We start from the raw sequence: 243,793 nt of genomic DNA on the forward strand, positions 1-243,793 counted from the left end.
TCTTGGGCCCAGTCTTATTCAACATCTTCATCAATGACTTGGATGATGGGCTTGAGAGCATCCTGATCAAGTTTGCAGATGACACCAAATTGGGAGGGGTGGCTAATACCCCAGAGGACAGGATCACACTTCAAAATGACCTTAAATGATTAGACAACTGGGCCAAAGCAAACAAGATGAATTTTAACAAGGAGAAATGTAAAGTATTACACTTGGGCAAAAAAAAATGAAAGGCACAAATACAGGATGGGTGACACCTGGCTTGAGAGCAGTACATGTGAAAAGGATCTAGGAGTCTTGGTAGACCACAAACTTGACATGAGTCAACAGTGTGATGCAGCAGCTAAAAAAGCCAATGCAATTCTGGGATGCATCAATAGGAGTATAGCGTCTAGATCAAGGGAGGTAATAGTACCACTATATTCTGCTCTGGTCAGACCTCACCTGGAATACTGTGTCAAGTTCTGGGCACCACAGTTCAAGAAGGATACTGACAAGCTGGAACGTGTCCAGAAGAGGGCAAACAAAATGGTCAAAGGCCTGGAAACAATGCCTTATGAGGAACGGCTTAGGGAGCTGGGTATGTTTAGCCTGGAGAAGAGAAGGTTAAGGGGTGATATGATAGCCATGTTCAAATATATAAAAGGATGTCATATAGAGGAGGGTGAAAGGTTGTTTTCTGCTGCTCCAGAGAAGCGGACACGGGGCAATGGATTCAAACTACAAGAAAGAAGATTCCACCTAAACATTAGGAAGAACTTCCTGACAGTGAGAGCTGTTCGACAGTGGAATTTGCTACCAAGGAGTGTGGTGGAGTCTCCTTCTTTGGAGGTCTTTAAGCGGAGGCTTGACAGCCATCTGTCAGGAATGCTTTGATGGTGTTTCCTGCTTGGCAGGGGGTTGGACTGGATGGTCCTTGTGGTCTCTTCCAACTCTATGATTCTCTGATTCTCTCTCTCTGAGAATTCCTTAGCATCTGTACCTACAGAGAAGGATTAAAAACAAACAAGCCAGGGGGAGGCATTCGCAAATGACGCCCCCACCCACAGCCTGAAGTGGTACAGTCCTTTCTACTGCCTCGCCCTGTTGCATGTGTAGACTACCCCCTAATTTCTTTATGGTTCTGCATTACCTTAAGGGAGCAGGTGCCATGCAGAGGAGCAGGCGACACCCATGTCTCTGTCCTGTCACTTGATGCCTATCTCATAACGTCAGAAGGATAATGGGAATGTAAACAAATACTTCACCTTGTCATAAATCAGCTCTAATTACAGCGCCATCACATTATATGTGCGGCGGAAATCTAAGAGCAATGATTATGTTGGATCTGACATTGGAAATCCTGGTCGTTGTGCTTTATACTGTTCCAAGGGGAGTGCTGGAAAAGAAAGGCCATTATTATGAGGATATGCACATCAGCCTGTCAGCTGGCAAAACGGGCAGCATGACAATTTAATGACCCTCCTCCATATAAAGGTATAACTCCTTATAAATCTTGCTTAGGGATACCATTTTAATGAGGTAAATAAATCTGAGCTGTGCCATCCAGCATGCAAAGCGCCAAGCTAGGAGAAAGGGATAAATCCAGCCGCACTGCCAGCATTAGCCTTTTCGAATTCCATGGCCAATGTCCAACAACTGCTTGGCCAGATGGTAATCATTGCTAGAGCAGGAAACAGGTTTTTGGTTTTGCATATTCCACATCGCTCTTAAAAGTTTGCCCTAGGACTAAGAATTATGGCATCTGAGAAGTGGAATGGCTGCACCTGCCAATAGAACATGGACATATGGGGCACTTCTGTTAAAGGCCAGAAAGTTTCTAAGTTCCCCTTTAACTAAGCGCTGCTGGCAGCCAGCCCTGTGCTGACCTACTCTGTTGCATGCAGAAGGCATTGGGATTGTGATAGTGGAGAGGTTTGTCTATATTGTATGAGCATCTCCACCACACTGGTTTCTCAGTTGCAATCCAAATGGACTTGAAATTTTAGCTCTGTCATGAATCTAATTTATGACATTATCAAGATTAAATAATGATAATGATAATGATAAATTAATACTTATACCCCACCCATCTGACTGGCCCCAAGAAACATTGAGTCCAGGTCTAATCTCAACCTTGACACATCTCAATTTGCACATTCTCCATTAAGTTGAAAACCCTTTTATGCTCTAAGTCAGAGTTTCCCAAACTTGGGCCTCCTACTGTTTTTGGACTACAATCCCCATCATTCCTTACCACTGGCCCTGCTAGCTAGGGATGATGGGAGTTGTAGTCCAAAACAGACACCCAAATTTGGGAAAACCTGCTCTAAATTATTTTTTTGGTATCAACCCTCCTTTCCCATAAATACTTTAGCCACTAGGTGAAGACATTTCTCTTTAACCAGGCCTTTGGTTGATTAATATTCAATGTCTTTTTCAATTTGTTTCTGGGAGGGGTGTTATTGGTTTTGGTCCTTGTTCTTGTTTTCATTGTGTATTTTGTGTTCTCATTTTGCATTTTTATGTTGTGAACCGCCCTGTGATTTTAGGATGATGGGTGGTAAAATAATAATAATAATAATAATAATAATAATAATAATAACAATAATAATAGCTATCCTGCATTATGTATCTCCCTGAATCTCCCGTGGGTGGCTTGCACTGCCATTAGGCTACTGCCTGGTCCATTTAGTGGTTTGATGATGTCACATTAAATGGATTAGAAATCAAACGTGATTAGGTTTAGTGCTAAGCCCAAAGCAGAAGCAAAACACAGCCTTGTTGCAGAAGGGAAGGTCTAAAAGTGGGTCAGGGCACGTTGCCCATACCTTTCACCCCTGGGTTGCAGGTATGCAAACAGTAGGAGCCACAGCCAATGGCAAACGGAGCCAACTAATTATGCTTCTTCCACCTGCAGAGTTAAACAAGGTCAAATAATCAGGGAAGCATTGCTGTGCAGATCTCTGCATGTTGCCTTTCACCAAATTACACTTGTGTGTGTGTGTACATACAGGGGCAAATTTATTCATTTATTATTTACCTATTTCATAGCATTTGTACATTGCTGGGTTGTAAACACACACGCGTGCACACCCCCCTCTCCAAGCGCTTTACAAAAGATAAAACAGCAAAATCAAGATGAAACAGAAAAAAACCAAGAAAACAGTTACAACGCTGGTGCTCCTTCCTTTTCAACATTGTGATGTATCACCATATCATGATGCTCAGCGATGTTGCAAGACCTTATATTGCCCAGCCTAGTCTCTGACTCCCTGTGACCCTGGACCACCACACGACAGGGCCTGAGGTTCACCAACCCGGCGCTAGGCAGCAACCGCATGCCCCTTTCTTTTGAACCAGGCCCTGTGCTTGGCAGCATGATAGAGCACAGCAAGGATAATTAAGCAGCCATTGAAAAGGCACTGTTTGTTTGCAGCACAAAGTAGTGCATAATTACTTAAGCACCGTGGAGTTGTCTGCAGTCTGCATCTTATATTGAATGTCTGAGGACACGCCTACGCCTCTCTCTCTCTCTCTCTCTCTCTCTCTCTCTCTCTCTCTCTCTCTCTCTCGAGCTTAGTAAACATGCAATGATGTGAAAAGAAGTCAGATGGGGTAGGTGAGTCATTAGCATGCATGGTTCTGGTAAAACACCTTTCTGCGAAAATCAGGTTCATTTCTCCCATAGCAAATTTCACCCCACAAATACTACTCTTGCTCCTGTCCGATGTTTGCCTTGAGTGCCCTCAAACAGGTACCTTCAACCTTTCAGGACCCATTTTGAACCCAAACATACATTTGGGGACCCATTTCGTAACCCTTTCTCATATATTTGCTTGGTGGTAGAGATCCTGTTATGACCCATCTTGGATCAGGCCGAAACACACTAGTAAGTCCTGGCCCACCAGATGAAGACCAGCACCCTAGAGAGATGGCTGTATCTGAAGTTCAACAGTTTATGAGAGTATTTCACTTAAAACAAACAAACAAACCATACTCTTATTAGAATTTACTTCCATTTCTTGAATATGGGGAGAAGATAGAACTTTTTAAAAATCAATGCTACTAAAGGTTTTCAACATATAATGCATATATCTGAAGGAGCGTCTCCACCCCCATCGATCTACCTGGACACTGAGGTCCAGCGCCGAGGGCCTTCTGGCGGTTCCCTCATTACGAGAAGCCAAGCTACAGGGAACCAGACAGAGGGCCTTCTTGTTAGTGGCACCCACCCTGTGGAATACCCTCTTTTTAATGTCTGATGAATTATTGTATTTTGGTATTGTGTTGGAGGCTGCCCAGAGTGGCTGGGGAGGCCTGGCCAGATGGGTGGGGTATAAATAAGTTGTTGTTGTTGTTGTTGTTGTTGTTGTTGTTGTTGTTGTTGTTGTCAAACAAAGCTAGTATCTATAGAGAACAAAATAATAAAAAGGAAAAGAGAGTAAATGGGAAAAGAACAAAGCAACACAACCACAAAATTTTATATACTATCTTTATCTTCAATTTGCAAATAGAGATCTACATCAGCTGGGCCAGCTCCCATCTTTCTCAGCCTCAGCCTCACACCCTGAGAAAAAGCACTCTATTCTGTTTCTCACACAGATTTCTTCTATCAATCTTATCTCTGTATGTATTTTCATATATTTATAAGTAATATTACTTAATATTAATAAAAAACTATTCTCGGTGACAGTGGGTACCCCACTTGCCCCTGCCCACCACCAGAGTTGTGCCATTGTGGTGGTCTATTCCGGCGAGATCTCGCTAGATCTCCCGGGAAGCTGCCACCACCATCATGCGACCTCGGTAACTGAGGCTTCGGCGGGGGTGGCACCTTCCCATTTTGCCTTGGGCGGCAAGGTGGGGTGGGCCACCCCTAAATGATGTCTGCTTTATTTATTCTTATCCTGTGAATCTTAGCTAATATATACAGTGGTACCTCGACTTACGAGCGACTCGACTTCCGTATTTTTCAACTTCCGAATGACCTCCAGAAGCGAAAAAATGGCCGCCGCTTCCAAAATTTTCGACTTGCGAAGGGAAAGCGGTGGCACGATACCTCGACTTACGAAAATGTGAATGCTCTTTTTTCAACTTCCGGATTTCCCCCCTGTTCCGAGATGGCGCCTTCGACTTACGAGCGCGCCTTCGGAACGGATTAATTCCGTAAGTCGAGGTACCACTGTATATCCTTCACATTGCTTGTAAACCATCCTGGGAATATAATTGTAATTTGTAATGTAAAAATACTTACAGGGCTAAGGATCAAACCCTACACAAATCCAGAGTGGAGTCCCTAAGACGGTTGGATAGCATTTTGTATGTCTTCTGGTAATTCCTACAGCCAAGCTGGTGCAAAAACTTCTGTTCTGCTGTCCTTTGGGCCACATCAGCGAGGCCGGAAGGGGGTCATGTGATGTGGGGAGCCCTGGACTTCCATACTTACTGCCCAAGCTTGTGCATTGCTTCGGTGGTTTGACTTCACCCCCAGAGGCGCACTCCATTGTAGCGTGAGACAACCAGAGACTGAGTCTTCAAATAACTGGGCATCGTCGTCATCCCCCACTTTGGCTTCACCATGTCATCTATTTGTGGAAAGAGAAAAAGAAAGAGACGGGAACATTTATTTATCCCACAACATCAGGGGTTATTTGGATTCTCTCCCCTGCCCTCAAAGGAGCTCTATATCATGGGTAGGCAAACTAAGGCCCGGGGGCCGGATCCGACCCAATCACCTTCTAAATCTGATCCGCGGACGGTCTTGGAATCAGCATGTTTTCACATGGATAGAATGTGTCTTTTTATTTAAAATGCATCTCTGGGTTATTTGTGGGGCCTGCCTGGTGTTTTTACATGAGTAGAATGTGTGCTTTTATTTAAAATGCATCTCTGGGTTATTTGTGGGGCATAGGAATTCATTCTGCTTTTCTTTTTCAAAATATAGGCCGGCCCCCCACAAGGTCTGAGGGACAGTGGACCGGCCCCCTGTTGAAAAAGTTTGCTGACCCCTGGAAACAGCATGGGAAGATTTATCTTCATAAAACGAGCTGTCGTGCCTTAGTGCACAAACCTTATCACAGATCTAACGGCAGAATAAAACTATTGGGAATGCTGTTGCTTTTCCAAGGCTGCTGAAGAGAAAATGGGAAGGTAAAGGTGTTGTGATTATTTGCCACTCCAGTTCGATCATTTGGAGCATTCGAAAACCTCCTTTTTAATTAAGGATTTACTTATCCCTGAGCACGCTAAGGACCAAAGAATAACTAGCTGGTGACAAAAGAGAGAAATTTCTTCACGCCCTGAATCACTCATGCTCCTCTGGAGTTCTTCTGACCAAAATTTACTTCCTCCACAGACTCTTACAAAAAGGAATCGCAAATCCAATGCATCTTACATTAGCACCTCCATAAAACTGATCAAGATGTCAGAATTATTTACTGGGGGAAAGTGAGGCAAGTATTAAAAAGAGCTTTAACTACTAGCTCAAACCCAACATCTTTGATTTAATGCTGGAGGGGACACCTCTATCTTCATAGGATAAGTGTTGGAGGGTATGAACTATACCTTTAAAGCACATTTGAGGCACATGCCAACCTTCAAAAGCATTCTGGGCACTGTAGTTGCAATTCGCAGCAACCCTTAACATGCTACAGGGCCCAGAAAACTCTGTAAAGTTTTCTGTAAAGGTATAACTGTTTGCCATGCAGCCTTAACACCGCTGTTCCTCTGGAAGTTCACGCTCTGTGGGGGATTCATATTATTAGTTAGAGTTAAACACAATCTTGAGCTTTTCTCTCCATCGTTCCTTTCAATATTTGCACATCTAAAACTGCATATTAATTGCTATGTAGAATACAAACAGGGTTAGGGTATTCCCCCCTCCCCTCAATAAACTTCAACAGGCCTCAGGAAGCTTCGCAGTAAATGCTACCCTTCGTACATTTCTAGGCTTTTAGTATATTCTTGCGCGATGTTTGCGGAAGAAAATGGCATTTCTCTCTTTTCACATATATCTAATTGCCCATTTCCCCCCACCCTGGGAAGCGGAAGAAATGCAATAGCACATGCATGGCATCCCAAAAGGCAGGGAGCTTCCAAGCGGGGCTGCAAAAGATTTTGGAAAGCCGCCGCCACGTACGTCAGCATAGGCAATTGTATTTATTTATTACATTGATATCCCACCTTCCTCCAAGATTATCCTTACAACAACCCTGCAAGGTAGGCCAAGGGACAGTAGCTGGGCCAAAGGAAAGCCAGTGAGCTTCATGACTGCATCGGGACTAGAACTGGCATTCCAACTCTTAGTCCGGCATTCTAACCGCTATGCCACACTGTCTAGTGGGACTGAGAGTCGTGCTCTGTGCTAAGCAGCTCCCTATGTTCTGAAATACATTGCTTTCATTAACAACAACAACAACAACAACAACATTTTTATTATTGATATGCTGCCCATTTGACTGGGTTGCCCCAGCCACTCTGGAAGGTTTCCAGCAAATATAAAAAAGCAACTTCTCTCTACAGCCAGGTGATGGCAGCATTTTGGAGTATTGCAACAAGCTTAATTCTGTGCAGCCAAGCCTTTGATATTCCCAGCTAATTCTTTTCTTGCCAAGGTCGAAAATTCTCCACAGGTCCACTTCCTATCGGTAAAATAATCTCAAGATCTCTCATTGTAATTGTAATATAATGGGGGTTCTCCTGCCACACACAGAAAGAGAGAGATGTTAAAGTCATGACATTAAATCTTGTAAAGAATAAATAAAAATAAAGATTTATGTCATGACTTTCTTTCCACAGGGTAATCCCAAGTGGCTAACCGCATATTGCCATCCCTTCTATTTCCAGTGTTCTGCCTCTGAGTGCTGTTGTTGCCTTAGCCAAAATGGTACCACCCACATCTTAATCTCTAAGGGAAGCAGGCAGCGGAGGGTGGTCTATTAGGGCAACCCCCCCTCCCCCACCTGCCTGCCTTCTTCCTTATAACAGGGGTGGACTTTGGTCTTTCGAATTTCAGCAGCGCCTTATGCAAGGGTAAAATTCAGCAGCCGCTGGCCTCTCCCCCCCCCATTCTGCTCAATTCACTATGTCATAGTTGCAGCGCCTGAAGTTGCAGCGCAGCGCCCAGTGCGGTGGAGCCAGTCACACTGCCCTAAATCCACCCCAGTCCTGTGGGGTTTCCAATGGCTGTCACCTTCTTCCTCTTTAGTCTCAGTCTTGCTCTTGTAGAAGCCAGCTGGGAGTACATAGTTAAAACATGGAGCCCTTAGCTCTGGCTCCACCTCATGTTGCCCCCACTGTTTTCTGTCCCATCTGCTTTTCTCTTGGGCAGATTTTCTGCTTTCCATTCTTACCGTCCCTTATCGCTAAACTAGACTCCGAACGGGCAGCTTTTCATATACAGAGGGCTGCCCTCTGGCATCACTTCAAACAGAGGACTGCATACCGTGCAACAATTTCAAACCCCAAACAAGGATGCACATCTTCCAGAACATGCTCCCGCAATCCACACCTCACTCTCACATCCCAAAAGGGCTCTTTTGGGGGGGTGGGAATGCTGCCCGAGAGTGCAGTGTTGAGATTGCGACACCCAAAATGGCCGCCATCGTGTCATGTGAAAATATGTGATGTCCTGCTTTTTTCCTGGGCACCTGACAGGTATGGGACTGTTCTGTGTAAAGAGGGACACATGGCCACCCTACAGTTGTTCAAAATAAGGTCAGTAACTTGACACTTGCCTGGGGCTACTAAAATAGAAGGATGTCCATTTATTTATTTTATTTTTTCAATAAGAATTTATTGGATTTTAACAATAAAAAACACACAAAATACAACAAACACTACAAAAAAACTACAAAAAACAATACAAAAAAAGTACAAAAAAGAAAACTTACACACAGTTTTTTATCTATCCTTATCCTCTTTATAAGCATTGTTTTGGGACTTCCTCACATCCTCTCTTCTGCGTTCATTTCTAATCTTCTTTAGTAACCTTATAACATTGTAAAATCTTCCTTCTCACAACTAATCTTAATCATACAAATCATAATCATCATATACCTAAAATCTTATTCCTAAGAAAATAAACATTACACAACTCCAACTTCTTATATCCTCTCTTAACTTAACTTTTGATTACTGTAGCCTAAATCTCTTCTGATTCCAATTTCAAATATTTATTAATCACATCCTTTCAAATAATTATACATTTCTTCCAATTCTCTTACACCATTTCCCCCCCCCCTCTGGTTTCGGATTTTCGTGGTCAGCTATTTATATTTCCCCTTTAAAAAAAAATCTACCTTCACCCCATGCCTTTCCTGACCATTCTAACCCTTCCCTTTTTCCTTCCCACCCCCCACAGATCTCTCCCCCCCCCCAAGTCCTCTCTTTCCAGCTCCTTCATCTTCTTTTGTTGTTTCCATCATGCCCAATTCTGGACTTGACACTCTTAGTTGCATCTTCTTCTTTTCCAGGTTGTATCTTTCTTCTTGGTAGGCAACTACTCTGAAATAGCCATAAAGTATCTCTTCTTCATTCTCTGTTACATGTTGCATTTTCCTTTGTTGCTGTCCTTGAACTCTTGGTCTCTCACTCCAAGAGCTCTCTATTCTGTCCAGTCCCTGGGCTCCAAGCCTCTCACACTTGAAGAGCCCTTCTTGTTTTCCTAGAAGGATGTCCATTTAAGCTTTCTGCCCTGTCCCGTAAGCTAAACTGTGCACCTCACAGGAGATTAAAGTGAGTTCTCCAGTTTCCCCCCACCATGTTCCAGACATGAAACTGAGGCAGCAAGCGCACCTAGTGTTGAGGATTTTGAGCTAGACAGCGGTGTTTCCTGGTTCTTGACAATGGTAAACCCTATGGCAGGAAGGCAACTTGTAAAGGGGAAGCCATGGGGTGTAGAGAACATATTTCAGTCTTGGGTGGTGGGCTCTGAAAACACATCCAGGCCATTGTTGGCTTTATAAAAAAGACCACTGTTGACTCAGCATAGTTCGGTACATCTGTGGAGGAAATGAATTCTCAGGCAGTGGATTCCATATGAATAAAAGGGCTTAATATTCTCAATTCCTCTAAGAGGTAGTGATCTCTGCCATACAAGTACACATCCATTCTGCTTACTACTAGCTTATAAGGATTGCTGATGCACTTTTTTACTCTGTGAACTGCCCTGAGATCGTGTGTGTGTATATATACGGTAAATAAAATAAGTAAACCAATTGTTTGTGTGTGTGTGTGCGCGCGTGCACACACACACAAACACACAGAGAGAATTATTATTATTATTATTATTATTATTATTATTATTATTATTTTCAACCAGAAAGATTTTGTAGCTCAAACTATGTGAAAAATAAGATGTGTCCGAGGGTTGACCAAAAGAACCCCCAAAACACACACAAAAAAACCAACACCACTTCTAAGAAGTCTTAAAATGGATCGTGATTTTATTGGAAATAAACACAGGTGGCGCTGTGGTCTAAATGAGCCTCTTGGGCTCGCAGATCATAAGGTCGGTGGTTCAAATCTGTGCGATGGGGTGAGCTCCCGTGGCTCTGTCCCTGCTTCTGCCAGCCTAGCAGTTCGAAAGCATACCAGCACGAGTAGATAAATAGGTACCACTGTGGCGGGAAGGTAAACAGCGTTTCTGTGCACTCTGGCTTACATCACGGTGACTTGTTGTGCCAAAAGCGGTTCAGTCATGCTGGCCACATGACACGGAAAGCTGTCTGTGGACAAATGCCGGTTCCCCCGGCCTGAGAGAGGAGATGAGCGCTGCACCCCATAATCAAATTCAACTGGACTTAACCGTCCAGCGGTCCTTTACCTTTACTTTAAACATTTCTGAGAGTCTATGTAGCAGGATAGGGAGCATTAGACCAAACCAGAGCAGAAATTAATTCGCTCCCCCTTAACGAAAAAAAAAAGTTCCTTAGAAGTTTCTTAAAAGTAGGAGTCGTTGCTGTGGTCAAGGTTTATAGACTTAACAACATGCTCTAGATTGGGTTCTTAGAACTGTAAACCCCTGACAAGTCAGGATATTTCCTCACAACATTTATTTTTACTGCTCTCTGAGTTGAAAGTGCTACTTCAGCTGCAGCTGACTTTCTGCTGTTCCCTTTTTGAAAAGGACAGTTTCATTCGCCCTGATAGTTTAAAAAAAAAACAAGCAACTTCTGTTCTTTTGCCTCCCCTCTTAACTACTGACGCTTTGCCCATAATAATGCATGGTTTCCCGAGGAACAGTCTGCTGTCAGTGCTGTTTAGCGCTAGCCTGAGGACTGGAGGACGCTTCTGGTACCACAGAGGCATATCTCCACTGACCAACATCTCTGCCCCAGAGACTCAGGGGAACTGAGGCCGGCAAATTGGAATGACACGAGTGAAGCGTGAGGTATTGACAGCCTGACAGCTCATTTCTCTCATCCTGCCAAAGCTCCTCATTCCCAGCTTAAAGAGGGGGCCCTGGAACCATTAACCAACTGCTCTTCCTTTCAGCCCTAGTGATTCCAGAGCTGTACATCCTTTCTAATTGGTGGTTGTGAAGGCTTCACTAAAATGTAAGCCCAAGGAAGGAAATAAAAAGGAATTGCTGTTCAGAAACAGCATTTTCTTTTTCTGACTCCCCCCCCCCTCCCCACAAAGTTGGATTCCTTGTGGATGTTTTTATCTTTCCAGAAGTGTGTGTGTGTGTGTGTGTGTGTGTGTGTGTGTGGTCAATATTGTCCCTCTACCTCTTCCTTCAAGAAGCTCAGGGTCCCTGTAATATTGACCCTCTAAATGGTTTCCTTTGCGGGATGCGGAGAAGTGAGCAGAAAATAGTAACTCTGTAAACCAGACTTGTTAATACAAAAACTTATATAGTATTGTAGTAATACCCAGAACCATCGATAATTGGTTCTGTTTTGTCATTTCTATATTCTCTACTTAAAACGCCTAATCTGTTCTTTGCGTATTAAAAAAAAAAACCTGAAAAGGGAAAACAGTCCAGGGTAGCTCTCATTTTATTCTCACAACATTTTATTCTCACAACAACCCTGTGAGGTAGGTTAGGTTAAGAGAGAAAAAGAGCTCACATGACACACACACACACACACACACCCTCAGTGCATTGAAAGCTCACACCAGCTCGCCTCACCCTCTTTCTTTGTCAGTAAACCACCCCCCAACCTTTTGGTAGTTTTGTGAGGCAGCTCTATGTATGGTTCTCAGTCAGAGGTGTAGTCATCTGGGGTCTCGGGGGGTCATAGACCTGTTACATTTTTGGGAGCAGCGTTCTACAAGGGTCCCTATGTCAGTGTCTGATGAACCCAGCTCCCCAAAAGTGACGATTTGGATTGACTTATGCTCTGCTGTTGCAATGTTCTGGTGTTTTGCGATTTCGGGCTACCTGAAGACTTTGTTCTCTTCTTCCCTTCCCCTTCTGTTTTCTGGATAAGTGCCTGAAATAGGCATCGTTTGAAGGCAAGTTGCTGTGGCTGTGGAAAGCATGGTGGAATTAATGCTACCAATTATAGCATTTCTACTCTCAGCAGCCAGTGAGAGGTTTGTATAATGGGGCAGGGGGTTAGACATGAATCCACCACATTTGAGGCTTGTCCATTCCTCTCAGTAGCACAGCAAAAATAAAAAATAAAATAAAATAAAAAAGAACAGGAAAACTTCCAGCACCTTCTGCCTTGAACGGTGCAATTTCCGTGTGTGATTCAATCACACACTGGCAATTTCAGATTGCAAAATTACAATCGGTTGGTGCTCATGATCGACAAGCCTGCTTCTCCCCCAAGCAGGACATTCCTGCAGTGAGGAAGATGATTGCAAAATGCACTGGAATGTGTAGGATACACATGTGTAGATGTGAACAACGAGAGCTCACCCTGTTGCAAGGATTCGAACCGCCGACCTTCTGATCGGCAAACCCTAGGCTCAGTGGTTTAGACCACAGCGCCATTAATTTATTTAATGCTAAATAAACTAATAATAAATAAATAAATAAATAAATAAATAACATGACACCTAAACTCCCTTCAGACTTTGGGCAAACAAAACAGGATGAACGCTAAATAAATGGGGCACCTGGAAGCAACTTTAATCTGACACTCTTTAGTGGTTCGGATTGATGGATTTGCTGTTTTTAATTGTTGAAAATGCAAGCTAGAATCTTGTATACAAAAAGGAATCAGAAAGAGATGCTATTTGCCAGAGTCTGGTGGCATTTGCAGCAGTGGAATTGGCCACTCCCTATATTTAAAAAGCAGTTCTATTAGAAATACTAACTAAAAACAAAATACTTTGCCCCGATTTCACTTATCATTCATTGCCAGCTGGCTTGGTGTAATCTACAGGTGAGGTTTCATAAATTATCCATTCCGCACTGTTTTTAAATTGACATGTCTGCTAATATGCTGTATTGAAGGAGTCAGCAAATAATGCTAGCTAGAATAATCAAATTCATGCCATTTTTCTCCCCAAGCAAACCAGTCTCTTTAAATTGTTTTGTTTCGGGTGTGTAGGGCAGGAAGTCATAGCAAATGACAGAAATTTGGACATTCTCCCAGGGAGACCTTGTTGGTAGAATTTAGATGTGAGGTGAAAATGTTTTCATTCGCACAGGCATTTTAAAATTGACCTGCTGGGACAAACTGCCATTTTGCCATATGCTTGTTCCAATGCTTAATTGCAGTGCTTTTCAAATGGTTTGGAGAGGGCCCCACCTGTAAATTGACTCCATCTTTCGGATTCCATTTTCCCTCTCTGCAACGGGGCCTGCAAGTGCATTCCATCAGCACTCAACACTGAAAGACTTTGCATTTTATTTTTCATTTGACATATCTAGGGCTATATCCAACATTAGCCATACTTAGAATAGACCTTTTGAAACCAACAAGTCTAGTTATCTCCCGCTTGGACTACTGTGATGTGCTCTACGTGGGACTACCTTTGAAGGTGACCCGGAAACTACAACTAATCAAGAATGCGGCAGCTAGACTGGGGGCAGCCGCCGAGACCATATTACACTGGTCCTGAAATGCCTATATTGGCTCCCAGTACGTTTCCGAGCACAATTCAAAGTGTTGGTGTTGACCTTTAAAGCCCTAAACGGCCTTGGCCCAGTATACCTGAAGGAGCGTCTCCACCCCCATCATTCTGCCCGGATACTGAGGTCCAGCTCTGAGGGCCTTCTGGCAGTTCCCTCACTGCGAGAAGCAAAGCTACAGGGAACTAGGCAGAGGGACTTCTCAGTAGTGGCGCCCGCCCAGATGTCAAAGAGAAAAACAACTACTTGACATTTAGAAGACATCTGAAGGCAGCCCTGTTTAGGGAAGTTTTTAATGTGTGACATTTTAATGTATTTTTAATCTTTGTTGGAAGCCGCCCAGAGTGGCTGGGGAAACCCAGTCAGATGAGCTGGGTACAAATAATAAATTATTATTATTATTATTATTATTATTATTATCAGACTTAAGTAACAAGGTCATTGATTTTCTACCTGAAGTGAGGCTTTTTGCCTAGTGGGACCAGTTATTTGGAACGCTGTTCCTAGCAAAAGCAAACAAACACCTACAATTTTTTATATTTTCATCGCCCGCTGATGAAACATGGTGGATTCTCCATCCTTGGAGGTTTTGAAGCAGAGGTTGGATGGCCATCTGTAATGTATACTTTATTTAGTTGAGATTCCCTCAGAGGCCCTTCCAACACTACAATTGTATGATTCTATACTCTCCCTCCTTCGGGAGGCTTTTTCCAGCATGATTTTATGTATCTCAGAAGAAGGCTACCCTACTGCTTCCTCACCTTTTCTTACCCCTATCCCCATCCCTATCTCTGAGCCTCTGAAAAAGCCACCCACCCCCATTCAGGGGGCTTTTCAGGAGGCTCAGGGAGATGCAGGGGTGAGGAAATGATTGGAAAGCTCCCTTTAAGATACATATCACCATGCTGGAAAATCAGCACTTTTCTAATCTTGGAAACAGATGCCTGAACCATTTTTATCGATGGTAATTGGGGGGGGGGGGGAGAGGCAAATTGTATCCCTTATGTCATTATGCAAATATTAAAGAAAGAAGTGCTAAATTTACGATCAAATAAAACTGGGATTTTATTGCATGCTTTTCCAGCTCATTACCTTTGGTTATGCAAAATTACATCTATGTTCTGTAATAAGATGGAAATTCCAAAATAAATGATTGTCCAACATACATGTATTATAGGCCCAGGAAGCAGAGAGAAGAAGGGTGCAGTTGTTATGGAGTAACATCAAGGGAGGAGTGTTTGCAGCTACCTCCTCCTTCCGCCTTTGGAATCCTTATAACAAGCTGCTACCTGAATGGTGATGCAGTATGACAGACTAAATTCAAGCCACACAAAAGCCATTGGTTTCTGAACTTACACCTCTCCATCCAGGTAAGCACTGCCACAGTTAAGCACTCAAGGAGGGGGTTGAACAAGGCTGGTGTAGGGTTTGCCCAGGGAGGAGGTTGTGGCCTAGGGAGAGGACTAAGGGCCACATAGAGAGGCTCAGATGGGCACATTCAGCCCCAGGCTGCTGTAAGTCAGGGGTAGGCAACCTAAGGCCCGTGGGCCGGATCTGGCCCAATCGCCTTCTCAATCTGTCCTGCGGACGGTCCAGGAATCAGCATGTTTTTACATGAGTAGAATGTGCCCTTTTATTTAAAATGCATCTCTGGGTTATTTGTGGGGCATAGGAATTCATTCATTCCCCCCCCCCCCTATAGTCCGGCCCACCACATGGTCTGAGGGATGGTGGACCGGCCCACGGCTGAAAAAGGTTGCTGTAGGTGGTCCTTTTAAGCAAATCACATACCCCATTTTCCAGGAACAGTCCCGGAATTATGAAAGACTCCCTGGCTTCTTTTTTGATCCTGGAATGTCCCTAGTGCCGCCGCTGCCAAGCTCAGGGAGAAGAATGAGCTGGTGTTTGTGCCAACTGATGATAATAGAGGGCCTTCTCGGGAGTGGCGGGCGCCCTGTGGAACGCCCCCCCCCCATCAGATGTCAAGGAAATAAACAACTATCTGACTTTTAGAAGACATCTGAAAGCAGCCCTGTTTAGGGAAGTTTTTAATGGTGATGTTTTAATGTATTTTTAATCTTTTATTGGAAGCCGCCTAGAGTTATTATTATTATTAGCTGCGTCCCATTGTTATGGTGGTGGTGGCAGTCGCCCTTCTCCTGATAGGAAATGCTCTACAGGGTTGGGGAGACACAGAAAAATGAGTGGCCAAGGAGGGTTTGTTGTGGGGTGTGGGGAGGAGTGTGAGAAATGCTCCTATTTTAATCTGAGGAATGTTGGAGGGCATGAAATGGGTTCTCCCTTTCAGGGCTTTTGAAGGTCAAATCCAGCCCTTTGAACCAGGCCTAGACCCAAATGGGCAGCCTGGGCAGCTGAAGCAGAATGGGTTTAATACAGTCTGAAAGCTTCCTACCTGCCTACAGTCTGCATAAATGGAGCTGCAGTCTGCATAAATGGACCTCTGAACCATGCCACTATGTTCCACTCCGCATTCAAACTATGAATGGGAATTTTAACTGGAGAGCAATCACATGACATAGGCATCATGCCCTGGGAATATGTGATATTCCTCACAACTGAAGTGCTGCCTCGAGCAAATTCGCTGAGGGATCCTGTGCAACAAATGCATGACAGTTGCACAATGATTGTATTATAACTTAATTGCCTGAGAAGTCTCACATTCAAGGTTCTTGTCACTTCTGAATAATATGCCTTGCTACGTAACCACGAAGCCGGAAAAAGCTGCTTGGAACCGGCAGCAATTTTTGTGCACGGCTGATGGCGGGAGTTGTGGCAAATCCTTTCGGGTTTGCTTTCATTTCACAGGCTTTGCCAGTGCAACCCCCCCCCCCCGAGCTTTGCATCTCATTTCTCAGACTTTCCCTTGAGTGGGCTGTGTGTTAACGAGCAAAGTTCCATGGAAGACAATGGAACAGTGAGGATTAAGGAATCATCGCGGAGGTCTCCCCACATAAATAATAAAAAAGCAAACAAAATTTCCTGGTATACAGTTGCAAATGATTTCAGGCGCTGCAGAACCATGGCTAAAATTAGAACCGTTAGAATTTCTAGGAGGGTTAGTGTGGGGATAGCCAGCAGATGGGACGACCAGTAATCCCGGAGTTCCTGCTCCCACTGCATCGTGAAAGGGTCCGCTGGCTATGATCTGAAGGTAGTTGTCGTGAGTTCTGAAGGTTACTGAAGGTTTCCAAAGGTTTTCTGCAGGTATCTGAAGGTCCCGGAGATTCCGGAGGTCTCCGGATAGAAAGATAGGCTAAGCTAGGTAGCGGCCAAAACTTAGAAGGCCAAATAAAAGCTTTTGAAATAAAAGAAATAAAAACTAAGAGACTGCAGTCAATGGTGAAGAAGCTCTCAACTGCTCTGTGTGGCTGGTTTTGCTTTCGGTTTCTCTCTGGCTTGTCTCGTGCGTTCTCCACACACGCTACAGAGAGCAGAGGCTATTTATTAAGAAATCAAACATCGTCACAACATTTACATGAACCAATCACAACCTTGTCTCTATGCTAGTTTCTGGGCGGGAAACTATCAAGTGACCGTTACGTTGACTAAATTGGCACGCTTTGCCCAAACGCGGAGGGATCCATGCAGCAAACTCCCTGCTGGATCCTTTGCCCTTCCTTCCTAATGCGGAAGGATACCTTAAAGTAAACACAAACAAACAGGTGCAGTAGCACCTTAAAAACATATTCCCACAGGTTAGGATTTCGTCTAATAACAAAATGTACTCCTGGCCCAATTGCTGGCCGGTGCTGTAGTGAAGTGGGCCCCCTAAAGAGGATTGGCACCAGCTATCAGGGGGTGCCTTGGAACAGTGCCAATGTTCTTCTGCAACATCACCTATCACTTTCCCCACACCTTGGCCTTGGGCGCCATTTTAGTGCTGGATGGGCAGCAGTGCTGCTTTTGAACAAAAGCTGATCTCGCTTCCCATCCGCAATGGTCACTTCCCATTTTAATTTACCCAGAATGCACTGCCCTGGCCTATAACTGTGAAATATTCTACAGATCAATGGAATCCATCCATTTCACTGTTCCATTACCATCCATGGCCATCAGAGGGGGAACTCATCGCATGGGTGTGACATCACATGTGTGATGTCATGTGCATCGGGAGGAGGCTTGCAAGGCCTTACTAGCCTGCTGTCACCAAGGGGAGGCATGATAAGGCCTGTCACCACCATGGGGAGGCTTGGGGAGGCCCAGTCTCTCAAGATCGGGGGGCTGAGCCCCATCCTCACATACTAAGGTGGTCAGCTCGCTGGCTCTGGGCTGCTCCTAAGCAGGGTTGGAAGTCCACAGCCCAAGTCTTAATGGGTTAAGATCTGGATACCTTTATCGGGGGAGAGCAGACTTTGGGCATGTTGGCCTGTTTTATTCACCAGAAACCCATGAGCGACCAACCGCACCCAGCTGCAAAATACATATCATTAGAATTAAAGAGTGGGGTGTCTTTAAGCTTAACAGAACCATTAATGCACCCTTAGTCCTTTGGCACAAAACTCCACTGCTGGTTAGCTTTGTTCATTTCAGCACCCTAATTTAGGTGGGGAAAGTTGATTTGTTGTTGATGCTGATGCTAAACCACGAGGAGCCAGAAATGCTTGCTGGTCTTGTACAAATCACCTAGATATCTACCAGCAGACTCATGTCTAACTTTTTGCTCACATCTCGCTAGAGAAACCACATATATGACTTTAGAGGGGACCGTCTTCTCTTTGAAGCTGTCCTCTTCTTTGAAGGGCTGCCTAGTCCAAGTTCAGTTTAAAGATAAAGAAGGGAGAGCAGACTGAGAAGCCACACAGGTCACCTGGTCACAGTGTTCGGGAAAGATGCATGCCTATTTAAAGAGTAGCAATTATTTCTAAATTTGCATCCATCCATATGCATGAGCATATGCACATTTCATGCAAATCGTCATCTGCATTTATTCTCTTTTTGGTAAGTGGCCACTTTGCTTCCTGACCCAAAGGACATAGATAGACTGCTCATACAGATTTGTCCATGCAGTATGATCTACTGGAAAGGTCCTAGTCTATTTGCTTGTTCCAAATGTGTATACCCTGCCTTTCCTCCCTTGCAGAAATAACTTAACACAGCTTACAGTAATGAAACGTCATACCACGTTATACAAACAACCACCAATCATATAAAAAAATCAGCAACCATGGCAGAACAGAAGGGACATTAAAGAGTCAAGAACTCAACTCGTAAGAACCACAGTTCAAAAAACAATGATAAAAACATCTTATCTGATGTGCAGTGGTGGCTGGTGACTAGAATAGATGCTTGTCTGCTTGCTGAAATGTTCTTAAGGGGGATGCCCTCAGATGTTTCTTGCACACGACAAATCATGGTAGCACTGAAGGCCTGCAAAACTCCAGGCAATGGTCCCCCCGTTGTCTTCCTGTGAGTTTTTGAGCCTGAACTATAATTTAACAGAGCTAAAACCACACTCCAGTTCTAGAGAGTGTGAATCATTGGGGGACTGGTGTGACCGAGACATAATTTTCTGCTTTGGACAACTCGCTTTATTCAAGCCTTAATGCTGCACTGATGTGGGAATTTATGCTTCTTTCCAGCTCAGGTGAATTTTGCATAGAGACATCACCTGAGCATTGGTTCGTGCCAGAATCAATATAAACATATGGTTCTGTGCTAATCTGACATGGGAAAGAAAATATGCCACTGTTTTTTTCCAAAGTGCCCATCATTCCTGCTGACACAAGTAAACAGGTGTGATGCAGAACTAATAAGTTTGAGAGTTTCTTTCCGTACATCTGCTCAGAGAGCAACTGTCATCTGTTGTAAGGGATTCAGTTCCAGGCAGGATGCTGCAATAACAATGCGATTAAAATATTTATCTCTTCTGGCACACATGAAATTCACAAGAAGGAAAAGTTGGGGAGAAAGTCAAAAGATAGTGCTGGCTGTGAGCCAGCCAGGTGCTGGATCAAAAATTAATTTCCTTTTACATCACCCGAATAACCCGGGTCCCAGGTGATGTTATTTCTGTCCGCTTTCCAGCCACAGGCAGATTCTCCATGGCATGTACTGCAGGACTAGGTCTGGAGAGACTGAAGTTCAAATCACTACTCAACTATGAACCTTTCCCCACCTGGCCTGGGAGGGAGGGGTCCTGACTGACTCCAGCTACAAAAGCTGAGGCTGCTGAATAGACTCTTGGGTTGGGTTTTTGTGTGTGTGTGTGGGGGGGGGGTTGTTGTTGGGAGATGGGATTATTGCTATTGAAATTAATTTTTTTGTATATTTATTTTAGATCATATTATGATTTAAGTAGAAATTGTTTCGATTTGTGTACTTTTTGTTGTTTTATTTGTTGATTATAACTATTTTTATGGAAATATGTATTTTTATGTTGTAATCTGCCTTGAGCATGGTTTTAACAATGGAAAGGCTGGACACAAATAAAATGATGTACGTATGAACCTCTGAGGGTCATCTTGGGTTGGTCAATATCTCTCAACCTAACCTACCTTACAGGGTTGTTGATTGGATAAAATTGTTAGGACGCCAACAAGTTGGCGTGCTGTAGCGCAGCAGTCAGTCGGATAAGCCAAGGTCGAACAGTCCGGGTCAGAAGCCAGCCGAAGTCAGGTATCAGTATGGGGTCAGGAGAAGCCGAAGTCAGAACAGTCCAAGTCAGGAACCAGCCAAGTCAGTCAGGGAAAAGCCAGGAACCAGGAACAAGCCGAGGACCAGGAACAAGCCGAGGACCAGGAACAAGCCAGGAGCCAGGAACAGAACGAGCAAGAGCAACCACGCACTCAGCATGTCAGTTGCAGGTGCTAGTGAAGGGAGGAGCTAGCCTTTGTTAAGTAGCTGGCCTGCAACCACGTCTCTTACGAGATGCAGCTGCCTCTAATTGTTCCCTGCGGCTCTCAGCTCTACGCTCTACAGCTGAGAAGGGAGGAGGGGAAGGGCTGTTTCTCTCCTCACAAGGGCCTGATTCTGGCTCGACTTCCTCTTCCTCCTGTTCTGGTCTTTGCCCCTCTCCATCTGACTCTTCCTCTTCCGAGGAGTGCCGCCACCAGTCTTCTCCAGGTATGAACTCCTCCACTTCCCCAGGTTCTTCCGTGGGTGCAGCCTCACGGGGGGGGGGGGGGCTTGCCACCACTCCTCCTCATCTGGCTCAACCCTGACAAAAATGTCAGTAAGCACACTGTTCAAAGCTGGTTAACTCTTTATTAGCAAAAAACATTATCTCCGCAGATTTGGTTGAGTGTCAGGCCTAATGAGCAGAGCAGCTCATTCCCGAGGGTCTTGCCCCATGAAAATCAGTTGCCAAGACTAATTATCTCCAACTCCTCATAGCCATCTAAGTCCCCTCCCTTCCAGGGCTTTCCCCAAGCAACTAGAGACTGCCTCTGCATGCAGCCAACCAGTCCTCTGCCCTTTTCATGCCTCTTCTGGATCTGGGAGACGAACAGTGGTTTGGTGGTTCCCCAGCTGGTTCCTCCCACCAGTCCTCTCTCTGTCCAACCAGAGACAGCCAGCCACAATAGCTCAAACGATCATTATGGAACTTAATCCCAAGTGAGGAAATTCTGCCGTCAATAAGATATGATTCTGCTCTTATTCCCAAAGATTTGCCGGACAACTCAAATAAGATGATGTGCAGCCGATCAATATTCATTCAAAAATTTGCTTGATGCTGCTTGCTTAGTTTTGTATCCTGTTAGTGGATTATATGGGGTGTGTGTAGGCTTCATTTCTGACTCCCCCTATTTTTTTTATTTCATGTGGTTATCTGACTAGATAAATTTTCTGTCTACTCCATTACCCTTTAATTACATGTATGAACAAACTCTGAACTGAAAATGGAAATGAATGAGTACTTCAGCACCAGACCTCCCAGCCTTCCATCTTCAATCTGTATTTCCATTTCTTTATTTCTTTAGTTTGCATGGGATGCCTCAGATTAGTTCCTTAGCTTCTGTCAATATGTTTGGAAAAGCTATCGGCTCTGGCCACCAATGCTGCCGCCCCTTCGAATAAAGACAAAAGGTATGGCTTATAATTTCTGATTTATTAGCCATCTTGTAAATCTTAAGGCATGCAGTTTTATGATCTTATAAAGAAAACGCAGTCCTGTCATACAACCCTCTGTATGATGAGGTTTTGCCTTTTGTTTAATGGTCAGGCTAGATGTGATGGGGGCAGCCATGTTTATTTATAATAATAATAATAATAATAATAATAATAATAATAATAATAATAATAATAATATATTATTTATACCCCGCCCATCTGGCCGGGTCTCCCCAGCCACAATATTCACACAATAAATAAGTCAGACTTTCAAGGCATCTTTCCGCCGGCTGGTTCATCTCAGTATGGCACTGCAAGAAGCAAAGTGTAACCAACTGTTAGATATGCATGTAGTGCAGAGTTGATAAGGCTGAGCTGGTCTGTGGGAAGCACAATTCCTTTATCACAAAAGGCAGCTACCAGGACGATGCAATTTTCTGTTAGCTCGGTTGTTTGGAAGACAAATACTGTAATTACTTTTGGGACCCTTTGCTACCTCCGAAAGAACTTGGGTTCCGTTGTCTCCCAGCTATTTTTGTGGGCTAGCAAATGCAATCAATTCTGCTGGATAACTGCACCGGCAGTTAACCCCATTGGCAAATGGTAGGGCAACTAGGGCAACTACTTTCCCCTGTTCATTCGCGAGTGTTCAAAATAAGAATATTGGGGCAATCAAAACAACTAGAGAATCTTCAGCAAGATGCTTGTTCTGCAGACAGAACCTTTTGTTTCCAATGATGGCCACCAACTAAAACAGGATTAGGCAAATTCTGAAAGGATAAGTCTATCCTGACGTATGTCAATTTCAGTATTACAACTGGTACTATTTATAATACATTCCTGCAAATAACTTCAAAGATTTTTTTCCTGACCGTATCCATTTTTTCTGACCCATCTGTCCACACATCAATGTGGCATGTCAGGGGGTTTGAGAACTCTCTCCGAAGCAACCCCAACAAAGTTGATTATGGGCATTTGTCTGTGACTGTGCTGGCAAGTCTGTTCAGGGAACAGTTGCTGCTTCCTGTCTGTTAAGTAAAGAGGGAAATGGGACATCCTTCTTCAATACTGTCCTTCAAGAGTCAGAAAACTCATGTTCCAAGACCAGTGGTATCAATACTTCTGTGTTTGGGAAGTTGGCAGAGGATTGGGCCAGCATTGTAACATCAAGTCTTCATAAGGGAGCAGTTTCCAGAGGAAAAACTGTGAGTTTCCCACCAGCGGGTGGTTGGTTTCACCTGTGGTCACTGGTGTAGGAAGGGCGGGGCATAGGGGGCGGGGCGCCCCGAGTAGCGGCATCCTGATAAGGTTCCATCTCAGCACGCCTTGCCCTCAGAACGCATGCCACGCCCCTGCGGGCAGCACGCCCCACCCCCAGAACATGCGCCCCGCCCCTGCGGGTGGAATGCCCCGCCCCAGAACACGCCCCAGCCCTGCCCCCACCTGCTTCCCGCCCCATGGTGCCAGAGCATGAAGCTCCGCCACTGCCTGTGGTGCCCCACCTCCAGCCCAAGGAAGCTTCAGGAGTGGGTTGCTACCACAGATATCATGTGGGTGTGTATTTTAATGGCTGAATAGAGTGAAAGATTATGAGTCATGGAGGTCTGTTTGAACTTAAAAGCGCTCAGTTTATTTTCGGGTTGCTATTTTCTTAATATTGCCTTATTATAAATGCTGCATTGGTTTGTTAATCATTTGTTAATCATATAATATGACTTTTGCTTTAACTGTGAGATTCGGCTTATTTTTTAGTTGTTGCTTTTTAAACAGTTTACTATAGATCTATCTATTGTTTGTAAGTTGCTTTGGGATTCATTTGAATGAAAAGCAGTACAGAAATGCAATAAATCCAATCAATTGGACTCCAACTCCCATCTGCCCCCGCGAGACCATGTGGCCAATGCTCAGCGATGCTGGGAATTTTAGTACAACAGCATCTAGAGCACCACATAGTCTGCTTCCTTGGTATGGACCATTTGACCCCTTACGCTCCACCTTGGTCACTGAGATCCTCTGAAGGTGCATTTCTTGAGCTTCCCCATGCCAGCCATTACTAGGGACCAAGTTCTTTAGTGTGGAAGCCCCTGCCCTGTGGAACTCCCCGTCAGCAGAGGCTTGGCAGGACCAGTCCCTGCCTTCTTTTCAGTGTCACCTAAAAATGGTGTTATTTAGACAGGACTTGGAAATGTGAATCTTCTTTTAATCAGCCAGTGCTTACGAAATCCCCCACTCTGGTATTCTTATTGTTGCTGTAATTTGTAAGTGCTGCTTACAAATTTAGGTAGGAAGGAAGGACTCTTTTGCAGTCTACAAAGGATTTTCCCTCCTGGAGGTAATTCTTACTCGCCACAGGCAACTGGCTAGGTGGTTAATTCAGGCTTGTGATATCCAGAGTGCAGTGTAAGGGCTTTTAAAGAAATGTTGTCACATGGCAGGAGGTAGGTCTCCTGCTAGGCACCAGTGTGTGTAGATTTGAACTGCATCACTCACCATCACTGACAACCAAGCCTTGCCCTCAAGCTGCCCATACATCTTGTTCTAGCTGCAAGCATGGAAAGCAGGGAGAAAAACAGTTCTATACAAGTCCTATAACTTTCCATTGAGCTGGCAGCTCCCTCTCGCCCCCTCTGTATTTACATAGGCCGAGATAGCCGGTGATTGTAACTCCGTATCTTGTCCCATCAATTTCAAACATTTTGAAAATTGAAAGCGGACAGGAAGACGGAATAGATGTAGATATATATATTTCAGGGCACTATTTCATCTATGCTTGAAACCAGCGGCCGACTTGTCTTCTGCCATTTCCCGGGCAACTTATCAACTTGCTTACTACTGTTTTCCTTGCTGCTGCTAGAGATTGATGGGAGCGAAAAAGGGAAAGGAAAGGTTAGCCCTTAATTGCGGCTTGAAAACAACATTCGTTCCGAGCAGCTTTGCAAAGGTTTTCTCTTTCCATTTCCAAGGAGTTTCAGGTCAATACGCAAAGACTCATGGCAAAGTCTGCAATCCCATGCCCCAAGGCTCAGTATATGATATCTTTTGAAATCAGACCAAAAGCCACATAAAAACCATCTGGGGGCCACAGACTGCCCACTATCTGGCATATAGGATTGTAGCCTTGATAGTTTTTGCCTGTGCAATCACTGGGGTGGGTGGGTGGTGGTGCTGGAGATCTCTAACAATTTCTCTAATCCAATTTCTCAGGACATCATGGTGGCTAAATTCGTGAAAAGCTTATATAAAAGTTTAGATATGCCCAGAGTGGGGCTAAAATGTCTTCTTTCCTCCACTCTTCTCATGTGAACAGTGTGTGTGTGTGTGTGTGTGTTTTGGGGGGGGGGGAGATAAACCTTTTGTTTTCATTAGGTACATGGAAGAGCCAATCTAGTGGCATTTATTACATAGCTGGGTTTCCCAAACTTGGATCTCCAGCTGTTTTTGGACTACAACTCCCATCATCCCTAGCTAACAGGGCCAGTGGTCAGGGATGGTAGAAGTTGTAGTCCAAAAAACAGCTGGAGACCTGAGTTTGGGAAACCCCGCTGCATAGGAACATAGTGCGCTGCCTCATGCTGAGTCAAACCATTGCTCCGTCTAGCCAGAGGCGTACCTAGGGTCCCTTGTGCCCTTGGCAAAGAACTATATCTGAACTGGGGGGGGGGGACAACAACATTTCTACAACGTTTGATCTCATCTTGGCAGCAGTGGTGCATCACCACAGAATATACGTCTTACATTCCACAGCCTCCAGCATTTTGCCTTGCTATTTCTCTTACCAATCAGCTCCCAGCTTGTGTCTAAACTTGGGAATATAGATAACTGGAGACAGATTTCTGGAGTGATTTTTGCACCCCTGGACAGAGGCTGGTTTGGCAACCCCTAGATAAACCTCTGCATCTAGGTCAGTATTGTTACTATTCTTTATAAACATTTGTATACCACCCTATGCCCATCTCAGGGCGGTTCAAAGGATAAACTCACAATATAAAAACACAAAACACACAATTACATTGTGTAGCATTGCCTTCACTGATTGGTAGTGGCACTCCACAGCTTCAGACAGGGTTATCTCCCAGTCCTACCTGGAGACACCAGAGATGGAACCTGTGACCTACTTGATCCAAAGCTGATGCTCAACTGCTGAGCCACCTAGTCTCCAAGGAATCATTCACATACAAAGCAAACCCCCTGCACTACAGTCAAACATCGTGTGCCCTTTTGCTTCCACGGGTAGCCCTGCTCCATTCTCTACCAGGTTTATATCAACTGATCATCACTCCCAATAACAGCGAAATCAGGTGTGAGTGCCGACCGGATTGGAGCCAAATTTAGCCCAATGAGAAGCAACCAGTAGGCATTAGCTCATTTGTAGGTCTCTCACAGTTTGCAAAATATCTTATTTTTTTAAATAAGTAAATAAATGGGACACACTTAAAAAAAAAGCCCAATGAGGACTGATGATGAGCCACAGAAAGTTGCGGTTCAGTTGGAAAAGAAAAAAATTGGGAAACCAGGATGAGACGGAATGGAGTATCCTAGCTGCACCATTGGCTGGCTGGAACCCTAAACTTGAGCAGCTCTTGGGAATAGCTGATACACTGCAACATTATTCAGTTCTGCTTTCATCTGCTGCTCTTGATGGGGCAACCATTGACTCCCCTTGAAAACAAAGAACCTGGTAGCCATCTCAGAGATGCAGTGTCCAGATTGAAGTGTGAGCCGTTCGCTTTGGGGGCCACGGTAGTCAATACAATCACTCCTAGTTCATTTCAAAACATTTGCCAGCCCTATTCAAACTTTTAAATAGCAGTATAGGAAAAGGAATTTCAGCAGGTGCTTACTGCTTATCCTGCATCCACAGGCTGTGAAATTCAGGGAACAGAATTGCACAGGTGTGCTTGCTCTTTAAAAACAAAACAAAACACGTATGGGCTGCACTTTTTGCACCTTTTCCAGGATGCTGAGGCCCATCTTAGAGGGTGGGGATAAAAAGGACCAGGATGCAAGGCATAAAAGGACAGGTGCTGCTTTTGTCTTACAGAGATGTGGCTCTGAAATGCTCCCCCCCCCAGATATCCAGAATGCATTTGGTGCAGGTCTGATGTGCTTTACCTGCCTCTTAAATCTGTTGAGCCGAAACCTGAAAGTGGACAAGGCCTGGAAAAGACAGTGGAGAGAAAGAGGCTTGTTGGGAACCCGAGGGTCCCCGGAGATGGTGAGCCAGCCAACCTGGTCGCCTCCATCCCTTTTAGATTCAGTTCAAGGCTTGAGCAGGTTTCTTGGGTCTGCCTGATGCTAGAGCGCCAATGCCAGGCGAGAGAGGTCATTGCTGCACGCAGCCAGGCCCCTGCTCTGCTTCCCTTCCGTGCACACTCAGCTTGACATTACAGATGCTGCTGCTGCTGCTGATAAACCATCACAGAAGCTTATTCAGCTTTGCTTTTTCAGGCTGCTCTGCCTGATTTTCCTCCCTCCCTCCCTCCTGATTTCACCAGGAGATACAATAGCTAGAGCTGCAGATTAGACTCCCTCTCTCCTCGCCCCCCCACCCCTCCTCCCGAGACCTCACTGCGCTTTGACGTCACGAGCGCTCCTTTCCCGTTGCCATGGCAGCCCCATTCCCCAAGCCCTCCGCCTGTCTCCTCTGGTAGGTTCCACAATGGTACAGCCAGCATCACGATGCACAATGGTCTCCAGACAGTAAAAGAGGGTGATTCAGCAAGGCGCCGTCGTCCCTCTCGTTTCTTCCTCCTCCTCTCCTCCCCGCGCGTCCCTCCCAGCTTCTCCTCGCTTTGTGCGCCTCCGCCGCTTTGATCCCGGACATTCCGATTGTTTTGTGCTGACCCCCCCCCCCACGCAACTCCCACCTTCGTCCAGGTCGCCTGGCTGCCACCTGCCCATCATCCTCTCCAGATCTCCCTCCCTTCGACCATCACCACCCACCCTCCTTCCTCGTTTGGCTACCCCACCACCAACACCCACCTACCCACACCGATCTTTTCCTCCGCGTTGGGAATGTGGTTTCCAATGACCACGTAAGGTCGCGCGGCGCTAGGGGGAAAAGGTCGCTGCGTTCAAGAGGCTAGTCCGCAGCAGCACGGAACGGTGAGTGATGGGCGCCGGGCTTCTGGGGGGTTGCTGTGTGAAGCTGGGGGGGGGGTCCGCGTGTTGGGGTAGGCTTAAAAAAAACCCCCACACACAACAAACAACACGCCACGCCGACCTGTCTTTGTGAGGAGGAGGGGTGATGAATATTGATTCGCTGTTTAAAAATAATAAAGGGGAGGGGGAGAAGTGTATGTGGGGGGAGGGGGAGGGGGAGGGAAAGAGAGGCAGAGGCAGGTTCATGAAGTAAACTGCTCACCGAGGGAAGGAGGCAGGAGCGGCGCCGCCGGAGCAGCATCTTTCGCCTTGTGTTTGGGTTAGTATTTGCAGGGCTCTGGGGTGGTTTAGGTGATGGGTAAGGTGCAAAGCAGGCGGGGAGGCTGGTTTTTCTTAGCAAGCTGGCTGGGGGATGTAAACATTAGTGCCATCTGCAAAATTGCGGCGGCTTCTATTCCTGTTGAAAGACTCCATGGCCATACATTAGATCCAGTTGCATGGGGGTTGGTGAGTGTGTCACAGAGCTTATGTGTGGGGTTTTATTTAACGATTCTTCAAAAACGCACCCCCCCTCTCTAATTCTCAAAGCTCTCATCGCCATCCCCCGTCACAGATGGATGTGAAAAGGAATGAGAAGTAGATGTCTCTTGGAAACTATGTTTGATGGGATACGTATGTGGGGTGATGGTTGAGGGACGAAGGTGGGAGTGGAAAATTCCAAGCCTCTTCCCCCCCCCCCTCAAGGGAGGGAGAGGAGTGACCCCCCCAGGAAGTCATTTCTTAAGCGAAACACCACTGCCTTGCATAACACACCCCATGCACACGAAGTGGGGAAGATGGTGCATGTTTACAGACGGTACCATTTAAAGTAGCTTGGCTTTGTGTTGTGAAGGGACATCCTACAAATTCTTGCAAAGACTGCAGTGAAATCAATGGAGCATTTACGGGAATAGCTTCCGACAGCCCCGGCTATTACAATAGGATGGAATCTTTGGGTACCTTTTTCCCTCTCCACCTTCTGCAATGCGGGCCCTATTAAAAGATGTGTATAGTTTGCATGTCTGTTTGGAGGTCCAAAACCTGCAGATCTATCTTTCTGGGGGTTCTGTATTTCTGTTTCAGCTTTTTGTGTGTGTGCGTGTCCTCAGCCTTCACTGACTATAGGCTTGTTTACATGGGTGCCTTTTGCTGCATAGCCCTCACAGTTTCTCAATGCACCATCCGGATGGTGACTTTTTTCCTTAGAGTCTTATGAAAGGCAGATCAAACCTGTATATGCAGAGCCAGGTCTCTCTCTATTTTCACCAGTTTTTAAAGGGAGAGCAGATGAAGGTGACCAGAGGGAAACTGGGGGTGAGATAGATGGATATTGTGTTGGCTGATATTTTCACTGTTTTGACTGTATTGGCTGCTTCTGGGTGCTGCTGGTCTCATGCAAGGCCAGTAAAGATGGGGGTGTGTTGAGGAGAGTGCCCTGCTTCTGACAGGGGAGGAAGATAGGCAGTGATTGTGTGTTGAGCTCTGCCACATGCAAACAGGCTAGGTTCGGAAAAACATGAGGACAGAAAAGCCAAGCAAAGGATCTTTGGGGCATTGGGGGTGGGGGAAGGGTTACTGGTGGTGTGGGGTAAAATACACAATGTGTGCTTGAATTTGGCAGCTCCCCTGGTGTTTAATTTCTCTCTCCGCCTGTCTCCCACCCCCAATGTAGCATCCATAAGGCTGCTGGGTCCAAAATTCAAAACAAAGGAATGCTAGGGAGAACCAATGATGTGAAACGGGGGGGCTGCCCCCTTAGGGTAAGATATGCCAATAGAGCATTTGACAAGCCTGAATTATACTGGCTCATTTCCTGGCTCCCCCTCCCCACCCCACATTATTATTAAACAAATGGCAGAAGTGGTGTGATCAGGAACCTGCCCCCTTTACCCCCCCCTCTCCCAGATGGACTTCTGCCTTGCTGCTTCTGAGCATATATTGTTTTGCAAATGCCCTGTATTCTTGTTGTTGTGGCTAATGGGAGAGGGGTTTGGCAATGCCGGAATAATTTGGGAAAAGGCGAGGAGCTTTCAAGGTAGAAACGTTTGCTGCCTTTGGCCGTCTCCTCTTGCATGCTGACTATTAGGGGGGAAAAAACACCCCGGTCCTCTTGTTGTTTGAGAGATGTGTGTGTGTCTATGTGCCTGCTTGCTGGGAGAGGCTGTTTATGAGCGGCTCCCAGAAGGGATGAGTGTGTGTGTTTTGCCGGCATATCTGTAGCCATTATTTAATGGCTTCCTAGCACAGAGGTCAATCACCAAAAAGCAAATAAAAAAATAAAAATAATGTTGCTAAAGACACTGCAAACTCGCACTCTTGCATTCTTGCAGACAGAATGGGGAAATCTGAGGACACACTGAGCTCTCGTTTGGGAAGACTGAAGGGCCTTATATTTGGGGTTTGGGGGGCATTTTTTTGTTTGCTATTTGCTGAAAGATCCTTATCCCCTTCAAACAATTCTGGGGGGTGCAATGGGACTCAGAGGGCACCAGTTGGTTGAATCTCCTGGATAGAAAAGAGAGACAAAAATGGAAGAGAACAGAAGCACTGATGGAAACAGGCTGGTGTAGCATCCTGGGCAGTGTGTCAGGGCTCGGCCAAGGAGATTGTTGCTTTCCAAGTCTCCATTTGCTGCCTGACTTTGGGCCAGTCAATATTGCAGCCTAATTCCTTCCCATGAAGTTGTGGGGATAATCAAGTTGAAGAAAGGCTGGGATTTATATTGAAATTATTACTATTATTATTATTATTATTATTAAAGGAACATCCTGAAAAGTCTTTTACACAGCTGCTAGGATCCTGATATCACCAATGTTTCCTGCCTAAGTAGGAGGGCCAGTTGCTCAGCAGCAGAGTGCATAAGGTCCTAGGGTGTCTCCACTGAAAGCAGCAGTTTCCCAAACTTGGGTCTTCACCTGTTTTTCGTACCACAATTCCCATCATCCCTGACCGCTGCTTCTGCTAGCTAGGGTTGATGGGAGATGTAGTCCAAAAACAGCTGGTGATCCAAGTTTGGGAAACACTGATTGAAGGATCCCATGGCTTGGAAATAGCAGAGGCCCCAGGGAGCTGCTCTCAGTTTGATCAGACAATATTGGAGCTAGGCCATTGTTTCCCAAAGTGGGCAGGACCACCCACTGGGGGGGGGCACTGGGGGAATGCTGGAGGTATAAATCACTACCAGACTTGGAAAGGCTGGTATCACTGGTTCCAGTTCATCAGTTTGTTGAGTTAATTAAACAAAATGGTTGTAATTGGTTTTTAAATAACGGTGCAACTAATTGTTACTGATCTGAATTTTATTGTGTTACTACTGTATAGTGGGTTGTGCAAACTGCTGTTCTGACTAATGCTTTTTATAAGTAGGGGGTAGGGGGCACTGGGGATGAGTTTATGGAGCCAAGGGAGCAGCGATCCAAAAAAGCTTGGGAACAACAACAACTATTTTATTTTATTTTATTTTAATACCCTGCCCATCTGGCTGGGTTGCCCCTGCCACCCTGGACAGCTTCCAGCACATATAAAAATGCAATAAAATGTCCAACATTAAAAGTTTCCCAATACAGGGCTGCTTTCAGATGTCTTCGAAAAGTTATGTAGTTCTTTATCTCCTTGACTTCTGATGGGAGAGCGTTCCACAGGGAGGGTGCCACTACCGAGAAGGCCCCACTGAGGTAGATGGGCCAATATGTGGGATCTATAGAAAGCAGCTCCTTGCATATATATGTGCAGAGCCATCCTATCCATGTTTAATGGAAGTTCAGTATAAACATGTGCATTTGTGCAAGTGTGCCTTGCTGCGTTCCAGTGTGGCTTAGTCTCAGGCAAGTGTGTATACAATTGTAGCCTAAGCTTGCAATCTGAAATAGACTTACAAGAGGATAACCTCCAATTTTACTGAAGCTTTTTAACATATTGAGCACTAAGCTCCATTTGAACACATTGGAACTTACTTCTGAGTAAACGTGCACAGGATTGCACTGCTATTCAGCGATCAGGTAGAAAGAACAAATAACCACTCTCCTGAGATGACCACAGTGCCTGAATCAGGGTTTTAGCATCCTACCCTGCCTGTGATGGTTATTTTTGGGGAAAACAAAACAAAACACCTCTGCAGCTGCTCTAAATAGGTGTAACCCATCTAAATATTCTCTTTTATTTCTAAAACTTTTGTTAACTGCTTGGGGAAATGGGAATGGAAATTTAAAACACTGAATGTACTTGTAGCATTGCAAAATTAATAGGAGGCTTGAAATGGACGTTTTGATAGCTTTGTGTGTTCTGATTTCTTGAGTTACTGTGCAGGGTGGGGCAATGGGCAGGAAGGAAAGTTAAGCTCCTTCAATAAGCAAGAAGAAGCAGCATTTGCAAATGGGTTCCCAGGTAGCCTTTCACCCAGGTACTGTCCAGTCTGAGGCCTGCTTAGCTTTAGCAGCGTAACAGCAGCACAAACCTTCTCTTAGCATCCTCTTGGCATCTTCTTAACAGTAATTGCCATCGAGTTCCTCTCTTCTTCCTATATTCAGCATTCTTACAGGCATGTTCACTTAAAAAACCCCCCTGCAAAGTGGCTAGGGTTTCGTACTAATCAAAAACAAGGCCGCCTTTGCTGCAAAGAATTCTTCTTTTTTGCTTACTTTAGCACCATCTATAGAGAGAGGGAGGCTTCTGGGAGGAAATATTCTTTTAGAGGTATATAAACCGCTGTAATGAGGAAACAGTGCTTAACAGTAGCCAAGAAAGCCAAGCAAAACCCCTTGAGCGCAAGACTTCTATAGCCTGGAATATCCAAGGCTGCTTTTGCAGCCTCTTCCCCCCCCAAAAAATATGAGCGGGAACAAATGGCACAGAGGTGGGAAGCTGATCTTAGTAATATGCTGAATCCTATCCCCCCCCTCTGCTCTTGTAAATTTAGATGGGTCTTAAGCCAAGGCTGCCATTTATTTTTTTTGCAGAACCTGGATATTCGCAGAACCAAGCAATCACTTTTGCTTTGCATTTTAGTAGCATTTTAGATCAGGGGTTCTTAACCTGTTGTCCATGGATGGAAGTCCATGAATAGGCTCCTGGGGTCCATGAACCCAAGAAAACATAAAATATTATTCTAATGCGAGAAATTCAATTGTACGCGACATTTTGTGTGGATGTGTTTATGTGCATTTTTAGGTGGGGGAGGAGGGGGTCCTTAGGTTTCATAAGACCCCCAAAGTAGGCTGTGACTCAAAAACAGTCAAGAGCCACTGTTCATTGAACTGCCCAAATCAGTTGATTTCGGGGTACATTGCATATATTACCTTTGTAATCCTTTTTTTTGTAAATAAATTTTTATTTGATTTTCAAAAATATAAACATACAACAAAAAGAAATTCAGAACTCAAATATCAAGATTACTCTGAAACTCCTGACTCGCCCCTCCCATCCCTTCCATGGGTCCTATGAATAATATTTTCAACTGCATATCAATTTTTGTCTTTCTAAATTATCCGTACATTCCGTTGCATTACAAGTGTGGTTAAAATCCTGCTTACAATGGTCTCATATATCAATTACTGTATACATTTCCCCCCATTTTTTTTAAAAAAGTTATTTTCTTCTTGATTTCTGAGCTTCCCAGCTAATTTTGCCATATCGGCATAGTCCATCAACTTGGTTTGTCATTCTCCTCCGGTCGGAGTTTCTCTTCCTTCCATCTCTGGGCCAGTAGTATCCACCTTTGTAATCCTTTTTAAGGATGGGGCTGGCTCTTTGTGTTGTGTTGCTGTGTCAGCCAAGACAGGCACAGAACGTATTGAATCCTCTGGCAACAGAGATTATCTCATCATGGCTGAGTATGGCTCCTAGGAGTGGCTTTCTTTGCCAAGAGGAAGCAAGTGGTGATGTGCAATGCAACAGAAAATCTAGCCCAATCCCACAGGAGTAAGATAGGAACAGAAATATTGGCTTACCTTGGGTGTCAAGCTCTATGGACAAGCCCTGTCAAGAGAGGCAGGGAGAGTCTATAGCTCGTTAGTACACCATTTGCCAACCTTCCTTAAGCTGGTAGCCTCTAATAAATAAATAAATAAATAAATAAATAAATAAATAAATCCCACCACCCATCTGGCCACTCTGGGCGGCTCCCAACAGAATACTACTGTTGTTGTTCAGTCGTTCAGTCGTGTCCGACTCTTCGTGACCCCATGGACCAGAGCACGCCAGGCACGCCTATCCTTCACTGCCTCCCGCAGTTTGGCCAAACTCATGTTAGTAGCTTCAAGAACACTGTCCAACCATCTCATCCTCTGTCGTCCCCTTCTTCTTGTGCCCTCCATCTTTCCCAACATCAGGGTCTTTTCCAGGGAGTCTTCTCTTCTCATGAGGTGGCCAAAGTACTGGAGCCTCAACTTCAGGATCTGTCCTTCTAGTGAGCACTCAGGGCTGATTTCTTTAAGAATGGATAGGTTTGATCTTCTTGCAGTCCATGGGACTCTCAAGAGTCTCCTCCAGCACCATAATTCAAAAGCATCAATTCTTCGGCAATCAGCCTTCTTTATGGTCCAGCTCTCACTTCCGTACATTACTACTGGGAAAACCATAGCTTTAACTATACGGACCTTTGTCGGCAAGGTGATGTCTTTGCTTTTTAAGATGCTGTCTAGGTTTGTCATTGCTTTTCTCCCAAGAAGCAGGCGTCTTCTAATTTCGTGACTGCTGTCACCATCTGCAGTGATCATAGAACCCAAGAAAGTGAAATCTCTCACTGCCTCCATTTCTTCCCCTTCTATTTGCCAGGAGGTGATGGGACCAGTGGCCATGATCTTAGTTTTTTTGATGTTGAGCTTCAGACCATATTTTGCGCTTTCCTCTTTCACCCTCATTAAAAGGTTCTTCAATTCCTCCTCACTTTCTGCCATCAAGGTTGTATCATCAGCATATCTGAGGTTGTTGATATTTTTTCCGGCAATCTTAATTCCGGTTTGGGATTCATAGAATACTACTACTACTACTAATAAAACAACAAAACATAAAACACTAAAAACTTTGCCTTCAGATGTCTTCTAAAAGTCAGTTGTTTACAGTATTTCCTTGGCATCTGATGGGAGGGTGTTCCACAGGGCGGGTGCCACCACCAAGAAGGCCCTCTGCCTGGTTCCCTGTAACCTCACTTCCTGCGGTGAGGGAACCGCCAGAAGGCCCTTGGAGCTGAACGATGGGCGTGGAGACGCTCCTTCAGGTATATTGGGCCAGATGTTTTGGACTCCAGATGTTTTGGACTAGAATTCCCATCATCCAGCAAGGGGACCTGCAGTCCGAAATGTTTGGAAGAGACCAGACAGAGTAGGCTGACATATTCCCTCCCAGATTTAATCCCTGGCATCTGCATTGAAAGGATGTTTGGGTGAGCAGGCCTGGGATGGAAACCCAGGAGAACTGCTACTGATCAGAGCAGACGATATTGGGTTAGAGGGATCAGTTGCCTGGCCACTGCCCCTGCTAGCCAGGGATGATGGGATTTGTAGTCCAAAAACAGCTGGAGACCCAAGTTGGGGAAACCCTGATTTAGATGATCTGGGGAAACGTAACTCATGCCAATGCACCCTTCATAACATTACAGAGTGGTGACCCCCCCCCCAAAAGTGGGTGTTTATCACCTCTGCACTCCGGAAATGTCCTTCCTTTTGAAGCATCATTCATCAGTTGATTCAGGCATCTTGTGAAGACATATCTTTCTGCCCAGGCTTTCTCTGACCCAGAACATTGTACCCTATAATCACCAAATTTCTGTTTTTATTATATTCTTTTACTGCCTTTATGCCCATCCATTTGTATACCACTTCGAGATTTTAAATATTAGGTAAGCGTTATAGAAATGCTCTCCAATGAATGAAGGGTGCAGAACAGCAGTTCAGGTGGTCAGACAGGTGATAGGAATTTAGGGACAAGATGTCTCTGAGCCTAGGAATTTTTGAACCAGAACCAAGGCATTCTTTTTCAGCAATCTAATGTAGCGGGGAAAGAGCTTTTTAGTTGTTGTCATTGCTAGACAATGGGAAATGGGGAAATCCATTCCATTCTACTGCAAGTTGCACAGACATCCAACAGTTGATTCCCCAATGTGCCTTCTCATCTAGAGGGCTGCAGGTTCCCTACTCCTGCAGTAGTGGATCCCGTCAAGGAGAACAATGGTATTTTATTTATCCGTTCTCAACACTGCGCTTTTCAGTCAACAGATGCATAAAATGGTGAACCAAGTGGTGAATAGTATATAATAAAGTTTCACGCCTGTGCCACGTTTTGCTAAGAGCAACTACCAAGATAAGCAAACGCCCGTGACAGCTACCAAAAATATAGACTGTATTTTAATGGACTCGCTGCACTTTAAAGATCTTTAATGTACTTCTGTGCTGTCCTGTGGTATGGTAGCATTGCATTAATGACAAGTATTCTGTTAATCTGTGCTCTCTTACACAATTATCTGCTTTGTAAGTGGCACGTCTTTATTTAGCTAGGCGGCGAATTAAAACTAATTTTAATAGATATGTATTGTGGATCTTTTCTTTGTGATTTAGGGCTAACTTTGTGATTTGATCACCAGCTGGCTTGTATCATTTCTGAACACAGCTGTAAGAGAGATGCCTTTGAACCTCTCCTAGAGTGATGAAGGAGTCTCACAAGATGTGATGTGCTCCAGTGAAACTAATGCTACCCGCTAGGAGGATTCTATTGAAACCATCCTTTCAAAGGCACCTTTTAAAAATGCCTCCAATATGACCACTATGTTATTTTCAGCTTGTCATCTAGGACCTTTCCTGTAATTTCATTATAAGACTGAAATGATAAGGGGCTGCAGAACCTTCTCGATAAGGAAAGGCGAAAGAACTGGGACTTCCTATTTTAGAGAACAAAAAACAGACAACAGAGGGCAGACATGACAGAAGTGCCAGAATACCACGAAAGGTGCTTCTCTTTTCTCTGTCTCATAATTGCAGAGCTCATATTTATAGAACCGTGGAACTGATTGGCAGTAGCTTCATGCCAGAACAAAAGAAAAAATATTGCTTCACAAGCATGCATGGTTTTTTCGTTATGTGAATGAACCTCGGGCTTCTGCACCTTCCCCTTGTGTGTTCCATTTAACTTCCTTTCATGGCAAACCACGGTTTGACATTACGCCAGAATTGGCAAAGGATGGTTTGCGGTTGCCTTCCAACCAGAATTCATGGTTTGGAGGACAAGTGTGGACCATAGTTTCCTGGTTCTGATATAACTGGCCTATTGTTATGACAGAGGAAGAGCTGGGAGGGTATGAAGGCAGTTGAAGGAGAATTTATATGATGTTCACGTAGGGAATGCCGAACCATAGTTGGAACAAACCATGGGTGTCATGATGGTCTCTAGCTAAGATGGCTTTTATTAAAGAACAGGGAATACCAGCAACACAGTATATTAGTGTTGAGTGCTCCTGCTCAGTGTTCTTATCCAGCCATGCTCCCTTCTAGGATATTGTTATATATGCCCTGCCATTTCCTCATTTTCTCTTCTCCCCCACAACAGCCAGTCAATATTGCATGCCCACTAAGCATTCATAGTCTATCTTGAATTGTTTTTGTCCCCCATTTTTAATGGTCTTTTTGGAAACTTTTTTTTAAAAACTTCTGGAATCTTGGGGTTTCTTGAGGCCTGATAATACCTCCTCTCTTCTGCATGGACGGCACTATTTTGGCTATACTGTATAAACATAGGCATTGGAGAATGGGTTTGCTGTTGGGGTATATGATATCAGACATACTAATGGAGGATTGGACATGATAGCTTAAACGAGCCCTCAGTATCCACCAGTAAGAGAATTTGGATCTACTTCTGGATGCAAACTATGAAGAATGGCAGGCTGTCTTAATGTGCTTTGAGGTTTGCAGAGGCAGGTGGTTGACTATTGCTAGACAGACAAAACTGGACTAGATAAACCATTGCTTTGTTCTGGGACAGGCTGTTTTCATGTTCTTGTTTTACGAAGGAGTGTGCATGCACACAAAAGCTCATACCAATAACAAACTTAGTTGGTCTCTAAGGTGCTGCTGGAAGGAAAAAAATATTTTGTTGAAACGAGTCCTACTGTACTTAGAACCTGCTTGTGAGTTTCCTTCAGGCATCTGGTTAGACACTGTGAGAACAGGATGCTGGATTAGATGGGCCATTGGCCTGATCCAGCAGGCTTGTCTTTTGTTCTTAAAACCGAGGTTTACTTGAATATGTTGGTTTATGGTTGTACCTTCCACGGCATTGTGATACTGGTCATTTGCTAGGTGAATCTTGGTGGCCTCCAATATTTGGTGGGCAACACTTGATAGTGCAAATGATGCTCACCTCAAGGCAGGTGTGATCCGAGTGGTTTTTGTGAAGAATAAGTAAAAAGATTGTAGGAGTTAAATACATATTTACATGTGGAGGGGCAAAGTTGTAAGACATGAACCAGGTTAGCAGTAGGTGCACGGAAATCTAAAATGCACCCTTCAGCTAAATTATTGGTAAGTTATCATCATCAGCAGAGTACTGGCAGTAGGAAAGACTGAGTGGTAAACTAATAATTTGTTGGTTCAAATCCTCCTTCTTTGAGTAGACATCATCTGGCAAGCTAAGATCTTATGGCTTCAGCTTTATACTTCCAATAAGGAGATAATGATGCTGATTGGAGATATTACTGACATCATGAATGTGAAAATACTTTGAGCATTCTAAAGTGCTCTGTAAGGGCCAAGCTAGATATGGCATCAATTATGTAAGTGCAATTAGTACACACAATTTATTTGTTATGTAAACAGCAATTTTCTTCACCAAAACCACCTACTTAAATCCAATAGTTGCTTCCCTTTGAAGGCTTCCCTTGAAATGCAAAAAGCAGTTGGGAGAGAGGTAACTTTTCTCAGGATAGCGGTAGGGAGAGTTAAACCCCATGGTTGCTATTTACTTAGCAAAAAATAAATAAAAATAAAAATCATGCATGTTAAATATTTTAATGCAGTTGTTGTCGCTTCTATTTGCTATCCCTAAATTTGCTTTCCCAATTTGATGTGTGTTTTATGATACTTTGGGCATTCCAAAGTATTCTCTATTTGCCGTCAATGTGCTAAGGTGGCATCCATGTTTATTTTCAAAATACATTTGCACAAATAAATACACAAGGATTGCCACAGTTTCAATATTTAAAACAATCTGCAAGGTTGCAAGGGATCAAGCAGAGGTCCCATGTGTTTGACAGCTACTGAGCGCTCAATAGTAATGGCAATGTATGCATGTGTAGGTCACAAGGGAGGAGAAAATTTCCCATTATTATAAATAGCTGGAGAAGCTTCTGAACAAGATGTGCTGAAAAATACCGTTAAAAAAAATTCTTGGCATGCATCTCTGCAAGATAGAATAATTTTGATGATGGGTTGGAACTCTTGATTTGCAACCTTTCAGCGGTGCAGCGTACATTTATGATGGCTATAGAGAGCATAGTCAAGAAAACTCAGATCCCGTTGGCAGACTGACTTCTCTGAGCCTACTTCTGAGTCATCTGGCAGAACTACAGTAGTTTCTTTTTAAAAGAAAAAAGGACTTCACATAGTTATAGAGGCAGCAGTGTCCAGATCAGACATGGTTTACCACAACTAAAATGAGTGGTCATGAGAAGAAGGGCTGCCTAGTGGTAAGACCAGTTTAAAGATCAGAAACATAAGAAGAGAGGGAAGTGGGGCTGTCAATATGCAAATCAGCACATGCAAATATTATGCAAATCGATGCCTTCTTTTTTTGTGTGTGATGCATTTATTCTTTCTCGCAATGCCAAGTCACTAAGGGCTCAGTGAGACCCCTGTTTTTGCTTTCTGCTTGATACTGAAAACCCGGCGCAGGGTTACAAAAATAGGGTTGCGAAGGACTTGGCGCATGGCCCCCTCCGCAAGTTGTGGGGTTCAGGTGTAGAACGAGAGCAGCTGAGCCAATAACCTCCCAAGACTTTTCTGCTCGCCCCGTTTCTGTGTGGAATTGGGATAGCTTGCTTATTTCTTTAATTTGAAGGCTTATTCCCTGCCTTTCAATTAAATGAATCTCAAAACAATACAGTCCCAGTTCCACACACTCTCGCATAACTCAACAGACCTTAGTCTTCTGGCAAATGGATTGGCCCATAGCACGATTCTCTTTGGTTCTGCAGTCCCAGAGGAACTGGCAAGAGGAGCTGGCTCAGTGTTATTTTTGGCAGGGGAGGGTGGATGGGAGCAAGCCCCCTGCAGCTCTTTCGTGTCTGGTTGATGGATGGAGCTAGCCTAGCCTTTGCCATTGGTGGGGAGGACTTACTCATTGCAAAACAAGAGGATGCATATTTGCATAAAAGTTTCCAGTACTAATTTATATGAATAGGTGCTGATTTAGGAGAAAAACACTGTAAGTTAAATAGAAATCCCATACATCTAAAGGGGAATGCTGTAGCCAGCAGGTTGTTCAGGTGGTAACTGTTGATGGGCAACTTCAAAGCCCCTGCTGCTCTGCATTCTTAGGTTACTTTATCTTTGAAATTGGACTGCACAGACCTTCAAATGGAGGATTCTCTTCTCACATGGTCACAGTGCTCTTCCTCCCACTTGCCTGGTACCCTCAGCTGGTGGTAGAGACCAGGGTGTGTTTTCCTTCTGCTTCCTGGGCAACTGGAAGTTGGGACAGGATTTAGCTACCGGTATGTTAATCTGTTGTGCTGCATAGGAAAACTAGCAAAAAAATTAGTTTTGTAGCGCTTGAAAGGCTAAGCATTGTATCCAATGATAGACTGCACCTGTTGGAATCAATGGCCATGACTTAGGCCTGTTAATTCCAATGGGTCTACTCTGAGTAACTGCTACTGTAGTTGGAGACAACCGTGGAGCCAAAAGGCCACCAAATGCCAAGAGGAAATATTTTTGTGCGAAGCTCTATTCGTAATTTCTCAGTAATTGGCAATAACGCTCTCTTCCTAGGTTTGTTAAGTTAATTTAATGCCTGTAGTGGGAATGAAATACTAATACCAGCTTAATCGAGATCAGAGATGTACCTCTCACTACAGGTGTTAAATTAACATAGCCAAAGCAAAGCCAGGAAGAGTGTTTTATTGCCAATTACTGCTATTATGAATAGTCACTGAATTTATCTTCTGTAGTTAAATTTGAGCTTTGTGTGGAAATTTTGGCTCCACTGTTTACAACACCCACGTATGCTGTTCGTTTACCAAGTCAGGAGAACACTTTGGGCATCTGGTGGACTAGCCTCTAACCCACATAATCTGTATTGCAAGAGATCTTGTGGCTTTTAAGCTTCCACAACAGAACATCATGTCCAAGGTTCGATTCCTGGCATCTTCTGGCAATCACGTGTCTGAAACCCTGGAAGGCCTCTGAGCTTGATGGGCCAATGGTCTGATTCAGTATATGGCAGCTTTTAGTGTTTCTGTGTTTGTTTTATTTAACAAAAAGTGTAAGCTGCCCAGAGTGGTGAGGGTAACCCAGTCAGATGGGCAGAATAATAATAATAATAATAATAATAATAGTAATAATAATAATAATAATAATAATAATAATAATTCTGTGCAAGGACTTCCGATTGCATACCCTCCAACATTTCTCCAATGAAAATAGGGATGTCCTATTCCATAATAATTTGAGTATTTATACCCCATCCATCTGACTGGGTTGCCCCAGCTTCTCTGGGCAGCTTCCAATATATATAAAAGCACAATAAAGCATTAAATATTAAGAAAACTTCCAAATACAGGGCTGCCTTCAGATGGCTCAGGGGTTGGATAACTCCACAACCTCCAACATTTCTCCGATGAAAATAGGGACAACCTACCATACCTTCCAGTATTTCTCTTACGGAAATCGGGACAGCCTAAGGAAAAGTGGGACATTCCAGGATCAACCAGAAACCAGGGCGGCTTCTGTAAAACCGGGACTGTCCCTGGGAAATAGGACCCTTGGAGGGTCTGCAGTTGTGCAGTGGGGCTTCCCTGCATTTTCCCGGCTGCGGTGGCTGAGAGAACCCCCAGAAAAGCGTTCATGAGGAGGAGGGTTGATTGTTCCATCCAGCAAGCTGCAGGAATTGCACACATTTTCTTATGTAATGGAAACCTTGAGTTGTTTCCTAACTGGATGGCTCGTCCCAAGAACCTCATGAGGTGCGATTGGGTTACAGAGTTACAGAGCATCAGTCCATGCAATTGGCAGTATGCAGCCTTTGGATTGGTTGGGCCCAGTAATACGTCAGAACAAACCCCCCTCCCCCCCCAAAATGTTATCTTTGTACAATCATTTGCCAGGTAGTTGACATTGCTTCCTTGAGAGTTTCCCAATTCTAACTTTCTGTTAAAATTACACAGTTCTTCTAACTCAGGGGTAGGCAACCAAAGGCCCATGGGCTGGATGCGGCCCAATCGCCTTCTCAATCCGGCCGGCGGAAAGTCTGGGAATCAGCGTGTTTTTACATGGGTAGAATGTGCCTTTTTATTTAAAATGCATTTCTGGGCTATTTGTGGGGCATAGGAATTCATTCATTCCCCCCCCCCCCAAATAAAGTCCAGCCCACCACACATGGTCTGAGGGACAGTGGACCGGCCCCCTGCTGAAAAAGGTTGCTGACCCCTGTCCTAACTGCTAAGACATAATTAAACTGTACCCTCCAAGTGTCCCGATTTTCCAGGGACAGTCCCGAAATTGTGAAAGCCACGCCCAGCTTCTGATTTGATCCCGGAATGCCTCTACTTCCCCCGTCAGCATGGCTGATGCCAAGCTCGAGGAGAAAGATGAGCCAGCGCTTGTCCCAAGCAGTAGTGGTGATGGTGGCGGTGAGGGAGCTTCATGTTGCCTATCAATGGCCACTTCTTCTTCTTCCCCTGGGGAGCTCATAGTGGCTGCTGCAGATTAGGCAAGGAAGAGGAAAGGCTGCCACCGCTGAGGACTGTGGGAATATTCAGGGTGGCAGGAGAGGATATATTGTTTATTAATATCCTCCCCAACTTGCACTAGCAAGTTCCTTTACTTAGCAGAGTTTACATTCCCCTTGTCACGCACAGCAGAAATCTGGTTGCAGGCTCGTTAGAACCTCTTAACTGTTATGCAATTCAATCTCCCTCAGATTGAATTGTATGTTCCTGGTAAGATCCCCTTTTAAACCCCCCTAAAAGAATGAAGACACCACAGTCTTATATTCATAAGCAATAAATAGAAAGATTACTCATGATCATGCAGAGCACAGTGTGATCCCTGAAGGCAGGCTTCGGGCTTAAAGTTTCAAACATCTACAAATAGGTATACCCCATAAGGGAGATTTACCTAGTAACTGCAGACTAGCCGTCCAGCAGCTCACAGGATGAAAGGAAGATGGAAAAGAGAAGGGAGAGTGGCAGTGTGACTTGGCCTTTTACCAGGTCTGGACAGATCACGCCCACCCACTAGTCACATGCAAGGAAGGATGCTCCAGGCCAGGAGGAACAGGAAGTTTTGACTGGCTGGACCAAACATTCCCTTGCATGTCCACTCTAGGAAAACAAGGAATGTTGTATTTGACTGCTCTCAGTGGATTACATCCCGCAAGGACTAGCACTGTGACACTCTGGCTCTGAGCGGCAGGCAGAGGGCAGAGCCACCCTTGGCGAGGGAAAAGGAGGAGTGGAGGGCAAGGAGTTTTGGTTTTTTTATGCTTTGTGCATCTGTGTCTAATCTAACCCCTTTCTAAAATTTATTTATTGGTGTGTATGTTTTGCTTTTTGTAGATCTACCAAAGAATAAAACAACATGAAGTTGGGATTAAGGAGTTTTCTCAGGATGGTAGAGGGCCGGTACTGAGTCCTATTGGTGTAGTGGTGCTGTTTTCTCTATTTTCATCTGAGGAATGTTGGAGGGTATGATATTACAGGTTAAGTAATCTAAAAGAACGAAATGTTTTTGCCAGGACTTCAAAATGTATCCCTGTTTTGCTAACCGATACGTACAGGTGTCCAGATTTTGCAACCATGTTTGTACTTTACATTTAAAACTCCCGAGCAAGACATATAAATAATTCATTTGCTAATCCTTCGTTTTCCTCTCCAGCCTGGCATTTATCCCTGCAGATCAGGGAATTATCTGCATATGTAACAGCCTGCTTAGATTGGGCAAACAGCTATTTGCATGCAAAATGCTTGTTTTCTTCTCTTGCTTTTTTTGTCCCTGGAGAACCTATGGGTGATGCTACGAGAGCTAAAAAAATAAAAATAAAAATAAAATGACCTGACCACACGGAGTTGTAAGTTCAGTTTCCAAGAACTCTAATAAAAAATTAAGAACCTTAAGTGCACACTAGGGTGGGACTGTGTCTCCTTTACAGAGGGCAGTGCTATCTTGGAACGACTATCAGAGACCATTTCTCTGTTGGAAGGTTCTTTCTAGTTGAAGGGCTGCTTGCTTCAAGTCCAGTTTAATGACAAAGCTGCCTGTCCACTGTTTTCATCTAGACAGCAAGACTAAGCAGTCACACAGGCCACATGACCACAGTTTTCACCCAAGACTTCAATCCTAGAATCGTAGAGTTGCAAGGGACCACAAGGATCATCTAGTCCAACCCCCTGCAATGCAGGAATCTTTTGCCCAATGTGGGTCTCGAACCCATGACCCTGAGATTAAGAGTCTCATGGTCTACCAATCGGAGATACCCCAGGTCTCCCCACTGTGCATTTCACCAGGCGCATTGTATTTCCTCTTTAAATGACAGCAGTTGTTTATAAATTTGCATCTATCAGTGTGTAGTTTGCAACTCTCTGTCCCGTTTTGTCTGCTAAACATAAGAGTGTAGGACGAGACAGCTGGAGCGGGCCAATGGCCCATCTAGTTCTGCATCCTTTTCTCACAGTGGAAGACTAGATGCTGGTGGGAAGCCTGTAAGCAAGACTCAAGTGCAATAGCTCTCTCCACACCTGTGATTCCTAGCAACTGGTATTCGGAGCCATACGGCCTCCAAGAGTGGAGGCAGAACATAACACTTGTGCTTCATAGCCTTGTTTTCCATGAATTTGTGCAATCTTCTTTCAAAGCCATCCAAGTTAGTGGCCGTCCACTGCCTCCTGGGGGAGCAAGTTCTATAATTAAACGATGTGCTGCATGAAGAAGTACTTTGATCTGTCCTTGTTGTTGTTGTTGTTGTTGTTTAGTTGTTTAGTCGTGTCCTACTCTTCGTGACCCCATGGACCAGAGCACGCCAGGCACTCCTGTCTTCCACTGCCTCCTGCAGTTTGGTCAGACTCGTGTTGGTAGCTTCGAGAACACTGGACAGCCATCTCGTCCTCTGTCGTCCCCTTCTCCTTGTGCCCTCCATCTTTCCCAACATCAGGGTCTTTTCCAGGGAGTCTTCTCTTCTCATGAGGTGGCCAAAGTACTGGAGCCTCAACTTCAGGATCTGTCCTTCTAGTGAGCACTCAGGGCCGATTTCCTTGAGAATGGATAGGTTTGATCTTCTTGCAGTCCATGGGACTCTCCAGCACCATAATTCAAAAGCATCAATTCTTCGGCGATCAGCCTTCTTGATGGTCCAGCTCTCACTTCTGTACATTACTACTGGGAAAACCATAGCTTTAACTATACGGACCTTTGTCGGCAAGGTGATGTCTTTGCTTTTTAAGATGCTGTCTAGGTTTGTCATTGCTTTTCTCCCAAGAAGCAGGCATCTTCTAATTTCGTGATCTGTCCTAAAAACCCCTTAATTCCATAATTGCATAAATGGCTACCTTAGCCCATCCATGGATATTGGCAGCATCGCTTAGCAGTTGGACAGCTAACTTCGGTCCTAGACCAAGGCTGTCAGACTCTAGGAGCAGCTAGATTTGCAATAGTTCTGTCTCGACCCTGAATGACAGGCACCATGTTAACTCGAGCGTGCTTATTTTTCATACCGGCAATCCATGGAGGAGGGGATTAATTTGTGTTGTGACCTTCAGGAGTCTTGGTCATTAAAACCTTTCATGGAAAGCTACTTTTAGGTTTTGTTTATGTGCTCACTCGGAAGAGCTGTGCAGCGTAACACAGAGGGGAGAACATGTTGCAGCGGGCCATTGGCACATGGAATGCTGGTTTCCTCTTTGTGGAAACTTGAATGATGATGGTGTGAAATCAGAAAGCTTTATGGCCTTGATCATAAAGCGACAGAACAGGAATCTAGAAGCTGCCTTATACTGAGACCATACCCTCCAACATTTCTCTGATGAAAATAGAGATGTCCTATTCCATAATAATAATAATAATAATAATCATAATAATAATGTTATTATTTATACACCACCCATCTGACTCGGTTGCCCCAGCCACTCTGGGTGGCTTCCAGCATATATATATATGTAGAAGCATAGTAAAACAATAAACATTTAAAAACTACCGTATTCAGGGCTGTCTTCAGATGTCTACTGAAGGTTTATAGTTACTTATCTCCTTGAGATCAGGGGTCACATAACTCCATACCCTCCAATGTTTCTCCAGTGAAAATAGGGACGCCTTAAAGAAAAGCGGGACATTCCAGCATCAAATCAGGAATTGGGATGACTTCTGTAAATCTGGGACTGTCCCTGGAAAATAGGGGCACTTGGAGGGTCTGTGTAACAGGCTGTTGGTCCATCTAGCTCAGTATTGTGAAATGTACACTTTGAATGTCCATTTTTTCCCATTGGAAGTGGATTCCTAGAACCTACCCTCCGCCACAAGAAAAAAAAAATACATTCCCAGGATTTTCTCCCCTCCCTACCCTGGGCCATCAAACACCTCTACCCCTTGGGGTAAGCTGACCGACTGTTCAGACAGGGAGGAGTCTAGATGGCAGCCACAAAGCAGAGAACTCAGTCTGCCAGGCTGGAAATGAAAACAGAGTTTTGGTAACACAGAAGGTAAAGTGGTGGAGCCTGAGACCTGGGAGTTGTGGTTTGAGACCTTCCTCCCTCTGCTTCCTCCCTACTGTACCTGGGTGCCTGAGACAGCAGCGAACAGCAGGGCCACCTAACGATGCATGCATAATTCACTACACTTAATAGTAAGTAAATGGCTTCTATATTGTGGAATCAGTGGAAATGTATTTACTTACCCAAATGTAAGAAGCTAAAGCAGCTAGAGGAAAGGGGTGGAAATTACATTCTCATTAAGATGTGCCTCAGCTCTTAAGTACAAATTCCTTTCAGAGCTGTTCCTGAAAATAGATGAACATGGCTTAATTGCAAATTATAATGCTATTTAAAACGTGTGCATTAATTTTGGGGCGAGATTTTAGTCATCAGTGAATGCCCAGATATTTTTTTACGGCATTATGAATGCCTGATTTACTGTTGTCTCCAAAATTAATTTGATTATACTTTTTACCAAGTCACATGGAGAGAAGTGTATTCTAGATACCATTCGTGGCATGAGAATGTGGCAGAGAGCCTATGCAGCTGCGCTGCGCGAGGGACAATAACCCATAAATCCAGAGAAGATGCTCATTAGAATAACAATTTACATGCAATGAATTGTGCCTAATTTAGCAAACCTGGCCTGCATTTCACACATTTCCCCGTACTTGCATCTGGCAAGAAAATACCAAGTGCACACTGGGGTCCTAAAGCTGCTCTGCTGGCACAAATTGTTTTTTCTTCAGCGGCGCTTGCAAAATGATGCAGTTCAACCCAGAGCGAGCAACTCATGTACAGAAGTTTGCATTGATGTGCAAATCGACTTCTGAGTAAGCAGTCTGCAGCATATGCTCAACACCATCAACTGTGACAGCTCTCATCACTTACTGGTGGGGGCGGGATTGACTCCAGGTTCCTCTCCTCCTCCACATCTATGGTCAGGAAGCTGACTCTGCCAATCACAGTTTCGGGAAGCGGATCCCTTTTTTTGGTATGCAGATCCTCATGCACAGCTGTAAATGCACACAGTTCGTTTCTGAATGCGAAGTTCTTTGGACCGGGTCCTCTGGTCAGAAGCAGAGGGTGACAATTGCATGGTCTTGGGTGCTCTGACTGCCTAGTTTCACGGACACGTCTGGCCTTATGGAAATATGCCCATGTTATTGTTGGAAAAACGCCCTGGGGTACCCCTGCAGCCCCCGACCTCTGAGCATCCTCCGGTATGCACAGCTCTGGAAAAGGCATTCCCCTTCTTCTCCAGTGCGCTTCAGTGACATACACCAACTGGTGTATGCACACTAATCTTCTAGCATAACACAGCAAGAAGAATGAGACATCGTAGAGCTAATCTACATATTTATTTATTTATTTATTTATTTACACACTACATACAGACAAAGGAATCATTGCGTCCTTTCTCTCCAGCTCCGAGAGAACAGACAGGACAAAAGCAAAACCAAAAGTACAGTGTTAACAGTACGCATAGCGGAAGAGATAAGACTGTCTTCCATTCCCACACTCTCCCAGACAGGCATGTGAATCACACCAATCGCATCTGCGGCATGGAATACTAACAGTTATTTATTTATTGCCGTTAACATCTATCCCAATTCAGGATACAAATCCTTCCAAGTAGCAGCAAGATACATTGTTTAAAAACACAATGAGCTATGTCAACATACATAAAGTCTTCAGGGTCCCTCTCAAAGGGCAGTTGGGTAGATGGTTCTGTGTTAGGTGGAAAGGGCATGTTTCAGTTGAATCTGGGTCCTTCGCTCTGAAATTCATCCCATACCTTGCATGCAAAAGGTCCCAGGTTCAATCTCTGGCATCTCCAGATAGGTCTGGGGGACACAACCGCGTGAAATTCTGGAGTACAGCTGTCAGTCCATATTGAGCTAGATAGACCAAGGGTCTGACTTGCTATACAGCCTGACTTGCTATATGGTATCCTTCCCACAGGGCAATTGTGGTAGATGGTTTTATGCTGATGGGGATGGTTTTATGCTGATGGGGATCGTTGAGCGGGAACAAACTCTGAAGTCTTCTTTGCCTGCTTTCCTCTCTTATGCATATAAGCAAACTGACAATAGCCTGGTTTGCATGTCATGATAGGCCACAGTGGCAAAATTACATAACTTAAGTAATTTATGTAATTAATTATGTAATTTATGTAATGATGCCGTCATTCCGTTATTCCACCGCCGTCATTTCAATGCAAAGGAAACACAATGCAAAAGAAGGGGCAGGGGATGCAACAAAAACAATAGGACTGGCTTCTATTCTGGACTCAGGATGAATAAGTGAACATTGGCAATTTCTGCTCCTGCTTCTGTTTTCAATGGAATTCTTCAGCACCCCATTTTGGAGGAGCAATCCACTTCTTTGATGCCCAAGCTACATGGTGAGGCCAGAGGTGCTGATGGTTAAAGCTAGAGACAAAAGTTTTTTTAGGATTAACTAAATGGGAAGGAAGATTGCCCTAATTCAGTTCTCAGAATAGGTAAAGGTAAAGGGACCCCTGACCATTAGGTCCAGTCGTGGACGGCTCTGGGGTTGCGCGCTCATCTCGCTCTATAGGCTGAGGGAGCTGGCGTTTGTCCGCAGACAGCTTCCAGGTCATGTGGCCAGCATGACTAAGCCGCTTCTGGCGAACCAGAGCAGCACACAGAAACGCCATTTACCTTCCTGCCAGAGCGATACCTATTTATCTACTTGCACACGATGTGCTTTCAAACTGCTAGGTGGGCAGGAGCTGGGACTGAACAATGGGAGCTCACCCCGTCACAGGGATTTGAACCGCCGACCTTCTGATCGGCAAGCCCTAGGCTCAGTGCTTTAGACCACAGCGCCGCCCGCGTCATGGCCACCTCCAATTCGTACTTCTGATCCCATGCAGGTCTACTGTGACTCCTTTTCTGGAAATAACTTTCCCTTCCAAGTGTTCTGAAATTTCATTAAAATAGTGGAGAACTTTAAAAGGAAGGAAAAGAAGAAATGAACAGGAAGGAAGGAACGCTGATGGGCTGGAAGAATGGAGCAGCTTCAAGAAGCAGTGGTCACATTTAGTCTCTGGGCCGAAGGTTTTCCACCTGTGTTTTAAAGGAACAGCCAAGTTTCGTATTGTCTTCAAACAGATATCCATTTGATCAGCACCTAACCTGAAGAAAGTTGCCTGGGTTCTTCACATGCCACGTGTGCTGGCCCCAAGGGTTTGTCCATGAAGCGAGGTCCAAGTCCAGTCCTGGGTCTAGGGGTCCAAAGGAGGTCAATCCGGCGGGGAGCAAGGCAGGGAGCAGGTCAAGGTCCAAGGCGGGTTCAGGCACAAGGTTGCAGGTTGAGCACACGCTTGCAACTAAGTTGCTCACGCAACTTGGGCTGGGTCTGGCTGGCTTTTATCTGGCCCTATGCTTAGGGCGGTCCCGATCCTCCGGAGACTCGCCTCTCCTCCGGGCCTGGAGGCGAGCACTCCTCCTGCAGACACTTAACTCCCTTCGCCTCTCTGCCCTGAGCCTCTGTAGCTCAGGAGAGGCTGGTGGGTTACTAGACCCAGGGGATGCCTCCGCTTCTTCTGAAGAGGCTGGGAGTGGAGCACCTGCAGGCAATGAGTCCTCCCTCCCATCAGGAGCCAGAGCAGACTCTGCTGATGCCTGCACCTGGGGATCCAGCACAGGTGGGGATCCTTCAGGCTCAAGCCCTGGCCCCGGCTCAGCTGGTTCTGGAGGCGGGGAATCCTGTGCAGGCTGGGATCCCTCAGGTTCAGCATCAGAGTCTGACTCCCAGGCCATCACACCACGGGAGCTTTGGCAAGAATAGGTAGGATAATCACTCTCTAGCAAACAGCATTTGCAGATAAAGTAAACTTTGATAACCAAGACAGTGTGACAAAAGCTCCTGTTTCAGCATGAACCTTTTTCTAAGAGGCATGTGGTAGCTTTGAGTCATGCTGCAGCCATCACAGTCAGGAGATCACAGGTCTTTCATATCAAACACAATGTGATTAGATGGCAAAGGCATATTAATCCAGATCTGCACTCCATAAAGCAGAGTTATTTGGAGCATTAGTTAATTATGTCCTTATGAAACCGTGTAGAGTAGGCCTGCAATACAACGATTCTTTTAAAAATTGAACCTCTCCACTTCTAAGAGGAGACTCGGGATACACAATCACAATAAAAAATTCGGAAAGTACCAAAAGCAACACTCAGGCAATAATAACTGCAGCAGCATAAATGCAACAAAAAATTAAAATATAGTTAAGAGCTCAGATGAATACTTGCATTCTCCAATGCTATTTGGAAGACATTAGACCACGCTTCTCTTTGTGGCTCTCTTGGCTTCCTGATTTCAATTCAACTGTCTCACGTTAGGGGAAAAACCTGTCTTTGTCTTTTGATGCCGTACCCTGGGCTTCCCAGAGATGTGACATTCAATCCCTATAGTTCACCCAAGAGTCTAATGCAACTGGAATTGAGGTCAGTCGCAAAACTCAGCTGAAACCTTGATCTGAAGCAGTTTGGCTGCAGGTAGCTAACTAGAAATAGTAACATGAGACAATAAAAGGAGGGTGGATCTCTCTCTCTCTCTCTCTCTCTCTCTCCCTCTCTCTGATTTTAAACGTGGAAACAGATATGCCCAATGTGAATGTCCAAAATCACAAGCGAAGTCACAAGTGAAAATTGTCTTCCATGAGTGATCACATTGCTTGGTCCCAGCTCCTGCCCACCTAGCAGTTCGAAATCACGTCAAGTGCAAGTAGATAAATAGGTACCGCTCCGGCGGGATGGTAAACGGCGTTTCCATGCACTGCTCTGGTTCGCCAGAAGCGGCTTTGTCATGCTGGCCACATGACCCGGAAGCTGTACGCCGGCTCCCTCGGCCAATAAAGCAAGATGAGCGACACAACCCTAGAGTGGGACACGACTGGACCTAATTAATGGTCAGGGGTCCCTTTAATCATAGAATCATAGAATCATAGATTTAGAAGAGGCCACAAGGGCCATCCAGTCCAACCCCCTGCCTTTACCTTTATATATTCAACACAAAAAACAGCGACAATTTGTTGTTGACAAAGGACAGCTGGATATAAGATTAAGGGCCCCATTACCTTCAATGGCTTAGGACTTAGGGCCTTCTCAAACCTAAATCCGACCCTGCCTAGAGGGCACTTGCAGTAGGCAATATCAAGTGCTTGAGTTGGGGAATTCACTGAGAAACTCAATGTCTAGTTGGCTGCTAGATATTATAGTGGGGCAAGTAGCAAATGTTTGTTCTGTTTTAGTGGAGTGAAATTTTCATGTCTCATGGCTAAAGCACGCTGGCTTCCAGCGCTATCTGCATTTTTGCCTTGAAAATATTCTTGTATCTATGCATTAGCCAATAGGGGCCTTGACCTAGAAGTACCATTTATCACATGGACTATTATAGCTGCTCCCAAGAAGCTGATTTAAAAGGTGCTTATATCAGATAGAGCAAAACTGTTGCTAATATCCAGGGTCCTTGGCATTAAGATTGTTTAGCAGTGGAGCACGAGACCTTGGGAGAGAAAATGCACCTCATAAGCAAGGCAGAGTTATTTGTCAGCATTTAATATCCATTCCCTTTAATCAATACGGCCCAGAGAATGAAAAATGTGAAAAAGGGTAAACAAGCAAACAAAGCACAAAGACCTCATTCTAAATCAGTAAAATACACATTTCCTATTGACATGCAGGAGCAATGGGGGAAAGAAAAGTCTCCCCTAATGAGACCACAATAATCCAAAAAAAGGGTATAAATAATACCTTACAGGAATAAAATCACCATGAAATATCACATGAGCTGGAAGAGAGAGAATGGAATATCCACAAAAACAATTTGCCCGTTCTCAATACTGCAGACGTCTCTGTTGAAGTTCCTGCTGTCTGTAAGAGGAGCAGGTTGAGCTTGTCAAAATTGGCACTTCCAATACTTTCATGGCACAAATTTGACCTTCCATGATCGCTCCTCTGGGAGCAACCTGGTATCCTCCAGATGTTTGGGACTCCAGATCCCATCGGTCAGTGGTCAGGGATGATGGGAGTTGAAGTCTGAAACATCTGGCTGGGTAGCCTGCTCTAGGGTTTCCCTGTCCTCGACACATGGATGGTATATAAAAGTTTAATTGATGCCAGTTTTAACCAGGGAATATATTGATTAAATCTGCATGTTTGCACATGTTATTTCCCTACCCCCACTCCGCAACACCCCCCCCCAAAACCGCCACCACAAACCCAACTTTACTCAGCACCATTTGGGGCTTCTGAGAGTTTACTGGGAATTTCTGGCACACTTCCAAGCCTAGTCTGAAAGCCAAGTTTCTAGCCCTAATGAAGTCTGTATACAGGTGAAACTCGAAAAATTAGAACATTGTGGAAAAATCCATTTGTGTAAGCAATTGTTTTCATTAGCTACTGGAGTTTAATATATGAGATAGACTAATGACATGCAAAGCAAGATATGTCAAGCCTTTGCTTGTTATAATTGAGATGATTATGGCGCACAGCTGATGAAAACCCCAAAGTTGAAATTGTTAATTTGGGGTTCTCATCAGCTGTACACCATAATCATCACAATTATAACAAATAAAGGCTTGACATATCTCGCTTTGCATGTCATGAGTCTATCTCATATATTAGTTTCACCTTTTAAGTTGAATTACAGAAATAAATGAACCTTTCCATGATATTCTAATTTTTCAAGTTTCACCTGTACTTTTCTGGTGTCTTTTGAGTTTCTTTCTTTAGCAACCACTTCTCTAAGTCGTCGTATGAGTGACATTTTCTGTATGAACTTGGAGCGTTTCCACATACAGCACAACCTAAATCATTTAACCTACTGCCTTTCCAGAACTTACATTCAGGCAAATTCATACATTTTAATGTGTGTGCTTTATTAGCATCACATTAAAAATTATTCTGGAACAGTACGACCTCTATCATCATAAGTCTTATCCTCCCTCACATTTTCTTTTTAACAGCAGTCCTGTGAGGTAGGTTAAGCAGAGAAAGACTGACTGGTTTAAGGCCGCCCAGTGAGCCTGAACATGGATTTCACTAGCCCAGTCTCTGTTAGGTTTAGCTGAGCTTCCTCACAGTTGTACATACGGCTGAGGCTTAGCTGTAAAGAATACTAAATCGCTTGACACAAAAACTGCAGGAAGCTTGGATGCATTCACTAGGGAAGCAAGCGCTTTCAGCTAAAATTGCTTCCCAGATCAGATTTGGGCATCAGGCCTTCCGTTGGCTATCCCCAACGGGAAATCTGGGCAGACTTTGACAGAAATGTAGAGAAATGGGAATCTCCTTTGGTTCACCAGGAATCCTATTTACAGACACGTAAGCTTATTTTTGGTTCATATCGTGGAACATCCATTTATGTATCTAACTTGTTTGTACGGCTCAGGAGAGGGCTGTGTGTGTGTGTGTGTTTTCCATCTTGGTTTGCTCCGAATTTCAACCACACAATGTTTCCCCCTTAAAATGACTTACTGTCATCTCAGGTGAGCGGTTGACTCCTCAGGGTGAAGGAGTGGGAGAAACATTCTTCCTCCCTCCCTTTTTCTTAAAAGAAACACTGATTCAGTCCCAGATTTTTATCCTATTTTAGAAGGATTTATAAACATTTAAGCAGATTTTTATGGTGATTTGCCTCTTCAGGGAAGCTTTGGAAGGATAAATAGGCTGAAATGGGGGGATATTTTTTATTGTCTGAAAGATGAGCCTGATGTTTTATTTGCATTTGTGTATATTTTATAAGTGGTAGAACTTACGTTTCGTAAGCCTATTTGCAGCAGATTTAGGAAAACATCAGTATTTCAGGCGATACCGCCTTTTGGCACATTTGATACCCTCAGGATACGTTTTCTTTCTTAATTCCTTCATTATGGAGGCTGAAACATCCGCATAAGTAAATAGTGTTGTTAATCTCAAGTCTTTCTTTTAACCGAAGAAAAAGGGGGAAAGGGCTTGTGCCTGTATTTTGTCAAGGAAGAGGACTAAATATTTATGATGAGATTTAGGTCACATTTAAAGCACTATTGTACCACTTTAACTGTCATGGAGAAACCTGGGAACTGTAGTCTATTTAGGGTGCTGACCTCACTGAGCTACAGTTCCCAGCACCCTTGCTACAGGTACAGTGGTACCTTGGTTTAAGAACAGCTTAGTTTATGAACAACTTGCAAACCCGAAAGTAGGTGTTTTGGTTTGTGAACTTTGCCTTGGAAGCAGAAATATGTTTCGCTTCCTGTTGAGCGTATTCCATTTGTAAATTGAGTCCCCCGCTGCTATGGGAAAGCACGCCTTGGTTTAAGAACGCTTTGCTTTAAGAACTGACTTCTGGAATGGATTAAGTTCGTAAACCAAGATACCACTGTATCAGGATTCTCCGTGACAGTTAAAATGGTGCAATAGTGCTTTAAATGTAAGGTGTAGATGTCACCTTAGATTCAGTGCAACATACATTTGGGCTGCCTCTTCCCATGTGCTGCTTTGGGATCTCTGAGTGGAACTGAAGACGTCTTCTTAATCTTCCTTTGACTCAAGCTCAACCAACAATGGTACAAAGTGAGGGGTCCCCCAATTTGGAAAGACCCTCCTACTAGGCAGTGTGTGAACCTGGGGCTCACTGCCACCCAGGAGTGCCAACTTGAATAAAATATGGGGTGGGGGGCAGGTAGGCCCTGCCGCGCATACTCGGGCACATAGCAACGGCACCCCTCCCCATTTGAATGGCAATGTCTATCAACTCTGAGGGGACCTGGCCCTCTCAAATATTTTATGGGGTGGGGTCAAAAGCACCTTGGCTCCTATGTCACCACCCATGTATGCCATGCAAAGCCATGTTTCAGTATGGTGTGCCTATGTGCCCTATAGCTACAGGTATATATTTTTGGGAAAATAACAGAGCATTCTAGAGCAGTTGAGGTATACAGTGGTACCTTGGAAGTTGAACGGAATCCGTTCCGGAAGTTGGTTTGACTTCCAAAACATTCAGAAACCAAAGTGCAGCTTCCGATTGGCTGCAGGAAGCTCCTGCAGCCAATAGGAACCTGCAGAACCCATGTTGGACATTCAGGTTCCAAAGAACGTTCGCAAACCAGAACACTCACTTCCGGGTTTGTGGTGTTCGCGAGCCAAAACGTTCTACTTGCAAGGCATTCGGGATCCAAGGTACGACTGTATTTGGATTTTCTATCTTCTGGCCTGAAAATGTTTCAGGTTGATGCTATCCGAATTCAAACATTTCCTTTGCAGTGTGGGAGCCATGTTGCTTTGCCCTGTCCCATAGAACTTGTAAAAAAAGGGCTCCACGTTGGAGTAATGGCTTCATCTTGTTACTTCCCACACCAATGCCATCCTTTTCTGGGCATCTGTGGCAAGGGAAATAAGAGCTTCATCCCACTTGTCCAAATGGTGTTTTATTATTATTATTACAAATATTACCAGAACAGTTTGGATGGGGTAACCTTGTATTTGGAGTCTCCTGCACACTACAAAGGTAACATTTGATTCATCCCTTCCTTTAAAGTCAGGAATCCGTTGAATATAAAAGTTGAGTGACAGAAGGGACTGGGGGTTGTGGTTCAGGCAACATAAAAAAAAAGAATTAAGGAGCATGTGTTTCCATATCCTACGCTGCCTCTGAAGGATAAATGGCTCACCAAATGACAATTCATCTCCCAAGCATGTCTGTGCTAACAGTTGGATGCTAAGCTCCAGTCCATTTGGCTCCCAAGGGTATCATGCACCTCCTGGCCAGATGCTTCCTCTTTCTGCTTATATGACATACATACCTATTCACAGCACCTTGCCAGGGTGGGTGGGGGGAACACACCCACCTGCTTTTACATTTATGCCACACATCACCACTCATCTTGCCATCTGCTCCAGCAGACGCCGTGTCCAAATGCAAGAGACATTTCATGCAGCCCTCCTGATAGCGCACAGCGATAGAAACTGCACCTCCTCTTTGTCTCGGTAAGAAGAAGCTGGTTTCTCTTATGCCGATGCGATGACGGATTCAAGGGAGATGATCCAAGAGCAACTCTCCTATGAGGAAAGGTGGTGGCATTTGGGACCTTATAGTTTGGAGAAAAAGGTGACGAAGAGGTGACATGTTAGAAGTTACGCATGGGCAGAGAAGTGGATAGAGAAAGGTTTCTCGCTCTCATAACACTCAGACTTGTCAACAGTGATGCTGAATGTTGGAAGGTTCAGGACAGATAAAAGAAAATGCTTCTTCCCAAAAGTTAAACTACAGAACTCGATTCCACAGGAGGCCACAGGATGACCACCAACTTGTTGTTGTTCAGTCGTTCAGTCGTGTCTGACTCTTCGTGACCCCATGGACCAGAGCACGCCAGGCACACCTATCCTTCACTGCCTCTCGCAGTTTGGCCAAACTCATGTTAGTAGCTTCGAGAACACTGTCCAACCATCTCATCCTCTGTCACCCCCTTCTCCTTGTGCCCTCCATCTTTCCCAACATCAGGGTCTTTTCTAGGAAGTCTTCTCTTCTCATGAGGTGGCCAAAGTACTGGAGCCTCAGCTTCAGGATCTGTCCTTCTAGTGAGCACTCAGGGCTGATTTCTTTAAGAATGGATAGGTTTGATCTTCTTGCAGTCCATGGGACTCTCAAGAGTCTCCTCCAGCACCATAATTCAAAGGCATCAATTCTTCGGCGATCAGCCTTCTTGATGGTCCAGCTCTCACTTCCGTACATTACTACTGGGAAAACTATCGCTTTAACTATACGGACCTTTGTCGGCAACGTGATGTCTTTGCTTTTTAAGATGCTGTCTAGGTTTGTCATTGCTTTTTCCCCAAGAAGCAGGCGTCTTCTAATTTCGTGACTGCTGTCACCACCTGCAGTGATCATGGAACCCAAGAAAGTGAAATCTCTCACTGCCTCCATTTCTTCCCCTTCTATTTGCCAGGAGGTGATGGGACCAGTGGCCATGGTCTTAGTTTTTTTGATGTTTAGCTTCAGACCATATTTTGCGCTCTCCTCTTTCACCCTCATTAAAAGGTTCTTTAATTCCTCCTCACTTGGACGGCTTTAAATGGGAATGGGATGGCTATGCTCTGTCTCCACGGTCAGAGGCGGTAATGCTTCTGAACAGTAGTGGCTGGAAACCACAGGAAGGGAGAGTGATCTTGTGTTCAAGTACATCCTGCAGGTTTCCCACAGGCACCTGGTTGGCCACTGTGAGAACAGGATGCTAGACTAGATGGGCCATTAGGCTGATCCAGCAGGCATTTCATGTGTCATCAGCAAACCTTGTGCATTACAAGCAGTTTTGCAGAGCCTGAATTCCATAGTCAGTGTTCAGAAAACACTGATGGAACTAAAACCCAGCCAGTATTTATTTACCCTATAAGCGCTGTCCTTAATGGCTGTCGACAAACTTCCTGATACCCTGGCTTCACCTAAATGATGATGATGATGATGATTTTATTATTTATATGCCACCCATCTGATTGGGTTGCCCCAGCCACTCTGGGCAACTCCCAACAAAATATTAAAAACACAATAAAACACCAAACTGTAAAAAAACAAAAACAAAAAACCCCTTCCCTATACAGGGCTGCCTTCTTATTTGGCTGAGATGAATGGCAGAAACCAAGCAACCAGCACTACCATCCCACGGAGCTATTGTTTTGCTCTGTCTAAAAACAAAACCGAATGGAGGAACAGTTTGGTCTAACAACTAAACCCCCTTTCCTGTGAGGCAATAGATCCTCTCAGAGAAGTGGGGCCGCCGTTATTTTTCAGCGGAGCACAACAAAGGATTCCATCTTTTAACGTTCTTCTGAGCAATCTCAAAATGTTAGGCCTCACATATCACCGAGCAGGAGAAAGCCAGCAAAGAGAACAAGAAAACATCAAAGCAGGTCAAGACATTTTGGAGGACCAGCTCAAGACCAGGGAATGCTCTCCACCACACCCAAGGGCCATAGATTAGCTTAGTGGGTGCTGCACCCTACAACACTTGCCACCTGAGGCAGCCCTCTTACCCTGCCTAATGGTAGGGCTGGCACTTGGCGAGGCATTTTTCTAACTTACTGTATAAAACAAAACCCAAACCTGCCGTTAAAGAAATACATAAACTACCATCTCCTCTTGTCTTCTTGCGTTGGCAACCGGGAAGGATGTTTCATCAACCACCTTAAGAAATATGGCTGCGCCTTGCACTGCAGCTCCTAGTGCGGAGTAAATAATTAAAGCTGCCTCCATGAAAAACATTCCGCAGCAGGGAGGGAATAAAGAATCTTCCTCGAAGAGAAAATCCATTAAGTCACACAGTGAGGAATTAGATTGCGGGGGGGGGGGGGGGGCTCTGAAAGAGAAGGAAAGCAAGCCATCATAAATAGCTACTTGGGAAAGTGAAAGCTGCCTGGCAAATGAAGAGCCAAAATCTTGAAGAGCAGAAGCAAGTGAGCATTTGTATGTGTCTGCAGGTGGCTGCCATTTCCTACCTCGGTCCTCCCTTGCTGGTATTTTCTTTACTTTTTTTACAACACCCGGGGCAGTTGGAGGCGTGAAAGTTACTAATGGGAAGCCAAACAACAACAACTCCAGTGCTTTGTTCCGTGTGTTAGAGCCCCTGCAGATGAACGAGAGCTTGGTTGCACTGGCTAAGGGCAAAGACGGCCAACACAGCAATGACAAAATGACCTTTGGCGTCCCTTCCAACTCTACAACTCTACGATCCTATGATTTTATGACTTGCAGAACAGTCCTGCTTGTTGGATGTGGAGAGGCGCTTAGGAGAAGGCCAGTTTAACTCTCCTCGCTATGTTACACGGAAGTATTCAGCGGCTCATTCTTACAAAGGCTGCCACTGCAGAGGCTGTACTAGGCTGAAGCCTGGCTAGGATGAAGGAATGGATCTGTCCTAAACCCAACACACGGGATCCAGAAGTCTTAGATTGCTGGAAGAGTCTAAAAAATTGATAGGCACACTGCTTTCCTTTGAAACTCGGGACGCATCAGCTTTGTTAATGAAGCCTCTATTTCTGCATAGAGTAAACCAAAGCATAAGGGGATGGGATATTGATATTTGGCAATCCACCTTGAACTTGAAGGATATTTCCAGATACACCGGTCTGGAAATAATGCAAGGTTAGCAGTATGTGTCCACAACTTCTCCTTGGGCAATCCTCAGGCTGAGTTGAGGAGGGTGCTCTGTAGTAGCCAGGCACCCATTTATGTATGCACAAAACAAGCTCTATTTATTGGCATATTCCATATCTATATCTATCTATCTATCTATCTATCTATCTATCTATCTATCTATCTATCCCTGTACTAAAAGGATCCACAAATAAATCAAAAACAGAAACCTCTGCATATTTCTCAAAAAATGAAATGAAATCCTGCAAGTGCCTCCAAACTTTTAAAGAGCAAATATTCAGTCTTCTTCTTCATTTATTTCGAACCACAGGCCAATTCATCTCTCCTCCATCTATAAAGCCTTTAGGGCACGAAAGGCATTTCCGACCAACTGTGGAAGAACACCGAGTCCACGTTTACCCTAGATCTAATAAAACTGGCTTGTTGAATGACAGTATAAATGTCAAACAGAATGCTGAAATACTACAAATACATCTCCTTATTTTACTAGACACTAAAAATGCAGCCTATATACGGTTTACTGGTGTTTTAAGCCCCATTTTAAGACAATAAAACCTGCTCTGTTAAATGGTTCATTATCTGTTTCATTTAGGACATTGCCAATAAAATATGGCTGAAAAAGGAACCCTTGCTTTTTTGGGGGTTTTTGTTTAATGAGGTATCCATTCCTGTTCCAGTGGGACATGTGCAGGTATAGGCTCAGTGGTCTGATGTGTAAACTGTAATAAAGAATTGTGTTTGTCTGCTGTGCTGCATCTATATAACTGCCTCGTAAGAGGGGGCAAGGGGTGGATTTCATAAGAATGGTCATGGTAGAATGGTGGCCATGGTTGGCCCTCATTCAGCTATAGTTCTGTTGCCTTCCACCTGCGTCAGAAGATGCACCCAGCTTGTTTAAGTTGGCCCAAGTGCATATCATGGTGTGGATGTTCATTAAGATGAGTGCAGGACATTTGCATGGAAAGTATTTGCCTGGGAGATAGCATTCTTGGGCACCAGCAGAGAGAACAGAGGGGGCTAGATCGGCACTCCCAAAGATCCCCCAGTTATGATTAGGCAAAAAGATTTTTGTTGTAGTTAAGTCTAACTGATGTATTGCAAGTTCCCGATGTTTCCCCCCTTAATTGCTTTCTTTAATCAGATGCTCATGTGATTATGAAAAACCAACTTGATTGCGAGAGCTTACAGTGAGAACCAGTGTGGTGTAGTGGTTAAGAGCGGTAGACTTGTAATCTGGTGAACCGGGTTCGCGTCTCCGCTCCTCCACATGCAGCTGCTGGTAGACCTTGGGCTAGTCACACTTCTTTGAAGTCTCTCAGCCTCACTCACCTCACAGAGTGTTTGTTGTGGGGGAGGAAGGGAAAGGAGAATGTTAGCCACTTTGAGACTCCTTCGGGTAGTGATGAAGCGGGATATCAAATCCAAACTCTTCTTCTTATTTAATATTTGACCACAAAATAAGGACATGAAAAAAATATGCACCTGAAAAGTACTCGGTATTCATCATGTTTTGGCTATGCTGAGCTTCTCCGTTGCCCTTTAAAACACTTCTAGGGTCCCTGAGAGGGTTGGGCACAGGAGAATTGGGTTCAAGTGTGTGTGAAGACAGGGATGCCTTGCTCAGATCAATATTTCACAACCTTTTCTTACCTCCCAGGGTGGCTGAGAGGATAAAAACGAGCTAATCTCATGCATTCTGGCCATGAGCACCTTTAAGCAAGGGGTGGAGAGTGAATGCGATAAGCATCTCAATGCCTTAAGGGGGTTTCAGATGCTGTGATATCTCCCGAACAAATGTTGAATTGGAAGGTTGCATATCATTTGTATTCAGACTCATTTTGAGACTGTGATAGGGAGAAGAAGTTAAGCTACCGGGAGAGGCGCCTGAGACTCGCAGGCAAATGACTGTGATTAATATCTTACATTTTTATAAAGGAGCTTTTCATGCCTAATGAGCCTGGAGTGTTTTACAAACTATAAAAGGAGTGCTTCATTTACCAATAAAATGCAGCCAGCTCTGCTGCAAATGAAAAAAAAAAGGCAACTCTTCTTTCCCCTCAGTGCGGCGTTGGCAATTTAGGAATCCGGGAACTGTCATATCTTTCTGACACTGCAGAGGAAGAATCAAGCAAGCTGAAAAGAGGTTGCAGTGGCAGGTCCCCATCAAGTTGGTGCCACTCAAGTTGGATTCATATGTCACCCCACCACTGGGGCTGCTTCTCTGCAACTCCTCCCCATATTGTTTTGGTAATAGATAGCAATGACATTTGACCTTTAGGGGGCCCGAGTGGCAATCTGGACTGGCAGAAATGACATAGATCTAACTGTGGTGCAGTGGTTAGATGAGGACCTGGGAGACCCGAGTTCAAATCACCAGTTGGCCATGAAGCTCACTGGGTGACCTTGGGCCTGCCACAGTCTCTCAGCCAGTTGTTGTGAGGATAAAATGGAAGGGTGGGGACTATGTATGCCACCTTAGGTTTCTTGGAGGAAACTTTATGTAGTAAACAAAAATAAAAATAATTGGCTTCACCCACCTGATTCTTTCACACACATGTGAGAAAATGGGTGAGGAGAGGGGGCATTGCTCAATGGGGGGCATTGCACGTACATGACGTGCAAAAGGTCCCAAGTTCAGTTTTTAGTTAAAAGGGATCAAACAGGAGTAGTCAACGTGGTACCCTGTTGGACAACAGTTCCAATAATCTTTGGGATGCTAATGGGACGTGGAGTCCAATAACATGTGGAGTTCATTGCACTGGCTGCCTCTTTCAGATGTGGAAGACCCCTCTTCAGATTGTGGAGAACAGCTGCCAGCCTGAATCTTCTTTTCTCTGGTGATCACTCGTAGCTGAGTAAGATTGTCTTCCATAAACACGGTTTTAACTGTGGGGTCCAATTCTGGATCCACACGTCCTTCCATAGTGGGGACATAGGTTTCTGGGTGGGAGTTGATCATGGTGAGGGTTTGCCAAGCGTGCCTTCCTCTTAGGACATTTCTCCTTTTCATCCTGAGTTCAAGCGTCTTCAAAGCCCATGTTACAGGTGGGTAGCCGTGTTGGTCTGCCATAGTCGAAACAAAATAGGAAATTCTTTCCAGTAGCACCTTAGAGACCAACTGAGTTTGTTCTGGGTATGAGCTTTCGTGTGCATGCACACTCCCTCAGATATATCTGAAGAAGTGTGCATGCACACGAAAGCTCATACCAAGAACAAACTCAGTTGGTCTCTAAGGTGCTACTGGAAAGAATTTCCTATTTTGTTTCAAAGCCCATGACACCTTTGTTCTCCAATTGGAGCGTTCTCAGGCCAGTGTTTCCCAGTTGTCTCTCCAGCACATTATGTTCGCTTGCCCCTTGTTCAACGTGCCACGGGCAAATTTGTTGGGATCAATCATACAGAAACTAGAGGGCACCCCACCAGAATTCCACCTCGCCTAAATCTTGCAGGATAAGGATACTCATACGACCCTGAAAGTGGCAAGGTTCCTGGTCGCTGTCCTTACCCAAAAGCGACGCCAAGGAGCACTACAAGCTAGCTAAGGCTTAGTATGGCATTCTATTTTATTGTTAGTGTGGTGTTTTAGCGGCTGTTGTTCCCACTTGCACAAGTTGTTATCTATGTGGTTTTTACTTGTATGGGCCTATGGCCGTAAATAAAATTCTATTCTATTCTTCCCAGTTGTCGGTGTTTATACTGGTTTTTTTTTTTTTTTTAGATTTGCCTTGAGCGAGTCTTTAAACCTCTTTTGTTGACCACCAGCATCTACGCTTTCCGTTTTTAAGTTCGGAATAGAGTAGTTGCATTGGAAGACGATAATCAGGTACCCAAACAACATGACCAGTCCAACGAAGTTGATGTTGAAGAATAATTGCTTCAACACTGGGGAGATGGCCAATATTGGGTAGATGACCAATATCCTGACCTGGTATAAGACAGCTTCCTCTGAGCAGGAAATGATGACGCCCCGTTTAAGGGACTTACACTGCACTTCGTAATGTAATTTGCCTTGTATATTGGACAATCAGGACTGCCAACTCCTGACTTTCTGGCTTGTTTGTTGAGCTTCATTCCACCAATAGCCAACGAGGTGCCCTGCAGATGTTGTTGGGTCTCCAACTCCCATCAGCTCCAGCCAGCATGGCCACTGGATGATGGGAGTTGTAGTCCAACAATATCTGGAGGGGCACTGCATCAGCTACCCTGACTTTAGTCTATCCTTCAGTTACAGGTAGGTAGCCGTGTTGGTCTGCCATAGTCAAAACAAAACAAAATAAAAAAATCTGTGCATGCAGTGTGCATGCACACGAAAGCTCATACCAAGAACAAACTTAGTTGGTCTCTAAGGTGCTACTGGAAGGAATTTTTTTATTTTATTTAGTCTATCCTGTTCAGGAAAGCAAAAAAGCTTTCGATTGCTTGAGCAGAGAAGTCAGGCAGGCAGGCATGTAGCTCATAGCATAGCCAAGGTGTGGCCAAGCCAGGGAACAAACCAAGAAGCAAGCTGAGTAGGCTGCCTCAGAGGTGACAGGGAGTGTGCAGTACTGGGATGTTGGAGGTCAGAGCTGTGTGTGGCATATGCCTTGCTCTGTGCCCCCTGCACCAGCCTGTTGCTCTCAGATTCTGGGCAAGTCCTGCCAACAGTGCTGAATTCAGATGCAACTGTCAGCCCAGTAATATTCTGTATTTAGGAGGGTGGGGAGCCATCTTGTCTCAGGCAGCAAAATGCGTTGTGCCAGCCTTGAACGGTCAGCAGGAAGGTGGGTAGTCTGGTGGAAGGCCGTGGTACAGTCCAATGAGCACACAGGACAGCTTAATGGCTTCTCCTAGCAATGTGCTGCGCAGATGGAGCGAGCACACCAGGCTTTGAAGCTGCAGCACAGGAAATGGAGTAGGATTTGTTCTCTTTGATTGCTCGATTCCTGAACTCACGGCGCTTCCGGCTGGTGCTGCCTGTAGCTCAGGCTGAAATTCCTTAAATTCTGGTCGGAGGGGTAAGAAGCCAGGAGCCAGAACTTTTATATGCAAGGCATCCGTTTCAGCCCTGGTTGGTTTCTGTGATGCACCTGTTTGTGTTACCCTTCGACCTGGATTCCAGAAAAAAATCAGCTGGAAAGTGCAAACGATGTCAAAGACCATTGCAAGGGGAAGAAACAAGACTTCACAGTGGCAAACTGGGAGGAACAAATGGGGTAGTGGGAAATATTTTTTTTGTGGTACCCGTTCCCCCTTGGAATAATCATTTTTCTCAGCCATTTCAGGTTAAGGGCTGTGATGTTGCCCCAGCCTGCATCATATATGGCACTCTTAGTTCTTTTATTTGAAGAATTGATAGCTCTGGGATATGTCTGGCGCACTCCGGTCCATGGGGTCATGAAGAGTCGGACACGACTAAACAACTAAACAACAACAAATGTCTGCGTTGCGCCTGTTCTCCAGCTGCCCTTTGAAACGGGCAGCTTCTCTTTGTTTTCCCCTCAGTGTCTCCCTTTCTCCTTTTTTAAAAACCCAAAACACAATGGTGCTGGCCCAATTGATGCCTCCCACTTTAGCTTTACATGCAATTTATTTCTGGGGCTCGACCCACCAGCTGCATTCCACTGGAGCAGATGCCACATGTCACCACGTCAAACTCTTGTGATTCTTACGCCTCCATTTCTGAGCATCTTAACCTTGCCTGTGGCATTTCCACAGTTTAGCTGTGGCTCTGCCTGTCCCGGTTTTAATCCTTCTCTCTACAAACTCCCCACCACCCAACCCGGGGAAAGACAAAAGGTTTCTTTCAAAGTGAAGGAAATAAATCCATAGCCCTCTTTCCGTGGTTCACCCGTTCTGCTTCCACAGCTACAAGAAAGGGCGCATTGTCTGCTCTCTTGGAGCCAGCTGACATCGGTAGCGAACCCTGCGCCCAGCTGCCAAGCGCCTGCCTTACGCATTTCCTGATCCAAGCAAGCTGTTGCTCCTTCCCTCCAATATTAATTGCTGCATCGCAAAACGCTGCAGTTCGATACCACTTGGAAGACTAGTAGGTGGGTGATAAATCATGCATGGGAGAGCAATGATGGCAGTGCAGTAGCCTTTATTTATTTATTTTTACATAAAAATTAATTGGTTTATGCACAAGGTAACGGCTCTCGGTAACGCTATCAGCAAGGAGGAAGAACTCTACTGATCTTTCCTTCCCTACTGGGATGCAGAGCCTTGTGAATTAGCTCTCTAAACCTTGGATGGGCCATTTTAGTCCGCCTCTGAATGTGACTGCTGGTTGGTACAAATTCTGAGCCCACAACTTTTTGCTGGCGCCTCCCCATTCTGTGTGCAGAAGCAAACTGTGCTAGCAGTTGAATCTTATTTCCAGCGGTGGCAATATTGATGGGACGGCACACCCAAAGGCATTAAGACTCACGGAGAACCCAGCCCCCCAGAGTGATGTATTATTGTGCACGTATTCTCCAATATGGTTCTCAAACTTTTGATGAGACTTCCCCTGCATGTGAAGACAGGCTTCCGCTGGCGGATTGATTGGACAAGACCAATAGTGGGTCCAGCGGTCAAGAGGGCAGTTTCTGCACGTGCTGCAGAAGGAAGTGAGGGGCAGATGAGGCTTGTCAACCTGGGAAGGTGGCCCATCTAGGAGAAGGAAAACTCTGATCCTAAACCTCCCCTGCCTTGTGGGATATCTTTGGGAGAGAAAAGGGCTAAGAAGTAAACCTTTCACAAATCTGGAGTGGAGTCCCTAAGGTGGTTGAATGGCATCTTGTACACCTCCCCCTGGCAACACCTGCACCCAGGTAAAGGTAAAGGGACCCCTGATGATTAGGTCCAGTTGTGGACAACTCTGGGGTTGCGGCGCTCATCTCACTTTACTGGCCAAAGTAAAGCTTCCAGGTCATGACTAAACTGCTTCTGGCGAACCAGAGCAGCGCACAGCTTCCAGGTCATGACTAAACTGCTTCTGGCGAACCAGAGCACCGCACGGAAACACCATTTACCTTCTCACCGGAGCGGTACCTATTTATGTACTTGCACTTTGACGTACTTTCGAAGTGCTAGGTTGGCAGGAGCAGGGACCGAGCAACCGGAGCTCACCCCATCACAGGGATTTGAACCACCGACCTTCTGATCGGCAAGCCCTAGGCTCAGTGGTTTAACCCACAGCGCCACCCGCGTATTGCTCTCCTTTCCTTTGGACTACACCGGCAAGGCTGAGAGAGAGGGGTCTTGTCATCTGGGCAGCTCAAGATCTCCATACACACTGCCCAGGCTTGTGCCCTGGGGAGGAGACTTCGGTGCTAGTAGCACAGCAGTTTGACTTCACCCTTTTCTCTCAAGACAGATGGATGCCAACAATAATTCTGCAATATGTCCTTGGCACAATAATAATAATAATAATGTATTGGTGGTGGGTTTATTCTGCTTTAGTCCCGTTATTCTGCTTCCCCAGTGCTACCGCATCATTGCTGTCTAGAGGGGCTATATATAGCATAACAAGAGCGGGACAAAAATACAGTGGTCCCTTGGTTGTCAAACTTAATCCATTCCGGGAGTCCATTCGACTTCTGGAACTGTTCGAAAACCAAGTCGCGGCTTCCGATTGGCTGCAGGAGCTTCCTGCACTCAATCGGAAGCCGTGGAAGCCGCGTTGGACGTTCGGCTTCCAAAAAACGTTCGCAAACCGGAAAACACTTACTTCCAGGTTTGCGGCGTTCGGGAGCCGATTTGTTTGGGAGCCAAGCCATTCGACAACCAAGGTACCACTGTAAACCCAAACATTTGTGGCATTAAGTTGCAAGATTTCAGCAAGAAGTTATGGGATATGTATTCATTGCAAATGAAGCAGGGTGAAACCCGTTGACTCCCCCCCCCCACCCTGCATTTGCAGGCACAAATATCACATGTGGCTTCCTAGAGAACAAGAGCAACATCAATATGATTGTCCAATAAAAAGGGTGGCTGCAGGATGCATTGCCAAAAAAATACTTTCACCAAGTGAATGACTCAGCCTTTTCCCCTCCCTAAAAGTTTATCTTTATCTCACTTTTTGAATCTCAGCACAGAGACGATGTGACATTCAGTGTTATTCCAGTAATGAACCAATTGCATTGTTAGTGTTATTCAAGTAATTAACAAACTGGTTGCAAATCCCATTGGTGATATTTGTCAACAGAGTGCCTTCTCAACTCGATCTGCAGGATCTACGTTTGCACCAAGGAAAGAGACATTTTTTACTTTCCAGAGATGTATTTGCAGTTATTACCACTAGATGTCTCCATGCTGTATTGAAATCCCAGAACCAGGGTTCTTCTAACCTTGTTAGAGCAAAAATCCCCAAATCAGCGGGAGAAAAAACCAGCCCCGTTTAAAATCATTCCAATGCTTGTGCTGCTCACTTGAGAGAAGTATTCAATTTGTGATGTTCACGTGCACATGAAAGTCACCAGTGAAAACTCATCAGTTGAGTATTAAACACGCATATGTGAACCAACCCTTACATCAGTTTCTTTCTTGTGTTTCCTGAGAAGCGTGGTCTGTGTTAGATTGAGGACTCGGGACTCTTAAGCACAAGAATCAGGATACAGAACAAACTTAGCATATACTGACTGTGTTCAGTTGCTATGATAAACCATGGTTTATTGTGGCAGAAATGAGCTAGCTCCCGGTTGGGGTGTGTGTGTGTGCCCAATGCACATCCCTTCTCTTCTGCCAGAGTTGCCAGGTGGAGTTCAGAAGCTTCCATTTTTTATTAACGCCAAATTGTCATGCTATGTGAACCTGGCAAATTATGGTTCATCTTCACTGTGGCTTTTGTTCTGCTTTGTTTGAGACAAGCCGACTTCAAACCATGAAGCTGGGTTCTTTCAACAAACAGTAAAGAAGATTGACCACAGTTTAGTATTTGGACGTAACACCAAACTGTGGTGAATCAAAACTGGGAATGAAAACTTTTGATTTCCCCCTTGTGGTCCCAGCAGAGGACAAGAGCGGAGGTGTTACCGGACTTGAACCTGGGTCTTACAGATCTGATCACAGAACTATTATTTTGGGATCTTTGCTGGTGCAAATGGTGTGCCACAGCTGTTATTGCAATGGGCATGATTGTACCACCCACCCATCATAGTTGGCCGACAAGGGGCAGGGGACATAGCAATCTGGGAAGTTGATTTTGAAAGCTTCACCACCTCTGCTTTAAATGTATCCTTAAGTCTTCTGCAGGAACGTTTTCCTAAGACACACACATTCCAGCTTAATCCAATTACCAGGGGAAGGTGTTTGCTGGAGGCTGTCCCTTGATTACTATCCAGAATCAAATAATTTATGTTAAGGAGGGGTGTTTACTTGCATTAGATATGGCAGAGGTTCCAGAGACTAATTTGGCTTGTACTTGCACGATCTATTATGCATACCATTTTTTGGCGGCGGAATTCTCATGTATAGTTACCACAATGGACTGGATGATTTAGCAGGAACCATTCGATATTTCCCTGAATAAATGATACTATGATTGAACTTCCTCTGACTCCTTGAAGTAGCAATGTTCTCACCGCTAAGCCAAAATAGACACATAGTCTTGGGGCACGTGCATAGTTCCAGTTGAACCAAGCTTCTCACTCAGATAGTAGAGCACGAGACTCTTAATCTCAGGGTCGTAGGTTTGAGCCCCATGTTGGGCAAAAGATTCCTGCATTTCAGGGGGTTGGACTAGATAGCCCTCATGGTCCCTTCCAATTCTATGATCTATGAAAGTCGGAAGCATGCAAGTCTGAAGGGAGGCTAGGCTCATTCCCATAATTTATCATCTATGGTATCTGGACAGCTGTAGTGTTCAGCTTTCATCATAGTGGACAGCAACAACCAGTCTCCCACTTCTTCCTCCCCAGTCTATTATAAATCCTAAAATGGATTAGCCTATGGCTAATCCAGAGTATGCTGAAATGCTGGCTTTGAAGAAGGAAGAGATCTGTCACTAATATAAGTACAATCCTCAGAGTCAGGCTACAGAAAGTTTGAGAAGCTGGGAAACACTTATAAGCACAGGATTACCGGTAACTTGCGGTTTTGCAACACACCATCCAGTTGCAACTACGTTTTGGGAAGACACTTCTCTTAGGGCATGTGTAGTCATTCCCCAAATTTTGAAGATAAAATGGTGGCCCCCTCATGACCAGGCAAAGGAAATGAGAAGTACTCCTTCCAGGGAGGCAAGGATTTGGGTCATTTGCCTAATCCAAGTAGTAATTCTCCACAAACATTGCCAAATGGGTATGAGTTCCATCTACAGGGAGAAAGCTCATATCCGTCTTCAGTACATGAATCAGCCCTGAAGCCTGGATCCTTCCTTGTCTATTCTCCACTTGAAGGAAGAATAGTGCATGTTGTGTCGTGGGTTCTGGTAGCAAGAAGTCCAGCTACACGTCTTAGTGAAAACAGCTCTTTATTGTGGGGATTAGACAAGACTGGGGATAGGGGGTAGGGAAAGCTCTATTTATAGACACATTGGGACTGGGGGAAAAGATACATTTTAGCGGGAACCAATAATATTCAAACTTTTCGGCGGGACCCAATCAGGCTGTGGATTGTATTTGTACACTTCAAATTGACCAATAACAATACTTTACCCTGCTGCCAGAATATCTTATTTAATACACAACACTCCCCCGCACCCAGTTGATACTATACACATAATCTTTCAAGTGTTGCGGAGGTCTTCGAGTCCTACCGGATCGCCTAACCCCCGGTGTGTCACTCCTTGGACTGTCCGTGGTCAGACTTCTCTCCCCAATAACCTCGGGTACCTCAGCTGGAGCTGTGTCACTAGCTGACTCTCTAGGCTGACTAGTTGTCCCCGGGTTAGGTTCATCAGTGGTGATCTCGGTTTCCTGACTCTCTGAGCCCTCCACCTCCTGTGGCCCGGAGTCATCCTGACTAGACTGCTGCGATTCACTGGACGCCGGCGGAGTTGTGCGCGGCTCCTCCCCACTCGGGCTTACCCTGCTTGGAAACCGGCGCCTTAGCTGGTCAATGTGGCGGCACATTACTCTGCCATCCTCTAACGTCACAAAATATGACACTGGCCCACTGGGTCGGGTGACCACCCCCGGCACCCATGCTGGTCCCCTTGCATAGTTCCGGACCCAAACCAAATCCTCTGTTGACAGGTATCGGGTTCTGTCACCCTCGGCAGCCGGTGGTTCTCTTGTATCGCGGCCCGGCACCTTGTCAGGGTGGACATAGTCTAGGATTGTGGCCAACCTCCTTCCCATTAATAATTCAGCTGGGGACTTGCCTGTGGATGCACACGGCGTTGTGTGCTGCAGGAACAACATCCTTGCAATGCGAGCAGACCAATCCCCCTCCAGCAGGCGTGCTATTGAACCCTTGGCCGTGCGCACCATCCGTTCGGCTTGTCCGTTCGAGGATGGGTGAAAGGGAGCAGAAGTTACCCCTCTAATGAAGTTATCGGCCAGGAATGCCCTGAACTCTTGGGACACAAAAGCCGCCCCGTTGTCAGATACTATGGTCTCGGGTAACCCATGCGTTGCAAACAAAATGCGCAGGGCCCTGATTACAGCAGCTGAGGACATGTTTGGAACAATTGAGACCTCCAGCCATTTCGAGTAGGCGTCTACTACAATTAGGAACACCTTTCCCTGATACGGCCCTGCAAAATCTACATGGAGCCGACTCCACGGTTTCTTAGCCCGCTCCCACCAATGCACTGGTGCCCTGGGCATTTCTGGGTGCACCTCCTGGCACGCTCGACAGGTGCGCACCCATTGTTCAATGTCCTTGTCCATACCTGGCCACCACACATAGCACCTGGCTAAAGATTTCATCCGAACCATGCCTGGATGACCCATGTGTAATATGTCTAACACCTCATTCTGTAGCGACCTTGGAATAACCACCCTATCGCCCCACAATATGCAACCCTTATGGAGGGACAGCTCATTTTGTCTTGCCATGAAAGGTCTAAATTTCTCTTCCTGAGTCCCACTTGGCCATCCCCTCCCCACCCACACAAGAACACGGGCGAGGACGGGGTCCCTTTTAGTTCTCGCGGCGATGTCGACGGCAGTCACGGGTGGTCCGGGAAGTGTCTCCATCATCATGACGTGCTCGGCCGGAGCTGGGTCGTCGTCAGCTGCTCCAGGTAGTGGTAGACGGCTCAGCGCGTCCGCATGGCACAACAGCTTACCCTTCACATGACACAGTTCGTATTGAAATCCATTCAAAAAAATGGACCATCGGAGCATGCGTGGGGACAAGATTTGGGGCGTTTGTTTATGCGGGCAGAACAAACCCAGCAACGGCTTGTGGTCCGTTTGAATTGTGAAAGGGCGGCCGTACACGTAGTCATGGAACTTCTTGATTCCTGTGACTATAGCCAGTGCCTCCTTATCAATCTGGGCATAGTTTCGCTCTGTGGGGCTCAAGGTTCTTGAATAGAATGAGATTGGATGCTCCGACCCATCCGCCTCCCTGTGACTCAAGACAGCCCCCACGCCATATTGTGAGGCATCACACGCCAACACCAATGGTTTAGCAGCATCATAGTGGGCAAGTGTACTTTCCCTTGACAGCACGCCCCGCAGCGTTTCAAAAGCTCTCTGTTGCGGTTGCCCCCAACGCCATGCACACTTCTTTTGGAGTAGCCGATGCAGTGGTTCGGCTATCGATGCCTTGTGTGGCACAAAGGCGTGATAGAAATTGACGAGGCCCAAGAAGGACTGCAGCTCAGCCTTGTTACTAGGTGTCGGTGCTGCGGCGATAGCCTTAACCTTGTCTTCCATGGGGTGGATGCCAGCAGCATCAATTCTGTACCCTAAGAAGTTCACAGCTGCTACCCCAAAACTACATTTCTCTTTTTTAAGTTTCAACCCCGCATCCCGGAATTTGCATAGGACTGCCTGGATGCGTCCCAGTAGTTCTTGAGCATCTTTGCCCGCGATTAACACATCATCAAAATACGGCAGGACACCTGGCAGGCCCCGTAACAGGCGCTCCATAAGACTTTGAAATATGCCAGGTGCCACGCAGACTCCAAACTGCAGCCTATTCACCTTAAAGGCGCCCTTGTGCGGCACAATTGTCTGGATTTCTGCGGACGCTGGAGTCACTGGAAGCTGTTGGTATGCCTGTGCCAAGTCAATCTTTGCAAACACCTTGCCCCCAGCCAGCTTCGCTAAAAGTTGGGACACTACTGGGATTGGATAAGAGTTGCCCCTGATGGCCTTATTAATCGTACATTTGTAATCCGCACAAATTCGTATTTCCCCGTTAGCCTTCAGGGGTGTGACAATGGGTGTTTCTCATTTAGCAGAGTCCACTGGTGAAAGCACCCCTTGCTGTATTAGCTTCTCCAATTCAGTCTCTATTTTAGGCTGTAGTGCAAATGGAACCCGCCTGGGTTTGAGGCGGATTGGCGCAACCCCCGGGTCCAGTTCTAAGTCAATTGGAGGTCCTTTATAACATCCTAACTCTCCATTAAATAGCTCCCCAAATTCCGTGTACAAGGTGTTAAATGTCTCGGAAGCTGTCTGGACCGTGTTGAGCCCTGAGATTCCCAACCCTAAGGCCGGGAACCAGTCCGTACCCAGCAGGCTAGTGCGCTTCCCTTTTGCGATCACCAGCTTTAATACGGCCTCCCTCTCGCGGAACTGTACGTTCACTGCGCACATCCCCAAAATGTCTATGCGGCCGGCGGAGTAGGATTGTAGAGTAGCCGGGAAGGGCTCCAATCTCGGAAGCTTACCTCTCGGAAATAACGATCTGGCCGTGTCCTCCGAGACGATGGAGAATCCGGATCTGGAGTCCACCTCCATGTTACACGGCTTCCCTTCGATTAGGACCCGCACAGCTGGTTTCCCTTGGGCTGGAAATTGCACAGTTCTGCCCTCGATTTGCGTGAGGTAGTTGCAATCGTCGAGTTGGTGCGTCGCTGTGGATGTCCTCTGACCTCTTGATTTCGCGGACCCCGACGTGCCACTCGACTTGCAGACCCTGGCTATGTGCCCCGTTTTCCCACAAGCATGACACGTAGCATCTCGGAACCGGCACTTCCTTCTCTCATGTGATCCGCCGCAGCCAGAGCAGACCCCCTGCCGACCTTTATTTGCTGTGCTCTCCTGTCGCACCATCTCTATTCCCCGCACAGGGCTTTGGTTGGGGCTGACATCCTGGTTGTCCACGGTGTTGGTTGACTCTCCAGCTCGCTTTTCGGCTCGCTGGCCCGGGTTTTGCTCCTCTCTCTCAGCAATGGCCTCACGGAGCGCTGTCGCGAGATCCATGTCTTGTTTTGCTGCAATCCGCCTGTGGCCCTTGCTGCTGCGAAGGCCGCACACAAACCGATCCAGCAGGGCCTCCTCCAAGTTGGCGAATTTGCAGTGTCTCGCCAGCTTTCTTAGTTCGGTAAGAAAAACTGCTACCGTCTCACCAGGTCGTTGTTGCCTCTTATGGAATTCGATGCGCCATGTCATCTTCGACGCTGTAGGATTAAGGTGACTCGAGAGGCGTTCCGTAATGCTCGCGAACGACGCCTCCCACAGGGTTGTGGGGGCCAGAATTGCCCGAGCCAACTCAAAGGTCTCTGCCCCGCAGCAACTCAGGAACAACGCCTTTTTCCTCTCCTCGTCGGTGACCCCTTTTGCAGCCACGCTGAATTCAAAGCGCTCGAGGTAAGCACCCCAGGCCTCAGTTGCTCCGGGCTGAAATGGTTCCATGAACCGTGACGCAGCCATCTTAGTGGACTGATCTGTCCTGTCAGTCACAGGGAGTCTTGTCGCCAGAATCAGGTCGCTAGGGTCCACAGCCCTCAGCCGGCCTAATTCAATCCCATCCTCGTCGCCAGTATGTTGTGTCGTGGGTTCTGGTAGCAAGAAGTCCAGCTACACGTCTTAGTGAAAACAGCTCTTTATTGTGGGGATTAGACAAGACTGGGGATAGGGGGTAGGGAAAGCTCTATTTATAGACACATTGGGACTGGGGGAAAAGATACATTTTAGCGGGAACCAATAATATTCAAACTTTCCGGCGGGACCCAATCAGGCTGTGGATTGTATTTGTACACTTCAAATTGACCAATAACAATACTTTACCCTGCTGCCAGAATATCTTATTTAATACACAACAGTGCATTTTCATTTGTTGCTGATAATACTGATCTTGGTTGTATTTGGGATAAACTGGTAACAGCTGCATGTCCATAACATGCTTTATGTTTCATCAGCAGTGACAGCTCCTGACTGATAATTGATTCCCCCCCACAAATCTAAATATCGATGTGAAATGTGTTAATTTGTAATTAATGGAAAAGAATGGTCTAATCAAAATGCTGTAGAACTAGTTAAATGCACCATTTATTTTTGTTTTTTGTTTTTACGCTATGCAAAGGTTTTTTTCTCCCCAGAACAGGAGCACTCTCTCCATGCAGACTTACTAATACTGCGTTTGCACAAATATATTTGAGTGGCTGGGAGGGGCAGATGATGGACTGTAGGTGGGGAAGGATAACAGAAAGATCCACTGGATTGTGACATACCCTATAAGGCTGTGGTCCCTGAAGGTCACTGGGTCAGTCACTCAGCTGGTCTACCATGTATCACCTTAGTATCATGCCCCCACCCCAAAACTTTGCTGCCCCCTACCTGATGAGTCACGGAGGGCAGTAGGACACTCCTGTAATTTATTGTTGTTGTTGTTCAGTCGTTCAGTCGTGTCCGACCCTTCGTGACCCCATGGACCAGAGCACACCAGGCAGCCCTATCCTCCACTGCCTCCCGCAGTTTGGCCAAACTCATGCTAGTCGCTTCGAGAACACTGTCCAACCATCTCGTCCTCTGTCGTCCCCTTCTTCTTGTGCCATCCATCTTTCCCTACATCAGGGTCTTTTCCAGGGAGTCTTCTCTTCATAAAATTATGATGCAACTCTGTAACTATTTGATGAGTATGTAGGATTGCACCATTCAACTTCCATTCATTTACAACCTGTAATGCTGAGCCCACAGTCCTCTGGTTTCCCCCCTCGACTGGATAATCCACAACAGGAGATGTAGGGGCTCAGTTTTGGCTAACTGAACTAGTGTGAGAACAAGGGCAAGATTCATTCTAGAAATTTTGAAACCGCTAATTAACTAGCAGCAATTCAAAAATAGGTAAATTGCCAGCAAACAAGCTAGTGCAGACTTTTGGTTCGTGGCTGTGGCATGGCGATCCTTCTACTGAGATTTCTGGGTAATTACATGGAAATCCTCTCCCAACAGTGCATTACATTAAAATAAATAAATACATTAGCACAGAGAAAATACAAACTCCCAAGGCTAACCATTTAAAAAACTAGCCTCCTTCTCAAATGCATTGCTATGGTAATTTCATATCCCTCCTTTTTTTAGGTTTCAAACTCATTCCTTGAAATGCGGAGCAGCACTTAGAATAGCATTCTATTAACCGAAGCAACACTACATTAATATTTCCTCTCTCTGATTTCCTATCGGTATTATTATCACCATTAAAAACTGCCGACTCCTAAAATTCAGCTGCAGTGTAGATAACAGTGCATTGTATGTGTGTTTCTCCTGTCCCCCCCCCCATACTGTTTTTTTTTTAACTCCTCCTTGAATAAATTACTATTACTAGGTGGGATGTATTTCAAGAGAAATACTTTGCAGTCGAAGCAGCAGTTCCATTAAAACTACATCGCCTCTGAGAAAACATTTGGTCTTCCTTTGGGGAATTTGAAAGCAAATGTTTTCATGTGATTTAGAAGGCTCCAATGTTTTGCCACAGCAGTGTCTCCAGGGGCTAAGAGACACTCAGTTACCCCCCCCCCCTTAAGCAGCAAGGGGTAGGATATATGTACTGAGAATTTCCCACAGGCCTGGCATCAGAGGTCAGTGTCACCGGGCAGGTGCTGATGCCCCCTACCTCTGCAAGAGGCCCATTGCGGACCCCCCAGACCCCCTAGCCACCATTACTGCTCCAGCTCTGCTTTGTTGCTATAGGCAGGGCTACTGAGAAGTGAAGTATAGAAGAGGCCAGGACTTTTGAGCTTTCATTAAAAAAAAAAAAGTAAGCCTAGTCTAGCCCTCCTAGAAGGACAGTTAGGAAACAAAATGTGCAGGCATCCTTCAAAGCAATTTCCTTGCCAGCTAGGCTACTCCTGCCTTTCTGAGTTTTTTAGTCAATAAGTGAAGTCAGAGCTGCGATTCACGAGTGAGTTGTTTGGGCAACAGGCTATATATAGGGATCCATGGAGTTCTAAAGACTGCCTGTTTTCTCCTCCCCTTTAGTGTACATTTCGTTCCTCCTCCTGTCTCGTTTTCTAGTCTTCGGAATCCTGAACAGGATATCCTTTCTCTGGGTGTGTTGATATTTTCTAGAGAAGTGCACAGGGCTGGTTGAGCTGATTGCAGCAGGAATATGTAGTAAGGGATGATTAGATAGTGGAGTTCTTGGGGATGGGTTGTTGCTGCTGGTATAAACACATAAATGGGTACCGTATATTAATGCCAAATTCTCAAATCCTGTTTGCTCAGAATAGGGAAAAGGCGATGCTTAACAATTTGCATCTCGACTTTTTCCAGCATCTGAACAGGATTGCTGCAAATTTGAAATCTCTTTGCACTCCCTCCACCTAAAATATCACACCTGGTCTTGCACTGACTGTAGCACAGCTAGCCTAAGATCAGTTGATGAAAAACCTACAGTGACAAAACTGGTTTACAACTCAATGAAGCTTCAGATCTTTGCATAGTTTAGGACTGGCCTTTTTGACACCGGAAATGCAGTTATTGGAAAAGCTTTACCTGATCACATAAGATATCTTATTACCACTTTGTGGCAACTGATTTAATTTGGGGTTCTCCAATCCACCTGCAAAAGAGAACAAAAATCTGCACATGACACAAATCATACGCTAATTTTATGCAAATCTTCTTTTGCAAGTTGGGCAGACTCTGACTTAATTTTTATTTTTGTACACTGCTGAGTTTGAGAGTGTTTTCATCTCATTTTAAGGAAATTTTGTTGAATGTTATTGTGGTATTATTGTGGTATTATATGCACATGAAAGCTCATACCAAGAACAAACTTAGTTGGTCTCTAAGGTGCTACTGGAAATAATTTTTTATTTTGTTTTGACTATGGCAGACCAACACGGCTACCCGCCTGTAATTGTTTTTATGGTCAGGGATTTTAATTTTATTAAACCCTATAACATTTTCATTCCGGAAGTAGCATATAGCAATGACTAGTGGCCATTGAATTTGATTAATCCCCCTTTAAAAACTACCTAAGCCAGTTTTCTTCAACCATGGGTCTTCATAAGTTTGTGGTCTACAACTCCCGCCATCGCCATCCAGCTTGGCCAGCAGACATGGATGATGGGAGTTGTAGTCCAACAACATCTGGGGACACAAGGTTGAAGACAACTGCCTTGTGGTGGTGAATTTCATAAACTGATGGATGGTGCATTGTGTGAAGTACTTCCTTTTATCTGTCTCAAGTCTCCTGCCAATCAGTTTTGTTGAGTTCCCACAAGAAGAAGGAGCTGCAGCTCTTCATGTCTTGCTTCCTCCTCCAGTTGCCAGCCCTTTCTTCTCTTCCAATAATGGGCAGGACTCCAGATGTTCTGACCAGCAGGCACAACAAGGGTAGGAATTACAGTCCGGGGGTGGGTGGCTGAAACAGTCAGGAGAAGCTGTGGCTACCTCTCCATTCACATTGGGAGTCTTAAAATTATATGCATGTTCTCCAGGTGGTCACCTAGCATCCCTCTGTTCCAGAAATTGTCTGCCGCAGCAACTCTGCTGAGCTGCGTTAAATCTGATTTACTCTAGTAAGTGTAAGTGAGACGTGAAAACGAAGCCCCCTAGATGCGCAAACATAATTCATGCCATTGTTCAGTTCCCCCACAATATCTGTGTTCTATTTTTCTCCCCATTTTCTGTTTTGAATGAGCAATAACAGCAAATGAATTGGGAGACATTGTAAGATATGACTGTAGGTGGCATAACAGAAGCAGAAGCCGAACCTTATCTCGAGTGCATTGTTATGCTTTTATTACCCACTTATTGTATTATTGAATCTATTTTTAGGCTCTTGCTCCTTCCTTCTCCTGGGTGTTTTGTGCCGAGTTTTCTGTTTGTTTGGTTTTTGTGAGACTGTTTCATGTAGGAGAAAACCAAGCCCCCCCCCCCTCCAAAAAAACAAAACCATCGACTGCTTCTTTGTTTGCTTCTCCAAATCCAATTTCTTGTCATTAATGATGTTCCCAACATGAAAGGAGTCTCCCAAGAAATAATGAATGGCTCTTCACTGCAGCGAAAGCTCAGGAGCTTTTGTTTTCGTTTAAGTATTGAAAGATCTCGGAGCGGAAGAGGGGGGACTGCGGCTCCTCGGTGCTGTGTCCGCCAGTGATTTGACCTTCAGCCGGTCTCACAAGGCAGTAAATGTCGTGATCGCATTACACGGAAACTGTGGGCTTAAATGCAGCAAGATATCTAAGGCCCTTTTCACGTATGAAAAATGAACCCTTTGAGGGGATGGGTGACCACAGTCGCTCTCCTCACCTTTCCAGGGTTGGTCCATTGGCTGCTGTCTTGAGCCACCTCCAGAAGCCATGGGAACGAAGAGTAAGTCAGAACCAGAGTGCAAGCCTGGAGGCAGAGCTGAAGAGCAAATTAGGTTTCTGAAGATAAAACTAGGCAACAGGGCTGGGGACCAAGGGATCGTCCACACGTCTGCTTGCCCAGCCACCTTCCCCCGGGAAAATTTTCGACTCACAGCTATCCATGGAGGCGCAGGCTAATTCTGTGTCCAGGGCAGCTGTCTACCAGCTCCATCTGGTACGCAGGCTGACACCTTACCTGCCCACAGACTGTCACCCCAGAGTGGTGCATGCTCTGGTTATCTCCCGCTTGGACTACTGTAATGCACTCTATGTTGGGCAACCTTTAAAGGTGATCCAGAAATTGCAACTAATCCAGAATGCGGCAGCTAGACTGATGACTGGGAATGACTGCTGAGACCATATAACACCGGTCCTGAAAGACCTACATTGGCTCCCAGTACGTTTCCGAGCACAATTCAAAGTGTTGGCGTTGACCTTTAAAGCCCTAAACGGCCTCGGCTCAGTATACCTGAAGGAGCGTCTCCACCCCCATCGTTCAGCCCAGACACTGAGGTCCAGCTCTGAGGGCCTTCTGGCAGTTCCCTCACTGCGAGAAGCAAAGCTACAGGGAACCAGGCAGAGGGCCTTCTCGGTAGTGGTGCCCGCCCTGTGGAACGCCCTCCCACCAGATGTCAAAGAGAAAAACAACTACCTGACATTTAGAAGAAATCTGAAGGCAGCCCTGTTTAGGAAAGTTTTTAATATTTAATGCTGTATTGTTTTTAACACTTGATTGGGAGCTGCCCAGAGTGGCTGGGGTATAAGTAAATTATTATTATTATTATTATTATTATTATTATTATTATTATTAGAGCAAACATCAATTGGGTTTTCTCCAGATTGACATTTGCTCCGATTTAGCACCAAAGAGCAGGTTTTCAGGGGGAAAGTGGTCATGCAAAGGCAAAACCATTTGGACTTGTGCTTAGAAAGGAAGGAAGAGGCAGAAAACCACTGGGGCCCATGCTTTATAGGCATCGGACAAGCAGAAGTGTGGACCAGCTCCAGGCCAGGACCCAAAGAATCTCCAATGGAAATCCAATTGTGGTGAAAGCTTCACAGTGACTGTCCTCCCTCTGACCATGATGCCGTGCCATACCCTCCAATATTTCCCCGATGACCAGAGAACATGTCAGCAAACAAGCATAGGAATTTGCTATTAGAATCTCACCCATGTGGACATCTGAAGAAGGGCCCCTATGTAGGTGCAATACTTGCAAGGCAAATAGCAGTTTTGGGTGGGGGGCGTGGGAACAGGAAGAGACTCCTGTGCTCACCCTCCCCCCAATCCAGATTGGGAGCACATTCTGGAACACGGCTCCAGAGCTGTTTTTTTCCTTTGCACTTTGCAGGTGAAGCGTCTGGATTCTCAGGCCAAGCAGCACATTACATGATTAAAAAAAGAGAACACTTTAATAATGTAATGTGTAGTTTGGCCTCAGAACCCTGTCGCTTCGCCTGCAGAGGCAAACACTGGATTCTGGATTTTCACCACGCCTCGAAACTAAATGCGGGGAGTGTCTTGTCTATATTTTTGCTTCGGATGCTGACCAGTGCCTTAGGGTGCATTCGGACGTGGGGGATATTGTGTTCCCGATTATAATGCTTGTGCTTCTCTCCCATTTCCCAACATTTCTTTCTGACTGCATGACCTGTTGTGCTTTTTGGTCAATATTCCAGCATGTCATGCTAAATTTCTCTCCCACCAGTGGGCGTGGTGTGACACAAGAATGATTGGCATTGGACAACATTGCTACTCCCCAACCCTTTCTGCATTATTATTATTATTGTTATTGTTATTATTATTGTTGTTGTTGTTGTTGTTGTTGTTGTTGTTATTGTTATTATTATTATTATTTTAAAATTTATATCCCGCCCATCCTGCTGGGTTTCCCCAGCCACTCTGGGCGACTTGTAACATATATATATAAACACAACAAAGCACCAAACGTTAAAAAACAAAATATCCTATACGAGCAACAAATAAACCAGTAAATCAATAGAAACCAATAACAACAACAATAACAGCAATAATAAACAGTTTACAGTTATGCTCAAATTAAAATAACCGCCAACCCCAACTAAACATTTAACCAACATCAACCCAACAAAAACAAAACGGAGGAACCAAAATTAGAACTATTTAAAACTTTTAAAAACATTTTAGCTAGTTGCCCCAACCTGAGAGTTGTTCCAGCAATATCCCCCCCCCCTGGCCTCCCAGGAGCCTCTTTTGGGAAGGACACAAAGTGGCTTCAAATCAGTGTGAAGGTAAGGGTGCATATATCTGCTTCTCTCTTGCAAGACCAGGCATCGGGTTCCCAGACCCCAACCCATGCAAATAAGAGACCAATGAGGCTGGTTTTGGGGTCCAAACAGGCCACAACATTATTGATTACAGATGAAAGAGGTTTGGCTTGGGCATGGGGCAATCAAAATACTTCCGGCCTATTAAACAGTGGGTAGGACATAGCAGACAACACAGTGGCCTGCCAGAAGTGACGCGTGGTCAATTCAGATGGGGGTTCCTAAGGCTTACATCAAATAGGGTGGCCCCCACAGGGATTGTTGTTTGGGCGAGTGCCTTCGGCCTTGGCCCCTGCCTGGGCCTGCAGACATGGCCACTCTCCCTGGATCCCTTTAACGGAATACTACAACTTCCCCTCCATCCAAAACAAAGGATTTTACCTCCACAATTTTCCTGGTTAAGGGGGCTGTAAATTGATTTTTCTTTCTTTCTGGAATCGAACAACACAGAAATGAGTGCTAAACATGCACTATTATCAAGCTAGGTTTTCAGAAGTGGCTTTTACACCGCGTGGAAGTTGAAACATAATGCCTAAATTAATAGTTAGGGAAACGTCGGGGAAATAAACTGTGGCGTGAATGCAGCCTTAGATGGATTGGAAACATCCATGCATGGTGGAAAACAGGTCTTTAGCTAAATAGAACCTCCAGCTTTAAAGGCAGGGTACCTTATGAGGATGAATTGCTCGGTGGCAAGCAACCAGAGATGCTGTTTTGGGCCTCCTTCAGTAGCATCTGTAAAAAACAAGAACAGGATGACGGTCGAGAAGGACCTTTGGTCTGATCTAGCAGGTCTTTCTGATGCTCTTGAACTGCTGTTAGGCTGCCACACATGCCTGGTGGGTTGTGATCAACTTGCCGCAGTGCAACTTGTGCAAGGCCGGACTATCCAGTGCAAATAATCTCTTTTTAAAAATGTTGTTAAAAACAGACCATGCCCACCCCGCTTTCCCCACAATAAATGGTTAAAGGCAGGTCATGTTCAAATCAGGGCAAACAGTTGCTGAGCTTCCTGTATTTAGAGGAAGTTGTCTTCCCTCCCCTCCTGGCTTAATGCACAGAAATTATTTTCTCTCCCTGCCTCCCCGTGTCTCCAGCTCAAATTCCATTGGAGTTTCTCGGCCTAAAGGACTTCAGCGTGGGGATTTTTTTTTTTTGTACTCCATGCCTTTGTGCTGTGTTGTTGGAGCACCCGCCTGTCTGAAAGAACGTCCCTCCAGGCGATGAATGCTGGATGCGTCTCGCTTTGGGACTCGTCAGTTGTCTGCCCTTGAATCGGATGTAGAAATTGCTGTGGGAGGAGGTGATGGCGCTGCTAGAGAGTCGAGAGGGAATAGGGATTTGAATTAGGTCGCCCCCAGTGTGGCAGCAGCTAAGCTGGGAACTGGCAGGCATTATTTTACGGTGCCAAGGAGCATCGATGGTTGCTGCCAATCCCTTTAAATGTCCCCAGGCATCGCTTTGCCTGCCCCCTCATAGGAACATAGGAAGCTGCAGGTACTGAGTGAGATGGTCTAGCTCAGTATTGCCTTCACTGAAAGTCAGGATTTCAGGGGAGGAGTCTCTCTGAGCCCCACTTGGAGTTTCTGGGGATTGAACCTAGGACCTTCTGCATCCAAAAGAGATGCTCTGCCAATGAGCTACGGCCTTTCCCCAATAAGTAAGCCATAAATAAATAAGCACCAGTAGTTTACTGCCAAGAATTGCACTGTGAGAATGTCAGAGAAATGTAGAGGAAAGCTGATGAATGTTTTAACATTGAGGAGTAACTGCAGACAAATTTCCGAGCAGTTATCTCCGGTAGAAAAAGGGGTCTGAGAGTTTGTGTGTGTTTCATAGAGAAGGAGTTAATTGGCACTATTTCATGCAGTTTGGCTTCCATACTATTTTTATCTGCAAGAAAAAAAAGGCAATAAGTCTTTCCATTTGGTTTTTCCTGTAATCAGTTGGATCAATTCTGCACAGAAAACATTCAGTGCACATTACACTAAGCAGAACAGCTCTGTGATGTAAACAAATTTGCAGGAAGCTTTGGAAAAGGAAATGTTGATGATTAAAAAAAAGAGTTGATGATAAAAGATCACGAGTTCTGCTTACGGAGGAGGCCTGGTCTACATTAGCAATATATATCAGATTTATACAACTTTACCTCTTGTGGCTTTTCCTAAAGCATGGGTGGGGAACCTTTTCCCATCCGGGGTCCACATTACATCACAGGCAACCTTTTGGGGGCCTCACACCAGTAGTGGACAGGGCCAAAGGCAAACGTGCGTATGCTGCATAGCTGTCAACCCTCCCTGCTATTTCCCAATGCTATAATAAGGGAATTTCCCGCAAAAAAGGGAAAGGTATGGTATGCTGGAACCTGAATGATCTCCATTCTGTCCAGCAAAGCAGGCTTTACCCTTTGGGATTTTGCTGAACTTGAACTTTCTAACCTAGACAGCTGTTCCTCTTTGAATGATGGGGTACATTCCAGCCATACAAAAATCAGATGTTTCTATCTATGTACTCATCTTTCCATCCAGGCAATGTAAAAGGCCAATCCCAACCAGGCAAAAGTTCTCAAGGAGGGCAGAGAGCTTGGTCAGGAAAGGGCATGGCCTGGAGAAAAATAGGTGCAGTGAGTCTTAAGGGGCTTGAGGCTCTCCATCCCTGCCCCCAAAGGATCCTGGGAACTGTAGTTCGCAAGGTACAGTGCTAAGAATTCTTCGTTCAAGGTTCTTAGCCTCCACATGATTCCCAGGAATCCCCCTGGGAAAGGGAATAGTTCTTAAACTTAGTTTAAATCTTTAGCTTGGATGTGCCAAGAAGAAGAAGAAGAAGGCTCAGGAAGTGAGTTGTGCTGAAGAATCACCTGAAACACAAATTTGTAATATGGAAAGCAATTCAGAACAAGAAGAAAAAGTGTGAAGAGGTAGTTTTGCTACAAGGACACAGAGAAACCACAGATTGTCAAGGTTTCCCAGCAGGTATCCACACAGAAAAATAGATGTGTTTATAATTATCACATTTTCAGTCAGCATGGCTGATGTTTTAATTCGCTGCATGGAAGTGCTTTCTGTGGAGGGAATTCATAATATCTGAAGCAGCTTTAAATCTCATTTAAATCCACGAGACTTAAATTTTGTCTACTGGCAAGATTAGTCCAACTCATGTTGCTTCCTGAGACAGAGGACAAGATGGCGCCCAACCCATACCCCCCAGAGAAGCCAACCAGGTTGATTCTTGAGTCTTGTTTTCAGCGCTGGTGATGAGACATTGTCCTCTGTCTTACCTGAGGGCAGAAGGCTAGAATAGGGGGTGCAAGGCAGGCCATGAGATGCATGCACTCTGCCCCCCAACACCTTGCTGTCATTTCCTGATACCTAACACCTGCCACCTGAGGTAGCTTGTTCACTCTGCCTAATAGTAGGGGCAGCTCTGTTGGGAAGACCCATAAAACTACAGATCTATATGCAGATTCTAGTTGTTCTGTGATGAGTTTTCTCGCGTCAGAAAACATCCCCTTGCTTTTCCTTATTACACTTCTCCTCATCCCATAAACATTGTTTCCCCCCAGCCACACCTTGGAAGCTTTATACCATACCCTCCGACATTTATCCGATGAAAATAGGGACGTCCCTTTCCATAATGATAATTTTTACTATACAAACTTTGAAATACAACATTAAACGTTTTTAAAAACTTCCCTATACAGTGGTACCTCGGATTACAGATGCTTCAGGATACAGACTCCACTAACCCAGAAATAGTACCTCAGGTTAAGAACTTTGCTTCAGGATGAGAACAGAAATTGGGCAGTGGTGGTGCGGCGGCAGCGGGAGGCCCCATTAGCTAAAGTGGTACCTCAGGTTAAGAACAGTTTCAGGTTAAGAACGGACCTCCAGAATGAATTAAGTTCTTAACCCGAGGTACCACTGTACAGGATTGCCTTCAGACAGCTCGGGGGTTGAATAACTCCATACCCTCCAACATTTCTCCAATGAAAATAGGGATGTCCTAAGGGAAAGTGGGACATTCCGGGATCAAATCAGAAACCAGGATGGCTTCTCTAAATTAGGGATGTCCCTGGAAAACAGGGACACTTGGAGGGTCTGTTATACATCCAAACTATCTGGGTCAGCGAGCTCCTCCCCATCTTAAAAACAAAACACCCGGAGAAAAATAGATGGTGAAAATACAGGAGAAAGTATGCAAATATTCTTATTTCACCCACAGAGCAATCCATACCCCTGATCTGCTTTGCTACAGAGGGTCTGGATGCGGGTGGAGATATCCCTCCACTGGTCTTCACCATCAACGGAGCTCTTCATGATTGCCGACAGCCACCATTTTTCGATTGTTCACCGCTTATATATACTTGGAAGTAGGCCATTGAAATCAGAGACCTGCCACTCTCTCCATAATTTTCTTTTAGGATAGCCTCAGAGTATTGCATCTTGCCAGGAATGCCTGTGCGTTTTTGGAGAGTTTTTAACCTGTTCTCTGTGCTCTCAGTACAGTACATTTTCTGCCTGCACCCAACTCAATTATGGGCAGTATACGGAATGAATTTAATTAGATTTGCCATAGCCGAAAGGAAGCCTGTGTAATGTAGAGTCAGGGGAGGTTGTCCATTGCTGTTGTTAAGATTTTGCAAAGAAAACCAGAGAAAGCTGATGGCTGATGCGTTTTGCATTTTGATGGCGTATTTTGATGCAAAACCAAGGGCCAAATTGGATGTGAAAATAAATGGACCTGAGTCTAATGAGCAGTGTATTTTTTAATTTTTTTTTAAAGGAAATTGTATCATTTGGAGCTAATAATATCATTGAGATCGAGCAGGCATTTTTTTTGGGGGGGGGGCAGGGGCAGAGAATCACCCTTTCCTCTGCTGCAGTGCTGAGGAAAACAAGTACCGGTATTTGCTTTGGGGAAACCTTCTGTTAGCACTGTCTTTTGTTATGGGGTCCCAAGCATGCAAATCATATTAGCTGTTCTACATTGCAAGTTTTTCTACATTGCAAGCTGATAGCAGAAAGCTGGGAATGAATTATGTACTGTACATTGATGGTGCTATACAGTGGTACCTTGGGTTACAGACGCTTCAGGTTACAGACTCCGCTAACCCAGAAATAACGGTTACAGGTAGGTAGCCGTGTTGGTCTGCCAAAGTCAAAACAAAATAAAAAATAAAAAAATTCCTTCCAGTAGCACCTTAGAGACCAACTGAGGCTGTTCTTGGTGTGAGCTTTCGTGTGCATGCATCTGAAGAAGTGTGCATGCACATGAAAGCTCATACCAAGAACAAACTTACCGGTAGTTGGTCTCTAAGGTGCTAATGCCAGAAATAACGCTTCAGGTTAAGAACTTTGCTTCAGGGAAAGAACAGAAAGTGTGCTCTGGCGGCACAGCGGCAGCGGGAGGCCCCATTAGCTAAAGTGGTGCTTCAGGATAAGAACAGTTTCAGGTTAAGAACGGACCTCCGCAACAAATTAAGTTCTTAACCCGAGGTACCACTGTATAAGTAATAGCGCATAGCAATAAGAAGAATTGTGTGTGTGGGTTGGTTTTTTTTGGGTGGGAGAGGAGAGCTCTTAATTTCAGCAATCGCCAGGTGGAAGAGCTTAAATCAACCTCTCTTGGTTTCTCAAATGTTTGGCAGGTGTGAATCTGGGGATTCAAGCCCTCCCTGCATTGCCTTTTCTCTGAGCTCCAGATGAAGCGGAGACTTTGCAGACAAGAGCACCTAAGGAGGGAGAGCGGCAGCAGGAGGAGTTGGCGTTTAGCTGCAGAGCTTCAAGTCTTCCCATCCATAGGTGGCCAAGCACCAGCATTTTAAAGGTCTCCATCTCCCTTTCCTGCCTTTAGACAATAAGGTATGTCTCTTTTGCCATAGGAATTTAGGTGGCGCTCGGCCGTGTGGTCTCTGCCTCGGTATTTACGCCTCTTGTCTCCCTCTGCTTCTTAATTCCAAGCACTTAATTCTTGGCTTGCTCATTCTGCTTCTGCTGCCCTTCTCTTCCATGTACCAGCTTGTTCCTCCCACTCTCCAAGCCAGCCCTTAGCACTGTGTGCTTTCAATATGTTCCCACACCCTGTCCTACAGCCAGCGGTTTCATGGTAACAAAGCGGATTGCATTTCTAAATGGTAGGTAGAGGCTAGAGAAGGATACGGGCTGGCTGAGTGGCAGGTTCAGTACATACTTTCCCAGCAGAAGATCCCAGCTTCAGTCTCCAACCCTTGCAGGTAAAGTTGAAAAAGTCCTCTTCCTCCAAACCTGGAGAAATTCTGCCTGTCAGTGTAGATAGCACTGTGCTAGTTTGAACCTGTGGTACAGCTTTTTATATTATTGGTTTGTGTCTTTCTGCTTTCAAGCTTCTGAAGCTCAAATGGCCTGTTCGAATAACAACAGAAATAATTCAAGAAGTAGCTTTATCTAGCTCGGGTGAAGCAAAATTCATTTTAGTTCTTGCAAAGAACTCCAGTCATTTAGGGTGCTGGGTGCTGCAAGGAACTTTGTACATGTGAAAAGGATCTAGGAGTCTTGGTAGACCATAAACTTGACATGAGTCAACAGTGTGATGCAGCAGCTAAAAAAGCCAATGCACTTCTGGGCTGCATCAATAGGAGTATAGCATCTAGCTCAAGGGAAGTAATAGTACCACTGTATTCTGCTCTGGTCAGACCTCACCTGGAATACTGTGTCCAGTTCTGGGCACCACAGTTCAAGAAGGATACTGACAAGCTGGAACGTGTCCAGAAGAGGGCAACCAAAATGGTCAAAGGCCTGGAAACGATGCCTTATGAGGAACGGCTTAGGGAGCTGGGTATGTTTAGCCTGGAGAAGAGAAGGTTAAGGGGTGATATGATAGCCATGTTCAAATATATCAAAGGATGTCATATAGAGGAGGGAGAAAGGTTGTTTTCTGCTGCTCCAGAGAAGCGGCCACGGCGCAATGGATTCAAACTACAAAAAAGATTCCACCTAAACATTAGGAAGAACTTCCTGACAGTGAGAGCTGTTCGACAGTGGAATTTGCTACCAAGGTGTGTGGTGGAGTCTCCTTCTTTGGAGGTCTTTAAGCGGAGGCTTGACAGCCATCTGTCAGGAATGCTTTGATGGTGTTTCCTGCTTGGCAGGGGGTTGGACTGGATGGCCCTTGTGGTCTCTTCCAACTCTATGATTCTACAAGGCAGTTGCAAATAAAGCATTTTCCATCCCCTGATCCCAGCCAGAATTCCTGGCTAGCTTGATTTATTCCAGCTTGTTCAATCAATCAATATTTCCTTAATGCACAGGAAGAAAATTGCCTAACAGGCTACTCCATCCCAGGCTTTGTACTCGACTTGCAAGGCAGAGCCTGCTCAGGGAAAAAGAATTAAAGAGGTGGATTGACTGTATGCAGATATGGAAGCTGAGACTTTAAATTCTCCACCTTGTATTGGCCTCTTAGCATCAAGCTTTCAGCAGTTTCCAAGGTTCTTGGTGCACAGGGACACAGCGAAGCCAGCCAGCTATTGATCTGAAGACCAGACTGGATGCAGGACTTGGGGACCAACACCTGCTGTAGCCCATCTTCTGTAGGATGGTCCATTTGCAGTCCCTAGAGCCTTCAGGCTGCTCCTCTCCTTTCTTACCTTCCCTCCCCGAGCATTTAATCAGTATTAAGAGGAAATAAATGGTGCTGCCACCTGTTCTCAGCTTGCCGTGTGGTTCTGGTGGGATTGGGTCACAAACAAAAAGGTATTTGAGGGGCCAGTGCTGCCAGGTGAGCTCACTCAGCTCACTCAGTGGGCATCTTGCCCCAACCCTCTGCTTCTAAGAACTGGCATCACATATAAAGCTAGGAAGAGGAGATCTTGTAGCATCAAAAGGAAAAGTGTGCAGAACTCCCATGTCTGTTGCCCCTATTTTTTCTGTTGCGTTCTGAATGCAACATGGAGAACTGGACTCTGAGAAATAACCACACACACACACATGGCTTGTCCTGCAAGACCTCTGAGTGCATGACAAGGGTGAGCAAAGTGCCATCCCGCCTCTCCGGCTCAGGCTGTTTTATTCACCAAAAGAATTTCTGCACAGGTTCGAAAGAACCAATCACATTTCCCTTAATAGGAACCAATCAGATTCTTTCTGGACATTTTTTTTTTTTACAGTTCAAAGCTACTGGTGGCCGCAGTGCTGGTGCTGCGCCCTTGAAATTGCCAGCAGACTCAGTGGCTTTTAAACTAGAAAAAGAAAAGGAAGGAAGCCTTGCCTCCCCAAGCAGAAATCAGTGCGTCAAACAGTCTGGGCTCCTTTTGCCCTAATTCTTGCTTTGCCTGAAATGCTTAGAATGAGGTGGATGCATAAGTTAAGGCTCTGTTCATGTCTATATTTTCCTTATAATTTGCTTAGGATTCTTTCGATTGCAATTGACCCATAAATATAGAGGTGAAAGCCCGACCCATAATCTCTTCTTAATTCTTATTAATCGTTTGCATCAGCAGGGCTTCTGTGTTTCAGCTGCAGGCACCAAAGTCATACTTTCCTGAGCGTGTAATAGTACCCTTTGGGTCTGCCTTTTCTCCTGCCTGCTGTCCTCCATTTCTCCCCCCCCCCCAGATGATTCCTTGGAATGTTGGTACAGTGATGGTAACAGCCTCAGGGATAGAGCTAGCAGCAGGAGCTGCCATTAGCCACAAGCAGAAGCCATAATTTTTCACATTAATGCTTGGCTCATTTTGGATGGAAGTAGCAGGGAGACGCTAGCTAACCTGTAGCAGGGGCTTGCAGGTATTTCAAGCAAACTCGGAGGCAGAAGACTCAGAGGGGGTTTTCTTCCAGCCTAACTCATGTTTTCTTGCTTTCTTGTTTTACAACTTGTGTATACTGGACGATTCAAATAAAACCTCAAAGAAGGCCACAGAAAAGAATAAAACGATCAAATTATCAGCAAAGAAACAGTTAGAAACAAGTATTCCAAATAAAAATAAAATAAAATCGTCAGTAAGCTAAAACCAAATTAATTAAAACCTATTGCAACTTGTTTGGATAGACTTGGCCAAAGAAAAAGATGTTTTTAGCAGGTGCTGAAAAAGAGCACCTGTGTGATATCAATAGGCAGGGAGTTCCAAAGTGTGCTGCAATAAAAGATTGATTTGGGAATGACAGTTCTGTAGATCGAAGTGGTCAAGTTTGCACATACAGTCATACCTCGGAGGTTGAATGGAATTTGTTCTGGAAGTCCATTTGACTTCCAAAACATTCGGAAACCAAGGCACAGCTTCCAATTGGCTGCAGGAAGCTCTCCATAACAAACTACAGTTCCCAGGGGTATTTGGGGATGACAACCCATGTCTGTTAAGTGCTATAAGAATCTTTAGATGTATAGTGTGAATGTTGCCAGAAGGTCTATGTCTGGCATTAGGCAATGAGGCCAAAATCAAAGGACCAGGAGGGGGCCCAAAGGAGCATTCACAATGGCTGAGATTTCCCCCCTCAAGAATAGGTCACAGCCTTGCTGTGCAAGGTAGAAAGGCTAATGCAGAACTGAGATAAGGTATAGTTTGAGATAAGGAAAGTTTGTGGAATTATCCAAAGCAAAATACAAATACCAAGTGCTATTATTTGGTGTGTTGATGTCCTGGCTTGTTGCTCTTTTGAGCATACTTCAGGATTAATTGTTTGAATAAGGCTTTGAGAGAGAGAGAAAGGTAGCAATATTATTATTCTGAAAAAGAGAGAGAAAGATTTTATCTTGTAAGGTCCTAGTTTTGCTGCATTGTAATAGTGCTGCAACATTATAAGGGGTCATTTGGATTCTGCTATGTTCTCCTGCTACATTGAATGGGAAGAATGTTTGAGCAGGAAACTTCAGAAACTCGCTGGCTCTCAATATCTTCTGTTAACTCCTTTTCTGTAGCAGAGTAAGCACATTCTGCCTTAGAGTGGGATTCTGACTAGCTACTTGCCCCGTTGCATGTTTAGACCTTTTAACCTCCCCACTAAATAAATTCAGACAAGTCTCAAATTTTGGTTTGGTTTTTGGCAGAATTTAGGCCACAACTTTATTTGTGAGTGGTTGCATAGGCTCTGGTTCGACTAGCTCCCTGCACCGTGGCAGGTAGCGCTTACCCAGGGCACCAGCATAGATCAGCCTAGGGTGAACACCTGAAACAGTGGAAAGCCGGGGTCAGGCTAGTCCACCACCCAGATGTCCCCCTGGACTCGGCACGGGCACAACCCCTCTCAGGGTTGACCAAACCATTGTGTCCCTGGATTCCATTAACGGAATACCCTTTGCACAGAGCAGTGCAGGCTAGAGCGTTCTGCCACCCCTATCACATGAACCAGAGCCTATCCGCAACCTTACAAGTTGTGATGATTTGCTACGCAGCAGGTGAAACCCAAATGGCACCAGCCAATCAGCCAAGTGGGGATAATTCTTGCCGTGCCACTGTCCCAACGACAGACGACACACGACGGCATAGCAAGGTCAAGAGCAAGCCCTAAATATAGGGAGAGGTGGGCGGGTGTTCCGGTGCACTGTCCCAAAGAGGAAGCTCAGGGACACATGCATGGACATATATAGGTCCCTTGATCTGTCTGGCTAGCGTCCCATTGGCCTGATTAAACCCAGCATCAAGGGACCTACCAATAGGGTGTTGTGGCTATCCAAACGTTCCCACCCACAACACAGGGTTTGGTTGCCAGGTCGCACCGCAACACGTGCCCTCTTTGAGGGAGGACACGATTTAACCAAACTTGTCTTTGCCAAGCAGTTGGACATGAGCCATGTACAATTGCCAAGAAGCCTTTATGTGACTCCAGGGCCATTCTCATGGCTGCTGGTTCCTCAGGATGGCCCTAAAGCAAATATATTTGTTTGCCATGGCTTTGGAAGATACATGGCTGCTGAAAATACATATGAACATATAAAGATGCCCCAGGGTGTCTCATACCATTGTTACATCTACCTCAGTATTGTATACAGGGATAGGGACGTGTGTGGCGCTGTGGTCTAAACCACTGAGCCTCTTGGGCTTGCAGATCAGAAGGTCGGTGGTTCGAATCCCTGCGATGGGGTGAGCTCCCGTTGCTGCGTCCTAGCTCCTGCCAACCTAGCAATTTGAAAGCACGTCAAAGTGCAAGTAGATAAATAGAGACCGCTCCGGCGGGAAGGTTAATGGCGTTTCTGTGCGCGCTGGTTTCCGTCACGGTGTTCCGTTGTGGCAGAAGCGGTTTAGTCATGACCTGGAAAGCTGTCTTTGGAAAAACACTGGCTCTCTTGGCCTGAAAAAGGAGATGAGTGCCGCATTCCTGTAGTTGCCTTTGACTGGACCCATCCAAGGGTCCTTTACCTTTACCTTTTGTATACAGGGGAAAGAAATTGAGTGGGTGGCATTCAGATAAGTGAACAACCACACCCATGCTTGATTTTTGACCTCAGAATCCACTCACTTTGCAACCCCATGGCACATGTTGAAACTACCACTTGTCAGGTTTCAATGTTTGCTCGGAAGACGTAATGACAGCAGCAGGTGTTTTTTTGTGGTGGTGGTGGGGAGGGTATTAGCCTTCTGATGCAATGTGATGCAAATTCTTATGTGCACCGTTACGATATGTTTTAATTGTTCAACACTGTTTCAACTCTGAATGCAGACTTATTGCTGTTTTATACCTGGCAGATGAATGTAAGAACTGGCTCCATTGAGAAGCCTTTCCTTTGAGGCAGGCATGAGGAACGTCCAGCCCAAGGGACTAATTCAGCCTGGCCCAGGCCCCAGTTTGGCCTGCAAGGCTGTTTCCTCTGAACCATGTCATACGCAGCACCTGGTGTGGGGCAGTTAAAGGTGTGACGGGCAGTTAGAGGTGTAGGGGTTCAGGGTCACGGGGGGGGGGTCAAAGACCCATTACCGTTTCTCCAACAAGGTTCCCTGTTGCCAGCTTCTGATGCCCGTCTCCTAATCAGCATGAGAGCTATTTAGCTGTTGGAGCTAATTGGAGTGAAAAGAGGTGAGTCAGTCACTGAGGACTGGCTCCTAGGTGTTGGGAGATCCTACACACGAGTAGAAATCCAGCAGAGACACATGCCCGACTGGCATGTTCTCTGCCACCACAGCGACTGATACCAAGAGGCATCAGCACACTTCAGGATCAGCAGAGTATAAGCAGTCAGCATTCAGACTCAGTAGCACAGCTTTTGGCTAAACTACGTTTATTTACATATACACACTCAGAGCATTGTAACCCAGCTCCTTCCTCTTTAGCATCAGACAGCAAAGAGAAAAAAACAAAAGGACAAATGTCCTACATCACAGAAACACAGTAATAAAAACATCCTGTCTCCGTCACTTCCCACAATGTGGAATGAAAACATACACCGTCATGTGATAGAAACAATCCCATGACTGCAACATGGGGAATGAATCCTAACACTAGGGTCACTCTAGAGAAGGCATGCAGGAAGAACACTGAAGATGAGTTCTTTTGTATGCTGCAAAGCTACAGCATTAAGGAACACTGAAAGCAACAGTTTCTTCATTTACAAGAGAACGGTGGGCAAGTTCTGTTATGTATAATGGAACTTCAAAATAAATAAATAAAATACAACTTCAATTACTCCGAAGTGATATTGGAGCACTCCAAATAATTTGCCCATGCACAGAAAATAGATCTAGCTGAAGGAAAATGCATGGAGATCTGCATTGTTTGTTGCAATGTATCCCCAATGATTCTTATTATAAGTTTATTGTATAATGTTAGAAGGTTCTGTCATCTTAGATGGGTATGTGGTTGTGAGGGGGCGGGACTGTGACTGTCCTGAAGGGATCATGCGGTTCTAAACTGGTCACTACACTGCTGCTGTCAGTGCACAGTTGGGAGCCTTGAAGTGCCCTCCTGATTTATTGGCAAGAGAGGCTTTGCTGTCAGTGCGTATCAGCTGATAGGCAGTGACATCAAGTGTGTTGGCTTCCCATGGGGATCTCTGTTGCTGGTCCGTGCTCTTTATAGCATAGCTTGCTGCACTATGAAAGAAAAATTGGTCACCAGATGTCATGATAATATCAGTGGGGGTGGGGGTGGGGATCCAGGATTTGGCCTTCCGGCCTGATCCAGTTTCTCCACTCCTGATGTGGGGTGATAAGAAAGGTTTCCTGAGATCTATCATGGACTGTTCACAAATACATGCAAATCCTTGACGCTGTAGTCTTCTAGCGATGAGCATGCATGTGTGTACTAGCCCCGAGACATTTGCTTAATTCATTTAACTATAATGGTGGTGAATCCAGCCTCTGGAAATAAAATTTCGCCAAAATAAAACAGCAAAATAATAAGTCTGCATTCAGAGTTGAAACAGTGTCGAACAATTAAAACATGTTTCCGAGCACAATTCAAATTGTTGGTGCTGACCTTTAAAGCCCTAAACGGCCTCGGTTCTGTATACCTGAAGGAGCGTCTCCACCCCCATCATTCAGCCCGGACACTGAGATCCAGCGCCGAGGGCCTTCTGGCAGTTCCCTCACTGCGAGAAGCAAAGTTACAGGGAACCAGGCAGAGGGCCTCCTCGGTAGTGGTGCCCGCCCTGTGGAACGCCCTCCCATCACAGGTCAAGTAGATAAACAACTACCTTACATTCAGAAGACATCTGAAGGCAGCCCTGTTCAAGGACATAAAAAATAAAAAAATCCTTCAGTAGCACCTTAGAGACCAACATGCACATGAAAGCTCATACCAAGAACAAACTTAGTTGGTCTCTAAGGTGCTACTGAAGGATTTTTTTTATTTTTTATTTTGTTTTGACTATGGCAGAGCAACACGGCTACCTACCTGTAACTGTTCAAGGAAGTTTTTAATGTGTGATATTTTCATGTATTTTAATCTCTGTTGGAAGACGCCCAGAGTGGCTGGGGAAACCCAGCCAGATGGGCGGGGTAGAAATAAATAATAATAATAATAATAATAATAATAATAATAATAATAATAATAATGTAAATATATCGCAACGGTGCACATAAGAATTTCCATCACACTGCTCATGAGGCAGTGCAGAATATAAGTCTTCAGGGCTTGTCAAAAGACGTGGCTTTACAGAAGTTATACTACAGCTGCAGAGCCTCCACCGAGAAGTCTTGTCACCGTTGCCTGCAAATTCTGGTCTGGATTGACAGGCCAGAAGGCAGGGCTTATGATGCCAACCTTGGGGTTCAGGTAGATTCATATCCTTCAGAAAACCTGGCCCTAGGTCATATGGGGCTTTAGGGTACGGTGTGAGGAACCTTTGGGCCTCCGAATGTTGCTAAACTACAGCTCCCATCAGCCCAGCAAGCATGGTGAATGGCAAGGGATGATGGGAGTTGAAGTTCAGCAACATTGGGGGTGCGACAGAGGTTCTTCAAACCTGTTTTAGAGGTTAACACCGGCGCTTCAAGTTGAGCAGCCACCACACAGGTACCACAATGGGAATTGATTTCCGTTATTAGTGTCACTCTTGAAAACTAAAGGCACCACAGAACTGCCAGATTAAATTAAATTTATTGAGGTTCCCACCCCAATGATGTCAGATCATGGAAAGAGAAAATAGTGTACAGATGAATAATGTTAATAATTACCTGCTGGTGTCTGGCATGGTTATATGTACATATAATTTGAGAAATAGGCTGCTCCTTATCTTGAAGGCAAAATAAGATTCTGTAGACATTTTCTGTTGACATCAATGGAAACATAAGCAGGCCCCAGGCTCTGTTATTATAAAAACGGGTAATTAACCAGTAACATTTAAAAAACAAATAGAGATGAGGGTGATTTCCTTTGGATAACCTTCAAATCCGCAATGCATTGATAAATATAAAAATCATTCTGCAGACTTAATTCTCATTGAAACAGCTGATGACATTTTGTAGACTGCCAGAGGTTGTTGGGCTTTCCACATAAGACCTTAGGATACCTTTGTTGGAAATGACGTCAATCTATAATGAAACAAATAAGCGGGCAAGACAGGACACAGTCTGGAAACGATGTTCTCCGCTTGCTTTTTTTTCCAGGCAACAATGACAATGTGCTCACCTGATTCTACAGCTGCTTTAGCATATGAAAGGGCAAATAGTTCACATGCTGTATGGTGCCCAGCCCCGTTTCACTCATTTGCATGGCAAGTTCCCAACCCCCCCCCCCCAGGTAGAAATAATGACACATGACACAATTATTTAAGGTTAATGGGCTAAAAAAAAAAAGGCCACAACTTTATTGGTTACAGGTGATGAGCTGTATTGGCTTAGGCATTGGATTTATATCTGACTTCAGCCCATCTGCTAGAAGTCTGGGAAGGGTTAACAACCAGTAGGGGGAGTCCTGCTGATGCACATCAACTAGGAGCTCCCCTGGGGTCACCGATAGGGGGCATGCCTTAGGCCCTAGCCTCCCTAGGCTTCGGACAGGGCCACGCCCCCCGGAATCCTTTAACAGACTACCCTTCAATATGCGGGGCAGGTGATGGCGCTACCTCCCCTCTTTCCATCTACAGAACTATTCCAATGCCTAACCGCCAAAAAGTTGTGACGATTTGCTACGAGGTAGGCGAAAAACCAAGTGGCTGGTGCCAATTTGCCAAGTGGAAAAATTCCTACCAGGCCCCTCAACGGCGACCAACCAAAGTCCATAGCAAGGTCAAAGAAAGAAACCTTAAAGGGTGGGAGGGTGGGAAAACCGGAGCAGCTGGAAGGCGGAAAAGAGGGAGATCCCTGGCTGCGTCCTGCCTTTATGGGGCAGGCCACACCCCCTGACCAACCCGATTGGCCGGCCAGGGGTGTGACGCAGCCGGGAATCCCCCAGTCGAACAGGCAGGGCTGGCCTCCCACCCACTGCACACGTAGGGGAGGTCGTGAAACCCGCAGTCTCACCTCCTCCTTAAGGCGGAAGTGGCTTTACTAAATTTCTTACACTTACACTGTTCTCTTCCTCTAAGTAGCCTGGATTACCCAATCCGTCTCTCCTTCCTGTAAACTTCAGTAGGCTGAGTTTTAGCCCTCGAGCTGCACTAAATGTCTTCAGAGTGATCTTACATTTTGGATTCTGATTTGCTCTGTGAGTTATTCAGGATGGCGTGCCACACTTATGTACTTCTCATACACTATTTATGCTTGTAAGAATTCCTCACAGTGAACATCAACTTTAATCGAATTCATGAAGAGCTATCCCAGGATGCTCTGCTCTGAATTCTAAAGAGGACTTGATTGTTCTCTCTCTGGCTGGTAATGATACTCTGAGAAAATGAAGTATTATTAGAAAATCAGGTAACTGCCTTAACTGGTTATCCACTACGTTTGTGAAGGATAACGTTCAGTTCATGCTAGAAAAGATGAAAAGTCCACCATCTGAAGCTTGTAATATTGTCATGACTGTAAACCTGGAAACCAGGTGTTGTCTCTGCACACAACAACAATTAATAATCAATGCTTAATTATTTGAAGAAAGTGGCAGTGGAGGTTCCCACCTCCTTGAAGTCACCTTCTGATATCACCCTACTTTCATGCCTAAAACATGGTATCGCCGTTGGGAACATGCCTTATATGTGGGTTTCACATTTTGGTTTGGAAGTAAACTATGGTTTGCAAGAACTACAGCTTGTACAATTCAGATACCATAGCAAACTATGTTTAACACCTGTCATTAATGGTGTTAGACCATGTGAAGGGAGAGGAAAGGGCTGGGTTGCACACCTAAAGCATCTTCCCAATGGTCAAACCATGGTTGAGTTACGATCTCTGAACTGAGCCATAGAAGCTCTCTTCCCTAATCTCTGGTGTGTAGACCATTTGTGGTCACACCTTGGTGAGGGAAAAGTACTTTGGACATGGCCCAGGGTACTTTCTTACATCCTAGGGCTGTGCCAGGTGGGCGGGGTATGTATGTATGTACAGTATGTATGTATGTACAAATAAATAAATAAATAAATAAATAAATACAGGTTGGGTGGCAGAACAGTGAGGAGAGCTGGCATGCACAGAGTAAGATGATTGGTAATGCACCTTTTAAATACAAACATTTTTTTTTTTTTAATAAGAATTTATTAGCATTTTTCTATAACAACATATACCCACACCCACACCTACAATTAAACAAATGCAAAACAAATAAAACAAATACAAACAATGTCAAGTTATCTTACTGCATCTTTCTAAAAAAAAAAAAAATTTCTATTTCCATATCTTGACTATGACTTCCCCTGCCTTTTCACCTTCGATTTTATATCCTTAATCTACTTTATAACCATTTCTCCTGAGAAAAGAAAAGAAAATTAAATTCAATTGTATAATTACATTCAATTTATATCTTCAACATTTTGCTAAGAATACATCGTCATAATAATACCTCGTCGTAATTCTTCTTCACTTATTCTTATCGATTTCTTATCTTAATCTACATCTTAATCTTAATCCATAAACTTAATCCACTAAAATTCACTTTGCTTATACTCCACCTCACAGATCTTCACAAATCATTCACATCAAGTCTATCTCTTCTATCCTTAAGACCACTGCTAATAACATAAAAACTTGAAATATCTCCTTTCATGTTCGAATAAAAAATATAAAAAGAAATATTGTTGACAGTATTCGCCCTCCGATTTCAATTTACCATAACAGGCTACTTTAAATTTTACTTAATGCTTCACCCCACACCCCCTCTGTCCATTATTCTTCTTCTGTTGGCATCAGCACTGAACTTCCATGTAGCTTCCCTCTCCAAACGTCCACAGATCCAGGCACAGTCCAAACCTCTCCTTGCCACGAGTTCAGGGGTGTCCATCTCATCATCCCTCAGCTTCTTCGGTTCTTTGTAGCATTCCTTTTCTTCTTGTAAATACCTTAATTCTCTGTCCCTGGCCCCCGAGCTCACACCTCGGGGACTGGATATAAAAAATCTTGACGTCGCCTTGGGGCTGCCACCCCCAAAAAGCGAATTTCTTCTCCGAAGTAGCTCACTCATTTCTCTCCATCTTTCCATCCACCCTCTCAGCTCCTTGGCAAGGCTTTCTTCCAAAGTGTCAAAAGTTTTAAAAGCCTCCTCTGTGGGCAATTGGTTCCATTTCAGACCCCCACACAAGACTTTGACTTTTCTACAAAGCAGTTCCACCTTCAAGGCAGTGAGTCTCTGTTCATCTGTTAGTCCAGAGTTCAATACCAGTTCAAGGATGAAGCCCAACATACTGGCAGAGGAGGAGGAAGTGGGTATCATATTTCTACTCCTGCCTCTTTGTTCGTCGCCATTTTCCTGAGCTGGAGCACAAATACCGCAACTTTAAATGGAGATATTTTCCTCTAGTTAACTTCCCCAAAAAAGAGATTGCCAGTCTCATGTGTCAATTTTAAATACTTTGTAACCAGTTCTGTAGCAGTAGTCACTCAAATTGGTTAGTTTGAGCTCGAAGGGAGGGAGGCAGGCTGCCTTTCTCCTTCCCCCCGGATCGTTCCGAAAACACGAATTCTAATCAGATTCTTTACTCACGACCACCGGGTTCCTTTAGCTCCATTCTTCAAAGGTAGAACTTAGACGCTCACCGCGGGCTTTGTCGCCGCATTTGCATCCCGGTTGGGGCATGTCCCCGAAGCCCGGCTCCGTTTTCCCTTCACCCCCACTCCCCCTTTACAGGGGGGGCGAGGGAAGGGTTCGGAGCCTCCGCGGGCGCTGCCGGGGAGCCCAGGGTGCGGGACGCTCTTCCCGCACCCCAACCGGAGCCCCGCTTTGCGGTAGCGGGGCTCCTAACCCCCGGGATGGACAGGGCGCTTCGGACCCGAAGCAGCCCTCGACCACCCGGCGATTGCGTCGCCGCCGGAAGTCTAAATACAAACATTTATTAAATAAGTTCAATAGTGCTGAAACACATTGTATAGCAATTTGTGTGTTGGACTTGGACTGGGGAGACCTGGGTTCCAATGAAGCTCATTAGGTGGCTGATTGAAAAGCCCGCTGATATGCCTCAAATAAATAAAATTGCACCCTGAAATATATTTGTGAGAACAGTTTAATGGGGCCTGGCCTTTACAACAGTGTTTTCTTTAGCTTGCAGTCAGCCAAAGCTTCAGAATCATAGGGGATTGCTTGATAGAACTGAACTGCTGTGACGCCACAGAAACCCCCATAGCCTACGGAATCAGCCTGTTGGGTGTCTACTCAGATTTCCCTTGGTGCTCACTTGTTGGGAGATAAAATGGGGACAGGGGAGAAGACTGAGAGGACAGGGGGGAGACCAATATACAGTTCCATGTAGGACAGGTGTGGGGAACCTTTGGCCCTCCAGATGCTGCTGAACAACAACTCCCATCAGCCCCAGAAAGTGTGGCCAAGGAAGATGGGGCAACAACATCTGGAGATTCAAGGGTTACCCATACCTGCTGCAAGGACAACTGAGATTCCAATCTGATCTGTCAGCTGATGAGGTAAATTGCCCTGCCTGAAAGACCAGCTGCCGGGCAGGGGAAGATTTAGGAAGCTGACTGCTATAATGCCAAAGGTTTGAGGCTGTGTTCTGTGGGACTTTCTTGGAAAACATCCAGGAGTGATCTTGCTGGCAATGGATGGGGAGGGGGCACGTCCCAACAGCCTGTGGCAAAATCATCCCTTGTAACTTGAAAGACACACCTGTCTTGCATCGTGTTGTGAAGCGACTGGAATATTCTTTGGCGATCTTTTAATATAATTAAGTTTCCCGAGTAAAATTACTTTATATATCTTTATTGCCCCATAACTCTTCAAGTTCAGGTAATAAATAAGCCACGATGTCTCATTAAAAAAAAAAAAAACCCCATTGTTAAATACGCAGCCTTTATTATTAAAAGACTTTAAGAGACTTTCCAGTGACTGATTGCGGCCCTGAATTTTGGCCTTAAAATTATTGCCTTTGGCAGATGATAATTAAAACACTCACATCCATCCAGGTGACAACTAGTGTCAACATTCCTTTGGCAATGTGACGAAGAGAAGAAATGATAATGTCCTGGATCTTTCAGAAAGCAGCAGGCCAGAAAGGACCCACTCGGTTTCCCATCACACAGCCATTTTTGATGAGTCCTCCATGAGATCTTTAACACGATTCACATGTAATCTTTTTATTTGTGGGGTTGAAACATGGCAAAGGGATGACTCCCCTTTCCATTGTATTACCTGTTTATGAGAGCACTCTTACAAGGATTTGTTTACTTGTGGTTTGAGTCTCCATTAAGTTGCCTTTCGAAGTTTATTTGCAACCCCTAATAAACCTTACAACCACTCCTACTTCTTTGAAAGAGAGAAACCACTTGTCTATAAGCCCTGAACCACCTTGATATGCATATATGTCAAATTGCTACCATTAGAATGCTACTTTTGGGGATTATAAGCCGAATCTCCAGGAAATCTAATTGCCTTTTGTGGACAGAGAACCAAAATGCTGCTATATTTTATTTCTGCCCTGCACTCTTCATGACCAGACTCTGACTCTGGTTCGGAACCTCTGTGTTTCGTTTGGTCAGAATGGAGTATACACTTCCAGAGTGAATGCTAAATACATTACTTATGGTAAATGAGCCACCATTGTTGCTAGAGGGCTGTGAAAATTTGTGTCCTGAGCTTTTTAGACTCGCCTACCCATGAACTACCGGTATCTGAAACCCAAGGGTTGCATTGGTTGCCAGATGAGAATTTTTTTCAGCTCTCCTGCCCCACTGTTACAATCATGTCCTGCTTGCAGGCTTACCAGGGGCTTCTGTTGGGCTAGTGTGAGAACAAATTGGTGATTAGATGGGCCTTTGGTCACATCCAGCAGCCTGGTATCTTCTTACGTTCTGTTCAGGAAGCTGAAGTTCAGTGTAAGGAGGGAAAAGATCCCAGTGAAACTTCTCATTTAGGTTCTTTACGTTTATCTGAAATCCATTGGTGCTCAACTGAGTGGAAAGGATCATTTGATTTAAGAAGACTGAAGCAGCATGATAGACAATGCTGGGGGTTTCCTGGGTTTATTGTCCACTAATACACTGTAGCTGTGGATTTATAATACTAAGTCAGAAGTGTGGCTGCTACCAGTGATGTTCTGGAGACCCAGTGCACACCCAGGACCATTTTTTTCCAGCACAGGGGTGATGGCATCAACTCCTGGAAGCCAATATAATTCACAGGAATCGGATCCGCCTTCTGCCAGTATTATTCAGTTGGACCTTGATAGCAAATGCATTGCTGCTGGAAGGAGTTGCTGTGATCTGGTGAGACCATAGATAGCAAGAGACAGCATGTAGGACACTAGCTCTGGCATGTGAGGACGATCTGGCTGCGACATCTGTCACCCCATTGATCGCCAGGGTTGATTCGGCTGATCTGGCTGGCTAGGCGGGTGTCCCCTTCCTCCCTCACCGCTCCATGTGCGTCCCTCCCGAAGCTGCGCGCTCGGTGGAAGAGGACGACCATCCCAGATAGAAGGAGTGTACCGTTCTTCGGTCAAGGGTATACGATAGCTGCGCTCCCCTGCTAGAACCTCCAAACAAGTAAATTATGTGATAATGCAGCTTTCAAGTCTATTTGACACATAGAGATTGAAGAAAACAATCAAGCAGAGGCTAGATACTTCCTCCCCTTTTCTTGGTTGGGGTTCCTACTTCAGTCTAGCAGTTTCAGTGATCACACTTCTATGCAAGATTGTTTGCATTTCTGCTCAGTGTTGCAGTTCAGTTGACTAAAGATTTATTTGTTGTTGTTAAAGCTCAGTTTATCTTACAGATTGAATTTATGCAGCCATATATAAGCATCTGACTGAGTTCATGTTGGAAGTATAGCAGCAGGGGACATTCAGTGTGTGACATGAGGGGCTAATTCTGCTATTTGTCTGGATGGCAGCAGACTTTGATCCTTGAGACAACACTGAATAACACCCACATGGACTATGTATATAAGCCAGTACATATTTTAACAATATAATTTTAATGAATTTATAGAGTATTAGCGAGGCCTACACCAATTTATGCTGTCGGTACCAAGTAAAAGACCGAGTTACAAGTCCTGCATGTTAAATGGGGGGGGGCTTGATTTGGGGAGAAAGTCATTTCTCCAAACCATTCTGTATGCCAAACAAAGCTAATATCTCTAAAAGCCAGACTTTTCTCTCAGCTTCTGTTCCCTCACCAGCCAAATCTCTGATGCTAGAAAGAAAGATGCTTCTGTTTTGTTCAAGACAGAAATTTAATCAAGAAAAGATGTTGTGGGGGGAAAGCACTGGTAGAACTCTGACTCTAATAAGGGATCTCACATTCAGCTCTTCTGCAGAGATCCATCCCTCTTTAAACCCCTCTCCGCACTTTCTTTGAACTTAGAAAAATAATGATAATCCTGATGGAACAAAGGCAGTTTATGGGCAGAAGCAACATTCTGTGGGCACAATCAGTGGAGATGTAGCTGGTCCCTGCATCCATATCTCCAGCAAGGATGCTGGCAGTGCTTGCCGAGGCCACACAGAATGAGAGTGGTGTGTCTCTTGATGTGCACACAACATCAGTTGTTATGTGTGACTACCATGGCTGGTGTACGGAGCTGGGTCTGGGCCAGTGTTTGGATTTTCTTTTCAAAGGATACAACAACACCTCTAAAATAAATAAGATTTCAACCAGTTGAAACCAAGCACACTCAGAATCTGAAGGATGCATTTTATAGCCATGGGGTGTAGGGTCTATGGTTAGAAAGCTTTGCAACATTGTGCTGAAGGCTGCCGCATTAGCACCAAGTAAGAGTATCATCGCCTCACATTTCACCTACAATTCTATTCCCTGTTTCCCTTGTGCACGTTTCCAACACAATTTCCTCCTCCTTCAGATACATTCTGTGGCATCCCTGGGGATATAGTTCATAAAGGCAATTAGGTTTTTGTTTATGAAAGTGTGAGGGGGTGTTTTTTGCGATTTTTCTCACAGAGCGAAAGGAAGGCTATTTCCACAAGTCACGTTTGATGCCAGCAGAGACACTTCACTAAATAGAATTAAGTATCATAGCTGAGGGCATTAATGTTGCAGAACAGATTATTCCATACACAAGATTTTATTTTGCACAGCAAGGTTTTGGCCTCAAAACGTATTTGGAGGTGTGGGCTGAAATAAACTAAAAATAGACCGTAAAGAACTAATGAATATGAGGGAACTAGAGGCAGAGAAGCAAGGCAGAAAATGGCAAATTAGGGCAAAGGAAATGCTCAGTATTAGAGCACATGTTTTGCAACAAAAAGGTCTCAGGCTGTCTCTCCAGATAGGCTGGGAAAGACTCCTAGTTTCAACCACCCTTATCAGAATTGTATTGTACTCACAGGGCAATTTCTCTTCAGTATGGAAATACACACGAGCCCAGGGACTTCCAACAATATTATAATTTTCCCCACATACAAAAAAGCATCAGTGGTGGTACCAAACCTTTGTAGCAGTGAGCTAACCCCTCAGAGCCCTTTATTGCATGAAATAACTTGCAAAGCTGAGCGTAGGGTCTCGGTACTAAGCATGCTTATTGCTAATAAAGCTTCACTGTGTGTAAAATGCTTCACCTATCTCAGTCGCCATTACAACCACCCAATGGTGTAGGGCAGGTTGTGTTCCAGCCAAGAAAAGGTGGCTTGGCAAAGGTCATAGTTGGAAGGAATGACTTGAACCCAGGACCCATCTTTTCCCATTACTACACCGCAGTAGTTATTATATCCACATTTCATGCTGCTACATTGAGACTTGGGCAAGGATAGCCACCATCTTAACACAGAGTCCACCACTTCTTGTCGGAGTCTGCCAAACAGCTCTTAACTGTCAGAAAGCTCTTCCTGATGTTTAGTTGTAATCTCCCTTCTTGTAACTTGAACTCATTGGTTCAGGTCCTACCCTCCAGAGCAGGAGAAAACAAGGTTGCTCTATCCCCCATGTGACAGTCCTTTAGATATTTGAGCTATCCTATCTCTCCCACTGAGCCATGGCCCTTCCCAGTCTGAGACTTTTTGTCATGCTTATGAATTTTGAGAGGCATTTGGTCAGCTGCAGAGTGCCAGGAAAGATGGACTTTGTTCTGATTTATGTTAAATGTTGGGTTCTCTCAGCTGACGCAGTAATTTTATGGTGTTTTCTCCTGGCGACCTAAAGATATGTAGCGAAGGCACCAGGTGAGACTCCCTGGGGAGAGCATTCCAAAGATGGGGAGCCACTGCAGGAAAGGTCCATTTGTTTGTTGCCACCCTCTGGACCACAAAGAAGGGCCTCAGATGATGATCACAGTGTCCAGGTTGGTTCACGTACCTCCCATTTGGCCTCTGGGTTTGTGGCTTCAGCGACTGGGGACAATTGACACCTTCATTATTCGCTCTGTTGAGAAGCTCAGCTAGTGATTATTTAATCATAAGCAAAATGAGAGTTGATTTGAGAGACAACAATGATACACGCAGGGCAAGATATGTGTGCTATATGAAATACACAGATATGGTTGCACTAACAGTATAAAATGATGTAACAGAGTACAGATGTACCATAAAGTTCACACACACATAATGAAATGCAAGGTAACCTGAGCATGTCAATATGTTAGGTCAATATTGAACACCTTGTGCTTAGCTGAGCTTGAGGAGCAATAGAGGCTAAATATCTTACAGTGGTTTAACTTTGGCCAGTGCCAGCCAACACTGTGGCATTGTGTTTACAGAGGAAGGATGTGTTTTTCTTTCTCTTCAAGGGCAAGCGGAGATGCTTTGTATCCAAACCCTCCTGATTGCTTTAACTTTGCTGATACATCAGTGTGTCCAAAATAGATACATCCCTTTGAGCATTTTCTTATTGCATGTCAGGACTATTGTATATGTGACATGGGAAGATGAGACAAATGACCTGTTACGCATCCAGCTAGCTCCTCTGGATCAAGAGGGGTGAGGTGCAGGAAATGTGTGAAATGAAGCAGATTAAATAGATGGTTTCTCACAGAGAAGTGCAAGGAGTTACAGCCAAATGTTACTGGGAACCAGTGGCCACGTTTGCACGTAACACTAATCCATAGTTCATTTTATTTAGGAAATTTACAAAGCAGCTTAATATTTAAAGAGGGGTGTACAGCAAATGAAAACAGCATAATTACAGTAAACAGATCGCACAGCAATCAGCTATATTTGTTGCTGATATTAACAATACAGGAATGCATAAGGTGGTGTCAAAAACACAATGTGGTTGGTGTCTGCTTTATTATCTAGAGGAAGTTCCACAAAATGGAGCTGTAACACTGAAGTCTTTAGTCTGTGTGATTAGAAGATGTATATGGGAAGCATGTGTACCCTAATTATAGTTTGTTTGTATATGTGAACCCAACCCCGTGACAAACCATGGTATGTTTTCTACCAACAAAGCCACGGATTGTTCTTTGCCTCTGAACCATGGCTTGCTTTATAGTTTGGTGCTATTTTTGAACCACACATCTTTGCTTAATCATAGTTGTAGTTTGGTGAGCATTTAAAGAACCTTTTAATGAGGGTGAAAGAGGAGAGCGCAAAATATGGTCTGAAGCTCAACATAAAAAAAACTAAGATCATGGCCACTGGTCCCATCACCTCCTGGCAAATAGAAGGGGAAGAAATGAAGGCAGTGAGAGACTTTCCTTTCTTGGGTTCCATGATCACTGCAGATGGTGACAGCAGTCACGAAATTAAAAGACGCCTACTTCTGGGGAGAAAAGCAATGACAAACCTAGACAGCATCTTAAAAAGCAGAGACATCACCTTGCCAACAAAGATCCATATAGTTAAAGCTATGGTTTTCCCAGTAGTGATGTATGCAAGTGAGAGCTGGACCATAAAGAAATCGCTGAAGAATTGATGCTTTTGAATTATGGTGCTGGAGGAGACTCTTGAGAGTCCCATGGACTGCAAGAAGATCAAACCTATCCATTCTGAAGGAAATCAGCCCTGAGTGCTCACTGGAAGGACAGATCCTGAAGCTGAGGCTCCAATACTTTGACCACCTCATGAGAAGAGAAGACTCCCTGGAAAAGACCCTGAAGATGGGAAAGATTGAGGGCACACAGAGAACGGGACGACAGAGGACGAGATGGTTGGACAGTGTTCTCGAACCCTAACCCAACATGAGTTTGACCAAACTGCGGGAGGCAGTGGAAGACAGGAGTGCCTAGTGTGCTCTGGTTCATGGGGTCATGAAGTTGGACATGACTAAATGACAAAACAACAACAACAACAACAATGGATGGGATCACTAAACAAAGGCATGAGGCAAGAGTAGCTGGAAAATGAACCAAGATTTGGAGGAACTAACCATCCACACATAACACTAAGTCATGGTTTCTTTTAACCATGATTTGTTCAACAAACCACGAGTGTTCAACAAACCATGACTTAGTGTTGTGTGTGGATGCAGTCAGTTTATGTGTGGTAAATTTCACTTGGACTAGAAAAACCTGTGCTCAAATCTGTCAAATTTCATAAAATAAAATGAATAAATATTCTGTCAATCTGGAAGGCTAATCCAACTGCAGTTCCCAAACTGAAGTATATCAGCAACTATTTCTATAGCAACTGTTATCTTTTCCACACTTCCGAGTGTCCTTGTGTTTGTCAACCCTTTGCCTGAGAGGCAACTGTACTCTGGGCCAGCTGTCTGTACCAGAGGTCCAGTCCTTTATAATCCAGACTGGAAACTGTGCCAAATATCTTGGCAGCTCTACAAAAATACAGCTTTTTATGTTTTAGAGAAACAATGCATTGTGAAAGCTGTCAAGTTAAGTTGCCTTGATGGAGAAGCTGGCTAGAATTTACTGAGGCAGAATTCCCTTCAATAACTAATCATTTAAAGGGGTAAAAAAATCATTAGAACTAAAACCAAAAAGTTTTGTAAGTAAACCCTCCAGGACTGGAATCACCAAATGGCCTCACCGGACAGCAATTGGCACCTCAGAGCCTACCAGTGATAATCTGTCCAGGGCTTCCCTTAGCACTCAATACCCAAGGAACTACCATTTTGATTTTTTCACAATGCTGGGACATTGAAGAAAGTTAAAATTGCTGGTGCCACCTATCATCACTGGTAAGCCTGTGAAGACCCACTGAAGCAGGAGTTAATGGAGGGTTGCACAAACCTACTGATGGTGCTGAAAATTCCCAGTCCTCAACTACACAGTTGTGTTGGTTCAAGAAAGGAGGTGCCAGTATTTACAGTAGCATATAACAGTTGTTAAGAGAGTAGGCTGCACAAGAGGAACTGTCTAGTTCAGATCTTGCCTCTGCTGTGAACTTGCTACATGGACATAGACAAAATTTATCTCAACTCCTCTTCCCTGGGAAGTCTCAATATGTGTCCTGACTTCTGCCCAGCATATGGAGACAGAGACTCTTACATGTAAGTAAAAAAGAGATCTTTATTGAGGCAAGTAATGGTACAGGTTCGGCAGCAGACATAGAGTTCAGGAGTTTCAGTTCGGCAGGTGAGCAAATCAGGCAAGAAGTTCACAAATGGATGGAAGCAATGAAGATGTCCCAACAGCTTCCACACTCTGCCTGTGAAGCTTTTAACCACAAGGCATGTGGAAGGAACAACCCTCCTCATCAGTTGCTGGTATCTCCTGTTTTGACACTACCTTATTTTAGAAATTAGGCACTGCACCATTTTCATTTGAATATCTCCAGTAATGTATAGTTTATTGTAGTCTTTCTTGGTCTGAGTAGTGGTTGCATTTGGATGACATGGACTAGGGAAGTTTGCTCTGTGGCAGCTTCTTGAGTAACTGCTAATAGAATATCAATATTACTCTTGCAGTAAAGTTGGAGTGTCATTCATTAATTGCCTAATCGTTACTCCAGGTCCTTGAACAAACAGTATCTGAGAACCAGTGTGAGAAACAAGACATCAATATCACTAAATATACATACATATATCCCATATTTAATTATAGCTGTGCACAGTAATTCCCAAGCCTTTATTTAATTCTCATTAATAACTCCCAGCACTTCAGAATGTAAATGCCAACTGTGTGTGCAAGTTTTTCAGGCTTACAGAATATATTGCAAAACAAGCCAACACATTTTATATATAGCCCGTGCATGGAGTACAATGCTGGGAGCATTGCAGCACAACAGCAAGCAGCCCTGTTCTGCACAAGCAGCCACACCCCTTTCTTCCAGTTGCTCATGAGATCCAAAGACTGCCTCTGCTAGAGGTATACTTACACTAATACTGAGAGGTGACGTGGCAAAGCAGAAGAGGAGCTAGCAATGCTTAGGAGCCTTTTGCAGTATTTTTTTTAAGAAGGAAATGAGGGACTTTAGGAAATGCAGAGACCTACTATGGCTTATGAGGGATGTGGGTGGCACTGTGGTCTAAACCACAGAGCCTAGGGCTTCCCAGTCAAAAGGTTGGTGGTTCGAATCCTCGCAACGGGGTGAGCTCCCGTTGCTCGGTCCCAGCTCCTGCCCACCTAGCAGTTCGAAAGCACGTCAAAGTGCAAGTAGATAAATAGGTACCACTCCAGTGGGAAGGTAAACGGCATTTCCATGCGCTGCTCTGGTTTGCCAGAAATGGCTTAGTCATGCTGGCCACATGACCCAGAAGCTGTCTGCGGACAAACGCAGGCTCCCTCAGCCTATAGAACAAGATGAGCGTGCAACCCCAGAGTCGTCCCCGACTGGACCTAACAGTCAGGGGTACCTTTACCTTTACCTTACTATGGCTTAGACAGAATGATAAGCAGGTGATTGCTCCTCCATGGGTTAAAATTCTTGCATAACCAGGAGGATTCCTGAAATTAATTCCACAATTGGCGCATGGGCTGTAGCTTTCATTTCCTTTGCATCTCCCCACCCCACCCCATACATAAACACTGATGAAACACTGCACTTTCCTTATATTTGTAGGGGAAGGTCTTTTCCATGTCCTACTTGCGGTGGATTTTCTGCTATGGCTAGGCTGTGGGACTTGGTAGCAAGAGCAGCTCTCGTATGACCATATCTCTAGAGGTGTTCTGTGATCTGCTCTCAGTGTTGCTGTTCCACCAGGCATTTGACCAACCTGGCTAAGAAATCTGTTGTAGTGACCCTTTGTTTTAAGGCTACTTCATCTGCTGTGACTGCCCCCATAGAAAAATGATCTTTCTTTCACGTAGTTTCATGTGAAATTCGTAGTTTAAATTTCTTTCTTTCTTGCTTGCCTTTTTGCCAGTGTGGTGTAGTGGTTAAGAGTGGTAGACTCGTAATCTGGTGAACCAGGTTCGTGTCTCTGCTCCTCCACATGCAGCTGCTGGGGGACCTTGGGCTAGTCACACTTCTCTGAAGTCTCTCAGCCTCACTCAGCTCACAGAGTGTTTGTTGTGGGGAGGAAGGGAAAGGAGAATGTTAGCCACTTTGAGACTCCTTCGGGTAGTGATAAAGCGGGGTATCAAATCCAAACTCCTCCTCCTCCTCTTCTTGCAAGTCCTCACCAGGCTCTTAACTTTCAAGGTTAATACCATGACTTAGAGTTGAGTCCAGAAATGAATAAATAACCAATCCAATGATGAAAAGTTAGTATAATACAATCAAACGCCCTAGCCTCTAGTGAATGAATTTTGCACCACCTGAAACTTGGACAGATCATTGTAATAGATTTCCCATCCCTGTGCTGGCCAGATGTATTATGAACGTAGAACAATCTGCAGCCCTTCTACTTGCTGGTTGAACATGATAAACGCCTTCTGGATCTGGCCGATGGCCCATCTAGTCTAGCATCCTGTTCTCACAGTGGCCAATCAGATGTCTGTGGGAAGCACAAAAGCAGGCCCTGGACACTGCAGCATTGTGCCCATCACTTCTCAGGCAAGACATCTGATCAACACAGGCCCTATTGTTAGGCAGAATGACAGAGAGCCTCAGGTGGCAGATACAAGGTGGTGTGGGCATGTAGCCGCTCCCTTCTTGAACCCCCCCCCGGCCATTCCCCTTTCTCAGTGAACAGACCTGTGTGTACCACATGACCTACCCTGCACCTCTAAGTTAGCATGCTGCTCTCATTTTCAGTCAAGTATGATGCTTTCCCACTGTCAGTGTCGAAGCAAGATTCAACTGCACCCCACCAGTCACCTCATTTATGTGGAATGGAAGGGCACTATCTTGTCCTTCCAAAAAATTATATTGGGCTGGTCTTTAGACCAGGGTTTCCCACACCTTGGTCTTCAACTGTTTTTGCACTACAATTCTCATCATCCTTGACTACTGGTCCTGCTAGCTAGGGATGATGGGAGTTGGAGTCCAAATCCTGCTTTAGGCAGATAAAACCCAGCTGCTAGCATTTCCACACTATTTCCAGCAAACTTTTAAAAAGTTGTCCTGAGAGTACAGTGTCCATCTCATCATAGCTTCCCCCCCCTTCACTGCTAGGTTAGTGTGGGACTGCAAATCGCCCAGGGTACCTGCACCTTCCCAGTGACTGTGAGATATAAACACACTGAGTGCACTTGACAGGTTTTGACAGGTTCGTTCGAAGTCTGAGAGATGGGGGCAAAGGGAGCTCAAGTGAAAACAGGCACGAGATGAGCAATACATCTTTGAGGAAGAGGCACGGTTTGATGAGGTGAAGTGATGTTGCAGTTTCTGATGGCCTTCTGAAGATTGATGTCACGATGGTGCCCTTGCTGTGCACCAGAAGAGCTGCACTCATTGTCTTTCATGCTTACTTCTCAGGTGTGGGAGGGGACTCTCTTCCTCAGAACCACCACATAGAACTGATTGTCGGGCTCCGGTGAGTGTCAGTGATGGAATGGCGTAATAAAGGTTAGATTGAAGGCCAGCTTCTCCTTTAATACACCTGTGCCAGCCTTCCTTCTGGGGGGTTCAAAGAACCTGTGTGGGATTCTCATGTGTTCTCTAGTCTGCTCACTGACCAATCTAGGACGTAATTGGCTTTAACACCATTAAGAGTATGCGATGATCTCTGTAATTTCAGGGCATCATGAATGATGCTCTGTTGATTCTTGGTCTTATTGTGAGGGAGAACTCATAGCTCAGTGGTAGCTGTATATGCAAAAGCTACCAGTTCAGTCCTTTACATTTCCAGTTTAAAAAGGAATCATGAAGTACATGATATGAAAGGCCTTAACTAGATGAGCCCATAACCATGATATGAAATCACGGCAGCTGCTTATATTACTAAAACCATCGTATGAATTTGGGAGCCTGGATGTCTGGAGAGCCAGTGTGGTGTAGTGGTTAAGAGCGGTAGACTCGTAATCTGGTGAACTGGGTTCACGTCTCCACTCCTCTACATGCAGCTGCTGGGTGACCTTGGGCTAGGCACGCTTCTTTGAAGTCTCTCAGCCCCACTCACCTCACAGAGTATTTGTTGTGGGAGAGGAAGGGAAAGGAGAATGTTAGCCACTTTGAGACTCCTTTAGGTAGTGATAAAGCGGGGTATCAAATCCAAACTTCTTCTTCTTCTTCTTCTTCTTCTTCTTCTTCTTCTTCTTCTTCTTCTTCTTCTTCTTCTTCTTCTTCCTCTTCTTCACCATTCAGAAACTTTGAAGAACACATGGGCTCTTACAAAGCAGTGCCCAAAGGCTGCTTAAATGTTGTTGTTGGCATCTGTGTGTCTTGAGAGACAATTGAGTGCACCTCTGAGGATGAAGTCAAACCACTGGAGAAGACGACATGTACATCTATGCACCTAGTCATTTATAATTATCGTACATGGGCCCAATCCACTATGTGTACATGTGTTGGCAAGTCGTGAATGGCAGCAGATTTTCAATCAATGTCAAGCCTTGTCACAATTTGTCACTTAATTGTCTCACACATTTTGCTCCGCTAAAGCAATTAACAATGTATAACAACCTTTATATTCCTGCTCGTGGTGTCTTAGATGACTCCTTACAATTCTCTCTTTCTGTCCTCCTCCTGGGAACTTCCAGAACAAACACCTATGAGATGCCACCTCCCTCTTGCTTCAAATCCCTCCTCGAAAACCAGTATTTGATGTAAAGCCTCTATCTCAACTCGTTAGTTTACATCCAACTGAAACAAAGTGTAATTATATCTGGCTGTACTTGCTGATATGCATGGCTGGCTCCAGGTTTGAGGAGTCCCTGGGCAAACTCTGTGGTGGACCCCAGTGGGCTGGCTTGTCTGTAGTGGATCAACAGCCCTAGGCAGCTGGTTTTGCACTTCCACAATGCCACTTAATAATGCTTGGTCAGATGAATTTTGGAAATAGAAGGAGTGGATAGATCCAGATTGCTGGCACTCATCAGAATTCTGGACCAGGAAAAACAAATTAAGGAGAGCCCATGACAGGAATTATGAATAGGGATTATGACAGGAATTATGAATGGGATACTGGCATCTGCCCCAGGATACCAGGTGCTGATTCTGGTCCTACTCATATTTCATTCCTTGCTACTACTGGCCTCTCCTTTTGCTATCTTTTCCAAGTGTCAGAATTTAGACTGCAAGTTTCTGGGGGCAAGTGCCTGCCCTTTTTGTTGTTGTTTCTGTTACATGATATTGATGGCACTGGATTAATAACAAGCCAGCAAAAATAAATAATACTTAGAGCTGAAAAGCTGGAAGTTCCCAATATGCCACCCTGAATTATCTAAGAAATACTGCCAATAATGTGCTGTTGCTGACATATATTCCTTTTTAATGGCAACCCTTATTGGATCTAGAGGCAGGCATTAAGGACATGTGGAAGACAGTGTCATTTTACTGACAGAACATACAGGAAGAATTAAGATCTTTGTCACCCTTTAATGGCAAAGGCACTGCATACCATACAGAGAAAGAAGGAAATCTTGTATTTCCTAGTCCTGATTCTCCATCTCCCTCTTGCCCCTTGTTGGTAACTTTTTAGTTTACATACATTTTGGTCAAAGTTTTAGTGATGAAATAGTTTCGAAACAATAAATTTACCAAAGCAATAATTTTTCAGGGGTTTCTCAGACCCTTACAACCTTTCGAGGGCTTCATATCTACTGGTGGTTGTTTTGGCTCTCTGAATCTGGCAATGTTTTGGCAACAGAACTATGTGTTAGCTGAATTTCCAGTTACCTTCCTGGGTATTCCTACTCTGCAGTCACAAGGATCTGCTGAAGAGCTTATTAGGACAGAAGACAATACTGTATAGTAATGTATTCCAGGCGGATACCCTGTAGGTTATCAGGACCTTGGTCAGCTCCCTGTTGAGTAAGTCTCAGGGATAGAAGACAGTGTGCTTGGAACGGTGCTCCAGCAATTACCTGGAGCCGACTGTAGGCTTCAATAGTCGTGGTGCCAAGTTGATCTCTCTAGCAACTTCCTTCCCAAGGAAATATGTTGTGACTTCAAGAGCACATGCATAACAAATAAGTGTTGGCTCTTGTCGAACTGGGTGGTTTCCTACTGCCCCGATTGTGCTGTGGTTGTGGTGGGATGTTTTCCTGCACTGCACAGGGTTCCAAGGAGGAGAGAGGTGGGTTGAACTGATATCAGTAGTGCTGGCCCTGTGACTCCCTGTCTCTGTGGTAGTCTTTGGCAAGGCAGGGGCTTCAGGCATGATTCCTACCCCAGGTCTTCCTTTTGTTGCTCCTTCTGAACTTTTTCTAACTCTGCAGCACCGTTTTTGATTTGGGAGCATCCAGAACTGCACTAGTGCATTAAATGTGGTTGTGTTGTGGATTGATATAGTGACCTTGTCATAAATTCTGGTTTTAGTTGCTCTGTTCTGAATCCCTAACATTGAATTTTCCTTTTTTTTGGGGGGGGGGGTGTGCCATTTTACACCAAGCTGATGCCAAGTATCCACCATGATCACATGAGAAAGAACCACACCATATATTTAAAGCAACAATTTAACCATCACAGCTTCCCCTAAATAATCCTGGGGACTGTAATTTCTAAAGGGTGCTGTGTGTGTGTGTGTGTGTGTGTGTGTGTGTCTCCTGAAGATTCTCAACAAACTACAGTTCCCAGGATTCAGAAGGAAATCATGACTGTTAAAGTGGCATAAGAGTGCTTTGAGTGTATGGATGTGACCGTCATATTTTTCCTGAGTAGCTGCAGCTGCCTTATACCCCATCTGCTGATACTGTGAAATAAAATGTCCTTCCTTTTAAAACTTTCTTGCATCCATGTTCATCAGCCATTTTGTTTCCTATTCAGTCAGTTTGGAGAGATGCTTCTCGAGCTGTTCCACAATCTGCACTGCATTTCAACGTTTCCTGGGTTAGCTTGCTTCTCTCCAATGAGACCTTTAGTCTGCTCTTATCTCCTGGCTTATTTATTTATTTATTTATTTATTTCCACCCCACCTTTCCTTTAACTGCAGGTCTCGATATGCTTGGCAGATCTGGGCTTTAAAGTGGCTTAAAAGATTATGACAGTTTAATGAGTCAAAGCATCTTTAAATGCTTATCCTGTCCAAATGACTTAAGGCAGCTCAAGTATTTAATGCTGCCTGGAGGTATAAAACTATACAAAGAAGAAGTCTCCTTGTAACCAGATCTGTCATCATCACACAGTTTTACTTCCTTTCCTTTGAGATATGTGGGCAGGACCCATAGTTACGGTGTGACACCTTTTGACCACTTCCAGAAACTTTTCTTTGGGACCATTCTTTGACAAAATGCAATGCTTTGCTTGAAGGCACCTGCCTGCACTAAAGGAAATACAAGCATACCAGAGCTCTTGTTGACATGAGACCATCAAAGAAAGGAACATGGGTGTTGGCGGGGTGGAGAACACCAACCTCTGTATTTTTAAATTATGACCTAGGGAAAGTAGTGTGGCTGCAAGACATAATCAAAGTCTCGAAGACCTTCCCTCCTATGTAAAATAGAGGTAAAGGTAAAGGTAAAGGGACCCGACCATTAGGTCCAGTCACAGACAGCTCATCTCACTTTGTTTTGGTTTAACCCACAGTGCCACCCGCGTCTCTATGTAAAATAGAGACAAATGCTCAATTGAAATGGAACTGACTGGCAGTAGCTCTCCAGGATTTCAGGCAAGGGCATTCCCAGCCCTACCTAGAGAAGTTGGTGGGGTTGAGCCTCTGCCCTTCTAGCACTGAGCTGTGGCCCTTCTTCTTAGTAGCTTGCTTAAGGCCATTTGACTGCATGGATGAGTTGACTTTGCACTGGACACTTTCTGGTTTCCGTCACAGTCTTATGCAGTACAATTCTCTATTCATACAGAAGCCCATCCCGCTGTGATCAATAGGACTTACTGCAGCTACCTGTGTATAGGATTGCAGCTTTAGTCAGTACTTCCATGAGCTGAACCAAACAAAACAAAAGTCCTGCCAATCTCCTCCAGGCAGCCTGAGAGTTAAATCTAGCTCCTCTCATCTTGCCACTGAATTCCAGCATTTGCTGATTTATAAACACACCCTTTGGAATTGTAAAGAATCTCATAAAGGTTTTGCACAATCCTTTAATCTTAATAGGTGTTTTATAACTTGGGCTACAAGATGCTTTATAGTTCCTAGTGGCTGCGTAGATGGTCTTACACCTGCCTGCTTTAATGTAATTTCATGGCAAAATTCAGAGGATGCTGTGAAATGGCTGTAGGATACTCTCTGGGTGGCTTTGAAAGCCCGAGTCACATCAGATATTCAAATGGGAAGAGTGATAGGTTTTATGTTTCCTTTGATGGGTAGGTGGGGTTCAGCCTTTTGTAATGACCCAAGAAGCCAATGCTGAACCCACTGTATATCTTTAAATCTTCTGAGTAGTGGGATGCTGCCAGTAAAAGGACCATGTGGGAAGTCATCTACTCTGTTTATGTGAAGGCCCTTTTGTCATTGTGAGTGTGTTGCTGATTTCATCTTGTGACTGTCCAGTTGGGATGTCGGAGGATACAGGCAAGAGCAGAAATGGGCATGGAAATTGCCAGTGTTCAATTATTCTTCCCATGCCTGGAGCAAAATCCAAGCCAGCGAATAATAACGGCATTCACTTTCAGTCTGCAAACGATACACAGTTTGATTATGTCCCCCCAGCCCATTTGTGTTGCATTTCCTTTGCATTTAAATGAATGGGGTGGAATCACATAATTATAACGTAAGTTATGTACTCTATATATTCATTACATTCATAACGTAAGTTGTGTTATTCTTCTGCCATGGAGAGTAAGATAGATAATGTCATTTTTGGTGGAAGAGGAATTGCAGAGAAATGGAAACAGCGCTGCAGGGTGGAATGGAAAGCGATCCCTTCTTACATCCTATTGAGGAAGCAGAATGCCAGCAACCAGGAGTTTACACCTGATTTATTCCACATGACAGAAACTTGCGTAGGTCTCCATGGACCTTCACCCACACTGAGGCTTGGTAGGAGCTTAGAGTAACTGTGGGGGAATGCTTTTAGACAGGAGGACCCTCAGGCAGTGCCTATCCTCTGAGGCCTGGCCCTCAATGCAATAGAACAAGGGGGAATCCAGAGGTGATCAAGTGGGGTGAACCATTTCAGACTGCAGATGGGGGAATGCCATTTTGGAGTGCTCTCTCATGAAAAAGCAGACCAGCAAGTAGAACAAAACAAAACCCTAGAACATCAGAAAAAATAATAAATCTGGTTCCTCCAGCTACCTGTTTCACTAATTATTTTTTTACTTGCAAGGAGTTCTTTTAAAAAAAAACAACAAAAAAACCCCAACAACCCGTAGTATTCTTCATTTTTCATTGCATACAGACCAGGCCTTAGCAGCTCTCTGTAATGGAAAGAAAAACTCTGAAATCTTCCACTTGTATACAGCACATCTAGTCAGTCAAAGTTATTCTTTTGTTTCCTAGACCCCACCCCCCACCCCTATTGTCTTTATTTATTAATCACAGTAACTCCTCCTGCCTTGGCCCCACAACAGGTGTGCTATTTGGGACGATTAAGCAAAAATCATAATTCTCAGGCTGCAATCTTATACCTACTTTAATTGGGTGCAGTTCCCATTGAAAAGTATGAGGTTTTCTTCTCATTATATCTGCACAGGATTAATCTGTCAACTTCCTTCATGAGGACTAGTAACAATGGAAGGATATCATCCTAATTCACCTGGGTGGGCTGCTGCCAATAGTCAGAATACCAAGCTGACAGACTGCTGTTGTGACCCAGTGTGGCGAGACTGCATTTCACCAGTTTCGTGATTGGGAAGGCTGTTTAGTACACGAGAGCAGTTCTAGTTTTAGAAAACATTTGCTCAGGATCCGTTCTGAAATCTGCATGCAAAGACCCGAGCCTTTCAGGCCACTGAAACCGTTTGTCAGACCACCATGCTCCCATTCTCTGCTCCCTTTAATAGCCTTTTGTACAGCTTCCTCCCGATTCTGCTTTCTTCCCATCAGCAACAACAGCTGCTTTATGCTCTGCTGATGCTGCATGCCTTTGAAGAGCCAGAGTGCTGCTTCGGAAACTGTGCCGTTCTTTAACAATGGGAAGTGGCCCTCCCCGTTGAGCTGGTTGCTTTATTTTTATCTTCATTGAAGTGCAGCCAAGGCGAGTCATGAAACCATGGAGTGTGGAAATGTGTCTCTGTGGCTGGTTTAATGCAAAGGTCTGATTGAGGACCGGAGGAGAGAGGCTGCCCTTGATCGCTCTGCTCATTCCTTCTAATGACAGGAACTTCATTTATATGGCATCTGCTTCAGCCTATGGAAGTAATAGCTCTGTTTTGCTAATGTTTCAGCAGAGGCCCATTCCCCCCTCCCTCCCCTCCAAACCTTTCCAAGATGGATCGCAAGCTAATGGCTTAAACTCTGGTCCTTTAGCGATGCATAATTGTGACGGAGACGACGATGACTTGCTGTCAGAGAGCTAAGGCAAACCTTAGGAAGTATATCTGGTGAGCCCACCCTGCTGTGATTGATGTCAGTTGCACAGTCTATGGAGCCAAGAAGATTTCTTGGCTCCAGAGAATCTTGCCCCATCGAAAGTAGCTGCATGTATTGTACATGCACCAATCCTTCTTCCCTTTCTGCTTTGCCTACCCTGCCGCTGCCACTCCCATGTCCACTCAGACTTCAGTTGCTGCTTTACAGTGGTCTAGGATAATATATTCTCCTAGGAAAGGAGACTAATTCCACAGGGCCCCCCAAGAATCTACTGATTGTGGCAGTGGCGGCAAAGGAATTGGACACAGCGCTTGTCTGTGTGCACATGGGTGTATATGTGAGACTGTAGGGTGGTCAAATGCACTGCTGGCCTGCGGCCCCTGGATGTTAATGTGGCCCTCAGGCCTAAAATGCTTAGCCACTGCTGTCCTACGACAGGTGTGGGGAGCATATTGCCAAAATGCAACTCCCATCATCCCAGCTGTCAGGGACTGGCAGGAGTGTGGACCGGGGAAGGGGCTGGAGTCTGACCCAAGAGAGGGGGCCAGTGATTTGTGGGGAACTGCACTAGCCAGGAGGCAAGAGTCTGGGGCAGGGGAAGCTTCAGAGCTGAAGGGTGGCACACAGGATGGATTGGAAGAAGAGGCAGGTCAGGCCAGCGAAGGGCTGGGTGCTTCCCCACCCTCTCCTGTGCCACTGTCTCCCAGAACTAGGAGGGGATTGCAGAGGCGTTATTTTGGCCAGGTCCTGCTGGAAATGGGCACCGGTGCCAGTGCCACTTCTGTGCCAGCAGTGGAGGTGTTGGGGTGGCAGGGTGCCACCTTGGGGGCTCCACCGCTTGAGGCGCCAGTGTGGTGTAGTGGTTAAGAGCGGTAGACTTGTAATCTGGGGAATCGGGTTCGCGTCTCCGCTCCTCCACATGCAGCTGCTGGGTGACCTTGGGCTAGTCACACTTCTTTGAAGTCTCTCAGCCCCACTCACCTCACAGAGTGTTTGTTGTGGGGGAGGAAGGGAAAGGAGAATGTTAGCCGCTTTGAGACTCCTTCGGGTAGTGAAAAGCGGGATATCAAATCCAAACTCTTCTTCTTCTTCTTCTTCTTCTTCTTCTTCTTCTTCTTCTTCTTCTTCTTCACCCACCTAATGGCTGGGGTTGCCCTGCCAGCCAGCAGGGATGATGGGAGCCCTAGCACAACAACAACATCTGGGCAACCATGGTTAACCTCTCTCTGGGTTAGATGCTGCTTCAGTGTAGGCTCTGATGGGGGAAGTGTCTTGTGCTGGGACATCACTTGGCTGCTGGGACCAGTTTATAGCTGCTTTCACCTGTGGAGGTAAGACAAGGTGATGGGCATGGTTCAGTTCACAGGTTGTACACATTGGAGCCTTCTGAAAAGCTCTCAGGAGAGATCAACTCTTTCCGTAATGACCATCCCCACCAACTCTTAATTATTCCATGTGTTCATCGACAACATTCATTATGCCATTTATTTACCTTATGAGCTTTATTTTAATGCTTTTGTTGTGGATTATGCTATTATTATATTATATTATATTATATTATATTATATTATATTATATTATATTATAATTTTTCGTAAACCGTCCTGTGGCTGTTTTCAGTGAAGGGCAGCATAGAGATCTATTAATAAATAAACTCCTTGCTTCTGGGCTATATGCCTGTCCCTTTGAAGGAGGCTGCAAATTATCCCTTGGTTTTGTTTTTTAAAAAAATATTTGGATGCAGGGGACTTAATTATTGGCCCAACTCCAATTCTCTGTTTTTCAGCAAGGTCATTGATTGTGGAGCAGCAGAACAACTCTTTAATTTTTTTATGCACCTGCTTGCTTTTATTGAAACCTGCCCCCCCCCCGAGTGTGTGTGTGTTCATCTTCCTGGACAGTATACCTTCCCACCCCAGCTGCAATATCCAGGACAATTATTCCCCTCCAGCAACAACTAGGTTTGGGAGAGGAGGAGAAACCCTTCTATTGGCATCAAGCCTAATATGTTCAAGCCCAATAGCAATGGGGGAGGGCTGATTTTTAGGGGTGGAGACAAAAAGCTAACCCTTATGTCCACAATTGAGGCTCCTCCGCCCTTCTCCTGTTGTAATTAGTCTTTTATTGGTTTTAACAGAGGGGTTCTTTCAAGCATTATTTTGACACGGAAGGCATTTTTGGCTTGGGGTGGGTACAACTGGGGAGAGGAGGGGTGATCCTTTCCTCCACAGCTTTGACCTCCTGAAAATCACCTGCACTCCATTGTAAATAGGACTGAAAGCAATCCTTATATTGTGGCCCACAGAAATATGAATTTAAGTCTAATTGTGGTGTGGGGGGCATTTTTGGCAGGGAGAGTCACAACTGGGGAGAGCTAACTTTCCACACCCCAGCTAGAACACCCTCAATTGTCCCTGCACTGCAGTTATATTTGAAAAAAAGCTTTTTATTGGCTCCGTAAATTTTCGTATGTTAACAGACTTGGATGGCCTTTGGAGGTTAGGTAGGGTAAAATGAATAAATATAAACAAATTTTCTGCCAGCTTCACATTTCATTTTGAATGATTGTATGTGTGTGTGTGTACACATACATACACACATATATATACACAACCATTCAAAGTTTGCACACATTTACAGGAATTGATATGTGAATGAGCACTTTTCCTCTTTGATAACCATATTTTCTTCTACAAGAGGGTTTCCTGTACTACAAAGCATTCACAAACACCTGTTTTGTTACACCTACCATAGGTCAATGCAATTCAGCTATAGAATGCATGTAAAACATTACACCAGTACATATAAATCATATATCAATATTATAATGCTTCATCCCCTCATAAACACAAAACACAGACTGCTGAGATCAATATATTTTGAGTCAACGTTATGTCAGAGGTCTCCTTTTTCTGCCTCTGGGATTGATCTTGTTTGCTGCCCAAGCAAATAGTGTCTCCATTGGTGTTGTGTCGGGGATCATATTGCACAACAAAACAGATCACGGTTCTGGGTTGCCAGTCTTTTTGGGCCAGTGTGCACACTTTGAGTTTTGAGGCAATGCCTTGGGCACCAGTCACAAAATGGCTGCTGTGAGGGCATGGCCTAACACAAAATGGCTGTCGCATTTAAAAGAACAGGAAAAGAGACAGGACCACAAAATGATGTGGGCATGGCCTCCCCACACCCCCGGGAAAAAGGCCACTGCTGTGCTTAGACACAGAGCAAAGCTCTTCATAGCCCAACTCTGTTCAGAAGAGGAGGGTGTCCCTTTCTGGCAGAAGTGGCTGAGATAGTGGAAACAGGAACCGAGCAGGAAGAGTAAACAGTCTCTCATGTACTGTGGATTTCTGAGGGGATACTACTGAGATCTTTCACAGGACATAATAAGAAGCACGCTGCTGTCTGCAGGTGCCATGTTGGTAACCCTTGGCAGCAGCTGGTGCCATGTTGGTAATCTGGGCAGCAGCTGGTAGCCCTGAAATTTTATTGAGGATTTGCCCCAAAGAGTCTGTAAATAAGCAGCGTACAGATGACCAGCCTACAGAGTAGCACAACACAACTTACACAACCATGTAGTGCAGCCCCTTTGCCCCTGGAACAGTAAACATGTTTTCTTGTCATATCTGTCTATCTATCTATCTATCTATCTATCTATCTATCTATGCTTGGGAGAGCCACAAACTGGTGTGTGTGTGTGTGTGTGTTTGTGTTTGGCAAGGGCTCACCAACTCACAATGCTTGACTGCTGGACTTCATTCGATCTATTAGGGTAGATCTTCATTTGCCCCCATATCACATAAACACAGACGTTGCTGCTGATGAAATAAGGGCTGCTAAAAAGTAGGGCTGCAGAATCTGTCCCATAAACTATTAAGGAATTACAGGCTCCTGTGTGTGTGTGTGTGTGTGTGCATTGCATAGCATTTTAGTATTGTGCAGGCACAGAATAATAGACAGCTCTTCAAATGAGGGACATCTGGTTCTGGTAAATCCAGGTAATTAGCTACCTGAGTGCTACGAATAGTGCGAAGGCTACTTCTCTCTCCCCACCCCCCTTCCCCAAATTAGTATTTCAAACTAACGAGGAATTCATCTAAATGTGGAGCAGTTCTTGGCAGAGAGAACAGGCTACCTGTCTCAAAGCTGACACCCCTTTCCCTCAACATTTGTTCATGGTGCTGTTAAAACATCAACTGCGATGTTTACATGGTGCTGTTTTGTTGTGCTGTAGGCCTACCTATGTATCTGTTCATATGCTCCAGTCTAAGCTCTTACGTAGCAAGTCTAGGCCTTGGATTGCTTGCTTGTGTTATCTGGGAATCTCTGTGGGCTTGGCACCTTGTTCTGCCCTTGCTCATGATAGCCTGGGTTGTATGGGTGATTTCCCGAGGAATCGATGCACTGCATTTTTATTTAACAAAATGTATATACCCTCTTGATAACACCTCCAAGCGATTTACAGGAAATATTAAAAGTATCAATAAAAAAGCTTGTGCTTAAAACATTTAGAAATAATTAAAATGAACAACAAAGGAGATTAAGACACATCAGCATCTATGTGACTGGGCAGGCTTGCCGAAACAAAATTATTTTCAGCAGGCAACAGGAAAAGGACAGCGAAGGTGCCTGCCTGGTGTGAATAGGTAGGGAGTTCCACATTTTAAATTTCATTTATACTTTCAGGTATATAAATTTCACTAATTTTACAATCGTAACATTTCAAACTTGACTTCCTCCCCCTCTTTCTGCAGTTCCTTAAATTTATTTTTAGTATCTTCTGCATATCCAAATTAACTTAATATGCTCATTTATTCATCTACTTTAAATATATATTCTTATCAAACTGCAGGTTATTACAATAATCCTGCCAGTGTTCTTATCTGTTTATAATCTATCTGTAAATACTCAATAAACCATTTCCATTCTTTCATAAAAAGTTTGTTATCTTGATTTCTTATTCTTCCGGTACCGGTAATTTTTGCCATTTCTGCATATTCCATAACTTTTTGTATTCATTCTTCCTTTGCTGGGACTTCTGCTTCTTTCATTTTGGGGCGAGTAACATTCTTGTATTATTATTGCTGCTATTATTATACATTAATAAGTTTCTATACAGTTTTGGTAGTTCTGTCCCTATAATTCCCAAAAGAAAAGCTTCTGTGTGTGTGTGTGTGTGTGTGTGTGTGTGTGTTTAATACAAACGTTATTTTAAACATCCTTTTCAATTAATTATATATCATTTCCCAGTAAGCTTTAACCTTACTACAAGACCACCATATGTGATAAAAAGTAACCTTTTTTCTCTTTACATTTGTAACACTTATTTGATTTAGTTTGATAAAAGACAGACTTCTCAAGGACTGGATGAAGAGTCCTGCAGGTCTGCATTTGGCTGTTCGCCCTGAGTTTTCTTACCCCTGAAATATAGGAAAGATCATAATGACCTTCTCCCGGGCCTTTGATTCCAGCTGTGCTCACTGTTGCTGTTCAGTGCAATATCTGATGCTGAACTACACTGATGGAGAGCCACCTTGAGAGTTTGCATATAGCAATCTGGTCTTTTGCATACGTGGCGATCTCGCTGATCGTTTGTCACCGATGTGACGTACGATCCGCTTCCTTCGTGTGTGTTCTTATTGATTCATTTTCTTTCTGGGATCTGATGCTGTTAAACTATTAGTGGGGGGTGGGGGGACGCAAGTCTTTCATTGGCCTGTCACTGTGAATATCTCCCAAAGTGTGGTTTCATATGAGTGAGATAATTCATCACTGTCAGGGCAAGAATGGGTTGGCTGTAAATACATTTTTAAATGAAAAAAATTAATGGGCTTTCTCCCTAACAACATGGGAGAATCAGCATTTTTTTTTTTTGGTAGATTGAAGGGGAGAAGTTAAAAAACACACACACCAGAAGGACAAATTATTCAAGAGATGCATGCTGCCTTGGAGAGGGAATGAAATGATGGGTAGAGTGGAATTGGAGCAGCAGGTATTTTGTATTAATCCCTTGTGCCAGCATGGAATCTGGTAGCAGGGGCTTGAAACAAAGTTTCTAGCTCTCATGACTGATGAGAGGAAAAGCTTGGAATTGTGTTTGTTGAGGGCACAGATAAAAATACACAAAATGTACCTGTCCATGATGGCTCCTCATCTAGTGGTGAATGTGTCTTGCTTGCCACAATCAGAAATGCCCATTTGGTACACTACCGTAAGCCAATACTTATTTGGGATGGGCAGAGGCACGACAAATTCCTCGGATTATGACTTGCAGCAGGTCAACCAGACAACCTATTCCATTACGGCTGTGTTGCAATGTCTCTGTTTCTCCCCCAAAGAGTCCTCTTCATGTACATAAATTGCACGGTCGTATGGGATTTGGTGGAGTGGGTGAGCAAAAAACAAAGACAGATGGCCATGAATTAACTCTTGACACTTCTATATTGCTGCTGTACGGATAAGAAACAGATATATATATATATGTTTGCAGGGATGGGGGTGGAGGAGGAAAGTGGAAGGTGTTTTTGTTTTATAACTTATTTTTCAGAATGTAGTTCTGTGCAGATTTGTTACTTGCTTGCATTTGTAATGAAGTTTCGATTTTGCCATCCCATTCTCTTAACTTGGGCTATGGAATGGATGATATTTGCCTTGCTACTTGTGTAGACATTTCACACCAGGATTGGACCCTATTATGAGGCCAAATAAGGCAATTGGTTCAGGTGCAGTGGTCTTGCATATTTGCAACTGACCCCAAAACCCTGGGCTCCCTTGCTTCTGCAGCCAATGAAGCCCATCACTGGTGCTTTCTCTCTCCCACCTAGATTGTAAATGGCTCCCCAGAGCTATCTCTGACTCTCTTCTTCTCTATTGCTGTGCCTTGTTTGCTTATCTCACCCCATGCCAATTTCTTTGCTGTTGTTGATGCTGTGGCAGCAGCAAAGCAATTGACTGGTACGAGGGGAGAGGAGAAAACTGTGTTGGGGAACAGTAGTGGGGCCAGTGTCAGTCAGTGCAATGATTTGCAGTGACCCTACACTGTCCAACTTTCTCAGCTACCCAAAGGAAACATGTGGATATCCTTGTTTTCTGAACAACTTCTGCAGAAGTATTTCTCCCAGCTTGCCCACCTTGAAAGAGCAGGTGTGCAGACAGACCTGAATTTTTACAGAGTGGCGGTGTTGGTATATTGGTATTTTATGTTCCCAAATGTATGCACAATGTTAGTAGCTCACGCTGCCATTTGTGTCGATGTCCGCAAGCTTATATGGCTTTAAAGAGGGATCAGACAAGTTCGTGGAGGGTAAGTCTATTCATGACTGCTGGAATCTGCAAATCCAGTGGCAGTATGAATACCTGTCCCCATGGAGCCATGACTGGAAAAAAGACTGTTGTCTTTGTGCTGTCTTTGTGCTTTGCTTGTGGTCTTCCCTTTGGTGTCTGTGTCCCCTCTCTGCATGGGCATAAGGAGTATCTGGCATACTTACCTGCACTACACTAAAAGAAATGCATTCAGAAATCTCACCTGGTGAGACCTAAGCTGGGACATACGCAATTTTCAGTGCATTCAGATAAGGTATTGGCATCCAGTTCAAGTGATGATAAATAAATAAGAGGGAAGCTTTCCTATATTGAATTTTAGAAGGTGAAACAATTGTTGCATGGTGGTCCAACCTGGTAGCTTTGAGTGACTGGACTGTCATCTACAGGACTGAACCTGAATTACAGGAAGGAAGGAAGGAAGGAAGGAAGGAAGGAAGGAAGGAATTTGGTGGCAAATTTTGGGAGTGATCAGGTGTAAGCCACCTTAGAGTTCTGGATCAAGTAGCCCACTGCACAATGGACTGCTTGCTTGGCAGTAGATGGTGTCACCAAGACACTAGCTCAAACATCTGTTCTCCCTTCCATTCACAATAGATAGAAGGTAACAAGTGAACTGAGCCAATCCTTTGTTGCAGTTGACATGGTTCATTCCCTTCTTTCCTCTTTACCTTCTGCATAAAATGTGGATGGTGTTAGCAGCAGCACGGAGTAAGCCGATCGGGCACCTGGGGCAGCGGGGTGGGGCAAGCTGGGGCAGGACGCTCTGCAGGGCCTCTGAGGAGTCTGACTGCCTCCTCCTACTCAACTGCCCTACAGCTGAGGGGGAGATGGTGGGCGGACCTTTTGGGGCAGTGCGGAGCCTGTGGGCGCCCAAGCCACTGCATCACTCCCAGGAGAGACGTGTGGCTCGGGCGCGCTTTAGGCCCTGTGGTGAGTGCTGCCTGCCATTTTGTCATCCCTCAGTGGTGGCACCCAGGGCAGACCGTCCCCACCACACTCCTTCCTCCCTAGATGTTGCTCAAGGAAATGGATACACAATTTAGAAGTCTGCTTCAAATCTCATAACAGGCAAAGCCAAAAGTAGCATCTGCAGACACCCTAGAATGGCTTTCTCTCACCTGGTGTTTTGGACGGCAACTCATATAATCTCTGACCCTTGGAGGTTTTTAAGCAGAGATTGGATGGCCATCTGCCATGGATGCTTTAGTTAAGATTCCTGCATTGCAGGGGGTTGGACTCAGGCTCCCCTTCAAACTCTACAATCCTATTTCTCTAATTTATCAAGTAGATGTGGAAGCAGGCCAGCTTTAGGAACACAGTATTTAAACAGTGGATGGAGAAATGTTTTGCAAAAATCCGCTGAAGTTTATTGAAAAAGATTCTATTTCACATCATCTCTGGTTTAGTATATTCTGATTTACTTGGAAGCTTCTCTCTGCCGTATTTCTGAATCCCTTTCTAATTAAAAAGTCCAGGGTTCTACTGAAAGAAGGGATTTCTCCACCCTTCTCCTCAGCCTGCCTATTACAATTTTAATAGGCACTGGCCTCTAAGGTCACTTTCTCAGCACTGTTAACCTGCCCATCATATCAGGGCACATAAAAATAATCCTTCCTACTAGCCGGAATTTAGACCAAAATTGCGAACTTTACTATCACTGATAAAACAAAGGCTTATAAAAATGCTGACCAGTGATTTGTAAAAAGCTATTTCTCCTAGGAAGATTATGATTGGGGGTCAGAGGCCAAAATCTTGGCTAGGCCAGGTTTGTTTGGTGATTTTGTTCTATGTGGCAATTCAGACTCCCCAAAACTTCCCTATAATCCTAAGTAAAGCCTTGCATGGTCGCATTGGGGCCCCCACTAATTCTTTAAGAATCACAGGCAGATTTTGAGGAACACAGTAATTACAAGCAATTTCTCTCTCTTTGATGAAGTGCTATCTTTTACACTTTCCTACCTCATTTATTCCCATGCTTTAGGCAAGGATAAAAAAACTTGCCCAGTGATGTGGTGGCTAGTGTCCATTGGATCTGGTCGGGCAGAAGGCAGGGAGGTCAACAGTAAATGGAACCAGATCCAACTAATAATAGTTTTATCCTCAACTCGCTCCCTGCTGAGTTCTACAAGAGCAGTATTGAGACTGAGGCTACTAAGCCAATAGGCAATACTACCCCCAGGTCAGGTTGCAAGCAAGAATGCAGACAGGTGGGTGCTGAACCCTGAAACTGTGGATTCAGCTCAGCTGAGGCTGAAACTGGAAAAGTCAGAGATGTTATGTATCCCAGGTCCTCACATTTGCTTTAAAATGCAGAACGAACAAATTTCACCAACCCTAGCAGAGCACTCAACAATGCGATACCACATCAGGAATCTAAACTGGTACAGATCCAAAAAGTTTATACAGTGGTACCTTAGTTTAAGAACAGCTTAGTTTATGAACAACTTGGATTAAGAATGCTGCAAACCCGGAAGTAGGTGTTTTGGTTTGGTTTTGGTTTTGCCTTGGAAGCAGAACATGTTCCACTTCCTATTGAGTGTGTTCCATTTGTAAATTGAGTCCCCTGCTGCTATGGGAAAGCACGCCTTGGTTTAAGAACGCTTTGGTTTAAGAACGGACTTCCGGAATGGATTAAGTTCGTAAACCGAGGTACCACTGTACAAATATTCCTAGAATTAATACAGCTCATGCAATCCTCACTTTTCACAGCAGGTTTGAAGGAGATGTTGGTAGAACTGCATCTGTAGATTTCCAGATTATAAGCAGCAGCTCCAGCCTTTAAGGTGATGATATTACATCTCTGTTGACTGCTGTAAAGCTTGCTTCCTAAATTTGGCTTCACAGACAAAAAATATTTCAGCAACAGCGGAACCCTGTGCAAAGTGGCCCACCCAAATTTGGATAATCATATTTCAGTTTAATCTATGGTTAACTGGAGACTGTATTCAAGCACGGTATGAAGGGAGGAGAAAAGCAGCTGTGTGTCCTGGCATAAGATGTGCTCATATCTCAGTTTGTTAAGATAAGATACAATTGCTGAATACTCAACTGAGACATCACACCAAACCATGGCTTTGGATAGAATGCAAACTCTGATTTGAGCTTCCAAGCTCACAAATAAACCATGGTTACAGCCTTTCCCCTGTTTTCATTTTCTGTCAGCTCTCCAGCCCTAAAGTACAGTGACACCTGAAGGTAAAAAAAGCAGCTTTAACTATGGTTTGTCAATTCAGATATCACTTCAAAGGCATAGTTAGCACAAGCCAATTTAAAATATGGATTCTGGCTTGCCGACCATTCCTAAACTACAATTTGTAAGTTTGGATATCACACAGGATCATAGTGAAGCTTCTTTAGCTATTTGGCATGATGTCTGAATTCAGAAAGAATTTATACAGCTTAGAATGCAGAATGTATCCTGTCAACACCACCCTTTTAAATGCTGGAGTTTGGCATGGGATAATCTTTGCCAGGGTGTTTGATGCAGCTGCTGTGACATTTACTGACTCCTGTTATAGATCTTAATATCACTTCTAAAGGAAGGGAGGGAGGCAATCTACATTCCCTCACTAGGGAGAGCCCTAGCAAGTGGGACCAGAGAAATTGGATTTAAATTGATTTGTCTTACACAAGGTTCCCATAACGGTTTGATACGATATCTCAAAATGTTAAGGGACAGCCGCATCAGGCTCCCAGGGTATTTGTTCGTATTTAGTAAATAACCTTCAAACATGCTTGTAACACAAAATAGCATCCTTTATACGGCATCTTTGCGTAGCATAAAAATTCTGCACCAGGTGGAACTGCTTTGGCTTTCATGTATTCTCATGGTATAATCCTTGCTATATATTGCTAGCTCTCAAGCTGAGTAGAGATGATGGATAACCTTTGCAGTTTTGCAGCACTGGTAAGGCATCCTGCCTTCCAGGAATTGATTACAGTTAGCTGTGTTCATGTTAGGCAAATAAATGGCCGGTGAAATCCTGGAGACATCCAGAGAGTGCACTGGTGCAGCTATAATATTGCTAGTCTCCTGACCATGGTCAGGAAACCAGGACCATGATTTGAGCTCCCTCCCTCCTTTCTTCCTTCCTTCACCAGCATGAATTTCTTTTCTTTTAAAAAATCTTTTTATTCATTTTATGGAAAAACAAACAAACATACAAAACAAAAATATTTCTTATCCAATCATACCTTTTTCTTAACATCATAGGGTAACTTCCCCCGGTCCCCTCCATCTGAATTTCATTTCTGTTCATCTTTGACAGTTTCTAAATAAAAAAAAAAACAGTACAAGCTTAATTCTAATCCTAAATATTTTAAAGAAAAAACTTAACCTAAAATCTAGATCTACACCAAAAGCCTATAACAACTTCCCTAAGGTATATTAAATACAACAATACTTATTCAAATATGATTTAAATTTCTTCCAGTCTTCTTCCACCGTCTCTTCATCCCGATCGTGAAGTCTTCCAGTCAGTTTGGCAAGTTCCATAAAGTCCATCATCTTCATTTGCCATTCATCTATAGTAGGAATATCTTGAGTCTTCCAATTCTTGGCTAATAATAACCTCACAGCTGTTGTGGCATACAGAAAGAAAGTAATATCCTTCTTGGGAATTTCTTCCCCTATTATTCCCAGTAAAAAAGGCTTATGTTTTTTTTTTATAAAAGTGTCTTTCAACACTTTTTTCATCTCATTATAAATCTTTTCCCATAAGTCTTTTAATGTGGGGCACGTCCACCACATGTGGTAAAAGGTTCCTTCTTTTTCTTTACATTTCCAGCATTTATTATCAGAAGTATGATACATTTTTGCAAAACAAAATAAAAAATTCCTTCCAGTAGCACCTTAGAGACCAACTAAGTTTGTTCTTGATATGAGCTTTCGTGTGCATGCACACTTCTTCAGATACCTTCAGATACGTATCTGAAGAAGTGTGCATGCACACGAAAGCTCATACCAAGAACAAACTTAGTTGGTCTCTAAGGTGCTATTGGAAGGAATTTTTTATTTTTTATTTTGTTTTGACTATGGCAGACCAACACGGCTACCTACCTATAACATTTTTGCAAGTTTAGCAGGTGTTAAGTACCATCTATACATCATTTCATCATATTTTCTTTCAAAGCAGTACATGCCATAAACTTATAACCGTTTTCCCACAATCTCTCCCAATCTTTAAGCATGATATTATGCCCCACGTCTCTAGCCCAGTGCATTAATTTCTCCTCCATTTCACAGTTTGCTTTAGCTATGGGATAGTGTTAAAACTGCATTGGTTCTACTCATGATGAATACTGCTGCCTGATTTCAAATTCTGGTCAATATTATCCAAGGGCAGCATCAGTGCAGATGTTAAATCTACAGTATCATTAAATCATTATTTGAAGAAAGGGGTTCAGGTGGAGTTTGTAAAAGGGAGTGTGTGAGAACACTGTGGCCCATTCCAAATGTAACCAACCTGGTCTTGCTTGGTAGATGGTTTGTAGTCAGAGATTAAACCACAGTTTCTCAGTTTGGGTAACAATAAATGGTTTAACATTCCCATGGCATTTGATGGTTTAACAGACTCCAGACATTTTGCTTTATGATGTGCAAGAGAAGGGAGTGCAGGAAATGGTGGAGGTCAGAGGGAATATGTAAGCATAACACCATACCCACCAACACTTCAGTGCCAAAATCTAGGATGGCATCTTCCCCAGATCGCAGCCCCCAGATCACATGAAATCATGGCAATGAAAATGGCTGCCGTTCTCTCACAATAAAAAACAGGATGTCCTGGTTTTTCCAGGACTCTTGCAGGGTATGCAACACATGTTCTCTGAATCAGCTAAACCCTGGTTAATTCAACTGAGATTGTTGACCCCGAACAAGGCCTAATCCTTGTTCCTGAAGCCAGTGGTAAAGTAACCAGAAGGTATTGCTCTGTTGACTGGGCTTCTAGTGTGTTTGTACTAAAATTGGCCAATCCAGAGACTCCATGGTGCCTGACGATTTGATGTTGATGCTACATGCCCCAATTTCATTCTATGCCTGATTTTGGGCTCTGAGGCATAAGTACATTTTAATTAATTGAAGTTTACTAGGCCTCAGTCTCAGCTGCTTTGGTTACCAGTCCAAGCCACAAGAGTCCTTGCCAGTGTGTTTTTAAACTGGGTTAGGTTTCTTTATGATAAAACACAGAAGCAAGAATGGGAATTTGCCTCTGCCTCAGTTGCCCCTTCCGTGTTAGCTACAGGGCGACCCAGCCATTAAACTTGCACATATCATCTGCCGCTAACAGTTCTGCTGAAAATTACTAATTTTAAAAACGATAAAGAATGAGGCAACCCATAATGTTTCTTCTTCATATTTTCCTGGGTTTTCTTGAATTATTCCCAGGGAACTTGGCAAGTTCCCCTTCATATCAGAATGAACCAACCAGCTTGGAGGTAGATTGTAAATAGCCAGGCCTTCCGTTTATGTTCCTGCAATAAAATGAAGCTCAGTGGTGAGGAAACCTCAATTCCTCAATTAAAAAGATATTCGCTTGAGAAAAGAAATAGCTAATGACAGATTAAACTTGCATCTATTGATCTCTTGTATGTTATTAATCATTATAATTCTTTTTAAATGTCTGCACCAATATAGATGTGTGTATAAACTATGATATTTGGCGTGTTCCTTTGGATGTTTATGTAAATGTGCAACCGGAGATAATGTATATTCATAGCTATGGGTGCTATATCCTTCCGATTGTTTTAGATTGGGATTTTCTGTGAAGGAATAAGCCCTCCGCTGAGAATCAGTGGACCTTCCTCTCAAGGAAATATATGGAAAATTGCAATTTTAATAAGTATCTTTTGGGCTATACACACACACATTATATATTAATGTGTACAAATGTATGTGTATTAATAAACAATGCATATTTTATGTGTTTACACAATTTATGTTCAGAGGGTTGCATGATTTCATCGTGAACAATTGCTAATTTTGTAGTTCAGAAAAAGTTTTATTCCTCAGCGCTTGGCCTAAATACAAGATATTCCACAATTAAACATAAAGTATTTATTCCAGCAGTAAAACTGCCTTGTGGCATTGGGGGGAGATTTTACGAAAATGAATGACTACAGTATTAAAACACAGCAATATATAGTAGTGGTTATGATTATTATTCCGATATAACATATATTAGTATAAAAGTATTCATACACTAATTATACATATACTTATAGCATCAATTAAATAGTTGAGATTTTGGTAGAATTGTAATGAGGAGGAAATATTTGAGGAAAATAGATTATCAGTGAGGGGAATGGTCTAGAGAGGATTAGTCCCTACCATGTTTCATTTATAGTGATGGGCTATCAAGCTACTGGCTAAGAAGAGCTAGCACAATGCTTGCTAGGGTCTTTGTGTGCAAGGAGTACTTGCAGACTTCAAATACCCCAGTGGGATGCAGTATCCAGTGATACGCTGTCAAATTATTTTTCATTAGTTTTCCAAATTGTTACAAATCAAACAAAATTGCATTAATTTAATACAATTTCTTAAGAAAATCAGGTCTCCCGCTCCTGTTGCAAACATATGTCCATCAATTCCTCCTGTAGCCGCATCATCTCTTCTTTAATATCCATTACATCCTTCACTTGTTGTTGTCCATTCTTACAGCAAGCCATTCTTTCTTCTTCTTCTTCTTCTTTGGCGATCACTCGTAGCCGAGTAAGATTGTCTTCCAGAAACACGGTTTTAACAATGAGTCCGTAAGTGACTGTGGAGGCCAATTCTGGATCCACACGTCCTTCCACAGTGGGGACATTGGTTTCCGGGCGGGAGTTGATCATGATGTGGATTTGCCAAACCTGTCTTCCTCTTAGCACGTTTCTCCCTTGCATCCTGAGTTCGAGTGTCTTCAAAGCCCACGACACCTTTGGTAAAGGCTGTTCTCCAATTGGAGAGCTCGCAGGCCAGTGTTTCCCTAGTTGTCGGTGTTTATACTACATTTTTTTAGATTTGCCTTGAGCAAGTCTTTAGACATCTTTTGTTGACCACCAGCATTACGCTTTCCATTTTTAAGTTTGGAATAGAGTAGTTGCTTTGGAAGATGATAATCAGGCATCCGCATAACATGACCAGTCCAACGAAGTTGATGTTGAAGAATCATTCACTTTGATCTTTGCTTCTTCCAGTACAGTGGTATTAGTTCGCCTGTCTTCCCAAGTGAGGTGTAAATTTTTTCAGAGACACCGTTGATGGAATCTTTCGAGGAATTGGAGATGGCGTTTATAAGTATTTCATGTTTCACAAGCAGTGCCTCTGTTATTTCTTATAGTATCCAGAGATACATTGCATCTGTAAAGCACCTCCTGTCATTTAGGGCTTGGATAGCCATTGCCTAGTACACTAACTGCAGTAGTGTCCCCAAGTGCAGTTATTAAAAAGGTTCCTGAGAGGAATACCTCATATGCCTCAGCAGACAGAAAGGACTTCACTTGCTTGCTGTGTCTCTTCCACACCAGTGAGACCAAGCCCTATGTGGCAAGGCACAAGAGTTTCACAGTGTGAAGAGGAATCCTGATCAGCCTAGGATTACCCTTTGAAAAGACCTCCATGAGTAGCTGAGTGGGATTGTGCTGGTGGACTACACACTTTCCATGCTGACTTGGCCTTGAGGAGAGCAGGTCCTGCACCCTGTAGGTCTCCTCCCCTACAACAAGAAATCCAGATTGACCCAGATTCTCCCTTTGTGTGGAGAAGCCCTGTACCTCAGCAAAGGCCTAATGCTTGGCCATCGAGGGGCATAGCTGACCGGCACAGCAGAGTGTAGAATATATTCCCACCCCCTTCATGTTTCACTTATGGGAGGTTGTGGGAACACTCGTGTTCCTTATGGGCATGAACTGCCTCTTGTTTGCTTACAAAGGATAAAATAAGAGCTGCACCAGTTCTATGCCCCTGTGACCCCAACCATTGGGGCTTCTATCTGCATAGGCCTTGTAATTCTTTGTCAATAGCCCTTTAAAAAAAAAGTGGTGGAGTGAAATTTCAGGACAGGTGTGTGGTTAGAACATGTATCTATGCTAGCCTTCCAAGTTCAATTCAAATTGGGCCTGGCTCCCTTCTGGTTGAATTTGGAGTGAGCAGAGCTTAGTTTGAATCTCTGCTCAGACATTTATTATTTGGCACACCTCGGTATCAGTATTCAAAACCGGGAAAGGAAAGGAAGGTGCTACATAGTGCCTGGAACCTGGGTTTTGGGGCACTGAAACACAATTTCTAGTCACTTTTGTACCGTGGTGCCCGGGAGATTCCCCCAGCTCGTGCAGCAACGAAAGAGGCATGTCTAGGGCTGCTCCCGGCAGCGGCGGGGGACAGCAGGTGCTCGGTACTGCAAATGCAGAGCTGCTCTTTCTGCAGCTCCAACTTCTTAAACAGCTTCTGCAATTCAGCGGTGGCGTGGCTGCAAAACCATCCAGCAACCATCTCGCTTTCTCCTCCTCTGCCCTCAGTGTCAGCAGTGGGAATTGAAATTGAAATCTTAGGCACAGAGTACTGCGACAAGAGTTCAGAAAATGCTCGCAATAATAAAATTCTCTATCGCAGAATGTGCCCATTACTATTGGAGTTTCAAACACTGCTATGTGTTGTTGAGATTTTACGGAGCCAACATGTATGTATGTATGTATGTTTAAATAAATGAAGCCTACGGAATGGCCTTGTCATATTCTTAGCCTAGTTTCCCTCACACAGTTGTTTGTGAGGCTGAAATGAGGGAAAACCTGACATACTCCATTCTTATTTCCTTGGAGGATGGTGTACAAATGTAAAAAAGTGCTTACTTTTTCTCAGGAATTTAACCCTGCGAGGTAGGCCAGTATCATCGCCATTTTGTAGGTATGAAGCTTAGGTTCAGGCCCAACATCTACATCTGATACTCTAGGGCAGCTGCCAGGGCCTGCCCACATCCACCAGGACTGTTGCCTACACCTTCAGTGACTGGGCCACCAAACTACCATTTTAAGTTTCCCTCAGTTCCACAAGATTGCTCTAGGGCATTATGGGAAGCTGGCCATTCTAAGTGTGCAAAATTCTAAGTGATGATTTATGGCCACACCAGGTAAGTGTGTAACTGGGAGCCCACCTGCTCCCAGTTTTGTGGAGGGACTCCTCAAAACCTGGAGCCAGCCCTGTTTAGGTTGGATTAATAATGCTGAGATGATAAAGTAGGTTGAGATAATAATCAGGTCAGTTCATGGTCAAATGCTTTTTATTTAAAAAAAATTAATGATATTTTGGAAAATAATTAACAGCTGGCCAGCTTGGATTGCAAAACAAATTTTCTTTTGACCTAACATTTGCATTTTGTTTTTTCCCTGTGCAGTGTTGTCTGTTTTAAAGAACCTAATTTGACACACTGGATGCTTTCCTAAATTGGCCTCATCCAGCAGCCTGACACTAAAGAAGATTCATAAGCTGAAACCTTGTTGTTGTTATATTTTCGTAACAGTGTTGATATCTTAAGACGGGTTCTTCAATGGGAAGATCAATAATGATGGACAAGCCTCTGTGAAAGGCAGCTCGCCTACCATTTCCCCCCCCCCCCCCGTTTCTTTTATTATTTTGCAGTTCAAACAACAACAACAAAATTCATCTCCAAAGAACCCATTATCTCAGCACTATCTATTGAAGAACTGCTCGGGACCATCTATTGAAGACATTTTTTTTTGACAAGTTTGACATGCTTGAGTTCAGTTAAGGAAGATGGGGGAGGGGCTGCAGCTCAGTAGGAGGGCAGCTGCTTTGCATGCAGAAAGTTCAATCCTGCAGGTAGAGCTAGGAGAGACCCATGTCTGCAACTCTCAGTCTGTGAAGGCTCTGGACAGTACTGGGCTAGATGGACCAATGCACCATACAAGTAAAATATTTATTTTATTGAATTTATATACCACCCTATACCCGGAGGTCTCAGGTTGGTTCACAGAAAAGATCACAGTATGTAAAATCAAAATGAAAACAATAACCCAGTAACACCCCTCCCCCAAAAGAGCCACATTTTAAAAGGGTACAGGATGTCAATCAGATCAACCAAAGGCCTAGTTGAAAAGGAACGTTTTTGCTTGGCTCCTAAAGGTATATAATGAAGGCGCCAAGCAAACTTCCCTGGGGAGAGCACTCCACAGATGGGGAGCCACTGCAGAGAAGGCCTTGTTCTCGTATTGCCACCCTCACAACCTCTCAAGGAGGAGTCACACAAAGGAGGGCCTCAGAAAATGATCTCAGGGTCCAGGTAGGTTCAAATGGAGAGAGGCGGTCCTTGAGGTATTGTGGTCCTGAGCCGTTTAAGGCTTTATAGGTCAAAACCACCTCTCCTTCCCCTCCATATCCTGGGAACTGTAATTTACCCCTCACAGAGCTGTAATTCCCAGGACCCTTAACAAACTACAGTAGTTGAGGTTCCTGCATTGATCCTCGGCGTCCCTTCAAACGCTATACTTCTATGGTTCTAAGGGAAGTTACTATGTTGCTTCATCTAGTGGGAGCCATCTTTGGTGAAGAGCCATAGCTCAGTGGTAGAGCATCTGCTTTGTATGCAGAAGGTCCCAGGTTCAATCCCTGGCATCTTCAGGTAGGACCGAGAATGTCTCCTGCTTGAAACCCTGGAAAGCCACTGCCAGTCAGCATAGGCTAGAGATGACTCATTTGTTGCTGAGCTAACTTCAGCAATGTGCACAGATATGGGCTCCTAGTTCCAGCCGCAAAAGCTCCTGAATATGCCACAGAATCCTCCACAAGAGGTACCTCAACAGACAAGTTGATGTGGAAAAGATTATGTGAAGGCTCCAATAATGTGTTTGAATGAATCTGTGAGCATAATGTTTAGTGGATGGTGTGTTGACTTGGAATGCTGAACTGTGGATTCAAATCCTCACCCAGCCATGGATCTGACATGGGTCCCCTTAACCTATGACATGGGTCTCATAGGTTTGTTGTGAGGATGGAATTGGAGAATGGTATGCTCCTTGCTTTGAATTTGGGATAAAAATGTTCTTCTATATATCTGTCTGTCTACCTTCTGCTATCCACAGATGGGAAAGAGATTTCCTGTCAGTAAAACAGAATTTGATGGTTGACCTTGGTGGACATGCCAAATAATCATTCAGTCCCGCCACCTGTCAAGCCCTCTCCCACCCCAGCCTTTCCATTGGAAAGTGTATGCTCTTGTTGAAACCTGCATTTGTGGCGTCCATGTGGCACCTTATGAATCATCTACTTTGTACCAAAAAAAAAAAGTAGATGACCTTGAGATAAGTATGCGCACGCCCATTTCCTGCAAAAGAGTCCAATTCCAGCCCTTCATTAAGTAATACTTAAGGTGCAGTTCTCTATCCCATTGAAGTCAATGTTGCATAACAACCACTAATAGCTCTGGATTCCACCCCTTAATCTGTTTGTTCTGCTGCATTATATCACCAATGTACTGGAAACCTCCTTAAGTTACCAAGTTACCTGTGACTACTCAGCAAATAATTATTCTCAAGATCTTTTTACAAAATATTACAGTGCAGCCGGAACAAGCAATGAGGCTTTTAAGCCTTAGGAGTTCTTCAAACTGAATGGATTTTCAAAGCCAAAGGAAACTGGCAACTTTAAGGAGATGCCAGCAGAATGAGTCAGATCTGAATGTATGATATGACAAAAGACTCATTCCATTCTTAGTCCCGAAATCCCACTGTAGTTATTCGACTGATAATTGCTTAGCCTCAGAGTTCATGAGGAGGGGCAATTGCTGGTGGATTTCAAGGTAGTTAGCTTGTGTTGTGTACAGTTGTCATCTACTAGGCACAGTCAGCATGTAGATAGTTGCCTTTGACTGGATTTAACTGTCCTCTACCTTTTACCTTAATGAGTTGGTAGCTGTAATAAGTGGGCAGAAGCAGAGAATGGGTATAATAACACCCAACTATGGATTGCTGGGTTCAGGACCAAGGCCAGCAGCAAAGCATCCTGCAAAATCTTCATCATCTTGGTGTCTGAAGAAGTGTACATGCACACGAAAGCTCATACCAAGAACAAACTTAGTTGGTCTCTAAGGTGCTACTGGAAGGAATATTTTTTTTAATCTTCAATGAAAGTTAGCTGTTCTGTGAGCTCTTAATCATACAAAAGCTAGTAGTTTAGGAAACCAACCATCAGTGAAAGGAGGCTTTAAGGCATGGACTGTGACATCTTTGGCTGGTCTCCTGATAATGTCCTTCTGTTGCCCCCTAGTATGGCATCATGGTAGAGGGTGTGTGTCCCCAGTTAAGAGGGAGCACCCAAACAGGATGACCTATTAGCATCTAGCAATGCACTGTGAGAAGTATCCTCAGCTATTGATAGAAGGGATAAAAGTTACGCCGGTTGGAAGTTAGCCCAACCTTCTGTGGAGAAGGGACTTCCCTGTAATTGTTTCCCAAGCAGGCCTAGGCCTGGTGCTTCCTTGGTCCACAGCATGGAGAAAGAGAATAGCGGGGGGGGGATTCTTTCTCTGTCATAGTACTAGAAATCATGGTAATTCAATAAAGCTGAATATTGGATGATTCAGAGCAGGTAAAAGAAAATAACTTATTCATGCAGCACATAGTTAAACTATGGATCTTGCTCCCCCAGGAGGCATTGATGGCTTCCAACTTGGTTGGCTTCAGAAGAGGATTAGACAGATTAATGGAGGACAAGGCTACTAGCCACAATGGCTGTGTTGTACCTCCACTGTCAGAAAAGTATGCCCATGAGTACAAGTTGCAGGGAGCCACCGTTGGGCAAATTGCTGTTTTGCTCATGTCCAGTTTGCAGGCTTCCCAGGATCATCTTGGTAGCTACTTTGAGACCAGGATGTTGGACTAGATGTGGCCTTCTCATGTCTTCTCCTTTGTAGAGTTTCTGCTCCTCTGAAATAGCATGTTGCCCATGATAACTTTTTTTTTTAAAGGTATGACTCACATATGTTGGATTGCCAGTTAAAGATCAATGGAACCAAGCAAGATACTGTAGATACTTACGGGATAGAGTAATATTTGGCATAATGTTTTAATTTGGAGGTGGGGGATGTTTGCCAAAATAAGTGCATCAAGGTTACTTCTCTGTAACACTGCATGCCTAAAGGGAAAGTTTCTCATATCTGTAATTGCGTGGTTTGTCAATCTGCGTTCCATTTCCATCTGTCATAAAGCTCTAGGGATATGTCCATACTTTGGAGGCAAATGAAGCTAAAGTCATTTAGACACATAAACACAGCTGTTGACGTGGCTGATTACATACCTCCAGGTGACTTTACCCATGGACTTTTATCTAAAGAACGGGATTATTATTATTTTTTACAATTTATTTTATTTTCTCATGATGATACATATTTACTCAGCAGGTAGGCGTATGAAATTATGAAAGCCTCAGTCACAACTTTTTAATCACGGAGCTAATTTACTGTGAGCAACGGGAATGAATGTTCAGGTGATTTATGAGAAATCTGTGCCTTTTTAGCCTGTAGTCTGTAGTTTACAATGGGTGTCATACAATGGCTTCTTGGAAGTGATAAACATTTCCCTCTAATACTGAATCATGACCTCCCACTGTGCTTAGACTGGGAGTGTGGTGGAGTTGCAACGTAAGGGATGGCTTATCATTGTGCTCTCTGCAGAGTGTGCTGCAGGGGCTAAGAACTGACTGACACAGCAATTTTCGTTAATCAACCAGATATACACAATGCATACATGACTGGTGGCAGAACTTCAACTGATGGTTGTTTTTGTCACAGAGGCCAGATGAAAAAGAAGCTTCTCCGTGACTGTCCCTGATCAATAAAACAAACCTGGCAAATCTGTTTTGGAATTCCATAGAATAGGAGACACCATTGGGGGGGAGAAAACATATTTCTGCGGCCACTTAATGGTTATTGATTTGTGTTTTTATTAGTAATTTTAATGGCTTTATGTATTAACATATGTGACATGTCACTACTGTGACAGAATGAGGACCAATACGCTTGAGATATAAATAACACGCATTTTAATCAGATCATTCATTTCTGGTTTTAATAATGGATGTGTGAAACATTTTTTTAGCTAGCCATATCAAAATAATTTCATCCTCCCTTGAAACTCCTCATTAAATCCACTCATGGAATTTGGCCCATATATGAACCTTTAGAGGTGTGTGGAACATTCTAGAGCAGAGTGATCCACTGTATGGCCCTAGGGGCCTTTTTTGGCAGCCCTCAGCAACTTTTGATGCCTGCAGCCCTCATGCTGCTTTCCCAAAGCCAAGTAAAGTGAGGTGCTGGGGTTTGGAAGGAGGCATGAGGGCTCTGACAGAGGCCTAGACAGCCTCCCTCCCAAAGCCTTTCCCAGCTCAGCGAAGGAAGTGGGAGGGCTCTTAGACCCTGCCAGAATCTTGCACATCCTTCTCCAATCCTGGCACCTCACTTACCCACCTATGTGAAGGCAGCATGAATGCTGGTGTGTGTGGGTGTGTGTCAAATTTTGGCTTTGCTCCCCACCCTCCATGTGACAAGACAGTGTGCAGCCCACAGGTTCCATGTCGAAGTACTCTTGCAGCCCACTGGAGAGCCAGTGTGGCGCAGTGGTTAAGAGCAGTAGACTTGTAATCTGGTGAACCGGGTTCACATCTCCGCTCCTCCACCTACAGCTGCTGGGTGACCTTGGGCTAGTCACACTTCTCTGAAGTCTCTCAGCCCCACTCACCTCACAGAGTGTTTGTTGTGGGGGAGGAAGGGAAAGGAGAATGTTAGCCGCTTTGAGACTCCTTCAGGTAGTGATAAAGCGGGATATCAAATCCAAACTCTTCTTCTTCTTCTTCTTCTTCTACTTGTATGAAAAGTTGGACCGCCCTGTTCTAGAGAAACCTGAGACGCCTTATTAAAATTCTTTAGGCTCTTCTCCATTTTTATCTGAGGAGGAATCTTCAAGTCCACTCTTAATTCAGCTTTAGATAAGAATTTCCAGGGTGATTCCAGTTTTAATGTTTAGGTCTCCTGATGTTTAAAATTAGAACACAGGAGCTTCTGTCTCCTATATTTATTCAAATGCTACTAAGCAAAGCTATTGAAAGTTTTCTGTTTCAATTCTTGCATCCTCCCCCCCCCCCCGGAAGTCAACCTTCCTCTTTCCTGCCCCTTTCCATGACTTCTACCATTTCATTTCCCTTCTCCGGTTGAGGAGTTTAAGATGAATAACATGTGATTTGTTAGAATAGCTTTAATTTGCTTCCTTGATTTCTCTTTCTGGTAATGTGAGGTTTCCTGGAGGAAGATAAACCTTTTCTGCTCGGATTAAATTGGTGTTTTACCTACTTGAATTATTACCTCGTGCTCACTTTCGTTTTGTCCACTTATTTCGAGTGTAATTTAAAGGGCTACTTTAAAAAGCAATGGGGAGATGTGCACTAATTTATTCATGTCATTAAGAGGATATTGGGTGGGGGGCGCTTGCCTTACCTTCCCTGTTCCACTATACTTCAAGCCAAGTGTGTTTTGAAAGACCCTATGTGAGTCATAGCCTTTTGATATCACAATAATGCTTCAATAACACCATCCTAGGGCTGCTTGATGGCACTTAGTTGCTAACGCCCCTGTAGTGAGAGGACATAATTATCGGCTAGGTTTCCAGAAACCGGTGAGATTATGATTAATATTAAAGGCTTTTAGCAAAAACAAGGAGGGGAAAAATAATCAAAGCACCTATGGGATAGAAACCTTCTGTAATGAGTCACCGAGAGATGAGACAGCAATCTGAGCCATTGCAACACAACACTGAGAAAAGGTCAAATATTTTCTTTTTCGGAACAAGGTTATAATTCATTCATTAAAAATTTAACACGCTTGCATTTTAGGCCGAGATCACGGTGGGAAGTTTTTGCATTCTGTTGTTTCTGTGCAATGGATCTCCAGCCACAGAAATTGTTATGTTTGCAGCTGGATATTTGTGCAGCGCCTTCTACCAAATAAAAATAAAAATGTACAAGACTGTGAATTAAAATGTCAGGATTCAGGTAGGAATTCCAAACGTTATTCTTGCCCCATTTTGCACAGTATAGCTTACTGTTACTAGTAGCATCTCTCTGGGATCTCAGGCAGAAAGAAGTCTTGCTCATCATCTCCTATCTGATCGTTTTAACTGGAGCTGCCTGGGACTGAACCTGTGACCTTCTGCATGTTAAGCAGGAGCTCTACAGCTGAGCTATGAATCCCTCCACTTGGTTTAATGGAGCTATCTTCCTAGCCAGTATGTTTTGGAGAACCCCAGTGTTCATTTTGTGAAGGATCAGGGTGGTCTGTTGGACTTGCTTTGCATATTGTAGGAAATTGTGCTGGAATTTATTTTTTTATACTGTTTCTTTGCTCTCTGAATCTACTCTATTTTAGAGTAGAAAATGCAAAGGTAGCTAATATATATATATATATATATATATATATATATATATATATATATATTAAATGGCAGATTATCAGTGCAGATTCAATTTTGGATTTTGCTTCTAAAACATTTAACTTTTGCATAAATGTTAGGTGTTTCAGGTTACTCAGATGTTTTTAGCTGTTAACTGTTGTTAGAAGGTTTTAACTTTTCGAATCCTTTAAAAATTATTTTGTAGATTTGTTTTCCGCCCTGGGCTCCATCAAGAGGAAGGGTGGGGTGTAAATTCAGTTAATTTACCCTGAGATTAAGAGTCTTGTGTTGCACCGACTGAGCTATCCTAGGTTATAGTACCCGAATGAATATCGTTCATTTTCTGAGACTGCGCCTTTCTTACTACCAAGCCTGCACAAGCAGCTCCAACAGATGCAATTTATGTATAAATGTTTAAATATCTACATAATTCCACATGTGAGATAGATGCCCAGCACTCATACTGCTGTTCTTTGAATTGCAGGTATTTATGAGCCGCCATTTCTTATACTACTGCAGTGAACCTACCCTGGATGTGAAGATTGCCTTTTGTCAGGTGTGTGTTCCTTACAGGTAAAACAAGGTACAGTATATACTTGTACTTTCATATTTTGCTGTCAGTATTATGGTAGATTCAGCTGGAGTAATAACTCACAGCAAAACTGGATGAAGGGAGTCTCCAGCACAAAACTGAGAGAAATATGAGGATGTTTTACATATATAGGCTATACACAAGATCTGCCAGCTGGAAGCCTTAGGATCTATTGCAGCAGTTCCCAAACTTTCCCCCCTGTGGACCACTTGAAAATTGCTGAAGGTCTTTTGTGATTTTTCTTCCTGTTCCAGCAGTGCACTTTGCTAGATGTTGTGTAATCTTTATTTATATCTTTTATTGCTTCTTCTATTTATTATATATTGCATTTTATCTTACTGCAATTTGAATCCGAGTAGATTAAGCCCCCAGTGTTGGGGTGTGTGTGTGTGTGTGTATGTGTGCAATGCCACAGGAACATTTCTATATCTTTGGTGGCACTGTGACAAGGTGTATTGCTTTTGGTCAGCAGTCTTTGAAGAAATGGGATTAATCTGTAATATAAAGACAAACCCAATTCCTTTGTTAGCCTTGCTAGGAACAACAGATGAATCAAATCAACATTTATCTCATTGGGAGATGCTGGCTTAGAAATTGCTAAATGTTGATGCTCTGCAAGAAGACTGTCAGTACACTCATGGTGTGCTCAGGTGTGGCCTGTTGCTGTGGCCGAGGAAATTGACCTGCCAAGTCGCGGTGGCCAAAGGCAAGACAAGTCCTTTATCCTTCTAGAACACCTGGCATCCATTCATCTCACAAATGAGAAGCAACAATCAGTTGAGAGAACCTCCCTAGACCCATGGAAACAGCTAGAGAGATATATTGTATTAGAAGAAGAAGAAGAAGAGTTTGGATTTGATATCCCGCTTTTCACTACCCGAAGGAGTCTCAAAGCGGCTAACATTCTCCTTTCCCTTCCTCCCTCACAACAAACACTCTGTGAGGTGAGCGGGGCTGAGAGACTTCAGAGAAGTGTGACTAGCCCAAGGTCACCCAGCAGCTGCATGTGGAGGAGTGGAGACGCGAACCTGGTTCCCCAGATTACGAGTCTACCGCTCTTAACCACTACACCACACTGGCTCTCTTAGAGTTTTTAATATGCATTACAAACAGGTTCTAAGTAGCAGTTCTAACTTTTTCAAAGGAATGACAGACCAGCTGACATTGTTGATGTTTGTTGCCTTTTAAATTAAATCTCATGCTTCCACAGAACAAGACAGCTGATTATTTTCTTTTTAATGTATTTTATTGCTCTGTCACATTTGATAAGCATAAAGAATCAGCTGCCCTGTTCTGTGGGAGCATGAGATTCACAGGCAGTGCCCAGTCCAGAGTACAAGGATTTTAGTCAACTAACCTTCTCTCAGAGTAGACCCATTAAAATTAATGGCCATGACGGCCCAGTTAGTCGAATACAACCCCAAATCAAGTAGAAAGCATATAGGAATATGGACAGCTCCAAGAGGCCTCCTGCTAAAACTGCTTCAAGTGATGTTCTCTCTGCAAGGAGCTGTAATAAAAGTGGCTTAAAGGTAAAGGTAAAGGGACCTCTGACTATTAGGTCCAGTCGTGTCCGACTCTGGGGTTGCGGCGCTCATCTTGCATTACTGGCCGAGAGAGCCGGCGTACAGCTTCCAGGTCATGTGGGCAGCATGACTAAGCCGCTTCTGGTGAACCAGAGCAGCGCTCACCCTGTCGCGGGGATTCGAACCACCGACCTTCTGACCTGCAAGCCCTAGGCTCTGTGGTTTAACCCACAGCGCCACCTGCGTCCTGACAAAAGTGGCTAATCTTATAGTAAATTGAAGCAACATTTGCTAAGCAGGCCTGGAGTATGGTGGGCTCTGCCTCACTGGAGGAATTGGATAACTGGTTAAAGGGCTTCCACTTAATTTTTTTAGTCTTTGGCATCTGCAAGGCTGGGGAGGTAGAAGGGACTAATCTTCTAATGTCCTACAGGAAGTAGCCTGAATCTTGTCCTCATCTGAGTCTTCCACCGCCCCTGATTGTGGGTCATGACATCAGCCAGTGTATAGACTCTCTCATAGTATTGTGTAAATAACCTCCGTTTCTTTGCTATAAAGAGGGTTTCTGATATTTCCAGTCTGTTCCCCCCCCAATACATTCCCCAAATACATTTTAATTTTCTTAAAATGCCTAGAGAGTTTACATGTTAATACCACAAGTTCATGGCAGCCTGGTGCAGAGACTTTTCATGCCACTAGCAGGCACAAATAGTAGTCTCTTATGCTCATCAGCACTGAGCATTACAACATCAAAAAAGTGTTTGCTGGCTATCTCTATGATGGGCGGGGATATAATTTGAAGCAGCTCCGACACAGCTAGTCTTCTGGAACTAAATTGCCCTTGAATATAGAAGCCCTAATAATTTAAAGTTGGGAGACTGAAATGAAACTCAATAAGCTAAGCAGTTACGGAACAAGTATTAAGTTGCTCAGGTCTTAGATGTGCTTGTTAGTCAAGGAGATGCCTGTTAGCATTCGTATGTGTCTAGCCCAGCGACAACCTATCGGTGTAGAGAATTTCCATTATCAAAGTGAAATTGGGTTGTGCTGTTTGTTTTGATACCCAATGAACAACATAGGACCTTTCAGTCTCATCATTGATTTCTGTCGTTCGACGTGCAGCCAGTAAAGTTGGCTTTCAAAGAAATCACCTTGAAAGTAGGGTTGCATCTCAAGATGTGAACCCAATTTAATACCTTACCAGGTACAGGTAACAGAAAGGTGCGGGGGGGGGGGGAATCAAAATGCAAATAGTAATTGCTCTGAAGCATTTATTTCATATGAGGCAAGAGAAGGTGTGGGCATGTTTAAAAATCTGTACTAATTTTTTCTGTGAACTTCTCATTATTGCAATTTAGGGATGACTGTAAATCACGCAATCACAATACTCCTTGGTTCAGGGGATAAAATGTGTGAGATGCAGATTAAAAACCCTTTTCAACTCTGAAGATTACTTGGTACCCTTGGACAAGTTAATATGGCACAGATTAATTTCCTTCCTTCCTGTGAAGCTTACCAGAAGATAACTTGGATGTGCATATTATGGGTTACCATTTTAAGCGCCTTCCCATGTTAACATTATTCTGCAACTTGAAATCTAGCACAGTAGGAAAAAGGCTGAACTGCAAGTGACTTCTCTTAGGTGCTAACTTTGCACCTGCAGGAAGAACGTAGCTTGAATTCTGATAGCCATGTAATGTGCATCTCAGGAGTGGCACTGAAGGATGCTGAATTTAAGGATGAATGCACCAGCCCATGACCATCCCATCCCAGTTCCACATGGGACTGAGCTGAATGAGGCTTGTCCGCTCTGTTACCACGTGTTCCTGTTTGTTTAGCAAACAGATATTCACACACTGTCAATATTATTTTTTTTAAAAGACTTGGAAGTTACCTTTAATTTCTCCAAAGTGAATATTCAAGGCGAGTTTGGAGAACCTTGCCTGGGAAGGCCATCATAGGGTTTTTTTAGGGAAGCAAAACGATTTCCAGTAAGAGCGGTGACATTTCAGAGGGGCTTTTCACCTCTGTACATATGATGATCACAATGGTAACCAGATAATTTTCTCCTGACCATGTACTTCCTCTGTATGCAGACATGCAAACAAATGGCTTCATTCCCCTGGGTGTTTCTTTAACCACTAACTAACTAGAGAAAGACCTGTTAGGTCTGGCCCTTCTGTCCAGGCTCCATTAAGACGGAAGAGTCTTGCGTAATGTTGCACATTATTCAAGCAAAGTGCATTAACTTATCAGTACCCTTCCGTGTTAGAACCAGATCTTTCATTTTGCATCCTCTGCCTCCATTCTATCAACATCAGCTTAATGGCTATTAAAATTGACTGAGGTGATTGCATACATTAATTGTCCAGAGGGCTGCGGTAATATGGGTTGGTTTCATTCTCTAAGTTCATATAATTGATTTTAACATCCGTTGATTAAAAATAACCAGCTGTCTGGTATGCAGTCAAATATAAATTTCAGAGCATTTGCTGGAAGAATTCTTAGGATAGGTATTTGTTTTGAAGAGATTGCTTGGTTGCAAAAACTGTACGGCTCATACTCTGCATGGCTGTTTTAAGGATGGAGACGATGCAGATGTGCAGTGAAAATGCTAAGCAAGCAAGCAACTCCATTATCCAAAACCTTGATTGCCTGAATCTCGTCATTATATAAAGGGAGAGCATTATTCCTTCTGTAAATGTTTTTTTTTTTTTTTTTAAAAAAAACACATTCAATTATTCTTCCATGTTTCTGTGATGTGGTTGTAAATCAATACTATGCCAATGCACATCTTCCCCAAATTTTCTTCTACCGCTCTGTCATTAGAGCCCCTCTCTCTGTTGCAAAAATGTCACTAATTTGTGTGGAACTGCTTCACAAACTGACCCACTTGCAGGTGGATAGGCCCTGAAAAATGTCTCCAGACAATTACCATATTGGCTTGAATATAAGCCCCACTTTCCTCCCCAAATTCCGACTGCGAAAAGTTAAAGTGCAGCTTATATTCACGACCTTACGGTATGCAGCAAAGCAGTGCCCGCCTCGTGCATAGCCCCCCCCCCCAATCCTCTCTCCCAAGGCCAGGAAGGAAGAGAGGGGAAAGACTGCCGGCAATGCAGCGCGGCTCTTCACCCCCCACCCAGTTTGCAGCCTGGAGCAGTGAGGAATGGAGTGGCTTATGTTCAGGTATTTCCCACCCCCTCCAATTTTAAAGGTGCGGCTTATATTCGGGTGCAGCTTATATTCGGGCCAATACGGTATCAGCTGGAGCATCGCGTATAAATTCCACAGAGAAATGTGTAGAGTAGTGTAATTTTGGAAACAAGGTTTCCGCAAAAGTAAAACTTCAAGCAAACTTCCAGGCCTTGATTAAAATCCAGTAGCACCACCAGGGGCAAGATAAAATTGCGTTGGCCCAAAGAATATAATCCGGCTGTTCCTCTCCTACTGCATTAAACAGTGACATTGTCCCAGATTCAGAAATATTGTCCTGCGTACTTTGCCATCTGGCTGCTTCATCAATCAACTTCTTTGGCACCTATTACTACTTTCTCCCATAAGGCTACTCTGATATCAGCAGCACACTGGGCACTGTAAAAAACAACAACAACATAAAAAAATGATAGTTTAGTGTGCTGAAACATAATTTGCTACTCAGAGAAAAAACAATTACTCATCTGGCGAATGGGACACTTTATGGAAGTTTTCCAGGCAGAATAATTGCAACAAAGGAGAGACAACAAAACCGAAACTCTTTCCCCCTCCCTTCTTTCTTTTTCTTTCTTTCTTTTTAAAATTAAGAAGACAGGCTCCAAGAGGATGTTCCTTCTTTTCAGAAACTTAATAAGATCATGTCCTTAGCTGGAAAATGCCATGCTTGGGCAATTCTAGATTCTCTGAGGAGCTTTCTGAGGATACCTGCTCACGGTGATTTTCACTACGTTTCCAAAGCCATTTTGTACACGTGGAACCTCCACATCCTTCATGCACGTGCAGGCTTGGTCATGCCTTCTGGTTTTTGTGTGTGATTAGGTTGCTGTTGAACCTGCCTTAACTAATATTCCTATAGTGGTCTCCAAGGTCAAACAGTTCGCATGAGCATCTTCCCTGCCACACCTTTTGTCCATTTTGTTGTGTATCTAGTCCTATATTCCCTGCTCTGACAGTACTGCTCTCTGGGGTGATGGCAAGGCCCCTGGCCGTTTTGCAGCATGCCCCCAAACTCCTACCTCTTTCCTTCCTATAACTTCTTTCAAAATGAAAATGTTTGGGAAAGTCAGGGATTAGGACCAGGACTTTGGGAGACCAGGATTCAAATCACCTGCTCAGCCACAAAGCTCACTGGGTGACCTTGGGCATTCACTGCCTCTCAGCCTAACCTGCCTCACAGAGTTGTTCTGGGGATTAAACGAGTAAGGGAAGAACCATGTATGCCACCCTGAGGTCCTTGAAGAAAAAGGTGGAATGAATGAATGAATGAATCTGTGTCATGTCCAGTGCCCCATTTTATTTTATTAAGGAAATGGGAACAGCCCTACTCCAGGATCTCCAGTTTTTCTCACAGTCTGCTACGTGATCTTTTTAGCTGGAGTTCCCATGGGACAGATCTTGTTCTTTTTGCATGCAAAGACTGCATCTACTGCAGTGGTCTGACCTTCTCCCCAAGTTTGTTTTTAATGCATTCATTTTCTGATAGACCTGCAGAAAGCAAACCCCATAAACATTCCATTAATATTTTCTTTAGCTTTTGCCCTATGATATTTAAAAGGGGGGAAAAACCGAGGGGGGAGGTGTCAAAATTCCCAGTACACATGTGTCATTTGCTGTAAGTGAAGAGCACCAGAATTTCCATCAAGCACTCTAGAATGTTTATAGGTCTCCATGCTCCATTATGCCTTCTCCACACTTCCTGCACCAACTCTGAAAGATTTCATATAATCATAAAGGAGATGATTGAATTCCCAAAGCTACATGAGGGGCTGTAAAATGTGCCTTTCACTCTGATAAACACCATTCTTTCCTACGCTAACCCCACTGAATTCAGTCAGCCGTAGTTTCTCCCGCTCGTGGACTGTTGTAAATGTTGACAAACTTTTCCTATTCTGCTCTTGCTGTAAGGATGGAGAATTTAATACTAAAAAAGTGTAAACTGAAATAAAAAATTAATTTCAAAAATAAAGGAGGGTTGGCCTTTAATAGATATCATGCCCTTTGACTTGGAAACTATTGCCCCAGGTTGTTGCTGCTGCTGTTGTTGTTGTTGTTGTTGTTGTTGTTGTTGTTGTTGTTGTTGTTGTTGTTGTTGTTGTTATATTCTGCCCTTCCTCCCTAAGGCTGGCAAACTGAAATACAATTTTAAACCAAAACCAAAGCAAAACTATTCTAAGACAGATTAAAACATTCTGAAAACAATTACAGTTAAAAAAACATTATTCCTTTCAGTGATCTTGAGCTTCTCAGGAACAGTGTTCTTCAGCCACCAAATACCTGGGCAAATAGGGTGTTTTCAAATTCTTCCTGAAAGTTAATAATGATGGAGAGAGGTTCACTTCACTAGGGAGGGCATTCCACAACCGAGGAACCAGCACTGAAAAGGCCTGGTCTTGGGTCAGTGAAAGTCAGGCAGCTGCCCAGTGGTGGCACCACTAATAAGGCCTTGCCTGCTGATCACAAAGTCTGAGGTAGTTGGTAGGGTAAAGGACCCCTGGACGGTTAAGTCCAGTCAAAGGTGACCATGGGGTTGCAGCGCTCATCTCGCTTTCAGGCCGAGGGAGGCGGCGTTTGTTTGCAGACAGCTTTCCAGGTCATGTGCCCAGCATGACTAAACCACTTCTGGTGCAACGGAACACCGTGACGGAAACCAGAGCGCATGGAAACACCGTTTAGCTTCCTGCCACAGTGGTACCTATTTATCTACTTGCACTGGCGTGCTTTCGAACTGCTAGGTTGGCAGGAGTTGGGGCAGAGCAACAGAAGCTCACCCCATCGCGGGGATTCGAGGTACTGACCTACTGATCGGCAAACCCAAGAGGCTTAGTGGTTTCGACCACAGCGCTACCTGCGTCCATAGGTAGTTGGTACTGGCATTTTAAGTGCTTGGCTCCCAAGCCATTTGGGTCTTTATATGCTAGTACTTGTTGGCATCCGTCTGTCTTGAGAGACAGGGGTGAAGTCAAACCAACCACTGCATTAGCAGCACTGAAGTGACTTCCCCGGAGCACAAGTCTGGGCAGTGTGTATGGAGCTCCTGGGTTGCCCAGAAGGTAAGGACCCCCCCCCCACCTCACTGTTGTGGTCCAAAGGAAAGCAGATTAATATGTTTGGTATGAGCATAGCTGCAGGAAGAAGGTGTACAAGGCACCATTCAACAGTCTTAGGGACTGCACTCCGGATTTGTGTAGGGTTTACTCCTGAGCCTTTTCTTTCCTCGAAAATATCCCAGAAGGTAGCAGAGGTTTAGGGTCAGGGTTTTCCTTCTCCTAGATGGGCTACCTTCCCAGGTTGATGAGCCCCACCTGCCACTCACTTTCTTCCACAGCATGTGCAGAAACTGCCTTCTTGACCATTGGACCCACTATTTAAGTGGCCTCAAGGCCTTTCAGTACATATCTGTCTCATTAATCACACTGGAAGCTCAGTTTCTTTGAGACAGGGATAAGGCTTCTTCTGTTTGTTTTTTGTTTTTGCTTCCCTCAGCAATTCTTTATCTTTGGCCATGTTGACAATCTTCCTTTGTAACGTATACCAATTCTCTCAAGCCACAAATGGAGACAATTCAATGAAAATGGGCGGAAGGTCTCTAAAAACCATTGATGTTTTTAATAGTTTAACACCAATGCTCCGTGAAGTTAGCCATTAAAATGTTTAAATTGACCTTGTCAAGGTCACTTGGTCTTTGTTTTGCTTGAGTACATTCTGTCTGCTATGAGTGGCTGTTATCTCATGAGAATGACCACTCTGCAGGATATTTCCGCTTAATTATAGGTAACTCGTTTAGAGGATGTGTTTGAAACTCCCAAATAAATGTGACCGTTCAAACAGAAAATATGATTTCCAAGAAGCAATTAAAAATATTATGGTAAATTAAAAGTCACATAGTGAACAAAGAACCTTTAATTCTCCCCACCCTCCTCAGGGTGCAAACCTGCTCTCTATGTGCAGAGGACAGAATGCAGAGGCTCCCCCCATTCTTGGTGTGCATGACACTGGGACATGCAACATTCTACCTTCATGAGTTTGGCCAAACTACGGGAGGCAGTGAAGGATAGGCGTGCCTGGCGTGCTCTGGTCCATGGGGTCACGAAGAGTCGAACACGACTGAATGACTGAACAACAACACCTTCATGCTTGTAAGATGTCAGGGCAATCAGGCAACAGAGCCTAGGTGCCTTACTCTCTGTGTGCCACCAAATGTCAAGGCAAGAGTTAGGAGCAGGTCATCAGTGACTCACAAGGTATCAATGAAATTAACTCTTTATTCAGAGAAACAAAACAGTGCAGGTTTAGTGATCACATAAACTCTTCCCAGTAGGTCTTGCCTCAATGAGGCAGTTGCGAGGACTGAAGGTCCCTGCCTTCCCACAGCTCTGTAAGCCCAAGCCCTTCCCAAGCAACCTGAGACTTCCTCCACATGCAGCTGCTGGGTGACCTTGGGCTAGGCACACTTCTTTGAAGTCTCTCAGCCCCACTCACCTCACAGAGTGTTTGTTGTGGGGGAGGAAGGGAAAGGAGATTGTGAGCCGCTTTGAGACTCCTTAGGGTAGTGATAAAGCAGGATATCATATCCAAACTCCTCCTCCTCTTCTTCTTCTTCTTCTTCTTCTTCTTCTTCTTCTTCTTCTTCTTCTTCTTCTTCTTCTTCTTCTTCTTCTTCTTCTTCCCTCCCTGGGTTCTGGGAGACCAGGGTGGAGGGAAGCTGGTTGCAGCAGGAGGGGAAGACACCAGGGCTTCTTCAGCAGCCTGCATCATCTCTGCCTTTTGGTCCCCCTCCTCTCCAGTCTCTGCTTCTGCCTCTGCTTCTGGACTTCTCTCTGCCACAGCCTCTTCCTGCTCACCAAACCCTGTTACTTCTTCAGCTTCTTCACCTTCCAACACATCTTCCTCCCAGTCTGCTCCCCTTTCTCCCTCTGATCACCACCAACCCCTGGTCATGAGCCTTCTTCCCTTGTGGGTTTCCCAGCTGGTACCTTCTACCATTCCTCAGCATCCAGCAAGTCCATGACACTTGGACAACTTTCACGCTGAGGCAATTCTTGCCCAATCTCTGCCATGTTGCTGCATCACCCATGTGGGTTCTTCATTCCAGCCAGGACCATGGGTCTCAAGGGACCAAGAGGGGACCCTCCTGAGTGAATGCAAGTCCTGCTCCAAGCTACTCAGCCTGAGCAGCTTGTCTGATGGTAACAATACAGATTTCTTGTAACAGATGAGCTCAGACCAGGTCTGGTTTTTACTACTGGTATATTCTTGCCACTGGTCCTTTGCTTCTCATCTGCCCAACTCAGTAACCAGCCACTAGCCCATTGTCTGACTATGTCTTTGTTGTCTAACCTTAGTCTGTGTTTTTATGATCTGGTCTAGGTTGTCTGTGACCACATCTCCTGCCTCTGGCCCATTTGACCCTGAGGATCCCAGCTGCAGATTGCCACAAAGCTAGGCTCCAGGCCTAACAATGCCGTGTAAAGGCAATTGTGTTTTTGAGTACAAGTGTTTGAGAGCTTGAAAGTTAGGCTGAGAGATAATGGCTTCTTCGACGCCACCCAGTAAGAGCCCCATTGACAAGATACAGATAATAACAACTGACCTGGTGGCACATTTCCCAAACAGGTTGTCCTCCACCGACTTAAACTTTATGAATAAAACTTTACCAGTTCTCATTTAGGCTCTAAAGCGCATTAGGAAGACAGAAATGTTAGAGATCACCACAACTATGTGGTTTTAATTATTTAACAACTGCTGTTGCTGCAGAATAATTATCATTATTAATCACTTCTATAGCCTGGTTAGTGTAATATACTTTGCTGTCTGTATCTCATTCATTATTATTGATAAAGCAATTTATTTCCTTGGGTCGAGGATTAACTCGCTCTCCCACACGACTGATGTTATTGGGTGGTGGGAATAGCCTCCTTGAAATAGAAGGCCCCTTTTCTGAATAAAGGGACAAAACAGATTTCAAGGAAATCCCTATATATGGGCTGTACTCGTTTGAAACGTTGTAAGTTGAGAGTGCAAACTTGTCATTTATTACTATCCCATTCTTCTTCATCAAAGATGGACCCAAATCAGATAAAATAACAAACTTTGCCAAGGTCTAGGGGGGCCAAGAGGCAGAGATTAGTTAGGCTGGTGCAGAGTCATGGATGTCTTTCCCTCTGGCTGTGACAAGCTCCCCTCCTCCCAGAACCAGGAGAGGCATGAAGAGAGTGGAGAAGAAGTTAGCATCATGTGGGTGCAGTTTCAGATTGCTTTGGAAAAGACCCAGGAGAGGAGGAGACATAGTCAGCTGTGAGAAGGCAGGGACCTTCAGTCTCTGCAACTGCTTCATAGGGGCAAGACCTACCGAAAAAGAGTTGCTGTGCTCATTAGGCCTGGCACTCCTGAGCAGACCTTGCTGCTTCTAATAAAGAGTTAACTTCACTAACTCAGTGTGATTTATTGCTGGCTTGCTCCTGACATCATGACTTGCAGAGCAGTCTTAACTATGGAAAGCTGATACCAACATAAATCACACTGGGGTCAACTACCCCTATTCCAAAGTCTGTTCAGGTGGAATTTGACTTACACCGCCATTTTTGCAGGCTAAATTTTCCTGGTTTGCTGTGTGATGTGACTGAGATGAAAGTGGTTTGGAACAGGCGTAACTTTGACCTGTCCTACCACACCCCCTTCTGAAGACTTATACTGGTGTAAATCCCACTTGGTGAGTTCTGGTTGAGCCAGGGTTGGGCATATCTCCAGCTCCACTGAGGTGAGGGACATATCGTGAGAAAGCCCAAGGTCTGTTGAATCCAAACCCTCCAATCCTGGTGAATCTTGGCTTAGGGTTGCACAGTTATCCTCCTTTCTTGGGGCACCATGTAGCTTGGCTCACTTGGCTTGGATGTTTAAAGCTTTCCGTTTGCTCATAGCTTTTATTCAGTGCATCGATTCTCTGCTTATATCATGTATTATGGATCGAGTAGACTAATCTGTATCAAAGCAGGGCAGGGCAGGGAATTAGCAGGTTATTGGCTGTGTCTTACGGAAGGCTGTTGGACTAGAGCAGGGCAGGTGGCTTATCCAGGGTCCTGCAAAACTTCCTTCTTCCCCAAAGAAGACTCACCATAATGTGGCAGTGTAGGACTGCTCGGGGAGCAGGAAGGACTTTTCTGGACTGGACGTGGCCCTTGAATCATACGTTGTCTTTGATCCTTCCATCAAAGAGTACAGTATACTGCATTGACACATGGTTTAGCTCAGCCTCTCAAACTGGTGTCTGACACCTCTTTCATGGTGGGGCGAGTCCACCGGCGTCTCTGAGATTTCATTAGCTAGCTAGGAGATAATACGGAGAAACCGTGCCTGCAAGCAGAGCTCTCCTTATTATGATCAAAGCTTCCCAAATATGAGCATCCCATAATGAACAGATGGCAACCTGGCTCCTGGCACCTGCAAAGCATAGCCTCAGAATGCTCTTTTGGCTGCTCACCAACCTGCAACTGCTGCTAATAGTACCGATAACACAAATAAAGTGTGCTCAGGGTGCTTTCTGGGAACACAATAGAAGAAAACTCACAGGGCATTAAAGTAGTACGATTCAATTTGCTCTGCAAATTTGCTTTTTCTCGGCCTCTTTTGTTCTCCTGGTATTCCTGGATGGTTCCTCTCCACCCGCCACCTCCCCTCGCCCCCCCTTTTCTCCCTTGTAAATACATATTCCTGCTGGGTGGCTTGCAAAAATAAATACATTCAGAAACTCTAATGTAATTAAGAGGAAGCTAATTTTGGCAATTAGCCAGGAATGTATTAACATGCTGCGCTCAGTCTGGTCGTGGGTAGAGTGCCCCCCCTCCCGTTGCCCCCTGAAGCACTCTTGCAAATGACAGAGGCCTCTCTTCTCTCTGCCCCTCCCTCCCTGGGTGTAATGACAGGCATCTCCATATGCTGCCTTCTGTTTCATTACTCAGCACTGCTTTTATTCTAAAGAATACTAGGCCAGAGCCTTGGGAAGGAGACAAGGGGGAAAGCAAGGCCGGTATGTACTGTTGAAAAAAGCAGTTGGTTGAACATTGAACATGCCTAATGAATATAATGTATATAAAGAAAAACAATTGCAGGCAGGGAGGGGGCGCATTTATTTGACCTGCACCAGAACCAGGGGCAACCCCCCAAACCAGCTAGGGAGACAGCTTGCCGTGGGCAGTGAACACAGCTGTTGTCAAACTGGCATCTGTTCAGGGCTGCCCAGTGACTTACTGTAACAAATTCATAGTGAGTTCCAGCACCCATTTTTCTAGAAAAAAGCACTGGTTCAGCCTTACCCATACCTCAAATCTGAGGTCTCCTCAGAGGTGGAGCAGCGAGCTGGATCTCCCCCCCCCATCCTTGAAGATCCTCAGAGGTGGAACAGTAGGAGCTGGATCCCTCCAGATCCTCGAAGATCTGTTGAAGCTGGACACCAGCTTTCTGCATTCCAGACCTACTCTCAGAACCAAGCAGGAAGAGGAAACCAGGCAGCAGTTTCCAAAGTGCTTGGCCAGTTGCATGTGAGGCCACCTGAGAGGAGAGGGAAGTCCATGGAAGGACCTGCCAGATCAGGGCTGGGCTGACATGCAGTGGCCAGGTCCTACATAAGGTCCCAGTCTGACCTGCTTCATTTGAGCAGAACCTCTCTTCCAAGTTCCAGCCTTTCTGACCTGGGGGAATGGACAGGAGAGTGTAGTGCTGATAACACCAAGGTTGCAGGTTTGATCCCCATATGGGACAGCTGCATATTCCTGCATTGCAGGGGGCTGGACTCAGGGTCCCTTCCAAATCTACAATTCTATGATTCTAATTATAGTTTTCATTCTACACGTATCAACCAAAAGCTAAGAGAATTAAAGCAACTCCTTTAATTGAAGAAGAAGAAGAGGAGGAGGAGGAGGAGGAGTTTGGATTTGATATCCTGCTTTATCACTACTCGAAGGAGTCTCAAAGCGGCTAACATTCTCCTCCCCCACAACAAACACTCTGTGAGGTGAGTGGGGCTGAGAGACTTCAGAGAAATGTCACTAGCCCAAGGTCACCCAGCAGCTGCATGTGGAGGAGCGGGGAATCGAACCCGGTTCACCAGATTACGAGTCCACTGCTCTTAACCACTACACCACACTGGCTTGCCCCACAGAGAAGTCCCTCCTTTGGTTCCAAGAGGAACTCGGGTGTGAGCATATTAGACTGGACTTTAAAGCTCAGGGACCAGGGCACCTGAAGGACTACCTAGTCCCTCTTCAGTCTACTTGCAAACCAAGATCTTCACTGGAGGTGCCTCTAGGTGTCACCACCCAGTGTTATGGAGCAGGTGGCAACTGGAGAGAGGGCTTCTCGGCTGTGGCACTCTCCTTTTTGAATGTGCTTCCCAGGTCATATCAGAACCAAATACTGTACCTTATTTCCCATGGCTGAAAACTGCTGTTGATCTTGTTTTACTTGCTGTGTTTAAGAAGCTCACTTTGCTATAGTTTTTATTCATTGTTTTAAAATTGTACACTACAGAAATGCTTGCAAATAATTTGTATAAGATTACCATAAATTAAAAGCATCACATGTTTGTATATTGCCTTGGTATTTATCATTCCAAAACATAATGAAAACAGCTCGTTTTCCCATAAATCTATTTGGCTGATCTATATGAGTTCTTTTAAAGTAAGTTAATTTTATCATGGTTAAAACAGACCATGTTTTCTCAATCCAGTCTAATAAGGATTAGATTATTCCTTTTCCAGTTCTTGGTTATAATTATTTTTGCAAATTGATTTTATTCTTTTAATTTTGTGTGTCACCCTGGAAACATTTATGTGGTGAAGGATGGGGTATTAATTTATCAGACTAATACACATATTTTAAAGCAGGAATATATTAAGGGAACTGGGGAAATAGAAACATAATCCCACAATATGTTGTGACTGCTAAAAGTGGGGCAAAACTTGCTCTGGGTTTCAATGTTGAATCCTTTAGTCTTTTTGGAGGGGCTGATATGATCTGAAGGGCCATTTCTTATCTGAAATAAGGTTTGAGAAAGATCACACGAAAGTCATTAAGAAAGCTGGCTGTCAATGTGAAATTCTTTGACAACAAGTTTGAAATGACAGGGCAGGTCACATTTTAGAGTCTTGGATGTCTGTTTTGCTTCATTGCTATGCTGATAGTTTACTGGTATTCTGTTTTCTTTCTTCTCCTCCGCTGCCCACCCCCACCCCCCACTTTGTCTCTGCAACAGGGATTCGGGAAACAAGTGGATGTGTCATATATTGCCAAATATTACAACATGAGTAAAAGCAAAGTTGACAACCAGTTCTACAGCGTGGAAGTGGGTGACTCGACCTTCACAGTTCTCAAGCGCTACCAGAACTTAAAACCAATCGGCTCTGGGGCTCAGGGAATAGTTTGGTAAGTTTCTGCAGGAAGTGTTGTCCGTGTATATTTATTGATTTGCGTGTTTTCTTCCCCCTCTGGTTGTGAGTGGGTTGCACCGTCTGTTGTTCTTCATGATTTGCTGCCCATGAATGTTGCTCAGGGCTGTGGTAATTAGCAAGGGAAACAGAAAATGATCAGAGGTTGGGGGAAGGCTTGGTGGATAATATCCTACATCTCTGTGGTCCTAGTACAGCCTTCTCCTAAACAGCTTTTCTTGGAGCTGGTAGGAATGGTAGCACTCAAAAATGGAGAAAGGTAAACCAATCAATCATTTTTGGGGAACCTTCATCTGTGCCCTAACTCCCCCCCTTTGCAGGAGCTGCATAGGGACCCTGACCAATTTTCCTTACTGGAGGAAGGTGTCCATGTCTCCGTTGTGAGATCAGAAACAATTGTCCAAATGTGGACAGTTCCAGCCCCATTTTGAAACACACTCCTGATCTTATCAATAAATATTCTTACTCCTGTGATTAGCAGCAATGGATTTCTCCTGCACGTGGCATGTGGGAACAGCACAGAGTATTCAGCAAAGAACATCTCAAGCAGAACTAGTAATTTCTCCTAATGGTGTTCCAAAAAAGAACCACAGGTCTGCCAAGCAATAAGTCTCATCCTGTATCATTTTGAAGCTGTCAAAAACACAAGGTTCCCGAGCTGATGTGACCATTAATCCTCTCTCACATAAAAACAAGAAAACAAGAAAGAAACCCTGACATTTCAGTGAAAACATATGAATATCATAAGGGCAGCATTATAAAACACGGAGAGCTAATAAATCTTGCAGTGTAAATAATCAGATCTTTTGTGATTTATGTAAGTCTTTCTTTGATTTATTGTTTGTCATTGTATAGGTTGCCTTTTCCTTTCTCCACGCTCTAGATACTGTTTTTAAATCCTTGTAGGCTTTTCTCTTTTCTTTTCTTGGTAGATCTCGGTTATTTTGGTTTGTGCCCCTCCCTTCCTACTGTTTCATTATAAATACCGTTGCCCATCTTGACCTCCACATCACCATTAATTTAATGGAAATGCCATGCAACTGGGAGCTTTGCGACTCGGATCTGTGCAACTGGGTGCCACCAGAAGACATTGGGTTGTATCCGAGGAAGTCATCCTATTAGTGCAAGGACTTTCTGCCTGTGCGATGCCACTTCCCCACCCTCTCCCTAGCGTGTCCTCTCTCCACCTCCCCCCACCCCTCAAAAGATTGAGCCTGTGGAGTTTGGAGAAAACCCCCAGAACTTCATGTTCCCAATGAGTGTGTGCGTGCATGTGCATAGCTCATGTCTGATGGCTTCCCCTTGACCTCCACAGAACATCTGTGTGGAAATCAATGGCACAGCCAGCAGTCTTAATTCCATCTCCCCCTCTTCTTCCACCTCATACATTGTACATGCCATGCTGGCTTTCCTGAAATTCTTTCTCCTCGTGCCCCATTTAATTCATTGCAATGTGGAGGTATAGACAGGAAAAGGCATTTGAAATGATATTGGTGGTGGTGGAAGCTCAAATCCAACCAGCATCATGGCTGGCCTGCTAACTGTTGCAACCTCCTCCTCCTCTCCTTTTGGGGAATGACCCACCCCACAGTTGCTTAGCAACATTTGCCAGCTCAGGCTATGTTGTCTCCTCTGACTGCCAGCAGCTTCCTAGGGTCTTGGGCACAGAAAAAGTGGAGGTGTCCTTTTATCTCCTGCTTCCTGATCCTTTTAACTGGAGATATCTGGGATTGAATTTGGGGGCTTTTGTGGGCTGGTAGGATATTGAACCATTTCTGTCTCAGGCACTCAACTTTAGGACTTCTTTCCCACATGCTGGCCTGCTCTTGAGCTACAGCTGCCACCTCAAGTTGAGATTGTAGGGGGTTGGACTAGATGAGCCTCGGAGTCCCTTCCTACTCTACAGTTCTAGGATTCCAAGGGAACATTGGAGAGAAAGGAGCAGCTTGCAGGAGTACGGCCTAAGAATCAAGTACACTGACCACTAATTATACCACCTGTTTCCTAGATGCTTGGCTGCTAAATGATCCTTCTGGCAGAGGCAGTAATCAGCCACCACAAATTTGTGCCCGAATAGAGAACCAAAAAAAGCAGCAAATTATGTTTAGCAAAGTGCCATATGAAAGCTTTCTACTTTAAAAAAACAAAAAACAAAAACTAGGAGGTTCTGCTGCTCACTGAGGCAAGAGTCCAGAGATAAAAGTTCTGCCAAACACCACAGCCCCCAAATCCTGCAAGACTAGTGTAGAAATATTCCAAATCCTTTCCTATATCCATATACTACATTTTGCAATTTATATTCTGAACTAGGTTCTTTAGTTTGCAATGCAAACCAAACCCAGCCTAACTTTTCTGACTAACACAATCCTTTCCCTTAAAGTAGGGCGGGGAGGGGTGTGTGGAAGCCACACCATACATTAAAAGCACACACAGCAGATATTTGAAGTACGCGACTTCCCCCCAAAGAATCTCGGGAACTGTAGTTTGTTAAGGGTGCTGGGAATTGTAGCTCTTTGAGGGGGAAACTACTGTTCCCGGGGTTCTTTGGGGGAAGTAACACACTTTAAATGTGTAGTGTAGTGCTCTATGCATGTGCTTGCATGTAGATAGATAAAAGGCATTAAGTATACAGAGGCAATGTGGCTGGCTCTCCAGTCCTTGCTCAGTTCAAAATGTAAACTCATGTTGCTGATCGTGGATTTAGCACCAGCAAGATTATCATTTGTTAACACTGGCCAAGCAGTATGAAAAAGCGGTGTCCTCTAGAATGGGATAGCCTTCCTTGCTTTCTCAGTTCAGCAGCGTTGCATTTTTTTGTGCCAAGAGATAGTGAACAGCTGCTTTCCTCTCCGCTCATTTCTCCCACCCTCCTCCCCAATTGGAAGATGATCAAATACAGTGTTGTTTGAATGGCACTAGGCATCAAGTGTTAATTGGGGCAGCTGGTTCTGGCGTGTGTGTTGGGAGGGGGGGATAAACGCCACTTTGCTATCCTCATCATGTTTTGAGTTCAGAGCAACGCTAAAAGTGGCAGTGGCATGTTTTCAGGGATACCCTGTGATGTGCAAATCCCATAAAAATGCAGATGTTTATAAAGGTTACAAGGGAGGTGCGACCAAATGTTGCAGTGTGGAGTGCACCCTGTTCAGGATTCCAGCCCCACTATTACATTCCCCTTCGTACACAAGCTTTCCATATTCTGTCACCATTGAGCACACTCAGTCCTCACTGGGCTGCCCCCGTAAGCATTTTTCTATTCCCCCCTGCAAGCTTTGAGCATAAGAACATAAGAAGAGCTTGCTGGGTCATCTGTTCTAGCATCCTGCTCTCACAGTGGCCGACCAGATTCCTATGGGAAGCTTGCAAGCAGAATATGAGTGCAACACCATTCTTCTCACTTGTGATTCCAAGCAACTGGTATTCAGAGGTATATTAACTCCAACAGTGGAGTTCGAATGTTGTTATCAGGGTTAGTGGTTGCACTAAAAATGCAAATCACTAAAAGCCAAGCCTAAAAAAGAATCCAGCAGGGAAACTCTCTTTGAAACAATACATTGTCCTGATCCATAAGTATTGTTCAAAACTTTATTTGTAGAACTTTCTTCAAAACAGAACAAAAACATCAAAGATACATCCAAATAATTCCATACAATATCTTGTGCATGTTCAGCACAGGCTCAGCATCCTATAAGAAATAACTTTACTTCTTCCAGAAATCAAAACTGTGTCTCGCTACCATTCCAGCCTGCATTAGCCTGCATCCTGCCTAAGGCTATGCAACTCTTGGAGAACCATTATCACATCCTTTGTTGTCTCTGTGGTTCCAGAAAAAAGGAACATGCAACTCCCTTCAAGAGGGTGGTTTGCAATTGAATGCCTTAATCATGTGATCTAAGGTTAAACACTCAAGAATTAGAGCAGAGAACGTTTTCAGTTAATCATTAACTCAGTTAGAGCTCAGAGAGCTCTTAGTATGCTGCCATGGAAAATACCCAATGTTAGCAACACACATTCAAGCATTCACCATTTCAGTGTCAAATAAACAATTACTTAACAGAGCGGGTGTAGGGAACCTTTGCCCCTTCAGATATTTCTGAACTACACCTCTCACCATGCCTTGCTATTGGCCATGCTTGCTGGGGCTGATTGGAGTTGTAGTTCAGCATCAGCCAGGGGGCCAAAGGTCCAGCACATCTGCCCCAGAGGGACTGCAGTTGTACCAAACACATCAATGACAACAACTATGACAACTACCTGTCCTGATGTGGCAAAGAGAAACCAAGGGCAGGGGAAAGGCCCATCTTTATATGAAATAGAAACACTGAAATGAGTTATTGCTGGACCTCTTAAGACTTTGACTTGTAGAGCAATAAAAGGAAAAGGTTGGCCTGTAATTATTTGACAGATCTTTCCTTCCATTTGATGAAGCCTCTTTCCCAGCTGTTGCTGATGTGAAACTTCCTTTGATGTGCAAAGGAAATGGGCACATATTTCATATTTATGCCTTAATGTTTCATCCCCCTTTTTTTCTCTGGGAATCGGAAAGATTTGGGATCAGAATGCAGCTCTGTGAAATATAGCATTTAGGGAACACAATCTCTGTGGGAATAAGTTTCCATCCTTGCAGCCTTCTCTGGCACAGCCAAAAATAAAGAATTATATTGCTTGTATTTATAGTTTCTGTTGATGCATTGGAACTGTGACGGAAAGAAAAGTAATCTAACAGTTTCAGTTTCATGCTGCATGTCAGGTTGAAGTTCTGAGTTTTGCTGAGTTTTGCACAAATTTGTCAGATAGCTTTTTAAAAGAATTAGAGAAATCCCTAACTATCTAAACTAGTGGGTTTTTTCTGCCACATCTTTTGGTAGGGAATTCCCTCTGTTAATTCTGTATTCCTTATGCAACGTCACCTTTTGCAAGGTGATATTGACTTGCTCTTGCTTGGGGTACAGCATAGCTGTATTATCAGATAATATTGTAAATTGCAAAGAAACTATTCTTGGACAAGGAAGTGGTATCTGTATTACAAAAATAGGAACATACGTGAGTGGGCCCGGAATGTACTTTGCACAGATGGAAGGGACTTTGCTCCAGCCTCCTCCCTGACCTGGGGAAAATGGACAGTGAGTCACAATTTTCACAGGATTAAATGACAAAGCATTTCATAACCACCCCGTCTTTGACATTATTTAGTTATCTAAATGCACAGTTGTTATAAGTAGGTTTGCAGCTCAATTAAAGAAATTTTAATGAAGTCATCAGATGAGTTTCAGTCAACCAATCTGCTGATTAAATTTGCATATGGATAAAAAACAACTTTCTTTTCCTATTTTGTTAGGGGGAGGAGGGGGTTTCCAAATCCTTTGGGAGGAAGATCCTCCTCTTGGTCTATGATATTAGTTGCTCCAGAAGGGGAGGAACAGTTCCAGTGTCTCTCAAACTGGCCCTTCCTAGTGGCAGAGACACAGGCTCTCAGCATGTTGACCACAGCTTTTACAGCAAAAGATCTCTCCACCAGTGTCATGTAGTGGTTAAGAGCAGTACACTCGTAATCTGGTGAACCAGGTTCGCGTCTCCGCTCCTCCACATGCAGCTGCAGGGTGACCTTGGGCTAGTCACACTTATTTGATGTCTCTCAGCCCCACTCACCTCACAGAGTGTTTGTTGTGGGGGAGGAAGGGAAAGGAGAATGTTAGCCGCTTTGAGACTCCTTCGGGTAGTGATAAAGCGGGATATCAAATCTAAACTCCTCCCTTCTTCTTCTTCTTCTTCTTCTTCTTCTTCTTCTTCTTCTTCTTCTCCTTCTCCTCCTCCTCCTCCTCCTCCTCCTCCTCCTCCTCCTCCTTTCCAAGAAAGATTGGCCAACACAACAGTCAATGAAAGGGACCAAAGGGTGGCCATCACATTTTTCCAGGATCATTTAATTTGAGGAATATTTGCTGTCAAGAGTGGGTGGGGAAACCCTGCCAGATGGCCAGGGTAGAAATAATAAAAAATTGATGATGATGATGATGATGAAAAAACTTTTAAATTAAGCTTTTTTGTATTCTGCATTGTAAGTGAAATATAATAAATAAATAAATAACATATGATTAACCTTCATGGCACACATGATTGTTCTCAGGAGGGCTCCCCAGGGACCACAGGGTTGAGACAGAGATCCACCCTCAGAAGCCCCCTCTCCCAGTGGTTCACCACCACTTCCCCCCTCTTCTCTTGGCAGAGACAGCAAATGAGGACATCCCGGGGACATGCTGGGCATAGATCAGGGGAGATTTTGGTTGTGCTGGGTCCAAATCCAGAACCACACCACCATCTTAGAAGGAAAAGTATGTCATATGAGCACTGGAGTTGACATACTAATTTCCCCAGCCGAGCTCAGGATTTGACCACCACCAAGGTGTCTCCCTCCCTTGCCTTCATTGAGTTGTTGCCAGGGACTGGGCAGAGGAGGAATGGTGGAGACCGCCTCCCTATCCTGGCCCTTCCAGGGAGGAGGAAGAGGAAGACAGTATAGATTTTCAACAGGGGTTTGAGGGAGGTCACAGCTCAGAGGCAGATGAGGGGGAAAGGTCAGGAAATCATGGGAGAGCCAGAGCAACACCCGGCTGACACGTTGTCATTAGAAAGTATTCCAGACCCTCCATCTCCCAGAACCCGGCAAGCCTTAAAAGTAGGAGAGCAAAGAGCTCAAAGACAGAGGGCACATAGCAGCACCCATGGAGGAGGTGATGAGAATGATGAATGAGGAAGTGGGAGAGAAGGGGCGTGGAGATTCACTTGGGACAACACCATTATCCAAGAGGCTGGGTTCTATAGCCTCTCTCTGTAAAGATTGAAATAAAAAAGGACTGTAAGAAACTTTTCCTTGTCTTTATACTTTCTTAGGCAACCATCTGGGAGCTGCTGACAGCATCCTGGCAGTTGCCCTGCAACTTATTAAACATGTCAATTATACATTCGACTTGAAGCATAATTTTATGTAGAATCTGAAACAAAGAATATTGTGAAAATATCATGGTTGTTGAGTAAACCGATTCCAAATTTCTTCCTCCTTAAGTGTTGGGGACCAAGACTTGAGGGGCTTCAGCAAGTGATTGGCCCTCATTTTATGCTCTGTTTCATGCTGCTACTCTTAACCTTCCTTCCATCTGAGGTACAAAATGGGTGGTGATATTTTGGGTCAGGTCACCAACCCCACTCACTCAGGAAACCAAAGATCACCACAGCCGACCACAAACGAACAAACACATCCCAAGCCAACTCCAACCTCTCTCACCGCCAAACGAGCACAAGCAAACAACAGAGAACCTACATAAACAATGCTGACACCAAACCCTACTCATATCAAGTAAAAAAGAAACACAGTCACCCCACCCCACCTACCTCCCCATCCCACCCACTTCTTCCCCCTCCCCCCCTTTCTTTTCTAATGTCTCACCAACACTGACTTATAAAATTGTTATATGGAAAAACCTGAGAGAGACATTGTACTACCTTTGAAAATCTTTAATAAAAAAAACAACGAAAAAAAAAAGGGTGGTGATCCAGTGGCTCTACCTCCATGCATTGCACGTTAGCTTAGGCATCCAACACAAATGTTGTTTCCACTTGCCTATTCGTTGCTAGCCGGCAGTAAGTGGATAATGTGAGGTTTCTGTGGGAACCTACCATCTTCGTTTGGCAATCCGTTTTCTCTTCGCTGTAATCCTGCTGTTTATAACGACTAAGCATGTATCAAATGCTATCTGAAGCTCAGTGCCGGTAATTTCTTCAGGCTCTCCAGTGACAAAATCACGCTGGTTTATAATAAAGTTTCCAGCAATAGTCACTTAAATTGTCTAATAAATAAAGTCATCTATGGACCTTTTAGAATTAGGAATGGCCATGTGGGGGATGTGGGATACCTGATACCACCCCTTCCCTACTGCTTTTAGCTAAGCAGTGTGGGAAAAGGTGAAATGAAAGGAGAATGCTTCCACTCAGTGGTAATCTTGCTGGTGCTCAGCTGAATGCTCTCACTTTTAAAAGAAATGTTGCTTTTCGGTTGCCAGGATTCCGCAACAGTCGTTGTTAATAATCAGAGTTCTCCACTGTAGTTCAGTAATAACTGTTATCATAAAGAATCTGAGAGCAACGTGAAAGTAGGAGAAGAGCAAAAAGAGAAAGAGCAATTATAGCATTGGGTCAGAAGCGAATTATATATACAGTAATTATATATAGAAAGTCACGAATGAAGAAATGTGCTGACTAATTCTTGGCATTTGTCAGAATCCATGCTCTTTTTATATTCTTGAGACTTTCTCCAAATTGTTGCACTAGTTTTATAAGTAGTTTAGGGTTTTTCCTGGATCCGTTGCTGTCACTTGCGCTGTGTGTACTCTCAGTCGTGCTGAGTATCTTCTATCAGCTTAGACTGGTGGCCCAACCACAACCTTATCTGGACAGGGATAACTTGGCTTCAGAAGTCTATGCTTCAGTGACCTCAGACATGCTTTCTGTGGGCTACTTTTGGAAATGGTTTGGAAGTCTCAGTTAATGCAGAATGTGGCTGGCTGGCTGTTTCAAAGTGAACAGGTGATAGAACACAAATCCTGTTCCAACTACACTGGCTGCCTGTATGCTTCTGGGCTTGTTTTGACCTTTGAAGATATTTCAGCTCAGGACTCCAGTATCTTCTGAAATGCCCTTCCTAATATGAACCTACCCAGATTCTTAGAACTTTACTGAGGTGCTTTTCCAGGTCCCCCCCTCTGAGGGAAAGTGACAAGGGAGAGGCCTTATTTCAAGGTATAGTGGTTAAGAGCGGTAGACTTGTAATCTGGTGAACCGGGTTCGCGTCTCTGCTCCTCCACATGCAGCTGCTGGGTGACCTTGGGCTAGTCACACTTCTTTGAAGTCTCTCAGCCTCATTCACCTCACAGAGTGTTTGTTGTCGGGGAGGAAGGGAAAGGAGAATGTTAGCTGCTTTGAGACTCCTTCGGGTAGTGATAAAGCAGGATATCAAATCCAAACTACTCCTCTTCTTCTTCTTCTTCTTCTTCTTCTTCTTCTTCTTCTTCTTCTTCAGCTCTCTATCTGTGGAATGCACTCCCCAGTGAGGTCCATCTGGTGCCTCCATTTACATTTTTTGGGGGAGCCAGATAAAGACTTACTCCCCCCAGGCTTTTGATAGACTAATAGGATATTGTTTGTTGTTAGTGTGCAGCCACTGCGTCCTGTGGCTGTTATGAGGGGCAGCTATTTTGTTGTTGTTTTGTTTTGCGGTGTAATACGCAGTAAATCTACTTTGAGGTTTTAAAAAATCAAGCAGCGTATAAATTTAAATAAATAAATAAATTTGTGTTTTTAAGTTTGGTAAGTCATTTGGAAACAAGCAAATCTGGTAAATTATTATTATTAATATTATTATTATTTATTAGTTATTGTTAACGCTGGATGTAGCAGGAACTCAGCTCTTTGCCAAGCTGGCCTACTGCTTTCTGATCTGTTTCCAGTTTTCTCTGTGTTTGTAGCAATAAATTCTGACTGGAAATTTTAAAAATGTGATGTTTTCTGGCAAGAATGCCTTCAAAGCTTGAGACCCTTTCCAATCTGTTTGAATGTTGCCCTGTCCTATTACCATTTTGAATACAAAACTTGTGTTCTGTCAGAAATGCTACTGCAGTGTGAGGATGCATGGCATCTATGTTCATTCCTTAGACTTCAAAATCACAAGATCCACAGAAAGGACTTTTGGCACAACGTGAAGTTAATGGTTCTGATCCTAAGGTGACCTTCCATGGTGCTTCTCCTAATGGAGGGATATTTCTGACTTAACAAAAAAGCGTTGTGCGTGGAAAGTGAGCTGAGATCCAAAAATAGTCTTCCATTAGCTCCAGCTCTCGTGCCACTGTTTGTCCAAGTTCATTTGGTATTTTTCTCTGTAGTTCATATATTTAGATACTTCATTTTGAAAGCAACCCCAAATGACCGGGGCACAAGCATTGGCATGTGGAGCTGCATGCACCCTAGCTATTAAGACCCATTCTAGCTCCTTCTCCCTACAACACATCATATATTTAATCTGCTGCACAATATATCTTGACCCCATGCATCATATTCTGTGTACTGTGGCTTTCAGTATACAGCTTTCAATACCTGCACAAACGTTTGTGGAAGAGTGCTAATGTCATTCTGCTCACATTCATTCAGCTTGAGCCCAATGGCTTTTGCCAAAACTGATTGCTATCAGGATTAGATTTGTGTGTGTGCCTAGTGTCACTATGTCACTAGCTGACGCTGGATTTAGCTAAATCTGGGAGGAGTCAGAAGTCAGGAGTTTCCTGTTGTTCTGTTGTTCTTGCTGGGAAAAAACGTTAAAGTACTTGTTGAGCTTCATGACTATGATATATGTCCTAGGGACACGGGTGGCGCTGTAGTCTCAACCACTGTGCCTCTTGGACTTGTTGATCAGAAGGTTGGCAGTTCGAATCCGCACAATGGGGTGAGCTCCTGTTGCTCTGTCCCAGCTTCTGCCAACCTAGCAGTTTGAAAGCATGCCAGTGCAAGTAGATAAATAGGTTCCGCTGCGGTGGGAAGGTAAATGGTGTTTCTGTGCACTCCGGTTTCTGTTGCGCCAGAAGCGGTTTAGTCATGCCAGCCACATGACCCGGAAAGCTGTCTGTGGACAAATGCCAGTTCCCTTGGCCTGAAAGCAAGATGATCACTGCACCCCATAGCCGCCTTTGACTGGACTTAACCATCCAGGGTCCTTTAGCTTTTACCTTTACCTTTACCCTAGGTGTCTGTAAGGAAGATGAGCTCTTGTATGGGGGCTTGGTCAAGGTCATTGGACTTCAGCTGGTGGTAGCATGCCCATGTGTCCACATAGGACAGTCCTCTCATTGAAAGTGGAAAAATTGAAGAGGGAGACTCCTCCCTCCCAATGAAGCTGAATGTTGCAAGATTCAGGACGGACTGAAAGAAGTACTTGCTTACGCAGCACTTCCACAAGGTGTGGCGATGGCCACCCGTTTGGATGGCGTTCAAATAAGATTGAAGATTGAAGACGAGTTGTACCAGGTGGGACAGACCCACCTTTGCTAAGCATAGAACTTTCTTTAAGAAAAGTGGCATGTGGGGAGACACAGAGAGAGTGATGTGAAGAAAAATGAATTTCAGAGCTTTCATATTTTCTTGTTTTTCCATGACAAAGTGTAGCTATCAAAACTCCCTTTTATCCATGTATTTAAGCCTTTGTTTCTATATCCACCTTAGAAAGAGCAAGGGGAGGGGAGGGGATTAAATATGTGTTCCATTTCAGGTGGAATTGAATGTAGTGCTGTATCTTCAAAGTTTGGAAAAAAAAACTTGCCCAGGTAAATAAACACTCCAGTGCTTCTAGTAAATGATTTGCCTCAAAACAAATAAACCACAAAATACTGTTAAAAGTTCTCCTCTCCAGACTATTCCACCACTGAATTAGTGGGAGCAGCAATATAACATTTTAATGTTGACTACTATGCATATAGATGAGAATTGGAATGGATATTTGATGTTAATATTGCACTGGAGTAGACAGATTTTATAGTATTCATTGGCAAAGTATACTTCAGCGCTCAAACTACATTTACACATTTTGCTATAAAGTTTGCAAATGGCATCGGCTTTTCGTTTGTTTGCTTATTTTGGTAGTTCACAAATTCCTGTTTGTTCATTTGCTATCAATGTGGCCCCATGAGGAAATGTTGAAGCACTTGGGTACTTAGCCCAGAGAAGAGACATCCTAAGAGGAAATACAACAGCCATCCTCAAATATTTAAAGCACTGCCACATAGGAGGGACAAATTGGATTTCTGTTGCTCTGCAGCAGAGGTAAAGAACCTGTGGCTCTGCTGATGCGGCTGGACTACAGCTGCCATCAACCCTGACCATGGGGCTGAGGGGAGTTGGAATCCAACAGCATATGGAAGGCCATAGGTTCCAAACCCTAGTCCTACAGGGTAAGATGCAAACCTAAGGGTTCAAATGCAGCGGTGGAGGGGCGCCCAGGGTGGTGTGCTCAGGGGTGGAGTGAGCTGCCCATAGGGGCAGGTTGAGCGTGGGGCAAGCTGCCCATAGGGGTGGGGCGCACCACGGGGCCTCTGGAGTCTGCTTGCCTCCTCCCACTCAGCCGCCCTGCAGCTGGGGGGGGGGAGGCAATGGGTGGACCGTTTGGGCAGCGCGGAGCTTGCGCGCACCCAAGCCACCGTGTCTCTGGCACACTGCAGGCTCCGCAGTGAGTGCTGCCCGGCATTTTGTCACCCCCCTCAGTGGTGACACCTAGGGCGGGGCACACCTACCGCACCCCCTTCCTTCACCCCTGTTCAAATGACCCTTAGGCTCAGGACTGCAATACCTCAAAGACTGCCTCTCCACATAAACTGCCCCGGACTCTGCATTCATAATCTGGAGCCCTTCTTCGTGTGCCTCCTCCACGTGAAGTCCTGAGGGTGGCAACACCCTTCTCTGTAGTTGTTCCCTGTCTGTGGAATGCTGTCCCCAGCAGTTTGGTCAGACTCATTTTGGGTTAGGGTTCGAGAACACTGTCCAACCATCTCATCCTCTGTCGTCCCCTTCTCCTTCTGCCCTCAATCTTTCCCAGCATCAGGGTCTTTCCCAGGGAGTCTTCTCTTCTCATGAGGTGGCCAAAGTATTGGAGCCTCAGCTTCAGGATCTGTCCTTCCAGTGAGCACTCAGGGCTGATTTCCTTCAGAATGGATAGGTTTGATCTTCTTGCAGTCCATGGGACTCTCAAGAGTCTCCTCCAGCACCATAATTCAAATGCATCAATTCTTCGGCAATCAGTCTTCTTTATGGTCCAGCTCTCACTTCCATACATCACTACTGGGAAAACCATAGCTATAACTATATGGACCTTTGTTGGCAAGGTGATGTCTCTGCTTTTTAAGATGCTGTCTAGGTTTGCCATATTATAAGTTTGTTATATTAGGAGCCCTGTTATCAACCACGCCTAGGGCTAATTAATATTCTACAGCCTTTTAAATGTATCTGTGGGAAGGCGGGCGATTATTGTTATGCTGTTTTGTTTTTGATTATTTACTTGTTTTTATCCTGTATTTTATTCTGTGAACCGCCCTGAGATCTTACGGTGAAGGGTGGTATGTAAATAAAATAAAAATAAATGAGAGGTGTATAGCTGAATCAAGATCCTGAAGTTGAGGCTCCAGTACTTTGGCCACCTCATGAGAAGAGAAGACTCCCTAGAAAAGACCCTGATGTTGGGAAAGATGGAGGGCACAAGGAGAAGGGGACGACAGAGGATGAGATGGTTGGACAGTGTTCTCGAAGCTACTAACATGGGTTTGGCCAAACTGCGAGAGGCAGTGAAGGATAGGCGTGCCTGGCGTGCTCTGGTCCATGGGGTCACGAAGAGTCGGACACGACTGAACGACTGAACAACAACAAATAGCTGAATCAGACTAATCCTGAATCTTGGACCAAAGCAGGTTGCTTCAGGTAGATGCCAGACTTGTCCAGGCTGCAGCAGGATCTCTCTGAAGTTTCTCAGATGGAAGCAGGGTCCTCCAGAGATTCAGACATCAAAGAACACTGGAGACATGGTGCCCACAAAAGCATTGTTTGCAATATGAGGGAAATGCTGGCATGGGAAGTAAGAGCTTTTTGTGACTGACTGGTCTGTCTTTTTAATCAGAGAGGATGATCTTATCGGGGATCTTCAATCACAGTGGTTTGTGGGAAGTATGCTAGAGTACTGTATCACCTTGATCTTCTCTGTTACATGTTCCTGCTAGTTCTCCTAGTAGTGTTTGCTTGGAAAATGCTGAATATTCAAGTCCCTTTGCCTCTGCCACATGCCTGCACATCCACTTCTGTCAAATCAGCTTTGCAGTTGGTTTATGTGACTTTTGGTGCCAATTAAGCACAGAACAAGCCTGAAGTTATTTTTTCATTCATCTTAACTTTCCTAGCCCCTGCACCTATCCTTCTGACATTTTGTAGGCGCCTCAACAATAGTTGCCATTTTCTTGCTAAAACTATTGCTCATAAAACCACAGGGAGGGAAGCAAATCACTTTCAGTTTCCCATCAAACAACTTTAAAGGCATCTAGAGCAAGAAACGTGGATCTATTCTTCTGAAATTTGGCACTTTTCTTACCTAGGAGCATCTTTATGTTGTATCTTATTTTTATGCAGATTGTGTGCAAAAGAACTCAGAAATTAAGTGAGCCTGTTTTTAACTTACTCCAAAATGGTAAAGGCTGCCCTTGCAGGAACACTACTACAGTCATTCTTCTGAAATTGGCAGGATCTATCCCCTCAGAGGGAGCTTCCATGCCTGCAAATTACATCCACTTCTGCAAAAAGAAAAAAAAAACCCACAGGGAAAAGAAGGAAATACAATTTCTTTTTTAAAAAAATGTTTAAAGGTTCCCAGCGCACACATTTGTCTGTAGGGCTACTATGCTTGAAAATATCACTCAGTTCAGTTAAAAGGCAAAAAGTTACAGCCTTAAAAACAATTCCCCATAATAGTTATTGGGTGAGACTTGAAGCTTTATTTTTCTGAACTGGTATTGTGATTCGTACCCCAACAAAAATGAAGTGTGTCCCCCTAACTATTTTTCTACTTCTGCAAATGTTCTCTTGTGTGCACCATTACCCCACTGTTACTACTAAAACAGTATTGAAGTTAGTTCAGTATTTATTTAATCCCCATATTGCAGATAAGGAGGCTGAAGATATATTGCTCCATGCATTTCCATGCTTTATGTTAAGGCTCAGCCTGATCCTGTAATCTTTGCAAAATACCAGAGGAGGACCAGGAATGGATTCCTTTAATCCTAGAAGCAGCTGCATAGGCAATAATAAATAGTCACAGACAGCAGGCGGGCTTGATTGCAAATCCTTATCCAGCAGTTTCAAGGGGGTTGCAGGAATCTCTGTGCTGATTGAAGAGCAGATGAACACCTGAACCTCTGAGCCACAGCACAAGCTGGTTATAAAATTACACTCTGGTCATCACCATGAAAGCATCAAGCCTAAGAAGTAGCTGTAGTGACTGCAGTTTTTTGCCCTTTGTGCTTCTTCTATGACAACTGACTGCCTTTTGATGTTTTTGTAAATATGTGTAAATGGGTGTTTTAAAACTGATGCCTAATGAATCAAAGACATATTTTTAGCCAATTAGTTGGTTTTTAGCTGATTCATCTAATTGATGAATCAACTAAAATTAACATCACTGAGTGAAATTTGACACGAATTGGATCGTTCCAGCTTGTAGAAACCACCTGAGACGTTTGCAGGGAATCTTTAAAGAGTTTTTCAGTGACAATAGCCACATTTCCGAGTCTGACATTTTGAGTACAGTGACCAAATACACACATCTTGTGAATGCTGCAGATCCATTTAAACAGCTGATTTTCTCAGCAAAATATACAGAATCAATGACCTGGCTGGCTGGCTGGCTTCTCAGCACAGTTTTCATGAATCTTGCAGATAACATTCGTTTGTTAGTTGCATATAGTTAGGGCTGCCATATTTCAAAAAGTAAAAACCAGGACACCATGAAAACACATTCCGGAGATTCCCCCTGGGTGTCACTTCCACATCTGAAATCCCGGTAAAATTCAGGATGTATGACAGCCCTATAGTTACATCTTATTTTCCTCCACAGAACCCAAAGTGCTTTACATGGGCTTAGGTAGCCTCTCTTCAGATGAATCATGGCATTGTCTTCAGCACTTCACTTGAGACCATTTCCTGGGCTACATCTCTCCCCGCTAAAATTATTTAACGATGGAGATTTTGTTCATGCTAAGGTGCCAGCTCTGGATCTGGACTTTATCAGGCAGTGGGGGCTCATAGGACTGAAACCTATTGGTAGTAGTCAGCTACTCACGGTAGACGCACTGAAACAAATGTACACGACTAAGTTATGTCTGTTAATTGCAGTGGGTCTATTTTGAGTAAAACTTTGTTGACTACAACAAAAAGTTGAGAAAACACAGGACCTTGGACAGCTGCACATTAAACAGCTTCAGGAGATGTTGTCTCTGCAGGGAGCTAGTCATTTACTTCATGAAATACTGCTTGATTATAATAAAATCTCAAAGGTACTTTTATTAGTTTGTAAAAGTATAATAAATTGCAATAAATAAATCATCAAAACAAAATAGCAAAATCACAAAAGACCTCCCTGTTCAGTGAACTGGCCCAAATATGATGGCCAAATGGGACTCTCTCGTTCACCTCAAACTTCACCCCCTGAAATCACGACCCCCGTCTCCCAACTTTGGGTCTAGCAAGCAGATCCCACTGCTCTAGGGTCATTATACATAGAGGGTAGTTGAACTCAAAGGAGCTGCCACAATAATGCCATCAACTCCCAGAAATGCCTATCTTCACACCTTTGGGTCTGAGCATTATCTACAACTAAACCTCTGCATTGTATGGCCAGGTTATGATCTGTCAAAGTAGCGTAACTAAGGTACCGTATATACGCGAGTATAAGCCGACGCAAATATAAGCCGAGGCACCTAATTTGACCACAAAAAACTGGGAAAACTTATTGACTTGCGCATAAGCCGAGGGTGGGAAATGCAGCAACTACTGGTAAATTTCAAAAATAAAAATAAATAAAATTACATTAATTGAGACATCAGTAGATTAAATGTTTTTGAATATTTATTTCAAAGAAGAACAGGGGCAAGGAGTTCCATAGGCTTGACTCTGCACCACAGGAATAAGCGTTTTCTTTTATTTGCCCCCTCCCCTCTTCCAACAGTTAGGCTTTCCTTTTTATTTCTTTGGTGTATTTTATGTCCAATATTTCCATCCCCCTACAACCTCTATCAATAAATGGGACTGATTCCTGAGTGTGAGGGGGTTTATTTTCAGGCCCTTTTCTTCCCTCCCCAAAGAACCCTCCCTTCCCAAACAGCCAAGCTGTGAATGGATCCAAAGGAAGATAAGAGTTGCAGAGCTCCTGTGACCTTGCCTCCTCCTGGGCTTTGCAGAGAGGAGGGGGGCAAGAGCCTCTGTTCCTTGACTTGGGGGTCCTCCCTGCACCCTCCCCTTCATCCCAGGGACCCCCTCTTCTCCCCAATGGACCCTTTGCAAGATGAGCAGAGACTCACTGGATTCAGGAGGCGCCAGGGATGCAGCACATGCAGAAGAGAGAGACAAAGGCCCCCTCCTCCTTTTGTAGGTGGGCTTGGTATTTCCTGACCTCTCTAGGAATCCCACTCAATCCTTTTTAACCCTTGGCAAGCCAGTGCCCCCAGCTTCTCTGAGCCTGTCCTGTGCCTTTTGCAGGAAAGAGCTTCTCTCCACTTCTCTCCCCCCCCCAACTGACAGAGGGGGAAGCATTGTGCAGTGCTTCTCCGATCCTCCATTCTGTGCCTTTCTGCTGGTGAGTGGAGGCAGAGGCGTCTTTACCCTTCCAGCTTGTGTCTGGAGGCGCTAGGACCTCGCAGACAGCTGCAAACGCACGGGATGGGATCCTGCGGGATCGGAGAAGACGAGTCTCAGATCTCCATCCTGCGCATTTCCTGGTGGGGTGGGGGGGGGAAGCGGAGAGAAACTCTTTCTCTCTGCTTTTCCTACCCAACCACCTCGCAGACAGCTGCAAACGCACAGGACGGGATCGGAGAAGATGCCCCCGTCCTGCACATTTCCCGGTGGGGTGGGGGGAGGGAGAGGGAAGCGGAGAGAAGCTCTTTCTCTCTGCTTTTCCTTCCCCACCGCCCGCCTCACTTGCGCATAAGCCGAGGGCGACTTTTTCAGCCCAAAAAATGGGCTGAAAAAGTCGGCTTATGCGCAAGTATATACGGTAATTTCTGTCATACCAGTGAAATTAGCTTCTTGCATGTTGTTAAAGGGTGATATTGCTATGTACTGTATATACATCCCATTTGTCGTTGGATTGGGCAAGTTAGGTGTTTAGTTGAAAATAATATTTCACCACATTAAACAGGGCCATGTCAATAGTTATTTACTGTTGTTGTCTTTTTTTTAAAAAGACAATTGGAAAGCTAACATTTACCTCATCGAGCCAACCATAAACATAATTTATTGGGTGCCAGTTTATTTACAGCATTTTTAGTGCCCCCCAGCTGCTAGTGTTTGATAGTAAACTTAAAGGATATTTTTTACAGTGCATATCATAGTAAAGCTACAGTTTTTATGATAAAACTGACTGAGTTATAGTTCTTGCTGTTAAAAAAAATCAACAGCTATACAGATGCTAGGATAAAGTCACAGTTTAGCAAGAGTATCTACAATAACCCTTCCAAAGAAATTGTTGCACAGTTTTATCTGCAAGCTATATTTTTTCTTTTGGTATTTTCAATCTTCCCAGTTCCCTTTGACCAGGTGTGTAAATAGCTACCTGCCCAGTCTCTTGCAATAAGCAGGGCTCCAATCCTATCTACACTTACTTGGGAGTAAGCCCCATTGAACATGGTGGGACTTCTCAGTAAATGTGTATAGGATTGCATGTAAGAATGCCTCCAGTCAAGCAGAGAATTGGAAGATGGGCAGGTGGACAAGAAGTGGTTCTCTATTTTATTTCAAGCTGTTCTGTGCATGTATGTATCTAGCTGCAGGCCAGGTAGTCATCTGGATGGGCTGTTAATGCCTATGGAGTTGGTAGCAAGGCAGCTTTTGATTATTATCTATTGAATTCAACTTTAGCACAAGCATATATCAGAGGCTGGGTTGCAGAGTTCAGCATATGATGATAGCACAGTAAGGGTCTACTCACCTAGCAATTTCAGCATGTGGTGACCTTGGGCGAATCCTTGCCTGTGTTGACTTTTAGTTACTACAGGCCCCTTCGCATTAACAGCCCGGCTTAGTCAGCTTGGTATTTACAGTTTTTTTTATTACATATGTACAAGAAACAGCTACAGTTCAGGATTACTCGTCCAAACCTGTTGAGTCAGATTCGGGGAGTGGCTTCCTTCGATTCCCGTGCCAACAAAATAGAGTTGGGAATCTTATGAGACGTCTTTGATCCTTACGTTTCATTTCCCTCCTTGTCTGTGCTGATGTGAAAGACCCCTCCCTTCCAGAGTCTGAGCTCCCTTCCCGAGCCTCTGGGCGGTTGAAGGGCTCTGCAGCCTCCCTGATCCCTTCCTCCTCCTCCTGGCTAATCTCTGCCCTCTCTTCCGCTTCCTCTGGGTGGTTGAAGGGCTCCCCAGCATCCCCGAGCCCCTCCTCCGCCTCTTGCTCCTCTGCATTCTCCCTGACACATGGTGAGATTGTGACACCCATCCACCATCCACAGGGAAGGAGCCATAGCTCTGTGGAAGAATCCATGCTGAAGGTCTCAAATTCAATCCTTGGTGAACCATTCCCCCCTCCCCCCAGTTGTATGGAAAACCACTGCTAAGCAGAGTTCATAATACTGGGTTAGATGGACTAGATGTGGCTAATGCATGCTGAATGGACACCATAAGTTGTGTATATCATGTGATGTTTTGGTGGATGAGCACAGATGGACAGCAGTGATTATTTCAGGGTTGGAGAAAGTGTGGCCCTCCAAATGTTGTCTCATGACATGAGCATCTCCTTGGTTCCTTCATCTAAGCCATTTATAAAGACATTGAACAACAATGGGCCCAGGACAGAACTCTGTGGCCCTCCCACATGTCACTTTTTTCCCAGGATGATGAGGAACCATTAGTGAGCACACTTTGGAGTCACTCAGTCAACCAGCTACAAATCCACCTAACAAGTTATCTCACCCAGTCCACATTTTATCAGCTTCTTTGCAAGAATATTATGGGGGACTTTGTCAAAAGCCTGACTGAAATCAAGATACACTACATCCACAGCATTCCCCTGATCCACCAAGCTTGTAACTCTATCAAAAAGAAAAAAGAAAAGAAAGGAGATTCATCTGGCATGACTTGTTTTTGTGAAACCCATGCTGGGTCTTAGTAATCACGGCATCCTTTTCTAACTGCTCACAGACTGACTGTTTAATTATCTGGCAATTAAACAGTTCTGGCAACCTTCCTCAGATAATGGAACTCTTAAGCCAAAAATGAAGCAGCATAACAACAGAACAATCAATTTTAACACATTATTTGCTTAGCTCGTTTTGAAACATAACATATGAGAAAGCAGATTATTTCATAGGTCTTCATAGTGACTCACAATATTGTATTAAGAATCTATTTTAAATTGCTTCACTCATTATTTCTGTCTAACTATGTGCAAATATGATGTGTGGACAGACCCCTGTCCAAAGGAATGCAGAATACAAAGGGAGATAAGGGAAATGTAGGCAGGGGTACACAGGGGAAGGATGTTGATTTCAGGTGCAAGTACAGTGGGGTCTCATTACTTGGTGTTTGTGCCAAAGCCTTGATGGGAAAGTGAATTTTGAGGTTGGTTCAAAGAAGGAGAGGTGGTGCTTTGTGCAACGAGGAGAATAAGAGTTCATGTAATATTGTCTCGAATACATTACGTATCTAATGATTAGATACCTGAGCAAAACAATGTAGTCGAAAAAAGGATAGATAGATAGAACTATATAAAGGTACACACACACACCCATTATGTTACATGTTAATATGGATGCCATACGGACAAGGTATTCTTGAGGTAAGTGGTTGGGATAAAAAAAACGATTTATAAGCAGGGAAAAGAAAATCTTAGAAGTTGCCAGTTGCTGGCAGGAGATGTCAGAATTCATTAGGCATCCCCACCGGTTTTCTATTGGCTTTGTTATTTGGTTTCCGATATTTGTCTTCAGCTGTGTACTCACACAGCAGGGATCTGGGGTGGTGCGGGTGGGGGTAGAAGATTTCCTCAGCAGCCTGCAGGCAAACTGCAGCAAAAGCAAAATGAACCAATGTGGGCGAGTGGAGAGGGCCAAAGGAAGAAGGAGGGGAAGCAACAGCAGCTGTTCTGATTATTTTAGGCACAGGGGTATTCCAATAAAGTTGAAAGTGGGGAAGCAGGGGAGGAGGGGTGTCTGACCCTGGCAACAAAATGGGCATCCTGGTGAGGGGCACTGAACCCCCGTACTACCAATAGCTGACCTCCTTGCAGCTCCTCTTCTTATGTGCTTCTCAACCAGCTGAAGTCAGTTCCAGGATTCAGCTGTCAGTTCTCAGCTGTGTCTCATTCAGCTGTGCTCTCCACACCCATTTCCAGGTACGTCAGGTTTGATGAGTTTTCCAGGGTGTCCAAACAGCAACCTGTTCACGCAGTGGCCAACTTGATGCTGCCTATGGGAAGCCCAAAAGGACCTGAGCATCTCTATTGACTTGTGGTCCATAGCAAACTGTCGTTCAGAGGCATTTGCCTCGCCTCCACCAGTGGAAGTACAGCATAGACAGCATGGCTGGTAGCTATTGATAGCCTCATCCTCCACGAATTTGTATGAATTTGAATGAAAATGGCACATAGTTTATCTGCAGAGAGGATCTGAATAAAACCACTTGGGGGGGGGGTAACCTAATCTTTCTCAGACACAAGCACACCATAACCAGCTTCTTTTTAAGCAGGGGTGGGGAATCATTGCCCCCTCCCCTAATTAGACCTGACATAAGTACCAGTTTGAGACCTTTCTCCTCAAACCACATCTGATGTAGCTGCGGAGGAACAACCAGGAGCTTAACGTGAGTTCCTTAAGGCAGTTGAAGGGGGCAGGAGCTTGCTGTCAGCACCAAAAGCAAGTCCTACCCACCTGTCAAACTGGCCCACAGAGGGTTAGGGATGTTGGGATCTGGCCGGCCAGGGAGAAAAAGTTCACTTCTCCTGTTTTTAGCAAACAGAGCTGTCAGGTTTTTTTGATATTTTTATTTTAAAGGTGCCTTGTTCACTCATTTCCCCCTCCCCCCTGGCACAAATTAATTATTAAAAACATAGCTGGCATGCTTTTTTCATCATGATGGAATCTGCAATGAAGGGGGGGACACACACATTATTCAATTAATCCCGACCGTGCTTCTGCAGAGTAGGTAAAAGCCTCTATTATTATTGCATTATATTGCTTTGCATAAAAAAGATAAAAAAAATCAAAGACATGAAGCAATTGTGGCATGGAGCAGGTAGAAACAGCCTCCCAGTTTTGTTAAACTAAGCCGTGACTCGTGTGTACTTCCAGAAACGGCATGCAAAAGCAGATAAGCCCTCCGGCGAGACTGAATTTAGGAGCAGAGAAATTAAAAGAAGCTGCGGTTTGGGGCTAAAGGAGGACCATCAAGGAGAAATATTCTCAGATGCTATACCAAGAAAGTTTATTCCTTCTTCCCTTTTATGAGACATGTTTTACTTGCACCACCCTAAGCAGCCTAAAGGAAAGTTAAAACAATTAGCACAATAAAATAATATTAAAAATAAAAACAAGAACAAATGGTATATTAAAAGTAGCAGGAGAGAACAGAAAACATATGCACACAGAGGTTAATAGCTTAAAAGGCATGGCAGATTTGTTTGTTTTTAAAAATGTGTTCTAGCTGAGAAATGGATTGAGGAGGTTCCTCTTGAAAGGAAGTTTGATAGAAGAGGAGCCAGAGCCGTCTTAAGGGGATCTGCCGCCCTGGCGCGGCTATCCCTCCGGCGCCCCCGCCATGCCGCCTCTCCGCCGCCCCCCTCCCGCGCTTGCCGCCCCTTGGGAGGGGGGTGGGCGAGCGGGGGATGAGGGGCGTGGCGCTGGAGCGGCGCGGGGCTCTGCGCGCCCTTCCAGCGCTTCCGGAATGGGAGGCGAGGGCGGCCGGCTCGCGCTCCCGCGCGCATCCGGATGGCGCGGCGCAGCCGGGCGGTGCGGCTGGGCAGCTTGTGCTCCATCGGGTGGGCGGCCGGCTGCGCGCGGGAGCACGAGCCGGCCGCCCTCGCCTCCCGTCCCGGAAGCGCTGGAAGGGCGCGCAGAGCTGTGCTCCTGTGCTCTGCTGGGCAGCCAGAGGGCGTGGCGTGGCTGGCCAGCTCCCTTGCCGGGAGTCAGAGGGCGCTGCCGGCAGGCGCTGCCAGCGGGGCTGGAGGACGGAGGCGCCCTCCAGGCCATTGCGCCCTGGCGCGCCGCGCCACCAGCCCCAATGGATGAGACGGCTCTGAGAGGAGCCACCACTGAGAAGACACTGCTGCTACACAGAATCGTGGTGGCTGGTCATGATGCTTTTACCTTCTTGTGAAGTAAATCACAAGTAAAGGTAAGGGTAAAGGTACCCCTGACCGTTAGGTCCAGTTGCAGACGACTCTGGGGTTGTGGCGCTCATCTTGCTTTATAAGCCGAGGGAGATGGCCTTTGTCCGCAGACAGTTTCCGGGTCATGTGGCCAGCATGACTAAGCCGCTTCTGGCAAACCAGAGCAACACACGAAAACACTGTTTACCTTCCCGCCAGAGCGGTACCTATTTATCTACATGCACTTGACGTGCTTTCATACTGCTAGGTTGGCAGGAGCTGGGACCGAGCAATGGGAGCTCACCCTGTTGCAGGGATTCGAACCGCTGACCTTCTGCAATCCCTAGGCTCTGTGGTTTAGACCACAGCGCCACCCGCATCCCTTAAATCACAAGTACTCAGGCTTAACTAGTGTGACCGCTGAAGTCAACTGTTGACTCCAGCTTCTGTGAACATTGATGCTTGTGTTTGACTCTGATAAGCTGGATTCCTTAATATTTCTTCCACTAAAGCTAAAAGATTGCTGAAAAGGGATTGGGGCCATTTAAGAAATGCATACTTTGACTGAAACAAAAGAAGAATCTTTGAAACAAATTAACACCAGCAATGAATTTAATGATGTAATAGTTGTATTCTTGTCCTTTTCATTTTTCCAGTGCTGCATATGATGCTGTTCTCGACAGAAATGTGGCCATTAAGAAGCTCAGCAGGCCGTTTCAAAATCAAACACATGCGAAGCGAGCTTACAGGGAGCTAGTCCTCATGAAGTGTGTGAATCACAAAAATGTGAGTTTTTCTTTCGGTGGTGGGATTGAGAAGCATGAACATTTGTCACTGCAAACACACACACACACACACAGAGAGAGAGAGAGAGAGAGAGAGAGAGAGAGAGAGAGAGAGTGTTATGCCCCGGTTAATTTAAAAACAAGATTATGTTTTGCTTGTTGTTCCGGGGAATTACTCCATTGATAGTTTGCAGTGTCTGCATGAATTTGGGAGGTATGGGTGTGATCAGAGCTGGATTATTCCCTTCTCAAAAGTAGGTGTCATGGAAAGGGCAAAAGCTTAGCTGCACTCACTATTTGCTGGCAAAAGAGAGTTGAGTCGCTGAGCCTCGGATCAGCATATTTGATTATGCTGTCACTATGGAGATCTCCTCCTATTTAAATCCCATGAAAGTCCTGTGGAGAAGAGTGGAAAACCAATTCAGTTTCCATTCTCTTGTGCAGCAATAGATCAATTGTGCACATATTATCCCGTCCACAGCTACATAACTGGTATATGCTAATACTGGATAACATTTGTGCTTATGTGAATAGCATCAGGATTAAGGTCAAGGTCGGAACTCACTGACGTGGAGTAAAGCAGTAGAGGAATGAACTTTGTGTTCTCTTTCAAGTGGATTTTTTTTTAAAAAAGTTTTATCCCTTTCTTTCGTACCCTTTTCTTTTTGCAGCCTCCTCACCAAATGTTGAAGGGCACGGTTCTCTTCCAGCACAGATCAGACCATCTCTCTTCCCCCTCCCTCCACAAGACATTTTCCTATAAGATTGGTTCACGCAGCTATTCTCAGTGTAGCAAAGCATGGGGTGACTGTTTTCGTTGTGGCGGGGTAGAAATTAACATTAAAATAAAATAAAATACATATTTCCCATTTAAATCCCAAATACAAAATTTAAAATTTAGGTTTTGAAAATGAACCGACCCCCACATCAGTCCTGAATTCTTCAGACTTCATCATTTTAGAAGCTGCCAAACAGGAAATGTCAGAACAAAATAAAAAATAAAAAAAACTAAGTTCTGTTGTTTTGTTTTTTAGCTGGATGAGACTTTCTATGGGGAGAGGGGAGGAAATGATCCTTCTTGAGTTCCGGATTCTTATCCTTTGCCTTACTTCCTCTTTGATAAAAATAAAAAATAATAATAAAAATCCTTCCAGTAGCACCTTGGAGAACAACTAAGTTTGTTCTTGGCATGAGCTTTTGTGTGCATGCACACTTCTTCAGATACACTGAAACAGAAGTCACCAGACCCTTATATATAGTGAGAGAGTGGGGAGGAGTATTAATCAGGTAGGTATTCCACACCCATTCCCACCACCCTTCTGAGTAATACCCCTCCCCACTCTCTCACTTTATATAAGGTGGGCTGCCGTCCACTGATGAGATGGGAGAAGATAAAGCATTCATGAAATACATTGCAAAATAGACATCTTGTGGCATTTTTAAAAATGCCTATGGGCTCCATGAGTTTACGCCTGTGTGCTAGGCCAGATCAGAGCGGTTTCTGCCAACCATTTGACAGAGCAATACAAGAACGCAGACGTCTGTATTTGAACCGTATCCTATATTAATTCAAAATTACTCCCAACCTCTAGCACTGCCAATGATCAGCTTCATTTTGACAGCTTCACCTCTAAAGGGCTGGTGCGTGCAGAATACATCTAGTTGGGCTGGGGTACATCCTTCAGCCTTGCAGTAGGCACTAACTAAAGGGAGTGGCAATAGCAGCTTTTAAGTGCAACCTAAACTACAACTGCCAAATAGTGGCAGCAGTAGCAGATATTATTAGTAGCAGTGGATCGCAGTAACATCTTGCACCCCTAAAAAGCAAAAAACAAAGAAACCATTTGCTTTTAATATGTAAGTTGTTGTTTCTCTGAAGCCTGAACACCTGTCTGTCCTTCCTTGGCGAGCATCATTAATATACCACTGACGCCTCGTGGCTTAGCAAATTCTACATGTTTGTTTCCAGCGAGGCTGAACATTCAGCTGTGAACTTCCAGTTTAGAGGGAGAATTTGCTCTGCTTTTGTTTGAATCAAACGCAGGCAATCACGGTTCTTCTCAAAACAATGCCTTTCTTTGCAGCATATGCCTTCGTGATCTGCTGCTTGTGGGTTGTTGTTGTTGTGATATATATATATATGTGTGTGTGTGTGTGCTCTTGTAGCAAGATGGATTGGTGTAAACTGAACAGTTTTAAAGAGCAATTTCAGTAGAGCAATCTGTCACAATCTGATCAACTGCTAATGTTTTATTATCATTCTTTCCCGCTCTCTCCTTCTCTCCCTCCCTGCTTTTCAGATTATCAGTTTATTAAATGTCTTCACACCACAGAAATCTCTGGAGGAGTTCCAGGATGTGTAAGTAATGTGGACAAAAAGCAAAACCTAAATCTTTGCCATTTGCGGGAGGGGGAGAGGATTGAGGGAGAAGTGGGCATTGTACTCTCTAGTGAACAATCCGCTCTCCTCTATATCGGAGGGCGATGTTGCACACGGGCAGCCGAGCCTCAGACTCTTCCGGCGTATGCTACCTCCCCCCTGGGGCGAACGAAGGCGTCATGACAACCGGGACGGGGCGTCGCTATGTAGGGCGCATGTGCAACGTCGCTGTTTACGACGCATGCACCGTACGTAGCGACGCCGCACATGCACTGTACATAGCAGTTTGCCGGCGCCACTGCTCCAGTGTCATACGGCCTGTGCCGGGATCCTCTGCCCAAGGCTGCAGCCGCGAACGGAGGTCCTACACATGCGGCTGCGGTGGCGCGGTGGCTGCCAGTGTGGTGTAGTGGTTAAGAGCGGTAGACTCGTAATCTGGGGAACCGGGTTCGCGTCTCCGCTCCTCCACATGCAGCTGCTGGGTGACCTTGGGCTAGTCACGCTTCTTTGAAGTCTCTCAGCCCCACTCACCTCACAGAGTGTTTGTTGTGGGGGAGGAAGGGAAAGGAGAATGTTAGCCGCTTTGAGACTCCTTCGGGTAGCGATAAAGCGGGATATCAAATCCAAACTCTTCTTCTTCTTCTTTTTCTCGCGCCACAGCGAGCCCCTGCGGGGTGCCTTCTTGTCACCCTCCCAAACATGGCACCCAGGGTGTACCGCCCCCATTGCGACGCCAGCAGCGTTGCGAGGCAGCCCCAGCCTATCAGCCAGCAGAGCAGGTGTGGCCGCGGGCCATTTAAACTCGGCGTGGGCAGCTGGTTCCCTCTTCCTTGCCTCTTTGGTATTGGGTAAGCCTTCATTTGGTTGGAGGGGAGGTTGTTGCCTCGCCTGCCCCTCCTCAGTAAGGGTATCCTATTAAAGGCATCAGGGATGTGAATACTGTCTGAAGCCTGGGCGTGGGCTGGGGCCATGTCACAGCCACTACCGGGACCCCACGGGGTGCCGCTGTCTGAAGTATGTTGTAGGGCACCTCCATCGGTGGTTTACCCTTCCGTGGACTCCCTGCCAGGAGTCAAGATGTAGCCTGGCTTCACCCCAATGCCTAAGCCAAACCGCTCACATCTGTAACCAATAAAGTTGTGGCCTACTTGAACCCATCAACCAAATATCCCTTGTCAGTGTGATATATTGTTCTCCTGGGAACTTTGTGGCTCAGGTGCCTTGGGGGCGCAACTAAAACTCAGGAATAGCTGAACGGAAAGTGTTCCTTCTCTTCAGAAACTGCCTCATGTCCAGCACCCCACAAGGCAGTGACCTGATGGAACCAACCTTTTCCCATTTCCCTGTGTCATTCCTGTATTTTGTACCTACAAGAGGAGCAGGGGTGAAAAGAAGAAGCGAATGGCCAGCAATTATGTATGCTGGTTTTATATTATGGAAATAATTAAAATGAAATAATGTGTTTTGAAAAAAAAAAAGGTGCAAATGATTTTTTTAAAAAAAATAATAATCAGAAAAAGTCAGGATCGGAAAACTCAAGACTATCTGCCTACTGCTTTTAGGTATGTCAGAAAGCACTTCCCACCTCGATTTAGAAGTGTAGAAACAAAAAATGTACGAATGTTGTACTGGCTGCCACACACAGAGCACCATAATGGAGGTGCTTGAGAAAGTGCAGGATGTGGGGTTGTAGTCATGGGGGGGGGGGTCTGAACGTGTTCAGACATGCAAAGGAATCTGAACGGCTCTAAGCAGCTCCTTTTGAATCCTTTGTGTTGATAGCTTTCTCAGGCAGTGCCTGTTACCTCAGAACTCCCCGAGGTGTGCAGGCTTCTGAAAGGTGCGTAAAACACTCTGAAATCATCTCCTTGTGTTATTTTTGTGGGTTGTTTTTTTTTTTTTTAAGGAAGGCGGCGAAACATTTTCCCCCTTCTTCCATATTTATTTTCCGATAACCTATGACTCTGTAAAAATCATTTGCCTGGGGGCAAAGCAGAGAATTGCTAGTATTTCCACTGAGCATTGTCCGCCGTTGCTTGGCATGTAAGGAGAACCTGACCTGAATAATATTTAAGGTAATCAGAAGTGTTTCTAGTTGGCCAAACTCTCCTCATTCTGCCTGCCCCCCCCATAACAATTTCCTTCACTATACACTATACACATTTTGTGTCCTATAACGCAAGGGCAAAATCTTGGCAGGGGAACCAACTGTTCTCTTCACACTGTGATATGTCAGTGTTTTTAAAACTCTCTTCTGCGATGCCCTTGGCAATTGCAGAAGCCCTTGGGAAAACTAAGTCTCCCATAATCCCTTGTGCCTTGGCACACTGTTACTCAGTGTGGTGAGGCAATGGAGGGGAGGGATGGAGAAGAAAACTCTATGCTCCTTCTCTGCTCTTCTTTCCACCATCCAGTTGCCTGTGAGGAAAGAGGAGTTGTTTGGGGCATGGCAGGGGATGGATTTAGGGGATGAGGGAGAGGTAGCAGAGATGGGTGGGTAATTTCCCCAAGCCTTTCAAATTGACTAAGAAAAATCACAATGGGATATATGATTGGGGAGGGGAGTATTTTGAGTAATTTCCAAGCTAATGCAAGGTAAATTTCAGAGGTTTCCCCCATATCTAGTAGCAGCTACCCCTTCCCTTTAACCACTGGGATGTAAATGAAACCTCCAGCAATGTTTAGAATTTAGAATTCCCTAGCAAATCCAATTCCAGGATTTCCAGTGTTGGCATAACAAGCCAGCACTGTTTTTATTTCATTTTGTTGTTATCTGCATAATAATTATCGATCAACTCCCCCTCTGCAATTATTTATTAAAGGTTTCTTGACTGTCTGCAGTCCCTCTCTGCAAGGTTTGCAATTTATAACAGGCAGGCAAGATGGAGGAAGGGTCAGACACTCCTAATATGGAGCTGAGGACAAGCAAGTCAAAGTCATAGTGAAAGAGGAGCGGCTAAGCTGGAGCTAGGGTGGTCCAGGCCTTTGTTTCCGATGGAGACAAAGCTCAGTGGCAGAACACGCACCCTGCGATCTCTGGCATCTGCAAGCAAAAGGATTGCCGGCTGCCGATCCCATGCAGGTCAGAGAAGACCGTACTGAATTCTGGTCTGACACACTACGTGGCGACCTCCCTGGAACAGAATAGGAGCCAATGGCACATCTAGTCCAGCTTCCTGTTCATACAGTGGCCAACCAGAAGCAGGACCTTAGCTCAAGGGCACCCTCCCCTCCTGCGGTTTCCAGAAACTGTTATTCAGAAGCATTGCTGTCTCCAAATATGAAGGCAGGCATGGAGGAAGCCTCCTCGCTACCCGGGGCAGCGAACGGAGGCACCCCCTGGGGGCGGGGTGTTATGAAGTTGCGTTGTGACATCACGACGGAGTGCACATGTGCGAAATCCAGTGCATGCACGCTCTGCCGCTGGGCCACCACCGCTTCCGCGCAACCTTGCAAGCCGCTGAGCAATCGGCAGCTTGTGGGGCTGCCGCGTGTGAAAAGCAGCATGGCCTTATGCCTGCTGCTCGCACTCAGCACGAGCCGCCGATTGCTCAGCGGCTTGCAAGGTCGCCGCGGAAGCAGTGGCGGCGGCCTGGCGACAGAGTGAGCATGTGCCGGATTTTGCGCATGGGCACTCCATCCGGGCCGGCTCTGCTGCTTCTGTGGCGACCTTGCGAGTCGCTGAGCGAAAAGCAGCAGGGGCAGGGCAGCCCCACGAACCATCAATCGCATGCGGCAGCCCCATAGCGGCGTGGGTGGGCCGTGGGCCGGAGCGGCCTTGTTCCGCGGCTTGCTCGCAGGCCGCCGAGCAGGTTTGCTCGCAGGCTGCGTTGTGAGGCTGCCTCGCTACGCGGCTTGCTCGGGGCCTGCTGGCGGGGTGGGGTGGGGCAGGGCCGGCCCAAGTGTCACCCCCCTCCCCTGGAACCCGGGGTGCCCCGCCCTCGCTACGCCACTGTATGAAGGCAGAGTACAGGCATCACACAAAGAGGTCTTCAGAAGGGGCAGGAGAAAGAGAGGCCTCCTGACAAGAGTGTGCAAGGCTGCGTTCTACATGCAGAATGTATGCCTCTTACCACACTAGTTACTGAAGAATGAAATGATGCTGGTGAAAGAGAAAAAAGGATGCTTACATTAAATACGTCATTCAGTGACTTCTCACCCACTCCCTACTCTCAGCTGCATCACGATTTTATGAATTTTTGGTGGGACGTTGTTTAGTTCTGATACCCAGCAAAATGAATTCTGATGGACACATCAGATACAAGAGCATTGCTGTATCTGAGGCATAGGCAAACTTGACCGCCCAGATGTTTTGAGACTACAGTTCCTATCATCCCTGACCACTGGTCCTGTTAGCTAGGGATGGTGGGACTTGTAGTCCCAAAACATCTGGAGGGGCCGAATTTGCCTATGCCTGCTGTATCTGATCCAGGATGAGTGCTGATTATTACGTGGCTCTGTTCTCCTCTTTAGGTATTTAGTAATGGAGCTGATGGATGCCAACTTGTGCCAGGTGATTCAGATGGAGCTAGACCACGAGCGAATGTCTTACCTGCTCTACCAAATGCTCTGCGGCATCAAGCACCTTCACTCTGCAGGAATCATTCACAGGGTAAGCCAGGCATCCATCTCACAAATGTCCTTCTACGGGAAAGGGGGAAAAAATTCTGTTATTTGGAGCATGCCCAGTTTTAGCTTCTGTTAGACTATTATACCCATACCTAGGGACCTTGGGAGCAGTGCTGTTTTTATAGCAAACACCACCTCCCTTGTCTCTTTGGATATCCAACCTCTGAAGGCATCTGAAGGCAGCCCTGTTTAGGGAAGCTTTTAATATCTGAAGGACTATTGTATTTTAATATTTTGTTAGAAGCCACCCAGAGTGGCTGGGGAAATCCAGCCAGATGGGCGGGGTATAAATAAATTATTGTTATTATTATTATTATTATTATTATTATTATTATTATTATTATTATTATTATCATCACATACTGCACCCCTTTGCCCCCTCTTGGATCATTCACCTCTCTCAGCCTTGCAGCACCGCCAAAGCAGATATAATTATTTAACGAATCGCCTTCCACGTGCATCTCAAGGCATTGCACAGAATGCAATAAAAACAGCTGAAAACAATACCAAGTACACAACAGCCATGTCAGAGACCAATTCATCCAGGTTTTTGGAACAAAAAATCTCCTCAGTTGTTTCTGTGAAGTGCAGATAGCGAGTGCCTGTTTTATCTTCACAGAAATACTGTTCCACAGAACAGGGACAGCCGCGCCATTGTGGCATTTGTTGTATAAAAAAGCACCTACTGAGTCTTGTAGGTAGAACTCATCGTTCCTCTCTCTCTCTCCCACCCCCCAACCCGCTCCCTCATCTCTTTCAGGATTTAAAACCAAGTAATATTGTGGTAAAATCTGACTGCACATTGAAGATCCTGGATTTTGGACTGGCCAGAACCGCAGGCACTAGCTTCATGATGACTCCTTATGTGGTCACACGTTATTACAGAGCACCGGAGGTCATCTTGGGAATGGGCTACAAGGAGAATGGTAGGATATACATGTGATGTGAGCATATGGGATGGAGCAAGGCTGAGACTGCCAGCTGGGTGGGAAGGAATTATCTGGGCAGCTCATGTACCTTGAACTAAACCTTATTGCACATATATCACCTGGTGAAACTTTTCACCAGCATGAAACGAACAACACGATCACCTACTACAATGGCTGGTTGAAACACTGGCAATCCTAGGGTTGTCTGCCTGATTATTATAGGCAGGAAAGCAACACAGAGGATGATGCAGATATTACTGAAGTTAAGACCAAATCGGATACGACACATCCAGTCTGTATCACTGGAGGCATGTTTAGAAGGAGGGAATTTAAACAGACTTTTTCATCACCCCACTTTGAATTAAAATATTAAAACGCTCTTGGGGCAGGCAGTGGGCGTGACCCAAATATTTCCAGCTTTCCTCAATTCCAAATATGGTCCCTGTTAATAAATTGTTGCCCTAGGAACGCACATCCTTTCAAAACAAAGGAACTCGGACCTGTATTCATTTCAGTTCAATTTTTGGGCATAAAACCATGGGCCGCCACAAAACTAATAAAAACGGGTGAACAACATCCAGCCCTGTGGCTGAGAAAACATATTATAAAATCAAAACACAGAGAAACAGTAACAAAATTATGATTGCAGCAAAAAAAAAGAAACTTAAATCAAATTATCTCCAGCCTAGGAGACTGTGTTAGATTGCATGTATTCGCATCATTTTATTTCCTGCCCACGGCACTGCAAGTAGGGAGGTTCTCTAAGTGATATAGTTATTCTGGTTGCATAGGAGAAAACATTGGTATCACAAAATCAACAAGGCAAGCAGACAAGAATCTAGCTCTAGGCAGGGTTCTATAGCAAATAGTAGGCAATGGCTTGGATCCCAATTTGTCCTCTGCCAATGGCAGGGCTCCTTCCATTCATGGATCTAGTGGGGTCCAATGGAGTCTCCTGATTGAATGCAACGCACCCCGGTTCCCCTCCTCCATTTCTCTTTGCACCACTTTTTCTACTGCACTGGAAGTTCCCCAACCTGCAATAGCCATTACGATCAACTCCTCCTTGCCTGTGCACATAAGCACTAATCCAAAGTAGTTTTGGAAAATTTATTTTCAAGGTAAGCTTGACGGCAGGGACTGATACTTCAACCACGTGAAGGCAGTAGACAAACATTTATTTCTTTAAAATGTTTTATGCCACCTTTTGGGGGCAGGGGGGCGGGGGACACACTCGCCCAAGTATCCCATATCTGAGTCTTTAAGAAGCTTTGGAAAATACCTGTTTTTAACATTACAACCCACCTCTAGACAGGAATGCAAGGCTACTTCAAATGTAACTCAGCTTATCCAAGGGATGGCCTTGGCATTATTACTTTGGATAAAAACATATGAAAATATTTATGTTCTGGAACAATCCCATAAACCTTACCTATCAGGAATCCAGGGTCTAGCTCACAGAAGAAGCCTTTAAGAACTTGGGATGGCACAAAATTAACACCTATATTGGTTGCTGCTATTTTTTTTCCATTTTCACCTAGCTGAAAGAAAGTGCTACAGACTCTCCGCCAAATAACAAGGGGAAACAGTTTTCATCAAAAGGCAATGAGCGTCGCTGACAAGCCCAGTGATTATATGATTATATGAGCCAGAGATGGCTGCACCTGCCTTATAGAGTCAGGCCCTGTGCTTACTTCTCCCCCTGGGAGGAAGAGTTGGCCTGTCCGTGTGAAGGCGGTGGCGGTGGAAGCCCCGCAATGGAGCCTTTCGGGCTCGATGAGAGCTGGAGCAGCATGGGGGCTTATTCAGCTGAGGTGCAGCTTTCCCGCATGCCAGCTGTTAGCTGGAAGGCCTAAGAGCCTCAGCAAAGTCCCGCTGCACCTCCAGCTTGCCCTGCAGCCCTGGGGAGGGTCTTCTCGTGAACCAGAGATGTAGAGGGGCTTTGCTGAGGCTGGTCAGGTCTCTTCCCCCTACTTCTTCTGGGGCCCAGCTGAGAGGTGCCGTAAGTTCCAGCTGAAAAAGAAGAAGCCCTGATTATTATGATGCTATTGTCCTAGGGTGGGTTACAACAAACTGAAATTCAGTATTAAAAATGGTTAAACAAATCCTAGTTGTGGGTCCTGAAAACACATCACAAGTATCCAAGGCAGGGTACAGCACTATTACAGTGCTGTAATCTAGATGTGGGATGCTCTTTTTAATTCAATTTAATTTAATTTAATTTAATTTATTGAATTTTTATACCACCCTATTCCCAGGGGTCTCAGGGCGATTCACAGAATAAAATCAAGATACAAAACCGCAAAATACATAATAAAAATAAAAACAATAACCCAACATCCCCCCCCCCCCAATAGCAAAGGAATAATTCTGATTAAACCGACCTTCTAGGAAGGGGTGGGTGTGTTATTTTGTTGTGCTCAATAATCTTGTCACATCAACCATCATTTATTTGTGTGCTTTTTTTTTTTTTAAAAAAAGCCCAATTGGTAGTACAGTATTAAATCAGTGCTTCATAAATGTTAGGTGACCAATTTTGCAGAAGGACGAGCAAGTAACAACATGGAGATAAATCCATTAGACTATTTCTGCTGCCCAAGTAATCGTTCCCAAGTAATCTTAAAAAGAAGATTCCCTTTTGATGTTAAATGTAACAGGGAACTTCCAGATCGGTCCATTTTTAATTTGTGGAATCTAATTAGCATACTGCAGCGCTTTAACTAACAGTTGACTGCAATCTGCAAGCTAGCAATTAGATGGCTATTTCAGCCTGATTTCTTTGTTATTTAAATTTGGTAATGATTGGGCCGCATTTCCAGCAAACCTCTCGTGTTTATCCGTTTAAAAGCCAGAGCTGAAGGTGATTCTAGTACTAGTTACCAGCTTAAAGTGAAGGTTTCCTTACTGTAGTAATAATTAAGGGGTAAATGCTTTTGAAACCTTCTTAATCAAGATTGCTATGGCAACTTCCAGAAAAGTTAAGTTGAGCTTAGATATTGCCTTTGATCCAGAGATCTGTTTGTCCTCAGGTGAGCTCAAGGTGCTCTGCATGAGTCAGCTTTGATGGGTGGAGTTAGATCAGGCTAGATCTGTTTTGAGACTACAATTCCCATCATCCCTGACCACTGGTCCAGCTAGCTAGGGATCATGGGAGTTGTAGGCCAAAAACACCTGGAGAGCCGAGGTTGAGGAAGCCTGTGTTAGATCCACGTGTCCATTTTTTTAGTTGAACTGACGGACTTGGCAGTTCCCTCATGGAATCACACAATCAGGGCAGTTATGGTATTCTCTCAATAATTCTGATTACCTGAGCACCTGCAAATGGCAGAATTGGTTATCATAGAATGAACAATCCAGTTATATGCATTTACCTAGCAATGGAAGCCAAGCCGAGAGGGGAAAGCTTTTGACTAGTGCAGGGTTTTCCCATTGGGCCTCCAGCTGTTTTCGGATTACAACTACCACTGGTCCTGGTAGCTAGGGATGATGGGAGTTGTAGTCCAGCAACAGCTAGAGACTCAAGTTTGGGAAACTGTGGACAAGTGCCTATTACAATTTGGCTGTTATTGACATCTAATTTTTGAATCTGAAGAAGTGCATGGTGCAGTTCAGTATCTGTAAAGAGATAGCACTTAATTTTCAGCTTTCCTCTCTATTTGACTATTCAGCACAAATTCCAGGAGGCAGATATTTTGGATTTAATCTCTCTCCACCCATGCAATCTTGCCTGTTTAAGGCCAGTTTCATGCTTTCATTTTCTCTTGGCACCTGACTTTATGGATGCTGTATTTTCCAACCATTTTGATGCACTCTGTTCCCAAAGTCCCCAAATTGCCCTGTTGCCACCCCCTTTAAAAGTGAGAGCGACTCCAGTATTTCAGGCATGCTTTTGCTGCCCTGTGGACCCAGTACCACCCTTTCCCTCCCACCCCCACCCCAAAACGAAGCATTTCACCTTTGTCAAAAGAAATGACTTCGCTCATGTTTGTTTTTGTTTCTTTTGGAGAGAGAAAAAGAAGGTGGGACAGAAAAAGTGAACACTGTTGGACTATATTCACACCATACATTTAACACACTATGATACCACTTTTAACAGTCGCGGCTTCCCCCAAAGAATTCTGGGAGTTGTGGTTTGTTAAGAGAGAGTCATTAGGGGACCCTTATCCCCCTCCAGGACCTACAATTCCCAGAGTGGTTTAACAATCAATCCCTCTTCACTGAGAACTCTAGGAATTGTAGCTCTGGGAGAGGGGAGTCTCCTAAAAACTCTCAGCACCCTTAACAAACTACAGCTCCCAGAATTCTCTGGGGGAATCCATGCACATTTAAAGTGGTATCATTGCACTTTAAATGTATGGTGTAAATGAGGCCTTGGATAGACCAATCGGTTATCACCAGCTATAAATGCTGGGCCTCTGAATATTTGGTACTGGAGGGGTGTGGCTGCCCCATCCTCATGTTGGGACCCCATGCTACTATAGTTGCCAGACTGCAACCTGGTGCCCTCCAGATGTTGTTGGACTACAGCTCCTATCTGCCCCAATGGCGAAGGCTGCTGTACAGACCTGTACACTGCCTAGTAAATCTGGCAACGTGGCCACTGCAGGTTTTCCTGCTCCTTCCCCCTCTGTTGCCTGTGTTCCTGTGCAGCTCACATTGAATCCTGCCCATTATAGACTTGGAACTCAGCTATACAGCTTCAAATAAAAAGTTTTGTGTGTGTTTTAAGTGCAGTGTACAGTGTGACACTAGATGGCGATGGTGAGTCTTATGGAAAATTCAATGTCTTTTCAAAATGCTTAAAAAAAAAGCATTTCCAGAACATTTTTAAATATATGTGTAGATCCCACCTAAGGCCACATTCACTCCATACTATGATACTGCTTTAATTAGTCATGACTTCCCCCAAAGAATTCTGGGAGCTGTAGTTTCTTAAGGGTGTTGAGAGTTGTTAGGAGACCCCTATTCCCCTCACAAAGCTACAATTCCCAGAGTGGTTTGAGAATCCATTCCCCTTCACAAGGAACTCTGGGAATTGTAGCTCTGGGAGGAGAACAGGGGATTCCTAACAGAAAGATGTGGAATGGGACTCGCCACCATACAGAAGATGCCTGCCAAGACCTCACCTTATCCAGAAGTTGTCCGGTTAAATTTCCTCTTTCAGTTTCAGATTTTTTCCCCTCGCAGCCTGAGGTAGCCGTACATTTTAGAAACAACAACAACTACACACACACACACACACACACACACACACACACACACGTTTGGGCACCTGTCCAACTTGTTCTAGGAAATCTTCAGGTGCCTATGCAAGGAATCCCAATCAAGCCACTATATGCTTCGGAAACCTTGCCTTTTAAGTAGGTTGGGATTTCAGAAACCCTCTATGTCCACATTCTTGCAAGCCTGCAGCTACATGGAGATGGCTTCCTTTCGGTGTGATCCCTTGTGACTGCTGTACGTGTGTGCAAGTACCAGAACCTTGTGGGTTGGACCAATCGTGTGCATGTTCATCACGCTGAGGAGTGCAATAGGGGAAGGACCTATGTGATTGGCCCTACCTATATTAGCTGGGTGCACTGCATGCGTACTCAAGTGGGTACGCGCAACACAGGGGCAGCCATTCCTACACTGCTTCAGCTGTGTGTACAGGAGGCCTGCAGTGTCACTCCAAAGATGCATTAACCCAGACTTGTAACAAGATGAACTAGAAGTTGGTGGGGGGCAGGATAACCCTGGATGTTGCTTCTGGGAGGAATATTGTATGAACATGCCCAAAGAGAACTTGCAGGCGAGGGAAGGTGGGAGACAGTGCATCCGTCTGCCCTCGGAGCGGGTTTCCTTTTTCACTCACAATATGGCAGCCCTAACGTCCATGACCAAAACCTCCTGGATGCATTTGGTATGACTTAGGCCAGGGACGGAGAGTTGTGGCTCTTCAGATGGTCCCAGGCAGTGTGGCCAATGGTCAGGCATGATAGGAGTTGTAGTCCAGCAACATCTGAGGGACACAGGTTCCCCATCCCTGAACTTGATCTAACTTGGAATAATTAGGTGCCACCCTTTCCCTTCTCCCCAGATTTGCCTACTTTGTTCTAGAACCTGGCATTTTATCCTGCGACAATAAAAGCAAGAGACAAAGGCATGGAACTTCCCCCCACTTGCTCTTGTCAAATGAGAGCAGCCCAGATGGGTTAGCTTGCACAGGAGCAATCTAAAGTGACGGGACACATGGAACAATCCGTAGGGTGCAATCCTTTGTATACCTACGCAAGTGTAAGCCCTGTGGAGTTCCATGGGCCTTACTCCCAGGTAAGTATGTTTAGGATTGCAGCCCTGAAGAGCATTATCCGGGGATCACCACACATTTAAATTGGGACCATTTAAACAGGAAAAGGTCAGGATTTTTGGAAAAAGTGGAATAAAACTCTGATAAAATTGATATTTGCTGGGTATTAATGCTTCTTCTGTTTATGACATCTTCGTGTGTGTGTGTGTGTGTGTGTGTGTGTGTGTTTTAAAAAATTGTTCGGTGGAAGGTGCATAAATCTGTGCTTTCTCTGATCAATCTGCTCTTTTTCCCCTCCTATAGGAGCCAAAGTGTCTTAGTTAACTTTGCCTTCCCCCCTCCCTTTCTCTCTTCATTTCCTTGTCTCTGCTGTTCTAGTGGATATATGGTCAGTAGGATGCATTATGGGAGAAATGGTGCGCCACAAAATCCTCTTTCCAGGAAGGGATTGTATCCTTATGCCATTTGCTGCAAACTTCATCGAATTATTTCTCTTTCATCCCCCGCAGCCTCATCCTTGACTTTTTCCTATTAAGCAAGCAGTACATATGAGAGGAGGATACAAAGACAGAAGCGAAAAAGCTGAATCTTAGGGGTGTGTGTAATTATGATTGGAGTCACTTGGGAATCAGCAGCAAAACAAAACAAAACCTGAACCGCCAGCTATATGACAAACGCTACCAAGCAGATCTTCATGCTTTTACCCTTATATTTGTTAACGCCTTTTTTTGGGGGGGGGGGTTATAGAAGAACCAGCCACTGATGACAGACTTGTAAGCTTTTTCTTATTGATTGCATTTTAAAGAAAACGGCCCATTTGTTCCTTTTAAACTTTGTTTTTATTTTTCTCCTTTCCCCTCTTTTGGCTGAATGTTTTGAAAATTGTAATTTTTTTTGATGTTTGTGGTGACATCATAATCTTTTGCTTGCTAATGCATCATTAGTCTGGGTCCACCATGATGCTGTATAGACTCCGGAGATGAGTCAATACAACATTTTGTTCTGAATGCGTTGACTTACCCGTTTGTTGCCTAGAAGAGATCCGGCAGTCCTTTGGCACTTCCCAGAAATGGAACTCCTAACCAGATTTCCAGAATGAACTTTCCTTTTTTGTGTGCATGAGGTCTGCACAACACCCCCCCCCCAAAAAAAAAAACACCTCTGCTCACCCCACCCACACCCTTTTCTTGCCCTGTTCATTTTGAGCTTTGGTGATATTCTTTTTGCCATCTCTCAAGGTGGTGAAAGTAATATTAGAAAATGAAAACAACTGCAATCTAAGAAAGAAAGAAAGAAAGAAAGAAAGAGAAGCTTTCTAGTTCATCTCCAGGTGAAACTCAAAAAATTAGAATATCGTGGAAAGGTTCATTTCTTTCAGTAATTGAACTTAAAAGGTGAAACTGATATATGAGATAGATAGACTCATGACATGCAAAGCGAGAGATGTCAAGCCTTTATTTGTTATAATTGTGATGATTATGGCATACAGTTGATGAGAACCCCAAATTAACAATTTCAACTTTGGGGTTTTCATTAGCTGTACGCCATAATCATCACAATTATAGCAAACAAAGGCTTGACATATCTCGCTTTGCATGTCATGAGTCTATCTCATATATTAAACGCCAGTAGCTAATGAAAACAATTGCTTACATAAATGGACTTTTCCGTGATAATTCTAATTTTTCGAGTTTCACCTGTATTGTAAGCAAGGAATAAAAACACATTTATATTAACAAAACACGCATATTTACATCTTCTTTGCTGTAAAAAAAAACAAAAGGAAGACTTCCACCAGCGAGCTAGGAGGAGGGTAAATTGGCTTGAGAAATCTTTTGACAGCTGGTGTGATAAGCATAAGGTCATGAGCACTGATTAATATTTGGCGCCTTTTGGTGATTAACGTAGGGTCAGCCTTTCCAACAAGCTGTGGTCATTTCCTCTCAAAAGTTGGGAATATAGGATGTTATTGAAAGATAGGAGGCTAGTTTGCACAGTTTGCATATGGAAACCAGCTGAAGAGGTTAGCAGATGAATGAGCCCATAGCCACACATCAGCAGCACCCAGCACATGCATAAAATGGTATATGGAGGGCCACCTGCACCAGCACTTATGTGAGGGGAATTGATCAAAACTTTCACACATGATGATTAAAGTTGAGTTCTGTTGTAACCTATCTCAGTTGCTCAACCAATGTGTGCATACAGTTCACTCTGCAAAATTCTGCCCCCCATTCACTTCCATGGGAGGCGAAACTCCATACACAGATCCTTTTCTATGTGCTTCTGTTGAGGTGGGAGAGAGCCTGCCCATGCAGGAGTTTTGGGGAACATGTAATGAAGCACCTGTATAGCTCTGGCTTCAACAAGCCAAGTTTCTGATGAAGATAATGCACATTTGGGTGACGCTTCTCATACATCTCTCACTATGCAAAACGCATAAGAATGTCCCACATGCTGCAGGAAAATGCCTCGCTACCACTGTATTCTTCTCAGCAAATGTGGACCGTGGCATTGCTCAAAAGATAGGGAAGCATGCCGTATTGATACTGTAATTCAATATTCTTGTTTGGTAAAACTGGAGAATTGTTTCTCAAGATGTCCCCAGTCTCTTGTATAGGATAGTCTCTCATTGAAGTAAGCAGTGAGATATGTTTCACACAGATGTTTTTGCCAACAAGGCCCTCTGAGTGCAATTCCGCCCTATAAACACAAGCATCCTACTCGTATATTTCAAAACAAAATTATTCCTCTTTATTTGCACATATGTGTCTGATCTCCATTTCTGTGGCACCCCCATAGCAATGTAGCATGTGCTTCAGACCACTGCTCACTCGAGGCAAGTTTGCAGAGGAGGTTGCAGAGGCAGGGAAGAAAGGGAGCGCTGCGGCTAACACCCCAGAGCCTTACAGGCTTCTTACCCATCCTGCTTGTAGATCATGCTGCATGACATAGGCTGCAATCCTATACTCACTTACCTGGGAGTAAGCCCCACTGAACTCAGTGGACCTTACTTCTGAGAAGGCAGGTATAGCGTTTCACTGTTAATGGGAGAGTCTAGCAAGTTTTGCAAGATTCTTGTTTCCCTGGGTTTCCAGCCTCAAGCCTGATTCTATTGCGTGTTTAGACCTTTTAACCATTCCCTAGAAATAAATTCACACATGACTCAGATATTTGGTTTTGTTTTTGGCAGAGTTTCGGCCACAACTTTATTGATTACAATCAAGTGAGCGGTTGCATAGGCTCTGGTTCGACTAGCTCCCTGCACCCTTGCAGGCAGTGCTGACCCAGAGTGCAATTGTAGGTCAGCCAAGGGTGAACACCAGGGACAGCTGAAGACAGGAGTCCCCGCCAGCCACCCTGATGTCCCCCGGACTCGGGCACGGGCACAACCCCTCTCAGGGTTGACCAAACCAATGAGTCCCTAGGATTCCTTTACTGGAATACCCTTCACATAGGAGTGGTCAGACCGTTCTGCCACCCCTATCACTTGAACCAGAGCCTATCCGCAACCTTACAAGTTGTGACGATTTGCTACGCGGCAGGTGAAACCCAAGTGGCAACAGCCAATCAGCCAAATGGGGAAATTCCTGCCATGCCCCTGTCCCAACGACAGACAACACACGACGGCATAGCAAGGTCAAGCGCAAGCCCTAAATATAGGGAGAGGTGGGCGGGTGTTCTGATGCAGCAGCCCCAAGAGGAAGCTCAGGTGCACCTGCATGGTGTTAAATAGGTCCCTCGATGCCCTTTACTTGTGTCCCATTGGCCAGATTGCACCCAGCATCAAGGGACCCACCAATAGGGTGTTGTGGCTATCCAAACGACCCCCACCCACAGCACAGGGTCTGGTTGCCAGTTCGTACTGCAACACGTGCCCTCTGTGAGGGAGGACCTGATTTCTCAGCAATATCGAATCTTTGTCTTTGGGATGTGTAAATGAGAGGTTGTGCAGGGAAGAATGGATTAAAGGCTGTAGTTGGGGAAAGAAATGTAGGGGGGGACACCCCAAAATGGTGGGCATTGCTGAAGAAGGAAGAACGTGAAGACTATTTTTAATGGGACTGTTGAGTTTTGAAGCATCATTTAAAAAAAGAGTAAAATGTCCTTAAACATCACAAAATGTTACACACCTGGAGTGGTGTCACTTGTTACCTGAGTTGTTAACAGGAGCTATCCACTCCGAGCCTGTAAAACATGGGAAGCCATACTCTGCATAGCATAGTTTCTTTTACAATGTTATTGTGGCTAATCTTTTATACATCATATTGAGTGAAAGTAGAGGGGCTCATGACAAAGTGGTGGTCTGGAAGAGGGGGCCTGCCCCCCTGCCCCTTCCTGAATAGCGCACCTGCCCCCAAACCGTGACAATGTTGGCGCAAGTTCTGCTGGTGGATTAAATGCTACAAAATGGAACAAGTGAGTTTGATGGCGGGTTGTGGGTCAGGATGTTGTTCCCATTGGTCAGTTCTCTTCCATCATGTGCCCATCAGCCAGTATTAGTGTCCCTGATCCTAGATGGATATTCCTTTAATTTTTTGAATGACTTTGAAGGCTAGCAACCGCCACCACACCCTGTGGCATTGAACCCCAGAAACTGAATACGCCCGTGAAGCAGTGCCTTCTTTAGCCTTCTGGGAACCGACTCCCAGTCGGTTTTCACTGGATAATCTCTGGCTTCTAATGTTATGAGAGAGGAGGAAGAACACATTTCTCCATACACCTTTGGCCACACCATACATCTGTTTAGAAACCCGCTCTTGAAGTCGTCCATGGGGTGCCTTCCAGATGTCAGTTGATCTCAGCTCCTATCATACCAGTTACTGACAGTGTTGTCTGGGGATGATGGAAGCTGCAGACCAACATCTGGGTGGCACAATGTTGGCTACCTCTGCTTTATTGTATCTCCACTTAGTGATTTTTTAATAGCTCCAATTGCTTCAGCTTTTCCACATATAGAATGCGTTGCAACCTTTCGGTAATTTTTTGTTGCTCTTTTCTGCACTGCTCCCACTTCAGTGGTACCCTTTTTTGAGATTGTACACAGCATTCCAGGCATGGTTGCACTTTAAATGTGTGCAGTGGTGCCACACTATTGACTATGCAAGCAGTCACAGATTTCTGCAAAGGCGCCACAATGTTGGCTGCTTTGTTTTCAGTTCTTTTTGCAATAATGCCTAGTATGGAGTTTGCTGTTTTTCCTTTCCACTGCATACTCGAGATATCTGCACAACCCTAAGATCTCTTTCATGGTTAGTCACCTTCAGGCCAGCAGTTCAGCTCTTGATTAACTAGAAAAGTTATCACTTGCTCTGCTTTCCCATTTGGAAAGCAGAGAGGAATTTTACCACGGGTGGGCTGCTTTCTCCCCTCCTTCCCCAACCTACTGGGGATGTGTGTTCGCAGTCTGAAGCCGGTGCTATCCAACATGCCATGCAAAACCATCCTGCAACCTTTATTTTGAATTTGGCTTTGTTAAGTTCATGAATCCCAAAACGTGTTATACTGTAGCAAATAAGTGGATTCCCCAGACAACTGAATCACATTTCTAAGCAATGCTGTGTTAGAAGCCTTGGTCATTTAGCTGCTGGGATTTCAGCTTATAAGGGGGAAACTGCAGCTCCTTTGCTACAGGCTAAAGGGAAGGTGATTTGCATATGTCTCCAGAAAATAAGATCTCTTTAGGATAGAAACCAATATGCTTATAAGAATGGAGATGAGACCTATATTTTTAAATTAGTCATTTAATTATGGTCACAAACCATAGTGACATACAGTAGCTAGCCTTAGGTCTTACTCTGTTCACTGAATTTTCCTTCCTTGCTTCCTTCCTTCTTTCTTTCTTTCTTTCTTTCTTTCTTTCTTTCTTTCTTTCTTTCATGCTGCATCACTCTCATGCACATAGGCAAGTATAGACATATTTAGCAATAAAGATTAACCATTCTACCCCTAGCTACCTACTCCCCCCCCTCTGTTCTGCCCAACGCCTTCCCCCAACTGGAAAGTTTAATGTAAGCCATCCTTTGTACTCAAAGAAGTAATTGCCCAAATGACATTCCATTTCTAAAAAGCAAAAAATGAGACCTTGGCACTCAGAAGGACATTTGCTTGGGAAATGAAATACCCCCCTCCTTCCTTTCTCACTGCTGAGATACGGATAGAAATCAGGCCTTGATGGGGGGCAGGAAGGATTGGGAAAAGGTTGAATTGTCCACCCATTTGTATCTACCAGATGCAACTAATCACTCCGTGGGGATATGCATAGAAATGCTCCTTGAAAGGTTGTTCCGTCAGTATGCTGCTTATTTGCAGGCATAAATGTTGGGGAAGCTTTTCTTCATTAGAGTGAAATTTAAGCACCAGAGCTGTAGGGTTGTGTTCACATCACAGTAGGAGAACTTTCAGTTTGGGTCTCACAGGGGCAAGAGAAGAGATTGGCGCCTCCTCCACCTGCTGCTCCCTTGGCGTCTTGTCCAATACAACTTGTATCTGCAGCAGCTGTTTTCTGCTGGTTATCTTACAAGGAGGTTGTAAGAGGACAGGAATAGATGGGTGCAGCAGTGGGCAGGAGGCCTTCTGTGACTTTCTGGTTCTGCTTTCTAAGGAGAGGAGCTCCAGAGCTCCAGAATCAGCCATACTTGATTCTTCTACTTGAGAGCCAGTGTGGTGTAGTGGTTAAGAGTGGTAGACTTGTAATCTGGGGAACCGGGTTCATGTCTCCGCTCCTCCACATGCAGCTGCTGGGTGACCTTGGGCTAGTTACACTTTTTTGAAGTCTCTCAGCCCCACTCACCTCAAAAGAGAGTTTGTTGTGAGGGAGGAAGGGAAAGGAGAATGTTAGCCGCTTTGAGACTCCTTCGGGTAGTGAAAAGTGGGATATCAAATCCAAACTCCTCTTCTTCTTCTTCCCCGGAGTCATAGAAGCAAGGAATCATGCCTGTTATGTTGACCCAACAAGATAAGTCTTCTCATTTATTTGTTGTTCTGTTGTTGTTTGTTGTTGTTCTTGTTTACCTTCATTTCATTTTTGTTTTCAGTTGACATGTGGTCAGTAGGGTGCATCATGGGAGAAATGATTAAAGGTGCTGTGTTGTTTCCTGGCACGGATCGTATCCTTCCTAGGTTGTGGGCCTTTCTAGGCACCATTTCCCACTCCCCTTTATTACCTTCTGCCCATTTGGAGTGCTATAATGCTTGCAGGCTTTTATTGTACCTCGAGGAATGGAATGGACAGCACAAGGATGCCTCACAATCATCACGACACCTTTACTTGAAAAGTTATGTGTGATGCAACAGAACGGGGATGAAGAATTTCTGTCCCTCCAGATGATGCTGAACTATCAGCTCCAACTAGGATATCAAATGGCCAGGGATTATGGGAGTTCTAGTGCAGCAACATCTGAAGGGCCAAAGGTCCCCCAATTATGGAAAAAAATGTGTACCATAGAAATTTTTAAGAGGTTAGTACCGGTAACCTCCTCCTGGCTAAGACACTGTTCTATAAATGTTCATTGTTTTAATAGAACCTCCTGTATCCAAACAGGCCTGAAGCATTTCCAGGGGAAAAAAATTGATAAAGAGATCAGCAAGGGTTAGTTTGGTCTGGGAGAAAATTTATCTCCATTTTTAATGAATATATTGATTCCCCACCCCATACACTTTTATCTTCTCTTTTGGCCTAAGAAACTCTCCCAATATAGGTAGAAGAATGAAAATGCAAACATATGAAAGAGAGAGGGAACACTGATGACATGCAGTTCACTGAGGTTTGGATAAATGGGAGGCTGCTGTATTCTTATAGATGGTTTCCTAGGTCATCTTCAGCTTTTGCAGCACATAAGATTCATAGACTCATAGAAATGTAGAGTTGGAAGGGACCAACGTGGGGCTCAAACCCATGGCCCTGAGATTAAGAGTTCCATACTCTACTGATTGAGCTATTCCAGGTCTTCCGTGGAGTTCTGATAGTTTCTTCCTCAGTATCTACCCTGATTCCTCAGAGTGGGGCAGGTTTCGTATTTAATACTGAGCACTGCAGCAACACTCCCTTTCCTGTGAAGCAAGCATGGGGAAGGTGCGGCCTTCCAGATCTTGTTGGACTACAACTCCCATCATCCTCAGCCAGTGATCAGGGATGGTACGAGTTGTAATCCACCAACATCTGGAGTGCTGAAGGTTCCCACTCCATCTGTGTCATAATGGATCTCATTGATGGTGCGGTAACACTGGAACAGCAAACACAGACAAAGAAATCTGAAATTATTACCAGCACATCTTGGCACAGAATGATACACCTGAGGATATTGCATCTTAGATGGGTGACTCAAAAGGAGATGAGTCAGTGCGATAATCCAAAGGAATGAATTACACATGGACTGCAGTGCTTCTATGGCAATATCTCCACTGGTTTTCATAACTGGGAGTAATTTCTAATTTATATTCATTGAGATGTTCTGGAAGCTGATTTTAATAATAGCTTTCACCCTAAAACCCATGTATGCTACTGAGTGTTGACTCAACATGGCTAATCCCAGCTTTCTGATCCAGCACCCTCTGGAAGCTGTCTCGCCCCACTCCCCAGCAGGGCCCATGGGTGCTGTTGACACTGATGCCCTTTTGGACTAGTTATCTTCCTGTGAGTGGGTGGGTCTAGAAAATTGCATGCCTTCAAGTACCCAATTTAGCTTTGCTCTGAGACATTGTGGGCTTTTTTGAGATAGTGGATGGGTGGTTGAGGGTCACTACCTAGAGGACCTCACCAGGGACAATTTGCCCATCGAACCTCTGGTTGGATCTATATGATACACATGTTTACAAATATGTGTTTTGCCAAAGTTTTCCAAACCTTTGCACATTCGCCTGGGTGTATGTTCCTCTGAGCTCAAGAGTACGTTGATAGCATTGGTCAGACACTTGTTTAAGATTGTTAAACAGACACTTACGCACATCCCTAAAAATGTGAGTGTGCACAGGGCTAACTATTTTTTCCTACATTAAAAACAAACAAACAGATTTCAAACAAAAAGGATTGGCCTCTTCGCATAATACTCATGGGAGCAAGCCTTTTCTGCAACATCACCCTTTCATGCCTCTTCCCCATTCTTCATTTTTAATCCATGCTCATAGTGGTCACAGTTTGCAGACTAGTTACTTTCCATATTTGCTGCTCAGTGGCATTTTTCAGATTTGTTCTGATTGATGTTCTTACTCTATATAAATCCCAATCAACGCATGTAAACATATACTAAGCTGAGCCTCCCTTAACCCTGGTACAGTTTTGTTTCCTTCAAGTTAAAGGAATTGTGGCAGAGGGCCGTTTTCCCGTAAGATCTGTGCATGTAGTACCTACTGAATGCAAAGGAGGATAAAACCCTGAGTCACAATGTGAATTTCATTCACGGGTTCATAGCTATGTATTCATCTGTCTGGCTTTCTCTTTACGTTCGTTCATGCTTAATATCACATTCAACGATTTCTCCACCAACATGCTGATCCTCTTCCAGCCAATACACTTTGTAGGCTTGGCGTCCAGTTTAGTTGTGCAAAAATGTCACTATTTTTGAGAATGGTCAGAAGTGTTTGATAGGTGGCAGCAGATTTTTGGTACTCAGTGGTGAAGAAAGCCTGGGTAGGGGGCAGGGGAAGTGGGGAATGGGCAAAGGATTGTAATGTACTGTATGTGGGATTCTGCCAATGCCACAACCATCCCTAAAGTGAAGCCAGTATAGCAGCTTGGCCACCAAGTTGTTTGTATGGTGCACATCTACAGGGTTGACTCCAGGTGTGAAGCAAGGTGCTGTTTAATGCCTCCATCCTTGCTGAATCAGTGGACCCGTCTGATGGATTTACCAGCAGCTGCAGTTCTGCAGTCTGTAACTACCAACTTTTTATTTTAAATACAACTTGACCGCTCCTCACCTTGCAGAGAGAACAGGATGGTGGAAAAGGCTGAAGGAAAATTAAGCATTTCAATCCCATAGACTATAATTAAGGCTAAAACATCACCAAATGCAAGTACTTGCAATCAGGGACAGATGATGAACTGAAGTGATCCAATCTGAACTGTAGTTCATCACATTTCCACATCAGATTGCATGTAGGGCGGGGAGTCCTGGTGAAAATTCAGTAGCTGTTTGTTGTTGTTGTTGTTCAGTCGTTCAGTCGTGTCCGACTCTTCGTGACCCCATGGACCAGAGCACGCCAGGCACGCCTATCCTTCACTGCCTCTCGTTTAGTGTCTCCTAATAGACACATTTTTTGCAAGCAATTTCCCCAGATCAAATGCATTTTTCCCCACGAATACATGAATTCTTATGCACATGCCCTCCTAATATTATATACAGTTTTGTACACATTTTTCGGCATTGCTGGATTTGAACAAGCTCTTTTTCCTGGGCTGTTTGTGAGCAATTTAAAACGGCAGCTTTCCAGTCACCTACTGCTGGCACACTAAGGTGTGTTATGAGAGTTGGGGGAAGCAGATCAGGGATCAGCCCTGACAGGTGCTGAATCCCAGTGGCAAGCTCTCGATGGTGGGTCTACCCAGTAATGTTTGTTAGCCAAATTTTCCAGATGATCTCCCCCCCACCCCAAAAGAGGCCCTGGTCTATTCTACTTGTGACCCACCAAGCCAAACTCAACCCACCAACCATATCTGGTGGTCCAACTCGGGCTTGATAAATGTCTTCTTATTGCTTCCAACCTGGGACTGCAAAAATATCAGGAGGGGAGATCTCATGCACCCTGTGTAGCTATTGTGCTGTGTTTGGCTTGGTGGACCATAAGATTTGCAGACTTGTGGCAGAGTTATACCATAACGATGTGTCAGGCTTTGGGGAACCGGCTTCCTCCCCCATGGCACTAAATAAGAAGATCCAACGAAAGAAATGTCTTACCAGTTAGATTCTTTAATAATCACAGTGAGAGAGTAAAAGAACACGTCTCCCTAGAAATGGCGGTGCTCCCAATTAAGGCTCACTTCCCTCTCCTCTGTCTCTATTAATCTACATCACTCCTGCATCTTGTAATCTGAGCTTGTACCCTCTGCGCTTTCTGTTCTAACACTTTCTGAGCTCTTCGTATTTTTGGAGAAGGGGGGAGAATGCTGACCAGAGACTGTGAATCTGTTAACTCTCTCTTCCAGTGTTTCTTCTCTTAGCTGTTCCCCACCCAGTATTTCCCAGCTTCTGCCTTCTGAACTATGCACCTCTGCAAACCAGTGTTCCAAATCTATACTGTCCTCCTGCTTCTGGGAAGATTCAGGATCAGGGGGAGGGGGTGGCTCCCACCATTCCTCTTCAGTGCTGCCCTCCTCAGCATGGTCCCTAGCACAATGTGTGTTACCTTTTGTTGAAAATTAGCAGCATCTTTCCTTCCTATAGTTATCTTTCTTTTTTTCACCATCTAGCACATGGTTTAGAACAATTAGCTGCAACAGAAATATAAGGATTCCTCCTCGTATTGCACACTTCCCCTGGTTTTCTTCCTCTACTCCTTCATCTTTTTATACTAAAAAGTTAGTAATTGTTCTTCCTTACATGTCACAGATTCAACTCATCATAGCCCATATGTGTGTAGAAACATGGATTTGATTTTATTTGAAAAAAACCTATTTCAAATAAACTACCAGAAGGAAAAGAAAATATAAACCTCACCAAAGATGTCCTATATAATGCATTTTTCAAAAGCCCAGTTTCTTTCAAGCAGCTGCATGCTTATTAAAATTTGTTCACAGAACCTCTATAATTAAACCATTAAAAGCATTTTGCTATAGAAATATCTCCCTAGAAACCAGCCACTAGCAGCTGATGATTTGTTTGAAATTCACCCTTAATTGTGTTGGTATTCTTAAACAAATAGGGAGAGATGCTATTAGCTGTGCACTCAGTTTCCTGTAAGGCTGTGCAACATTTTCTCTAGCCCCTTTGTTCTCATTTGCAGGGTATCTTTCCTTAGCAAGAGAAGATCTTCTCAGCAGTCCCCACACCCCACATTGCACTCTGCATGCATAGCTGCTCTCTGTTCCCTTCAGGCACCTATGGCTCACATCACTGGTACCTGGAACAGCTCTGTGTCCCATTCATGTCCATTGTTCCCCACCTACAGGGTACCAACTTGAATAAGATATTTCTGGGTAGGCACAAGATGTGGCACACAGATACCATTTGAATAGCAATGTCCATCAGTGGTTTTTTTGTGGGGGGGGAAGGGGGCTCAAATATTTTATTGGGGAGCCCAAAGGGACCTCGGCCTCTAGCAGTTGGCTCCTATGCCCACCAATAACCAGGTCTTGCCATAACAAGGTCCACCATGCCCACCAATAACCAGGTCGGGCAAAGTATAACAGAATGTTGAAATTCATGGCTAACTCTAATTTGGTAACAGTTACAGGTGGGTAGCCGTGTTGGTCTGCCATAGTCGAAACAAAATAGAAAATTATTTTCAGTAGCACCTTAGAGACCAACTGTGTTTGTTCTTGGTATGAGCTTTCGTGTGCATGCACACTTCTTCAGATACACTGAAACAGAAGTCACCAGATCCTTAAATATAGATTTAAGGTAGCAGCTTTTGTTATTTAACCTGTCAGATGCATACAAACAGTGAGGTAATCTAGACAGATCCAAGAAGTGCTGGCACCAGTGCAGATGTTCCTCCGTGGATCTGTGTTTGTTCATGCTTTCAAAAATTGCAAATGCTAGGTTCCGTAGGGATGAGAAGAGGGTGGGCTTAACAGTGGAACACACTGTTTACTTAAAAGAATACTGGTAATCAATGCAATGGCTGGAAGGTGTTTGGGGATTTCTCTTAGTTTTTTGGGTTGTTTTTTTTTTAACATCACACCATACATCCTACTAATCTTAATTCTCCCCTAGGATATTTACTGCAAGCTGCTAGGGGTGTGAGCAGTTGACTCCTGCGTCAGTCTCTCCTACCTCCCCTGCTTAAGCTGACATTCCAGTATTGTGTACATCCTGGAAGCTCACAGGTTCTTGGGAAGCCATATTGGGAATTTACAGTAAATGAAATCTCTTTTTAAAGACAAACCTGTTTACTTCCGCATATCTGGGGAATCTTCTGCAAATGCAGAACACGTTGCTTTATTTTTTTGGGTTGAGCCCATTTTCACTTCCCAATGAATAGGCTCCTCAGCATCCTGAGTTTTCTAGAAGTAAGAACTGGCAAGGGTTGATCAGTCACTTTGGTTCTGCAGCCAAAGGTGCTGCTAAGGACATGTGGACTTTTGGAATCAGGCCCTTTGAGGGCCAAACAAGCAGGGATGATGGCAGCTCCGTGGGTTTAAAATCTGGATCTTGCCAAATGCAGTAGAAGCAGAAGGTAGGCCTAACCAAGAAGAGCAATAGGGGCCAACAGAAGGATGCTAATTTCTCCACCACACCAATGGTTTCTCTCAGTTGGAGAAAAAGATTTTACTTTATTTATTTTATTAAATTTCCATACCACCCTTCATCCGAGAATCACATGGTGGTTTACAATATAAAAACACAAAAATACACAATTCAGTAACGAACAAAAACAAAAGACCTTGGGGGAAGCCCTGATTTGAAGGTCATGCGAGGGAACCACTTTGGAAAAGCACATCTTGACAAGTCTGATTCCATTTGGGTTTTTTACTGAAACAAACCAGATGTGAACAGTTTCTCCCATGTTGCTGCTTCTGCTGGGTCAAAAGTCTTTTAAGATGGCACATGGCAGACTAATGGTCCTACCCCTGTTCCTCCGACCCCAACCACGTCGCCATTCTGCCTATTTCTGTGGCATTTCGTGGCTTTTGAGTGACGCTGCTGTGTCTACGACTGATTGTGTATCAGTGACACATAACATTGTGTAAATGAAATATCCTAGCTTAATTTATTTAGCTCAGTCCTCAAATCACAGGGTTGGCTCAGAGGGGCCGTGCCCCCAGATTTTTTTTGATGCCCCCCCCCAGAAACTGTTATTAGAATGCAAAAATGGAGGGGGCGTGGCTAAAATTGGAAGCAACCGGCAGGTTGGAACATGTGAACTTCATGAAAGCTTGCCATTCCTCCTCCCTCCACCCTCCACCCAAATAATTTGAGTACTGCTTGCAGGGCCATGGTCTGTGATGCTGTATAGGCTTCGCACATCATGTTCCTGATTCCGTATCTGTGTGCTAGAACAGTGTCTCTTAGCGCTACACTGTTAGTAATGCCAGTGAACCAGAAACCGCAAGCTGGAATGATACTAAATGACTGCATTTGTAAACCCCCCCCCCCTGACTAGTATATGTCTTGTTGGCTGGTGATCCTGTCATTCCCTGGGCATTTCATAAAGCACAGTGAGCCTTCTGAGTGGCCCAACAGCATGGGTATCTGTGCTGTGAACTCCCCAAGGAGACAAAATGCTTAGAATTTGTGCTGTGCCGTGACCAATATTTGCAGCTGCTTTAAGTTTTGGTGTGCTTTGAGCCAAACCTGCATGTACCCAGCCTGTTATTAAAGCATTTCATCCCTTCACCTAATCTCAGTGGATCTAATCCTTGTGCTGTATATACTGATACGGGTTGCGGATTGCTCTATAATAACCTAATATTCCTGTTGTGCTTTCATTTCCGTATGTTACAATCAAAAGTCCTTTCCCGCTGCTGTACTGGCAGGAGTGGCCCAATCAAAGGTATCAAGTCACTTGTTGCACATGTCCTTGAGTAGATGGTTTTCTGATTGTGATTGTGAGGGTGGTTATATTTCTGCCGGTTTCTCCACTCCTCTCACTATTAGTGGGGCTTCAGGTACTTTATATGTAGTTGAGATTGGGCGCCAGTATTATGTCTCTCTCCCACTCTCATTGTGAAAAGAATTAGAAGTTAGAGATGCCACAAAATTGACGGAAGAGGGGCTTCCTTGTGTTGGGAAGGAGATGGTGTCCTCAGAGAGCAGTCTTAACTGGAAAGTAGCTAAGCCAGTGGCAATAACTCAGCCTATTTTCTCTGAATATTAAAAAATATTCTTTCCTCATCCATGTGATTTATATGAAATGAGCCCAACATGTCTGGCATTCATCTTTGTGGCTTCCAACATGCTGATTCCTGTGCCCAAAAGAACTGTCTAGTGTCAGTTCTAGGTTTTTTGGGGTGAGGGTGGGGTGGGGGGTTGACACTTAGTCAAGAGGCCTTTGGGTCTCCCCCTGCTTCCTTCCCACGGTCACCACTTCCTGTTTGCTTGCCCACTCCTCTGGGCCAATCCATACCACTTCCAACAAGTAGAGATCAAGGCAAGTGGATGCCTTCTCTTCCTCCTCCTCCTCCTGCTTGTCACTCTTCACATGCTTGGAGAGGGTAAGTGGGCAGGCAGTAATGACCAGCTGGATCATCAAAGTGAGGGGTATGGGGAAGTGGGTCAACACTGGGTTTCCTAATGGGGTGTAGATGTTGGCACGTTAACAACTTAACAATTGTCCCCAACATCTTTCCTACCTGTCTACAGCTTTTCAACAAGAGCTCTGTTAAACTACCCTAGTTTAGCTTTATCAGTCTGTTGCTTCTCAACTTCACCCTACCCTACCCAGTGGAATGTGAGCAGTATGTTCCACTCAGTATCTGCTGAATTCTTGGTCAGTTCCTCCCCACTCCCATCCCATTCTCACACACTCATGGAACATTCCTAATTTTCCTGGTACATCTCACTAGTGAATCACTTTTGCCTTTGGGGGGGGGAGATGGTTGCAGGCATCTTTAAGAAGCATTAGGGTTAGTTGTTAAAGTGGCCAGGGTTCTATCTCCTGGTTCCCTGGTCACTAGATGTCAAATATCTTGAGTTGGGGTTGGATGGATCTCACTCCCGCTCAGGCTTCCTCAAACTCAGCCCCCCAGATGTTTTGAGACTACAGTTCCCATCATCCCTGACCACTGGTCCTGCTAGCTAGAGGTCATGGGAGTTGTAGGCCAAAAACATCTGGAGGGCCGAGTTTGAGGAAGCCTGCTCTTGCTCCTAGAGCATATGCATGGCAATGCAGGCTCATAGGTGCAGAATGGCGTGCAGTGTGCAGCTTGCCATTTCATGGACTGCGCTGGTGAAGATTCATTTTGAACAACGGACAGTTTTGTTTTCTAGTATATATTTAACCAAAGAACTATCACCCTCTTTGTTTTAAATCAGGACAGACTATGGCAGAGTAAGAACCTAAGAAAACAGAGGAGCAGCCCTAATGGATCAAACCAAAGACCTGTCCAGTTCAGCACCCTGGTTTGCCCAGTGGCTACCCAGGTGCCTCTGGGAAGCCCAGGGTGGATAGCCCTGTCCTGCTGTTGATCCCCAGTGGTATGAAGAGGCATGTTGCCTCTTGTCCTGGAGGTAGCATTCAGCCACTGTGACTAGTAGCTATTGATAGCCTCACCTTCCATGCATTTGTCTAATCCACTTGTTGAAATTGGCTCCCATCATTACCTCTTGTGGCAGCAGATTATATTGTTTTATGCACTGTCTGAAGACATTCTTCCTTTGGTCCATTCTGAATCTTGTACCATTCAGTTCCATTGCATGGCCCCGGGTTCTAGTATTAGAAGACAGGAAGAATTAAGACACTTCAGCTATGAGCAGTGATGTGTATGTGAGCAGGGCACTTCAAACGACGTTGCTTGGTGCGAGAACCAGCATATAAAATGTATACAGCAGTGCCCCTATTTTCACCTGATTTGACCATATTCATTGTTGATTGTAAGGCTTCTGAGCAGTGACTTCTGTGTTCTGGAAGGCCATTTAGCGCTTTATTAACAACCACAAATTCATTGCAGCCAGGAGTAGTGATGGTTGACCAAGAAGCTGGAGAGTGATTCCTTCACATTTCCATGTGGAAGTACTTGAGCTTGGGGGGAAATGGTCATCGTGGTTTATTTTCTGTCACGGGGAAGCCAAATCGTATTTTAAAAATTGTACAAAGAAGATGAAGCCGGAACATTTGGGTTTAGCTTGCACACAATGGAGCAAGAATTATATCTCTCCCCCAGTAGTGGTTGCTACATGTAATTGACAGATAGAATGCATGTACCTTCATGCATGTGTCCAAATAACCTGCATTTCTACCTACTGGTACTTTTTCTGGGTAAGCGTCTTCCATTATGCAGCATCTTATTTCCTAGAAGAACCTGTGCTTTTAAATAATACAAGGTGTCTCATGAATAATTAGGTGCAAAAAAGAGAGGCGAAATTACCTTGGCAGAGAGGTCTTGCAAAGAGGTCACACAATTTTGTATACCTCTGGACTTTCAATTCACTTCTGTTCAATTCAGTTCTGAAGAATAGAGCAAGCTGGCACTACATTCATTCCCTGATCTGTTCATGCAATGTAGCTCCATTGTCTTTGTTGAGTTCTCTGAGTGTAACAACAAGCAGAACCACTTTGCTCGAGTAATAGGCTTTGAGAAAGTTGGATACCTCATGAGGAAACTCATGGTCGATATGGGATCGTGATGCCTTATTTAAGCCAAATTATGCATTACCTTTGTGGTTCAGTTGCTGATATAGTTGCCACTGCAAAGTTACTGCCTCGTCGGTGGCTCCCACACCATCTTGGCAATGTCTGGATGATTTGATCACATGGGCATATCAGTCATGTGGATAACTCGTGTTGGCTGTCCTTCGCCATTAGGTCTGCCAGTTGTGGCATGAAAAGTACTCCACATGATTGTAGTAAAGCACCTCTAAGCTAGTGATGTGGCAAGAATAGAAAGGCAGGGAGTTGTGAGCGGTGCAGGTTTGTGATGGGCGCTGAACCACAAAGTGAGTGTACGAATTTCGCCATAATCCCACCCAAACCAGTGAGGCAAAATCAGAATATGTTGGGATTATGTGGGTGATGGATGGAATTGCTTTAATGTGATATTACTCCCAAAGTGAACCACTGGTTTCGAGTTTCCATGTCGGTCTTCTTCAGAAACCAAATGTGCCAATCACTTGGAAATTGGGAGAAATGCCTTGGAATGCTTGAGGATGGGGTTGGGGAATCTGCACCTCTTCTTTCCTTAACTATCTCCGCTCAGATATTGACCAGTGGAATAAAGTAATTGAACAGCTCGGAACCCCCTGCCCAGAATTCATGAAGAAACTCCAGCCCACAGTGCGGAACTATGTGGAAAACCGACCTAAATACGCCGGCCTCACTTTCCCCAAACTCTTCCCAGACTCTCTCTTCCCAGCCGATTCAGAACACAACAAACTCAAAGGTAAGAGTAAAGGAGGGGTATGAACCATGCATGAACAAGTTCCATGAGATTGGGCACGCCTTGCATTTGAAATGTCTTTATTATGTTTATTTCTCCTCTTTCTTCCATCATGGAACTCAAGGCAGCATACGTAGCGGTCAGCCTTCTAGACACTGACCAGACCCAAATCTATGTATAGCTTCAGCAAGGTTACTGCATCATGTTCCTCTTTAGGCCATGGCTTGGAAAATATGTCCTCCATTAACCCATGCACACAAGTACTGTAGCTGGAGACAGGCTCATAGGTATTTTAAAGTTCCTACATGAAAACACTGCGAAGTGACACGTTTACTAACTGTGAAACCAAAAATGTCACAGGGACAGTAGCCTGCTAGAAGGTGTAGTCAAATCTCCACATTTCAAAGGACAAGTTGCCAACTATTTTTCGTTCAGTCTCTGCCGCTGTCCCATTAACAAACGGCACTTTTATTTGAAGCTAGGGGCGTAGCAAGGTAAATTGGTACCCAGGGGCAAAAAAATGTTTGCCACCCCACCCCCAGGCATGGGAAGGTCAGGTGGTACCCGGTGCAGAAAATTTCTTGTCAACCCCCCCCTTGATTCCCCCCCAAATGGTTTTATGTTATTTCATATTTTCTTACAAAGGAATAATAACAAGTAATATAACAAGTAATAATATAACAAGTAATAATAATAATCAAAACTTTTATTTATATCCCACCCTCCCCGGCCAAAGTCGGGCTCAGGGTGGCTAACATCAGATACATAACATTGGTATAAAATCAAACAATAATTAAATTACCTCCTAAAAACATATCAAAATCAAATTAAAGTCTAATTTAAGGCTTTCCACAGGGTTAGGGTTGGGAACAGTAAGTGTTCTCTAAGCTGAAATTTCAGCCTTCATGACATAGGAAAACAGCCAAGTGAACAGCTATTTTGGTGGAGGAGGGTCAAGATATTAACCGATATTTCCAAAAAAATTGTTCCTTGATAATTTGTCACCCCTCCATTATGGAACCTGGGGCGGGCCGCCCCCTCGCCCCCCTTGCTACGCCCCTGTTTGAAGCAATTTTATTTATTATTAATTTCTGTACCGCCCCTCCATCCGAGGATCACAGGGCAGTTTACAATATAAAAACACAGATTTGAAGAATCACAGTGGAATCAGAAGTCCTGGAACATGCAAGCGATTTTATCTTTGATGTGTTTTGCAAACAGGTCACAACGAGCCACTATCTGTTCTAGCGCCTCCTTCAGGCCAGACTGGAAAAGGCCCTTCCACTACAACACAGCGAGGCTGCAGTGGGAACAGCAAAATATGCCTTATTTGCTGTTTTCACTGCCATTGAGCAGGCTTGGTGATCAGCACTTGTGAGGGTCTCCTTGCATTCATCTGGAGTTTTGCTCCACTTGTGTTCAAGCTCCTCTCCTGGCTCATTTTATTGCCCTCAGCTCTGGTGTATACCAAGGAGCCAGCTGGGCTCTATCAAGTGGAAGAGGGGCACTCCAGGGCGATTGTGTCAACAGCCTGGCCATCTGTATATTCCACTGATCAGCCAGGGCTTCAGCAGGAGAACCAGTTGTATTAGCCGTAAAGTTCTCTAGAGCCATCTGGAAACCAAAGGGATCTGTCAGCCTCGAAGGCAGACCATCTGAATAGGTCCCTCTCCTCCTCTGCAGGAGGGGGAAACTGCTGAACACCTAAATCCCCAACAGGAGGTGATCCAACCATGATAAGGGGCTGATGTTAATATCCCCTGTTCTCAGATCATGCACTTCTTGCCCAGCCAGTACCTCGGGCTGGTGACATGTTGGAGATAGTGCCATGAGTGAGGGGCCTCAGCATGGATGTTGATGTCCCTCAGGACCAGCGGTCTGTGAGTCTTCAACACCACCTCTGGGACCACCACTGTCAGCTCAGGCACGTCCAGTTCCAGACACCCCAAATAGCACTGTCTCCTGCTTGAAAGCTTGGAGGGCTGCTTCCAGTTAATGTAAACAGTGCTGAGCTAGAGGAATCAAAGCCTCGAATCAGCATAAGGCAACTTCCTGCATACCAAGGAAAGCACTGTAGGGTTAATTAAGCCTTCTGCCAACATCTTCCCCTCCAGCATAGAGGAATTGTCTATTACCAATTTCCTCCATGCTCTCAGCAGCATTCTTGTGCCCAATGCTGCACATGGGGAAGGGACTGGATTAGGCCCCAGCACCTCCCCATCCTTTGTTTGAAGCAAATCCCCGTAAGCTGTGTACAAAAACGCATGAGACCTTCCTGGGAAGAATTAAATTGGGGGGGCTGCTGGTCCAAATCGCTCTGATTTCAGGCTTTGTCAGTTGAGAAGCACACAGTGCCACATTCAGCCAAAGCCTGACACTGGCAGCCCAGTCCTGTCTCGATTACAGTGGCACTAGATGAGCAGATGCCATTGTCTGCAATGACAAGATGATTTTAAACATAAGCGGAGGCCGCGGTTAACTTCAACAGGGACGGCAAGCTTTTCTGAGAAAACAGCGATTGATCTGTGTGTTTCGTACAGAAAGGGTTTCCGATTAGCATTTTGGAACCTTCCGAAAGTGTGTATCAGTTTTGCACACATGGATTCCCAAGGTTGCCTGTAACGGTGATGCATAATGTTTTTTAATCTGCGGCAATTTGCATGTCATTACCCAGAATGCCTTTTCCCATCATACAGCAAGGCTGTTCGTCTGCACTCTGGGGGGTGATTGAAGGTCTGGCCAAATGGCTTCAGAAGCACTGAGAGCTCTCTATTATCCCACCCTCCCTTCCCCGCCCCAGCCCACCACAATAACGAAGCACAATAATGGACTTACAAGGGATTTGAGGCAGATGCAGAGAGAAAGATAATTAAGATCTTCTTTCACTCCCTGGATGAAAGCAAACATATTTTTGCACACATGCAGATATGGCTCCCCCATCCCCAGTCCTGCTTTCCTGCCCTGGTCTATTTCCTAAAAATATATTCTCTTGACGAGATGCCCCCAAACCCTTTAAAAGAAGGTGTTTGGCATGCTGGAAACCAACCCTGCCTCCTCCGGTAGCAGAAGGTGATATTTTGACATTTGGTTGTCACCTGTGGAAGCAATTTATGGAACCTCCTTTATGGTCATGAAGTTCCTTATGTTCATTACTTTTTCGGCAGAATTCATAAGCTGCTCGACCCATCATCTGTTTAAATGCAGTAATTGTCAAACCCCCTTGCTCTTTCTTTCGCTTGCTGGTAAAAAAAAAAAAAGGTGATTACAAGAACAAGAACAATCGTAGCAGAACTATTCCAACGGCTTTAATGCATGCTTTGTGGGCGATGATACAAGACACCCCACGGCATGTTGGTTAAATGGGGATTCACGTGACACAGATCATGGGTGCTGCCCCTTTGAGCAATTTTGCTATCAGCTCCAGCTGTTAGTTTTACTAAGCTACCCCACAGATTCATTTTCTTTTTCATGTATGACACCTCTGATTTCTTCCTTTCTCTGTTCGCTTTCCATTCTTCCCTTCCCCTGACATTTTAAAATTAACAACAAAGACAGAAATTAAACAGAATCCCCAAGTATGTTGTTGTTTAGTCGTTTAGTCGTGTCCGACTCTTCGTGACCCCATGGACCAGAGCACGCCAGGCACTCCTGCCTTCCACTGCCTCCCGCAGTTTGGCCAGACTCATGTTGGTAGCTTCGAGAACACTGTCCAACCTTCTCGTCCTCTGTCGTCCCCTTCTCCTTGCGCCCTCCATCTTTCCCAGGGAGTCTTCTCTTCTCATGAGGTGGCCAGAGTATTGGAGCTTCAGCTTCAGGATCTGTCCTTCCAGTGAACAGTGTGTCCTGTGTTCTTGCGCAAAGGAGCTCTTATACTTGCTGCTGCACCTCCTTGTACCCCTTGAAAAGCTTCGGTTTAAGTTTGGGAGAACCTCTGGAAGGTGCATATTGCAGCTCTGGGGGCTGCAGCTGGGGGAGTTAGTAGAAACCTTGAAATCTGGGTCCCAGCCCAAATGTCCAAATTAGGCTTATTTTGCATCAGGTGTGGGGAACCTCTGGCCCTCCAGATGTTGCTGAACTACAACTTCCACCAGCCCTAGCAAGCATGTTCAGTGATGAGAATAGCATCTCAGCAACAACTGGAGGGCTGGAGTTGCCCTGTTCGTGATTTGCATGAAGGTAATTTGTATGTGAACCTCTGCTTCATGAGCAGAAAGTGTGGGATGTGGGTGGCGGGGGGCGCGCACTGCTCCTGGCACCATCGGGGAGGAGGGTACCATTGTGGCTGCCCCCCTGGACATGCGTCGCGCACACACACACCCCACGCCGGGGACCACACCCCCGGTGCTGGAGCATGCAGCTTCGCCCCTGCCCCCCGACACTTTCAATAAATGTGTGCACGTGTACTTTCTAACCTGCATTAAGCTTTTAGAAGTACGGTTCCAGAAGATGGTATTTATTCTGGATTCATCCAAAATAAACGTGCATGGCTATAAATACTCCGTTGTACTTGGAAGCCAAGGCATGCCATCAGAATATTTTTTCCCCACCCGTATTCATGCAGTTTGGTTGCCTCTTTAAAAACAACCAGTCAAAGGTGATCGAGTGGAGGTTTTTGTATGTCAGATACGGAATTACATGTGACAATAATTAGGAAGAATACTATTGTGCATGGAGCACTTAGCATATGGATAGCTTTTTAAAAATTTAAATTAACAATATTTTGATGGCACAAATCCTTTTCTGCGAGGAAAACAGAACTGGATTCACACCCACATTTGGTGTGCTGTATGAGTGCTTTGATTGACAGATACAGGAGAACTAGAGAACAAATTATGCCGTTCCTCCTGCTTGTCAGTCATTCAAATGAGCTTTCATCTGGGAAATTAATGAAGCTCCTTCTGTCAGGGTGGCTCAAGGGTTGGCCAGATTCCATGTTTAACTGGCGACTCCCAGAGGCTCAAGAATTCCTAGGAGATACGAATAGCCATCTCTTTGTCGGCTTGCCGCTCAGTGGCTTTCTGTAACACAGAGGCAATTACTTCACTGAAAATAGAGTGGATTTAGGCAAGTGATGCTGCAGTAATCTGACAGGTTTGAGTTCTGATGCTGATATTATTGCTTCTTCATATCAGGAACAGAGGTGTAGTTATTGCCATCAAAATAGGGATCAAGCTGGATGGCTATTTTTTTATCCCTCCAGGCAATGTTAAGATGGCCATATTAACATTGCCGAAGTAGCTATGTCAGAATCGATGTGCAACTTAAATTTGAAATACTTGAACAGAATGGGTCGTGTGCTTCAGATGAGTATTTTTTTTTTACCTACATTGCTGTCTGCAGAGAAAACACTGGAGAGAATGTTTCATCTGATGATTCTGTAAAATTCTGATTGTGCTCTGCATTGCTAGTGGCCACCAACGGATGCCTGATTATCGTCTTCCAAAGCAGCGACTCTATTCTGAACTTAAAAATGGATAGCGTAATGCTGGTTGTCAACAAAAGAGATTTAAAGACTGTCTCAAGGCAATTTTTTTATTAAAAAAGTTAATATAAACACCAACAATTGGGAAACACTTGCCTGCGAGCGTTCCAATTGGATAACAGCCTTTACCAAAGGTGTCATGGGCTTTGAAGACACTCAAACTCAGGATGAAAGGGAGAAACATGCTAAGAGGAAGGCACGCTCGGCAAATCCACACCGTGATCAACTCCCGCCCAGAAACCTGTCCCCACTGTGCCTTCCATGTGTGGATCCAGAATTGGCCTCCACAGTCACTTACGGACTCATTGTTAAAACCGTGTTTATGGAAGACAATGTTACTTGCCTACAAGTGATCGCCAAAGAAAGAAGACAAGGGTCCATTTTTTAATCCTGTCCAAATTGCATAAAATATGCCCACCCTGGACTGTCCGAAGTAAATACTTTTACAATGAACTGGAGATGTTTCTAATTCATACATCTTTATGCAACAGAGGCTCTTAGTTAGAATTGCGAGCCTTTATCCCCTAATCCATTAGTTCTTTTTCCTGCACACAAGTGCTGATTTTAATTAAGGGCAGTTGAGGGTAAAAATCATAGTGCTCGTTGAGGTCAGTTTATCAGATGACTCTCATCCCGCAATTAAACTCCTTGTTGAGAAAAAGATGCCATATTTAAGGGCGGTTAAAACAAATCCTGAGATCTCTGGGTAAAGGATGGTATAGAAATAATAGAAACAGATAAATGATTTAGTAAGCCAGGGCACTCATTAGTAAACCTGCTCCACCAGCTCCTGTTTTTTCTTCTAGCTTTCCTCCATTCAAATCTCCTATAACCCCTGTTTTAAAACAGCTGCATTGGTTGCCAGTTTGTTTCCAGGCCAAATTCAAGGTTGCTGTTTAAATCCCTAAACGCTCAGGTCCCAAATATCTGAAAGACTGCCTCCTTCCATACAGACGCTCCCGAGATCAGTAGAGGAGACCCTCTTGTTTGTTCCTACACCCTCAGAGGTTTGGGGGCAGCTGGCAGCCCGAGAGAAGGCATTCTCTGTGGTGGCCCCTAAGCTGTGGAACTTGCTCCCCACAGAGAAGCTTCCGGCACTTTCATTATACTACTGTTGAAGAAGGCTACAGGTGCACCTCTTTACCACAGCTTTCGTCACTTGAGGTTTTATGTTCTTTAGGACCCACCTTATTTTTATGGTTGTATGTTGTTTCAAACTGTTTTTAATATTGTGTTGTAATACTGTACTGTAGCCTGCCTGTAAGATCTGCTGGGTGGTTGCTCGTGAGTAAACAGCCAAAACTCCATCCTGCCTTTTAGCAGTTTTATTGTGATACTATTTACAGTGCAGAGCTACAAGTTCATGTCTGTATCAGTCACTCGCAGAATCCGGGAGTGGCCCCTTCCGGCTGTGACCCCAACATAAGAGTTTCGGTATACGAAATCTCCGCCTCCCCTACTTACGTTTCACCCCTCTGTGCACTTGGGGCGATGGAAATGGCGTGTCTCCCCCCTTGTCCGCGGGGCGAGGGGAGTGCAAGGTCTCTCCAGCATCCCCAGAGCCTCTGCTCTCCAGCCTCTGAGCTGCCTGCCCCTCCCCACTGGAGACATCACTGCTTCCTCTGCTGGAGGAAGAGGTGTTGCTGGTCAGGTGGGGTCGGGGCTCTCTGTAACATCCCGAAAGCCCTTCCACCACCCTGCGCTGAGTGGGGGCCATTCCCTGACACCGCCCTAGGACCTTAGGGTGAAGGGCAGGTAGGAAATAAATCAATATTATATATATATTATTAGGCCTCCAAACCATTAATAACCAGTGTCTCAAGTCCAGCAGACCCTCCAATTGGCCCTATTTTCCAGGGACAGTCCCAAATTTACAGAAGCCATCCCAGTATTTTATTTAACTTTTATTTAAAATTTATTTTCTTAGGACATTATGGAATAATAATATTATTTCTCCTATTTTCATCTGTGCATTCCCAGAGACCTGAAAGGTATTTTTGTGATTCTGAATTGTGGTCTCCTGCTTCATACTCCAATATGATTGGATTTGTTGATTACTTGTCTAGTAATTACACTTCTGAGGGGGATATAATCCCTAGAGAGGGGTTTTAAATTATCAGGAATGCAGTAGGGTCAAACTATTTATAAATTATTCCATTTTGGGAATGCTGCACCTCACAGCTAATTACCATCCCATCAGCCTTATCAGCACTGTAGCTAAGGGATATGTCAAATTCCTACTTCTTAAACTTGAGAACAGTCAGTAGCAATGACAACTTTGCAGAGAAGAGAGATTGTTCAAATGAAGAGAACATAAAGGAATGAAAATGTTGGCAAAAAGTGTTATGTTCTGCCTCGACTGTCTGAGGCACTCTAAGCCCCAGAATGTCAGTTGCTCAGAACTGCATACTCTCCAAGGTGACGTGACCCAAATCTAGGACACCATCTTCCAGGTCTGAAATCTTGCACGAGTCATGTGACCCACATGAGATTGCAGACCCAGAAAAAGTGCCATCTTCATGCATAGCACCCCAAAATGCGCATTTTGGGGTGCCACACAAGATCACAGACTCTAAAATCTTGCTTTCCTCAGGGCGAAATCTTGGCCCCAAATGGCCACTGTGCTCTCTCCGGGAAAAACGGGATGTCCCATTTTTTTCCGGGGCAGTTGATGGGCATGGAATTGCAGTTTGCAGGCCTCCCACAGGCAAATGGTTGGTCATTGTTTGAACAGGATTTGAGCCACTGGTCTGAACCAGCAGGTTCTTCTTAAGTTCTTATGGATTTAGGTGTCGTCCGCAACTGGACCTAACGGTCAGGGATCCTTTACCTTCACCTTTTTACTCAACTTTTGATTTATGGTGCTGGAGGAGACTCTTGAGAGTCCCATGGACTGCAAGAAGATCAAACCTATCCATTCTGAAGGAAATCAGCCCTGAGTACTCACTGGAAGGACAGATCCTGAAGCTGAGGCTCCAGTACTTTGGCCACCTCATGAGAAGAGAAGACTCCCTGGAAAAGACCCTGATGTTGGGGAAGATTGAGGGCACAAGGAGAAGGGGACGACAGAAGACGAGATGGTTGGACAATGTTCTCGAAGCTACCAACATGAGTTTGACCAAACTGTGGGAGGCAGTGGAAGACAGGAGTGCCTGGCGTGCTCTGGTCCATGGGGTCATGAAGAGTCGACTAAACAACTAAACACCTTTTGTACAAGTACGCACTATTCCCCCCAAATTGACCTTTGTCAATTGAAGGTTGCAATTCATACTCTTGACTGGCGCTATCCAAAATTGAGGCCTGTTGTTTCAGGTGAGAACCCTTCATTTGAATTCCTGCCTTCATAATTGGTCACTGCCATCAACAGGCAGCCCGAGAGGCCTTATTTCTGGAAGCTGTGGTGTTAAACAGGAGCACATGCACATGTCTCTAGCGTAATCTGCAATCCACAAACCAGTTACACAGGCGACTCAATGAAATCTATATGACTTAAGTACACTTACTAGAGAGTGAGCCCCATTAAACTCAGCGGGACTTTTGAGTAAATTGGCTAAGGATTGGTTTGAAGAGAGGAGGAGGGACTTCAGAAAGCTGGGAAGTGAGTCAAACACAGCTAAGGCTGCTTGACTCAATCTTTGGTGAATTCTGTTATCAACTGATATGTTCTGCAGCTCTCAAATTAAAGCATGGATCAGATTTTGCAGTTCTTTCAGTTTTGTGATGCAGCTCTCTGCTCAAAAAATGCAATGAAAAATGCATTTTTAAAATAAAAAAATCTGAAATTATTCTAATGAGAAAATAAGGAGAGAGTGGGAAGGCTTTATAAATTATATGAAGAGAACTGATTCCCAGATTCATGCTTGGCTTAGTTTAGAATAAAAATCTCACAGGTAATCAGAACATTTCTCCAAAAATTTAATCATTACAGACAACCAGTGATACGAGGAATAAAGATCCACACGGAATTAGTTGGAAGTCTATTATTATTATTATTATTTCCCTTTTTCTTCTTTTTTGGTGTTTTTCATTCTTTTTCCTTTTTTGGGAGAATATAATGTTTTGTATTTTTGATTGCAGTTGATGTTACTATGTTTACATCCGTGTAATTTTGTTTTTGCATTTTCTTCGGTTTTGTATTGTTTGTTCGTTTCATTCAATGTTTGTTTTGTGTTGTATAAGTATAAATAAATAATAAAATAAAATAATAAATGCATATTTTGAGATAAAACACATTTAGAAAGGCATACTTGGAGACAACGAGAACATATAGTTTGACAAAACATTTTCAAAGTAGCTACTTAAATATGATTTTCATGCATATTTTTTAAACCAAATAATAACATATTAATGCCAAAGTATTCATATATAAAGAATATTTTTTGTCCAGCCTTCAACAAAATGATCCTTGAGGGGGTTACAGTACAATTAAAACAGCGACAGCGAAATGGATTTAGGAATGAACACCTGTGAATAGGGCACTGACCAGAAACAGAATGATTTGTCCTAATTGACTATTGATTTTGACATAATGGAGAAGCAGAGCCCCATGTACCCACCCTCTTGCTGTTTTTGGAGGAAGCATCACACAAATTAGGTGCACACACACAAATGTGCCAGGTTTTCTCCGCTTGCCTGCATCACCCATCCTAGCTGACCCCATTCATGGAGGCCTTTCCCTTTAGTGAATGTGTTTGCAGGTCATAAGAAATGATTGCACTGGAGTAAACGGGGATGTGCATTGCGTGACCAGGCGCGACAGCCCCAGCCCCCAGGGATCATGGGAAAGGAAATAAAGACTCTGACAACGTTAGGCCACAACTTTATTAAACTTCTGAATGTAGGAAGACCTTGGCTTAGGCCTTGGGCGTGTATCCCTCCCAGCCCCCCAGCCGGGGAAGTGGGGCACATCAGGGTAAATGGGATATGGGGGTGCTCTGCGAGACGTAAGTGTAGCAGGCAGCCCTGGCCATATCCCCACACGCAGGGTAGTTCACTGACAACCTTTCAGTGTATGGTCAGTGACACCCATTTATATAACCCCTTTAAGAGGGGGACCCTGGAATTGCCGCTGCAGGGAGGGTGAGTCACCACTTCACACACACCCCATTATAGGGAAGAAAAGACTAAAGGATTTCACCCAAGGCCATAACCGCCAAAGTTGTGACAAATTGCTAAGGGGAAGACAAAACCTGCGAATGCAGGAAAATTTCCTCCCAGTCCTTCAACATCAACCAGTCAAGCACTGTAGCAGCGCCCGCTAAACAGGAAGAGAAAGTTAACCTGCAAACAAGAAACATTAACAAAGGGAGGGTAGGGAGGATGAATCTCCAGAGCCATTTGCGTGGCTAATACCAGCTCTTCCCCCTATTTATAATGGGTCTGGCCCCACTTCCCAGGAAACGAAACTTAAAGCTGAGGCTGGACGTGAACCTCTGAATAATACACTGAGAAGCAGGCCAGCCCCCTTCTACTAGCAAGTTCCCTGGGAACTGTAGCACCACACGCGATCCCGCAAAAGGCACCCACAATATAGTGTGCGTGCTCATTGCAATGATTTTTTTTAGTACAAAGAATATTGACTCATTATAAAGAGAATACAAGGGGAAAGTGGATGTGTTAATCTAATTCCATTTTTATAAATGAAAACCATAAACTTCATCTTGTAATGGTTACCATGAATGACAACAAGGTCTACCAGAGACATCAATCCATGTTTTAGCTCTCTCTCTCTCTCTCTCTCTCTCTCTCTCTCTCTCTCTCTCTCTGCCCATTAAAGAGCATTTTGCTGTGCAATAAATTAGTTCATTGCCTGGCTTTAACTTGTCTGAATTTGACATCATGTTGATTGTCTCTTCACCCCCTTCCTGGTGTAGAGATTCCTGCTCTGACACATTTCCTCTTTTGGTTTCCTTGCTCCAGCTAGCCAAGCCAGGGACCTTTTGTCAAAGATGCTAGTGATTGACCCAGCCAAACGGATATCAGTGGATGAAGCCTTACAACATCCGTACATTAATGTCTGGTATGACCCAGCGGAAGTGGAGGCGGTAAGTGAAAAATTGTCCTTTACACTAAACTTTTCCAGTTATCACAACCAACATTCAGCTAGAAATGGGGGGGGGGGGATTTGTTGACTTTGCATTTTAGGGGAAAGTATTTGCCAAAAAAAGAGAGAAAGTATTATGTGTGCTTTGCTGCACACTGCGATTCTCTGCTGCTGTTTCATTATTCCAAAATTGTCTGCTTTTTGGGGGATCATTTAAATGGTACATTAAATTGTACTTATTTCAATTTTACTTTTTGTAAAACAGCTTGAGGGATGCGGGTGGCACCGTGATCTAAACCTCTAAGCCTCTTGGGCTTGCCGATCAGAAGGTCCGTGGTTCGAATCCTCGCGACGGGGTGAGCTTCCGTAGCTCTGTCCCAGCTCCTGCCAACCTAGCAGTTTGAAAGTATGCCAAAAAAGTGCAAGTAGATAAATAGGTACCCCTGCGACAGGAAGGTAAACAGCATTTCCGTGGGCTGCTGTGGTTTCGGTGTTCCATTGCACCAGAAGCAGCTTAGTCATGCTGGCCACATAACCCGGAAAAACTGTCTGCGCCTTCTTCTTTTTTTTAAAAAAAAGTTACATATGCAGAAATGGGTTGAACTGAACATGAAGACTGCAAAAATGAGAAACAGTGAGAAACTGAAGCAGACAATTTCCTAATTCTGATTTGAATAACACAAGTTTTTTTTCCAATTCGCTGGATAATGTGCAACCAATGTCTTTATATTCTGAATCACTTCTGTTGCATTACTCTTTTTTTAGTAGAAGTGGGTGACTAAAGTGTGGCATGGGGAGGGCAGAAGTTTCTGGGGTTTGTGGCTCTCCTGGACTACAAGTATAAGACGCTGGAGGGAGCTGAAAAGCAGACTGAAATCTATTTGTCCTGTGTCACTTGTCAGGCAACAGTATGTTCCCCCCCCCCTATTTTTCTTTTCCATCCTATTGATTTCCCCCAACACAAAAGCTTCTCCAGTTCTGTTGTTTGTTTTATTTGGCCAGAGTCCACAGCATTGGCCAATGCAAACCTTTGCATAGACTCCTTGCCAGGATTTTGTCACTTTTTTTGACTCCTTTTAGCTCTGTAATTCTAATTCTAATAATGATGAAGAATCTAGAACATGATAAAAAGTTGGCAGAGATACTGTTTTTATCCTTCTCCCATAATACCCAATGCCATTGATAAGCAAGTGGACAAAATGAAATAATCTTTTTTACAGTATGATGATGGTGATGATAAAGTAAAAACATGATGCTGTTTATGAATATAATTATTTTCCCTGCAATTTCCTTCCTCAACAGTAATAGCAGGTTCAAGAAGATTAAACTCTCTTGCTGAAACAATTGCTTTAAAACGAATAGAAGAACACTAAGGGTGCATTGTAATAATAATAGTTAAGGAGAGATGGCAGTACTGTATTGCTTAGTTGTATTAAATAGAATAATAAATGCGGAATATAATTTGGTAACAAGTAATAAGTAAGACAGCAGCCAAGTAGATAATGCCTCATAGGGAGTACAGAAAAATGATATCCTGAACTTTATTCTTTGAAAAATGAATAAATGGGTTTCGTTTTTCTCTCAGTTGATCGTTTTGTTGCTTCCCCGCTCTAGTTTTGGTTATGTCTGTGAATTTGATCATATAAACCATATTCCACAATCTTAAAAGCTATTCATGAATCTGTTTTTTTTAAAAAATCCAGTTTGCTTAGTAAAGTCTTATCAGGATTTCTTAACTTTGGACTCTGTCTGCATTATATAAGTGACTTTGCCAACACTATTTGACTCATCCCATTAGGTGTCAACTGCTATCTGAATATCAGTTCTGTAACAATTTTCTTTATGGTTCATATGTGGAGCATTTTACATATGTTTGTCCATGTTTCACACATTTCACCAAACTTAGCCGCCGCTACAAAATACAGTAACTACCACCAAGTCTGGAATGCTCTCCCTAGAGAAGTCTGACTGGCATCTACATTGTGATCTTTTCTGTAGCTGGCAAATGTCTTGTTCTTCTCCCTCTGGTTTTGAAAATGTGTTGGTGCACTCCTGTTGCCCTCTGCTGTTGATTTTACCTTGAGGTCCTTTTAATTTCTTTCGCAGCTTGTGTTACAGTCTCATTGTTATGTTATTGTGTTTTACGGTTTTATCCTCGGTTTGCTGAAGAGCTCAGAGAGCTTTGGCTGTTGGCCAGCAGAGAAATGTAGTTAATAAGTGAAATAAAATTAAATAAGAAACAAATGAATCATTAGGAGGTTAACTGGAGTAGAATGTTGGAGGAAATGGAATATTTTCTTTCCAGTCACAATCTGTAGTTTTGATGTTGATAGTTAGTAGGAAAGGAGATCGAGAATAGCAAGCCATAGTAGTACCATACATGTCATTAGTTCTCCATTTGCCCTCTGGGGGAAGAGGTCAGGTGTTAGTATGCAGTTACAGGAGGTATAATCAATCCTAGCAAGCTTCACAATGCGCCCTAGAGAGCATCTCATAATCCTTCCCAATGCCATTGTTGCTGTGGGAGTAAATTCATTAGTGTTTGCGAGGTGCTCAGTTACCATAGTGATGAGGTACCATATGGAGAGACAGGTCACAGTCTGCAAGCTTGTGTCCTTTTCCGAGTACTTTGGAGCTGTGTATGGCCAAAGGCACCAACCCCACATGGTTGTGTAATGCTAATCAGTAATTATCAGAAGTTTGCAGTCATTTATTCCAATACATTGCAAGGGGAATAATTCCGCCACTTTTGTTTCGAATTTACAGCACTCTCTTTGCCACACAAGGATACACCGGTGCCTAGTATTTAAAGATATGCTAATAAATAGCTAGCTCTATGGGAGTGAAAACTCACTCAAAGGTTTCCCTTCGGCACAGTGTTTGTGTCCTCTTTCTTCCAGCTGCCTCTGTGTTCTGTGCTCTTCATTAAAATACTTAAAATGAGCTACAGTTAAGATATATATTGCTAAAAATCCACTTAGAAGCAACCATGGCTGTGATCGTGGGTAAGAATGACCCTAGCAGGCGAAAGCCGTCTGAAATCGAAATGTCTGTTGTGAAAGACGACCAGAGATAGGGAGTCATCTGTGTCTCTCGGGGCAAAGATATCCAACAACACTGGTGCAGCCGCTGAAACGTTCATGTAGTCAGTTGCAGCTGTCTTTCCTCTGGGCAAACCATCCCCAGGGATGTAATTACTTGTAGAAACGCACCGTGTGAACCAGTGGTAAACACAGATGCCCTTTGCAGTGGCAGTCTCCCCAAAAAGTGCTGTAGCGATAATGAACATCCCTGCAACGGAAGCTGTCGTGTTACAGGTTCCATTCAGATGGTGCCCTGTTCCATCTTCCTGACTTTTCATTACCAGTTAATTTTCACAGACCTCACCAGTGTGAGAGCCATTGTTGTGTAGTGGTTAAGAGCGGTAGACTCGTAATCTGGTGAACCGGGTTCGCGTCTCTGCTCCTCCACATGCAGCTGCTGGGTGACCTTGGGCTAGTCACACTTCCTTGAAGTCTCTCAGCCTCACTCACCTCACAGAGTGTTTCTTGTGGGGGAGGAAGGGAAAGGAGAATGTGAGCCACTTTGAGACTCCTTCAGGTAGTGATAAAGTGGGATATCAAATCCAAACTCTTCGTCCTCTTCTTCTTCTTCACCCTCCCCACCAACCCACTAGACCAGGGGTGGGGAACATTGTGGGCCAACTTTGACAGGGGAGGGCAGGGCAATCCACATGCCAATCGGATGATTTAATTGCAATATCACATGATTGGCAGGTGGATTGCCCCCCCCTGTCTAATTCTCACCATCAGAGGCAGAAAGAGGGAGCATGTTGTGAAAGGCTGCAAAGCCTGCCCTGAGCTGATGCTTTCAACATTTTACAGTTTCCCCCTGTTTTTCCTTTGCCTTGTGCCCAGTGCTGTTGATGCAAAGGAATGCCAGCCTCTCTACCCCTTCACCAAAGCTTCTGCTGCCCTCAAGGTCTCTCCAAGCCTTGCTTCCTTTCGTCCTCACTGGGCCTCCCACTCTTCTCCCCATTGACCTCACCAAGCCTGTAGTTTATCCCTCAGTATTAAAATTCCCAGCACTCTTAACAAACTACAGCTTTTCAGGATTCTCTGTGGGCAAACCATCTGCTTTAAATGTGCTTTACTTGTGCTTCACATCTGACTACTGCTCACATCAATTGATGAACACACACATCGATATCTATTAATGATCACACACATTGATATTTTTGTTTTTCTAATTTTCTGCAGGGTTTTCCTCCCCCTCCTTTGTTCTGTTCTTCTCGAAAGCTACAAAACCCCAAACTGGGAATTTAATGTGTGCATAATACCCATCATCTCCCCAGAAGAAAAATATCCACCCCCAAACCACTTGGCCTACTAAAATTGGCTGTGGGAGGAAAAAAAGCCCAAAGGATCAGATTTACCCAAGGGAGCATCTGAAGCACAGCAGAAGGAAACAGGGAGCATTTGAATATATATCTATAGCTTGGTCTTTGTAGCAAATGGCAATGGTTTTGTGTCAAGAGCTTAACCTGAAGGTAATGAACCCGAACATCTTCCTGGGATTTACAGCATGAGCTTGCAAGTGAGGACAAAGGAAGGGAGATGACACCCCAGCCAAGGTGCAGAAGCCAGAGCCGGTTAAACTCTCATTTTATAAGCCCATTTTAAAAAAGTTCACAATCTTTTCATAGGCTACAGAAGAGCAATAAAATTATGATGTCTCGTTCAAATGGCGGGGAGTGTAACACGTTTGGGAAATGGCAGAAGGAAGGCAAAAGCCTTCTTTCTCTGACAGGTTTAAAAAATTGTAGACGCTGGTGGTCTTTCTTTAAATGCCAGGCTGTGACCTGCTGCTAACTAGAGGGAAATGTATATTATTACTCCGGCGACATGCTGTTCATTCACAATGAATGAAGGACAAGCTGGAGACGGATTGTAGGAAAATACAACCAAACGCCAACCTGACTTTTTTGACCTCTGAGTCCTAGTAAACAATTGCTTCCCTTGTGCTGCCAATTAGGAATATATTGACTTTTGACTCCTACTGATCGGAGTGTTTGCGATGTGTGGTAGAAAGCCTTACTTATTCCTTTCTGATCTGGACACCGATTGACTGCAGGCCACCATTTTTGCAATATTGGCCGTACTACACGTTTTCTTAACATTCATTATATTTTAGGATTTAGAATTCCCTGGTTGACATTACAATCCAAGATGCTTCAAATGCTTTTGTAGAACAGCAACTAATATTTTATGGAAATAGAAGAATTGTCGCCATGCTTTAGGAAGATACTGACTTTCCGTATTTGTTCCAGGCTGTTTTTGTGGTGGAGGATAGTTCTTGGCTTCTTGTATGAGGGCTCCCAGGAAGCGTCTGGCCTGGCTACTTTGGGGGAAAGATGGTGGAACACAGGATGCCTTATTCTGATATGGCAAGGCTCTTAGGTTCTTACGTGGCATGGCTCCACATTGTTTGGGGCTGATTCACATGACACCCTGCAAATGGCCAGATGTGGTTTGAGTGAACTGAAGTATTCAAGATGGTTGCTTGACTGCTCGATTGGCCTCCTGTCTTTCCTATCCAGACAAGCTGATAAAACAACAAAGTGGTAAATCACTCATAGAAACCCTCTGCAAGTAATTCAAAAACCCACTCATCATCATCATCATCATCATCATCATCCCTCTATATGTTTGCTGCCTTTGCACAAAAATTAATGCTGAAAGTGGTTAATAATAATAATAATAATATTTATTTATACCCCGCCCATCTGGCTGGGTTTCCCCAGCTACTCTGGGCAGCTTCCAGCAAAAGATTAAAAGTACATTAAAACATAAAGTCATTAAAAACTTCCCTAAACACAAACAAAACACCACAAACAAAACTTCCCCTTCACAACAAAACACCAGAAGATCAACAATTAGAAGGATAACTCAAAATGGTGGCAATAATAAAACAGCAACGTTAAGAGCATGTAGAAATGTGGCGTAAAAAGAAACAACATTCTGGTACTATTAATGGCAGCAGACACTAGAAAACCCAAAAAGAAACAGGGGAGTTTGGTTTTACCTTGGTCCTAGAAGTTCTAGTCATTCCTTCCGTGCGCACTACAAATTAGCCAAGAATCAAATTAGTCTGGTCAAGTATCACGGCCTCAGCTTCTCCAGGGCTTCAGTACCTCTTGGGTGTCCCCCATTAAGGTGGCGTTAAGGCTTCCAAAGGCCAGGAAGCAGGTATCTGGGAACACTTAATTCTTTGAGGTTACATAATTAGGAATGTTCATTGCAGGGAGAGGCAGCATACTGGAGGAAGTCTCTTATATACGGCTGAAACATGCAGAGACCTCTCTAAACATGGTTGGGAAGAGAGTCTGGTCCTGAAATGGACTGCAAGATGGGTTCAGAAAGCTTTAGAAACCAGCTTCCTTCATGGCCTGTTGACTGTTTTCATTGACCTCCCCAAAAGTTACTTGTTATTTATGGGGGAGGGATTATGCATGCAATCAAGTGGACAGCATGTGGAACTAGGACCACTGACTCCTGAATTTGAATCTCTGCTCTGCCATGATGCTCACTGGGTAGCCTTGGCCCAGTCAGTGTCTCTCAGCCGAATCTACCTCACATGGCTGTTGTGAGGGCAAGGCACTGCTCTGAGCTCCCTGGGTGAAGGAAGGTCAGCATAGAAATACGATTGATAAATATCATGCCCCTTGATCTTTCAGACCTGCTTGGTATGCCTTCCTCCTGCACGATTTCCTTCTTTTTCTTTTCTGTGGGTAGGAGTGCCACTGCACACTAAACTTTGACATTCAAAGCCCCTTTGCCAGCGCTCTTCAGCCTAGCATCTGGGTTCTTTGCTTGACTGATGATTCCTGCTTGGGCATATTGGTATTTGAGATAGCTCTGGACAGTGGAGGCCCCAGCTAGGTCATCTGTTCCGCAGCCTTTGAGCCATCCATCAGTGTGTAATTGCATTTTCATTTTAACCCTACTAAGGTCTCGTTTATGTTCCAGGAAAATGCTTTAAACTTAGCAGCTTTATACGGAGCTGTAAAATTGTATGTTCTGTTCCGTCTTGCAGATATCTGCATTCTCACTCTCACTCTCCATTTTCTATAGTAGCCAGTATTCACAATGATTCTAGGAAAACCTTCTAGATAATCCCCTTTTCTAATGGACCAGCAAAACCTTTCCTGAACCTCTTCCTCCAGGAATGTATATTTTCCTCAACCTCCATAAGGTTGATCTCACGTTAGAATTTTACATGTGTCAACATTAAAGATCCATGAAGGTCTATTGTGTTCCATGGTAGCTGTCTGCCATTGTAATCAGAAGTGGCCTCTTTGGGCTTGCCCACACCAAAGTTTACTGTGTGTTTGCAGCTGTTTGCATTCCCATTTAATCTGCATAGTATAAATGACATTGCCCTCAAACAATTCCATGCTTTCCCCTGTAAATTCAGGTTTACCCGATATGGGAACAATCCAATAAATTGGGGAAAATGGGGCTCCAAACCACTTCACTTGGGGTCGAAGACAATTTGTTTCAGTGTTTTGGGGTGAGTGGATCCACTGTCACTTTCTGCTACCCCCCTTTCATTGCCCAATACATCCTCAAGGCTTCCATTTATTTTCCGGCCACATACAATGGAACAGGCAGAGTTGGATGGAATAATGCAGAGACATGGAGGAAGTGCCACAGAACAACTGATAAAGTACTGGGCAGTTTGGTGGTGTGCCACTCTGCACCTGACACCAGTCTCATGGCAGCTGCTTATTTGGAGGAAGAAGAGGAGAAGTGGTTCAGCAGCAAATAGGTGCAGTGCAAACACACCAGCAGATGTAGTGGATTGGCTCCGCTGGTGTGTTTGCACTGACCAGGGTTCAGGTGAGTGGTGGCACCCTATTATGCAACCCACCACTGTGAAGCTTTAATGCACCAATGACCTGTTGCTGTATACAGACACAACAGAAAAAAAAGCAGTCAGGAGCCCCAAGCTAAAACTGTGCCACATTTGTGAGTGTTTTTGCCTTGGAGATTTGTTTGTAGTTTTAATTAATCTTTGCTATATGGAAATAATCTCTGTAGGCTTCCAGCTGAAGGGAGTTGGTCAAGCTGGAAGTCAGTACTGCCTCAGGACCTTTTGTTTCCGTGGCAACCGTAACCATGGTTACCAGCATCTGTTTGGAGCTGTAAGGGGCAAGCATGTTCAAGCTCCTGTGCAAATGTAGCGATTCTCTGAACATGGTGTGCAATTTCCTTCCTAGCTAGAAAGCATTTTTCCGAGTCTGTGGACTCCAATTTTAAGCTAGAAGATTCTCCGATAAAAAATGAGTGTGGTAAAGAACTATCCATGGGTGGACAAATTAAGGTGCTTCATCAAAAATCATAACTTAGAAATGGGTCCCGGTGTTGTTGTTGTTTTTATTGAAGATTTTTCTGTGTGAAACAAACAAATAAGCAAGGAAAGGTACATATAGCAAACTGAATTCCCCGGCCCAACCCAACTCCGTAAGTGGCAGAAAAAACTACACTCACTCATTTTCCTCACACAAAAAGCCACAAATTCCTGCGCACCCCCTCCTCAAGAGTGAGGATGGGGAATTGTACTATATCTCCAACCAAGTGCTCCACATAACCCCATACATCCTAGAAGACAGAACGAAACAATGGGTGCACATGGAGATAGAAAAATGGACCCTATTGATGGAAACCTGGGTTATTGAAGGAAGGGGGAAATTGCCTTCTCCTCCTTCTCCTTCTATGTGTACAACTCATTCCCTAACATCACCAATGAAAACTACATCTTAAAGACACTCTTTCCCTGACATCACCCATGAGAACTATATCTAAAGGAAAAGCCTCTCTCAAACTAAGTGCTGTTGTTTTGTTTTTTAGCTGGATGAGACTTTCTGTGGGGAGAGGGGAGGAAATGATCCTTCTTGAGTTCCGGATTCTTATCCTTTACCTTACCTCCTCTTTGATCAAAACAAAACAAAACAAAAAAATCCTTCCAGTAGCACCTTAGAGACCAACTAAATTTGTTCTTGGTATGAGCTTTTGTGCTCATGCACACTTCTTCAGATACACTGAAACAGAAGTCACCAGACCCTTATATATAGTGAGAGAGTGGGGAGGGGTATTACTCAGAAGGGTGGTGGGAATGGGTGATTGGCTGATAGGTGTGGAAAACCTGTTGATGACTGTTAACGACTGCAGTTGGTCTTACAGGAAAAAGCAAGGGGTGAGATGGCTAAAGAGCCAGTGTGGTGTAGTGGTTAAGAGCGGCAGACTCGTAATCTGGGGAACCAGGTTCGTGTCTCTGCTCCTCCACATGCAGCTGCTGGGTGACCTTGGGCTTGTCACACTTCTGTGAAGTCTCTCAGCCCCACTCACCTCACAGAGTATTTGTTGTGGGGGAGGAAGGGAAAGGAGAATGTTAGCTGCTTTGAGACTCCTTCGGGTAGTGATAAAGCAGGATATCAAATCCAAACTCCTCCTCCTTCTCCTCTTCTTCTTCTTCTGATAGCTTTGTCATGTATAATGAGATAAGAATCCAATGTGTTTGTTCAGACCAGGTCTCTCCATGGTTTTAAGTTTGGTAATTAGTTGCAATTCAGCAACTTCTCTTTCCAGTCTATTTCTGAAATTCCTTTGTAGTAAGACATAGTGGCCCAGCTTACATGGCATAAAATGCAGCTCAGCCCTCTCCGATCTCTAGAGTAGGCTGCCTAATGAAGCAGATGACAGCGGCCGCTCTTGTGCGAAGCCACAACCCTTGGTCCCCTTAGGTTTTCCTCCTCGCCTGCCTTTCCCCACCCCAACCCTGTGGCCTGTGTTCTTTGCTTTGCCCCTCATTAGCAAATGCAAGCTCTAGGCATGGCAGATTGGCTGAGTGACAGGCTGTCAGACTCGCTCATCTGGATGACCCAGGTTCACCGCCTCTCTGTTGTCGTGGGCTACTTCTGCTCTCTGCCCTTAGCTTGAGCGAGAGAGCTTCCCGATACCAGAACCGGCAGGAAAAAGAAGACTGGCTGGGGTGTCAAAGGCTTGGCACGACACAAGACTCAGACTGATGGGCTGGTTTGCAGGAAGGGAGGGGCACGAGTTCACGAGGAAATCAAAAGTCGGGGCTTTAATAACAATAGAATGAAGCATGGGAGAAATTCACTAAGTATATTGCTCCACCAGGGCATTCATGGTGGAATGAGCTGCACTCCCCTTCCTGCATATGTTGTTCTGGGGGTTCTCCTGTCCCCCCACAAGCCAAGTTGTGGGGCAAGAGGGGCTTTCAGGGGGAGGAGTGGAGGGAAACCCTGTTGCACTAGCAGAAGACCTTGCACAGTTTTCCCACTACAGTAATGGGACTGATTAGTGCAGTCATCTGTTTCTTTCCAGGAAAGTGCTACCCGTATTTCCATAATCGCAGCCACCAGGAGGTGGCGTGTTAGACATTTGTATGGAAGTTCCTTGTTACACCCTTTAAGTAGGGGGTGTAACAACTCGATTTAACATTCATGCACTTTAATCCTGGTATCAAGTCGATGAATGGCCTGCCTGTAATAACTCTTGTCCCTTGGAGCTACCTCATATTGCAGCACGGAGAGGACTGCTGCAACATAAACAGGTCCTTTTCTCCATTTCCTTGATGTTTTGGCATTGAAACTGTCCCATTACATCTGGGCTTAATTTCATTTTGTGCTCCTGATGTAGCTTATTCATCTGACCTCTCTTGTGTTTTTTAAATCAACAGCCACCTCCACAGATATACGATAAGCAGCTGGATGAAAGAGAACACACAATTGAAGAGTGGAAAGGTAATCTCATCCCCCCCCCCCAAAAGACAGGAGACCTGATGCTTCTGTGGGCACATGAGAGGCTGCATTGGCCCCCTGAGCTTCTCTGAATGTCCTTTCTTCTCTGTTTCTTCCCTCATCTTTCTGTTGAGGGCCATATCCCCTGGTTCATTCTGCTGGAAGACACATGTAGGTGGGGCAGGAACTGCTGATGGGTGGAGCCGAAGCCAGTGGGGGGCAGGTCGAGAGCCAAAAGTGCACGCGGTCACCCTTTTATCTCCTTTTGCCACCAATTTTTCTCTCCCTTTTCCTCCCCACCCAGTAGTCCATCAGAGTAGGGATAGATTGCTCTTGCTAGAGGCCTGGACCTCTGATCACTTGCGGAGGGCTTCCCTTTCCCCGCCTTTTTCTTTCACAGCTCCATCATCAGGTAAATTGGTAAAAATGGATGTGGACTAGTAACTTTCACAGACTCCTTTACAAGGCTGATAATTTATTGAGGTCTTCTATTGGCGTCTATTTGCTGGGGGGGGGGAGCTAGCAACTCCTCTCCACCTTTGTAACTGGCTCTATTGTCTCTTGCAGAATTAATCTACAAGGAAGTAATGAATTCTGAAGAAAAGACTAAAAATGGTGTAGTAAAAGGACAGCCTTCTCCCTCAGGTACTCATTCCCAGTGAATGACCATTTTGTGCTTGCTGCAGGCTCCATTGTACAGTGATGGATTCTCATCCAAGTGTCTTAATCTGCTGCTATTAATTTAGACGTAAGCAGCCGCAGCTTTGAGGCTGAACATTACTTTTAGACAATTTGGTACATGGAACTGAAGATGAATTGCATTAATTGAACTCCAGATTCTTATTTTTCTTTCGGTAAAGGCGACATGAGAGTCTAGGTTACTTGCAGAACTTTGGATGGATGAACACAATTGTTTCAAGTCTCTATACTGATTCCATCCATCCATCCATCCATCCATCCATCCATTTCTTTATTATGGCCAATGACCAGCATTTTATTGCATCCATAAATAAATCATTTGGGTTGGTGTACCTGTAGCCAGCCAGATCCTTAACCGTGATTTAAGGATGAGCTGCTCCCTTTCAACTGTTTCTCACTCTAAACTGTAAATTCACCCTGCCAAGAGTAACCATGGGTAAAGATTATCTTTGCACTTACCTTAATTGTGATTAATGCCAGTCCTGCTCCAGTTCTGAATCTCCAGTCGGAAATCTGCTTGCCAGCTGAGAAACTAATAAATCTCTGTTTTTGTGCTGCCTGTCTGGGACAGGGGGAAATTGTCAAAGGCCGGATAAGCTGCAGCCCATAGCTGGTGGGCTATTAGGTCACCAGGTTTTTCTGGGTCTGCTTAATGGTCACTAGGTCCCCTTTGAACCAGAGTTTAGGAACTATTGTGAGAACAGGGTGCTGGACTAGATGGGCTTTTGGGCTGACCTAGCAGCGCTGTTCTTGTGTTCTTATGAAGCCCACTAAACATTTGCCTCTCCTAACTCCACCTAGGTACAGTCACAGGTGCAAAGCACTCTCCACACTGTGCAAGCAATTGGCAAGGACAAGGCACAAAGAAAATTTGATGATAGGTTGCCAGATTAGCAATGGGCCCAATGGAGTTTTTAAGTGCCATGCACATTGATTTCAGTTCTGATGACAGAAAGGCGATTCAACAGATTCTTGCAGAGCAGAAAGTGAAACGCAAAGCATGCAGGTTTGATTTAAGAGCTTCCTGCATGTGCCCGGCGACATCTTTCTTCAAGATGGAGTGGGTATCAGAATAAATCATGGTTCACAAGCACATCTGTCACGCAGAGCTGTGTGTGCTAGGTGATTTATGTGTAACAATAACAGAGTTTACTTGCGTGGGGAAGTAATTTGCAAGGACTAATTAAGTATTGGCTTTCATCTAAAATGGATCATCGCCTAAAATGGAGCATCATGGGTTGGGGGTGGGGCCTCTAGACAAGATCGGGGTGGGTGTTGGGGGGCTGCAGGGGAAGAAGAGGAAGCCTCATTGAACAAGCCTGCTTGTGTGATGCTGGAATATCACCCATTTTCATTTTATTTCCTCAATCTTGAGATATTTCAATGTTTTCCTTCCATTTACATTTACATTTTCAGCTCCATGCAGTTTGATGGTTTTGGTTGTAGTAGATTTTAATAAAGGATGGGGAAACCGGCTATTTGATGAAGCAATATTTTTTTCTAGGCTACTTTATTTCTTTAATGGGGTGGGTAGGAGGGAATGTTATCAGTGGAAAACATGAGAATGCTCCATGCAGTCAATTAAAATTAAAGATGGTGGGAGGATGGGGCAGTGAAGGAATGATCTACTGGTGCATTATAACTGGAGAAGAGTAATACAAGTTTGGATATGCAGCCCACTCCTGCAGCAGTCCGTGCCAACATTGCAAGAAACAGTCACATATCTGTGGTTCCCTGAGGACTGTGGGAGAGTTGCAAAAATGTATAATATAAAAGGCACTTGGATATTTTTTTTAAGGTTCTCTGGTTGTATTAGAAAAAATAAACCTATACAAAGGTATAAATCCAAAACAGTGCACAAATATAGAGTCTTCTCTCTATGCAATGTAGCTCTTAATCTCAGCCACCATAGAAAATGACAGACCCAGCTCTCACCTGGGAGCTTCCCTCTTCCCTCCCAATCTCTCATCCTTGGAGATCTTCACTTCCCCACCTCTCACTCAGGGTCCTCCCACCATTATTATTTTTTGCCACCTTCATGTGGGCGTGGTCCTTGGTCCCCAGTAGCATCCCAGAAGGGGAGATTCCCTGTGGTGCCTCCCCCTAGTGGTGGCTCCACTGACAATCATCCACTGATAATCATCTGACGAGAAACTATACTGAGGCCATGCCTCTGAAAACAACAGGCTGGTTTCTCATGTAAGATTTTGTATTTCTGTCTGGAGGATTCTCAAATACAAAATGGGTAGGCTGTGCATCTTTTAAGAGTGGGGCATGTGTGTTTAAATGTGCATATATATTTTTTTATTTAAAAAGAAACCATCCTGACAATCTAGATGTGGGGTTTCAACAGGATCAGTGGTGTACCTTGGGGGGAGGCGCATGGGAGCGGTTGCCCCAGGTGCAAAATTGTTAGGGGTGCAAAATTTCAACGCCCGTTGCTGCCTCAATACAGCTGTGTGTCTTCCATCGCTGGGCTCTGTTGGAAATGGCTTCTCCATGCGAACCAGGAAGTGACCTCTCGTTGACATGGATGCCATTAGGCAGCTGAATGTGCATGCGTCCTCCATCCGTTTCCCTCCTTCCCCTCCTGTGCGGCCCCAGGCTCTGGCAACCCAAGCTATGCCACTGAACACGATTAGCAGCTGTTTTCCTTCCATTCACATTCCTTTGGATCCCAATCATTATAAATAAATAAAGACTGGATTGTGCTGGAGCTAAAGCAAGTTCTCTTGTTGTCTCTCAAGCATTCCCCAGGTTTTCAGGTTGAATCACGCCGGTGTTCATTTTCTTAGCACAGGTGCAGCAGTGAACAGCAGCGAAAGCCTCCCTCCATCCTCATCCGTCAATGACATTTCCTCCATGTCCACAGACCAGACCCTGGCGTCGGACACTGACAGCAGTTTGGAAGCTTCTGCAGGGCCCCTCGGTTGTTGCAGGTGACTAGCCGCCTGCCTGCGAAACCCGACGTTCTTCAGGAGATGATGTAATTTAGGGGAGGGGGGGAAGAATCATTGTGGTCATAAAAGAATTCGATGATGGCAAGGAAGAAAAAAAATTAAAGGAAAAACAAACACACATGATGATTAAATACAACAAAACCCTTTCAGCCTGCTTCTCTTAAAAGAGTTATGTAAATGCAGCTAAGCTCAAGTGTATATTTAACTTAATAGTTGCTCTGCTTTGGTCTTCTTCCAATGATGCTTACTGCAAAACAAGGAAAAAAGGGGAAAAAAGAAGCCCTTTTTCATAAATTTTGCAAAACTTTAATGGCTGCAAAACCAGCAAGCTGCAACTGTCCTTTTTCACGTTGGCATGACAAGGTGGGCAGAACCCCAACCCCTTTGTGTATACATGTGTGCATATCTAACCCTTTCTGCTTCTGTTTTCAGCAGATGTACAGAAAACTGCACATGTATCTTGGTGTACATACATGCAAATATGCATTTGAGGATATATATGGAGCTGTGTGTGTACATGTATCTAAAGAGCAGGAGTCCGTTTGTGTGCACACAGCCCGCAAGTGGACAACTGAACCTCCTGGGGTTTTTTTAAATGCAAATTTCACCTGTAATATAATACTCATTGTACAGCCTGTTTAGTTGGTCCTTGATTTAATTTAAATAAGTAGGGGGGAAAGTCAAACCGAAGCTCTCTCAGAATCTTGATAATGTAGAGTCCAATATTTCGGCACTGTTTTTAATAGCAGTTTGTTTGGAGGAATAATAGAGGAAGGAAGTTCAATGGGATTGCCCTTGTTAAATGCTGATGGATTTCGAGTTGTTGGGGTTTTTTTTTTTTTTTGAATGAATATGTATGTTGAGCTAGGGGAGTTGTCAGGAGAGAGGCCTATTTGTGTTGATG

General features: G+C 44.5%; 1 protein-coding gene and 1 non-coding gene across 7 annotated transcripts; both read left to right on the plus strand.

Annotated features, from left to right (window-relative positions):
- The first annotated feature begins 28,431 nt into the window (after window positions 1–28,431).
- Window positions 28,432–243,423, plus strand: MAPK10 (mitogen-activated protein kinase 10). Of its 6 annotated transcripts, none has more exons than XM_033160672.1 (14): window positions 28,432–28,508; window positions 87,890–88,103; window positions 145,239–145,337; window positions 160,335–160,504; window positions 184,329–184,458; window positions 186,758–186,816; window positions 191,311–191,449; window positions 192,227–192,392; window positions 199,063–199,134; window positions 216,698–216,880; window positions 228,279–228,403; window positions 239,170–239,233; window positions 239,798–239,875; window positions 242,730–243,423. In XM_033160672.1, the coding sequence occupies exons 4-14, from the start codon at window positions 160,383–160,385 to the stop codon at window positions 242,870–242,872; spliced, it is 1,281 nt and encodes a 426-aa protein (XP_033016563.1). In that variant the 5' UTR covers window positions 28,432–28,508; window positions 87,890–88,103; window positions 145,239–145,337; window positions 160,335–160,382; the 3' UTR covers window positions 242,873–243,423. The 6 variants fall into 6 exon arrangements, with proteins under 6 accessions (XP_033016563.1, XP_033016564.1, XP_033016560.1 ...); XM_033160673.1 differs by having other exon boundaries at window positions 145,239–145,327; XM_033160669.1 differs by having other exon boundaries at window positions 145,239–145,310.
- Window positions 138,864–138,939, plus strand: TRNAT-UGU. The gene has a single exon. It is a non-coding gene; the product is annotated as a tRNA-Thr (tRNA).
- Window positions 243,424–243,793: the final 370 nt, after the last annotated feature.

Source organism: Lacerta agilis, chromosome 9, assembly GCF_009819535.1.
Source record: "Lacerta agilis isolate rLacAgi1 chromosome 9, rLacAgi1.pri, whole genome shotgun sequence".
NCBI classification, from domain to species: domain Eukaryota; kingdom Metazoa; phylum Chordata; class Lepidosauria; order Squamata; family Lacertidae; genus Lacerta; species Lacerta agilis.

Bases quoted from the DNA above. Each gene is read 5' to 3' on its own strand.
- MAPK10 (XM_033160669.1), top strand. From the start codon at position 145,245: ATGAGCCGCCATTTCTTATACTACTGCAGTGAACCTACCCTGGATGTG. The intron at 145,311-160,334 runs GTGTGTGTTCCT...TCTCTGCAACAG, and splicing joins TGAAGATTGCCTTTTGTCAG to GGATTCGGGAAACAAGTGGA. The intron at 199,135-216,697 runs GTATCCTTATGC...ATCTCCGCTCAG, and splicing joins CCTCTTTCCAGGAAGGGATT to ATATTGACCAGTGGAATAAA.